The sequence below is a fragment of the Xenopus tropicalis genome, chromosome 3 (genome assembly GCF_000004195.4).
Source record: "Xenopus tropicalis strain Nigerian chromosome 3, UCB_Xtro_10.0, whole genome shotgun sequence".
Classification (NCBI taxonomy): Eukaryota; Metazoa; Chordata; class Amphibia; order Anura; family Pipidae; genus Xenopus; species Xenopus tropicalis.
Window position 1 is genome coordinate 23,042,018 of NC_030679.2, and position 275,266 is coordinate 23,317,283.

The following is a 275,266-nucleotide window of genomic DNA, read 5'->3' on the forward strand; positions in this document are numbered from 1 at the left end:
AGTGCTTGGCTGGTAGAATCATGTCAGAAATGATTTGTATTTCTTGTAGGATGAATGCACAAACATTACCGTTTGTGTGCTGTTGGTTATTACCAGTCTGACTACGCATGGGCCTCCAATTATTGTCAATCTCTACTGTGCATGACTATTAATGTGCCTGGCCTTCTATTTGATGCAGTGAAGAGCAAATATAATATTCTCCCCAAATCTTTTCCTAGCTGGAACTGACAAGAGGATCTTACAGGAGTATGTAGAAAATACGACACAGTCCCCAAATCTAACCCAAAAAAGCCATATCAGACAAGTGGAAATTCAAGAGTATCTAGGAGAGCAAATTGGACATTATAACTCAGTGCTGTCCAACTTCTGTGGTGCCGACGGCCGGAATTTCTCTAGCATACATGGTGGAGGGCCGCTAATGGAAGCCAGTTTTGACCACTCCCCTTTTGTAAACTGCACCCAATTCAAACCACACCCATGTTATCACAAGACCATGCCCACATTAATGATGGTAGCGCAGCAAAAACCCATAATGCTTGGTCCTCACTGCGGGGATTTCAACTATCATTCATATGTGAATTAATTATATTATGTCATATTAAGACACGCCCTTAAATCCATATGCCTCCTCCTCCCCTGTGGATAGCATAACATGTGTAGGTGTGTAACATAATTACACACCTTAGGGTGCTAACAAACCCCTGCCAGGTTCACCTTGCACAGGCAGCATAGGGTAGGCAGAGTACTGCCTGTGTGTGCCATACTCTGCCTGCCCTACACTGAGTGTATGTGCCATACACTGCCTGCGTTTGCCATACTGTGCCTGCCCTATGCTGCCTGTGTGTGCCATACTCTGCCTGCCCTATGCTGCCTGTGTGTGCCATACTCTGCCTGCCCTATGCTGCCTGTGTGTGAATAGGCAGCATAGGGCATTAGTTTCTTGTTTCTAAACTTTTTTTATGGATTTAAAAAAAAAAGTAGGTATTTCAAGAGTTTTTAGTAATATAAGGGCATAATTAGGTCCGGTGTGTGACATCATGCACACTGCACTTGTGACGTCACATGAACTGATCCTTATAATAAATACAGACCTGTATCTATAACTAACAAGTAGGATTTCTGTGTGATCTTGGAATGCAAATAAATAATTCTCCCCAAGTCATCCCCTAATTGTCCTTCTGGCCTGGGCCATATTTATGGGAGCAGTGTGCAGGTTTCCATATATAAAGAAAAAGAATAAAAAACTCCGCCCACTCACTGCTGGACACTAGCAGCCACCAACCTAGGTCCCTCTAGGGGAGCCAACCCCAGAGGTTTGGAACACCACTAACAATAAAAGTCTTGTAATTTGGTTGTTTTGATTGGATGCACTTTACCCCGGGGTGCTGATTCCTCCTTTCCAACAGTTGAAGAAGTATCTCCAATTCACGAGGGACCATGTCAGACCAATAGGCTTGTGGTCTTAAGGAAGGCAGAGCTGATTGATCAGAGGGTGGGTACATAAGTAGCATTAGTTTACTATAGTAAGACAATGATAATGACTTGTGCCAGAAAAAATACCAGAACTGGTTTACTAAACTGCAGTCACTTCTATCACTACAGAATTTTTCACAAACATATATGTTATTGCACTACGCACGCTGTTTGACATGATTTACCAGCCTCGACATAATGCCAAAATTGCCACCCATAAAGTGGTATTATGTGAAAAAAACCCTGGAAATTGTTTAGTGGTAGAGATGTGGTCAGTTTTTTTTTTTAATATGAACAGTGAAAAACCATTGGGTTAGAATAATGCTCAGGGCTGCTCCTGTCACGACAGCCTCAGACGGCAGTGACCTAGAGCCACCTCTGGTAACTTTAAGAGTGAATTTTTGTTTTTTAAATGAAAATTCTTCTCTGCTCCGTTGGGCGCAGAGAGTGCATTAGCGCTGCTGCCTTCCATGGACTTTAAACTATATTCACCCTTTAACACCATATATCAAAATAAAGTCAATAAATGTGCAATTCATGCTTATTTTATTAGAAAGATAAATATTAATGCATCCGCAAAAAGCAATGCTAAAATGCCAGTTGTCCATTTCATATGATTTCTGTTCTTTAGTCCATACTGGGGGGTCCACTGGTTCCTTTTATCTAGGAATTAAGAATAAAATAGTTTAATTTTACAAAAATGCAATGGAATACAGTGATGTTTTAAATGATATATTAGGATACACGGCACAGGCAGATTTAAGCTGCCAGTTTGGGTCCTTCAGACTGATTCAGCAGCTAATCTGCCCATGTATAGGGCCCTCTGACAGGCCTCCCTGACCAATATCTGGCTGAAAATCGGGAATATGTTGATCGGGCAGGCTAGATTTTCCTGTCAGATTGAGAACCACATTAGCTCATTGATGTGGTCCTAACTCTGAAGGCTCCTATCCCTGTTGTAATTCAATTGTTTGACCTTAGCGAATCCTATGCTGTATGGCCACCTTAAGGCTGGGGTGTGAACATATTAGTGTTTGAATGTAACTCCCCAAAAATACAAGGAAGTAGCAGCCATTTCATTAAGTCATCAAACTGCAGAAACACAACTCAGTATAATATAGGATATTTAGTGGCATCACTGAGCCCCCTCTATCAACCTAAGCTGCCGCCGCCCCCCCCCCCCCCCTCCGGCTTCACACAGAGTCACAGCACGTTATTGCCTTACCAGTTCTTGATATTTGTTCCAGACTGCTTGAACTTGCTGCTGAAGATCAGGCTTATCCTTATGTAACTCAATGATCTGTAGACCGGAGTTATGGAAAAAGTCTCCAGCAACCTTAAAAGAATGGATATATTATAGAAGCTGCTTACATTATTTCTCTCTTTTAAAGGATGGAGGGGTTGTTTCAATAATCTGCTTCAGCATCTAGGAGTTTACTTTAGCAATTATCAGTATCTGCCATGCAAAAAGGTGTAACATTATGAGACAGAGTCACTATAAAGGCAGGGCATCGTGGTAAATGCAGTCTTGGTTGGAGGAAAGCTGGTCTCCAATTGGAACAATGCAGTCATTGTTCCAACAGTCAGAACCATCAGTGCAAGAAGGGTCAAATACAGCTTTTACTTGCAATTTCCATTAACAAAAAAGGGTTAGAAAATGGGATACATTTTTTAGTAATAATGGTATAGTTATATTATAGTATAATAGTATTAGATGGGTAATCATAATGATGGTTTCTTTCTGCATTTGATGAATCATTACTAAGTGTTTGCCATAAGTATAACCCCCAAAATAAAACTGCCCCAAACCATGCCCTATCCCCTCATATATCCAGGTAATGTGAAATATAACCTTTCAGTTTAAATGCACAATAAAGTCAAGAATCAAACAAATATGGGCTTACTTAAAGGCTTACCATTCACAGCAAACTGCACCAGGGAACTTCTATAACTAAAGGGAGCTGCAAGCCACACAGAGAGGAAGAGAGAACTCATGGTCTTTGCTGGTTTTTTTTTTTTTTTTTTTTTTTTTTTTTTTTTAAAACAAAGGTGCCCAGCCTCCCATATATAAGGCACTTCTAAACAACTCATGTATGGACAGATAAGTTACTAATTCACTTTGGATGGGACCTTAACAACCAATTCTTAAAGAAACCATGCCACTGTCTCATACACCCAGAGATGAAAGGTGCACAATCATAAACCCAGGGCAGAAAAAAAGATCACTTACATCTGGACAGTATGTTAAAAGCTTATTCAGTAATTCTAGGCTTATCCTTGCCACTTGTATGTCGTCGTCACGCAGAGCTGGGGTTAAACACGGCAGAACTCCTTTTTCCCTCAGTTGCTGACAATAACCCAACCCCAGATCTGCGATGTTATGCAAAATTGTGGCAATCTAGAGAGAAAATACATGCTTCATAATTCAGCAAAGTCACCCACCAGGCAACAACTTCCATTGGGCATTTGGCAAAGCACAGTTAAGGTGGCCATACACAGGCAGATTTCAGCTGCCAATTCGGGTCCTGACCAATTCAGTGGATTATTTGCCCATGTAATAAATGACAGGCCTGCATGACAGATATCAGGCCTAAAATTTGCCAGATCCCGACCAGGCAGGTTTGATTTTCCATCGGACCGGGGACCACATCAGCTGGTTCACTTGGTCCTCTACCCCGGCAGTTGGGGACCCCTGCTCTACCATGGCGCCTATGCCCACCGTTTAATATATAGATCATTCTGCCCATCGGTTATATCGGGAGAAGATTTGCTTGTTTGCCGACCTCACGTTTTCAGCCAATATATAATATGAACTAATATCAATACACATTTATGAACTGCACCAAGAAGCATTAACAGAACAACAACAGGTGCAGGTGTAGGACCTGTTATCCAGAACGCTTGGGAGCTGGAGTTTTTTTAATAGGGGTTTTCCGTATTTATGATCACCTTACTTTAAGTGTACTAAAAAAAACATTCATACATTAATTAAACCCAATAGGATTATTTTGCTCTCAATATAATCAGTTATATCTTGAGCTGAGATCAAGTACAAGGTACTATTTTATTATTAGAGAGAATCGTCAAACTCACATATGGAGCTTTGTAGAAATGGCGCAGGATTTTCTAATATTGCTTCCTGTTGTCCATTTTATATTATGTTCTTGTGTTTTTTACATAGAGCTCAGACAGGCAAGTTCCTGAATCAAAGACTTTTGGAAATTCTAAAGAATCAGATCACAAATCATGACGTACCATCAGGAAGACATCTTTTGAATGGGCCAGCAGTTGTAGCAGGGCAGGCAATAAGTTGACGTTTAGTAAAGCTGAGGTCCAAACAGGATCTTGTACTGTAAAACAGAAGAGAAAGGTCAGCGTCAATGGAAGTAACAAACAGGGCTATTTTTATTCCCAAAACAACAACCCATTGCAAGCAACAAGCAAATAACTCTGATAAACCAGCGGCTGTAAGATTAATATTGGCACAATTTTATTTAGTTTCCATAGGGTACTACACTGACATTTACACTAGTTCTATAAGTGTAATGGCACACACATATGTCTCCTCTATGAATTAGCCCTTCAATCCAGGCCACCAAATGACACAATTTGGTCAGTTTTCAGCCGAACTGTATGATCATCTATAGAGCTAAGAACAATCCTTAGGGCAATGGCTCCAATCTTATCATGTGTGGGGGTCATTTGTCAGTCTGCACTTGCCCACACTTCCACCTAGAGATAAGGCAGACTGCTATAGATGAAACAAACACAACATTTCAGTTACAAATACAACACAGGAAAGGTTACAGTGCAAAACAGTTTTGTGCCTGCCCATTAATGTCACCAGCAAGGGATTGAGAAAGAAAAAAAAGACATTCCACAAGTTAACACTGCTTAAGAAGAGAAATGGATCCTTACTACAAGGAGGCTCTTGTACCCCGGGTTGTTAAAGGTTCAATATCTTTAGCCTAATCCTTTTTATATATATAAAGATGGAAGTTTAACAACTTGATTTGGGTTGTACCATCTACAAAATTTGCCACCCCCATCATTATAATTATTGAAATCCTCTTTATTTGGGCACTATTCCACCCCATGGTAACATGGTGGGGAAAAAATAAATGAGTTGGGCTCTGTAGGCGAAGAGAGACCCTGTGTTAACAGTTTATGATCTCTTTGTGATTCAGGACTAGGAAGGTGGCCCTGTTCCATTTGCAATGCTGAACATGGTGCTAACTATCCAGCCTGAGGCAATTTGCTCGGCCTCCAGTAACTTCAGCTAGGAACAGGAAATGTTTTCTACAGGCCCACCAAGTAGGCTCATGGATGCTAGGGCCAGTGAAACCTGTTACCACATATTATTTAAAATTCAAAGTTAGCGAAATTCAGAATGAGGATCAAATGCAAAGCTGCTTAGTTTACATGCATCTCCAACTCATTGAAGGTAAAGATAAAGAAAGACAAAGGCACAGTCCCTGCAGAAGTCCTCATTTACCTGTAAGATTGTTAACAGCCCAGAGACACTCCCGTACCATAAATGGATGTTCATCCTTGAAATGTTGTATGAAAACGAACAAAGCTATTAGCAGACGCCCATCTTGGACCTCAACCTTCGTGCCAGATGAGTCCACTTCTCCAAGCAGGTTTCCTAAACAACGTATCACTGGGCAGATCAGCTTCAAAGCAGAATAAAACACACAATATATAACTCAACTTTTATCTAATAACAGTGTTTCTAAGGTATAATACACTGATTATAAATAGTTTCCATACAAAGAAGATATTGCAGCTTTGGGGTTAAATGCCTGAATGAATTTCAGCTATGCTGTTATGCTTACATCATGTTTATGGGTATAAATAAACAGAAAGTAAAGGGTTGGATATCAGGTATGGTGATATCAGGCACCTACTTTAATTGTCCTCTTTATGTGAGATCATTATTAATTACTGAAACCCTTAATTATTGAAATCTTTAAATCTTCATCAGCCCTTAGGGTTACACATCTGTAGCTATGGCAGTCACATCACTGCTTATTATCCACCTAGGGTTTAAAAAAATTATATATTAAACTGTTCTTTATCAACAATATACTCACCAGTTCAAGATCCAAAGATTCTTGCTTTGTAATAAGTGCAGCTTTTTCTATTAGAAACGGGACTAATTTAGACACCAAACCTTGGGATATCAGCAATGCATTGTTCACGTGGCTGCAATATAACAAAAATATGTAGGATGATACAGATAAAATAAACAAGAAAATACACAACTGCTGATAGGAAATGTGTTAAGGTCCCCATACACGGTAAGATCCGCTCGCTTGGCGAAATCGCCAAGCGAGCGGATCTTCCCCCGATATCCCCACCTACGGGTGGGCGATATTGGGGAGCTTGAAGTGAAAAAAAAAATAATCCTATCGTTTGGCCCTGGGATTATGTAGGCGGCCATTGGGCAGTCGGTTCGGGGACCGCATCAACAAGCCGATGCGGTCCCTGATCCGACTGGATTTTCTAACCGCTCGTTTCTGCCCCTACACGGGCAGATAAGTTGCTGAATCGGTCCAAGGGACCGATATCGGCAGCTACAATCTGCCCGTGTATGGGGACCTTTAGGGTGGGTGGGTAGGATTTTGCAAGCAGCGTCAAACCACTTAAAGAGAATCAGAGGCCATGTGCCACTAAAAAAAACACTTAAGATTGGAAAATTAAAACATTGGGGGCTTATTATTTATAAATATGTAATCCCATATAAGATGTAGATAAAAAAAGGCACTATTTTAAATTTTTTATTGCGTCCTTCATGGCTCAGATTCTAGATTTCTTCAAGGGGACATATTGTGTAAAAAACAACATTGTGCCAATGAATTGCACTTGTGTAAATATAGAAAAAATGTGCTTTAAATAGTAGTGTTTTGGGCTCATTTATTAACCAACACCATATAATATTCATAATTACCTACAAGATAGAGGTTTTTTTTCCATTTATCCTATATGTCTCCTTTAAACAATTCTAGAGTAATTTTATAAAAACTAGATTCCTTTAAGAACTGAAAAGCAACAATGGCTAAATCTAATAAATGCTTTATAGTGGGGAACAAATAGGCAATATGGCTGGGGTTAGTAATATATACCTGCTAACAATGTAATGAAGGCACCAAGCCATCTCAATAGCAACTCCAAACCACTCTTCAGTGCAGGACAGCAGTATTCTTAGGATATCCTGTGTTAGGCCAGATTCTAGAACCATTCTGCTCCAAGTAAAACATACATATGAATAGAATGTAAAGAGAATTTTTAGAGAAATTGTATTGTAGACTAGAACATACCATCACACTGTCACAGGATTAGATAACTATGATTAAATACATTCTGTTACTATAAGAATCATGCTGCTGAAATATTTTCCTCATTTGGTACAGTACCTGTATAAAGGAATATATCTATGGTTAACGCACTTACATTTTCACTATATAAGCACATTTTTTGCCCATTTAGGCACTGAGAGTGCATTCCTTATATATATGTTACTCTTTATTACTATCCATTAGAGATGCACCAAATCCAGGATTTGGTGAAGATTCAGCCTTTTTCAGCAAAATTCGGATTTGGCAGAACCAAGTGTCTGGCTGAACCGAATCCTTAAAATGAGTAGAGCTTCTATTTAACTCTTCTATAGCTTGATTTGCATATGCAAATTTAAATTCAGATTTGGTTCAGTATTGAAAATACATATTCTTCTTTCATAAGCCCCACAGTGTAATATTTCCTTTTCACCTTACTAACTAACACTAACATAAGCCAAATGGTATTTTTACTACTGAACCAGACCTATCTCTGAAAACAGTCTCTAGATCAGTGATCCCCAACCAGTGGCTCATGAGCAACATGTTGCTCTCCAACCCCTTGGATGTTGCTCCCAGTGGCCTCAAAGCAGGGGCTTGGTTTTGAATTCTTGGCTTGGAGGCAAGTTTTGGTTGGATAAAGACCAAATGTACTGCCAAACAGTGTCTCCTAAAGGCTGCCAGTCCATATAGGGGCTACCAAATAGCCAATAACAGCCCATATTTGGCATCCCTGGGAGCATGTTTCATGCTTGTGTTGCTCCCCAAGTCTTTTTACATTTGAATGTGGCTCACGGGTAAAAAAGGTTGGGGATCCCTGCTCTAGATTATACAGTGAGGAAAATAAATATTGAACACGTCAACTTTTCTCAGTAAATAATGGGGCTTGTAATGGGGCTATTGACATGAAATTTACACCAGATGTCGGTAACAACCCCTACATACAAAGAAATCAAAATCCATAAATGATGTGTAGTAAAGGGGAATGACACAGGGAATAAGTACTGAACATGATTATGGAAATGTATTTAAACCTTAGTAGAATAGCCATTGTTGGTAATGACAGCTTCATGACAATGTTGACATAGTCAATACTTATTTACCCTGGTTTAAGCTGAAGCTTGGTTCATGGATATTTTCCCAATGACTGGACTTCCTGACGCTTTAAAATCATACTGAGGCTCATTTGGTGCCACGTTGCAATTTTGCCAAACTCAAAGCAACCAATCACATATTTGCTGTTATAGACAATGCTGCTAATTTACTGATAATTCTCACTATGGGCCTGATTCACTAAAGTGCGATAAAAATTATCGCACGCTTTTTTGCGGTGAAAAAGACGCAATAATTTGCGTGCGATTCACCATAGTATTATTGCATGCGATAAGTCACAATTTTCGCATGCGGTATTTCTCGCGCTAGTTTTACCGCATGCGTTAATTTCCACGCTGAAAAGAATACGATCGCATGATTCACTAAAACTTTTGCGCGCTAAATATCGCATTCGGCTATGCGAAAATTAACTCCTACTACAGGCAGGGATAATTATACAAAAGTACAGTAAATTCGTTTTTTGCAATAAAATATGGACTTTCCGTTGTTATTTTTTGAAGTCTGTGTTTCCCCTAGAGTTTCCGCAAGTATTGGCGTGTATGGCTAACATGGCGTGCGTTCATTTGCGCTACAAGTGATGAAATGTTTCGCCAGGCATGGATTTGCAGCGAATTTTTGGACGTGCGTTGAATTTTTTTGCGGCAAATTTTTTCATGCGTTTCGCAAAACAACCCGCCAATGGCAAAACGCATGAAAAAATTCGCCACGCAAAAATTCAACGCACATCCAAAAATGTATACAAGCGTCAAAAAATAATAGTCACGGGCAACAATTTTTTTGCCTGCACAACATTTTTGCCGTTTCGTGGATCAGAGGCAATTCTCAGTATTGTCTATGGCAGGGTATTATCTGGAGTTTAGTAGCCATTTAAAAGTAGCTGCTACTAATAGCTCCATGTGTCTTCACCCTTTCTGCAGAAAAAATATAGCATTCTAGCTTGCACTGATGTGGCTAATCTATTGGCAGTAAAATGTCAAATGACTTTCCTTCTCCTTTAAGAAAGGTCTAAGGTGTTCATAAAGTTTATTTACAAATTGCAAGGTTGACAACTGTGAGTCTGCAAATATGGCAATTTCTGAATAAAATACTTACGGAATAATCTTCTCAGGTGCTTCTTTTGACTGCAATAGCTGAGAAAATGCATAGCCTAGGGCTTCCTGTACATCCATGTGTGGAGACTAATGCACAAGGGAGAAGTCCATCAGTTATTTATGCTGTTGTGCATTAGTTATATATTAAATGTTATTTAATTAGCACTACAGAAGCATAAACAATTCCAGCTAATATAACATGAAAAATTTATCCAGAAAAGCACCTTTACTGATCTCATTGCTTTAACCCTTTCACTGCCAGCCGTTTTGAACAAAGCGGAACTTCTACTGCCAGACAGTTTTTGAACATTTTGCACTGTTTCCCTTTAGGGGCCTTTCCTTGGGGGAACTTTTAGTTTACCCAGGAAAACAATATATTGTTTTTTTCAGGACAACCTAAGCTTTTAAAATATGGTAGAATTTTTGTGTAATTCCAATTTTGTAACAAGATATAGGCTTCTAAATGTCTAAAAAATGAAAAAAAATTATATTTTCCATAATATAAACACATATACCAGAAACAAAAAATATTTTATGCATGAAAATACAAATGATTTGGAAAGTCCCATGTCTCCTGAACGTGCCAATACCAAATATATATAGTTTTATGGAGATTTCTCACTTGTATAGGTCAAAAACTCCCAGCAGTACACTACCAAATTTCCAAAGCACTGCTCCAGAAAGCTGCATACTTTAGATTTTAAGGCCAAAAATTCCGCTAACAGAAAGTTTTTCCCAGAAAGAAGAGATTCTGGGGAATCCAGAATAGGCACAACTGTCTGTCTACTCCAAACTATCAAGTTGCAATGCTTTCCTAAAGTTATTGGTTTTTATCAAAATTTGAGAAATCACTTCAAAGCTTCCAGTCTATAGTATCTTAACTCCTAAAGGTCATAAAGTAACCAAATAAAACACCCTAAATATGAACGCCAGGGGTCCACTGAACAGTTTGATGCCCAATATGTATAGGTTTACCTAAGTATGTGGCATGTAGGGGCCCCAATGGGAACATACACCCATATGTACTGTCATTTCAGTTTCTGCAAAATCAATACATCTACATCATTACATGTGGGATAAAGCTAGTAAAAAGTACATTCACCCCAGAAAGCCATATATTTTTGGAAAGTACACATTCCCCCGAATCTAAAATTGGTACCCATGTCTTTCTACTCCACAGTACCAAGCCACAAAGCTTTCCTAAAGTTGGCAATTTTGATAACATTTCCAAAAATCCACTCAAAGCTTCCAGTTTCCAGCATCTTATCTCCCACATAGCATTAGGTACCAAGATAAAACACTACCCCAAATCTAAAATGGGTACCCATGTCTTTCTACTCCACAGTACCAAGCCATAAAGCTTTCCTAAGTTTGATGATTTTTATGGCATTTCCAAAAATCACCTCAAAACTTCCACTATACAGCATCTTATTTTCTACAGGTCATTAGGTACCAAGATAAAACACCCTAAATATGAACCCCAGAGGTCTACTGAACAGTTTGATGCCCACTGTACATAGGTTTATCAAAGCACATGGCACTTAGAGACCCCAAAATATACCTTGTGCACACTAATTTCATGGCTTATCTTTACCTAATTCATAAACACATGGCAGTTTTATGAGGGGTAGAAGCTGCAGAAATGTAGGGTGACCCCTAAAATCCCTATATTTTTGGAAAGTACACATTCTGACAAATCCAACAAGGGTAAAGAGTCCTTTCTACACCAAAGTACCAATCTGCAAAGCTTTCCTAAAGCTAGTGGTTTTTATGACATTTCAGAAAATCACATAAAAATATTGCAGTTTGCCGCATTTATCTCACACAATTTCTTTTGTACAAAGGCAACACACCCCAAATAGGAACACCAGAGGCATACTGAACAGATTGATGCCCAAAATGCATAGATATACCAAAGTCTGCGGTATGTACTGACCCCAAAATGAAAATAGCGCATAAGGATTTCTCGCCTGCCAGCTCAGCTTTTGCACACAGAGCCCCCTGACAGCCTATTATATGCAGTAAGACCCCCAAACTACACAGGGACCCCCAGAAAACCATATATTTTTGGAAAGTACACATTCTGATAAATTCAAATTAGGTAAAGTTATTTTTGTACACCAAAGTTACACCTGGCAAAGCTATGCTAAAACAGATCAGGAATACTAATATAGGGATAAAAATGTGCAAATCAATGAAACAACAAAATAAGTCACACGACAGCATAATTAGTGGTCAGAATATCTGATCCAATAGTCACGCTGTCAAAATAAACAGTTTTTGTGGGAAATAAAAAAAAAAAAAAGAAGTAAAATGAAAAAAAAATAAAAAAAATTTTAAAAAGTTTTTGAGTTTGTGTATACATGTGCACATGTAAAAGTTGTGTGACAGTGTGTATATGAGTGTATATAAGTGTGCAAAGTGGAAAATAAAAACAAAAAAAAACCTGTGCTAAATTGTGTTGTATGTGTGTATAAATGTATATAAATGTATGCAAGTGTGTGTAAAAGTGTTTATAAACAAAAATAAACTCACACTTACCTGTCCTGAAGATCAGATCGGTTCCCTGCTTCTCCATGCTGCACTCGTCGGAAGGAAGTAGGTGGGAGGCGGCTCAGGGGGGAAACAGGAAGCAGTACAAGCAGCAGATGCGATGCGATCGCATCTGCTGCTTGTAGGATGGTCCTGCGATAATCGCATCGCAGGACCATCCCCCCCAACCCCCTCCGCTCGTTGCCGAAGGGGTTTGGGTCACATCTGTCTCTCTGCACCGGCGGCTTTTGCAGAGAGAATAACATAGGGACAGAAAACGTAGGTACTACGGTGTCGGCAGGAAACTGCCTTTTTTAAAACACCGTAGTACCTACGTGCTTGGCAGGGAAAGGGTTAAGCTCCTGGTATGTTTATATGATAGATCATATGGAATGGTGTTCTTACCTGAGTACATTTGGCAAATGTTGGGATGACTCCTTGGAGAAGCAACCGGTTCCTTACTTCTTCACTATCCACAATGAGATTACCCAAGGTGTACAAGCATAATACCTAACAAGATGAATGCTTGGCATCAAAACAGAAGTAGTTTGGGCACAGGTTTTTCTACTTTGGCTTTTATAAGCAAAACATTGTTCCTGCAAGGCAATCTGTCTCAGTCTCTGTCATAAAAGCATTCAGCGTTAGTCCTAGTTTTTTATATGGTCATGGAACTTCCCGGTCACATAGTATCCTTATATTTTAATATTATACAAAGGGGATACTTTATTCACTATATAAATCTATAAAATATAATATATCTATATTATATAGGAAATTCTGAGAATGCAGCCACTTTCTAATTTCATACTGCACAAAAAATTTGCTGAAACAATGCAATGTGACCACTTACTGTAAACTGTTGACTATATCCCGACAGATATGTGAGGAGGTATGGTGTTGCTGGGAGACATGCCATTGATACTTGCAGTTCATTTGAATGAGACAGTTCATGCAAGCACCTGGCTGCCTCCATCTGGATATCAGTAAAGGGGCATGTGAACAGTGCGACCAAAACCCTCATGCTGTCTTCCACCCTGTGGAGAGGAACAACAACAGAGATCACAGCTAACTGGGTGCAACTGGGGCAGATGAGAAGAAATTGTGTAGTACAGTTAAGAAGCAATTTCAGCACAATCCAGCTACTTTTAATGATGGACACATATAGCTACAGTAGTAAGAAAAGGTATATCCGATTTACTCCATAAAAACCACTGCTCTGTACAAAATGTAAATGCACACATCTGTACATGGGACTTTATTCTTTGCAGCTCCCCTTTCAGTTTTGATCTTATCTACTGTTAAAAACCATTGGCTATAGCAAACCTGGGGCCTTCTCATCAGTGCAGTTGCAATGGCATGACTGGAAAAGAAATTAAATGCAAAGTAGAAGTGTTTTCGTACAATGATGTAAAGAAATTGCAAACACTGTTCTAACAGGCAGAGAATGGTGGTTACAGCCAGCTGCCAGTGCATAAGCTGTTAGAAATAAGATTACTTTTTCACCCAGTTGGATGACAGCTATAAGCACAGGCTGAGAAACAGTCAATTGTTGGTCTCTGCTCGCTTCTCTGTCTGCACTCAATGGCATTGCATTTTTATAGCATGTACTACAAACCCTATGGAAATATCTACATTGCAAAGCATTCTTTCCAAAAGAAATCTGTTCTAATACACAGCTGGCCCAAAAAAAAGAGTATACGCAATTAAAATTCTACTTTACTTTTATCTAATATTACATTTAAAGTCACATCTACCTGGTAAACATTAGACGCACATCATTTCTACGGAGACTGTGTCGAAGAGCAGTAAGAGGCGTAATCATCTGTTCTGGCTCACGTTGGAGATCCTCGATTAATTTTGCAATCTTACAAAATATGTACAAGTTACATACATTACTCATCATACAAATGTACACAGAGAACAGAAAGTAACACTTCTCTGTACTGCCAGGTACCTAGTGCACACTCCACATTAATCTCCTTCGATTTTTAACTTCATGAGCTACTGAATAGAATTGGGTAAAGCTAAAGGAATTCTGAAAACTAATCCCAAAGAGCTCCAAAAAAATCCCATTTACATGGGTTTATCATATAGGCTAAAGCTCACCCACTGGGTTTTTAAAGCAGAAGCCAGGATAATAGCTCATCAGATTCCCAACTACAGACTGGTTTGCCCTTCTTGGGGCTCATCAGTGTAGTGCAGGGTTTTCTGAACAAGCTAGCAAATTATCTTTTCTGCCTATAGTTGCAAGCAGAGAAGAAAACAGTTTTTAACAACCTCCAGCATCCCCTAAGAGTTGCAGATACTATGTACAATTATTATGAGACAAACATTTATGTGAAATATGCTACTTTCTGCGTTACCTTCTGCTTTCAAAAGAAATGTTTTCATCCTGGCCTAATTTTTACCACCAACCAGCAGTTTTTGTACTGAAAATCCAAGCATACCTTTGGATTGTTGGGTTGCAGAGTTGTAGTTCCAAAAACTCTGTGGCTTATAATTATGAAGGCATACAAAAATTTTAAGCTCCGCACCTGCAGCAGCACAACCATTTATGCCTGACCGTGCGATTGCCTTACTGTGCCGCTCCAGTTCTAGTGGCGCTATTGGTGCTGCACGGTCGGGTACAGTCACCACGGGCCACATAAAACAACCAGCCAGGCCGGATTCGGCCCGCAGGCCTTGTGTTTGACACATGTGGCTTATATGATCTGTGGCCCTGTTCAAGTATTCAGTGACATCACTTGGCAGAAGGACAGTTAGATAAAATTGTTGCAATTCACACTACAGTCCTGTGCAAGATGCAAATAAATGAATGGCAGGGGCCAGTATCTGGCTGCCATGTGTTCTGATAGAAAATTGTAAAGAGAGTAACTGATCTCCAAAAAAAAGCAGCCCGATCTTGTCACAAAACAAATTAGAACATATTGTTACAATGCTTTTTTTAAGAATCAAAACTACTCCTTTTGGTTCTCTAATATCCTTAAAGAAGTAATGCACCAAAGCAAGACAGGGATAACAGGTGTATAGCTATTATTCACTTACAGAAATATTATAGTTAGATATTAAAAATAATAGTAATCTGCCCTGGATTCATTAGCTGACCTGCTCCACAGACATGAAATGTGACTGGGCATTCTCTTCAAGCATATGATCATCACTCCCATGAGCTCCTTCTTCAGTTAAGTCCCGTAACAGTCTCTTACTGATGAGCTGCTCTTCTCTCCTTGCTTTCCTCAGAGCTGTGAAGAAAAGTAAACGTGTTTTAGAACCTTAACCGTTATACATTTATGATGAATAGTGTATATAATAAATGGCAACTGAACCATGGAAACCAATTACACGAGTCCTTTGTCTTGAACTTAAAAGTGCTATGTTTTATGACTGCTGAAATTAACTAGTCATATATACGGAAGAATAGAAACTGTTAATTTTAAGTTTTCCATTCCAATAAATTTAGCCCATTTTCTGGAAATTTAAGCTTCAGCATCCTCAGCCAGCTAATACTACAATCTGCTTCTGGAGTAGTTAGTGAATACATTCATAGAACTAGAAGGATGAGTAATAAATAAATGGTGGGTAATAAATAGTACAGGAATGGGATCCCTTATCCGGAAACCCGTTATCCAGAAAGTTCCCGAATTACGGAAAGGCCATCTCCCATAGACTCCATTATAAGCAAATAATTCTAATTTTTCTCTGTAATAATAAAACAGTACCTGTACTTGATCCCAACTAAGATGTAGTTAATCCTTATTGGAGGCAAAACAAGCCTATTGGGTTTATTCAATATTTAAATGATGTTTAGCAGACTTAAGTTATGGAAAGATTTCCTTATCCGGAAAACCCCAGGTCCCGAGCATTATGTATAACAGGTCCCATACCTGTACATGACAAAAGGGCTCCTTTATCATTGCTGAACAACCAAAGATTAGGTTTTTCAGTAAGCTGTGGGTGTAACATTGAAAGCAGTGGTGATAAATTATCCCCAATTTCTGCCTGCACCTTAATTTAGATAAGCAGTAAAATGCAAAAATATATTCATATAGAGAACAGTTATTGGCCTCACCTGTCTCCCGTTCCCTCCATTGTGCTCTTAACTCTTCCAGTACTGGGACTGATGTGTCTCTCTGTTTCCTCCTTCTCCACATTTTTAGTAGAACAGACACGAAAGTCTTGACATTTTCTCAGCAGAGGGGTCCTAAGGCAAAAACAAACAAACAAAAATTCTTACATTAAATTACCAATAAATACCCCAATTAAAAACATTTTACCCTTTGTGGCTCCGCTAGTGTTAGACAGTTTATGTATTTAGGTGAGAGTCCTATGACAAGCTTTGAACAAGATTTACAGGTGATGCTCATGGAGGGCAATTTCCAGGCATCTAGCAACTGGGCTAGTAAGAAATTCCCATAACACCACAAGTGCAATTGCCCAAATATTTCTATACCATAACAGAAAATATATATTTATATTAAAATGGCTTTTCTCCACCTTTCATTTAGGGAATGTGATACAATACAAATTCAAATACGTCCTGTGCAATAATTTCCCTATTTAATAGGTCTAAGTCAAAGCAATTTTAAGGGCTTTCTTTTACACTTCTGAAATATTGACTTCTGTCCAGAAAGGTCCTGCAAAAAAACCCAAAAAACCCAATATTAATAATTATGATTTATAGCTAATCATAATTAGTAAGCAGGAAAAGTACAACGGTATGATTAAGCTGAGAACCCATGGCAACCAATCAACAGGGAGAATTTACTGGTCACCTATTTAAAACCCAAAGTCTAATTGGTTGCTATGGGTTACTGATACTGGGTACTTAGTGCATTTTATAACATGGGAGCTAATGTGACTAGTATGTCTGGTAAAACTACAGGTGGCACATAAATATAATTTCTAAGATACTACTTTTTTTTTCCATTTGGTTAAAACTAAATTTCCCCTGACCTATTTCAGCTAAATGGGACTATGGTTTCCAGTTATCTCCTAGTGACAAAATCACTGTAAGTTCTGTGTCAATAAACCCCTCACTCTTCCTGTGGTTTCATGTCTTCACCTGCTCCTGGGTTCCATATACATATATCATGTATATCAGCTGGGGATCTTGAGTATTCTCTGTGAAGTACACACTCCTTCCTATACCACATTAAAGGTGAAGACACACAGAGCTACTAGTAGCAGCTACTTTATATAGCTACTAAATCAGACAATGCTGATCATTTACTGATAATTGTCTCGACATGTGTTTTAGCAGAGGCAATTCAGTAGTTTCTATGGCAGGGTATTTTCTGGCGTTTAGTAGCCATGACAAGTAGTTGCTACTACATAGCTCTGTGTGTCTTCACCCTAAGAAGAAAGCACAGGTAAGTGGTGTTACACTGGACTTCCAGGACCCCACTCCCACCTATACACCAAGGTATAGAAAGTGCTGAGATAGAAGTGTTATATAGGGATATGGTTGGAATACGTAAGGCTGATTAGAAGTGACCTTGGCTGTGACCCACTACAGAAGATTCTCTTGTACTCAATTTAGTCCCAATGGCTCAGGTAAGAATGGGGCTACATTTACAAAGTGTACAATCGTGTACAATGTCCTAGGCCAGTATACTGCCACCCACTCACACAAAGACCAAGTTGAACAGACTAATCAGCGCTTCATATCGGCCATCCTCAAGCACGCACTTTCTTTCTCACAAACTCTGCAGCGCCAAACACACTGCCTAATGGCAAAAAGAGCTACTATTTGGGGTATTTAATTGTGCATTATTGCACTGGGGTATAACCACTTATATACATACAGTAATATTATATTATTACCATGTTGGGGGGCATATACAGCACAGCTTTTAAAAATTCTGCATTGCGTTAAAACATATGTGGGAGATTACCTGCACTGTGCAACTGCTTTGTAAATCAGCCTGGTGTCATATGGGTATAAACACAGGGGCCACCTAATACTGCAGCTGGTCAGGGTTGCCATACTGACAGCCAAGAGGTATAAAGTTCTCCCATGTGGAGCATGTAAGCATACAGAGAAGCGCCAAACTAATTATCTGCAACTAAGCAGCTACCGAACTCTCCCGCCGAGTCAAAATGACAGGAAAGTCGGAGCGAAATAATTAACATCTCACTCATCCCTACCTTGGAAAGTGACAAACAGGAAGTTTAGAAGAGGCTCCCATGCCAAGTTCACTGGTGATTGGCTCTGAATATTCATGTGACATACGCAACGTTTCTCTGCGGCAAGTGCATGCTGGGAAATGTAGTTTTTCTTGTTACCTCAAGTAATTTAGCATTTCTAGTGCTGCCAGTCTGCAGATTTCATTTGAGTGTGTTGGATGTGCTAAACTAAAAGAAAATGAGAGTGTTTGTCTTACAGTGGGGAGTGAAAATGGCTGAAGAGCTGAACAATTTTGGAAAGATTATTTTATTTAAAGAAGTGGCTGTGAAACACAGTGTGAAAAAACCTACATGCATTGTAGTGGTGTCCAGGTTGAAAAATAGCTGACTCTGCAAGACCCTCCCCCATGCCACGCACACTGTGCCATCGTCACTTATATGATGTGGGTGTGTGGGCTCTATTAGCCTGCACCTTCTCCATGGGGGAATCAATATGGGGGGTGATAGGTGCCCTTTAATAGATATTGTTATCAGAAGTTCTTGGAGTCAGGAGTTTCTGAGAATTGTAGTTCAATAGCAGTATTGCAAATATTGCCTTAATACCAAGCACCTCCCAGAGGGTAGGTTCCACCATGTGTTTCTTAGCTGGTGGCCAGCAGTATTTGATATGTCAGGACCTATTAATAAGAAATAATGCCCCCTTGCAATTAAGATGGGGCAGTAGTAAGCCGCAAGCCCTCTGACAGTGGTGCTGTGTGGGACTTACACATCCGCAGAAAGCAGACCAAATAATATTACATAATATTAGATTGCATGCAACCCCCCCCCCCCCATTTTAGTTACAGCACTTATATAGGGGGGTATTTTAAGGTGGAAACTAGCAGGGCAGTAACTGTAAATGGAACATAGTGTATTACATTTCAGCAGAGCAGTACTTGGATAATATTTTCAGCCTGAAACCGGTTAAAAATATGAAATACTGTAAATATGAATCCTGTGTGTAATGATTCAAGCCTAGTGGTCTGCATTGAAGTAAGTCTATAGAAAATCAGAATTATAATAGTCTTATAGACGGTTACAGGTACACGACCTGTTATCCAGAATGCTGGGGACTTGGGGTTTTCCAGATAAAGGGTATTTCCATAGTTTGGATCTCCATACCTTAAGTCTACTAAAAATCATTTAAATATTAAATAAACCAAATAGGAGTGTTTTGCTTTCAATAAGGATGAATTATTATATCAGTTGTGATCAAGTAAAAGTCACTGTTTTATTATTAAAGAGAAAAAGGAAATAGTTTTTAAATATTTGAATTATTTGATTAAAATGGAGACAGGCTTCCCGTAATTTGGAGCTTCCTGGATAACTAGTTTCCGGATAGCGGATCCCATACCTGTAATTATGCCAGGACAGCCGTTTATTGCGGACAGCACAGAATGAAACACCTTGCATGATATTTTCCTGCTCACACAAGATCTTTAGGTCACCCAAGAAAGCACAAATGCTCTAGAACAGGCCCAGTGGCTCGGGGCAATATGTTGCTCACCAACCCATTGGATGTTGCTCTCAGTGCCCCCAAACCAGGTAGTTATTTTGGAATTCCTGACCTGGCGGCAGGTTTTGGCTGAATAGAAACAAGATTTACTACCAAATAAAGCCTCCTGATAAGGGCTAAGATTGACTATTAAGTAGCCTCTATGCACACTGTTACTTCCATGAACTTATGATACTTGTGTTGCTCCCCTAGTCTTTTTACATTTGACCGTTGCTTACGAGTAAGAAAGGGTGGGGACACATGCTCTTGAACAATGATATCCCAACCAGTGGCTCGTAAGCAACATGTTGCTCATTATTGCTCTTATTTTTCAATTCCTAGCTTGGAGGCAAGTTTTGGTTACATAAAAACCAGGTGCACTGCAAAACAGAGCCTCTTGTAGGTTGCCAGTCCATATAGAGGCTACCAAAAAGCCAATTCATTACCTTTACTTGATGATCCCAGGAAATTTTTTCATGCAATTGTTCCTCTCCAACTCTTTTTACTTTTGAATGTGGCTTACAGGCAGGGCCGGAACTAGGGGTAGGCAGAAGAGGCAGCTGCCTAGGGCACAATGATTAGGGGGCGCCAGGCAGAAGCCTCTGCTGCCTACCACTAGTTCCCCCTACTTTGCCATTGCCCCCGCCGCTAATGACCCACGGCATCGCACCTCCCCCAACTGCGCATGCGCGCCAACGGAGGGGGCGGGGGTGGGTGAGGTGGCCGACCGGGTTGCCTAGGGCGCCCGGACGGCTTGGCCCGCCCCTGCTTACAGGTATAAAAAGGTTTAGGGACCCACTGCTCTAGAACAATGGGTCTTGGAAGCAGAAAATACCCTTAGTTACACAACTACAACACCAGGTAGCGTGTGTAGAGGAGTAGATTTGAACTTTAGTCAGGACTGTGACTTTCTTACAGCTACTCCCACTGGGAGCACCACTGCAGCCACGGTTGGCAAAACTTCTTAACTTCAGGGACTGTAACACAAAATGGAAAGCTACAACTCACAAAGGTCCACTCCAAGTCAACAAAGCCACAGTCTCCCTATACCCTAACTACTCCCCTGCACTTATGAAAATTGGGCCTCCTTCGCTACTGTAAAGAGGACAATGAGCTAGTCCAGTATACATTTTGGACCATGTTGGGCCATCTTACTTAATAGTCCTGAAGAGGCAGTAGGATGGCTAGAGGGGAGAGTCCTGCATATAAGCAGGCAGGCCAACCATGCCAAAAGCTATCTTCTAACAGACTCTAAAAATGCTTTTGGCATGGTGGACTGGAAATATGATTCATGACTTATAATCGTGATAATACATATCTTGGCTATAGTGAAGTTATAGAAGCACCACATAGCAAAAGTAACAAAAAGTTATGTTACTCTCCAGTTTAAAATGTCAGGCATGTCCCTCATCTTCATTATATTCTTCCATTTGCTACATGCTACATACATATACTGGCAATGTTATGCGCTTATTTAGTGCAAATTTTTAATTTACTTTTTTTAATATTAAATTTGTAAATTGGGGAACCATTGAATATATGATTCCATGGAGCTTGTATATATGACTAATGAAATGAACCAAAGAAACACAAGCCATAAGAATTGTGTAAAAAGGTTTAATACATACAATTTACAAAACATACATAACATTTACAAAGCATACAATATTTAAAACATACAGTTTTTAAAAACACAAATTAGACAACTGACAGAAAAGCCTTTATTGTGATGGGAGGTAGCCTAGCAGAATCTGCAAGCAAACAAAATGGAAACAACATTAGTAAACTACTGAAAACAAATTTTAGATTTTATCAAACAAATCACACACAGTAATATCACCATGCCACCACCCATAGACTTTAAGATTAAGTTTAAGTTTTAACATTAAAGGAACAGGATAAAGGAAGTAGAGAGAAAAAAGCAGAAAAAAGGGAGTGGCTGGGAAGTTGTATTCATCAGTGAGTGGATGTGGCAGACAATTTCTGCTGTGGGCATCCTCTGGACAAGTCTCCTATACTCTTAATGAAAACTGCCCCAAACTGCTATTGCAGGCAGATTTTACCCCCAATCCACATTACGGGGTCAAAAACTGCCTGTAGGTGATTATCCATTGAAGTCTGCGGGAGGTGGCATTGTTGCTTTTGTGCATTAAAAATAAACTAGTGCCCCCAAAGTTTTAAATATTTGATATTGGATATATGGAAACATTTGAGGGATGGTGCATTTTGTTAAAGAAATTCATTTTATTTCATTTGTAAGGCACCCCTCACTGACTAATTGCTTCCAAAGTCTGTGAATGGCAAAATAGCTGGAGCAGTTTCCAGCAAGATGGGCCCCAGCCACCTACACCAAACTACCTAGGCATCCCATATGTAATTCTAAGCTTTCACACTTGAGGGATGCGTGATACAAAACTTCGACAGTTCTGTATTGTGCATATGCCAAATATAAACCAATTCAAGGGATTCTCAGGTTGAGAGCGAGGAAGATGGCAGCAGCCCAGCCATTTTGCCCTTATAGGTGTCCTTTAAAGAGTGACGCCACACAAGACTTTTGTCAGTCAATGTAATCTTCTTAAGAGGTTTAACAAAATATTTGTGTTGCATAATGATTCACACAAACATCACAGAAGGTGATCACAGAAGGTGGTATACAGGTATGGGACCCGTTATCCAGAATGCTTGGGACCTGGGGATTTATGGATAAGGGGTCTTTGTGTTAATTGTATAAAATCATTTCAACATAATAGACCCAATAGGATTGTTTTGCCTCCAATAAGGGGTAATTAAATCTTAGTTGGGATCAAATAAAAGCTACTGTTTTATTATAACAGAAAAAAGGAAATCATTTTTTAAATAATGTTTTTTTAAAAATGACAGAAGGAGGAATATTCCTGGCCTTTAATGTGCACTCAAGGAAATATATTTAAATTTGAACACCAAATTCATCACCTAATATTTAGGGTTTTTGATAAAAAAAGAAATTGTTTCTATATAATTATGGCCAAAATAACATTAAAGGAACAGTTCAGTGTAAAAATTAAACTGGGTGAAATGGATAGACTGCGCAAAATAAAAAATATTTGTAATATAGTTAGTTAGGCAAAGTTGTAATCTATAAAGGCAGGAGTGGGCAGATGTCTAACATAATAGTTACATAGGGTTGAAAAAAGACCAGTGTCCATCAAGTTCAACCAATCCAAGTAAACCCAGCAGACCTAACCATCTATACACTCACATACATAAACTATAAATACAACCACTAGTACTAACTGTAGATATTAGTATCACAATAGCCTTGGATATTCTGATTGATCAAGAACTCATCCAGGCCCCTCTTAAAGGCATTAACAGAATCTGCCAGTACCACATCACTAGGAAGGGCATTCCCCAACCTCACTGCCCTCACCGTGAAAAACCACCTACGCTGCTTCAAATGGAAGCTCCGTTCCTCTAATCTAAAGGGGCGACCTCTGGTGCGTTGATTGTTTTTATGGGAAAAAAGAACATCCCCCAACTGCCTATAATCCCCTCTAATGTACTTGTACAGAGTAATCATGTCCCCTCGCAAGCGCCTCTTTTCCAGAGAAAACAACCCCAACCTCGACAGTCTCACCGCATAGTTTAAATCTTCCATCCCCTTAACCAGTTTAGTTGCACGTCTCTGCACTCTCTCCAGCTCATTAATATCCCTCTTAAGGACTGGAGCCCAAAACTGCACTGCATACTCAAGGTGAGGCCTTACCAGGGACCTATAAAGGGGCAAAATTATGTTCTCATCCCTTGAGTCAATGCCCTTTTTTATACAAGACAGCACTTTATTTGCTTTAGTAGCCACAGAATGACACTGCCTGGAATTAGACAACTTGTTATCTACAAAAACCCATAGATCCTTCTCCATTATGGATGCCCCCAACACACTACCATTCAGTAGATAGTTTGCGTGCATAACTTTGCACTTATCAACATTGAACCTCATTTTCCAGTTAGCTGCCCAGTTATCTAATTTTGACAAATCGCTCTGCTAAGTGGAAGCATCCTACATGGAACTTATAGTTTTGCACAATTTAGTATTGTCAGCAAAAATAGAAACAGTACTGTCTATGCCCACCTCCAGGTCATTAATAAACAAGTTAAAAAGCAAAGGCCCAAGGACTGACCCCTGCGGTACTCCACTAACCACACTGGTCCAATTAGAAAATGTTCCATTTACAACCACTCTTTGTACTCTATCCTTCAGCCAGTTCTCTATCCAATTACAAATATTATGTTCTAGGCCAATATTCCTTAATTTGATCATTAACCTTCTGTGAGGTACTGTATCAAACGCTTTAGCAAAGTCAAAGTAGATGACATCAACTGCCATTCCAGCATCAAGGTTCCTGCTCACCTCCTCATAAAAGGCGACTAAATTAGTCTGGCAAGATCTGTTATGCATAAAACCATGCTGGCACAAACTAATAGTATTGTGAACTGCAATGTATTCAAGTACCCTATCCCTTATTACCCCTTCCAAAAGTTTTCCTACTACTGATGTCAGACTAACAGGCCTATAGTTTTCAGGCTGAGAACGGGATCCCTTTTTAAATAATGGCACCACATTAGCAATCCGCCAGTCTCTCGGCACCATGCCAGACCTCAATGAATCCTGAAAAATTAAGTGAAGAGGTTTGGCAATCACAGCGCTCAGCTCATTTAATACCCTGGGATGAATCCCATCCAGCCCTGGACCTTTGTTTACCTTTACATGTTCAAGTCTCTTTTGAATTTCCTCCCGAGTGACCCATGCGTCAGTAGCTAAATTACTAGAACTGGGCATATTACAATAGCCAGAACTCTTGCTTCCAGTTTTCTAACCTCTCAGTTAGTCAATGACTTTAGGGGGGGGGGGGGGGCAACATGGGACAGAACTGTTCAGTTAGTTTAAATCTGACCTGCATGCACACAAACTAACTGAACGGTTATTTTCTATATGCCGCCCCCACCCCTCAAGTCACTGATTGGACTGACTAGAAACGGGTTAGAGAACTGTAAGGGAGAAAGTAGTGTTCTAGTCATTATGTTAGACATCTTCCCACTCAATGCTTTATAGATTATAATTGTCTATATTGCAAACATTTATTTTTTTTGCACAGTCTATCTATTTTGCTCATTTTAATTTTTACACTAAACTTCGCCTTTAAGGAAAGAAAATGCATTTTGCTAAACCCTTTACAAAGACCGACCTGTCTTCTCATCTTTTGACATTTTCTTGTTCTTTTTAGGCTTCTTTAGTTCATAGTTCACTGGGTGATGCTTCTGAAAAAAAAACAAATGGGGCATAAATAGAAAATAGAGGTAGGCAAGGGGTGATAATCGCCCCTGCCCTCTGTGCCAAAGTATGGTGTTAAACAGATTTCCTTTTAAAATGGTAATTAAATAAATTATGGTTTATAAAAGGCAGATTTTTCTTATAATATCAAAGTTCATTTTTTAAAGCAACAGTAAAATATATAAAAAAAAACTGTGTAATTAAATAGAACCTTTTATAATAGTTTATATAGCTACTGTATTTATGGCATTGGCAAGGAAAAAATGTATACTTGCTAAAGATAAAGATAAGCAGGGTATGAAAGGATTGAAAGCACAGTGAGAAATGGGGGACAAATAGACTGTGTAGGTTTTAAAAATATCTGCAGGAGTACACATTTACTGGTCATGTATACATGGAAGACAGAATAAAAGGGGACATATGGCCTACATATTCCATTTGAGAAAAAGGCAGGAATATGCAATTTGTTTTAATTATAAAGCCTTGTATAATTGGCTGTATTAAAGGGGCATATGGCCCACATATTCCATTTAAGTTTAGGACAGGAATATGTATTTTATTTCTTATTAAGCCTTGTATAATTGGCTGTATTAAAGGGGCATATGGCCCACATATTCCTTTTGAGTTTAGGACAGGAATATGTATTTTATTTCTTATTAAGCCTTGTATAATTGGCTGTATTAAAGGGGCATATGGCCCACATATTCCATTTGAGTTAAATACAGGAATATGTATTTTATTTGTTATAAAGCCAAGAATAATTGGCTGTATTAAAGGGGCATATAGCCCACATATTCCTTTTGAGTTTAGGACAGGAATATGTATTTTATTTCTTATTAAGCCTTGTATAATTGGCTGTATTAAAGGGCATATGGCCCACATATTCCATTTGAGTTAAATACAGGAATATGTATTTTATTTCTTATTAAGCCTTGTATAATTGGCTGTATTAAAGGGGCATATGGCCCACATATTCCTTTTGAGTTTAGGACAGGAATATGTATTTTATTTGTTATAAAGCCAAGAATAATTGGCTGTATTAAAGGGGCATATAGCCCACATATTCCTTTTGCGTTTAGGACAGGAATATATATTTTATTTCTTATTAAGCTTTGTATAATTGGCTGTATTAAAGGGGCATATGGCCCACATATTCCTTTTGCGTTTAGGACAGGAATATATATTTTATTTCTTATTAAGCCTTGTATAATTGGCTGTATTAAAGGGGCATATGGCCCACATAATCCATTTAAGTTTAGGACAGGAATATGTATTTTATTTCTTATAAAGCCAAGAATAATTGGCTGTATTAAAGGGGCATATGGCCCACATATTCCATTTGAGTTAAATACAGGAATATGTATTTTATTTCTTATTAAGCCCTGTATAATTGGCTGTATTAAAGGGGCATATGGCCCACATATTCCTTTTGAGTTTAGGACAGGAATATTTATTTTATTTCTTATTAAGCCTTGTATAATTGGCTGTATTAAAGGGCATATGGCCCACATATTCCATTTGAGTTAAATACAGGAATATTTATTTTATTTCTTATTAAGCCTTTTATAATTGGCTGTATTAAAGGGGCATATGGCCCACATATTCCTTTTGCGTTTAGGACAGGAATATATATTTTATTTCTTATTAAGCTTTGTATAATTGGCTGTATTAAAGGGGCATATGGCCCACATATTCCTTTTGAGTTTAGGACAGGAATATGTATTTTATTTCTTATTAAGCCTTGTATAATTGGCTGTATTAAAGGGGCATATGGCCCACATATTCCATTTAAGTTTAGGACAGGAATATGTATTTTATTTGTTATAAAGCCAAGAATAATTGGCTGTATTAAAGGGGCATATGGCCCACATATTCCATTTAAGTTTAGGACAGGAATATGTATTTTATTTCTTATTATGCCTTGTACAATTGGCTGTATTAAAGGGGCATATGGCCCACATATTCCTTTTGTGTTTAGGACAGGAATATGTATTTTATTTCTTATTAAGCCAAGAATAATTGGCTGTATTAAAGGGGCATATGGCCCACATATTCCTTTTGTGTTTAGGACAGGAATATGTATTGTATTTCTTATAAAGCCATGTATAATTGGCTGTATTAAAGGGGCATATGGCCCACATATTCCATTTGAGTTAAATACAGGAATATGTATTTTATTTCTTATTAAGCCTTGTATAATTGGCTGTATTAAAGGGGCATATGGCCCACATATTCCTTTTAAGTTAAATACAGGAATATGTATTTTATTTCTTATTAAGCCTTGTATAATTGGCTGTATTAAAGGGGCATATGGCCCACATATTCCATTTGAGTTAAATACAGGAATATGTATTTTATTTGTTATAAAGCCAAGAATAATTGGCTGTATTAAAGGGGCATATGGCCCACATATTCCTTTTCAGTTTAGGACAGGAATATGTATTTTATTTGTTATAAAGCCTTGTATAATTGGCTGTATTAAAGGGGCATATGGCCCACATATTCCTTTTGCGTTTAGGACAGGAATATATATTTTATTTCTTATGAAGCCATGTATAATTGGCTGTATTAAAGGGGCATATGGCCCACATATTCCATTTGAGTTAAATACAGGAATATGTATTTTATTTGTTATAAAGCCAAGAATAATTGGCTGTATTAAAGGGGCATATGGCCCACATATTCCTTTTGAGTTTAGGACAGGAATATGTATTTTATTTCTTATAAAGCCAAGAATAATTGGCTGTATTAAAGGGGCATATGGCCCACATATTCCATTTAAGTTTAGGACAGGAATATGTATTTTATTTCTTATAAAGCCAAGAATAATTGGCTGTATTAAAGGGGCATATGGCCCACATATTCCTTTTGAGTTTAGGACAGGAATATGTATTTTATTTCTTATAAAGCCAAGAATAATTGGCTGTATTAAAGGGGCATATGGCCCACATATTCCATTTAAGTTTAGGACAGGAATATGTATTTTATTTCTTATAAAGCCAAGAATAATTGGCTGTATTAAAGGGGCATATGGCCCACATATTCCTTTTGAGTTAAATACAGGAATATGTATTTTATTTCTTATTAAGCCTTGTATAATTGGCTGTATTAAAGGGGCATATGGCCCACATATTCCTTTTGAGTTTAGGACAGGAATATGTATTTTATTTCTTATTAAGCCAAGAATAATTGGCTGTATTAAAGGGGCATGTGGCCCACATATTCCTTTTGAGTTTAGGACAGGAATATGTATGTTATTTCTTATAAAGCCAAGAATAATTGGCTGTATTAAAGGGGCATATGGCCCACATATTCCATTTGAGTTAAATACAGGAATATGTATTTTATTTCTTATTAAGCCAAGAATAATTGGCTGTATTAAAGGGGCATATGGCCCACATATTCCATTTAAGTTTAGGACAGGAATATGTATTTTATTTGTTATAAAGCCAAGAATAATTGGCTGTATTAAAGGGGCATGTGGCCCACATATTCCTTTTGAGTTTAGGACAGGAATATGTATGTTATTTCTTATAAAGCCAAGAATAATTGGCTGTATTAAAGGGGCATATGGCCCACATATTCCTTTTGAGTTAAATACAGGAATATGTATTTTATTTCTTATTAAGCCAAGAATAATTGGCTGTATTAAAGGGGCATATAGCCCACATATTCCATTTAAGTTTAGGACAGGAATATGTACTTTATTTCTTATTATGCCTTGTACAATTGGCTGTATTAAAGGGGCATATGGCCCACATATTCCATTTGAGTTAAATACAGGAATATGTATTTTATTTCTTATTAAGCCTTGTATAATTGGCTGTATTAAAGGGGCATATAGCCCACATATTCCTTTTGAGTTAAATACAGGAATATGTATTTTATTTGCTATAAAGCCTTGTATAATTGGCTGTATTAAAGGGGCATATGGCCCACATATTCCATTTGAGTTAAATACAGGAATATGTATTTTATTTCTTATAAAGCCAAGAATAATTGGCTGTATTAAAGGGGCATATGGCCCACATATTCCTTTTGAGTTTAGGACAGGAATATGTATTTTATTTCTTATAAAGCCAAGAATAATTGGCTGTATTAAAGGGGCATGTGGCCCACATATTCCTTTTGAGTTAAATACAGGAATATGTATTTTATTTCTTATTAAGACTTGTATAATTGGCTGTATTAAAGGGGCATATGGCCCACATATTCCTTTTGAGTTTAGGACAGGAATATGTATTTTATTTGTTATAAAGCCTTGTATAATTGGCTGTATTAAAGGGGCATATGGCCCACATATTCCATTTGAGTTAAATACAGGAATATGTATTTTATTTGTTATAAAGCCAAGAATAATTGGCTGTATTAAAGGGGCATATGGCCCACATATTCCTTTTCAGTTTAGGACAGGAATATGTATTTTATTTGTTATAAAGCCTTGTATAATTGGCTGTATTAAAGGGGCATATGGCCCACATATTCCATTTGAGTTAAATACAGGAATATGTATTTTATTTGTTATAAAGCCAAGAATAATTGGCTGTATTAAAGGGGCATATGGCCCACATATTCCTTTTGAGTTTAGGACAGGAATATGTATTTTATTTCTTATTAAGCCAAGAATAATTGGCTGTATTAAAGGGGCATATGGCCCACATATTCCTTTTGAGTTTAGGACAGGAATATGTATTTTATTTCTTATTAAGACTTGTATAATTGGCTGTATTAAAGGGGCATATGGCCCACATATTCCATTTGAGTTAAATACAGGAATATGTATTTTATTTGTTATAAAGCCAAGAATAATTGGCTGTATTAAAGGGGCATATGGCCCACATATTCCTTTTGAGTTTAGGACAGGAATATGTATTTTATTTGTTATAAAGCCAAGAATAATTGGCTGTATTAAAGGGGCATATGGCTCACATATTTCATTAATGGAATTTAATGGACTCTAGTCATTTTTCAACCTTATTTTATGATGTAACTATGTAAATATTGCAGCCATCACCACTTAACATTTTGCGGTTGTCACCGCTTACTTTGTTGTGGACATCACCACTTCACCCTCTCAACCATTTGCGGTCGTCACCGCTTACCCCTTTCTTCACCTTTTGCAGCCGTCACCGCTTACCCTTTTGCGGCCGTCACCGCTTACCCCTTTACCTTTCGCGGCCGTCACTGCTTACCCTTTACCTTTCGCGGCCGTCACCGCTTACCCCTTTACCTTTCACGGCCGTCACCGCTTACCACTTTACCTTTTGCGGCCGTCACCGCTTACCCTTTTGCGGCCGTCCCCGCTTACCCCTTTACCTTTTGCGGCCGTCACCGCTTACCCTTTTGCGGCCGTCCCCGCTTACCCCTTTACCTTTCGCAGTCGTCACCGCTTACCCTTTTGCGGCCGTCACCGCTTACCCTTTTGCGCCCGTCACCGCTTACCCTTTTGCGCCCGTCACCGCTTACCCCTTTACCTTTCGCGCCCCTCACTGCTTACCCTTTTCTTTACCTTTCGCGCCCGTCACCGCTTACCCTTTTCTTTACCTTTCGCGCCCGTCACCGCTTACCCTTTTCTTTACCTTTCGCGCCCGTCACCGCTTACCCTTTTCTTTACCTTTCGCGGCCGTCACCGCTTACCCCTTTCTTCACCTTTCGCGGCCGTCACCGCTTACCCCTTTCTTCACCTTTCGCGGCCGTCACCGCTTACCCTTTTCTTCACCTTTCGCGGCCGTCACCGCTTACCCTTTCGCGGCCGTCACCGCTTACCCTTTTCTTCACCTTTCGCGGCCGTCACCGCTTACCCTTTTCTTCACCTTTTGCGGCCGTCACCGCTTACCCTTTTGCGGCCGTCACCGCTTACCCCATTACCTTTTGCGGGCGTCACCGCTTACCCTTTCGCGGCCGTCACCGCTTACCCCTTTCTTCACCTTTTGCGGCCATCACCGCTTACCCTTTTGCGGCCGTCACCGCTTACCCTTTTCTTCACCTTTTGCGGCCGTCACCGCTTACCCTTTTGCGGCCGTCACCGCTTACCCTTTTCTTCACCTTTTGCGGCCGTCACCGCTTACCCTTTTGCGGCCATCACCGCTTACCCCATTACCTTTCGCGGCCGTCACCGCTTACCCTTTCGCGGCCGTCACCGCTTACCCTTTTCTTCACCTTTCGCGGCCGTCACCGCTTACCCTTTTCTTCACCTTTTGCGGCCGTCACCACTTACCCTTTTGCGGCCGTCACCGCTTACCCCATTACCTTTTGCGGCCGTCACCGCTTACCCTTTTCTTCACCTTTTGCGGCCGTCACCGCTTACCCTTTCGCGGCCGTCACCGCTTAACCCTTTCTTCACCTTTTGCGGCCATCACCGCTTACCCTTTTGCGGCCGTCACCGCTTACCCTTTTGCGGCCGTCACCGCTTACCCTTTTGCGGCCGTCACCGCTTACCCTTTTGCGGCCGTCACCGCTTACCCCTTTACCTTTTGCGGCCGTCACCGCTTACCCTTTTCTTCACCTTTTGCGGCCGTCACCGCTTACCCTTTTACGGCCGTCACCGCTTACCCTTTTCTTCACCTTTTGCGGCCGTCACCGCTTACCCTTTTGCGGCCGTCACCGCTTACCCTTTTGCGGCCGTCACCGCTTACCCTTTTGCCTTTTGCGGCCGTCACCGCTTACCCTTTTCTTCACCTTTTGCGGCCGTCACCGCTTACCCTTTTCTTCACCTTTCGCCGCCGTCACCGCTTACCCTTTCGCCGCCGTCACCGCTTACCCTTTTCTTTACCTTTCGCGGCCATCACCGCTTACCCTTTTCTTCACCTTTCTCCGCCGTCACCGCTTACCCTTTTCTTCACCTTTCGCCGCCGTCACCGCTTACCCTTTTGCGGCCGTCACCGCTTACCCTTTTCTTCACCTTTCGCGGCCGTCACCGCTTACCCTTTTCTTTACCTTTCGCGGCCGTCACCGCTTACCCTTTTGCGGCCGTCACCGCTTACCCTTTTCTTCACCTTTCGCGGCCGTCACCGCTTACCCTTTTCTTCACCTTTTGCGGCCGTCACCGCTTACCCTTTCGCGGCCGTCACCGCTTACCCCTTTCTTCACCTTTCGCGGCCGTCACCGCTTACCCCTTTCTTCACCTTTCGCGGCCGTCACCGCTTACCCCTTTCTTCACCTTTCGCGGCCGTCACCGCTTACCCCTTTCTTCACCTTTCGCGGCCGTCACCGCTTACCCCTTTCTTCACCTTTCGCGGCCGTCACCGCTTACCCCTTTCTTCACCTTTCGCGGCCGTCACCGCTTACCCCTTTCTTCACCTTTCGCGGCCGTCACCGCTTACCCTTTTGCGGCCGTCACCGCTTACCCCATTACCTTTTGCGGCCGTCACCGCTTACCCCTTTCTTCACCTTTTGCGGCCGTCACCGCTTACCCTTTTGCGGCCGTCACCGCTTACCCTTTTGCGGCCGTCACCGCTTACCCTTTTGCGGCCGTCACCGCTTACCCCTTTACCTTTTGCGGCCGTCACCGCTTACCCTATTCTTTACCTTTCGCGGCCGTCACCGCTTACCCTTTCGCGGCCGTCACCGCTTACCCTTTTCTTCACCTTTTGCGGCCGTCACCGCTTACCCTTTTGCGGCCGTCACCGCTTACCCTTTTCTTCACCTTTTGCGGCCGTCACCGCTTACCCCTTTACCTTTTGCGGCCGTCACCGCTTACCCCTTTACCTTTCGCGCCCGTCACCGCTTACCCTTTTCTTTACCTTTCGCGCCCGTCACCGCTTACCCTTTTCTTTACCTTTCGCGCCCGTCACCGCTTACCCTTTTCTTTACCTTTCGCGCCGTCACCGCTTACCCCTTTCTTCACCTTTCGCGGCCGTCACCGCTTACCCCTTTCTTCACCTTTCGCGGCCGTCACCGCTTACCCCTTTCTTCACCTTTCGCGGCCGTCACCGCTTACCCTTTTCTTCACCTTTCGCGGCCGTCACCGCTTACCCTTTCGCGGCCGTCACCGCTTACCCTTTTCTTCACCTTTCGCGGCCGTCACCGCTTACCCTTTTCTTCACCTTTCGCGGCCGTCACCGCTTACCCCTTTCTTCACCTTTCGCGGCCGTCACCGCTTACCCCTTTCTTCACCTTTCGCGGCCGTCACCGCTTACCCCTTTCTTCACCTTTCGCGGCCGTCACCGCTTACCCCTTTCTTCACCTTTCGCGGCCGTCACCGCTTACCCTTTTCTTCACCTTTCGCGGCCGTCACCGCTTACCCTTTCGCGGCCGTCACCGCTTACCCTTTTCTTCACCTTTCGCGGCCGTCACCGCTTACCCTTTTCTTCACCTTTCGCGGCCGTCACCGCTTACCCTTTTCTTCACCTTTCGCGGCCGTCACCGCTTACCCTTTTCTTCACCTTTCGCGGCCGTCACCGCTTACCCTTTTCTTCACCTTTTGCGGCCGTCACCGCTTACCCTTTTGCGGCCGTCACCGCTTACCCCATTACCTTTTGCGGCCGTCACCGCTTACCCTTTTGCGGCCGTCACCGCTTACCCTTTCGCGGCCGTCACCGCTTACCCCTTTCTTCACCTTTTGCGGCCGTCACCGCTTACCCTTTTGCGGCCGTCACCGCTTACCCTTTTCTTCACCTTTTGCGGCCGTCACCGCTTACCCTTTTGCGGCCGTCACCGCTTACCCCATTACATTTCGCGGCCGTCACCGCTTACCCTTTTCTTCACCTTTCGCGGCCGTCACCGCTTACCCCATTACCTTTCGCGGCCGTCACCGCTTACCCTTTCGCGGCCGTCACCGCTTACCCTTTTCTTCACCTTTTGCGGCCGTCACCGCTTACCCTTTTGCGGCCGTCACCGCTTACCCTTTTGCGGCCGTCACCGCTTACCCCTTTCTTCACCTTTTGCGGCCGTCACCGCTTACCCTTTTGCGGCCGTCACCGCTTACCCCATTACCTTTCGCGGCCGTCACCGCTTACCCTTTCGCGGCCGTCACCGCTTACCCTTTTCTTCACCTTTCGCGGCCGTCACCGCTTACCCCATTACCTTTCGCGGCCGTCACCGCTTACCCTTTCGCGGCCGTCACCGCTTACCCTTTTCTTCACCTTTTGCGGCCGTCACCGCTTACCCTTTTGCGGCCGTCACCGCTTACCCCTTTCTTCACCTTTTGCGGCCGTCACCGCTTACCCTTTTGCGGCCGTCACCGCTTACCCCTTTACCTTTTGCGGCCGTCACCGCTTACCCTTTTCTTCACCTTTTGCGGCCGTCACCGCTTACCCTTTTACGGCCGTCACCGCTTACCCTTTTCTTCACCTTTTGCGGCCGTCACCGCTTACCCTTTTGCGGCCGTCACCGCTTACCCTTTTGCGGCCGTCACCGCTTACCCCTTTACCTTTTGCGGCCGTCACCGCTTACCCTTTTCTTCACCTTTTGCGGCCGTCACCGCTTACCCTTTTCTTCACCTTTCGCCGCCGTCACCGCTTACCCTTTTCTTCACCTTTCGCGGCCGTCACCGCTTACCCTTTTCTTTACCTTTCGCGGCCGTCACCGCTTACCCTTTTCTTTACCTTTCGCGGCCGTCACCGCTTACCCTTTTCTTTACCTTTCGCGGCCGTCACCGCTTACCCTTTTCTTTACCTTTCGCGGCCGTCACCGCTTACCCTTTTCTTTACCTTTCGCGGCCGTCACCGCTTACCCTTTTCTTTACCTTTCGCGGCCGTCACCGCTTACCCTTTTGCGGCCGTCACCGCTTACCCTTTTGCGGCCGTCACCGCTTACCCTTTTCTTTACCTTTCGCGGCCGTCACCGCTTACCCTTTTCTTCACCTTTTGCGGCCGTCACCGCTTACCCTTTCGCGGCCGTCACCGCTTACCCCTTTCTTCACCTTTCGCGGCCGTCACCGCTTACCCCTTTCTTCACCTTTCGCGGCCGTCACCGCTTACCCCTTTCTTCACCTTTCGCGGCCGTCACCGCTTACCCCTTTCTTCACCTTTCGCGGCCGTCACCGCTTACCCCTTTCTTCACCTTTCGCGGCCGTCACCGCTTACCCCTTTCTTCACCTTTCGCGGCCGTCACCGCTTACCCCTTTCTTCACCTTTCGCGGCCGTCACCGCTTACCCTTTTCTTCACCTTTCGCGGCCGTCACCGCTTACCCCATTACCTTTTGCGGCCGTCACCGCTTACCCTTTTCTTCACCTTTTGCGGCCGTCACCGCTTACCCTTTCGCGGCCGTCACCGCTTACCCCTTTCTTCACCTTTTGCGGCCGTCACCGCTTACCCTTTTGCGGCCGTCACCGCTTACCCCATTACCTTTTGCGGCCGTCACCGCTTACCCTTTTCTTCACCTTTCGCGGCCGTCACCGCTTACCCTTTTCTTCACCTTTTGCGGCCGTCACCGCTTACCCCATTACCTTTTGCGGCCGTCACCGCTTACCCCATTACCTTTTGCGGCCGTCACCGCTTACCCCTTTCTTCACCTTTTGCGGCCGTCACCGCTTACCCCTTTCTTCACCTTTTGCGGCCGTCACCGCTTACCCCTTTACCTTTTGCGGCCGTCACCGCTTACCCTTTTCTTCACCTTTTGCGGCCGTCACCGCTTACCCTTTCTTCACCTTTCGCCGCCGTCACCGCTTACCCTTTTCTTTACCTTTCGCGGCCGTCACCGCTTACCCTTTTCTTTACCTTTCGCGGCCGTCACCGCTTACCCTTTTCTTTACCTTTCGCGGCCGTCACCGCTTACCCTTTTCTTTACCTTTCGCGGCCGTCACCGCTTACCCTTTTCTTTACCTTTCGCGGCCGTCACCGCTTACCCTTTTGCGGCCGTCACCGCTTACCCTTTTCTTTACCTTTCGCGGCCGTCACCGCTTACCCTTTTCTTCACCTTTCGCGGCCGTCACGGCTTACCCTTTCGCGGCCGTCACCGCTTACCCCTTTCTTCACCTTTCGCGGCCGTCACCGCTTACCCCTTTCTTCACCTTTCGCGGCCGTCACCGCTTACCCCTTTCTTCACCTTTCGCGGCCGTCACCGCTTACCCCTTTCTTCACCTTTCGCGGCCGTCACCGCTTACCCTTTTCTTCACCTTTCGCGGCCGTCACCGCTTACCCTTTTGCGGCCGTCACCGCTTACCCCATTACCTTTTGCGGCCGTCACCGCTTACCCTTTTCTTCACCTTTTGCGGCCGTCACCGCTTACCCCTTTCTTCACCTTTTGCGGCCGTCACCGCTTACCCTTTTGCGGCCGTCACCGCTTACCCCATTACCTTTTGCGGCCGTCACCGCTTACCCTTTTCTTCACCTTTCGCGGCCGTCACCGCTTACCCTTTTCTTCACCTTTCGCGGCCGTCACCGCTTACCCTTTTCTTCACCTTTTGCGGCCGTCACGGCTTACCCTTTCGCGGCCGTCACCGCTTACCCCTTTCTTCACCTTTCGCGGCCGTCACCGCTTACCCCTTTCTTCACCTTTCGCGGCCGTCACCGCTTACCCCTTTCTTCACCTTTCGCGGCCGTCACCGCTTACCCTTTTCTTCACCTTTCGCGGCCGTCACCGCTTACCCTTTTGCGGCCGTCACCGCTTACCCCATTACCTTTTGCGGCCGTCACCGCTTACCCTTTTCTTCACCTTTTGCGGCCGTCACCGCTTACCCCTTTCTTCACCTTTTGCGGCCGTCACCGCTTACCCTTTTGCGGCCGTCACCGCTTACCCCATTACCTTTTGCGGCCGTCACCGCTTACCCTTTCGCGGCCGTCACCGCTTACCCTTTTCTTCACCTTTCGCGGCCGTCACCGCTTACCCTTTTCTTCACCTTTCGCGGCCGTCACCGCTTACCCCATTACCTTTTGCGGCCGTCACCGCTTACCCCATTACCTTTTGCGGCCGTCACCGCTTACCCCATTACCTTTTGCGGCCGTCACCGCTTACCCCATTACCTTTTGCGGCCGTCACCGCTTACCCCATTACCTTTTGCGGCCGTCACCGCTTACCCCATTACCTTTTGCGGCCGTCACCGCTTACCCCTTTCTTCACCTTTTGCGGCCGTCACCGCTTACCCCTTTCTTCACCTTTTGCGGCCGTCACCGCTTACCCTTTTGCGGCCGTCACCGCTTACCCCATTACCTTTTGCGGCCGTCACCGCTTACCCTTTTCTTCACCTTTCGCGGCCGTCACCGCTTACCCTTTTCTTTACCTTTCGCGGCCGTCACCGCTTACCCTTTTCTTCACCTTTTGCGGCCGTCACGGCTTACCCTTTCGCGGCCGTCACCGCTTACCCCTTTCTTCACCTTTCGCGGCCGTCACCGCTTACCCCTTTCTTCACCTTTCGCGGCCGTCACCGCTTACCCCTTTCTTCACCTTTCGCGGCCGTCACCGCTTACCCTTTTGCGGCCGTCACCGCTTACCCCATTACCTTTTGCGGCCGTCACCGCTTACCCCATTACCTTTTGCGGCCGTCACCGCTTACCCTTTTCTTCACCTTTTGCGGCCGTCACCGCTTACCCCTTTCTTCACCTTTTGCGGCCGTCACCGCTTACCCTTTTGCGGCCGTCACCGCTTACCCCATTACCTTTTGCGGCCGTCACCGCTTACCCTTTTGCGGCCGTCACCGCTTACCCCATTACCTTTTGCGGCCGTCACCGCTTACCCTTTTCTTCACCTTTTGCGGCCGTCACCGCTTACCCCTTTCTTCACCTTTTGCGGCCGTCACCGCTTACCCTTTTGCGGCCGTCACCGCTTACCCCATTACCTTTTGCGGCCGTCACCGCTTACCCTTTTGCGGCCGTCACCGCTTACCCCATTACCTTTTGCGGCCGTCACCGCTTACCCTTTTGCGGCCGTCACCGCTTACCCCATTACCTTTTGCGGCCGTCACCGCTTACCCCATTACCTTTTGCGGCCGTCACCGCTTACCCCATTACCTTTTGCGGCCGTCACCGCTTACCCCATTACCTTTTGCGGCCGTCACCGCTTACCCCATTACCTTTTGCGGCCGTCACCGCTTACCCCATTACCTTTTGCGGCCGTCACCGCTTACCCCATTACCTTTTGCGGCCGTCACCGCTTACCCCATTACCTTTTGCGGCCGTCACCGCTTACCCCTTTCTTCACCTTTTGCGGCCGTCACCGCTTACCCCTTTCTTCACCTTTTGCGGCCGTCACCGCTTACCCCTTTCTTCACCTTTTGCGGCCGTCACCGCTTACCCCTTTCTTCACCTTTTGCGGCCGTCACCGCTTACCCCTTTCTTCACCTTTCGCGGCCGTCACCGCTTACCCCTTTCTTCACCTTTCGGCGGCCGTCACCGCTTACCCTTTCGCGGCCGTCACCGCTTACCCTTTTCTTCACCTTTCGCGGCCGTCACCGCTTACCCTTTTCTTCACCTTTCGCGGCCGTCACCGCTTACCCCTTTCTTCACCTTTCGCGGCCGTCACCGCTTACCCCTTTCTTCACCTTTCGCGGCCGTCACCGCTTACCCCTTTCTTCACCTTTCGCGGCCGTCACCGCTTACCCCTTTCTTCACCTTTCGCGGCCGTCACCGCTTACCCCTTTCTTCACCTTTCGCGGCCGTCACCGCTTACCCCTTTCTTCACCTTTCGCGGCCGTCACCGCTTACCCTTTTCTTCACCTTTCGCGGCCGTCACCGCTTACCCTTTCGCGGCCGTCACCGCTTACCCTTTTCTTCACCTTTCGCGGCCGTCACCGCTTACCCTTTTCTTCACCTTTCGCGGCCGTCACCGCTTACCCTTTTCTTCACCTTTCGCGGCCGTCACCGCTTACCCTTTTCTTCACCTTTCGCGGCCGTCACCGCTTACCCTTTTCTTCACCTTTCGCGGCCGTCACCGCTTACCCTTTTGCGGCCGTCACCGCTTACCCCATTACCTTTTGCGGCCGTCACCGCTTACCCTTTTGCGGCCGTCACCGCTTACCCTTTCGCGGCCGTCACCGCTTACCCCTTTCTTCACCTTTTGCGGCCGTCACCGCTTACCCTTTTGCGGCCGTCACCGCTTACCCTTTTCTTCACCTTTTGCGGCCGTCACCGCTTACCCTTTTGCGGCCGTCACCGCTTACCCCATTACCTTTCGCGGCCGTCACCGCTTACCCTTTCGCGGCCGTCACCGCTTACCCTTTTCTTCACCTTTCGCGGCCGTCACCGCTTACCCCATTACCTTTCGCGGCCGTCACCGCTTACCCTTTCGCGGCCGTCACCGCTTACCCTTTTCTTCACCTTTTGCGGCCGTCACCGCTTACCCTTTTGCGGCCGTCACCGCTTACCCTTTTGCGGCCGTCACCGCTTACCCCTTTCTTCACCTTTTGCGGCCGTCACCGCTTACCCTTTTGCGGCCGTCACCGCTTACCCCATTACCTTTCGCGGCCGTCACCGCTTACCCTTTCGCGGCCGTCACCGCTTACCCTTTTCTTCACCTTTCGCGGCCGTCACCGCTTACCCCATTACCTTTCGCGGCCGTCACCGCTTACCCTTTCGCGGCCGTCACCGCTTACCCTTTTCTTCACCTTTTGCGGCCGTCACCGCTTACCCTTTTGCGGCCGTCACCGCTTACCCCTTTCTTCACCTTTTGCGGCCGTCACCGCTTACCCTTTTGCGGCCGTCACCGCTTACCCTTTTCTTCACCTTTTGCGGCCGTCACCGCTTACCCTTTTACGGCCGTCACCGCTTACCCTTTTCTTCACCTTTTGCGGCCGTCACCGCTTACCCTTTTGCGGCCGTCACCGCTTACCCTTTTGCGGCCGTCACCGCTTACCCCTTTACCTTTTGCGGCCGTCACCGCTTACCCTTTTCTTCACCTTTTGCGGCCGTCACCGCTTACCCTTTTCGTCACCTTTCGCCGCCGTCACCGCTTACCCTTTTCGTCACCTTTCGCCGCCGTCACCGCTTACCCTTTTCGTCACCTTTCGCGGCCGTCACCGCTTACCCTTTTCTTTACCTTTCGCGGCCGTCACCGCTTACCCTTTTCTTTACCTTTCGCGGCCGTCACCGCTTACCCTTTTCTTTACCTTTCGCGGCCGTCACCGCTTACCCTTTTCTTTACCTTTCGCGGCCGTCACCGCTTACCCTTTTGCGGCCGTCACCGCTTACCCTTTTGCGGCCGTCACCGCTTACCCTTTTCTTTACCTTTCGCGGCCGTCACCGCTTACCCTTTTCTTCACCTTTTGCGGCCGTCACCGCTTACCCTTTCGCGGCCGTCACCGCTTACCCCTTTCTTCACCTTTCGCGGCCGTCACCGCTTACCCCTTTCTTCACCTTTCGCGGCCGTCACCGCTTACCCCTTTCTTCACCTTTCGCGGCCGTCACCGCTTACCCCTTTCTTCACCTTTCGCGGCCGTCACCGCTTACCCCTTTCTTCACCTTTCGCGGCCGTCACCGCTTACCCCTTTCTTCACCTTTCGCGGCCGTCACCGCTTACCCTTTTCTTCACCTTTCGCGGCCGTCACCGCTTACCCCATTACCTTTTGCGGCCGTCACCGCTTACCCTTTTCTTCACCTTTTGCGGCCGTCACCGCTTACCCTTTCGCGGCCGTCACCGCTTACCCCTTTCTTCACCTTTTGCGGCCGTCACCGCTTACCCTTTTGCGGCCGTCACCGCTTACCCCATTACCTTTTGCGGCCGTCACCGCTTACCCTTTTCTTCACCTTTCGCGGCCGTCACCGCTTACCCTTTTCTTCACCTTTTGCGGCCGTCACCGCTTACCCCATTACCTTTTGCGGCCGTCACCGCTTACCCCATTACCTTTTGCGGCCGTCACCGCTTACCCCATTACCTTTTGCGGCCGTCACCGCTTACCCCTTTCTTCACCTTTTGCGGCCGTCACCGCTTACCCCTTTCTTCACCTTTTGCGGCCGTCACCGCTTACCCCTTTCTTCACCTTTTGCGGCCGTCACCGCTTACCCCTTTCTTCACCTTTTGCGGCCGTCACCGCTTACCCTTTTCTTCACCTTTTGCGGCCGTCACCGCTTACCCTTTTCTTCACCTTTCGCGGCCGTCACCGCTTACCCTTTTCTTCACCTTTCGCGGCCGTCACGGCTTACCCTTTCGCGGCCGTCACCGCTTACCCCTTTCTTCACCTTTCGCGGCCGTCACCGCTTACCCCTTTCTTCACCTTTCGCGGCCGTCACCGCTTACCCCTTTCTTCACCTTTCGCGGCCGTCACCGCTTACCCCTTTCTTCACCTTTCGCGGCCGTCACCGCTTACCCTTTTCTTCACCTTTTGCGGCCGTCACCGCTTACCCTTTTACGGCCGTCACCGCTTACCCTTTTCTTCACCTTTTGCGGCCGTCACCGCTTACCCTTTTGCGGCCGTCACCGCTTACCCTTTTGCGGCCGTCACCGCTTACCCCTTTACCTTTTGCGGCCGTCACCGCTTACCCTTTTCTTCACCTTTTGCGGCCGTCACCGCTTACCCTTTTCGTCACCTTTCGCCGCCGTCACCGCTTACCCTTTTCGTCACCTTTCGCCGCCGTCACCGCTTACCCTTTTCGTCACCTTTCGCGGCCGTCACCGCTTACCCTTTTCGTCACCTTTCGCGGCCGTCACCGCTTACCCTTTTCTTTACCTTTCGCGGCCGTCACCGCTTACCCTTTTCTTTACCTTTCGCGGCCGTCACCGCTTACCCTTTTCTTTACCTTTCGCGGCCGTCACCGCTTACCCTTTTGCGGCCGTCACCGCTTACCCTTTTGCGGCCGTCACCGCTTACCCTTTTCTTTACCTTTCGCGGCCGTCACCGCTTACCCTTTTCTTCACCTTTTGCGGCCGTCACCGCTTACCCTTTCGCGGCCGTCACCGCTTACCCCTTTCTTCACCTTTCGCGGCCGTCACCGCTTACCCCTTTCTTCACCTTTCGCGGCCGTCACCGCTTACCCCTTTCTTCACCTTTCGCGGCCGTCACCGCTTACCCCTTTCTTCACCTTTCGCGGCCGTCACCGCTTACCCTTTTCTTCACCTTTCGCGGCCGTCACCGCTTACCCCATTACCTTTTGCGGCCGTCACCGCTTACCCTTTTCTTCACCTTTTGCGGCCGTCACCGCTTACCCTTTCGCGGCCGTCACCGCTTACCCCTTTCTTCACCTTTTGCGGCCGTCACCGCTTACCCTTTTGCGGCCGTCACCGCTTACCCCATTACCTTTTGCGGCCGTCACCGCTTACCCTTTTCTTCACCTTTCGCGGCCGTCACCGCTTACCCTTTTCTTCACCTTTTGCGGCCGTCACCGCTTACCCCATTACCTTTTGCGGCCGTCACCGCTTACCCCATTACCTTTTGCGGCCGTCACCGCTTACCCCATTACCTTTTGCGGCCGTCACCGCTTACCCCTTTCTTCACCTTTTGCGGCCGTCACCGCTTACCCCTTTCTTCACCTTTTGCGGCCGTCACCGCTTACCCCTTTCTTCACCTTTTGCGGCCGTCACCGCTTACCCTTTTCTTCACCTTTTGCGGCCGTCACCGCTTACCCTTTTCTTCACCTTTCGCGGCCGTCACCGCTTACCCTTTTCTTCACCTTTCGCGGCCGTCACGGCTTACCCTTTCGCGGCCGTCACCGCTTACCCCTTTCTTCACCTTTCGCGGCCGTCACCGCTTACCCCTTTCTTCACCTTTCGCGGCCGTCACCGCTTACCCCTTTCTTCACCTTTCGCGGCCGTCACCGCTTACCCCTTTCTTCACCTTTCGCGGCCGTCACCGCTTACCCTTTTCTTCACCTTTCGCGGCCGTCACCGCTTACCCTTTTGCGGCCGTCACCGCTTACCCCATTACCTTTTGCGGCCGTCACCGCTTACCCTTTTCTTCACCTTTTGCGGCCGTCACCGCTTACCCTTTTGCGGCCGTCACCGCTTACCCCATTACCTTTTGCGGCCGTCACCGCTTACCCTTTCGCGGCCGTCACCGCTTACCCTTTTCTTCACCTTTCGCGGCCGTCACCGCTTACCCCATTACCTTTCGCGGCCGTCACCGCTTACCCCATTACCTTTTGCGGCCGTCACCGCTTACCCCATTACCTTTTGCGGCCGTCACCGCTTACCCCATTACCTTTTGCGGCCGTCACCGCTTACCCCATTACCTTTTGCGGCCGTCACCGCTTACCCCATTACCTTTTGCGGCCGTCACCGCTTACCCCTTTCTTCACCTTTTGCGGCCGTCACCGCTTACCCTTTCTTCACCTTTTGCGGCCGTCACCGCTTACCCCTTTTGCGGCCGTCACCGCTTACCCCATTACCTTTTGCGGCCGTCACCGCTTACCCTTTTCTTCACCTTTCGCGGCCGTCACCGCTTACCCTTTTCTTTACCTTTCGCGGCCGTCACCGCTTACCCTTTTCTTCACCTTTTGCGGCCGTCACGGCTTACCCTTTCGCGGCCGTCACCGCTTACCCCTTTCTTCACCTTTCGCGGCCGTCACCGCTTACCCCTTTCTTCACCTTTCGCGGCCGTCACCGCTTACCCCTTTCTTCACCTTTCGCGGCCGTCACCGCTTACCCCATTACCTTTTGCGGCCGTCACCGCTTACCCCATTACCTTTTGCGGCCGTCACCGCTTACCCCATTACCTTTTGCGGCCGTCACCGCTTACCCTTTTCTTCACCTTTTGCGGCCGTCACCGCTTACCCCATTACCTTTTGCGGCCGTCACCGCTTACCCTTTTGCGGCCGTCACCGCTTACCCCATTACCTTTTGCGGCCGTCACCGCTTACCCTTTTGCGGCCGTCACCGCTTACCCCATTACCTTTTGCGGCCGTCACCGCTTACCCTTTTGCGGCCGTCACCGCTTACCCCATTACCTTTTGCGGCCGTCACCGCTTACCCTTTTGCGGCCGTCACCGCTTACCCCATTACCTTTTGCGGGCCGTCACCGCTTACCCTTTTGCGGCCGTCACCGCTTACCCCATTACCTTTTGCGGCCGTCACCGCTTACCCTTTTCTTCACCTTTTGCGGCCGTCACCGCTTACCCTTTTGCGGCCGTCACCGCTTACCCCTTTCTTCACCTTTTGCGGCCGTCACCGCTTACCCCTTTCTTCACCTTTTGCGGCCGTCACCGCTTACCCCTTTCTTCACCTTTTGCGGCCGTCACCGCTTACCCCTTTCTTCACCTTTTGCGGCCGTCACCGCTTACCCCTTTCTTCACCTTTTGCGGCCGTCACCGCTTACCCCTTTCTTCACCTTTTGCGGCCGTCACCGCTTACCCCTTTCTTCACCTTTTGCGGCCGTCACCGCTTACCCCTTTCTTCACCTTTTGCGGCCGTCACCGCTTACCCCTTTCTTCACCTTTTGCGGCCGTCACCGCTTACCCTTTTGCGGCCGTCACCGCTTACCCTTTTGCGGCCGTCACCGCTTACCCTTTTGCGGCCGTCACCGCTTACCCTTTTGCGGCCGTCACCGCTTACCCTTTTGCGGCCGTCACCGCTTACCCTTTTGCGGCCGTCACCGCTTACCCTTTTCTTTACCTTTCGCGGCCGTCACCGCTTACCCTTTTCTTTACCTTTCGCGGCCGTCACCGCTTACCCTTTTCTTTACCTTTCGCGGCCGTCACCGCTTACCCTTTTCTTTACCTTTCGCGGCCGTCACCGCTTACCCTTTTCTTTACCTTTCGCGGCCGTCACCGCTTACCCTTTTCTTTACCTTTCGCGGCCGTCACCGCTTACCCTTTTCTTCACCTTTTGCGGCCGTCACCGCTTACCCTTTTGCGGCCGTCACCGCTTACCCTTTTCTTTACCTTTCGCGGCCGTCACCGCTTACCCTTTTCTTTACCTTCTGTGGCCGTCACCGCTTACCCTTTTCTTCACCTTTCGCGGCCGTCACCGCTTACCCTTTCGCGGCCGTCACCGCTTACCCCTTTCTTCACCTTTCGCGGCCGTCACCGCTTACCCCTTTCGCGGCCGTCACCGCTTACCCTTTTCTTTACCTTTCGCGGCCGTCACCGCTTACCCTTTTGCGGCCGTCACCGCTTACCCCTTTACCTTTTGCGGCCGTCACCGCTTACCCCTTTCTTCACCTTTCGCGCCCGTCACCGCTTACCCCTTTCTTCACCTTTCGCGCCCGTCACCGCTTACCCTTTTCTTACCCTTTTGCGGCCGTCACCGCTTACCCTTTTGCGGCCGTCACCGCTTACCCCTTTCTTCACCTTTCGCGGCCGTCACCGCTTACCCCTTTCTTTACCTTCTGTGGCCGTCGCCGCTTAACCTTTTCTTCACCTTTGCGGTCGTCACCGCTTAACCTTTTGTCCTGGGGACCAGGGATTCTAAATAAAGACACAACCTTTCAGATAATCCATAGGGGTACCTTCACTGGAATTAGTACAGCGGATCATCAAAGTATGAGCCTCAACATTTACAACATATGAAGCAGCTCCCACCTCTAGCAGCTGTACCGCTCGCAACATGGATTCTCTTACTCAGAAGCATCCCCCCCAGGAGCCCTGGTACCCAGGATACACTAGAACTCCCCATACAGACCCGCTTGTAACTCTTTAATCAATGCAAAAACTGCATTAGGCAGACATTAAGTAAACTAACCTAAGTATTTATAGTTATAAAGACCATATGATAAGTATTTATGGGCTGTGCTTGTTTGTGCATTGTAAGGCAGATACAGTTATATATATATATATATATATATATATATATATGCCTCACCTGTTTCAGTGAACAGAGCCAATCACCGTCTTTTACTCATCATTTGTTCCATCTTCTGTCTTTATTTCCAGTTAACTCTGGGCTTTTGCCAAAAGGAAACCTTCAGGAAAAGAAAATGTAATGTTAGACACAGATCCCACTGTAATAGTTTACTTTTAATGACTGTAGGGTTATATAATTTCACTAGGCAGAAACCGGATTCAAAGCAAGCAGTGATTGTGTATCTCTTTTGCGGTCATTAACGCTAAACCTTTTTTTACCTTTTTGCGCCCATCACCCCTAAAAACCCTTTCTTAACCTTTTGTAGTCATCACCAGTTAACCCTTTTGCGGTCAGCACTGCTTACCCTTTTGCAATCATCACCACTTAAACCTTTTCTTACCATTTTTCGGCCACCACAGCTTAACCGTATCTTACCCTTCTGCGGCCATCACCGCTTAACCTTTTGCAGTCATCGCGTTTAACCTCATCTTAGCCTTTTACGATTATCATAGCTAAACCCTTTCTTAACCTTTTGCAATCATCAACGCTTAACCCCTTCTTAACCTTTTGCAATCATCACCGCTTACCCTTTTCCCAAGCTTTTGCGGTCATAACCGTGGACATCACTGATTACCCTTTTCTTAACCTTCTGCAGTCGTCACTGCTAACTCTTTTCTTAACCCTTAGCAATTTTCACCACGTGCCCTTTTCTTCAGCTTTAGCGATCGTCACCACTTACCCTTTTTTTAACCTTTTGCAGCCATCACAGCTTAAACCTTTTCTTACCATTTTAAAGTCATCACCGCTTAACCTTCTCTTAACCTTTCGCGGTCATCACTGCTTAACCTTTTGTAGTCATCGCGCTTAACCTTATCTCAACCTTTTGCGGTCATCACCACTAAACCCTTTCTTAACCTTTTGCAGCCATCACAGCTTAAACCTTTTCTTACCCTTTTGCAGTCATCACCACTTAACCTTATTTTAACCTTTTGTGGTCATCAGAGCTTACCCTTTTGCGGTCAGCACCGCTTAATATTTTCTTAATCTTTTGCGGTCACCACAGCTTAAACCCTTTCTTAACCATTTGCAGTCATCATCAGTTACTGTTTTGCGGTCATCACCACTAAACACTTTCATAACCTTTTGTGGTCATCACCCCTTGCCCTTTTGCAGTCATCGCGTTTAACCTCATCTTAAGCAATTATCATCGCTAAGTCCTTTCTTAACCTTTTGCAATCATCACCGCTTACCCTTTTTCCCAAGCTTTTGTGGTCATCACCGATTACCCTTTTCTTAACCTTTTGTGGTCATCACTGCTTAACCCTTTAACATTTTGCGGCCATCACCGCTAAAAGAAATGGATGATGTAATACCTAGGTATGAGATATTAAAGTGCCACTCCCAGAGCTGCACAAAGAGTTCTTAGCGTGTCCTGGCGACAAGGGATTCCAAAAAAGACACAAGCTTTCAGATAATCCATAGGGGTACCTTCACTGGAATTAGTACAGCGGATCATCAAAGTATGAGCTACAACTTTTACAACATATGAAGCAGCTCCCACCTCTAGCAGCTGTACCGCTCGCAACATGGATTCTCTTACTCAGAAGTGTCCCCCCAGGATACACTAGAACTCCCCATACTCCCCGCTCGTAACACTTTTTTCAATGCAATTGAAAAAATTCAATTAGCCTTTTGCAGTCATCACCGCTTACCCTTTTTGTACCATTTTACGGTCATCACTGCTTAACCTTTTCGTAAACTTTTGTGGCCATCACTGCTTGCCCTTTTGCCCCCCAGGATACACTAGAACTCCCCATACAGACCCGCTTGTAACACTTTAATTAATGCAAAAACTGCATTAGGCAGGCATTAAGCAAACTAACCTAAGAATTTAAAGAAAGTTATAAAGACCATATGATATAATATATTTATGGGCTGTGGTTGTTTGTGCATTGTAAGGCAGATACAGTTTATATATATATATATATATAGGCCTCATCTGTTTCAGTGAACAGAGCCAATCACCATCTTTTACTCATCATTTGTTCCATCTTCTTTATTTCCAGTTATCTCTGGGCTTTTGCCAAAAGGAAGCCTGCTGGAAAAGAAAATGTAATGTTAGACACAGATCCCACTGTAATAGTTTACTTTCAATGACTGTAGAGTTATATAATTTCACTAGGCAGAAACCTGATTCAAAGCAAGCAGTGATTGTGTATCTCTTTTGTGCTCATCACCGCTAAACCTTATCTTAACCTTTTGTGCTCATCACCGTTTACCTTTAACGGTCATCACCACTGAAATAAATGGATAGTTAAATACAGAGCTGCACAAAGAGTTCTTAGTGTGTTCTGGAGACCAGGGCTTCTAAAAAGACACAACCTTTCAGATAATCCATAGGGGTACCTTCACTGGAATTAGTACAGCGAATCATCAAAGTATGAGCCACAACATTTACAACATATGAAGCAGCTCATACCTCTAGCAGCTGTACCGCTCGCAACATGGATTCTCTTACTCAGAAGCATCCCCCCCAGGATACACTAGAACAACCCAAACAGACCCGCTTGTAACACTTAAAGCAATGGAAAAACTGCATTAGCCTTTTGCAGTCATCACCACCTACCCTTTTGCAGCCGCTTACCCTTTTCATAACCTTTTGCGGCCATCACCGCTCAACTTTTTTGTTGCCTTTTGTGGCCATCACCGCTTATTAATTTTACGGTCATCACTGCTTAACCTTTTCATAACCTTTTGCGACCATCACCGCTCAACCCCTTCATAACCTTATGCGGCCATCACCTTTATGGTTATCATCGCTTAACCTCTTTGTAACCTTTTGCAGCCATCACTGCTTACACTTTTGTGGCCATCACCGATTGACCTTTTCCTAACCTTTAGCGGGCATCACCGCTTAACCTTTTCGTAAACTTTGTGGCCATCACCGCTTACCCTTTTCGTAACCTTTAGCGGGCATCACCGCTTACCCTTTTCGTAAACTTTGTGGCCATCACCGCTTACCCTTTTCGTAACCTTTAGCGGGCATCACCACTTGCCCTTTTCGTAACCTTTAGCGGGCATCACCGCTTACCCTTTTGCGGCCATCACTGCTTACCCTTTTCGTAACCTTTAGCGGCCATCACCACTTGCCCTTTTCGTAACCTTTAGCGGCCATCACTGCTTACCCTTTTGCGGCCATCACTGCTTACCCTTTTCGTAACCTTTAGCGGGCATCACCGCTTACCCTTTTGCGGCCATCACTGCTTACCCTTTTTGTAACCTTTAGTGGCCATCACCACTTGCCCTTTTCGTAACCTTTAGCGGGCATCACCACTTGCCCTTTTCATAACCTTTGTGGCCATCACCGCTTACCCTTTTGTGGCCATCACTGCTTACCCTTTTCGTAAACTTTAGTGGCCATCACCGCTTACCCTTTTCGTAACCTTTAGCGGGCATCACCACTTGCCCTTTTCATAACCTTTGTGGCCATCACCGCTTACCCTTTTGTGGCCATCACTGCTTACCCTTTTCGTAAACTTTAGCGGCCATCACCACTTGACCTTTTTGTAACCTTTAGCGGCCATCACCGCTTGACCTTTTTGTAACCTTTAGCGGCCATCACCACTTACCCTTTTTGCAACCTTTAGCGGCCATCACCACTTACCCTTTTTGCAACCTTTAGCGGCCATCACCACTTACCCTTTTTGCAACCTTTGGCGGCCATCACCGCTTGACCTTTTTGTAACCTTTAGCGGCCATCACCACTTGCCCTTTTCATAACCTTTAACGGCCATCACCACTTACCCTTTTCGTAAACTTTGTGGCCATAACCGCTTACCCTTTTTGCAACCTTTAGTGGGCAACACCGCTTACCCTTTTCGTAACCTTTAGCGGCCATCACTGCTTACCCTTTTCGTAACCTTTAGCGGCCATCACCACTTGCCCTTTTCATAACCTTTGTGACCATCACCACTTGCCCTTTTGTGGCCATCACTGCTTACCCTTTTCGTAAACTTTAGCGGCCATCACCGCTTGACCTTTTTGTAACCTTTAGCGGCCATCACCACTTACCCTTTTTGCAACCTTTAGCGGCCATCACCACTTGCCCTTTTCGTAACCTTTAGTGGCCATCACCGCTTACCCTTTTGCGGCCATCACTGCTTACCCTTTTCGTGAACTTTGTGGCCATAACCGCTTACCCTTTTTGCAACCTTTACCGCCCATCACCCTTATGGCCATCACCGCTCAACCCCTTCATAACCTTTTATGGTCATCACCTTTACGGTCATCACCGATTAACCTTTTCCTAACCTTTTGCCACCATCCCCACTTAAAGAAATGGATGGTTAAATACCTAGGTATGAGATATTAAAGCGCCACTCATACACTGCTTAACCTTTTCGTAACCTTTTGTGGCCATCACCGCTCAACGTCTTCATAGCTTTTTGCGGCCATAACCGATTAACCTTTTGCTGCCATCATTGCTTGCCCTTTTTGTAACCTTTTACGGCCATCACCGGTTAAACTTTTCATAACCTTTTGCGGCCATCACAGCTTGCCCTTTTGCGGCCATCACCATTTGCCCCTTTTGCGGCCATCACCGCTAAACCTTTTTGTAGCCTTTTTGTAGCCTTTTGTGGCCATCACTGCTTATCCTTTTGTGGCCATCAGCACTTATTACCCTTTTGCGGCCATCACCTTTACGGTCATCACTACTTAACCTTTTCGTAACCTTTTGCGACCATCACCGCTCAACCGCTTCATAACCTTTTTGTAGCCATGACCGCTTGTCATTTTGTGCCCATCACTGCTTGCCCTTTTTGCCGCCATCACCTTTATGGTCATCACCGCTCAACTTCTTCGTAACCTTTTGTGGCCATCACCGCGTACCCTTTTCGTAACCTTTTGCGATCATCACCACTCAACCCCTTCATAACCTTTTGTGGCCATCACTGCTTGCCCATTTGTGGCCATCACCTTTACAGTCATCACCGCTCAACCTCTTCGTAACCTTTTGCAGCCATCACTGCTCAACCCCTTCATAACCTTTTATGGCCATCACCTTTACGGTCATCACCGATCAACCTTTTCCTAACCTTTTGCCACCATCCCCACTTAAAGAAATGGATGTTTAAATACCTAGGTATGAGATATTAAAGCGCCACTCATACACTGCTTAACCTTTTCGTAACCTTTAGCGGCCATCACTGCTTACCCTTTTTGTAAACTTTGTGGCCATCACCGCTTGACCTTTTGTGGCCATCACTGCTCAACCTCTTCGTAACCTTTTGTGGCCATCACAGCGTAACCTTTTCTGGCCATCACCACTTACCCTTCTGCGGCCATCACCGCTTAACCTTTTCGTAACAATTTGTGGCCATCAATGCTTACCCTTTTCGTAACCTTTTCTGGTCATCACCGCTTACACTGCTGTGGCCATCACCTTTACGGCTATCACCGCTCAAGCTATTCGTAGCCTTTTGCAGCCATCACCGCTCAACCTCTTCATAACCTTTTATGGCCATCACCTTTACGGTCATCACTGCTTAACCTTCTTGTAACCTTTTGCGCACATCACCGCTTGCCCTTTTGTGGCCATTAACTTTACGGTCATACACTGCTTAACCTTTTCGTAACCTTCTGCGGCCATCACTGCTTACCATTTTCGTAACCTTTTGCGGCCATAACCGCTTACCATTTTTGTAACCTTTTGCGGCCATCACGGCTTACACTTCTGTGGCCATCACCCTTATGGTCATCACCGCTCAAGCTATTCGTAGCCTTTTGCAGCCATCACCGCTCAACCCCTTCATAACCTTTTATGGCCATCACCTTTACGGTCATCACCGATCAACCTTTTCCTAACCTTTTGCCACCATCCCCACTTAAAGAAATGGATGGTTAAATACCTAGGTATGAGATATTAAAGCGCCACTCCCAGAGCTGCACAAAGTTCTTAGTGTGTTCTTAGTGTGTCCAGGGATTCTAAAAAAGACACAACCTTTCAGATAATCCATAGGGGTACCTTCACTGGAATTAGTACAGCGGATCATCAAAGTATGAGCCACAACATTTACAACATATGAAGCAGCTCCCACCTCTAGCAGCTGTACCGCTCGCAACATGGATTCTCTTACTCAGAAGCATCCCCCCCAGGAGCCCTGGTACCAAGAACACCCCATACAGACCTGCTTGTAACACTTTAATCAATGCAAAAACTGCATTAGGCAGGCATTAAGCAAACTAACCTAAGTATTTAAAGAAAGTTATAAAGACCATATGATAAATTATATTTATGGCCTGTGGTTGTTTGTGCATTGTAAGGCAGATATATGTATATATAGGCCTCACCTGTTTCAGTGAACAGAGCCAATCACCGTCTTTTGCTCATCATTTGTTCCATCTTCTGTCTTTATTTCCAGTTATCGGTCTCTCTTTCCTTCAGGAAAAGAAAATGTAATGTTAGACACAGATCCCACTGTAATAGTTTACTTTTAATGACTGTAGGGTTATATAATTTCACTAATCAGAAAGCTGATTCAAAGCAAGCAGTGATTGTGTATCTCTTTTGTGCTCATCACCGCTAAAACCTTTTCTTACTCTTTTGCGGTTATCACCAATTACCATTTTAAGGCCATCACCGCTTAACCCTTCCTTAACCTTGTGTGGTCATCACCACTTTTACCCTATTGTGACCATCACTGCTTAACCCTTTCTAAACTTTTGCGGTCATCACCGATGAAAAAAAAATGGATAGTTAAATACAGAGCTGCAAGATGAGTTCTAAGTGTGTCCTGGGGACCAGGGCTTCTAAAAAAGACACAACCTTTCAGATAATCCATAGGGGTACCTTCACTGGAATTAGTACAGCGGATCATCAAAGTATGAGCCACAACATTTACAACATATGAAGCAGCTCACACCTCTAGCAGCTGTACCGCTCGCAACATGGATTCCCTTACTCAGAAGCATCCCCCCCAGGAGCCCTGGTCCCCAGGATACACTAGAACTCCCCATACACATCCGCTTGTAACACTTAAAGCAATGGAAAAACTGCATTAGCCTTTTGCAGTCATCACGACCTACCCTTTTGCAGCCGCTTATCATTTTCGTAACCTTTTACGGCCATCACCGCTTAATCTTTACACAACATTTTGCAGCCATCACTGCTTACACTTCTGTGGCCATCACGATTGACCTTTTTGTAACCTTTTGCGGCCATCACCGCTCACCCTTTTCGTAAACTTTGTGGCCATCACCGCTCACCCTTTTCGCAAACTTTGCGGCCATCACCGCTCACCCTTTTCGTAAACTTTGTGGCCATCACCACTCACCCTTTTCGCAAACTTTGCGGCCATCACCGCTCACCCTTTTTGTAACCTTTTGCGGTCATCACCGCTCACCCTTTTCGTAAACTTTGCAGCCATCACCGCTCACCCTTTTTGTAACCTTTTGCGGCCATCACCGCTCACCCTTTTCGTAAACTTTGTGGCCATCACCGCTTGCCCTTTTGCGGCCATCACCGCTCACCCTTTTCGTAAACTTTGCGGCCATCACCGCTCACCCTTTTCGTAAACTTTGCGGCCATCACCGCTCACCCTTTTTGTAACCTTTTGCGGCCATCACCGCTCACCCTTTTCGTAAACTCTGTGGCCATCACCGCTTACCCTTTTCGTAAACTTTGCGGCCATCACTGCTTGACCTTTTTGTAACCTTTTGCGGCCATCACCGCTCAACCCCTTCATAACCTTTTGCGGCCATCACCTTTATGGTTATCATCTCTTAACCTATTTGTAACTTTTGCAGCCATCACTTCTTACACTTCTGTGGCCATAACCGATTGACCTTTTTGTAACCTTTTGCGGCCATCACCACTTACCCCTTTCGTAAACTTTGTGGCCATCACAGCTTACCCTTTTGCGGCCATCGCCACTTACCCATTTCGTAAACTTTGTGGCCATGACCGCTTACCCTTTTGCGGCCATCGCCACTTACCCATTTCGTAAACTTTGTGGCCATGACCGCTTACCCTTTTGCGGCCATCGCCACTTACCCTTTTCGTAAACTTTGTGGCCATGGCCGCTTACACATTTTCACAACGTTTAGCGGCCATCTCCGCTTGCCCTTTTGCGGCCATCACCGCTCAACCTCTTCGTAACCTTTTATGGCCATCACCTTTACATTCATCACCGCTTAACCATTTTGTAATCTTTTGCGGCCATCACCGCTTACCCTTTTCGTAAGCTTTTGCGGCCATCACCATTTAACCTTTTCATAACCTTTTGTGCCCATCACCGCTCAACCTCTTCATAGCCTTTTGCAGCCATCACCTTTATGTTCATCACCGCTCAACCTCTTAGTAACCTTTTGTGGCCAACACCTTTACAGTCATCACTGCTTAACCTTTTTGTAACCTTTTGGGGCTATCACCACTTGCCCTTTTGTGGTCATTACCTTTAAAGTCATCACCCCTTAACCATTTTGTAACCTTTTGCAGCCATCACTGCTTACACTTCTGTGGCCATCACCGATTGACCTTTTTGTAACCTTTTGCGGCCATCACCACTTACCCCTTTCATAAACTTTGTGGCCATCACCGCTTGCCCTTTTGCGGCCATCGCCACTTACCTTTTTCATAACCTTTATGGTCATCACCGCTCAAACTCTTCGCAACCTTTTATGGCCATCACCTTTACAGTCATCACCGCTTAACCATTTTGTAATATTTTACGGCCATCACCGCTTACCCTTTTCGTAAACTTTTACGGCCATCACCGCTTACCCTTTTCGTAAACTTTTACGGCCATCACCGCTTACCCTTTTCGTAAACTTTTACGGCCATCACCGCTTACCCTTTTCGTAAACTTTTACGGCCATCACCGCTTACCCTTTTCGTAAACTTTTACGGCCATCACCGCTCAACCTCTTCGTAGCCTTTTGCGGCCATCACCTTTATGGTCATCACTGCTTAACCTTTTTGTAACCTTTTGGGGCCATCACCACTTGCCCTTTTGTGGTCATTACCTTTACAGTCATCACCGCTTACCCTTTTTGTAACCTTTTGCAGCCACCACCGCTTAACCTTTTCATAACCTGTTGTGCCTATCACAGCTCAACCTCTTCATAGCCTTTTTGTGGCCATCACCGCTTACACTTTTCGTAACCTTTTGCGGCCATCACCGCTTACCTTTTTCGTAACCTGTTGCGGCCATCACCGCTTACCTTTTTCGTAACCTGTTGCGGCCTATCACCGCTCAACCTCTTCGTAGACTTTGGCGGCCATCACCTTTATGGTCATCACCGCTCAACCTTTTTGTAACCTTTTGGGGCCATCACCACTTGCCCTTTTGTGGCCATTACCTTTACAGTCATCACCGCTTAACCATTTTGTAACCTTTTGTGGCCATCACCTTTACAGTCATCACTACTTAACCTTTTTGTAACCTTTTGGGGCCATCACCACTTGCCCTTTTGTGGCCATTACCTTTACAGTCATCACCGCTTAACCATTTTGTAACCTTTTACGGCCATCACCGCTTACCCTTTTCGTAACCTTTTGCGGCCACCACCGCTTAACCTTTTCATAACCTTTTGTGCCTATCACCGCTCAACCTCTTCATAGCCTTTTTGTGGCCATCACCGCTTACACCTTTCGTAACCTTTTGCGGCCATCACCGCTTACCCTTTTCGTAACCTTTTGCGGCCACCACCGCTTAACCTTTCATAACCTTTTGTGCCTACCACCGCTCAACCTCTTCATAGCCTTTTTGCGGCCATCACCGCTTACACTTTTCGTAACCTTTTGCGGCCATCACCGTTTACCCTTTTCGTAACCTTTTGTGCCTATCACCGTTTACCCTTTTCGTAACCTTTTGCGGCCATCACCACTTAACCTTTTCATAAACTTTTGTGCCTATCACCGCTCAACCTCTTCCTAGCCTTTTGTGGCCATCACCTTTACGGTCATCACTGATTAACCTTTTTGTAACCTTTTGCCGCCATCCCCACTTAAAGAAATGGATGGTTAAATACCTAGGTATGAGATATTGAAGCGCCCCTCTCCCAGAGCTGCACAGAGTTCTTAGTGTGTTCTTAGTGTGTCCAGGGATTCTAAATAAAGACACAACCTTTCAGATAATCCATAGGGGTACCTTCACTGGAATTAGTACAGCGGATCATCAAAGTATGAGCTACAACATATGAAGCAGCTCACACCTCTAGCAGCTGTACCACTCGCAACATGGATTCTCTTACTCAGAAGCATCCCCGCCAGGACCCCTGGTACCAAGGATACACTAGAAATCCCCATATAGACCCACTTGTAACACTTTAATCAATACAAAAACTGCATTAGGCAGGTATTAAGCAAACTAACCTAAGTTTTTAAAGAAAGTTATAAAGACCATATGATAAATTATATTTATGGGCTGTGGTTGGTTGTGCATTGTAAGGCAGATATATGTATATATAGGCCTCACCTGTTTCAGTGAACAGAGCCAATCACCGTCTTTTGCTCATCATTTGTTCCATCTTCTGTCTTTATTTCCAGTTATCGGTCTCTCTTTCCTTCAGGAAAATAAAATGTAATGTTAGACACAGATCCCACTGTAATAGTTTACTTTTAATGACTGTAGGGTTATATAATTTCACTAATCAGAAAGCTGATTCAAAGCAAGCAGTGATTGTGTATCTCTTTTGTGCTCATCACCGCTAAACCTTTTCTTACTCTTTTGCGGTTATCACCAATTACCATTTTGCATCCATCACCGCTTAACCCTTCCTTAACCTTGTGTAGTCATCACCGCTTTTACCCTATTGTGACCATCACTGCTTAACCCTTTCTAAACTTTTGCGGTCATCACCGATGAAAAAAATATGGATAGTTAAATACAGAGCTGCACGATGAGTTCTAAGTGTGTCCTGGGGACCAGGGCTTCTAAAAAAGACACAACCTTTCAGATAATCCATAGGGGTACCTTCACTGGAATTAGTACAGCGGATCATCAAAGTATGAGCCACAACTTTTACAACATATGAAGCAGCTCCCACCTCTAGCAGCTGTACCGCTCGCAACATGGATTCTCTTACTCAGAAGCATCCCCCCCAGGAGCCCTGGTCCCCAGGATACACTAGAACAACCCATACACATCCGCTTGTAACACTTAAAGCAATGGTAAAACTGCATTAGCATTTTGCGGCCATCGCCAACTACACTTTTGCGTCCTCTTAACCTTTTCTTAACCTTTTGCGGCCATCAGCGCATCATAGTAACATAGTAAGTTAGGTTGAAAAATGACATATGTCCATCACGTTCAACCACAATGCCTGTATATAACCTGCCCGTTATTTGATCCAGAGGAAGGCAAAAAATTCCATCTGAAGCCTCACTTGCAACATGTATTCTCTTACTCTAAAGTGTCCCCCCCAGGATACACTAGAACTCCCCATACAGACCAGCTTGTAACTCTTTAATCAATGCAAAAACTGCATTAGCCTTTTGCAGTCATCACCGCTTACCCTTCTCGAAACCTTTTGCGGCCATCACCGGCACTTAACCTTTTCTTACCCATTTGCAGTCATCACCGCTTAATCTTTTCGCAAAAACTTTACAGTCATCACTGCTTACCCTTTTCGTAACCTTTTGTGGCCATTACCGCTTAACCTTACCTTACCCTTTTCGGAACCTTTTGCGGCCATCACCGCTTACCCTTTTTGTAACCTTTTCTTAACCTTTTGCAGCCATCACCACTTAACCTTTTCATAACATTTTGTGGCCATCACCGGTTAACCTTTTTGTAACCTTTTGTGGCCATCATTGCTCAACCTCTTTGTAGCCTTTTGCGGCCATAACCGTTTAACCTTTTGCAGCCATCATCGCTTGCCCTTTATGTAACCTTTTGCAGCCATCACCGGTTAACCTTTTAGTAACCTTTTGCGGCCATCACCGCTTGTCCTTTAGCAGCCATCACTGCTTGCCCTTTATGTAACCTTCTGCGGGCATCACTGCTTAACCTTTTTGTAACCTTTTGTGGCCATCACCGCTCAACGTCTTCATAGCTTTTTGCGGCCATAACCGATTAACCTTTTGCTGACATCATTGCTTGCCCTTTTTGTAACCTTTTGCGGCCATCACCGTTTGCCCTTTTGCGGCCATCACCGTTTGCCCTTTTGCGGCCATCACCGTTTGCCCCTTTTGCGGCCATCGCCGCTTGCCCTTTTGCGGCCATCGCCGCTTGCCCTTTTGCGGCCATCGCCGCCTGCCCTTTTGCGGCCACCGCCGCTTGCCCTTTTGCGGCCACCGCCGCTTGCCCTTTTGCGGCCACCGCCGCTTGCCCTTTTGCGGCCACCGCCGCTTGCCCCTTTTGCGAGCATCGCCGTTTGCCCCTTTTGCGGGCAACGCAGTTTGCCCCTTTTGCGCCCATCGCCGCCTGCCCTTTTGCGGCCATCGCCGCTTGCCCTTTTGCGACCATCGCCGCTTGCCCTTTTGCGACCATCATCATTTGCCCCTTTTGCAGCCACCACCGCTTGCCCTTTTGCAGCCATCACCACTTAACCTTTTTGTAACCTTTTGTGGCCATCACTGCTTGCCCTTTTGCGCCCATCACCGCTAAACCTTTTTGTAGCCTTTTGTGGCCATCACCGCTTATCCTTTTGTGGCCATCAGCACTTATTACCCTTTTGCGGCCATCACCTTTATGGTCATCACTACTTAACCTTTTCGTAACCTTTTGCGGCCATCATCGCTTAACCTTTTTGTAACCTTTTGCGGCCATCACCGCTTGCCCTTTTCCTTACCCTTTTGTGGTCATCACCGCTCAACCTTTTTGTAACCTTTTGCGACCATCACCGCTCAACCCCTTCATAAACTTTTTGTAGCCATGACCGCTTGTCATTTTGTGCCCATCACTGCTTGCCCTTTTTGTCGCCATCGGCTTTATGGTCATCACCGCTCAACTTCTTTGTAACCTTTTGTGGCCATCACCGCGTACCCTTTTCATAACCTTTTGCGATCATCACCACTCAACCCCTTCATGACCTTTTGTGGCCATCACTGCTTGCCCATTTGTGGCCATCACCTTTACAGACATCACCGCTCAACCTCTTCGTAACCTTTTGCGGCCATCACCGCTTAACCCTTTTGTAACCTTTTGCGGCCATCACTGCGTACCCTTTTTTGTAACCTTTTGTGGCCATCACCGCTTACCCTTTTGTGGCCATTCCTGCTGAAAGAAATGGATGGTTAAATACCTAGGTATGAGATATTAAAGCGCCCCCTCTCCCAGATCTGCACAAAGAGTTCTTAGTGTGTCCAGGCATTCTAAAAAAGACACAACCTTTCAGATAATCCATAGGGGTACCTTCACTGGAATTAGTACAGCGGATCATCAAAGTATGAGCCACAACATTTACAACATATGAAGCAGCTCACACCTGCTGTACCGCTCGCAACATGGATTCTCTTACTCAGAAGCATCCCCCCCAGGACCTCTGGTCCCCCAGAATACACTAGAAATCCCCATATAGACCCTGTTGTAACACTTTAATCAATGCAAAAACTGCATTAGGTTAGTTTGCTTAATGCCTGCCTAAGTATTTAAAGAAAGTTATAAAGACCATATGATAAATTATATTTATGGGCTGTGGTTGTTTGTGCATTGTAAGGCAGATACAGTTTATATATATCTATATATATATATATATATATATAATATATATACCTCACCTGTTTTAGTCAATCACCAGTCTTTTACTCATCATTTGTTCCATCTTCTGTCTTTATTTCCAGTTATCTCTGGGCTTTTGCCAAAAGGAAACCTTCAGGAAAACAAAATGTAATGTTAGACACAAAGCCCACTCTAATAGTTTACTTTTAATGACTGTAGAGTTATATAATTTCACTAACAGGAACCTGATTCAAAGCAAGCAAGCATTGTGTCTCTCCTCGTTTGCACATAGTGTAAGGCTAAATGATTCCTTGTCACTGCTTGAACTGTGTCCCAGTTGTTTGTACATGTGCATTAAATGCATTAGAGATCGCCCATATACATATAAGCTGTAGTTATAAAACCTGTACAAAACACATCAGCACTGTAAGGCTGTTACATATCGGGTACTGGAAAATATATATCCCAGGCCTGAATGTGTAAACATGTTTCAAGTGTGCAACTGACTTGCCATTCACACTATACCTCACATACCCCATTGTTCCTTTAGTCTGGAATGTGATTTATAGGAAACATATGGAACATCTTAGGGGTAAGAGGTGGAGGGGTTTTCCCAACAGGGTTATATATCAGTAGCAAAAGTCTCATCTCACACTTATACACACATTTACTCTCACACACACATCCCTGACACACACATGCATACATTTTTAATACTGTAAATGAATACATATACTTTGTATTGTATTAGTAACTGTCAATACTGTTTTTGACTGGCTAAACATCTGGTAATTCATATGTAGCTTCTGTAACTTATTTCAATACACAAAATATACTTTAAATATCGCCTTGGTGAGTGGTGTTTGTTGACCATAGTACTTACACAAATATATTAGAGAAATATATTTATAACAGATGGCGAGTCCACCCAAAATATAGACCTGGACACTACACATATACATACTCTGTCAGCTTCAAAGGGGGACAGAAGGGTGTAGCTGAACTGAAGCTCCCAGATGTCTATATGAGTAAAAGAACCTAGAAGTCATTTATGTAAGTATTAATAGCAGGCGCAGGAGAAATATTTTGCTTTCTGGCGAGTATGGATTCTCTTGATAATTTGGCTAGAAAAAGCAAGTTCAAGTTTAAAATCCCTCAAAGAATTATGTCTGATGCAACGATATGGTCAGATATATATATATATATAGTCAATGTGTGGAGGCAAATTTAAAGTTATTAGAAGGAATGCCATTTTATAAGATGAAGCACAAAATTAAAAATGTTATGTTAATGATGAAAATGTTTTAATATGTTGATGTGCTCAGGTAGGAAGGAAAATGATTTAGGAAAGAAATTCTGATAAGGAAAAAGTAGAATGTGACACAGTTAGCACTATCTGGCTAAGGAGATTGCTAAGTATGAACCTAGATTGTCGGAAGTAGAATCAGTTTTGCCAAGAAATAAGCAGGTTTCGGCTATTACAAAAGGACAGAGATCTAGGTTTGTTCTGGATCTCAGTGACTCAACATTAGATTATGATAGGGCAAAATTGCAGTTAAAAGTTAATAACACGCTTTTTAAAATTGTGAAAAATATTCCACATTTTAATCCAAATAAGAAGGTTTTAATGAATTTTGATCCATTTGAGTCTCATATAGAGAGATATGAAAAATAAAGCATTTAAACTTTGGGTGGCAGCACATATTTCCCAGAGGTTATCAATACCTGTGAGTGCTCCAGAAACTGATACAGATAGGAATCTAATACATGGCACAAGAAGGGACAGGCTATTATAGCTTAATTATATAATTAATGGTGAAAATATGCTTGATATAGAGGTGCTGAATAATCTCGAGACCTCTATAGATGATGACCCCTTTACATTTATGGTTGTATTTGAGCAAGCTTACAGACTGGTTATGGGTATTAGAGAAGATCAAGTTACACAGCAAATGATAAAAGCATTTGTAAGCAAGTTTAAATATCTAGATCCTGTAGCTAATATTTTTGCTTGCAGTCTTGATACTCTTCAGAAAGCAGCCTCTCCTATAGATAAGTATAGGAGACAGCTTATACAGCAGTACTCAGACCCCTCAAACATTCACATGATAAGGGAACTATGCCAATCAAATAAAGGAAATATAAGGGCATATACTTATGGCATTTGCTATTTCTGCGGCCGGGTGGGGCATTTCTTCAGGGAAATGTTATAAATGATGGAAATTATTTATAAAGAAAATTAAGGTTGATAAAGATTCTGAAATGATGCATGAGCAAGCTCAGGTCTGTGCTGTTACAATGGCAAGGGAACCTGATGCACAGAATGGCCACTCCCAGTGTCCCATGAGCAGTCCAGTCTGTTATAAAAAAAACCCCAGGACTGGGTCAAGCGAGCGGATCTTATAGTGCATGGAGACCTTTACTCATTGTTAATGAGAAAAGGAATAATCACATTATAGGATTAATGATAAAAGAAATGTTAGTACTTACTCCTTAAAGGTTTGTAAACATTGTGTAAATTAATATGATTGGGTGTACCTTTTGAGAAAACCCATTTACATGGAAATATGTAGCAATGTCAAATTGTGATTATAATGTTTTTAATTAAACTGCAGAAGCAGGAAAGTTTAATGTGCGTTAAATGTTTTATATTGTAGAATTTCTGCAAATGATAACCCCCTATTTAGACAATTAAGTCAATCAAGTTAAGTTTGTTAAAAAGTTATTTTGGCAGTTGAATCATAAACATCCAAATTGTATCTTTTTTTATTTGCAGCATACAGTGTCTCTGTATGCATTATGGGTTCTGAATATAAGCTATTTACTGTCTGTAAATGTCAGCAAATTATGTAGCCCAGATATTGTAATAGGTATCAGAGAGACAGTGAATATTTAAGGAAATAGAATGACTTCACCCAAAAGTTGTGGAGTAACATTTATTAATCTATTACTCAAAGGCATTTGCTTATGGATGCTCAAATAAAGGAAGTTTGTGTGTTGATTTTTTCAGATTTCTATATGTGCCAATACACCTTCAGATCCGCTCCCTTGGCGATGTCGGCCAAACGATCAAATTATAATGACTGATATTGGGGGACCGGTTCAACGAGCCGATGGGGTTACTGATCCAACTAGATTTTTTAACCTGCCCAATTGATATCTGCCCGATTTCAGGCCAGATATCGGTCGGGCAGGCCCGTCGGCAGTGCCCATACACGGGCCGATTAGCTGTCAAAACGGTCTAAGGGACCGATATCGGCAGCTAGAATCGGCCCGTGTATGGAGACCTTAAGGCTGGTTCAATGAATAGGTTGAGAATTATTTTTCTAGATTATTAAGATTCAGAAAGGTAGTCAGAAAGATATCCGCACTGTTTTCATGTTTAAACAAGGTTGTTGGGGGCATTGTACAAACATCTACCCAACCCAAGGGGGCACATTTACTAATCCACGAACGCTCCAAAGGCGTCCGAATGCGTTTTTTCGTAATGATCGGTATTTTTGCGACTTTTTCGTCGCCGTCACGACTTATTCATATTTTCCCCCGACTTTGTCATGTTACCGAAATTTCGGATTGAACGAAAGAACGTTCGTAGCACAACGAATGTTCTTTCGTGCGCAAATGCACGATCGAGCCCATGCAGGCATGCACTGAAGGATCAGAGTCAGAAAGGTTTTCCCGGCATTTACGATCGTTCAATACGAAAAATTCACGACGAAAAGTCGTGAAAAATACGAAAAAGTTGCGATGGCAACGGAAAAGTTCAGAAATTTTCGTTTCCAATATGAATTTTTGCCATTCGGGATTCGGCTTCGTGGATTAGTAAATGTGCCACAAGGTGTCATGTTTTTCTAGTATGTTTTATTAGAACCAGGAGAATGTTGTGCTTCCGCTGACCAATCTAAAATAGTGATATCTATGTTAGTTTGTGTAGAATGTTCTTGATTTTTCATTATCGAAATCAGGTTAACTAAGATTTCAATTTGATTTGGTTTCCCCTATAAATTAGATCCAAAATAACATAATTTATTGTACTGATCTCTAAAGGGCACACTGGTAATACTCAGGTTACACTGGGGAGTGATTTTCAGAACTGCTTAGCCATAGGTATTGTGTTCATATAATGAGCATACTTCTACAGTATAATGGGACAGATCAGCAAATCTTATTTCCTGAATATTACATTATATTTTATGTAAATTGTTTAATAAATTGAGGAAAATTATTCTAGGAAATTTTGGCATATTTGCCAATAAGGGAATTATTTTACTAATGTTTACCAAATAAATACAGAAACAAGAGAGTAAATGCATTCTAATCTATAACTGCATTAGTAAAACACAATTTTTGGTTTTTATTTAACTATAGAGTAATGGGGAAAGATGGGAAATTTGATGTGTGAGCTAGAAAGCATGAATACACTAACATCTGTTAGGGGGATTCACAGAGAGTAAAGGGTAGGCTTAGGCCCTGAGTGATATATAAGGAGATATGTAACAGTTTAAACAGATTCCTGAAGGTTTAAAAAAATGTTGGGACCTTGTAAAATTAAAGTATACCAAATTATATCTTGCTTACCGATTGCGAAATTTGCTCAGTTTTTGTGATTTTTTTTCAGATGGGTACTTCCTCTACTGAACAGACCAAGGATAATAAAGGAAATGTGTTGCCTTCTTGAAGTCCATGGATAAAGAATGCATGCAGTGTGACAATTGCCGAGGATTTTTTTTTTAAGGATTGTCTGTTATTCCTTTGTCTCATAAGGTTGTTATATGTTTGTTTGTAGTGACTAACAGGAGCATGATTGTATGGTTCCAATACAGGAAAATCCTAAATAACATTGATTAATCTGCTCTCTGACAACTACACTATACTCAATCAATTTTTATGTGTTTAAAGTTGAAATTTAAAGGTGTACATACTGAAGTCCAGCACAGGTTAATATATTGTTTTTTTTTAAATATAAATTATTAATTATAATGTACATTCTAAACCCTTCAAATTATAAATATGTTGGAAAAGTACTCTATGGGGCAGAGCGTAATACATAAAAAATCACCCACATTCTATTCATTCCTATGGGATTTTTAGAAGGTTATTTATCAATTGGAGAAAGTTAGAACTTACCATTTGATAAATACACTTCTAAAAATCCCATAGGAATAATTAGGACGTGGGGGTGTTTGTATGTATTAAGCTCTAAACTCACATTTTGATAAATCTGCCCATATATATTGGAAGTTATAATTATGGATCCAATATTTTTTCTTGCAAGATTACCAACTGTATATACATATGCTTTAGTTTTGTGTACTAAGTTTGTTTGAGGTATAAAGTCATATTCAGCAATAATTTTTTATGTGTAATAAAATCCAATGTCCATCAAAGTTTTAAATTGCACAAGTTAATTAGTTTAACCTGTATGGTAGTAGTCAAACCATGGTGTCAGAAGTGATTAATGGTACTGCTTACCAATTTAGCAGTATAAAACTACTGATACAAGTGCCGACTCACTTATGTGTCTAGAGGTACGATGATAACCTTTAGGCTTGTAGTACAAGTATGGGACCTGTTATCCAGAATTCTCAGGACCTGGGGTTTTCTGGATATGGGGTCTTTCTGTAATTTGGATCTCCATACCACTAAAAAATCATTTAAACATTAAATAAACCCAATAGGAATGTTTTGCCTCCAATAAGCATTAATTATATCTTAGTTGGGATCAAGTACAAGATACTATTTTATTATTACAGAGAAAAAGGAAATCATTTTTAAAAATGTGAATTATTTTCTTAAAATGGAGTCTATGGGAGATGGCCTTTCCATAATTTGGAGCTTTCTGGATAACGGGTCCTATACCTGTATTTATAGAAAAATAAGTATATTTATTCCTTGTTAAATGAACAAGATACAACATAGGTACAGTTACATAAAAATAGAAGCATAGGGAACCAGCATAAGATGTTACATAGCTGTCCCCCAATCCTGACTATCTGCTAATGCTGGCCATACATGGGCAGATCCGCTCGCTTGGCAGCTGCCATTTTGTGGACACTGTTAGTAAGGCAAGCTTTGTATCATGCCAAAATCTTGGGCCAGGTGCCCATACCCATGCACTGGCTACATAATTAGGTGATAGGGAGGGAGGGAGGGGGAAAGTGTGAAGTGCAGTGACATCTAGGAAATGCTGAATAGAAAGCTAAAGGTATTGTCTGCCCCACCTCTATGCCTAAGGCATAGAGGCGGGGCAAGCAATATATGATTGACAGCTGGGATTTTAAATGCCTTTATAATGGGTATGGATGTGTTATTTAAAAAAAAGGAATTTGGGTTTCATGTTTAACTTGAAAAGTACTTTTATTATTCAGCTTTTTATGTCTGGGTGACAGGTCCGCTTTAAAGATTACCTGTATTATCAGATATAATATGACCCCCACACACTCCCTACACATGGAACTGGCTTCCAGTAGAGATGGTGCATTGTGACAAGAGGTTAACTAACTTAATATAAAGAAATGTTATCTAGATACTATTTCTTAATCTATGTAAGAAGATGTCATTATAGAATCGTTATCTTTGAACTGCATATTAAGATATGATGCAGGAATGATGACCAACTTTGACACAAAAGAAATTATTAAAGCATGGGGCAACTGTTGGGATGGATAAGATTATGTTTTCTTAAGGTTTCAAATAACAGAAATGGTGGTCCTTTTGACTATGTAAGGTTATTTGTTATAATAACATGGACTCTGGTTTATTGGTTGAGAACCTTGGTTTTTAAAGGACAAGGAAAGGCTAAGTCACTTGGGGGTGCCAAAATGTTGTACCCCGGGGCTGGTGCCCCTGTTAGGAGAGAACCGCACCAGCCCAGGGTACCTGTAGCGCAGCGCTTCCTTCTTCCTGCTTCGTTTTGCCAGGACCCCACAACAGGCACATGCGCAGTAGAGTGAAAAGCTGGCTTCTCTGTTAAAGTTCGGCTTTTTCACTCTACTGCGCATGCGCGTGTAAGCACAGGAAGGAGGAAGCGCTGCAGCTACCCCGGGCTGGTGTGATTCTCTCCTAACAGGGGCACCAGCCCGGGGTAGAAGGTAGGTGATTTAAGTCACTTGGGGGTGCCTAACATTTCCTTCTCCTTTAAGCATCTCTCAAACAGATGGGCTTTGGTATCCTATGACACAGTTGACCTTAAGTTATTAAAGCCCATGAAAAAGTTGAGACATGTGGTTCCATAATATACACACATACTACTTATCAATATATGATATAGTCAATACAGGGTATAAAGTGTACGTGTTGGGATTTTGATTTTGTTTTTTGACTCAATAGTTATAATAACACTAATGAAAACTAAAAGACCATAAGACGCCAGTGACAAATACATTTCCCAGCAAAGAACAAAGAACTCTTTCTTTTTAACAACATGATATTTAAGGGCAATGTATATGCAGCACCAATGTTTGTATAAACAAGAGTAAAGTTTTTCATGGCTATTGGGCCTGCTCTGCAAAACAGCAAAGTTGGGGATTTAACATTACATTTAGACATTGATCAAGATGAGAAGAACAACATCAGCTGCTGAAATATTCCTTTTAAAATTTTATAGGAAATATTATATGTGCTGGTCATGGGTAAAAGTATCCAACAGATTATACATTTTAAGAATGTTTCCCATAATAGACAATTATACCAGGAAAATAGTTAATTACTTACAACACTTTAAAATGTTAAAGTAATGTAAGCGGACAATAGCAATTTATGCCTTAAACAAACGTTCTAAGTACAGGTATGGGATCTGTTATCTAGAATTCTCTGGACCTGAGATTTTCCAGATAAGGGATCTTTCCGTAATTTGGATCTCTATAACTTAAGTCTACTAAAAATCATTTCAATATTGAATAAACCCAATAGGATTTTTTTCCCCCAATAAGGATTAATTATATCTTAGTTGGGATCAAGTACAAGGTATAGTTTTATTATTACAGAGAAAAGGGAGATAATTTATTAAAATTAGAATTATTTGCTTATAATGGAGTCTATGGGAGATGGCCTTTCCGTAATTCGGAACTTTCTGGATAACGGGTTTCCGGCTAAGGGATCCCATATCTGTACTGGGAAGAAGGCATCATTTTTACAAGTTTTAATTTTTCTTTATAATTTTTTTTTACGGTTTGTTTTTTTCATACATTCACATAAGATGTTTATGATTTCAATATGGAGCTTGATGTGCTGGGTGGCTTAGAGCAAGTTTTGGTATTATTGTATTTAGCTGCAAAGATGCCAAGAATCTCAGAGTGGCATTTGTGATGATTGTACTGGTACAACTGCCTGATTCTATACAGGCAGTTGTACCTGTACAATCATCACCAATGCTACTCTGAGGTTCTTGGCATCTTTGCAGCTAAATACAACAATACCAAAAATTTCTGTAAGCCCAACCTTTTTTTGCACCACAGACCGGTTTCAAGCAAGACCCAAACTGCCAGAGACTGTGACTTGGTAAAACTGACTCCCATAATTGAGTACCATATACTTTTATTTGCTACTTTTTATGTTTGCTGACACACTTTAATGCTAGACCATGAAAGGTGGGGTAAGAAATTCACCACCAATTGCAGTCAAATACAGTGCTATGAGCAAAGATTGTAATGGAAGATTTTTAAAGTCAAACCAGGAGGCCGTGAATGGATAATCCAGAGGATGGAACCACCTATAGATAATAGATTATTTTAATTCTTCTAATTATCACTGTTTACCATCTCATTACATTATGTTCTATCAGTTGCCATTTGTGTGGACAACGGACATTTGGCGCATTGCAAAGAATTCCTGCAAATTTGTAGACTGGGTTTTCAAGGACTGTGTCTCTCATTTTCTAAGGTGCATTCAAATATGTTCTTGTTAAGTCAGTGTGCAAAGGGGGAAATGTTAAATATTGGGTATTGGAAAATAAGTTATATCCCAGGCCTGAATGGGTTAATATATTTCAAGTGTGCAACTGACTTGCCATTCACACTATACCTTACATACCCCATTGTTCCTTAAGTCTGGAATGTGATTTATAGGAAACAAATGGAACGTCTTAAGGGTAATACAGCAGAGGAGGGGTTTTCCAACAGGGTTATGTATCAGTGACAAAAGGCTTGTCTTACACTTATACACACATTCACTCTTACACACACATACATTTTTAATACTTGAAATGAACACATACATACATACATACATACATACATATATACTTTGTATTATATTGGTAAGCTGTCAATATTGTTTTTGACTGGCTAAACAAATGGTAATTTGTATGTAGCTTCTATAACTTATTTCCAGACATTAAATATACTTTAAATATCCCCTTGGTGTGAGAGGTGTTTGTTATAAATCTATTTCTCTAACACATTTGTGTACAATGGTCAACAAAGGCTACACTATTCCACTAGGAAGAACGGAGTAAAAGCAAACAATGACTGTGTATATCTCCAATGAATGAACTTAAATGAACTTTCTTACAGTGGGTAATTAATACAAACTGAGGCCTAGTCACTGCTTGAAGCCTGTGTCTCAGTTGCTTGCACATGTATATTAATTTCAACAGAGACCCCTGTTTACAGATAAGTTGTGTGTAGGATACCTGTACAAACACTTGCTGCATTTGAATCAAACATAAATTGCAAGTGAAAAAAGAAATAATTTCAAGTTCTAATAGGGTTCTTACCTGTAACCTTTAGAGCAGCCATTTCATAAAGGAGAGCACGGCTTGATGAGATGCTGGCCACTTGGTGGTGGCAGAGAGCACTGTGAAAACAAAAAGGTTAAAGGGGAAATTCACCCAAAGAATTAAATAAATAGATCTGAGGGGGCACAAAGGGCCAAACAAATTATCAGCAATTACAATTCACTATAAGCTTAACTAGCAGGAGGGAGAGCTATAGCTGTACTGATAATGCATTTGGAAGTTCAAATAGCAATTAACTACTTTGGTGTTCTCACTGCTATGCTTTGGCCACTGTGTTTAGAGAACCTCTCGCACCCTCCATAGCAAGAGCCACAAATTTCTAACTTTTCACAACCACCACAAGTGCTTAAATTGATACTGACATGAAAATAGTACTTTTTAAAATATGAATCTACATAACAAGTTCCCTATATGTCATGTTAATGATTTTTTGCTGATAGGGCTGCTTTAGTAAGTAATTGTTACTTGAAGTTCCTACCTGAAAACCAGACTGTCCCTTTTCAGCCTGTCAGTTATAGATTCTAATGCTAATAGACTCCTGCTGCACAAATATTGCAGCCCCTCATAGAGGAACATGGGGGATCAGATAGGTAATGTAAAAGCATTGGGCAAATACGTTTATGGCACAATCATAGATAGCATGCAAAGGAAACATTATCATAGACTTAAGACAAAGTTTTCATTTCTGTGCCAGCATCTCTTCAAAGCTCATTGATTTAATTTATGTGCTAGCTACACTATGTAATGGAAGCAGTCTGCAATCATCTGCTCTGGGCTGCACTACAAGAAATACACCGAAACGATGCAGTTACAGAACCATGGACATCTGCCATATATCCCCACATTTGTCATCACCTATTGCTCTTTTGCAGTCATTACTGCTTACCCTTTTGCGGCCATCACCGCTTACCCTTTTGCAGTCATTACCGCTTACCCTTTTGCGGCCATTACCGCTTACCCTTTTGCAGCCATCATGATTACCCTTTTGCAGCCATCACCGCTTACCCTTTTGCAGTCATTACAGCTAAACATTTTGTAGTCATTACAGCTTACCCTTTTGCAGCCATCACTGCTTAACCTTTTGCAGCCATCACAGCTTACCCTTTTGCAGTCATTACAGCTTACCTTTTTGCGGCCATCACTACTTGCTCTTTTGCAGTCATTACAGCTTAACCTTTTGCAGCCATCATGATTACCCTTTTGCGGCCATCACCGCTTAACCTTTTGCAGTCATCACAGCTTACCCTTTTGCGGCCATCACTGCTTGCTCTTTTGCAGTCATTACAGCTTAACCTTTTGCAGCCATCATAATTACCCTTTTGCGGCCATCACAGCTTACCCTTTTGCAGTCATTACCGCTTACCCTTTTGCGGCCATCACCGCTTAACCTTTTGCAGTCATTACCGCTTAACCTTTTGCAGCCATCATGATTACCCTTTTGCAGCCATCACCGCTTACCCTTTTGCAGCCATCACAGCTAAACATTTTGTAGTCATTACAGCTTACCCTTTTGCGGCCATCACCGCTTAACCTTTTGCAGCCATCACAGCTTACCCTTCTGCAGTCATTACCGCTTACCCTTCTGCAGTCATTACCGCTTACCCTTTTGCGGCCATCACTGCTTGCTCTTTGGCAGTCATTAAAGCTTACCCTTTTGTGGCTATCACCACTTAACCTTCGATTAACCTTTTGTGGCCATCACCGCATCATAGTAACATAGTAAGTTAGGTAGAAAAATGAGATACGACTATCACGCTCAACCATAATGCCTGTATATAACCTGCCTGTTAGTTGACCCAGAGGAAGGCAAAAAAACCCATCTGAAGCCTCTCGAATTTGCTGCAGAGGGGGAAAAAATTCCTTCCTGACTCCAAGATGGCAATCGGACCAGTCCCTGGATCAACTTGTACTAAGAGCTATCTCCCATAACCCTGTATTCCCTCACTTGCTGAAAAGCCATCCAACCGCTTACCCCTTTTGCGGTCATCACCACTAAAAGAAATAAATGGTTAAATACCTATATTGATATATTAAAGCGCCACTCCGAGAGCTGGACAAAGTTCTGTGTGTCCTGGCAACCAGGGATTCGAGGCCACCACCACTTACCCTTTTGCAGCCATCACCGCTTACCCTTTTGCAGCCATTACAGCTTACCCTTTTGCAGTCATTACCCTTTTGCAGCCATTACCTCTTACCCTTTTGCAGCCATTACCGCTTACCCTTATGCGGCGCTTAACCTTTTGGGGTCATCATCACTAAAAAAAATGGTTAAATGGTTAAAAACCTAGGCCTGATATATTAAAGCACCACTCCCAGAGCTGCACAAAGAGCTCTTAGTATGTCCTGGCAACCAGGGATTCTAGGCCACCACCGCTTACCCTTTTACGGCCACCACCACTTACCCTTTTGCGGCCATCACCGCTTACCCTTTTGCGGCCATTACAGCTTACCCTTTTGCGGCCATCACCGCTTACCCTTTTGCAGCCATCACTGCTTAACCTTTTGCAGCCATTACAGCTAACCCTTTTGCATCCATTACAGCTAACCCTTTTGCGGCCATTACAGCTTACCCCTTTTGCAGTCATTACCGCTTACCCTTTTGCGGCCATCACTGCTTAACCTTTTGCAGCCATTACACAGCTTGACCTTTTGCAGTCATTACAGCGTACCCTTTTGCGGCCATCACCGCTTACCTTTTTGCGGCCATCACTGCTTAACCTTTTGCGGCCATCACTGCTTAACCTTTTGCGGCCATTACAGCTTACCCTTTTGCAGCCATCACTGCTTAACCTTTTGCAGCCATCACTGCTTAACCTTTTGCAGCTATTACAGCTTACCCTTTTGCGGCCATCACCGCTTACCCTTTTGCAGCCATTACAGCTTACCCCTTTTGCAGTCATTACTGCTTACCCTTTTGCGGCCATCACCGCTTAACTTTTTGCAGTCATTACCGCTTACCCTTTTGTGGCCATCACTGCTTAACCTTTTGCAGCCATTACAGCTTAACCTTTTGCAGCCATTACAGCTAACCCTTTTGCAGCCATTACAGCTAACCCTTTTGCGGCCATTACAGCTTACCCCTTTTGCAGTCATTACCGCTTACCCTTTTGCGGCCATCACTGCTTAACCTTTTGCAGCCATTACACAGCTTGACCTTTTGCAGTCATTACAGCGTACCCTTTTGCGGCCATCACCGCTTACCTTTTTGCGGCCATCACTGCTTAACCTTTTGCGGCCATCACTGCTTAACCTTTTGCGGCCATTACAGCTTACCCTTTTGCAGCCATCACTGCTTAACCTTTTGCAGCCATCACTGCTTAACCTTTTGCAGCTATTACAGCTTACCCTTTTGCGGCCATCACCGATTACCCTTTTGCAGCCATTACAGCTTACCCCTTTTGCAGTCATTACTGCTTACCCTTTTGCGGCCATCACCGCTTAACTTTTTGCAGTCATTACCGCTTACCCTTTTGTGGCCATCACTGCTTAACCTTTTGCAGCCATTACAGCTTAACCTTTTGCAGCCATTACAGCTAACCCTTTTGCAGCCATTACAGCTAACCCTTTTGCGGCCATTACAGCTTACCCCTTTTGCAGTCATTACCGCTTACCCTTTTGCGGCCATCACTGCTTAACCTTTTGCAGCCATTACACAGCTTAACCTTTTGCAGTCATTACAGCGTACCCTTTTGCGGCCATCACCGCTTACCCTTTTGCGGCCATCACTGCTTGCTCTTTTGCAGTCATTACCGCTTACCCTTTTGCGGCTATCACTGCTTACCCTTTTGCGGCCATCACTGCTTCACCTTTTGCAGCCATTACAGCTTACCCTTTTGCAGTCATTACCGCTTACCCTTTTGCGGCCATCACCGCTTAACCTTTTGCAGCCATTACAGCTTACCCTTTTGCAGTCATTACCGCTTACCCTTTTGCGGCCATCACCGCTTAACCTTTTGCAGCCATCACTGCTTAACCTTTTGCAGCTATTACAGCTTACCCTTTTGCGGCCATCACCGCTTACCCTTTTGCAGCCATTACAGCTTACCCCTTTTGCAGTCATTACTGCTTACCCTTTTGCGGCCATCACCGCTTAACTTTTTGCAGTCATTACCGCTTACCCTTTTGTGGCCATCACTGCTTAACCTTTTGCAGCCATTACAGCTTACCCTTTTGCAGTCATTACAGCTTACCCTTTTGCAGCCATCGCCGCTTACCCTTTTGCAGTCATCGCCGCTTACCCTTTTGCAGCCATCGCCGCTTACCCTTTTGCAGCCATCGCCGCTTACCCTTTTGCAGCCATCGCCGCTTACCCTTTTGCAGCCATCGCCGCTTACCCTTTTGCAGCCATCGCCGCTTACCCTTTTGCAGCCATCGCCGCTTAACCTTTTGCAGCCATCGCCGCTTAACCTTTTGCAGCCATCGCCGCTTAACCTTTTGCAGCCATCGCCGCTTAACCTTTTGCAGCCATCGCCGTAACAGAGTAAGTTAGGTTGAAAAATGACATAAGTCCATCACGCTCAACCATAATGCCTGTATATAACCTGCCTGTTAGTTGATCCAGAGGAAGGCAAAAAACCCCATCTGAAGCCTTTTGTCGCAGAGGGGGAAAAAAATCCTTCCTGACTCCAAGATGGCAATCGGACCAGTCCCTGGATCAACTTGTACTAAGAGCTATCTCCCCTACCCCTGTATTCCCTCACTTGTACTGAGAGCTATCTCCCCTACCCCTGTATTCCCTCACTTGTACTGAGAGCTATCTCCCCTACCCCTGTATTCCCTCACTTGTACTGAGAGCTATCTCCCCTACCCCTGTATTCCCTCACTTGCTAAAAAGCCATCCAACCACTTACCCTTTTGCGGTCATCACCACTAAAAGAAATAAATGGTTAAATACCTAGGCCTGATATATTAAAGCGCCACTCCCAGAGCTGGACAAAGTTCTGTGTGTCCTGGCGACCAGGGATTCTAGGCCACCGCCGCTTACCCTTTTGCGGCCACCAATGCTTACCCTTTTGCAGTCATTACCGCTTACCCTTTTGGGGTCATCACCACTAAAAGAAATAAATGGTTAAATACCAAGGACTGAGATAATAAAGCACCACAAAGAGTTCTTAATATGTTCTGGAAACCAAGCATTCTAAAAAAGACACAATCTTTCAGATAATCCATAGGGGTACCTTCACGGAAATTAGTACAGCGGATCATCAAAGTATGAGCCACAACTTTTACAACATATGAAGCAGCTCACATCTCTAGCAGCTGTACTGCTTACAACATGGATTCTCTTACTCAGAAGCATCCCCCCCAGGATACACTAGAACTCCCCATACAGACCCGCTTGTAACACTTAAAGCAATGCAAAAACTGTATTAGCATTTTGCGGCCATCACCGCTTACCCTTTTCTTAACCTTTTGCAGCCATCACCGCATCATAGTAACATAATAACATAGTAAGTTAGGTTGAAAAAAGATGTACGTCTATCACGCTCAACCATAATGCCTATATATAACCTGCCTGTTAGTTGATCCAGAGGAAGGCAAAAAACCCCATCTGAAGCCTCAATAAATTGCTTCAGGAGGGGAAAAAATTCCTTCCTGACTCCAAGATGGCAATCGGACCAGTCCCTGGATCAACTTGTACTAAGAGCTATCTCCCATAACCCTGTGTTCCCTCACTTGTTAAAAAGCCATCCAACCGCTTACACTTTTGCAGCCACCACCACTAAAAGAAATTAATGGTTAAATACCTAGGCATGAGATATTAAAGCGCCACCTTCACTGGAATTAGTACAGCGGATCATCAAAGTATGAGCCACAACATTTACAACATATGAAGCAGCTCCCACCTCTAGCAGCTGTACCACTCGCAACATGGATTCTCTTACTCAGAAGCATCCCCCCCAGGAGCCCTGGTCCCCAGGATACACTAGAACACCCCCCATACAGACCTGCTTGTAACTCTTTAATCAATGCAAAAACTGCATTAGCCTTTTGCGATCATCACCGCTTACCATTTGCCAACACTGCTAAAAGAAATGAATAATTAAATACCAAGGACTGAGATAATAAAGCGCCACTCCCAGAGCTGCGCAAAGTTCTTAGTGTGTCCTGGTGACCAGGCATTCTAAAAAAGACACAACCTTTCAGATAATCCATAGGGGTACCTTCACTGGATTTAGTACAGCGGATCATCAAAGTATGAGCTACAACTTCAGATAATCTGCATGCCAGCATACAGATCTTTTACCACATATGAAGCAGCTCCCACCTCTAGCAGCTGTACTGCTCGCAACATGGATTCTCTTACTCAGAAGTGTCCCCCCAGGACTCCTGGTCCCCAGGGTACACTAGAACTCCCCAGGGTACACTAGAACTCCCCATACTCCCCGCTTGTAACTCTTAAATCAATGCAAAAACTGCATTAGCCTTTTGCGGTCATCACCGCTTACTTTTCGTGGTCATCACCACTTACCATTTGCCGACACCGCTAAAAGAAATGAATGGTTAAATACCAAGTACCAAGATATTAAAGTGCCACTCCCAGAGCTGCACAAAGTGTTCTTAATGTGTCCTGGGGACCAGGGATTCTAAAAAAGACACAACCTTTCAGATAATCCATAGGGGTACCTTCACTGGAATTAGTACAGCGGATCATCAAAGTATGAGCCACAACTTCAGATAAACTGCATGCCAGCATACAGATCTTTTACCACATATGAAGCAGCTCACACCTCTAGCAGCTGTACCGCTCGCAACATGGATTCCCTTACTCAGAAGCATCCCCCCCAGGACCCCTGGTACCCAGGATACACTAGAACTCCCCATACAGACCCGCTTGTAACTCTTTAATAAATGCAAAATCTGCATTAGCCTTTTGCTATCACCACTTACCATTCACCGACACCGCTAAAAGAAATGAACAGTTAAATACCAAGGACTGAGATATTAAAGTGCCACTCCCAGAGCTGCACAAAGTGTTCCTAGTGTGTCCTGGCAACCAGGGATTCTAAAAAAGACACAACCTTTCAGATAATCCATAGGGGTACCTTCACTGGAATTAGTACAGCGGATCATCAAAGTATGAGCTACAACTTCAGATAATCTGCATGCCAGCATACAGATCTTTTACCACATATGAAGCAGCTCATACCTCTAGCAGCTGTACCGCTCGCAACATGGATTCCCTTACTCAGAAGCATCCCCCCCAGGAGCCCTGGTCCCCAGGATACACTAGAACTCCCCATGCAGACCCACTTGTAACACTTTAATCAATGCAAAAACTGCATTAGGCAAACTAACCTAAGTATTTAAAGAAATTTATAAAGACCATATGATATAATATATTTATGGGCTGTGGTTGTTTGTGCATTGTAAGGCAGATACAGTCTATATATATATATATATATATATACACATATATAGGCCTCACCTGTTTCAGTGAACAGAGCCAATCACCATCTTTTACTCATCATTTGTTCCATCTTCTTTATTTCCAGTTATCTCTGGGCTTTTGCCAAAAGGAAACCTTCAGGAAAAAAAAATTTAATGTTAGACACAGATCCCACTGTAATAGTTTACTTTAAATGACTGTAATTTCACTAGGCAGAAACCTGATTCAAAGCATGCAGTGATTGTGTATCTGTTTGCACATAGTATAAGGCTAAATGATTCCTAATCATTGCTTAAACTGTGTCCCAGTTGTTTGTACATGTGCATTAAATGTACATGCAAACCCCCATATATAGATAAGCTGTATGTGTAACACCTGTATAAAACACATCTGCACTGTAAGGCTACACTATTTCACTAGGCAGAAACCTGATTCAATGCAAACAATGACTGTGTATATCTCTAATGAGTGCACTTAAATGAACTTTCTTACAGTGGGTAATTAATACAAACTGAGGCCTAGTCACTGCTTGAAGCATGTGTCTCAGTTGTTTGCACATGTATATTAATTGCATCAGAGACCCCTGTTTACAGATAAGTTGTGTGTAGGATACCTGTACAAACACTTCTGCATTTCAATCAAACATAAATTGCAAGTGAAAAAAGAAATAATTTCAAGTTCTAATAGGGTTCTTACCTGTAACCTTTAGAGTAGCCATTTCATTAAGGAGAGCACGGCTTAATGAGCAGGTTTTTATAGGAGAGATGCTGGCCACTTGGTGGTGGCAGAGAGCACTGTGGGGGGGAAAAAAAAAAAAAAAAAAAAAAAGGTTAAAGGAAAAATCCACCCAAAGAATTAAATAAATAGATCTGAGGGGGCACAAAGGGCCAAACAAATTATCAGCAATTACAATTCACCATAAGCTTAACTAGCAGGAGGGAGAGCTATAACTGTACTGATAATGCATTTGGAAGTTTAAATAGCAATTTACTACTTTCTTATAAGTTTGGTGTTCTCACTGCTATGCTTTGCCCACCATAGCAAGAACCACAAATTTCTAACTTTACACAACCACCACAAGCACTTAAAATGATACTGACATGGAAAAAAGTACTTTTTAAAATATGAATCTATATAACACTATAGGTCATGTTAATCATGTTTTGATGATAGGGCTGCTTTATTAAGTAATTGTTGCTTGAAGTTCCTAAACCTGACTGTTTTGCCAACCTGACTGTCCCTTCTCAGCCTGTCAGTTATAGATTCTAATGCCAACTGGCTACTGATGCACAAATATGGCAGCCCCCTCATAGAGGAACATGGGGGATCAGATAGGGCATGTAAAAGCATTGGGCAAATACTTTTATGGCAAAATTATAAATAGCATGCAAAGGCAATGTTATCATAGATGTAAAAAAAAGCTAGCTGTACACTATGGGGCTGATTCATTAAAACAAGAGTTCGAATCCCAAATGGGAAAAATTCGGATTGGATACGATAATTTCTGAAGATCGCAAATATCACGAAAATGCTTACGAAAAAATCGTATTAGTCATGATAATATTGTATTGGTGATCCGAAAGTCACAAAATTTTCGTACTGAACAATTGTAAACAGCGACAGAACCTTTCCGAATTTTTCGTGCAAGCGTACAAAAAAGTCGCGCTGGCATACAAAAAATGCGCAAGTGCCATTGGGCACCCCTAGAATCACAGGATTTTCTCCTCCTACAGTTACAGCACTTGACAGATGCCTGCATAGGTTGTAGCTATGTCCGGAGTACTGAATGCATTTTATCATGGGTACCAAATCAGGCATTGCCTGGTTTCCCTGGTGGGCAGTGTTCAGATTTCCTTTTCCTGTTGCAGAGAGAAGTGCCAAGAGTTTGTTAGAATGGCCATGAGCATTTGCAAGAAAAGTTTCCAATGTGGGGCAGTCAGCAACCAAAAGTCACCCGTTTTCCAAGTCTGTATACAATAACTAGGGGGCAGATTTACGAACGGTCCGAAAGCGGGCAAACGCGTTTTTTCATAATGAACGGTATTTTTGCGACTTTTTAGTCGCCATCGTGACTTTTTCGTATGTCCCGCAATTTTTTCATCGGCGTTACGACTTTATCGTATATTTTCCGCGACTTTTCCGTCACCGTCGCAAAAAAAATCAAATTGGTTTTTCTGCCGTTTACAATTGCTCAATACGAAAAAATTGCAACGGCAACTAAAAAGTTGCGTGAAATACGATAAAGTTGTGATGGCGACGAAAAAATCACGTAAAATACGAAAAAAACGTGACGGCGCCGAAAAAGTCGCAAAATTTTCATTTCCAATCCGATTTTTTCCCATTCGCGATTCAGATTTGTGGATTAGTTAAGGCAGAACTGGGGAGATGATGTGTCTTTTTCGTAAGTTCAGCGACTTTTTAGTATATTTTCCACGACTTTTTCATCGCCATCGCGAATCGGATTGGTTTTTCCGCCATTTATTATCGCTCAATACGGAAAAATCGCGGCAGCGAAATAGTCGCACAAAATACGATAAAGTCGTGGCGGTGACAAAAAAGTTGTGACAAATATATGAAAAAATCGCGACGGCGACGAAAAAGTCGCAAAATTTTCGTTTCCAATACGATTTTTTCCCTTGTGGGATTCGGATTCGTGGATTAGTAAATCTCTAGTGATAAAATTGCTGAAAATTGCTGAATTGATGAAAAGCCCCATAGCCATGTTATTCATGGGGACCAGGTGCAATACCTGTATCACATCCTTGGGGATCTCATAGTAACATAGTAACATAGTAAGTTGGGTTGAATAAAGACATACGTCCATCACGTTCAACCATAATGCCTATATATAACCTGCCTAACTACTAGTTGATCCAGAGGAAGGCAAAAAACCCCATCTGAAGCCTCTCTAATTTACCGCAGAGGGGAAAAAATTCCTTCCTGACTCCAAGATGGCAAACGGACCAGTCCCTGGATCAACTAGTACTAAGAGCTATCTCCCATAACCCTGTATTCCCTCACTTGCGAAGAATCCATCCAGTCCCTTCTTAAAGCTATATAATGTATCAGCCAGCACGACTGATTCGGGGAGGGAATTCCACAACTTCACAGCTCTCACTGTAAAAAATCCTTTCCGAATATTTAAATGGAACCTCCCTTCTTCTAAACGGAGTGGGTGCCCTCGTGTCTGTTGGAAGGACCTACTGGTAAATAAAACATTAGAAAGGTTATTATATGATCCCCTTATACAGGTCCTTTTCAAAAAATTAGCATATTGTGATAAAGTTCATTATTTTCTGTAATGTACTGATAAACATTAGACTTTCATATATTTTAGATTCATTACACACAACTGAAGTAGTCCAAGCCTTTTCTTGTTTTAATATTGATGATTGTGGCATACAGCTCATGAAAACCCAAAATTCCTATCTCAAAAAATTAGCATATCATGAAAAGGTTCTCTAAACGAGCTATTAACCTAATCATCTGAATCAACAAATTAACTCTAAAAACCTGCAAAAGATTCCTGAGGCTTTTAAAAACTCCCAGCCTGGTTCATTACTCAAAACCGCAATCATGGGTAAGACTGCCGACCTGACTGCTGTCCAGAAGGCCATCATTGACACCCTCAAGCAAGAGGGTAAGACACAGAAAGAAATTTCTGAACAAATAGGCTGTTCCCAGAGTGCTGTATCAAGGCACCTCAGTGGGAAGTCTGTGGGAAGGAAAAAGTGTGGCAGAAAACGCTGCACAACGAGAAGAGGTGACTGGGCCCTGAGGAAGATTGTGGAGAAGGACCGATTCCTGACCTTGGGGGACCTGCGGAAGCAGTGGACTGAGTCTGGAGTAGAAACATCTAGAGCCACCGTGTACAGGTGTGTACAGGAAATGGGCTACAGGTGCTGCATTCCCCAGGTCAAGCCACTTTTGAACCAGAAACAGCGGCAGAAGCGCCTGACCTGGGCTACAGAGAAGTAGCACTGGACTGTTGCTCAGTGGTCCAAAGTATTTCATTCAGAAATCAAGGTGCCAGAGTCTGCAGGAAGACTGGGGAGAGGGAAATGCCAAAATGCCTGAAGTCCAGTGTCAAGTACCCACAGTCAGTGATGGTCTGGGGTGCCATGTCAGCTGCTGGTGTTGGTCCACTGTGTTTTATCAAAGGCAGGGTCAATGCAGCTAGCTATCAGGAGATTTTGGAGCACTTCATGCTTCCATCTGCTGAAAAGCTTTATGGAGATGAAGATTTCATTTTTCAGCACGACCTGGCACCTGCTCACAGTGCCAAAACCACTGGTAAATGGTTTACTGACCATGGTATTACTGTGCTCAATTGGCCTGCCAACTCTCCTGACCTGAACCCCATAGAGAATCTGTGGGATATTGTGAAGAGAAAGTTGAGAGACACAAGACCCAACACTCTGGATGAGCTTAAGGCCGCTATTGAAGCATCCTGGGCCTCCATAACACCTGAGCAGTGCCACAGGCTGATTGCCTCCATGCCACGCCACATTGAAGCAGTCATTTCTGCAAAAGGATTCCCGACCAAGTATTGAGTGCATAACTGAACATAATTATTTGAAGGTTGACTTTTTTGTATTAAAAACACTTTTTTTTTATTGGGCGGATGAAATATGCTAATTTTTTTAGATGGGTTTTCATGAGCTGTATGCCACAATCATCAATATTAAAACAAGAAAAGGCTTGAACTACTTCAGTTGTGTGTAATGAATCTAAAATATATGAAAGTCTAATGTTTATCAGTACATTACAGAAAATAATGAACTTTATCACAATATGCTAATTTTTTGAAAAGGACCTGTATATTTATACATAGTTATCATGTCACCTCTTAAGCGCCTCTTCTCCAGTGTAAACAGACCCAACTTGGCCAGTCTTTCTTCATAACTGAGACTTTCCATACCCTTTACCAGCTTAGTTGCCCTTCTCTGGACCCTCTCTAACTCAATAATATCCCGTTTGAGCACTGGAGACCAAAACTGAACAGCATATTCTAGATGGGGCCTTACCAGCGCTCTGTAAAGGGGAAGAATAACCCCCTCCTCCCGTGAATCTATACCCCTTTTAATACAGCTCAAAACCCTGTTTGCCCTTGCAGCTGCTGCCTGGCATTGCTTGCTACAGCCAAGTTTATTATCTACAAGGACTCCAAGGTCCTTCTCCATTATGGATTTGCCTAGTGCAGTCCCATTAAGGGTATACGGGGCTTGCATATTTTTACATCCCAGGTGCATGACCTTACATTTATCCACATTAAATCTCATCTGCCACTTAGCTGCCCAGATTGCCAGTTGGTCAAGATCGTGCTGCAGGGATGTCACATCCTGGATAGAATTGACTGGCCTGCAGAGTTTTGTGTCATCTGCAAACACTGATACATTACTCATAATACCCTCCCCTAAGTCATTTATGAACAAGTTAAACAAAAGTGGACCCAGTACAGAACCCTGAGGGACCCCACTGAGAACCTTATTCCAAGTAGAGAATGTACCATTAACAACCACCCTCTGTACCCGATCCTGTAGCCAGTTTTCTATCCATGTGCAAACGACTTCACTAAGACCAATATACCTTAGTTTAGAAAGCAGTCGTTTGTGGGGAACGGTATCAAATGCTTTGGCAAAATCCAAATAGATTATATCTACTGCATCCCCACTGTCCAGCTTCTTACTTACCGCATCATAAAAAGCAATTAAATTGGTCTGACATGACCTGTCCTTCATAAAGCCATGCTGATTACTGCTCATAATGGCATTCTCCACTACATAATTTTGTATGTGATCCCTTAACAAGCTTTCAAATAACTTGCCCACCACGGATGTCAAACTTACAGGCCTATAATTGCCAGGCTGAGATCTTACTCCCTTTTTAAATATAGGAATGACATTCGCCTTCTTCCAATCACTAGGTACCATACCTGATGAAAGAGAGTCTGAGAATATCAGAAACAAGGGCCACTGTAATTCTGCCCCTAGCTCTCTCAGTACCCGAGGGTGTATTCCATCTGGCCCAGGTGCCTTGTTTACATTTATCGTGTGTAACCCTTTAAGCACCATATCTCATTTAATTTCCCTATAATTATGGTACCAGTTTAGAGAATGTTAAGGTTCTTTTAAAGGTTCATTTCTGCCTACGTTCCCCTGCCCTTGATCTTGTATGTGTTTCAGCACAGAGGAACACAGAAAGAAATGATGCCCTGTATTTCCTATCTGATTGTACTCATTGTGATGCATGCAATCAACAAACACATAGGGAACTCAGCTTGATGCTTCCCTGCACCACTTTGGGTATAATCACATAGGGATACATTTTATTCTGATCCTGTGCAGGGAAACACAGGCAGAAACATCTGTAAGAGCCCTTGAGCTATGAAACTAACCCACAGCCACAAAATTCCACCTATAGATATGAATAAAATTAGCAGCATTTCATACAAATAATTATGCAGAAGGATTATGGTCGTTTTTATCTAATATAGCTCCCTTGGTGGATGGCTAACATTCTTTTGGAAACAAGGAGCTTTTTTAACACAAAGTTGTCCTTTAATTTGACCAATATACACTAAGGGGCCCATTCATTACAATAAGTACGGTTGTAAAAAGTTTGTATTAATAACGATAATTTCGGATGTTAGAAAATGTTATGAAAATTCTTTTCATGGACATATGAAAAATCATGGTAGCAATCCGGAAGTTACGAAACTTTCGTATCCAAACAAAAGTAAATGGCGCCAAAACTGTTCTGACTTTGAAACTTCAATGTATGATTTTGGAAGCTTTCCATTGGTCTCAATGGCACTCTGCAGCTCCAACCTGGCCCAAGGAAAGTCTCCCATAGGGCTCAATGGCACTCTGCAGCTCCAACCTGGCCCAAGGAAAGTCTCCCATAGGGCTCAATGGCACTCTGCAGCTCCAACCCGGCCCAAGGAAAGTCTCCCATAGGGCTCAATGGCACTCTGCAGCTCCAACCTGGCCCAAGGAAAGTCTCCCATAGGGCTCAATGGCACTCTGCAGCTCCAACCTGGCCCAAGGAAAGTCTCCCATAGGGCTCAATGGCACTCTGCAGCTCCAACCTGGCCAAAAGATACTCACGATACCCAAGCTTGAATGAATTCTGAAAGTTTCATTATCGTTGCGAAAAGCACATCTTTTTTGTACAGTAATGAACGTATCACGATATTATCGTTAAGAGTACGAACGGTTCTAAACTTTTTGTATTCGTGGCCATCGTACTATAATGAATGGGCCCCTAGGTGGTGTTTCCAAAGAAATACTATATATAAAAAATTATTTCTGTTTGTCTTTCTTCAAGCCTGTGTGCGCTGGCTTAATTCTAGATCTGCATGGTGTTTGGCCTGGAGGGGATACAGGTCTTTGGCAATCAATAACTGTTTAATTCATTGTGGCATTGGCCCTTCCTTCCACCCGCTCTTGCATCCCCCGGCCTGATCGCATATAAATCCCCCCACCCACTATTAGAGAGTGAGCAGGCCCGGGGACCACAGAGAGAGGGTAGAGGCAAGGGGGACAGTGGTTGGCAGGGTTGCTAGCTGTGCTGGGCCCCTTTGAAGTATTTGTTGCAGTGGGGCCTGGCCCTGAGTATTTTCTGTGCTAAACTAAATGATATATATTTGTGCCTCCCCTCTACCTCTTCCTATCCACACGTCAGTGACTGCCAAATGCATGGAAAGCAAGCTAAATGTCAATACATTACATGCAGCTCAACTGTACCCGGAAACCCACCAAAGTTCACATTGCAGGCCAAAGACTTGAAAAAGTTTTAAAAATCAGCTTATAATAAATAATATATTGTGCCTCAAAAAGGAGGCTCCACCTGCAACCCCCAGGCTACTGTTGAACTACAAAGCTCAACTCCTTAGCAGAAGGAGCTTTTTAAATAATTGAGGACAAATTTCCAAGTTTAAATTTCAAAGTTTTAGCTGGTATAGCCATGTACAAGTTAACAAAAGTTCACCATATGGGATATATGAAGAAAGCAAGCAGAAGGCTGGCCACCCACTATATTATATAGTGAGATACATCAGAAGGGGAACTTGAAAACAAAAACTGATAATGGACAGAGCTGACGATCATTTGGAAGACTGTCCCAAAATACAAAAGATTTAATAGGCAGGGCTGGCAACACTTATTATGTGCCCTTTACTACTAAGTTAGCAGGGCCTCAATTATAAGCCCATCTATCTGAACCCCCTGGCTGGTGGGCCTTGCCAACAATTAAAAGCCTCAATAAATAAATGTGGCACACAAACATGCCCCAATCTTTACTGGCCATGCTGCTAAAACCCTGCCCACAAATGCCCAGCTCTTTCATGACCCATGAATCTCACCCATTTCATAGTTGCAGTACCCCCTAAGGGCAGACCTGCTGGTGGGTGCTACTTTTCTTAGTTATGAAATCACATACAAATCCCTGCATAAGAGCTCTCACCAAGTTCCATTAGTAAATATTTTCTCAGACAAGATCAGTCAAATATAACATATTTTCATGAAAACTTACCAGTCACAGCAGACTAATGAGATCCTCAAATGAACCAGTAAGTAATCCAGCAATTATTTGCAGCCCATCGCCTGTGATTTCAATTAATCCCACTCCCCAGTTTAACCTTAGCACACAGAAATCAGGCAGTGTCTTCCTATCAGCCAGGTAACACAACTCCACAAGCAATCTGTTCATTCCACTCACTCCGGCCTTACACTCAGCACTCCCAGCATGCACAGTGAACCACCAAACAACTTTTGGTTTTTAACATTTGCTGTGCAGCCTCTAACTAACTGAGGATTCCAACCAAAAGTGGGTTCATGGTTACCTATTGCTGCTGCACCAAGGGAGCACCCCAATCCCAGTGCTTTCTGCTCTGCATTCAGAAGGTTTTATTATTTGTACATCACTTCCTGTGAAATCTCTTATGTCTGGAGCCAGTCCCCCCATTGTCTGGGATTTAAAAAAAATATTTCAAAATATGAAGATAACATATTAGTGATGAATGAATCTGTCCCGTTTCGCAAAACAGCGTTTTTTTTGTCTCCCGCATGTTTTTGTCGCCTGCGTCTTTTTTAAAGTGACCTCGCGCAATTTTGACACAACCACATCCTTTTTGGCACGACCGATACTTTTTTGACAATTTGCCAATGGTGAAATGCAGAAATTCGCTGCCTGGCGAAAAAATTCGCTCATCACTAATAACTATAAAGGAAGCTGACCCAGCGGCCACGGGGGCCCTGGGGATAAGGGGGCCAGACTATGTGGTCTGCTTTCTCTATAGCTGTAGACACATTCTCCCCACCCTAGCCATGCTACTACTGGAGATTATTTTGCAGGGGGTAAAGCACTAAAACTGGCTATACACATCTGCTCATTTGGCCAATGATTGGATCATCCAATGTAGCCTATTGAAGTCAACGTGGAGTCGGGTTTAGTTATCCTTTAAAGGGCATCTACCCCTTAATTTAAACATTTGCCAGTATGTACAGTTTGTGAACTGGGGGATACATGACATAGTTTTAAGTAAGAACTGAATGCCTTTTCATAGGTTCACCTTTAAGATAACTGTTAATATATTATAGAATGTAGTTTTCCTAGTAACTTGGCAACTGGTCTTCATTATTTGTTTATTACAGTTATTTAATTATTTGCCTTCTTTTTCTATATCTTTTCAAGCTTTCACATGGGGGGGTCACTGACCCTGTCAGTCAAAAAATTATTGCTCTGTCAGGTTTCAGTTTTACTGTTATTGTTACTTATTACTTTTCCTTCTATTTATTCCCACGTCTATTCATATTCCAGTCTCTTATACAAACCACTGCCTGGTTGCTAAGGTGAACAAAACCCTAGCAACCACATAGCTTCTGATTTTATTATTATTATGTATTTAGTATGCAAACATATTTCATAGCATACAGTAAATGTACAGTAATGTACAGTAAATAGGTGTATATTTTTAATATACAAGAAAACATACATAATAATTAATAACCAATACAAGATATAAAGAGGGCTCTGTCTAAATGAGTTTACAATCTATAACAGCTTGGGACTAGGGGTATTTCTGGCCCCTAAGCTTCCCTGAGGCATTACCTGTGATGCTGCCCCCTCGCCCCCAACACTTACCGTAAAACTCTTATATGCAAGTTAGTTTCCATATATATGGAATATTAAAGATCTGTTGAAACATATTGAAGGGACCCATAAGGTTAATGTGCCCCTGTGGCTTTAAACCTTACACTTCCTTTTGATCCTTGTTACTGAGGAAAGACCCATGTATCTATTTTGATATTAGCATGTTGAACATTATTGGCTCCTAGGTAGACCACTCCCTTCACACTCTAATATAGTGTTAAGCAAAGGGGTGGGTCTTCCTCTTTGGCTGCATCTGTTAACTCAGGAGGAAGTTCCACTGAGCCTGGGATCAACAGGGCCCCAGTAAAGCCAGTCTGCCCCAGAGGCATCTTATAGCTCAGGTAAAGTCGGGGAACAGGGACCCCATGAACGAGGATTAGTAAGAGCAGGATAACATCTGTCATAGCACTTTATAGAAAAGTGAGATAAGCAGTTTTAGATAGAAAGAGCAGTTTCTGGCTCCAACCAGGAGAGATTAGCTAGGAGTATTCTCCTTAACAGGCTCTGGTGCCTTAGTGTAGGGACTGCAGGGACATAGGTGTCAGGTTAGTTCTTATCCCTGAACCGCCGTCGGGCTGTTTGGGATCTGTGGCCAATAAGGTACACATCCAAGGATAAAGAATTACTATCCAGACTACTCTCCACCATGGTGCCGTGCTGTTTGGCTGTCTTTACCCTGCCCACACTTGGATACGGTGGGGTATAACGGTGGACACATACCTTTCTACCTGCTGTGCCTTAACCTACCTAATCCATATTGTGAGTATTGTCTGGGAAATCTGTTCTTTTACTGCAAAAGAACCTGGTGTCCATTCTTTCATTTACTTTGCACACAGCCCATGTGAGTTGTAGTTGCACTACATCCCCTTGATCCTTTCACTTAGCGAAAGCCCATCCTGTGTGTTAGAGTCCAGTGTACCCCATGCTCTAAAGCCTGTCTACCTGGTATTGTCTGTTTTTAACAGCCAAAAGGGGGTTACAATATTTTTTTGCATGTTTGTAGTGAGTTTTTACAGAATATTTGTAGTTTTTCCCAGCCTCTATTTAGATTTTTGTATTGCTGTCCTCTTGTGGCAATAAAGTGTTTGTAGCAATAAAATGGCAAACTATAGATAATGTTAATTATGTCCTTCCATAGAAAGAGCTTTGTGTAACAGACTTCAGACTTATTTCATTATGCTGTAACTAAAGGCTTGTGTATGTGAGCGTTAGATCATTCCACCTTCTCTCTGTCAAGCTGTGGAGCCCGATCATTGCAATGTTATTTTTCTCTCCGGAATACACAGTTTTGTTACTTACCTGTATGGTCCATCATTGGAATTCTAGGATAATTAGCCCTTACGGCTGCAGCTCTTACAGAGTAACTGTATATTCCATCTTCAAACGCTTCATAACCCGCCATGTGTTCCACTGTGGAACGCATAACCATCTTTAATTTGTAACAGCAAAGTAAGTAGCACAGTGGAGTGGGAGCTGCCGTGGCTGGGGGCAGAGCTGGAGCAGGGAGCGGTGGTGGCAGGGTGGTCAGCCCTTGGGTCGGGTACCCAGTGCCCCAGTCCGACTCTGTTCCTAACACCCTTAGTTTCTGCAGAAAAAACTTCTAAACTACACTGAAAGGGTTTCAGCTTCAATCAGATGCAAACACTCATCCCTATCAGGAGCAACTTTTACTTTAAAACACTTATAGGATCTGTCTTAAATCATGCATTTTTTCAGGATATGTCACTGGTGTTTCATTGCTATTATTTTTTTGTTTAGTGTGAGGGCAGTGGCACATGGAGAGATTTGTCACCCGTGGTTAAATCTCTGCTACCACAGGCGACAAATCTCCCCGCTTTGCTACCAGTGGTGTAACAGTAGAGGAAGCAGACCCCATAGCTGCAGGGGGGCCTGGACTGCGGGGCCTGCTTCCTTCAAAGTTGCATGTGAATAACTGCTGGTAGGAGAGAGGAGGGAGGTGGAAGGGGGCTGGTGGGTTTGCTACTCTCCACCAGGCCCTTCTGAAGATTTTTTTTGCAGGGGAGCCCAGGGCAGAGTAGTTACGCCACTATTTGCTACTGGTGATAAAGTAAATGGTGACAAAACAGGCAGCAAATTGCTGCATATTGACTTTACCCTCAAGACAAAAGGATTTTAGCTCACATTTAGCTCACATTAAAGACTGCCTTTCTGCAGAAGACCAGCAGAGGTCACCATATACAAGACCATTAAATCTGGCTTGATGCAACTCCAGATTTTAAATTCTGAATAAAACACTAAACCCAAAGCACACAGACCAGCACACCCCCAAATACCTTTTTAGAGATGGCTGCCTGTTCTAGAAAATGTGAAGTAAGTGTGACTGAGTAAATATTTGATTAGGTGAGCCAAAAGTGTGGCGTTTTTACTAAACAATAGGAGGGCTATTGGGCAGTATGCTTTTTAAATTTTGACTTGCATTCTCCTTTAAGCTACCCACCATAAGCTTTATTGTATAGGAAGAGTAGTACAACAGCCTTCCATGCAATTTATATTTAAGCCAGTGGTGTTAAGGCTGCAATAATTAATAATTTTCGCTAATGAACTGTTACAGACTGGAATACATATGTATGTATGTATAACTTTATTTATAAAGCGCCACAAGGGTACGCAGCGCTGTACAATCTTACAATATACAAAATTACTCATAGGGAGGACAAGTGTTGTAATAAATACAACAAATAAGTATAAATGCACAGGGAGTAAGTGCCATGTGGTATGAGAGACAGTAGGAAGGAGGTCACTGCCCCGTAGAGCTTACAATCTAAGTGGTTGGGTAACATACAGGCACAAACTGGAAGGTAAGAGTGCACCAGGTATGGGCATTTGCCCTTAAGCGCAGGACTAGGCAAAATAATGTTTTAGTGCTCCAGAAGGTAACAGCTGAGCTTTATCTTAAAGAGAGTGGGTGAGTTTTCCCTAAGGAGGGATTCAGGGATAGAGTTCCAGAGGTAAGGAGCAGCGAGATAGAAAGGTTTAAGACGAGAGAGCGCAGTGGGTGTGGATGGTGTAAAAAGATGGAGGCTCTGAGAGGAGCGGAGGAGACGACCAGGAACATGTAGGGAGACCAGTGAAGAAATGTAGTGAGGAGCAGAGGAGGGAAGGGCTTTGAACGTTAGCAGAAGGATTTTGTAAGCTATCCTTTGCTTAACAGGCAGCCATGCAAGAGAGCTTAAGTGAGGCTGAACAGGTTCCCTCTTAGGAGAGAGCAGGAGGATCCTGGCAGCAGAGTTTAAGATTGATTGCAGGGGAGAGAGGTGGGAGTCTGGGAGGCTGGTTAGTAGGAGATGGCAGTAATCTAAGCGGGAAAGGATAAGGGCATGGATTAGTGTTTTAGCTGTTACTTGTAAAAGAAAGGGGCGTATCTTGGCAATATTGCGGAGGAAAAAGCAGCAGGTTTTGGCAGTGTTATTAATATAGTTAGAGAAGGAGAGGGACTGGTCAAAGATGACCCCAAGGCAGCGCGCTGAATTAACAGTGTTAATGGACATGCCGTCATCAATAGTATTGGTGATAGGAGGGCCAGGTTTGGGCGGGAAGACCATGAGCTCTGTTTTAGCTAGGTTAAGTTTGAGCTTGCGTTGGTTCATCCAGGAGGAGATAGCCAGATGGCAGTTAGCATTCTGGGTTTGAACATCAGCAGTTAGTGCAGGGGTGTCTAAATATATCTGTCATCTGCATATAAGTGATATTTAAGACCAAAAGAAGAAATAAGGTCTCCTAAAGAGAGAGTGTACAGGGAGAACAGCAAAGGACCAAGCACAGAGCCCTGAGGCACCCCCACACTTGCATATTGACTTTATCACTAGTGGGAAGGCATTCTGGGGAGATAAGTCCCTGCAGTAGTTGAGCAGGCAACAAATCTCCCCATGTGCCACTGACCTAACAGCATAGAAGGAGATTTGTGGCACGTGGGAAATATGTGGAAGAAGGCATTTTCCCTGTCATTAAGGAGAAACACATTACAGAGCTTCCCTGCTGAGCTGCTGGGAGTGCTGATATAAATGTGGTACTATTGGTATAAACCCCTCAAGACAAAAGGATTTAAACTCACATTTAGCTCACATTAAAGACTGCCTTTCTGCAGAAGACCAGCAGAGGTCGCCATATACAAGCATTTGACCATTAAATCTGGCTTGATGCAACTCCAGATTTTAGATTCTGAATAAAACAGTAAACTCAAAGACAACACACACAGCAGCATACCCCCAAATAACTTATATAGGTGCAAGTTCTGCCCAGAAAATTGTGTATGTATTAAAGGCAGACTAATATATAATTATAAACTAATAGACTAATATATCTATAACTGAGGGGCTTCAAAACTTCACAACAGTAAAGGATTTGGCCCAATACTAACAGCACCCTAAGGAATGGAGGGGGGGGGGGGGAGGAAGGGGGAGGGGAGAAGGGAAAAACATTTTATTCCAATAGAATCTTACAATCTATCCCTCATATATCAACAGGCCCTAGGTTTTCTTAGGTGCAGTAACCAAAGGTAACAATAAGATATGTGATTTTAAACCGTAAATGCAGCACCTTTTATAACATTTTACCATAGAATACAGGTGAAACACCAATCATAAAGCCCTACCCACTCCATGGAAAGACTCCCTGATGATGATTAGGATGTTTTTTTCAGACATTTCATAAAAACCACTAAGTTTAGTGCAGCTTTGCAGTTTGGGAGTAAAACAACCTATTTTCCCTTTTTGGATTCAGCTGAAATAGAATATATGGTTGTCTGGGGTCTTTGAACTGTTAGAGAGTCTTATGGCACATAATATGCATACAGGGGGCTTATTTTGCCGCAGCCATAAAAAAATCCTATTCACTTTTTTCATTTGAGGGTCTGTACATGGCACATACTTGATTAGGCATCAAATTGGTCAGAAGAACCCTGGCATTAATATTTAGGATATTTTATGTTGGTATGTAAAAATATGTGAGGCATATGAATTATGGTGTAAAGGACCCTGGCATTCAAATATAGAATGGTTTATCTTGGTATAAAAACTGTCCCATAAAGGCAGCGCTGCCTCAGGGGTCCTAGCCGCCTTAGGTGGCCAAGCTGATGCTGCTCCCCCGCATGTACCTTTTTGCATTAGAGGGAGGCTGCATCACTAGTGCAGAGAACGCAATAAAACTCTCTGCAATGGAAAAGACTGAAATTTCTGATTTAAAAGTCGAAATTTTGGCTCTTTAAGTTACCAGGAGTGTCTTTTTGCCACCCTTAGGCTCAACTTTCAACTCATCTCATGGCAGCAGCGCCCCTGCATGAAGGGGCCTGTTCACAATCCACCATGCAATGTTTAAAGAAAAGGAGGGACTGGTGGTCACTGGAGTCACATACTCTGCCACTGGTCTTTAAGGCCAGATGGTGGTACTTCAGGTGCTTTAAACACTCATTTTTTTAGCAGCCCAAAAAGGTGGCACCAAAGCACCTTAAGCTACCCACCATAAGCTTTAATGTATAGGAAGAGTAGTACAAGAGCCTTCCATGTGATTTATATTTAAGCCAGTGGTGTTAGGGCTGCAGTAATTATTTTTTCTAATGAGCTGTAACAGCCTGGTGTATGAGGGGTTCCCCAAAATGCTACTTGTTACTACTGAACTTCAGACCCAGTCAAAAGACCAGCAATTCCCGGTGGGCACATTGTCCAAAGAACTCTTTCCTCTCAGAAGGGCCCTCGCTGATAATGGAGGAAGGGTTAACCACCATGATTCTGCAGACAGAAGTCAATCTCACAAATAACTTTGGGTGCCAGTGGTTGAAATATTTATTTATGAATCTTTTACACTCCCCTTTGCAGGTGTGCTTTCTTTAGAATACAGAACGGAATAGCAAGTGCTGAAATGTCATTTTACACATATGATACCAACACAGTATCTCTTGTATCCAGGGCCGCCATCAGAAACTTTGGGGCCCCACACAGTTATTTACATATGGCCCCCCCATGAACACAAGCGCGCAGTACCAAAATTTGGCCACACCCCTTGTGTGTGCAATATAAACAGCTGATGTTAGGCTGATGCCACACCAGGCGTAGGGCTGATTTTTTCGGCAAGCGGAAAAACGCTTGCCGAAAATTCAGCCCTACGCCTGCTACTTGTGCCTGCACCCGAATGAATGGGATACGCTCGGGTGAAGGCACAAGTAGCCGATATACGCAAGAAAACGCGAGACTTTGCATTCTCTCGCGTTTTCGTGCGTATATCGGCTACATGTGCCTGCACCCGAGCGTATTCCATTCATTCGGGTGCAGGCACAAGTAGCAGGCGTAGGGCTGAATTTTCGGCAAGCGTTTTTCCGCTTGCCGAAAAAATCAGCCCTACGCCTGGTGTGGCATCAGCCTTACTCTGTAATGAGCCGTTCATATAAAAAGTTCCATTGATTAATGTGCTAATAATTCAGTCAGTTCATTGGTTTCAGTAGAGTTTGCCCCTACCTACCTGCCCCTGCTCTGAGCGGTCATGGCTTGATATGGAAGTTACATACACAATTTACATGACTTATGCAAAAACGTAAGTGTAGGGGCCAAATGATGTTGCTGTGGGGCCCAATAACCAGTCATTCCCCTGCTGGAAAGTTCATGTAGGAGACACTGATATAATTTAGTAAATGTATAGAAACAGCAGATGTTACTGTAACCCCTTTTTGGCTGTAAATACAGACAAGACCAGCTAGATAGGCTATAGAGCATGAGGTATACAGGACTCTTAACACACTGGATGGGCTTTTACTATGTTGAAAGATCAACGGGAATGTAGTGCAACTAAAACTCACTGCCATGGCTGGGGGCAGAGCTGGAGCAGTGGTGGCAGAGTGGTCAGCCCTTGGGTGGGGTACCCAGTACCCCAGTCCGACTGTTCCTAACACCCTTAGTTTCTGCAGAAAAAACTTCTAAACTACACTGAAAGGGTTTCAGCTTCAATCGGATGCAAACAGTCGTCCCTGCAAGCTTATCCCTCACTACTAAAGTAAATTATAACAAAATCTTAGCTGGCACTTACTTCTCCTATACTGGGCCTGCCTCTGCCCAGGCCCTCTGGAGCACACCTTACCTTCTCAAGCAAGTGGGGGAACAAAAGGAGGCTTCCCCTTTGTATTACCTTGGGGAATTCTGACACCTTCCTGGCTAAGGAAGCTACTACCCCTCCAAGGTGGTAATTGCTAATTTGTAATCCAATAAGTGTTATGCGTATACCATGCCACTGGCAAAGAAACGTGTCACTTAAGGGCTCTGGTACACGGGGAGATTAGTTGCCCGCGGCAAAACTCCCTGATCGCGGGCGACTAATCTCCCCGAGTTGCCTTCCCCCTGCCATCCCACCAGCGAACATGTAAGTCGCCGGCGGGATGGCAGACGCGGCGGCGCGATTTCACGCAAATCACTGAAAAAGACTCGCGAGTCTTTTTCGGCGATTTCCCAAAATCGCCCCGCCGCGTCTGCCATCCAGTGGGATGGCAGGGAGAGGGCAACTCGGGGAGATTAGTCGCCCGCGAGCAGGGAGTTTTGCCGCGGGCGACTAATCTCCCCGTGTACCAGAGCCCTAAGGCATTAAACCATGCAGCTAAAGAGGTGTGTATCAGTGAATGGCACCAAAGCAAACCAGATTTGCTGTACAGGTATGGGACCTGCTATCCAGAAATTAGACAATGTAGTCATTCTACTTGTTTGATCCACATGGAATTTACATTTACCCTTGGGATGCCTTAGTTATGAAGTAAGACTGGCTAAGTTGTTGTTTACACTGAAGAAGAGGTGCTTAAGGGGGGGCATGATAATTATGTATAAATATATAAGGGGATCATATAATAATCTCTCTAATGCTTTATTTACCAGTAGGTCCTTCCAACAGACAGGAAGGAATCCATTCCAGTTAGAAGACAGGAGGTTCCGTCTAAACATTCAGAAAAGGTTTTTACAGAGAGAGCTGTAAAGTTTTGGAATTCTCTCCCTGAATCAGTCGTACTGGCTAGATAGCTTTAAGAAGTGCTAGTGGTAAGCAGGAGGAGGCTCTTGCCCAAGTGATTCGCTTTTGGACAGCTAACTTTAGAAGAGATTTTTGCCTCCTATGTAGGTTTTTTTAATGTACTAAAAAAAAGCCAAATCATACACAAAAGGAGCATAAAAATATTTTAATAGATACAGAAAATAAAGCATATAATATTTAATGGAAGTAGCATTTGCTAAATACGCTTACTTTATACATGAGTATTTCAGACATTCTTCCCAATAACAAACATGCATCATATACATTTCTGCTATTTAACCCCCAAAATATAGAAATGTTTTTTTTCTTTGGTTTGGGTTCACTGAAGCATATTTATGACTTCTGACACCTTCCCAAAATATAGCAACCCTGTGCAACTTAGCATATGGGCAGTGGTGGGTCTAACTATACAATAGAGGACTAGAGCAATGGCTGGGGGAACCTTTGTGGAAAATGGCTCCTATATAGACCAGGAAATCCAACCTAAAGGTCTGTTCAGGTAAGATTTGGGCTGTACACTTCTTTGCTGCACTGTATCTTCTCAGAAGGGGGAAGGGGAAGACTGAATTGCAATGTCAATACAAATGGTATTGTCTATCATATTAAGGTGAAGTTACTGATTTATCTGAATAAATATCTATGCATGAAATTAATACTTCTACCTTAAGGTTGATGCAACATGGAGCTGAGGCAAGGTAGGGGCTGATTCTCGGCCTCGGGTTTCTGCACCACCTGATAATGTGCTATGGTGCAAGTATACATTTGGCACACAGTGCCTGGCATATATTTAAATGATTTATTAGGCCCTTCATTCCCAGTAGCAGTGTTCAATTCTAAAAGAACTTTACATGACCCATGGTTACAATACTAGAAACAAAATCAAAAGGCAGTCTGTGTATTGTATTGTGTTACTTCATGCCATAATACATGTAGACAGCAAGGCCAATGAGCACCACTGCCAAGAAAAATAGTGCTGTGAGCTGTAGCTGGAACAAAATGAAAGACAAAAACCCATTTGCCAGCATGGAGAAAGAAATAATAAAAAGCCTGGTGATGTTATTACTGAGTTTCATCACAAGAGACATAATCAAGCCATTAAGGGCCTGGCTGAGGATGATAACCCAAACCCAAACAGAAAACCCATCAAAAAAGTCACTGTTTTTGCTGCTGGTCAGGTGTGCTGTGAGGTTTATAATTATGCCAAACGAATATAAATAAAGATTCTGCATGTTCAGTGGTATCTTCTGAGTCTTTAAAGTCATTTCTGTGTAAACGGCAGACAGTCCGGAGATAAGGCAATAAGCGAGCATTAACAGCAAGCCTGGCAGAGTAACATACAGATTTGTGTCTGAAGACACCTTTTCCAGATCCTGGATTCCACCATAGCTATAGAATACTCCAGCAGCCAAAAGCAAGAAGACAGACAGCCACCTGCGGACAGACAATCTCTGGCGCAAGAATAAGCTGTACAACACGGCTGTGCTGACAATCTTCAGGTTACTTAAGACTTGGAAACTAGAAGGATCCATAAAATGCTGAATGTAAACGACTAAATTGTTATTTGCCCCGTATAGAACAGCAGGTACTGCATATGGCGCAGCTAAATGCCACGAAACAGAGGCTTTCAGGGATTTCCAGTCCTGAATTAGGAAGAATACAAGGGAGATTACAAACTTACTCAGTTCAATTAGGAGGACAACAGCCGACGAGCTGAAGGGAATCTCACCATTGACTTTGCACAGGTAAATAAGAGGTGCATGAGAACCATAAATGGTAACAGACAGGACTAACATCAGCCCCCATAATATCTGCTTTAGTCTCTTCCTACCAGGAGAATTATTTGACCCGTCGGGCTCAATGTTAACAGAATACATTGCTAGTACCCTTAGAAATTATGAGCAAAGCCCATTTACATTTGTTAGCGGTTTGGTACCAAATTTTATTTCATATACAGACCTGGATAAAATGCACCAGAAATAAACACCCGGAGATAAATGACAAAGTATGAGAAAAAAAAAAAACAGGTTAAAGGCTTGGTTATGAGAACTAGCATGTTACTCATTCATGAATGCAGAAAATATTGTTGAGAGCATTGGAGCTCCGAATGTATTTGCCAAATGTTCTGCACAAACAGCCCGTTGTCGTCTTTGCTATAAGAATTGTTCCACACACCGTAAGTTCATCCAACCCGCTTTCTGCTTTGCATCAAGGCAAGGAAAACAGTAGCTGTCAGGCCTGCTGAGAATACAGATAGGACATACCCTGTACATCCAGTTTATGTAACCGGCACACAGTAACATACTGTGCAACGTGAGAGGTCCCTAATTCTAACTGATAACGTTCAAGTAAAGCACTTAATACATGAGAGGAGCAGGGAATGGAGTGTAAGCACTGTTCAAGTCTAATCAGGCCCCTTTCTCAGAGAACTAAGGTAATCTTTGATAGTTTTCTCCACATTTGGCACTGCATACGACTGAGCTGCGTAAATACCGCTGCAAGTTCCGATCACAAATCCCAGAACTGCGGAGGCTCGGAGTTTGGCAACGACATATCCAGCCAGGAATCCTTTAAGGAATGGAGAGCTCAAAAGGGAACCATCCTGCAAACAAGAGAAAAAGTAGATGCGATAAATATATCTTCATTCTTTTACCAGCTTAAATGATGCAAGAACGAAAGTAAATGGGACCAAAATAATCTAGCAAGCCATTTTTTTTTTACTAGATAGGTCAAAGAGCTGCCAATTCAGTCAGTGGAGCAGGGGTCAGGAACCTTTTTGGCTGAGAGAGCCATAAACACCACATATTTTAAAATGTAATTCCGTGAGAGTCTACGGATTCCGTTTGGCTACGGATGCTGCGGGGCAAGGTAGGGTGGGTCCCAAGGATGCCTGATGTGATGCAGAGGAGGGCGTGGCCTGCGCTCGGCGGATAGAAGACGTGTTCTAAGGCTTAGAACACATCTTCTATCCGCCGAGTGCAGGCCACACCCCCCCGTTATTTTTTTTATTAAAGATTTGGCAGCGAGCCAGATGGAGCCATCAAAAGAGCCACATCTGGCTCCCGAGCCATAGGTTCCCTACCCCTGCTGTAGAGGGTGATACGACAGCTTTTGTCAGTCTGTCTATGGCCAGCTTCACACTAGGGGGCAGATTTATCAAAATGTGAGATTAGAGCAAACCACAGAAAAATTCACTGACTTTCTATTCATTCCTATGGGATTTTTAATAGTGTATTTATCAAATGGTAAACTCCGAAACCTTGCCCATTGATAAATACACTTCTAGGTGTCTTATTGGCCTAAAAAGGCATTTTATTAACAGGGAATGTCGCTACTGCCTATAGATACTGGGCGCATTGGGATTTTCTCCAGCAATGGACAAAAAGCCTGATATCAGCCTTACTTGCGACTGCAAGTTAATTGCTACCGAACACTGTGCAGGAAGTATTCACATGTAATAAACATGCAGAAAATAAATACCCACATATGCTAAAGGGAGAGTGTATTCTTATTAAAGTATATTTACTTTACTTTTCGCCAGTCAAATAATAATTTTACTAAGAAGCATATATCCATATGATATACAATATGAGGCTAAATGATGCTGCAGATACAAATTTGTGATGACTTCAGATTATGGAAAGCTGCAGAGCCTTTACTTATTGATAAAGGGATCAAGTAACATCACTGCATAGGAGAAACGTGACATAAACATTACACAGGTTGTATCGTCCTTTTAGCTTATTTTCTGTTTTTATTTCATGCACCAAATATCCATCATTTCCATGATTTTAAGTTGTTACAGACATATATTTTATTCTGCAAGAAGTAGGGGAAATACAGAATGACAAAGGGATTGTGGGAGCACTAAACGACAAAAAAAACATGTTTAATCAGCAAAATATGCTCTGTAAGCACATATGCTTTTAAATACCAGGGTTTCTATTCACAAGTTTCCTATGACAAACTTGCTAAGCCACATGCCCACGTCGATACAGGAGGAAGCAGAACAAACCAGTATTAGGGTGTTAAAGTTAAACAGATCTTACTTTTCCCACTCCGGCTTGTACCTCATCTTCTAGCCTGCGCTGTAGAACTTCTATCTGCCCCTTCAGAAAGGCAAGATCCTTCAGCTTTGAGGAGCCCTGCAAAGTACAAAAAGATATTAAACAACACAAAATGCTACACAAACATATTTTCAGCCATTCCATTTGCTATTTTTTGGTGGCATTAGACAAAGGGACGAACCTTATAATTTAAATGGCCTGTCCTTATGTACCTAATTATTACCAGGCTCTGCTTCTTTATAATTGTGGATATTTGTGTCACATGATACAGTGTAGCATAACCTGACCACAAGACCTCTTTGTATGCAGAACAACATATATGTCACACCTTAATATCTGTTCCTACTTGGTCACAATAGAGGTGACAAAAATCCAAATTATTTCTTATGTAGACAAGTACAGTCATCTCAATATGGCATGCCTGGCATCAGTGTTTTCAGACAAAAGATGCTTGATGCATGAAGCAGTTCAAACTGTCCGCAATAGGAAGCAAAAGGGGACAATAATATGTTTTGTCAAAAAAAAGGCGCAATGTTGGTTGTTAAATATACCAAAGATCAAAAAAGTTACCAGGGTATTTCTGTAATGGTGTGAAAAGCACCAGTACTGGCCCAAGTTAAAAGGATAGCAATTTATTGTGCTTTTCAGCAGCTAAATACTCCACATTTGATGTCAACCCAAAGCGTAGGCTGAAGGCACATGTGGCCTATGTCCACCAGTCACCTACCATTTGTTTAGCTTACGTGTGGCAAAGAGAGAGATCACCGGCAGCTGAAATATGTTACCCTAGCCACTATGAGCTATTGTGCTTTCAGGCAGCCCTCATTCCAGGCAGTTTTGTCTGCTTCCCTGTTGTAAGGGTGAACGCGGGGATACTAGTAGCAGCTACTTGTTGTGGCTACTAAAAAAGACAATGCTGATTATTTACTGATAATCTTCTCTACTTGTGTTTTAGCAGTGGCAATTCTCAGTATTGTCTATGTCTATGGTATTTTCTAGAGTTTAGTAGCCTTGAAAAAGTAGCTTCTACTAGTAGCCCAGTGTGTCTTTACCTTTAAAAATATTCTCGATTGAAAACACTATTTACCTTTAGGCTGATGCCACACTGAGGGTAGGGTGTATATTTTCGACAAGCGGAAAACCAATTGCCGAAAATACCGCCATACGTTCCTACCTGTGCCTGCACCGGAATGAATGAAATACGCTCGGGCGCAGGCATGTGTAGCCGATATCCGCCAAAGATACGAAGTCTCGGTTTTTTTTGGCGGATATTGGCTACATGTGCCTGCACCTGAGCGTATTTCATTCATTCCGGTGCAGGCACAAAGTAGTGGAAATCTAGCGTAGCAGGGCGTATTCTCGGCAAGCCAAAAAACGCTTGCCGAGAATACGCCCTGCTAAGCTAGGGCATCAGCCTTAGCTCACATTTTCTGGCTGAGGAGACAGTTCAAGTGCTGTTAGGTTGTTTTCTAGATTCAATTTCAGGCACCTTTTCAGCCTGTGTGCCATACGCAACAGCAAACTGTCATCCGCAATCTAGCTCAGTGCTGTGCCTAACAGACTGGATGCAACCTTTTAGGGGATATTTATGGTCAAGAGGATGCCCTAGACCTACACAGGCCTTAATACATCCCCTCCCATATATATTGTAAGCTCCACAGGGCAGGGACCTCCATCCTCTTGTGTCTTTGACTCTTAACGTATTGCAACTGTACCTTGTATTTATTTGTATTTATTGTTATACTTTATATTTATCTATTATCTTAATAACCCTGTTTGTATTAATGTATTCTACTGTACAGCGCTGCATACATAAGTAAGCGCTTTATAAAAAAGATATACATACATACATACATCATTGTTATATAATAATGCAGCTCCCGTAAATGTGCATTTAAAATGGTTAAGCTAGGGAAGGAGGTGGGTAGCAGCTGAGTGCCAGTTTGGTTATGCTGACAAAATGATCACGGGCAGACTTCAGGCTGTAACGTACACATGTTGGTGACAATCAGCCAAGGCTAGTCACAGCAAGTGTCACACATGTCCAGCACCCCCCGGGTACAAACTGTCAGATCCTGTACCACTCCCCCTTGTCACATAGTGACATAACTTAGAAGCCTAGAACAGCGGTTCTCAACCTGTGGGTCAGGACCCCTTTGGGGAATGAATAATTTTATGGTTGGGGGTCACCACAATATGGGGAACTGTATTAGGAAGGTTGAGAACCACTGGCCTAGAGGTTATGCTATATATATCTGCGAAGGACATACATCTGATGGTGTCTAGTACAGAAGTACATGCAGGAACATAGAATTCTGAATATGGGATGAATCTCTTATCACCTGATTGGGTTCATTCACCTGCTGTGTTACCATCACTGCTTGAGGCACATTACTATATAAATATATATTAAATAGTTATGTGTACATAGAAAGGATATAGAAAGCAGTATGTATTCCCTTCTAATCTGTGTATCTAAATCAGTTGTTCTTAACTTATATTAAAACGTTTCAGGAGTCTGAACCAGTAGCGCAGGCAATATAAATAGCAAGTAAGTTTACAAAGAATTAGAAACCATTTAAAAAGTAGGGTTTTGTACAAGGAGGGGGTTAGACCATATTCCTTTCCGGCTTAGGCCTAATTACTAATTAGAAAGGTGCCAATGCTCGCACTATAAATGATTATCAGTAGGGCGAATAGGAGTGAATGGGCTGGCCCCAGGATCTACAGCCACTGCACCACTAAATCCTTACGCCCAATCCCGTCACAATGTGTTGGAAAGTAGCGCAAATGGAATGCGGGTAACGTGTAAGGGCGCCCCTAGCAGCAGAAGGAACAGGCAACTTAGAAATAGGAATAACCTAGGCCGACTCTCCCACACACCAACTCTCCCACTAACCTTGTCATCCGCCATGTTGTTTGACCGGCCCCCGCTCACTCACACATGCAAGAGTGTCGCATCGATGCGCTCTGGCTTCTAACACCACGTGACGCGAGCGATCGATGTCTCTGAGATCAACACAGCGTGTTAGCGCCACAGCCGGGGGAAGCGTGTGTGGGACGGGGGGGCGCTGCCTGTTCTGCGGCCCATGGGGCTGGAGCTGGCATGCAGGCTGCTGTTGTGGGAAGCCTGTTTGTCAGAGCAACTGGCATTCACCGTCATACCCAACCTTTACACACTAGGCTGTGGGCATAAGCAAGTCCCTAATTGGCATGGAATACTTTCACTAGTAATTACAGGTTAGAAAGTGTCAGTTCCTTAGCCAGCTATGTTGACTAATAAGGAACCGAAGGTTCTACAAGTGTGCTAAGGGGGACACACATCTGATGGTGTCTAGTACAGAAGTACATGCAGGAACATAGAATTCTGAATATGGGATGAATCTCTTATCACCTGATGGGGGTTCATTCACCTGCTGTGTTACCATCACTGCTTGAGGCACATTACTATATAAATACATATTAATTAGTTATGTGTACATAGAAAGGATATAGAAAGCAGTATTTCTTTAGTATGTAGGTACATGAAGGGAGTATAACTCATATGCACCTTACCGCAATATTGGCAGTGCCAATAGAATTTATGCTTTTTTTTGCCCAAGCCATAAACATGTTTGCAATTGCATTGTTTGCTGCCTTTCTTTAACTAAAACAAACTGCGATGGTATAAGATCAAAAAGCCAAAACAGCAAATACTGACCATTATAAAGTGCATTGGTGGTTTGTGGCTGCTTGTGACCAGACTAACAGCCTTTAATAAAATGTAGTAAAACTTTAGACCTCTAAAGAGGGGGGAAAAATGTTGCTCAGAGGAACAACCAAAATCAAAAACAATTATCCGCAAAAAGCATTGTGATCATGGGTTCTAATAAAAAAATAAATACAAAATACATAATCATTGGCTGAGGCCCTAAGGGTTAAAAAAAAAAAAAATGATAGGTGGTTAGGGTTGCAAAGGTGAAAAAAACAAACAAATATTGGTGGCTTGGAGCACAAAATCATTAAAATCAAATAAAAACAGGATTGGAGGCATTGTAGGGGGTCTGTGCATCACTCATACTGGTTATAAATAGGTGGGCCTGCTCAAGATGCAAGGGGTATGGTGGATGTGGCTGATATGAATTACAGGTATGGGACCTGTTATCCAGAATGCTCAGGACCTGGGGTTTTCCAGATAAGGGATCTTTCCGTAATTTGGATCTCCATAGCTTAAGTCTGCTAAAAATCATTTAAATATTGAATAAACCCAATAGGCTTGTTTTGCCTCCAATAAGGATTAATTATATCTTAGTTGGGATTGAATATAAGGTTCTCTTTTATTATTACAGGGAAAAAGGAAATCATTTTTAAAAATAAGAATTAGTTGCTTATAATGGTGTCTATGGGAGAGGGTCTTCCGTAATTTGGAACTTTCTGGATAATGGGTTTCTGGATAAGGGATTCCATACCTGTAATAGAAGTAACCAAGTTATTTATTCACTTGTATCCCCCTGTGTAAGAGCTGTCCCTGAAAAAGTCCCTGGGTTTTAATGGCTATGTGATCTGTGAAACAAAATGAAACCTCAATCCCCATCTCACAGAGCAGGTTACTTGTACAATGTGCCCCCACCAGGTAAGGGAAAGGAAAGAGAAAGGGAAAATCGATTTATTACTTCTACTTTACCAGAACTGTCTTGTAACATAGTAACATAGTAAGTTGGGTTGAAAAAAGACATACGTCCATCAAGTTCAACCATAATGCCTATATATAACCTGCCTAACTACTAGTTGATCCAGAGGAAGGCAAAAAAACCCCATCTGAAGCCTCTCTAATTTGCCACAGAGGGGAAAAAATTCCTTCCTGACTCCAAGATGGCAATCGGACCAGTCCCTGGATCAACTAGTACTAAGAGCTATCTCCCATAACCCTGTATTCCCTCACTTGCTAAGAATCCATCCAGCCCCTTCTTAAAGTTATATAATGTATCAGCCAGCACGACTGACTCGGGGAGGGAATTCCAGAACCTCACAGCTCTCACTGTAAAAAATCCTTTCCGAATGTTTAAATGGAACCTCCCTTCTTCTAAACGGAGTGGGTGCCCTCGTGTCCGTTGGAAGGACCTACTGGTAAATAAAACATTAGAAAGGTTATTATATGATCCCTTTATATATTTATACATAGTTATCATGTCACCTCTTAAGCGCCTCTTCTCCAGTGTAAACAGACCCAACTTGGCCAGTCTTTCTTCATAACTGAAACTTTCCATACCCTTTACCAGCTTAGTTGCCCTTCTCTGGACCCTCTCTAACTCAGTAATGTCCCGTTTGAGCACTGGAGACCAAAACTGAACAGCATATTCTAGATGGGGCCTTACCAGCGCTCTGTAAAGGGGAAGAATAACCCCCTCCTCCCGTGAATCTATACCCCTTTTAATACAGCTCAAAACCTTGTTTGCCCTTGCAGCTGCTGCCTGGCATTGCTTGCTACAGCCAAGTTTATTATCTACAAGGACTCCAAGGTCCTTCTCCATTATGGATTTGCCTAGTGCAGTCCCATTAAGGGTATACGGGGCTTGCATATTTTTACATCCCAGGTGCATGACCTTACATTTATCCACATTAAATCTCATCTGCCACTTAGCTGCCCAGATTGCCAGTTGGTCAAGGTCCTGCTGCAGGGATGTCACATCCTGGATAGAATTGACTGGTCTGCAGAGTTTTGTGTCATCTGCAAACACTGATACATTACTCATAATACACTCCCCCAAGTCATTTATGAACAAATTAAACAAAAGTGGACCCAGTACAGAACCCTGAGGGACCCCACTGAGGACCTTATTCCAAGTAGAGAATGTACCATTAACAACCACCCTCTGTACCCGATCCTGTAGCCAGTTTTCTATCCATGTGCAAACGGCTTCACTAAGACCAATAGACCTTAGCTTAGAAAGCAGTCGTTTGTGGGGAACGGTATCAAATGCTTTGGCAAAATCCAAATAGATGATATCTACTGCATCCCCACTGTCCAGCTTCTTACTTACCTCATCATAAAAAGCAATTAAATTGGTCTGACATGACCTGTCCTTCATAAAGCCATGCTGATTACTGCTCATAATGGCATTCTCCACTACATAATTTTGAATGTGATCCCTTAACAAGCCTTCAAATAACTTGCCCACCACGGATGTCAAACTTACAGGCCTATAATTGCCAGGCTGAGATCTTACTCCCTTTTTAAATATGGGAATGACATTCGCCTTCTTCCAATCCCTAGGTACCATACCTGATGAAAGAGAGTCTGAGAATATCAGAAACAAGGGCCACTGCAATTCTGCCCCTAGCTCTCTCAGTACCCGAGGGTGTATTCCATCTGGCCCAGGTGCCTTGTTTACATTTATCGTGTGTAACCCTTTAAGCACAATATCCTGTGCCAACCACTGTGTAGTTGGAGCTGAGGCAACAGTGCAGCTATTGGGTGGGACTTGTCCCACTGGCTCCTCTACTGTATACACAGAAGAAAAGAACTGGTTAAGCACATCTGCCTTTTCTGTATCCGCTGTAACCATATTGTTATTATAACTCAATGGGGCCACACCCTCAACCTGCATCTTTTTACTATTAATATACTTAAAAAACTTTTTGGGGTTAGTCTTGGCCTCGGCCGCGATGCGCTCCTCATTTTCTATCTTTGCCTTCCGGATTGCTGTTTTACAACACTTGTTATAGTGTTTATAATCATTAAACGCAGCTACTGTCCCCTCTGACTTATATTTCTTAAAAGCTTTCCTTTTTCTCCCTATTAACTTCTTTACCTCAGAGTTAAGCCACATAGGGTGATTCTTAACACTTCTACTTTTTCTTATTAATGGAATAAATTGAGAACAGTAATGATTTAATATCATTTTAAATGACAACCATTTCTGCTCTGTATTTTTATCAGAAAACATAATGCCCCAATCTATGCCCTGAAGCGCTGCCCTTAAGGAGCTAAAATTTGCCTTCCTAAAATTCATTGTCTTTGTTGCCCCCGTGTAAATTTGTTTCCTGCACCAAACATTAAATGAAATAACATTATGGTCACTATTACCCAGGGGTTCAACCACTTGCACATTTGCTATACGTTCTGGGTCATTAGAGATCACTAGATCCAGTATAGCATGGTTCCTGGTTGGCTCCTCAACAACTTGTGACATAAAGTTGTCATGCAGCAAGTTTATAAACTTGTTCCCATTTACTGTCCTGGCAGTACTATTGCCCCAGTCAATATCAGGGTAATTAAAATCCCCCATTATTATCACTTGCCCCAAACTAGCAGCCTTTTCTATTTGCAACAGGAGCTGGGCCTCCTCCTCTTCGCTTACATTAGGGGGTCTATAGCATACCCCTACAATTAGTTTGGTAGATTCCTTACTATCTGTGAGAAGCTCAACCCATAAGGATTCAGCTCCCTCTGTTAACCCCATCACTTCCTCTCTAATATTTGCTTTTAATTCCTGCTTAATGAACAGACATACTCCTCCTCCTTTTCTATTGCCCCTGTCCCTCCGAAACAATGTATACCCCCCAATATTAACTGCCCAGTCATGAGACTCATTCAACCAAGTTTCAGCAACTCCAATCACATCATAATTGCATATCAAAAAGGAAAAATGTTTTTTTTTTTACCAATGTTTATTTTAATCTTTTTTGGAGGGGTAGAGGGTTGTGCTTGATTCACAGGTGAGGCAGTTAGGAACTAATAGCAATTAAAACAAATGCCAACTGTCCCATTCATTAGCATGTAGGGGTAGGCCTTTACATTGCTTCAGGGGAGCAATACAGCATGCCATTTCTTGTATTTTTCTCATTTCATTTTTATGAGCCAATTTGTTCTTCTAGTGTTAATGGAGAATTGAAACCTAAAAATGGGTGTGGCTGGAAATGCTGTAGAAATCCCATGGACTTTAACAGAATTTTCTGCTTTACTGCATGTTTCACCTAGTGGCCAAATGCAAAATCTAGGGATATATATTACAGTGTTTTCTTAGAAACTACATAGAGAATAATGAAGTTCCATGTCTATATAAGGGCACAAGGCCATAAGCCGAGTGTCATGGAACATGTCATAGAACATCAATAGCCTCATATATTAAACAGGAGGTATATTATTATTTATAATACACATATTACGCAAATTACATCGCTAAGCGCTGACATCATAATTTCCGATTCTCTATAATAATAAAACTGTACCTTGATCCTTACTAAACTGCGTGGATTTACGTTGGTGGCATGTTAGACAATAAATATTCTTAGATAAATTAACCATTTTACCTATTTTTAAAGGAATTCTGTGCGTGGCAGATCATTGTCATGGCCTTCAAGAACTAGCACTTAATTACCATCTTCTGAGCGATGAGCTATTACTGGTCCTTTCCACCGAGAAGCACGTTCGCCTCGAACACCTTCGCATTGATATTGTAAATGAAAATCCAGGTCAAACACAATTTCATACAATTAAGTAACAAAGCTGGGATGCGCTTATCAAGCATTCACCAAAGGTGAACATTGTCATGTACTTCTTTCTGTATGAAGAGGAATTTGATGCATTCTCCATAGAAGAAACTCCTGTCACCGATCTTTACTTTTGGTCGTCCAGTAAGCAAAGCAATGCTTGAACGGATCAGTATGAACTGCCCACACCTAATTAAACTGGTTGTGTGCGCCAATGGGCTTTAACCATTGGATGATAAGCTTATCGAATTGCAGCTGCAAGAACTTGACTGCTATTGGTCTTGGGGAGTGCCGGGAGGTCTCTTGCAGTGCATTTGTAGAGTTTGAAAAATGTGTGGAAGGAGACTCACCCAGCTATCCATTATGGAAGAAGTACTCATTCCTGATAACAAATACAACTTGGAGCAAATTCATTATGACATTTCAAAGCATCTTGGCAGAATGTGGTTTCCAGATATGATGCCTACCTGGTACAAGGTGGTATAAAGCCTTTGGTTCTGCTTACTATGCAACAGTCAGATTCTGAAATATATGGTGAAAATACTGCTTGATTGGCATGGTTTGTACTGGATAAAAACTTTGTGCGGATGATGTGATTGTCTGTGAAGGTCTCATTCATTCAGGCCATGGTATATAGTAAATAGCAGTGATATGCCTAAAGCAGCTGCACTCAGTAATCATGGGAATGTTTAAGAAGCTGTTTGGATGAGTGGGGAAACGTTTCCAAGATTACTGAGCAAGTTCGGTTGCTTAGAATTATGCTACATACTATTTATCATGACCTTCATTAAATAAACCTTCACCTTCATAGTTGCTTTATCATTTATGTGATTGTCTGTGAAGGTCTCATTCATTCAGGCCATGGTAGTGGTAAATAGCAGTGATATGCCTAAAGCAGCTGCACTCAGTAATCATGGGAATGTTTAAGAAGCTGTTTGGATGAGTGGGGAAACGTTTCCAAGATTACTGAGCAAGTTCGGTTGCTTAGAATTATGCTACATACTATTTATCATGACCTTCATTAAATAAACCTTCACCTTCATAGTTGCTTTATCATTTATGTGATTGTCTGTGAAGGTCTCATTCATTCAGGCCATGGTAGTGGTAAATAGCAGTGATATGCCTAAAGCAGCTGCACTCAGTAATCATGGGAATGTTTAAGAAGCTGTTTGGATGAGTGGGGAAACGTTTCCAAGATTACTGAGCAAGTTCGGTTGCTTAGAATTATGCTACATACTATTTATCATGACCTTCATTAAATAAACCTTCACCTTCATAGTTGCTTTATCATTTATGTGATTGTCTGTGAAGGTCTCATTCATTCAGGCCATGGTAGTGGTAAATAGCAGTGATATGCCTAAAGCAGCTGCACTCAGTAATCATGGGAATGTTTAAGAAGCTGTTTGGATGAGTGGGGAAACGTTTCCAAGATTACTGAGCAAGTTCGGTTGCTTAGAATTATGCTACATACTATTTATCATGACCTTCATTAAATAAACCTTCACCTTCATAGTTGCTTTATCATTTATTGTTAGTGATACTGTATTTTCAGATGTATTAGTATGTGTTTTGCCCAGAACTAGTGGTTCAACATTACAGTGTGGATATGATGGAGAGTAAGACATCAGTTTAACACCATGTTACCAAATTGGCTTCGCAAAGGATAGTCCATGCTGTGGCTAGGCAGCAAGGATCCTACGACCCAATATCTCAGCACCATTCCCTCTATTTGTGCTGCAAACTAGAATCATATAGTGCTATCATCGCTGCCATTGCTGAAAGCATGACCAGCAATATCCGCCACAACCAAAATAACTTTGAAAACACCACTTGTGACTTGTGGTCTTCCTTACCAGCCATGAAATTATCAACAGCTTTTTAAGGGCTGTAGTAGGGAGAATTGGCTGGTGGCACAATTTGCCTTCGTAAATGTGCTAATTAAAAATTTATATATATAGCTGCTAATACTATGAGGATCATGTGCCCTTCATGTAAAGTTTCAATCTGCTGAATGTGTTTTTTTTAGTAACCTTGATGCCATATGTGAATGCCTTGACCTGTGGTTAATTGCAGCTGCTGACCAATGCAAACTAGTTGAATGACAGGTTATTCATAACATTGCACAAGGGGATGTAAACACTAATCCTGGCTACAAAAAAGTCAGTGCCACTAAATCACTCATGTCTTAATCCTAAATTCTCTAAGGGCTCTACACAAGCATTATATCATGCACCGTTCACCACCTTGGTTTTTCAGTGTGCCTGGCCCAGGGTTACATATAAGGGAAAAGTAATTCTGTATTTCCTTAGCAGAATAAAATGTTCCTGACCCGGGAAACAAAAATGAAATATACGCTTCCATATAGATTAAGTCATAACTGGAATGCCATCATTTTACACTTGTAATTGTCTTCTTATAGAAGGATCAATATTATCTAATACTTTTTAAGTCTTGAACAGTAAAGTAGTAAAATGCTTTGCCATTGTGCTTCACTCAAAATGATAATTAGGGTAATTGAAAAATGTATGTTTCATCGAAAAATATGTTTACCCAATCTTTTCAATACAAAGACAACTTAGAGTGCTCTGCATTTTGTGGTGGCTGTTGCTTTGGTGGGGTTGCATTTACCAGGCACATAGCAAAAATACCTTGGCACTACACTTAAGGTAAGGTACCTAGGGTTTGGAGTTAAGTGACTAGAATCACTGTAGTTGATATCTGATAATACATTATTTATATGCTTTAGTAATGATAGAAAGATTTGTAACCTAAGCATTCTTCATGACTGGCACAACGGGCAAAAATTTCTTTAGATTAATTTAATCAGGCATCCAATCAGATGTTTATTTTCAGTAATCTTATTGCAGGCAGCCAGTAAATGTGCTTGCTGTTTGACTGATTTGCGAGTATGGGTAACAAGAATCTGAACTAACTAAGCAGCTGTAACTATCCTGCACTAAAATAATTCATGAAATTATTTAAAATCATCATATATAATGTATTTCTGTGAGAAAAAACAATATACAGTGAGGAACATAAGTATTTGAACACCCTGCGATTTTGCAAGTTCTCCCACTTAGAAATTAATTTTGAGAGCCAAAATTCTTGCTGATTGCCAGGTGTTCAAATACTTATGTGCAGCAGTGCAATACAAATACATTCTTTAAAAATCATACAAAGTGATTTCCTGATTTTTTTTTTTTAAATGCTGTCTCTCACAGTGAGAATGCACCTACAATGTGAATTTCAGACCCCTCCATGATTTCTGATCGCAGGGTGTTCAAATACTTATGTTCCTCACTGTATAGTTGCAGTGAAGCATGTGTTAAAACAATGTCTAACCCTCAAGCTATTGTTGAATTTTGGTCCTAGTAGCTGACTCTTAAACATACTTGTTATAGCACGTGTCCCCAAGCTTTTTTACCCATTAGCAACATTTAAATATAATATAATAATATGCTGGGGGAAAAAATCCTAGAGGGTGATTAAGGCTGTGATTGGCTATTTGGTAGCCCAACATAGACTGGAAGCCTAAGGGAGATTCAGTTTGGTAGTACACATGGTCTTTATGCTGCCAAAACTTGCCTCCAAGTTAGAAATTTAAAAATTAACACTGTTTTTGAGGCCACTGGGAACAACAACAAAAGGGCTGGTAAGCAATTTGTTGGTCCTGAGCCATTGGTTGTTATCGCTGCATTGATTTAGTTAAATAGGGTTGAAAAAAAGACCATCAAGTTCAACCCTTTCATGTAAACCCAGCACACACAAACCTATAATGACCTCACATATATAACCAACATCAATACTAACTGTAGATATAGTATCACAATAGCCTTGGATATTCTGCTTGTTCAAGAACTCATCCACGTCTCTCTTATAGGCATTAACAGAGTCTGCCATTACCACATCACTAGGAAGGGCATTCCATAACCTCACTGCCCTCACCGTGAAAAACCACCTACACTGCTCCAAATGAAAGTTCTGTCTTCTCAATTAACGATCGCCCCAACACACTACCATTTAGTATGTAACTCGCATTTAAATTATTTCTAAAATACTTTGCACTTATCAACATTAAACCTCATTTTCCATTTTGCTGCCCAGTTTTCCAATTTTGACAAATCGCTCTGCAAAGTGGAAGCATCCTGCATGGAACTTATAGTTTTGCACAATTTAGTATTGTCAGCAAAAATAGAAACAGTACTCTCTATGCCCACCTCCAGGTCAGTAGTAGTTGTTGATTTGCAACCACTGTGCCAGTTCTGTCCACTTTTACCTCAGGACACAGCACATGGCTCAGATCCAATGGGTTAAAGTTGCATAGAGTAGCTGGTTCCTTGCCATTTACAATGCTCATATTGCCACTTGTTTATAATATTCCTTCCATTGCCGTGCCATTAGAAATGGAATATGATCAATAATAAAACAAGTAAGCTACCTTACAGCATCAAACTGATAGAGGTACCACCAGGCTGTGAAGAGATTGATATATATGTATACATGCATATTTACATAATCAATCACAGACTATAGACCTGGATCTGATTCACTGGATGTACACTTGTACCAATCACACAATCTACACCAGTATCTCAGCCTGTTTGTACCAGTCACTGGCATGAAGGCAAAAGAGCTAGAGCAGTGGTTGTCAACTTGGGGGTCGAACAACCCTTTCACAGGGGTCGCCTAAGACCATTAGAAAACACATTTCCGATGGTCTTAGGAATAATTTTATGGTTGGGGGTCACCACAACATGAGGAACTGTATTAAAGGGTCACAGCATTAGGAAGGAAGGAACCACTTAGCTAGATGAAGGTATAAAGGTGTGACTATAAGACAGCACTGTTTTATAGACTTGTTGTGAACTAAAAAAAAAATCTAACCTCATTTTGCTGTCATTTGCAGTTATAGGCCCTTACCTCTACTGATTGGCATTGCATGGCACAGCCAAGTTTATTATTCATCACCAAGTCCTTCTCCAATAAGGGTTTTGCCCAACTAATTTCTTGGGTAAAAGTCCACCACATCTACTGCAGCCTCACTGTCCAAATTCCTACCTACCTACCTACCTTATCACAGAAACCTATACAGGTATTGGACCCCTTATCGGGAAACCCATTATCCAGAAAGTTCCGAATTACGGAAAGCCCATCTCCCATAGACTCCATTTTAAGCAAATAATTCAGATTTTAAAAATGATTTCCTTTTTCTCTCTAATAATAAAACATGTTCACCTTCAAATTAACATTTAGTATATTGTAGAGAGTGCTATTCTGCGACAGTTTGCAGTTGGTCTTTATTTTTTTATTATTTGCAGTTATTGAATTCTTTAGAAAAAAAAAATCTAACCACACTTTGCTGACATTTGCAGTTATAGGCCCTTCCCTCTACTGAGTGGCATTGCATGGCACAGCCAAGTTTATTATTCATCACCAGGTCCTTCTCCAATAAGGGTTTTGCCCAACTAATTTCTAAAAAAAGTCCACCACATCTATTGCAGCCCCACTGTTCAAATTCCTACCTACCTCATCACAGAAACCTACGGAAAGCCCATCTCCCATAGACTCCATTTTAAGCAAATAATTCAGATTTTAAAAATGATTTCCTTTTTCTCTCTAATAATAAAACAGTACCTTGTACTTGATCCCAACTAAGATATAATTCATCCTTATTGGAGGCAAAACAATCCTATTGGGTTTAATTACTGTTTAAATAATGTTATTAGCAGACTTAAGGTAGGAGACCCGAATTACGGAAAGACCCCTTATCCGGAAAACCCCAGGTACCGAGCATTCTGGATAATAGCTCCCATACCTTTATATACATATAAAAACTTCTGCCACCAAATATTATTTATACATCTAATACATTTTAACTTTTTATTACATGAAATCACCTAGTGTTTAATCACCCATTGCAATGCAAACTATGCCAATATATACTGCTTAAATAAATGTACATATTGGGACTTATTTACAAAATAGTGGGTGAAGGTGCAAAGTGCAATAAATGGGCTGAGATCTCCAGCCTGGAGCTCAGAGAGTTGAGTCTGCCTGAAAAATGTGCACTCCTAGGGGAAACTTGAATGAGCCATTCATGTGAGTATAGCAGCGACATCCAAATGCATTCCTTCTGCTTATGCGTTTTACTTGATGCAGAAGTAGAATTTCCTGCCGCTTAAGATGGATTTGGTGCCCTGTATTTACTGTTTCCTTATGGCTGGTGTTAAGTACTGGGATCCATGATCATTATGCAATTTTGCACAGACAAGCAAACATAAGGGTGAAGACACACAGAACTACTACCGTAGTAGTGGCTACTTGTCACGGCTACTAAACACCAGAAAATACCTTGCCATAGACAATCCTAAGAATTGCCTCTGCTAAAACACACGTAGAAACAAGTATCAGTACATGATAAGCATTGTCTGTTTCTGTAGCCGTGACAAGTAGCTGCTACGAGTAGCTCTGTGTATCTTCACCCTAAGACTTGAGCCCAGTGTTCACACATGTGCCTTATTATCTGATTTATACTAAATGAAAATATAATCCCTCATATCTTGTGCCCAAGGGAGTATGAAATCATGGTTAAAGATAGAGAGAGAGAATTGACTTTCAGATCTGATCTGACTCTCAATAATATATTAAATTGGGCAGGTCTCCAACTCCTGTTGAAGTCAAGGGTCAATGACTCTTCATATATTTCCCTTGTGATTATCTGATGGTAGGGCCAACAACCAAATATTTGGTTCAAACCAATTTAGTCAGCTTCTTATGTGGCTTTCTTTCACCTTCAAATTAACATTTAGTATATTGTAGAGAGTGCTATTCTGTGACAGTTTGCAGTTGGTCTTTTTTTATTTTCTGGTTTTTATTATTTGCAGTTTTTGAATTATTTAGTTTTTTGTTCAGCAGCTCTCCAGTTTGGAATTTCAGCAGCTATCTGGTTGCTTGGGTCCAATTTAACTTAGCAACAAGACAGTGGTTTAAAACAGAGACAGTAATATGAATAAGAAAGGGTCTAAGGCTTATGCCACACGAGGCGTAGGGCGGATATTTTCGGCAAGCGTGAAATCGCTTTCTGAAAATTCCGCCCTACGTCTCGTGTGACATTAGCCTAAATAGAAAGATAAGTAATAAATAGTAGCAATACAAATAAAATTGTAGCTTCACAGAGAAATAGTGTCTGGGCTGCTGGGGTCAGTGACCCTCATTTGAAACCTGGAAAGAGTCAGAAAAGCAAAGCAAATACTGTAATTGAAAAAACTATACAAAATAAATATAAAGACCAATTTAAAAGTTTCTAGGAATCGGACATCTTTTAAAAGTTAACCTGAAGGTGAACCATCCCTTTAACCTTCAATTCAGGCCCTCTCCTATTCATATTTTATTCTCTTATTCAAATCAGTGGCTGGTTGCTAGGGGAATTTGGAACCTAGCAACCAGTTTACTGCTGAAATTCCAAAATAGAGAGCTGCTACATACACAGCTAAATAATTAAAAAAACATATAATAAAAAATGAAGACTAATTGCAGATTGTCTCAGAGTATCATACTAAAAGTTAATTCATAGGTGATCAAACCCTTTAAGCAACTGTCTGCTCATATGGGGACCTGGCTTTATAAGGCATCTTTCTGCAGTTTGTGCTTGCAAAGGGTTAAATACAAATTTGCCCTTTGCTTATAAATGAGCCCCAGTATGTTATCTTATTTCGTCAATTAGAATGTACTGCTATATACATTATTAATTAATCAAAATGAAAAATTGTTTAGCTTCCTAGGACTCTATGGGAAAGGCCATTCACCTATATAGGCCTCCTCATGGTAATGGGTAATAGATGCTATTCCTGTATTACCTCTGTAGTAGCTACTTAGTGAACAGTGGTGTAGTTGTGCATCCATTCCAGCTGTGCCATTTTACATAAGATCTGATCATGTATATGATCAGGCCAGTAGAAATATCCTCTATTACCAACACACTACTGGCCTGATCATATATCATCTTGACATTAAAACCTCAGAGGGTTTCTGTTTTAAATAGAAATCCCATACACCCATTATACACACTGTAACGGCTAATATTCTATTATGCTGGACTGTTAATCACAAAACTGACACTAGCACTGATTCCTGTGCAACTGATTTATCAATGGGAACAGAAACAGCTTTTTTGTTTTTGCAGCCAGCAAGTGTCTGTGTAACCTGGACTGCTAAAAATAGTATGGTTGCCAGGAATCTGCCCAGCCATACAAGTTGTATAAAAATGACAGCGCACACAGGGTTATTGCTTTAAATAATTCATTGGGAAGCACTGCAGTGTAGAGGCAAAGCGCAGCTGTAAATGCTCCATGTAGAGGCATTCAGGATAATGTAGCGTTTCTAGCAGCCCTGCCTGCCTCATGAACTCAGTAGAATGAGTCTTCTCAGTGTGAGCTCCAATACAGTACATAGAGGAGCATCATTCATCAGCACTGGACAGCTCCTCCTACACTGCTACTCCCACCCCGGCTCTCTCCAGCATCATCTCCCAAGCTCTGCTTTTCCTCTTGGATTACTGCTTTCCTTCTGTCCAGTCCCCTGTCTGGATCACATCCACGTACATGGGGGCTGACTTCTCAGCTTTTCCCACAGTGTGAGCGGTGTAGGAAAGGCAGAAAGCTACTTTACATCTTTCCCTTTGTTGCTTTGGATCTGTATTGTCAATTTGGTGGAGGTCAGACATAGTGGGGCTAGCAAGCCATCCCTTTTGCTTGTTGTGATTGAATACCTGCCTTTCGGAACATGCTGGGGAAGGATTATATGCTGGCAATTATTATCGTAAATTACGACGGTAAGTTGATTTTTAATTCGCAGTGGGATGTTTACTTACATTTCCTGCGGGTCCCCTAGAGGCACAGCATGCAGAAGTGTTGAATGCCAGTGCAAGGGAACCGTTATTAGTTCAAGCCTCTCTGTAGTTCTGTGTATGCAGACCTGCATGATGGCTACCCCAATCTTCATTTAATTCGTAAGGACAGAAACAAGCAGGTTTATTACCAGTAGCTTCTTTTATATGTGTTTGTAAGCAATGCAGTTCCTATCCAGTGTTCTAATTAATGGTGTTGTGTCATATATTGGCAATTGCTCCTATAGAGCTAGCATAGATATGCCCTGATATGCCCTAATCTCTTAGTTTGTAATAACATGTCTGGATAGATAGATAGATAGGGGTTAAACTTGATGAACTTTTGCCTTTTAAAACCCAAAGTAACTTTGTATCTATGTAATAGCAATAAGATAAAGAAGGAATTGTTATATTTATTGTGCAACTGTTTTAAGAGTAGTAGAAAACATCCTTTTTGGGGGAGGTGGTTCGTTGTAAGGTGATTTTAGGCACCTATGAATTTTGGATCGCATTTAACTTAAGTAGTGAAACAATATACTGATAAGTTCTGGCTTCTTTCTTTCATTAATGTAAGACCCTATAGGAATAGAGGATTTCTCATATCTGTTCAGCAAGAGCCACAGTGAGCTGCAGGCAAAAAAAGCTTACATGGGTGTCTCAGATTACTTGCATTGTGCAGGCTAGATATCGGATAACACTTGTTTTGTTGCCTATTGGTTTGAGATGTAGCCATCTGTATATCCAGTGATTATGCTATAAATCTGAATTATGCATTTGCCAGTGCAGAGGAAATGGCTTATTTATTGCTTGTAAAACACACACAAGCTGATGTAGTGCTGTATAACATCCACAAGTCTAGCTTAGTTAGTTTAGTGCATAGGGTAGCATTAACAAATACAAAGTTAGTTTAATGGTAGAAAGACTTAATGATAAGCGAGTTCATATGTGGTGCAGAGCCAGGCATGTATCATTAAAGGAGAAGGAAAGGCTAATAAAGAGTTGATCTCAAGCTGCAGTCTCCCCATATTTCTCCCGTTCAGATAATAAGAAGCCTCATTGGAAAAAAAAGGCTGAGCTATGTAATGAAAGTTCCCATAATGCCTCACTCCTGCACCAAGACCAAGACCGGTGTACATGCTCAGTTAGTAAGACTATGAGGAAGCTTCCTGCTGATTGGCTCAGATCACACATTCCTAAGGGGGGGAGGGAGTTCTTAGCATTCTTAAGGGAGGGGGGAGCAGGAGAGAGGTGAGAGCTGCGTGTCTCTGGCACAGGAAAACAAAGAGACAACAAATCCTGTTTCTTTTGACAGAGAAGCATTTCTGTGAGTGCTTATGGCTGTATTTACATAGACCTTTCTGATAAAGCTTACTTAGTTTTTACCTTTCCTTCTCCTTTAATGCACCTCACAAACAGGACACAAAGGATGTGGGGGAGCGTGGAAAACTTTGGGTACCCACAAAATCTGCAAATGTTGGCATCCTGGTTTTCAGGCAAACGTTACACAGCGCAGTATGCTTTGTTGGAACCATTTTGCAGGTGTCCTTGCACCTTGCCGGTGCTCCCCAGCCGACCATTCCTCCCCTAATGCGTTTAACTCTGGAGGTTCTGCGGGGAGGGGGGTTAGGGGGGTACGAGGGATGCGGAACCTGCACCCGGTGAGCCCTGCACCCCCCAGTCTGACCCTGGCCACATTTAAAAATAAAAAAACATTGTAGAGCAACACAAGCATGAAACAAATTCCTAGGAGGTGCCAAATTAGGGCAGTTGTTAGCTATTTGGTAGCCCCGTGTTGACTGGCAGCCTAAAGGAAGCTCTGTTTGGCAGTACATATGGTTAAATGCTTTTAAAACTTGCATCCAAGTCAAAAATAAACAACTGCTTTGAGGACACTGGGAGCAACATCAATGGGGTTGATGAGCAACAGGTTGCTTATGAGCCAATGATTGGGCATCACTGGCTTAGAGTTTGTAAAAAATGTACTTTCTGCAACATGCACTACTTACACTTCCAGATAGTTGCACTTTGGGCCTCCTATTCTGAGTGCTGCTGCACCTATTGATGTAGGCCCTGTAGTGGAACCCTAAGCTACCGCCACTGCAGAACCAGGTGGTACCTCAGGTTTCTACAGTGACCTGCAGGCCAAAAGAACTGGGTACACACTTTACTCTCACACCAGTTGATGGAAATGATATCACTCAGCATTTTCAAAGAGGGGATGGAGTTCCGTAAGCCAATTCTCACAGTGTTAAAAATTGGCATTAGTCAATTCACTTGCATCATATCTATCTGCTAGGAGAACCCCGAACTACCATCATCTCCCGGGTAGGTTGATGGTAATTCTAGCCTTCCCTTGCGTAAATGTGTGCACTTTTGTGTGCCTTTTATGCTGTGCCTCAACAATGCCCCACTTTGCCCACTTATGCCCCTAATTTGCTTTACACCCTCCTCCTTTTACATCTCGCTTGCTAGGAGTCTGCTACAAAAACACATATACACACATTCACACACACACACACCACACAAACAGATACACAGAGGATACATATGCATTCCTGGGAAAGCATTAAAAGAATAATTTGGAGAAATTTTCCAATAACTTGGACGCATGTTCTTGAGCATGACAGAGGGTCATATTGCATCAAATGCAGGTAGCTATTTTTTTCATGGTAGAAGCACAAGACTTTGAGCTTCATTCTAAAGCTCAAAAATCTTTGCCTAAGGGTGGGCTGTGCTGGGCACTGTGGAAAGTGTTTTGCTCCATTTTTTTTCCATTCAGTAAATTCAGTAAACAGGAACCTATTTCTGAGCTTACTAGTGGGACCTATAGTTTAGCTGGGGGTGGGTTACAAAATGTTATATTGTTCTCTATCTGCAAGCCTCCAACTAGTTGGCATACACACACACACACCCTTTAATTTCATTTTAAAACAAAGTTGTAAAGCATTTTAGACCATGCCACAGCAATCCCGTTATTATCAATGATGCCCTTAATCTGCCCAAAACCCCACAATTTTTTGCTTTCCACTTGCCAGGTTGGCAAGCAGGCCACACACATTCATATACCTACTGCACTGTTAGTTACACCGAGGGTGCAATGGGCAATCCTTGAAAAGAATTAAAAATATATGTTTAAAATGTTTTTTTGGATTGCAGATTTTCACTAACTGCAAATGTCATATAAAATATTCCGTTGTGCAAATGAAATTTGCATTCAGAAAAGTGAGACTCCTACTTTCTCTTGAATCACCATTAAATTTCCATATTCAGTTATCATCCATACAAACTAATGAAAACAGTGTTATTAAATAAAATAGGCTTTGTGTTTGAATTAAATGGAATCAGAGTAAGCTTTTGTGAAGTCTCACCATCTCGCTGCGGTAGCACTGCAAAGACAATAAGTATAAGGATAAAGATTAAAAAGGTAAAAAAATAACTGCATGATGTATAGAGCAGAGTAAAACTATATGGGTCGTTTATGAACCATGCAGTGTGGTTGTGCTAAAATGGATGCAAATGTTGCAAGTGTTGATGCAAAGGTACTTGAGTCCAAACGCACTTCCGTATAGTTGTGCTTAGTAACTCAGAGCGTGGTCACAGTTACAATGGAATTCTGTGCATTGTGGGTGAAAAAAATAGGAAAAAAGGAATGTATAGCATGAGGCTAGGGAATACATTCTGTTCTGAAACATGACCTATTTCTAGAAGTTAGACAGGGAAGGCAATGTGCTGAAACATCATATATGTTTTATTTATTTCAGTATTTTCTTGTCATAACATGGGCAGGTAAAGTGGCATTAGTGTTTCTTTGCAGAGATCCTCTGGACGTGTTTTCCCCCATTATAATGAAATAACTGGCAGCCTTCTATTCCCAGATCATTAAATGTGTTGTTTTTAAGTTCTGCTTATATGGAACATTTGCAGTGTATTTGTCCATAAGGGCTATTAATCTTTGCGGCTACAAGTACATTGGCTGCTTGTTTGCTGGCACCGACATTCTGCCATTAATATTGTCAGAGTGCAGAAAGCAGCAATATTAATTGTACTCTGAATATTAATAACAACTTTAATTAAAAAGTTCTTTCAGGTCAGGCACTTGTGTAACGTTGGTTCAGGTTCCATGAAGACAAGTAAATATGATATCTAACAATGCACTCTGTTTCTTGAAAATCTTGACTCTTGGTTCCTGGGATGGAAGAGTTTGTGTTCCACAATGGTCAATAACAAAGGGCATATACAATGTGATGAATGACAAGTGCTGAGCTTGGGTGACAAACAGAGTGCTGGTTGTTATTATATTAAAAATTTTTATTATTTAGAAATGTATATTGCTTATTAGTATTAATGAGCCAGTATAATATAGATAGTATTTCAGCTGTGCTTAGGACAGGGGAATACCTTTAAGGAGGGAATTGGTGCTATGTAGGATTTTACTTACAGTCTATTGTGACTGATCATCCATAAAGAACATCAGAGGGCAGGCTGCAGAGTGCAAAAAAACACACAAACCACATATTTTTACACACTTGCACCCTGCCCTAGACTTTCTTGAACAGAGATCTGCATTTGCCCCCATGTATACAACACGGCTTGTGTTCTGCAAAGAACACAAGGCTAACCCAGCACTGCTTTAGCACTATATTACAAAAGGTTCACTGCCACTTGATGGAACAGCTGCTTAAGACTTACAAAATGGAGACTAAAACGCTAGGATATGGATATATGAGCACACATGGAGCTAGGCGGATTTGTAGACCCAAGATGAAAGAAATAGTACAGGTTAGGGGTTTATTGTCAGGAATGCTTGAGACCTGGGGTTTTTCTTTTTGTAATTTGGATCACTATACCGTTTGTCTGCTAAACTATCATGAAAATGAAAATTTAATATAAGCTTAATCATTCTGAAATAAAAAAACTTTCTAAATGTAATGAATTACAAATTCCCACCCGTTTCCAAAGTAATCAAGTTTATCTTCGCTATTCTCCTCTCAGCATCTGTTTTTCTTCATTCTCTCTTTATGCAAGAGTTGGGTGTCAGATTTTGACTGACATTTAGATCCAATATATATTATAGGGGGCTTCCCTTTCCTAGCAGATGTATTAGAGGTCACACAAATAACTGATTCCAGCATAAGCAAAACAAAATAAGCATAATAAGCAAGAGCTCTAATACATCTTCTAGGAGCAACCCCGCAAAGGAAGCATTAGACCTAACTGTCATTCAAGATCAGACTCCCAACTCCTGCATGAAGTGAAACAGATGATAAGAGGGGGCTAATGAAGAGTAACTTGATTATTTCGGAAACAGGTCAGAATTTTTATTTGATTATACTTAGAGAAAGTGCTCAATAACCATAAAAACCAAAGTGGGGGCAAAGAGAAATCCCAGTATGAGAGAAAAAAAAATAATAAGCTCATATTAAACCTTTATATGGATAATTCACTTATTTATCTTTAAAAATCATTATTTTCTAATATCCCTTTATTATTTATGTATGCTCCTTGATTCGGAGCTTATGGGTATTTGCAGATGGATGTAAAAGCTATTACCTTACATGAGTTTCATTCATTTGCATTAGCCAAAGCAATAATTAGATAATGAATGATAAACTCATAAGGAAGCTAAATTATTATCTTTCAAAAGGAGATTTGGAAGAGCTTAATGCCGTAGGCGTTCGGTGTGCTTGAAAGTTTATACGTTGTGCTGCTCTGCCCAAAGTTTCTTATTTTCTGCTGGAAATCAGATTGTCTTGTGAAGGTAGTTGTAGAGAGGAGTAATGTAATAGAAGGTGCAAGCTTTGCAGAGGTCTAATAAGCCAGTGACCAGGGAGTGCTACCTGATTGGTTCATTTGGCTTTCTAGAATTCTGCACCTTTTATTATATCTTGTTTTACCCCGTTTATCACTTGTACATATAATATTCAAGTTAATATACCCCCAGTCAAAACTATTCTTAGTAATACATTAGAGGTACTGGATAATATACTGCATAAATGAGTGACCTGCTAGGTATGGGTCGGCATAATTTTTGAGGCTACAAGCAGCAGCGAATTTCCCATCCGGACGCCCCAAGGCCGCCCCCCATTTGGCCACCACACGCGTGCATGCGCGAATAAACACCAACCCCCCCTCCCCCACCTCAAGCGCACATGTGCGGACATTTACACTTCCATATGGGGCAGTGGGGAGAGGTCCCCATTGCACTGTATGGGAGCAAAATTTTGTTGCAGCGGGGTGGCATGCAGCCCCTAAATTTGTGCCGCCCTAGGCCCGGGCCTTTGTGGCCTCGCCCCAAATCCGGGCCTGCTCACAAGTACAAATAGGGTTGCCACCTGGCCTATCCAGTAAAATACCAGCCTAACCCGGGGCGGTGTTACAAATTTACTTCCAATTAATGTATGCCGGTAAATCTGTAATTATCTTTGGTTATGCTTCCCAAAAAAGCTGCTTTTAGTACTGGATTGGCCCCAGTCCATGCTGTCCCATCCCTTTTACATAATTTCTCCACCCTTTTACATCATTATCACCTGCCCATGATGGTCCCACCTCCCTCCCTTATGTGACTGGTATCTTTCACTAAAAAGGCAGCAACCATAAGTACAAACCAGAGAGATGAGGACCGAACAGTCTGTTACAATCCAGCTGTTGTTTAACTCCCTCACTCTGTGTGTTAAGGAGTGCTAAAGATAGTTCTATTTGGAGACTTATTTTTCAGTTTGAAATTTAGGGTGAGCATTAATGTGTTTAGCTGTTGAATGACAATTTACTGAGCATAATAACATTATTATTATTATTATTATCCCTCATTCACATAGCACTGACATATTTCACAGCACTTTACAGAGATTATACATCAGGCACCATGAGTCCCTGTCCCAGTGGAGCTTATTGTTGTGTTGAGCCAGGATTAAACTACACTTGGGTGCCCAATTTATTTTATGTATGAAAATACTTTAATCCTTTCTCAGTTCGCTGGGTGCTAACTGCTAACGGCTGTTCCTGCCTGCCTCTGCCTTCTGTTAATCCTACTCTGCCCGGTGGTCCCCCATTTAGATTTCTCGCATATTGTTTGTCCTGAGAGGACAGACCAAAGGGATAGAGAATATAGTAGACTCTGGGGTATGTTTATCATGCTGTATAAAAAGTGGAGCGAATCATTACCAGGGCAACCAATCGGCAATTAGATTTCAACAGAAAACCAAAGCAAAGCACTTGATTGGCTGCTATGAACAACATCACCGGTAATGTTTCACTCCACTTTTTACACAGCATGATATATATACCCCAAAAGTGGGTTATGTAATAAAAGACACTAAGTTTGCCCTGGAGCAGTAACCCATAGCAACCAATTAGCATGTAGCATTTACTGGTCACCTGTTTGAAAGCAAATATCTAATTAGTTGCTATGGGTTACTGCTCCTGGGCAAACTTAGTGCCTTTTATTACATATGAGGGTTAAAATGTATGATTTCTAAATTTACAGGTTTGAATACAGAATACAGAATCTTGCCAGCAAATTATCCTCCCCTTCAAGGAGAAAACAGATGGGAGTAATTTACACAACATATAAATAGCTTCTGGTACAGGTACATACAGTATATAACTGTGGTACAAACATTGGCAAACAAGCCTTTTTCCATTTGAAGCTGGAATTCATCATGTAAAATAGCCTTTATAGATTTGCATCTACTTTATTTTCTTTCAATGATCTATGGGATGGGCACACTTGTGTTCAAGAGGATAATGTATTAAATTTGGGATCCTTGTTATTTGTCTTTACTAATATTTAATCCTGAGAGGCAATTCAGAGTTTTTTCAAAATACTTAAAGGAGAAGGAAAGGCTACCAAAGAGTTAATCTCAAGCTGCAAGCATACATTCAGTTGTCTCAATAGTGCCCTTAAGTCTCCCCAAATTGCAATCGTTCAGATGATCAGAAGCCAAACAGGAAAAAAAAATGCTCAGCTGGGTAAAGAGGATTCCCATGATGCATCGCTCCAGCAAGGACACGATGACCAGGACTATAGGCGGCGCATGCGCAAACGACCCTATGCAGCACAAGCAGGCACCCCCCTTCAGCCCCCGCTCCTCGCTCCTGCACAGACATCAACTCCCCCCCGCTCCCGTTCCCGCACCTACTTGCTGCGTCCCTGCTACTGCACAGACTGAAGAAACTCTGTCTCCCCGCGCACTCCCCTTCAGTACAAGCCGGCAGCGCGTCGCCATGGCAACCGGAGCGCGCCTGCTTGTGCTGAAGGGGAGCGCGATAGTAGCGATAGTAGTACTATTGAATAGTGTGCTTAATAAATTTTGACTTTCCTTGTCCTTTAGGGCTCTGGCACACGAGGAGATTTGTCGCCTGCGTTTTTTCCCCCAGGCGCTTTGGCGACAAGTCGCCACGACAATACACATGAAGAGATTTCATGCGAGTTGAGCTCCAGGCGATCTGCTACCCATGGTACACTCAACAGTTACCCCTCCCACATGTTTACTCAAGTTGCTCAGAAAAGGGTCTGAAAACAGCAGGCGACTTGAAGTAGCCTCGTATGTTTTGATGCTGGCGATTTCCATTGGTTTAGCATTGGCGTCTTGTCGTTCGTCTTGTTGCCAAATCGCTCTTTTAAAAATCGCCGGCGACAAATCTCCTCATGTGCTAGAGCCCTTAAGGGTGATATTTAAGGGTGAAAACACAAAGAGCTACTTAGTAGCAGCTACTTGTCACATCTACTAAATGCCAGAAAATACCCTGCCATAGACAATTCTGAGAATTACCTCTGCTAAAACATATGTAGAGACAATTAGCAGTAAATGATCAGCATTGTCTATTTCTGTAGCCGTGACAAGTAGCTGCTACTAGTAGCTCTGTGTGTCACCATAATTAAACATAAGGAGCTCCTTTCTTGTAGAGTTTGTGAAGTTTATGATCATCTGCTCCCAATAAAGTTAATAAAATTGAAGATATAGATGATGAAATCCAACCGTATAACATTGAGCAAAGCTTCCACAATATCCGAGGAAAGTGATATTAGTATTGTGCCACTGGATGTTATTGTTATGCAATACAAGATAAATCACATGATCACACTCACAAAGTGAGAGCATAGTTGTTCTCTAATGTAACGTACAGAATGATAGCAGAGACTTGCTCACTAGCTTAGTCTGCAGTTTGACCTGTATAATGCACTTGTGTGTCCATCATGGCCTAGTAAACAGGATTGTATATAAATAGAATGGCAATATATATGGATGCATTATACAGAGCACTTTAAAAAGGCAATTTACTTATGGCCCTGCCACAAGTGTAGGAGTGCTAAAGGGAGTAAAATAATGTCCTTAGTGATCATTCTCAAAGGACTTGTGGCAGGGGCACATCTGAGCTTTAAACCTCATGCCAGGGGACAGGAGGAGGGATGCCAACTTGCATTCGACCCCTCGTGAATACAGCAATGCTGGGCACAGGCAGAAGTGTATTCATGGGCAGATCTTTGCATTCTGTTGTTTTTTTTTTTTTTTTTTTAACTTTGTTTTTTATTATTTGTTTTATAACATAGTCAGTTGCATTTGAAACATGTAAAGGGGAGGGTAAAGAAAGAGTGAAATTGAGGCTGGAAAGGGGCTTTTGATTACAAAGACTTGTGCCAGTCCTGAGAAGTGCAGAACAGGGTACAAAAAACATGGCAGTATGGGCTCATTTTATGTACTTTGCACCCTGCCCTTAATGTGGTAAATGGCACCTCAGGGCACATTCACCTTGATGCAATGTACCAAGTAAAATTTTGAGCACAATTGGCATTTTTTTTCTCACAATGTGGTTTTCCCACCAGAATTCCAGAATCATAGCAGAAGCAAATGGGGTAATATTCTTGACACAGCACCTACCACGGTTGGGTAGGTTTTGCCAAAATGGCAAAAATTCTGCCCAGCACTATTTCCGGTATTCAGCATGCAAGTGACGTGTGCATGTTACGCTGTGGCCGACGGGGCACTGAGGGAACACTGAAGGAACACTGGCTTGGTCAGGAAGTGACAATGGCTCCAGGGTTGAGTGAGTGAGTTGTGCTGAGAACAACTTTACAGCGCAAATTGTCATCTGAGCCCCCTTATCTCTTTATACTAACTGTGGTTTTCAGAGGTAGAAATATAATAATAATATATTTAATTAAAATGTTACTGTAAAAATCGCCAGTACAGTTTGGTAAAATACATAAACATTAATTTCACCTTTTACATTTGCATGAAACATGTTACTGTTGCATAATTAGCCCCCTCCTCTATTCAGTGCCCATCGCTCTTGCACATATTATTAGCAATTCTGTAATAACACATTGAAAGACGCATTTACAGGTGCAGACTAGTCATTTGCCACTTCAAAAGGTGAGGTAGAATTGCACCACATTATAGTACAGTGAACATGAACAGAGGTGGAAATATCATCAGAAAGAAAACTGTGGGATTTGAAATACTTCTATAAACTCACTGAAGAAGTATAGCTCTGGTGTGTGGTATTATTTAGAATACTGGCATTAAAAGTTCATTATACAATGAAGCTGGAATATTGTGCTCCTAGAGATAAAAAGAAGGTTATTCGTAGCCAACCAATGTCATGGTAGTCAACAATGTACAATGTTATTCTTATGTTTAACATTTGATATACAAAGCTGCTACTTTATTCTGCAGCTCACTGACAGCAAAGGGTATAGCAGGGCCAGCACGGCCAGACACCCCTTAACACCCAAAGAGCACTGGACAGTGTTACCTCTGACAAGCACGTACCAGTTGTAAACGTTTGTCTTGTCACAGGAAATATCAGTCTAGAATTAATAGAATGCTTAATTGCCATTTTAGTGATGTTTTTACAGTGATTATAGTGTCATGTCTGTGCTCAATATGCTGGTTATCCATATCCTGTAGTATTTATACGGGCATATTTTGGGTTAATATGCAGTTTATCCATTTTCCATTGTAATTATACTGGCCTACCTGTTATCTATTTTATTTAGTGATCTGGCTCTTCTGGGGTTAATATACAGATTATCCAATTCCCATAAAAATGCATTTCTGTAGTAATTATACTGGCATGTCTGGGGTATGTTTTGATGAAATGGGTGTGGTATTTAGGGGTGTGCATCTCTGCGCACGGCACCTCCCCCCTAGTTATACAATTATGTAAGTTGTGAGCGACTCTGTATGCTTTGCCAGTAAATGATACAAACTTGGCACCTAGTTATTGTATAAAGGCTTAGTCTAGAAAAACAGGGTGTTTTTGCTTGGTCCTTTGCCCCCCGGAAAATTTTCTGTGGACGTCTATGTGTGCAACGACTGTGACCACTGCACAACTGCGCTTTTGCTTTAAAAATGAGCCCTTATGTGTAGAGAATATAAATGTTAGTGTATTCATCAGCAGCTCTCTGTGTTGGGGGCCACATAATCATCATATTCTCACTTTCCAAATTATATAGGGATTTATTTGAACTGTATATTTAAACCTAATGATTGATCCTTTTGAATTTCATGTATCCACGGCATACGGCAACATTACACACGTTCTGATGTTAGAAGCCTTTAGATGTGATTGCTTAATGTAAATAAACCACCGTTACGGTTGTTGACAGGCATCTTGTTAGCGTTTTAGCTTCCCGGAGAATCATTTTAATCAACTTAATGACTGCTGAAGAATGATACTCCTATGCTTCTCGCTTTTGGTATATGGCACGGCACAAAACATTTCCTACTATTCCAGAAAAATGTGACCTTTTCATCCATTTCTGGCTAAATACTTCTTTATATTTCCATGCACAGCAGTTGTCCAGTCTTTAATCTTGGCCTTTTCGTAATATTTTCCAGCAATTAATGATCCCTTAGGAACAAGATGGAGATAAGAAAAAGTACATAGATTATATAGTAATAGTAAATATACCGTTTCAATCAGGAAGCCACAGGCGGTACTATTTTACTTACAAGAATAGGGGATGCATCAGAGGAAGTGAGCATTCAGCACCATCATCATTTATTTATATAGCACTGTCAGGGTCAGACTGGGCCGATGAGGCACTGGGGAAAAAAGCATGTGGGCCCCTGTCTGCCAACCCAGGCTCACTCCCTCTGCAGGTAACTACGGATGCTGATGCATCTGCCCCCCATTGCAGCTGCAGGATATTTTGCAATCAGACTGATGCTTAAAAGGGTTATTCACCCTTAAAGGAGAAGGAAAGGCTAATAAAGAGTTAATCTCAAGCTGCAGGCATACCTTCAGTTCTCTCAATAGTGCCCTTAAGTCTCCCCATATTTCTCTTGTTCAGATGATCAGGAGCCTCATAGGAAAAAAACCCACTGAGCTGTGTAAAGAAAGTTCCCATAATGCCTCGCTCCTGCACCAAGACCATGACCTGTGTACATGCTCAGTTTGTAAGACTATGAGGAAGCTTCTTGCTGATTGGCTCAAATCCACATTCCTAAGGGGGAAGGGAGTTCTTAGCATTCTTGAGGGGGTGGAGCAGGAAAGAGCAGAGAACAGAAAGCTGTGTGTCTCTTGCACAGGAAAACAAAGAGACAACAAATCTTTTGACAGATAACTCAGTGCAGCGTTTCTGTGAGAGCTTATGGCTGTATTTACATAGACCTTTCTGATAAAGCTTACTTAGTTTTTACCTTACCTTCTCCTTTAAATTAACTTTTAGAATGATGCACATGATACTATTCTGAATCAGTTTGCAATTGGTCTTCATTTTTTATTATTTGTGTTATTTTTTAATTATTAGGCTTTATATTTAGCAACTCTCCAGTTTGCAATTTTAGCAGAAATATGGTTACTAGGGTCCAAATTACACTTCACATATTCATTTCATTCATATTAATTTCATTGTGAATTGCAAAGCATCCATAACTGGGAGGCGAGAGGTTAAATTGTGTGTATTAAGGCAAATGGAGTTTTCCCCGTACAGCTGAGAAGCTTTGTGAGTCAGGCAGCTAACCCTGGGAGAGCGTGTGGGCACGCACGCAGCCACTTTCCTAACCCCCAGAATGTGATGTTTTTAACACAGTAATCCTTTCACTAAGAGCCTTCATTTTCTTGATTAAATCCACCATGCTGTCGGCAACATGCAGTAGATTTATAGGCTTTGCTAGGCATTCTCCTGAAAAATCCTATAAATTGGGTGTGCTGCTTTATTAGCGAATCCGTAATCCTGACATTCATTCATTCAGCTGTCCTTTATTTATTTAGCAACGAGAAAAGGAAACACAGAAATGTAATTGCAGATAAAGAGAAACTGCCAATTTCATCTGCTGCCCAAAGGTAGCATTTTCATCACTATGGGGGAACTGTGAGCCAACTATACCCTGTTTTTGTGCTCGGTATATGGGAGAACTGGCATCATTATAAAGGACAAGTATGAATGAACGAGTGAACCAACAGACAGTTTATATTAAGTTAAGTGGCCTATTAAAGAATCTCGCCAAACTGGAATATATATATCAGTTAGGGGCGGGCCAATGCGACCGGGCGCCCTAGGCAACCCGGTCGACTACCTCGCCCCTGCACCACTACATCGCACCCCCCCCCGTGTGTTTTAGCGCGCATGCGCAGTTCGAGCGCGCGGGGGGGGGGGGCGCGGCGTGGTGTGCGATACAAAGCGGCGCGACGCAAACTGTACTGGGGGTAGGCAGGAGAGGCTGCTGCCTGGCGCCCCCCAATCATTGCGCCCTAGGCAGCTGCCTCTTCTGCCTACCCCTAGTTCCGGCCCTGATATCAGTAAATATTGCCCTTTTACATCCTTTCCCTTGAGCCGCCATTTAGTGATGGGCTGTGTGCTCCCTCAGAGATCACCTGACAGGAAAAAATGCAGCTCTGACTGTAACAGGAAGTAGTGTGGGAGCAAAAGACACAACTCTGTCCATTCATTGGCTGATGTGACCTAGCATGTATGTGTGCCTTGGCTTGTTTGTGTGCACTGTGAATCCTATGATCCCAGAAGGCGGCCCTTAATTCTTAAAATGCCAATTTTCTGTTTAGGATTACCTAATGGCACATACTACTAAAAAGTATATTTTTATGAAAATGGTTTACATATGAGCTGGTTTATGCTTTATATTTTTATAGAGACCTACATTGTTTGGCATTGTTTGGGGGTATAGTTTTCCTTTAAGGTATTTTTCAGTAAAGGAGTCAGGTACCTGAGCTTAGGAACAAACTCATTATATACTATGTAGTATATATACAATGTAAATCTAATATCTAAAATTCCTTATGAAAGGCTAATTAGTAATCCATTTAGATTCATGGTAGCACAGAAATCAGCAAATTTTGCATCAGAATTAATCGGTAATCAGCTCTGTTGCATTAGATGTAAACTTCTCTTTCTCATAATGCTTTGATACTGTCTGCCGACACCTAAACATAGCTTCTCCATCAGCCTGCCTAGAGCGCACTGAGCATGTGCTGTGTCACTGGCACACAAAGGGTGGCCTAACAAGACCTGGAAATGAGAGGCTGCTTTGGGCACCTTTGAGGGCCATGTCATTACTGTTAAAGGGCAGCAGAACTTCTAGTATGGTTCAGAAAGGTTTATACAGGTATGGGAATCCATTATCCAGAAAGCTCAGTACAGGTATGGGACCCGTTATCCAGAATGCTTGGGACCTGGGGTGAATTATTTGAAAAAATGTAAATTATTTGATTAAAATGGAGTCTATGGGAGATGACCTTTTCATAATTTGAAACTTAATGGCTAATGGGGTCCGATACCTGTATTACAAAAACCCAGTCCCCTATAGAGAACATTTTAATCAAATTATTATGATTTTTAAAAAAACATTTCCTTTTTCTCTGTAATAATAAAACAGTAGCTTGTTCTTGATCCCAACTAAGATATAATTACCCCTTATTGGGGGCAGAACAGCCCTATTGGGTTTATTTAATGGTTAAATGATTCCCTTTTCTCTGTAATAATAAAACAGTACCTGTACTTGAACCCAACTAAGATATAATTACCCCTTATTGGGGGCAGAACAGCCCTATTGGGTTTATTTAATGGTTAAATGATTCCCTTTTCTCTGTAATAATAAAACAGTAGCTTGTTCTTGATCCCAACTAAGATATAATTACCCCTTATTGGGGGCAGAACAGCCCTATTGGGTTTATTTAATGGTTAAATGATTCCCTTTTCTCTGTAATAATAAAACAGTACCTGTACTTGATCCCAACTAAGATATAATTACCCCTTATTGGGGGCAGAACAGCCCTATTGGGTTTATTTAATGGTTAAATGATTCCCTTTTCTCTGTAATAATAAAACAGTAGCTTGTTCTTGATCCCAAATAAGCTGCATGAATCTGTATTGGTGACAAAACAATTCCATTGGGCTTATTTAATCTTAAACCTTTTTTTCCTTTTTTTTGGCAGACTTACTGTAAGATATGGAGATCCAAATTAAGGAAAGATCTCTTATCTAAAAACCCCATGATCCAAAGCATTCTGGATAACAGATCCTATACCTGTATATAAAATACAACACTTTATAAATACAACCCAACTTCTGTCTGACCACTTTTGTCCTCTCCTTGCTATGTTTATAGTGAACCTTGATATCATCTTAGATTTAAACATCACTGCTCAGACCTTGCAAATCTTATGATTTCCCATGCGAGGATGAAGGACATTTATTTATATTAACACCTGTCAATAATTAAATTAAAATCGGTTATAATGCTTCTGACATAATGGTATTAAGGAACATCTTGCTTCTTGTAGGAGAGTTTCTTTATTCTTCCATGTCTGTTTTGACATTGCTCCATCTTCACCAGAACATGACATAAAATGACCATTTTAGGAAACCAGAAGTAGGAGTTCAAGTCCAACTCGTCCTTTCTTGTCTCTTCTGCAACTTTCCTTTGCTCCCTTTCCCTTTCCCAAGGTAAAGCTGTCACACCCCAAGAACGCAGGTACAAATATTCAATGAATGTTCTTGGCACACAGCAGCTTGTGTCCTCAAGCAAGGAGAAATACACAGAACATACGCCTACTTAACACTTGCTTCTAGTTTCCCTTTGATACACAAAAGCTCTGAAATTTCACATTGTTTGGTGCACCTTTAGTTCAGTCTATAAAAATGAGAACAATTCAGTGCATTCCATGTGCAAAAGCGAAGGCTCGGCAGGGTGATATTGGCATGAAGTGCCTTGTATCTAGGAGACGGAGTTTCCATTTTCTAACAGGGTTTAACCTCAGCATGTCAACATGATTGAGTTTGTGTTGGGGGAGGGACAACCTTAGTGTATTTTTAGATTTCCTCAGCCGAAGTCCTTATACAATTACATTTCTATCTCAATCACTCAAGGTTGTGTGCTTGCTTCATCAAACCCTTTACTTACTACACGTATTTCACATTGACGTACACAAATGTGCGTGTTTTCTCTTGTCTGAAAAGAAGAAAAAGGATTGGTGTAAATATAAAACAGGCATTAAAGGACATGTATTTTACATGGAATATACATAGAAATTTCCTACCATGTATATCTGTTGGGCACATATCCCCCATCCTCATAGCATCATTTGTACTACAAATATCCCCTCTGTTCACCAGCACAATCACATTTTCCTAAAACAAATAACAGCTGTGACCCAGCAGCCATTTTTTCTCTGACATCATCAGTGACATTTACATCTGCAAACAGCATGTCTATTGTAAAGTTCATGCAATGAAGAATCCAGGCTTACACAGGCAGAACAGGACTGCAATGGTTAAACTGAGCTCAGGAGTGGAGGTTATGAGAAAGAACATGTTTCTCTAGCAGAGTGCACAACTAGAGCAGAGATTCTATGGAAACCAGCAATGCCATATCTTCATTGGCTGATAGACTGGAGGTTGTGCTTGGTAACCTGAGTTGAGAAGAACTGAGCATGCTCAGTTACCCAAGAGCCAAAGCAAATTATTAAGGAAGGGAGCTGAGTACCTTAGAGAGGAAGAAGGGATCCTGAGTGATTAAGGGGATGCTGCAGCTATACTATTAACCCTTAACAACTGCAGTAGCAAGTATTTAAAGATTTTGAAGACGCTGTTCACCAATTGCATTTTTTGTGGGGGAATTACATCCTTTAATGTAAAGATCAATATGAAATATGTATTTCCCTGCTTTTTTTAATGAGGAAAAGAAGTGTCTCACAAGACACAAGGTAGGATAAATGACCCTTAACCACCATTAGTTGCATTGTTAAAATACAGGGTGAACAGCTAATGGGTATAGTACAACTAAAGTCTGCCTTGACTACTACTTATGTTATACCTTGTATTAATTATGTCTTACACTACACTGAACAGTGGAACAACCACTGGTCTGCCCTTATTTTTATGAACGTATACTGTAGCCATGACTTGCATTACAGCACCCAATGAGTGTCCCAACCAATGTTTCCTCTATGCTGGGGTTGCACCCCTTGGTGCTCATCCAGCAAGCACTTCTTCCCCTGGTCTGGCTGCGGTTTGCACCTTGTTGCGGACCAAAAAAATCCAGCGCAAGGTGCAGGCCAACTTCGTCCTTCATGCCACTCACGACCACAGCACTGCTGTATTGTTTTCATTGGGTTAGTTACAGGTTTCTGGATTCTTAAACCTGTGGCAATTCGGCAACACCAAAAGGCAGTGTGCAAAAAAAAAAAAAGAAAGTTGATTAAAATGGCCCTTATAGTTTAGTATTTATTCAGAGACAAACACCTCTGTGCACACAGATATTTTGAAGGTCATTTCTGTGCACATGGTTTTAAATTTGTAAACAAAAGTCACAAGCAAAAAGAAAATAGGGGGAACATTGTCCCTAAAAATGTTGATGTCATAATACTTGTCATAGCCAGACATAGCAATACAATGGTCTCCCCTGACTATTACAATGCCATAATGTGTCCCCTAGCTTTGCCTTGCACCCTAGACCATTCTTTTTTAAGTTGTAACCCATCACATCACCTATTCTAGCCTAGCTTTTGGATACATAAGTCTTGCTTGTTACATATTTTTTGAATACTAGAAAGCACATTTAGAAAACTGCTTTTGATGCCATAATACACTGTATAGCCAGCCATAGAAAATAAAAATATATTAAAAAAAATTTCATTTCTTTTTAAGGCTGTATTTTTATAGCGATTACTCCTTTTTATTGCTTTCATTTCTGTGGAGTCCCTCTCCAATTCATCTTTTATTTTGCCTTCCAAACCACTGCCTGGTTTCTAGGGGAACTGGGACTATAGTTACCAGACAGTCTTATATAAATTCTATACTGGAAAGCCGCACAAACAGAATTGAAATAATTTAAAAACCACAAAAATGAAGATCAGTTACAAATTGTCTTAGAAACTCATAGGGGCACATTTACTAACCCACGAACGGGCCGAATACGTCCGATTGCCTTTTTTTTAGTAATGATCGGTAATTTTGCGATTTTTTCGGCGTCTTTACGATTTTTGCGTAAAAACGCGAGTTTTTATCGGCGTCTTTACGATTTTTGCGTAAAAACGCGAGTTTTTCGGCGTCTTTACGATTTTTGCGTAGAAACGCGAGTTTTTCGTAGCCATTACGAAAGTTGCGCAAAGTCGCAATTTTTTCATAGCGTTAAAACTTGCGTGAAACATCGCGCCTTTTAAGTTTTAACGCTACGAAAAAGGTGCGACTTTGCGCGCAAGTGTTAACGCTACGAAAAAATCGCGGCTTTGCGCAACTTTCGTAATGGCTACAAAAACTCGGAAAGACGCCGAAAAAATCGCAAAAAATACGAAAAAATCGCAAAATGTTCGTTTCCAATCGGAATTTTTCCAATTCGGATTCGAAATCGTGTCTTAGTAAATCAGCCCCTTAGTATACATCATATTAAAAGTTAATGTTAAGGTAAATTACTCCAATAAACTGTGAAGTGCTGTTTTTTTCAACTTTCCTCCTTCGCATTTTGCTCCTTTTTTCACAGGTAGCACTGCATACAGGAGGGGTGGGAGAAGTTTGTCTCCTGGAATCTCCCTTACTTGTGGGTCATTCAGAACACCCAAGCCAGTAGCACTGGGGGATGTAAGGAGCTAAGGCACCTTGCAGGAATGGATTTAAAGATTTTACACCCATAGGCTGCTGCTGGGGACTGAGACTTTTATATCTTTCACCCATCCAGTCCCCAGCTGTGGCAACACCTTCCACAGTGGAAATGCGGCCAGTAGGTGGCGTGCTGCCATAGGCTCTGGCCTTTGTGTCCTGCTCATAAATCCAGCCTTGGCACTTTGTGCATAAAGCCAGTTTTAAAGGCAAAAAGTTCATGCTTATGTACTTTGCACCTTACCCTAGTGTAATTTGCTTCATGTGCCCATATGTTGTTCTGTACTTATCACTGAGGCACACAAAGTGAAAGGGAACAATGTACTAACCCCCTATCTATCTATTTATCCAAAACCATATGAAAATTGTTTTCATCATTGTCATTAAATAGATAACCTTTGGAACGACCAGGCTTTGGAAGCTGATCCTGACCTCCCACCAGGATGGAGGACAATTCGAGATACATCCGGCACCTATTATTGGCATGTTCCGACAGGAACCACTCAGTGGCAACACCCGAAGTACAATGGAAGCCTACCTCATAGCTTGAGTACCACTGAAGAAAAGGTAGAAATGTGAAAGTGTTGGCCTTAATAAATTATTTTTGGAATATTTTCCAATAGGAAGGTGGTTAGAGTTAAGCTAGGTAGGTAGGAATTTAGAATACTTAAACCAGTGCAAAAAATGGAACTATGGAACTTTTTCTCAGCTTAATAATGGAAACATATAAAAACTAAATCAAATTTAATATACATAATACACTATGCACCAGTTACATTACATCATATTTTTTTGGCTTTAGCCCACAGCCCAACTGACCTCTTGTAAAGATATTTTTAAAACAACAGGGGGGCTATGGGATATTATAAGTAAAGCTGTGACCAAGTAGGAAACAAATGCCAAATTAAATGAATTATAGATTAAGTTCTTAGTGTTTCCTTTAGACAAAAACAAAATAAAATATAAAGTGAAAAGCAGCTGAAATAAAACATTCTGTGGGCCCTTGCCCTAATCAAAATGATTTCTTTAGAAATACTGTAAGCACTTCATTTACCAGTAAAAAAATAATTTATGTAGATTTTTTGGTTTACTTGCACATATATTTATTTTGCTTACAGCAAATACTTTCTGCACGGAAAATCCATCAAGCTTCAGTCAGTGATGCGCCCCCACAAAGGTCCCTTTCTCATACATCGACTGTGGCAGAGAGAAGGTATGAACATGAAGAAAAGTGTAACTAAACGATTTCAAATTCATTAGTATTTACTAAAGCATTTGTATGACTTTACAGGACTAAAAGGGTATAGTAGCCTAAGCACCAAAACTAATTAGGGCAGGAAATGGATGGACTGGGCGGGAGAAGGTGAATAGGGCTGGGGAAATGTGCAGACTGGGCAGGGAAATAGGCAAGGCAAAAGTGGGCCTGTGATTATAAAGGCTGATCAAATGGAGGGGTTTTAGGGCATTTATACCCATATTTGTTTTTAGGGTTTAGTTCTCCTTTAAAGAGAAAATCTTAATCTGGCTGCAACCTCCAGAATAGAGTAGCTCCTTTGGTACCTTGGGGTAGACAGAGAAACTAATCAAAGGCTGATAATCCAGCGAATCACTGGCTCATGTGTGCTAAATTAGTCTTTTAACTTCAATTCTTGGAGTTCTCTGCTCTGCTGTGCTCTTTTAACTTTACCATAAACAGTACATGTACATTGCCTTAAAGCCCTTGTCTCTGTCCCCAAATCCCTGACAATATAATACAATATGAATCTTTTGTGGGAGAAACCAAACCCTTTTGTACAGGTATGGGACCTGTTATCCAGAATTATGGGAACCTGGGGTTTTCTGTAATTTGGATCTCCATACTTTATATGTGGCAAAAAAATCATATCAACATTAAATAAACCCAATAGGATTGTTTTTCCTCCAATAAGGATTCATTATACCCTAGTTGGGATCAAGTACAAAGTACTGTCTTATTACAAAATTATATATTGTTTTAACTTTAATTATTTTATTAAAATAAAGGCAATCAGAGATGGTTTTCCCGTAATCTGAATTATGGCTTTATGCTTAAGGGATCCTATACCTTTATATTCAAGTTTAAATAAAAAATTGCGACCTGTGACCTGAGAAATTGTTACACTCATTTGATTTTATAAATCTCTTTTGAAAAAATTTTAAAAACTCATTTGGACAAAAACAGTCACCAGAAAGAGCATCTGTAAAACAAAGAGACTGAGGTACAGTTGGATTTCAGCACACTCTGGCCACACTCTCCCTGCACTGACTGCAAGCAATGATGTTTGTATACCTCATTTATTCCAATAAGCCCCTCTAAAAATATTGTTTATTGGTGCAATTTAGCTGTGAAGTCCATAACTGTAGTAAAAAAGCCCAAGTAGCCCAGGAATACTAAAAGATTTTGCCCTATGTGTTGATAATTTAATTTACGTGCCTTGCCCTGAAGAAGAGATAAAACCATTTTTCCATGATAAATACTAGAAAGAAACAATATTTCTTAAAACAGCATCAGTATGATCCTTCACTAACTTCATCTCTGGTCTTGTAATTGAATAAGCCTCATTTACAAAGAGCAAGTGCAGTCCATAAGACCACTATATAGTATATAAATTATCAAGTTTTGACACTAAGGGGCTCATTTACTAAGTAGTTTTGAGAAATGACTTTTTTACTTCTAGATATTTTCCAGATTTACAAATGGGTTTTTGCCAGTACTCGATTTTCCGGGAAAAATTCAAGTTTTTTGAAAATAACTCCCATAATTCGTGGTTTATTAATGTTTGGTTAACTTTTTTTTGTCAAAAAGGAATTTGGCAGGTTTGATCTGTTGAGTACCATTGAGTCCTGAGGAGGCTTAGTATAGTAGAGAAATAGAATAGTCAGAGACAGGCTGTCGCTGACAATTTTTCAAGGGGAAGTTAATCACCTCATTGTTTTCTGTTTCACCCACTTTCAGGGAGAAGTTAATTAAATCATTGTTTTATATTTTACCCAGTTTCAAGGAGAAGTTAATCCCATCATTGTTTTCTGTTTCACCCACTTTCAAGTGAAACTTAAACCCATTAACAATGAGTACCAATGCTCCTAAAATGGCTGCTGGAGCAATTCCTGTTTGGGAAAAATAAAGAGGATTCATGGAAACTATACTTTTGTCCCGAAAAATTTTTGATTTTGGAATGTAAACTTTACATTTTCATACAAACGATTCAAGCATTATCGTGACATTTTATGAATACAACAATGATCCAGTTTAATTTGAATTTATACCATGTCGAGTTTTTCCAACTTTCAAGGCCAGAAAAAAAGTAATTTTAGTAAATCAGCCCCTAATGTTTAGGCGTATCGAACTATACTAACAAATAAGTTGGGCTGCATAAACTAAAACAACCGGACTACACTAATCATATGGATAAACAAAGCTTCCAATGAATCTAGAAGGAAGAAAGGTCTAAAGGTTGCACAGGAGAAACCCCAACATAAAGCCACATATAAGGATAAGCCTAACTTATTTTGGGGTATACTTTCCCTGTAAAAGTGCACTGGGCGTGAACATGTTCATTATGTCGTAATGCACTATACTGGTATATTTCATTTGCTGCTTGCCCATTTTATGCTTTATTTACTTATTTTAATGCTCATTTTTTTGTGTTGTGTGACCATAAAGCATAATTCCAGGAACATCCCATCCCATTATTGGGAATAAAATGTATTTTCATTTATTCTCTACCATGAACAACATGTAAAGCTCCAGGACATTTTCTTGTTTTTTTTTAGGCATTCACTTCCTTGGCATGACGAGGACTTATTTCACAATATTAACGAACCAGGCTCTAAGGTATATAAACTCTTGCTGCGGTTTCATCAGTATCGTATGATACGTGTCCAGTCTGTGGCCCCAATGCCTGTTACTCTACAAAAACATTGATGTAGAAAGGCTCTGCTCCTCAGAGTTGTAGTACGAGGGGCCACAATTTGGACAGCCTTCTTTGTGACTCAACAAAAAATGTTGGTATTCCCCAAAAAAGAGCTGCTTTATTTATTTTGCACTTTGTGGATTGGTACTAAAATCCTCTGTTTAAAAAGAAAGTATACCCTGAAAAAGGTAGACTTAAGGGAACAATATACACCTATGATCAACATGAGCCAAATAGATATTGCTTGCATTAAAGGACAGGGAAAGGGTAATACACTGAGGGGTGACAGTATGTTAGGCCTAAATTGTTATGCACCACCATGCGTAAATTGCTATTCTTTTCCTCAGATCAATGCTCATGTTAGGAAAAGATTGCACCGGTTTGGGGATACCAATATGTTAGTCACCCCCACATATATTATATCATTAAAGTGTCATACCCTTTCCTTGACCCTAAAAAATGAATTCTGCGTGTCTGTTTAATTTGTATAACTCATTGTTTCTTAATTACAGTGTTTACCTACCCTAGCTGCCTCTCCCTAAAATGAACAAATTTAAGGGCACAGGTACTTCTGCAAGGGCAGTAAGCAAAGTGCAGTTTTGCACACAATCTCCAGGTTTTTTCCTACAATGCAGTGGTTTTTCCCCAAATTCCAGCATCATAGCAGTTTCAGGGGGGTATTGCTCTTGGCTTGGGTACAGTGCAACAAAACTACCACACATGCAGTGCAAATATCTTTAATAAAAATGGGTTGTCACACAAAGGACTACAGAGAAATTGCACTTGAGGAAAGTCTGCTTCCTCTAAAGCCACTCTACTGCAGGAAAATTGTGTGCCCATTGCAATCTATTCGCAGGTGCATGAACATGCAATTGGGTGCTGGGGGGAGCCAGGTTTCTGTATGAACTGGTCCCCCACCTTTTTGCAGTGGGGGCCCGAGGCCCTGTCAGCACGCTGCTGTGGAACATGTTGAACACAGGTGTATATTAGGGGAGCCGTCATTTGACTTAACACTTCATAAATATGTGTCATAAAGTCTTACTTTTTCAGAGATATGTTGTGTTTTTAATGAGCTCCTTCAACTTAACTTTATTTATTTAGAAGTAAGTATCTCTCTTGGGGATTTTGGACTATGAAAGATGGATTTGAACTAATAGGGAGTTTTTTCACATTTGTTACATTGAATATGCTTTATGTTAAGGTCTGATATGCACTGTTAATTTAAATCGTAAAATGTTGCCTTATTCATGTACTATGACTTTAAATGGCCCAGAATGCTCTGCCCTTAGTGAATTAAAGGTCATTTGGCTTTAAATAGGAAAACATAATTATGGCCTTTGCACACTTGATTACAGAAGAGCAGTAGGGCCACCAAAAAAAAAAAAATTCCGGTGAATTATGACTTTTAAACTTTTTAAGTTTAGTAGACCTGTTACAAGCTTTGCACATTTCATTCACAGAGTGAGCTCTGCCATTATAGGTTTCTGTCTATATAAAGGGAAAGTGGGTATCTCAGAGACCATAAGGCTCATTTACAAATGTGGTTGTGCATTCTCACTAAAATGGACACAAATCATACGCACTTGAAGGAACTTGCATTCAAATATGCTTCCTGCACTTTATAGTTTTTCCAAGTGCCATTTTGGACGTCTTGCGGCGCTCCCCCTGCCCGACCGCTCCTCCGCCGACGCGTTAAACTTACATGCGCTAAGGGGAGGACTTCCGGTGGGGGACCCTGCAGGGGTTAGGGCGGCCCCTGTGGGGGGGGGGGGTTAGGGGGCAGGCAGGAGCCTCGGTGGGCCCTGCACCCCCCAGTCCGACCCTGTGCTTCCTAAAACTGCACTTTGCACATTACACTGCATTCATTATACTTGAACTCTATCTTCATCTGAAGTTAAGTGCTCAATACTCTGTATTACATAGTCAAACCATGTATCAGTGTATTTCAGTTGAAAATAAAACTGATTTTAGCCTCAAAGGGCATAAAGTCAATAAACAATTCTATTTACAAGAAATGTCAAATATTTTTATTCTTTTTATTCAGAGCTTTGCAGTTCATTGTCTTGGTTGGGTAGAAATCCCCGAGGAGGACCTTGCACCAGGAAAGAGCAGCATTACAGTTAACAATTGTATCCAGCAGCTTTCTCATATCAAATGTGATGGAACAGATATAACTGGATCATCTAGTGAGGTGAGGTTTGTGTCAGCAGATATCATTTAGTTTACTTTGGTTAACTTCAAATGCCCATACAAGAGCAGATATTGGGTTATACTGTTTTTGCACCAAGGGCCCTAAGGGCAGCAGCTCTCAGGGGGCAGCCCATGGGTGTCTATATAAAAATGTTTCCCCAAGCCCACCATCTGACACTTGAGGCTCAATCTGTTAGTGGAGCTAAGCAAAAGGAAGGGGGGAACACCTTTGTCAATCGGCACATCCAAAAATCGTCAAAAGAAGGGCGCGGACTGAGGACCAGTGCATAGGGCAACCAGGGACAATGTCTGACTGAATTGTTAGGCCATTGGCTCAAAATGATCTACAGTAACTATACTATATATAACCGGGTTCCCCAAACTTTCTTACTCGTGAACTACAGTCAAATATAAAAAGTCTTGGAGAGCAACACAAGTACCATAAAAGTTCATGGAGGTGCCAAATAAGGGCTGTGATTGGCTATTAGGCAGCCTCTATGCACACCATCAGCTTACAGGGGGCTTTATTTGGTAGTAAATCTTGTTTTTATTCAACCAAAACTTGCCCCCAAGTCAGGAATTCAAAAATAACTACCTGGTTTGGGGGCACTGAGATCAACATCCAAGGGGTTGGTGAGCAACATGTTGCCCCCGAGCCACTGGTTGGGGATCACTGATATATAACTATATTGCCTCATTTATGTATCAGACTGAGTGAAAAATCTCATTACCAGCTCACATGAACCCAACATCCATTGGTTTGGCTTTTTTATGGCTAGTTTTTCATTTAGAAAGGACAACAAATATCCAGACTGGCCTTAGAAACTGTTATCCGGTGTTCTCGATATTCTCCTTCTTGTCCTAGTCATCCATTCATTCACAGCTGAGCAAATTTTTTCTACAGGCATGGATTAACAACGAATTCCCGCATTTCGGTATTGGCGAATTGTTTTGCGAAACTTTTGTGAAAATTCGTGGAGGAAAAATTCGTCACGCGGAATTTTTTTGTTGCGTGCTAAAATGGAAGCGTTGCGTCAGAAAAAGGCACTGTTTTGTCAAAATTGGGCGCGGTCATGTAAGAAAGACTGCGGGGCTGCAAATTTTTTCGGCGTTTCGCAAATTTTCTTGCCGTTTCGCAAATTTTATGGCGAAGCAAAGCGGGACAGATTTGCTCATCACTATAGCTGAGCTGTTCCTGAAGGGTTGTATAGCACTTTGCTCTGTGCAGCTTTATATGATAGAACAATTTGTCTTTTCCAACAGCAGTTATATGAAAACTGCAGCAAATTCTTTTTTCTGACCTTCCCAGCCAACTGGATAATTATCTGTAAAGAATCAGCTCGCCATTCCTATAGGACCTTGGGCTGTCCTTGTTGCTTATTAATGGAAACCTTGGCTAATAATATAAAACAGTTCTAGAACTCATTTCTAAATGATGTAACCACCTTTTGTGGAACCTGGTGATATTAAATGGAGGCTACATACACACACAGAGTGTATACATGCACTTATTTCAATTACTGCTCCATCTAATAATTCATATTTTGCTATTTTGTCCTACAGTTCAATCCTCATAAGATAAATGTATAGACTGTTTTAAAAAATGTGTTTTCTTTGGTTTTTTTTAGGGCCAAAATATGGTGATGGTTTTAAAAGATGATACCATGACATTGATGGATCCACTAGATCACAGTTTGATACACTCTCAGCCAATAATAAACATTCGTGTGTGGGGTGTTGGCTGCAATAATGGCAGGTAAGGTGGCCTGACAGATAAACAGGAATATTCAATTATTTCAATATGTTTAATTTTATTTATTTCTCCACTTAAAAGCCAATTCAATGACGCCCTGTGAGGTCATTTCTGTTGGGTGACCCCTGCCGTTTGCTTCTTGTAGAGGGATTTTAACACAACAGGAGGTCTAAAGGAGACTAGTGGGAAGACTAGGGCTAGCCACAGCATGACAGATTGCCAAAACTCACATTTAAATAAACCCTAAAAAAAACAAAACAAGTAATCTTTTGACTTAGAACAGAGCTGTCCATCTGGAGGCCCGCTGGCCACATGTGGCTTTCCAAAGGATTTTATGGCCCCCTGTCTGGCCCACTACTTGTAATAAGTTGAACAGCACTTTACTAACTTTTTACATGACTTTTTGTGCACATTTGCAATGGGGTTTGCTATATGGGGCTTGCTATACTGGGGCCCCTCCAAAGTTTTCTTTGTGGGTGGGGGGAAGTCCCAGTGCTATGTAGATGTACCACTGTACTTGTACCTACTGCTTATAAGCACAGCATGTTTGCAACATACTTCATACCCTGGAAAGCTGGGATATAATCTCTGAATGATAGATAAAATAAATGAATGACAAATTCCCCTGACAAACAATGACATATATTCATGAGAAAATCTTTATCTATTATCTTTAAGCTATTTCCTTAATTTAATATATAGTACATATATGTGTATGTATATGTGTATATAGATATGTAGAGTTATATAAGTATGTATATATGGTATCAGTGCAGGTTATCTTCATCAAGAAATGTAAGGCTCTCCACTTTAGTGCTGGCGGCTATAAATAAATACTTACACAGTGCCCATTCACATTTGTATAATATATGATATTCATAGCTGCTGAGGTTGAGACATCTATATTTAGATCCTTATCCGTGGTATCAACAGAACCCACAGGGAGGCTGTCAGTATGTGACTAGCTAATTGTTTAATCATATTTCTCTCTCTCTTTCCCTTTTTATAACTAAAAATATTTCCAACCATCCATTCCCCTTGGATCACTGAAGGGACAGGTAAATCTTAATTCTTTATGCTATCTTGGGTAAGACTATCTGATATTTATACTGTCCTATACAGGAGATATTCTTTCATATATCTAGTAAAGAAGTCAGTATTAGGAACAATGTTCACAAAAATCAGATTTTGATTCCTCTACACCAAATTCCAACATATGGGTGGAATACACAATAGTTTAAATGAAAACAAAAATGAAGAAGCAAAAGCCCAACATTTGAGCTATAAAACTTTTCAATCTACTAAAGTGAGCTATGCCATATAATGCATATGAGTACTCGCTGGCAATTTTAGCCATTCTTTGGATCAATAGGATCAGCTCAATTTGGCACAACTAGTGGGTCGGCAGTCTAGCCCAGATCTGCAACTTTGGCAACATTGGCAAACAAGCAAATCTGGCTGTGTATGGTCAGTTGAAGAGCACATTGTCTGAGCCTACAGGATACCTTAAGGCAGGGGTGGGCGGAACTTTTTCATCGTTGATTGACCGAGGACCGGGGAATGCGGAAGTGCGGCGTGAATGCGTACGTACACTCCATCGCATACGTAAGCATTTACGCACCACTTCCGCATCCCCGGCTTCATCGAAGTCCACCAGAAATCCACGGGGGATCGACTGGTTGACCATGATTGACGTATTGGCCTCCCCTGCCTTAAGGATTCACATCCTAAAAACAAATGTTCTTAGAAAGCTGAAAAGAAACAAATACACTTTCACAACAGATCTCTAGCAGTATTTTGGAGCTGGACTACTACACCTGTATAGTTAGGATTTATCTTACAGTGTTCCTTAGCTGAAGTGTAATGTGAGTGGTTTTCTTACAGGGATTTTGCTTTCATAGCCAACGACAAAGATACCTGCATGCTGAAGTGCCATGTTTTCAGATGTGATGTCCCCGCAAAGGCCATTGCCAGCGCTCTGCATGATTTGTGTTCCAAGGTATGTGCACAATTAATTCATTGTTAACTTTCGATTAACTCTCAATGGACTGTGTGAACCCCAGAAATCAATATGCAATGTTAAGTACAGAAGTGTTGGAAAAAGCAATTGGTAGCATCAGTTATAATATGATTATATATGTTCTCTTTTTTTAGAAAAGCAACAGCTCTGTCCTGTTTTGTGACTAATCCTTAATAACTCTATAGCATGACTTCTTCACCAGGCTAGGATCATACTATTAATATTTCTGCCACTGAAATGTGCAACGACCAATACACAGTGAAGCAGACGCATAGGAGAGATAATAAAAGATTGTTGCAGAAAGGCAAAGGAAACAATGATATCCTTATTTCAAAGATATAAGGGGTCATTTACGATGTCCCTGGACACAAGTGCTAGCAGACTGAGAGGAGCTAAGTCATGGTGCTCATTGAAGATGTACTTGCTTCCAAGGCCTTGCTGCCCTTTGCTCGTAGCTCCATGATGGGTGGCACAAGGCAGCCCTGTCCTCTTCTTTTATACACTGCACCCCAATTGCTCCCTAACCTGCCTGTGTGAATGATGCACAAGTTAGGGTTTGATTTAAGGTCTGGAGTTCTTCTTGTCTCCCCTCACGCCTCACAAGTACCTGAAGGCAGGGTGCAATGTGTGAAAACATGACTGCTGGCCCCTTAGCAATCATTCAAGAAGAACCTGTTTCCAGGGTCTTGCTGTGCTCTGCATATCACAATAGAAAGAAAGTCTGACACTAGGTGCAGAGCACAATAATGGTGGGTGCAAGGCAGCCCTGGACTTACTGCCTGGAGACCTGTAAAAAGGGAAAATCACAGACATGTGCAAGGCATAGTGGGAAATGGCAAGAGTAAAATGGAAAGAGTCGGTAGTTTTCCTACCTATGTTTGGGCCATGTCAGGTGGCCTATCGGACAGATATCTAGCTGAAATCTGGTTTAAAAATCTTGTTGATACAGTCCTTCCCCGATGGCCTACATTGCCATCTATTATGATCTGATTGTAGGGCTGATATTGCTCACCTTAAGGCATATATGTCAAACACAAGGTCCGTGGGCCAAATCTACCCCCTGGCTGTTTTATGTGGCCCTTGGTGAGTGTGTCTGACCATCCAGCCTGATCAATTTCCATTTTCCTCACGTAGTAACTAAGACTAAGGGGTATATTTATCATGCTGTGTAAAAAGTGGAGTGAAGCATTACCAGTAATGTTGCCCAAGGCATCCAATCAGTAATCAGATTTCCACAGTAGCAAAGCATCTGATTGGCTGCTATGAGCAACATCACCGGTTAATGTCTTACTCCACTTTTTTACACATTGTGATAAATATACCCCTTAGTATCTTACTAAGTATATAAATAAAAAATTTGGCCCGCGACTTAGCCTGTGTTTTAGATTTCGGCCCCCTTATGTGATTGAGTTTGACACCCCTGCCTTAAGGCATCCTTGCCAAAAGAGGGTATATTGACATGTATGGCCAGCTTAGGTCGGCATACAGCTCGGTACTGCTACACTGATTCACTTGCTACATGTAGCCATGCTTGCTAGATATAATATGATGGTAGTTCACCTTTAATTTAACATTTAGTAAGTTATAGAATGAGAAATTCTAAGCAACATTTCAATTGATCTTCATTGTTTATGTAGTTTTTGAATGATTTGCCTTTTTTTCTAACTCTTTGTAGCTTTCAAGTGGGGGTCACTGACCCCAGCAGCCAAAAAACCATTGCTCTGTGAGGCTACAGTTTTATTGTTACTTTTTGTAACTTTTTTTATTCAGTCCCTCTCCTATTCATATTATCAATCTCTCATTCAAACCACTCCCTGGTTGCTAAGGTAATTTGGACCCCTACCCTAATTAGATAGCTGTAACTCCAAACTGGAGAGCTGCTGATTAACTATTATTATAATTAAAAAATTACAAATAATAAAAAATAAAGGCCAATTGCAAATTCCTTCAGAATATTACTCACTACAACATACTTAAAGGTAACGCAAAATTGAACAACTCCTTTAATGATGTAGGGTTACAGTTTAATCAGCAAAAATATACACATACACTTTCAACTGTATTCACAAATCAGTGTTCTGGTTTATAGCACTTGGAGGTTGTATGCTTTCTTCTGTGTTATAAAAATAGGAGACAAATCTACATTACCCTGTTGTATTATTTGCAGTCTCTATGATTATCCAGTACATTATTGGCCCCACCACTGAATAACATTGCTCCAATCTGTAGCCTTCTGCTAGGGCTCCTCACCCCTTTTTCTAATGACTCAAATGGCAGATTTCTTTTTTTTTTTGTCAGATTATGGCAGAAAAGGCAGTGGTTAACAATACCATCACTCGCTCTGTTACCCTGGAGACAATCTCACAAGAAGATTTACCACTGCAAGGTATGTAAATGATCCGCAGTTTCGCGGAGAAATAAGGGTGAAAATTCAAATTGCTCTTCTGAAAACCCTTAAGGTGGCCATACAAGGGCTGATTCTAGCTGCTGATTTTGGTCCTTTAGACCGATTGGGCAGCTTATCTGCCTGTGTATGGCATGAATGATGGGCATGGCATGGCATCGGCTTGTTGAGGCAGTCCCCGAATTGATGGCATCTATACCAATTGTTCTAATTCGATATATCGCCCACCCGTAAGTGGGGATATCGGGAAAAGATACGCTAGCTTGGCGACCTCACCAAGCAAATGGATCTTACCGTGTATGGCCACCTTTAGTCCATAAATGCTCTACCATGAGTTTCATGTACCCATTTATGTCGCAATGAATTCAAATACAGCTTGCCAATATTCCGCTTTATATCTGGGTTTCTCACTCAAACTGTTGCCATATCGTTGGTGATACTGGCTGGCACCACTCGCCCCATCTGCAGCCATCGCTCAATGCCGGACTTCATTTGCTATTCTGTAATACTTTTTTTTAAACATCTTTTGTTATTGCTTATTCCTTCATTTCCACCTGCATTATCAATGTCCAATATGTATTGCAGTTATAACCAAGTAATGGATGATATTATCTAATAATCATGACTCTCATGCAAGCTACCCCATGGGCTAGAGTTTTTTTCATTTAAAGGCGTAGCAGTAGGAGATGTGAAGCTTGCCAATTAAGAACCATCCATTCTCTGCTTATGGCTTCAAACCACTTCTTTTGCCGACTGTGTCTTTTTAAATACCTCATCCCAGGAGGTTTGCCAACTGTAGATGTGTGAGCATATGAATAAAGCTGAATTATTAAAGTTTAACTAGAACAGTTACAGTGACTTCTCACTGCTTCCCATAATTATCTCCTCTATGTCCTAAAGACAGAAATCTATCGTTGTGTTGGAATCTTTTAAAGTGAGAATGAGCTCAAGAAGAGACTGTATTGGTAGAAACACAAGTTTAAAGCAGTGGTTATCAACCATTTTTCGTGTCTTAATGCACAATTCACTAAAAGGATATTTGCGTTAATTAAGACACGATGCTGTTTGCGTTATTTAAGTGGCAAAGACAATTTTTGTGCGATATTTGGCGGAACGCACGCTAATCAATGCATCGCGCACAAATAGTCGCCGCGTGCGTAAAAATGCACGCCAAGTTAGCCATACACGCCATTACTTTTGTAAAACTACTTTTAAGAAAATGCCCATTTCCCTGCAAACTGGCGGCTGCATCACTCTAGGGCCAACACAGACTTGAATAAATCCCACTGCAAAGTCCATATTGTGTTGCCAAAAGCTCATGAACTGTACTTTTCTATAATTACCGCCCAAGTAGGTGTTAATTTAGCGCGTCTAAGTGTTTGTGAATCATGCGTTAGTATTATTTCTGCGCGCAAATTAACGCAAAGCGGTAAAATTAATGCATGCGGTAGCACGAAATTTAATGCATGCGATATGCGACTTAATGCACAAGATAATACTTTAGTGAATCACACGTTTTTTTCGCGTCAATTTTAACGCAAAAAAAATGCGATATGCGTTATCGCACTTTAGTGAATCAACCCTATTGTATCTTTTTTGGCGTTCAGTATAGGAGATCAAAGGCATATGAGGGACTTTTCAGTAAGAATCTGGGTCTGCTGGTTGAGCTGTCAACATCGGGGTTGTCCCACGAAAATCGGACAGTTGGGAGATATGCTATTGTTTTTGTTGTCAGCTTTTATTTGAAAGCATATACCCACCAACACCCTGGCCCCTCAGGTAGAGATAGTATGGTGCACGGTATGAGGGATCAGCGCCCTCCACAGCAAGGAATTGGAAGGAACCAGTATAAAGGACTGATTGCAAGCTGGGTTACCCCCTGCGTGTATATTCAAATGTATTTTTTTTATGCTAAAAAAACTTAAATGTCTGGTGTATATTAAGTGCAAAAGTAAAAATTCACCATCTAAAAGCTTGTGAGTTTCTATAGAAGCGAATGGGAGTTGTCCTAGGCAAAGTCAAGCCATATTTTCAAAGATTGAGAGTTCGTAAGCTCGAAAAATTCCAGACATTTGAGGTTTTTATTTATTAATAAATAAGTGAGAATTCGAAATGTGAGTTTATTCCATTCAGAAAAACAAACTTGAATTCACTAACTCGAAAACTGATAAATAAGCCCAAAAATGGAATCTTTTCTCTGAAACCTGCTTTACCCTTCGTGAATGGGGCATTTTTATTGGCTGTGTCCTTGCAGTAAAGGTTTGAGTTTAGGTGCAAACAACCCACTCGTTTAGTCCCATTTTCCAGTCTAAAAAGAAGAAAAAGAATTTATTACAAAGCTTTTCCTACTGCTGCAGATACAATTTGCTAAATACCCCTGTCTAGACATTGTATGTATATATGAGTGCTGGCCCTTTTTGCCTTATAGTACCTTTATAGCCCGCATTGTTACTTTTTGGATTGCTAGCAAGCACACGTATGCTTTCTTTGCAGTTGAAATTCTGGATGCTGTGCAGCAGTCCATTCAGAAGTATGAAGTCCTTTATCTTGGCAGCCTGCCCGTCTCAAAACCAATGGGTAAGTAGTAGCACAGACAGTAATTATTTAACATCTCTAATTCATAATTCTCTAATTCATAGCTAACCCATAGCAACCAATCAGTTGGAAGCATTCACTGGTCACCTGTTTAAAACAAATATCTTAGTGGTTGCTATGGGTTACTGCTCCTGGGCAAATGTGATGCCTTTTATTAGATATGGAAGGCACACAAAGGCTGCCAGTTTAGAATTGCAGGGGGCACACATTATTGGCTGTAAAACAGAAGTTGGATTGCTTCCTGGATCAATGACTACTGACTGTTTAATAAACCATAAATATATATTACATTTCTTACAGGATAGGCTTCCAACCTATTTCTACATCCCACCAATGAATAACTAATTCCATTTTGCAGGTACACTTTCCAATGCTGATCGCTCCTTTCCCTCGCAGTCTCAGTAGATGTCTTCTTGTGGTGCAATTCAGTGGAAATGAGCTCATAATTATTATATTTTGTGTTTTTATCACCCTCCTCTAAGGTATTCACAGATAATTTGTAAGTTAGTTTCCTTTTCTGATCTGCTGTTTGCAAGGAAAGGTTTGAATTTTTGTATTCTGTTGTGGTTCATGTTGTTATTTGGCAATACTCCGTTTTTATGGGAAATAACAATCCATTATTTATTGGATTCTTTTTTTCCTATAAAAGCCTAATGCATTTTCTATGAAGATAAACACAAAGTGGATTGTTTACCCATGCTGATATTTAAGGGAAGTGGTACATGGGGAGATTCCTCGCCACGGTTTCAGCTTTGCGGGTGCGGAGATTTAACCGTGAGTGACTAATTTCCCTGTGTGCCACTGCCCTAAGGGAGAATAAAAGCCTGAGTAATATCTCCAGAGCTCTACTCCCCTCCCAAACTGCACCACTGGCAACCTCATATACATGACTGTTTGCTGTACCCAGTTATGAAAAGCAGAGTAGCACAGCGGGGTTGACGGATGCCATCTCACACCACTTCAGGAGGCGGGTTTACTAAGATTGGAGATAAATATCACTGGGGGTGTTACCTATAGCAACCAATCAGCAATTAGATTTGAACAGTCACATACAAGTTATATAATAAAAAACAAAGCTCTGATTGGTTGCTACAGGCAAAATCACACATTCTACATTTTTAGTAAAAATTCCCCCAGTGCCTTTTCTGTGTAGTACAGTACCGTTGAAGCCTACTCCAGATCATCTTTAACTGTACATGCTCCTATTGGACCCAGGGTCAGATTTAAAGCTGCAGTGCCCCTGCAGTGGCCGTTAAAAAGAGGACCCCTCGTGAATGACTCTGGTACAGCAAACAGTCACGTTTATGGGGTCCTCAGTGGTGCAGTTCAGGAGGGACCTGGAGGGTGATCTAGTCAGTAGACAAGCTTTGTTTCCACCAGTGTCTCCGGCAGAGACAACGTCAATTTGTCACAATTTGCCCCATATTTTGTGATCTTTAACTAGGGCTGCACCAAATCCACTATTTTGATATTTGGCAGAATTCCGTAATCTTAGTGAAAAATTAGGCGGAACACCTAACCAATGGAAGGGGTAATGAGAACAGCAAGCAGCAAATTTTTTTTAATTTGTGTTTATTTGACAAAAAGTCACATGATTTTAAGGCAAACTATGGCCCGCAGGCCATGTCCGGCCCGTTGGTCTTTTTAATCCAGTCCTTGAGACTTGGCGCCTGGTGACTGACGAACGGAACGCTAGCCTGGCCCGTCTGTGGCCCCTGAGCCAAAAAGTTTGCCCACCCCTGTTTTAAGGATTCAGATTTAGTTCAGACAGGCACATGAATTCGTCCTAATCCTCCTGAAAAAGGCAGAATCCTGGATTCAGTTCAAACCTATCTTTAACAAGAACTAGATCCTCCTGAAAAACTGCATTTTTTGCCTGTAATCCAGCAGAAAAAACACTGTGTGACAGACTTATACACCAAATACCTTCTGTTTTTATCAAAGGATGTATCAATGGTCAGCAAAAGTAATTTGTTTCCACATTTTATCACCAGTGAAAAAAAATTGTCAGGACATTTTCCACTGTTTATCATTGTTCCATGTTTTTCATGTGAAACAATCTCTTAGTGAGTTGCAGGAATTTTCCTGCTTCATATTGTTATAAACTTCCCCCAACGTTTTCTCATTTTTCATTCACCGTGGTCATCCTTTAAAGCAGGTTTAAAAGTTTTTGGTATTGAGAAAAAAAACCCAATGCTTTAGTAAATGTAAAACATTTCCGGTTCTGCAGTAAGTCACAAAAAAAGTTAATACTTACTGTTAAAACCCTTACTGTTATGAACAACTCAAACGCAAATCTACCTCAGTGGTTCAGCTGAGCTTGAAGGAATGGAGTCAAAGGAAAATCCTGACCTAGCTTAAAGGCCACAGCATCTCCAACTTGATACAACTGCATCATAGCCTACAGCTACATCTGTATTTTGGGATGTGGCCCAGCTGTAGTGCATGTTCATAGTACAGAAAAAGTCTCACCAGGGAGCTTGAGGATTAGCATGTGGACCTGCGACTGACTTATCTTGTAATACTTTTGTGCATATGATGTAGGTAACATGCTGATCTTTAAAGGATCTTGTCTCCTATTTTGGAAACATGTTCTTCGGTATCAGACTTCCTCTGTTTTAGGGCTCCTTCAGGTTTGGGGCTTGAGTCTGCTCAGTTCTCTCCTCTCTCCCTCTCCCCCTCCCTTCTCCTGCTCCCCCTGCCCTAAGAATGCATGAGAACTCACTTTCCCCACCCAACAGCTATAACTGCAGCAGGAAGCTTTCAAGACCAAGCTAAAATGGCAGCTGCTATCAGAGGGAGCTTCTAGGGCTCTTTACTCAGGTATATGTAAAGCTTTCTGCAGAATAAATATAGTGTTCTAGGTGGCACTAATGTGGCGAATCTATTGGCAGTAAAATTCCAAAATGACTTTCCTTCTCCTTTAACAACATCCCTTGTGTCATTTGTATTATACCAGAGTCAATAACATTCTTCCTTATCTTCCCATTCTATGCAGGAATGGATGTTCTGAATGATACCATTGAAAGCCTAAGAAGCACCACACTCAGGGAACAGTGGAAGTCTGCATTGCTTTCTGTGACTGATACACTCATTACTGTGAGCCAGACAGAGGTAACCATACAAACACAGTGCCTGAGCACAGCATAGCTTCATTTACAGGCAAAGATAGTTCTGTGTGGGCCTCCTTGTTGTTCAATATAGAGATCATGTGGCTCAGCAAACCTTATATTTACTTTGCTTCTATTTTAAAAAATTTTTTGGTGACAACCGTTCCATATAAAATGCTTCTCAGATTTTTCCCCTTAGCTTATTGCCTCACTTCTGGTAAGACACTAACGCCATTAGCAATTAATACTCAACAATCAGAGATGCATTGCGTATGGAATAGTAGCATTATGCACTGTCAGACTTTTACCAAGCAACTGGGCAGAGGCCCCTACAGTGAAAGGACAGCGCAGTGCAGTATTGGAACCATCTGCCTGGCTCAGCAGCCTACCCATTACTTTATATTGAAGTGCACACTGTCAAACGCCTTCCAGAATCTGTTCCATTAGTAAAATTAATTGGATTGCTTTCAAAACATGATGATTCAGTCGTTTGTCGCGCTTACTTTTTAAAGAACCAAAATCTTCATTTTTGCATTATGTGTATATTTTTTGTTCATTTTCAGAAGCAGAGTTTTTTAAAGCAAATATATGGCATGAATTGATTTTGATTGCTAGGATCATATTTTTCTCTATGGTATAACTTGTAGCTTCTGAGTCTTGGCAAAGTCTGATTATTTGAATTGTGAAAAAAAAAAATTCTAATATGTTCCATTCTGACATGATTCCTTGGCTGTATAGAGTGTACCATTACCAACATTATGGAAAAATGTTTATTCTCCCCCCCAAGGGTGAAGAAGAGCATCTGCTCTGGCAAAGCCAGGTTCGCTATGTGACATTCATTGGCGTTGGGAAGGATCCTCACACATTTGCAATCATTGTAGATGTAGGCAAACAAAGCTTTAAGAGCATTGTATTTTGGTGTGAACCGGACGCTGGGAGTGTCTCTGAGGCTGTGCAGGCAGCATGCATGGTAAGTACCTTAATGATCTGATGTGTACCAATATTTCAATGGTGAAGAGATAGAGGTATTAAGTAAATGCTGATAAGGTCTTCTTGAGACTCCAATAACCATAGCACAGCGAGTTTTACAGCAATGGGCACTCACTAGGATGGTACCCTGGGCAGTGTGTTTTTCAACAAAAAGGACAGCTGGCCCGGATCTATGGTTGTAAAAGCCTTAAATAGTAATTAATAATCCATAAATGATTCCCAAGTAATTCAATGTTTTGTGTTTCATTTACTACTCTCTTCTGGTGTCCAACAAAAATATTTATGCAACAAAATCTGACCCACAATATTGTAATCATAAATGTGTAATATTGGTAAGTGCTTTTTCTCCCAAATGCATAATTTAATATAACAAGTTTATTGACCCTATTGTATTAGAATAATAATGCCATATGAGTTTTTAGAGACCTAGAGTAGTAAAGGGGCCATAAAATAAATACCATAGAGCCTATATTAGTTGTATAGCAACAGCTGCCCTGTACACTCCAGCCAGATGTGCCAAGAATATGTAAGGGGGCCCTGGAGGAGAGACGGTTAGGAAATAGGTGGAATGACAGGGGCCATAACTGGGTGACAAAGTAAGCCCCATAAAGATGTTAATGAGGTTTGGGAATTATGGTGATTGTAGTTTTGGGTTGGTAGTCGCTGGGGCAGAGTATGGCAGTTTTTGTGAATAGGCAGAATTACCTTTGCACTGTGGAGAGAACAGCTTATCTCCCTCCTGACCTTAGTCACAGACTGGGAAGAGTGGTATGGAGTTATACTACTTGCAGAGGTCAAGAGGATGGGGGTGCCTTTAGTCTTTGTGTGAGTAATTGTGGTGCTGGGGGAAATGGTTTAGGATCTAAAGTTCTTAACTTCCAAGTTATGAATATTACATGCTCTGCCTTGTTTTGCTTTACATTGGTTCAAAATTAGGGCTCTTGGAAATTTTTTGAACTTGATGAACTTAATTGGGCCTTTATTATTTTATTTTAGGGTTAAAAACCAAGGGAGCTAGGAAATGCTATAGAAAATGAAAAGGCTAAATTAATTTTGTTTCCCTAGAAAACCATTTGCTTTATAAAAGCTTCTCTTTCCCTTATAGGTCCAGTATCAAAAATGTGTGGTGGCTTCAACATCCCGCACAGCAAAACCAAAATCAGGCTCCCACTCCAAGTCTTTCCTGAGGATAAAAAGGACGGCGTCTGTGGACTCACCCATTTCCCCCTTTACAGCTACAGGCCACACTCTCCAGAAAAATGCAGGAATGAGTAAAAGAAGAGGCGTTATGGCTTTCTTTGAAGCATTTAAACAAAAAACTGCCATGCACACTCCATAAACAACAATTCCTTCCCGCCACTGACTTGTTTAGCCCCTTTTGCTGATAATATTGCATTTTTTAACCTTTGTTTAAGGTTAAGGTTAATGTTTAATGCATCTAACCACTTTTAGAATGTTATTTACTAAAACTTAAGATTGATTTCCTATTTCTGTTTGATAAAAATAAACAGACGTGTCAGTCTAAATGCTAGGATGGCCATGAAATTAAACTAGGTGCAGCTGTTCCGGGTCGAAACGTACTTGCCCCCCCGAGTCAACTACCTCTTATCCCAAGGTGAGAAACAGCCCATAGCCTAAAAGTAAAAACACAGGCTGTTGTTTATATTTCCCGGGAGGGGAGGAGTTTATATTATCTATATGAAAGCATTCAGAAAGCAATTAGTTCTATATTATATTCAGAGAATGTATAATTAACAACATATCTAAATATTTATTTCATGTCAGTTACCTTTTACAATACTGTCTGGAGCAATAAATAATAATAAACAATAATAATAACAAAAATATGCTGCTGTCTGGCTGCCGGAGGGACACTCACCCTGGCAACCACATGGCATTTAAGTTTTATTTTGCAGAGAAGCAGAACAGAAATCCAAATATTCAAAGGGGAAATTTTTATTTCATTTTGACATACAAATTAGCAGTTTAGAGATGGGAGGCCCCAAATAAAATCCATAATCCGAAGGAAATGTAATGCCTGTTACTAAAGCCCATCAGCATCCTGCTCTGAAAGAACTAGACATGGATTTGGCCAAATCTTAGAAATTTTAGATGAATTCTGGATTTGGTGCCTGTAATAAACAACTAACGTGTATTTTCTGCCATGCACTGATCTCTTTATATGTTTTAATATAGGGTATTGTGTTGTTGGAGGGCATCACTGCACAGAACGACGACGGCACTTGTTCAGCACGTTCTTACTGATTTGATTTGAGTGATGTGCTTTAGTGCCGACCTGCATTGTAAAATATGCTTTAACTGTAAATACTCAGCAGCACTTGTTTGAAATAGGCTTTGTTCTTATTAAAGGATACTGCAAATACTAGAGTCTGCATCCATCTGTTCAACATAAAACATAAAAATGTATAAACTTCTGTGATTTTATGAACTAAAAGGAAGATCTTCTCCATTTGGCAAATAAAGGCATCGAATGCAGAAGAGGCCCACCTTAAACATGTAGAAGAAATGATGTAGTTTGACAAAAGAAAGAAGGCGTATAACAGTGTATAAGGATGGGATCCATTATCCAGAAACCCCTTCTCTGGAAAGCTTTGAATTAAGGAAAGCCATTTCCCATATACTCCATTTTAATCAAATAATATGAACTTTTAAAACATATTTCCTTTATCACTGTAATAATAAAGCAGTTATTTGTACTTAATCCAAACTAAGCAACTATTAATACTTTTAATAGGTGGCAAAACAATCTTATTGGGTTTATTTAACATTTTAATAGTTCTATCTATCATCTATCTATAATCTATCTATCTATCATCTATCTATCTATCTATCTATTATCTATCTATCTATCTATCATCTGTCCGTCCGTCCGTCCGTCCGTCCGTCCGTCCGTCTGTCTGTCTATCTATCTATCTATCTATCTATCTATCTATCTATCTATCTATCTATCTATCTATCTAATCTATCTATCTATCCATCTATCTATCTATATATCTAGACATATCATTCCTTAGCTCAGGCTTTCTCCTTAGGCAGCTATCAGGATATAATCACTAAACATACTGTTGTATTGTGGCCAATTGGGGGTGTGTTAGTTGAGGAAATCAATATTGCAGTTCCTTCCAATCAGTAGTACTCAGTATATAAAATAATATAACACACATCCTTATATTTTTCTGTCTGTGATTTCCCTTCTCTATCAGCTCCTACCCAGTTATATTAAACAATTTAATCCCACTCTCTCTAGCCACCACCTGCAAAAGAATTATCCCACCCAGTACCACAAGTAAGTCTAACATAATAACCAGAACTCTACTTGCTTTCAGCTCTCTAACCTCTTAGTTAGTCTGTGACTTGAGGGGGGGGGGGGGAGGCATATGGGACATAACTGTTGAGTTAGTTTTTTGGGCATGCAGGTCAGATTCAAATGCAAACTAACTGAACAGTTATGTCCCATATTGCCCCCCTCAGGTCACTGGTTGGTTACTGACTGCCCAGATCACCAGGAGTACATCTGCCCACTCCAGCCGTTATAGATTACATTTTGGCCTAACTAACTATATTGAAAACATTTTTTATTTCGCACAGTCTATTTTACCCAGTCTCATTTTACACTCAACTGTACCTTTAAGAGGGGCTCCCAAACTTTTTCATATTACTGTATATTCAGCAGGATCTTGACCAACTGGCAATCTGGGCAGCTAAGTGGCAGATGAGATTTAATGTGGATAAATGTAAGGTCATGCACCTGGGATGTAAAAATATGCAAGCCCCGTATACCCTTAATGGGACTGCACTAGGCAAATCCATAATGGAGAAGGACCTTGGAGTCCTTGTAGATAATAAACTTGGCTGTAGCAAGCAATGCCAGGCAGCGGCTGCAAGGGCAAACAAGGTTTTGAGCTGTATTAAAAGGGGTATAGATTCACGGGAGGAGGGGGTTATTCTTCCCCTTTACAGAGCGCTGGTAAGGCCCCATCTAGAATATGCTGTTCAGTTCTGGTCTCCAGTGCTCAAACGGGACATGATTGAGTTAGAGAGGGTCCAGAGAAGGGAAACTAAGCTGGTAAAGGGTATGGAAAGTCTCAGTTATGAAGAAAGACTGGCCAAGTTGGGTCTGTTTACACTGGAGAAGAGGCGCTTAAGAGGTGACATGATAACTATGTATAAATATATAAGGGGATCATATAATAACCTTTCTAATGTTTTATTTACCAGTAGGTCCTTCCAACGGACACGAGGGCACCCACTCCGTTTAGAAGAAGGGAGGTTCCATTTAAATATTCAGAAAGGATTTTTTACTGTGAGAGCTGTGAAGTTGTGGAATTCCCTCCCCGAATCAGTCGTGCTGGCTGATACATTATATAGCTTTAAGAAGGGGCTGGATGGATTCTTAGCAAGTGAGGGAATACAGGGGTAGGGGAGATAGCTCTCAGTACAAGTGAGGGAATACAGGGTTATGGGAGATAGCTCTCAGTACAAGTGAGGGAATACAGGGTTATGGGAGATAGCTCTCAGTACAAGTGAGGGAATACAGGGGTAGGGGAGATAGCTCTCAGTACAAGTGAGGGAATACAGGGGTATGGGAGATAGCTCTTAGTACAAGTGAGGGAATACAGGGGTATGGGAGATAGCTCTTAGTACAAGTGAGGGAATACAGGGTTATGGGAGATAGCTCTCAGTACAAGTGAGGGAATACAGGGGTAGGGGAGATAGCTCTCAGTACAAGTGAGGGAATACAGGGTTATGGGAGATAGCTCTCAGTACAAGTGAGGGAATACAGGGGTAGGGGAGATAACTCTCAGTACAAGTGAGGGAATACAGGGGTAGGGGAGATAACTCTCAGTACAAGTGAGGGAATACAGGGGTATGGGAGATAGCTCTCAGTACAAGTGAGGGAATACAGGGCTAGGGGAGATAGCTCTCAGTACAAGTGAGGGAATACAGGGTTATGGGAGATAGCTCTTAGTACAAGTTGATCCAGGGACTGGTCCGATTGCCATCTTGGAGTCAGGAAGGAATTTTTTCCCCTCTGCGGCAAATTAGAGAGGCTTCAGATGGGGTTTTTTGCCTTCCTCTGGATCAACTAGTAGTTAGGCAGGTTATATATAGGCATTATGGTTGAACATGATGGACGTATGTCTTTTTTCAACCCAACTTACTATGTTACTATGTTACTATATGAAACATCTGAATAGAAAGAAAAGTAATAAAAAAAACAACAAAACTGTACAAAGCAACTGTTTTTTTTTGTCTGAAACCACCAGCAACAGAAGAATGCAAATCTGTAAAAAAGAAAAATAAACGACCAACTGAAAAGGTACTAAGAATATGACATTATATAAAATGCTAAAGGCTAACTTGCAGTTACTGCACTGTTAATGAATGGTTTTATATTTATGTAACCTCGCAATCGGACCATAATGGGACTTTAAGACAAAAAGTCTGAAGACCTCTGCCATGGAGTATTAATGCTGCAACACTATGCTACAATCAGGGCCATATATATATATATAGGCATCTGAGAGCTTGTGCTTAGAGTGGTAGCCTTAGGGTCCTGGCCCTAGGGTGCCTATATACTCAATACAGATTAAAAAATGAAAACAACTTAAACACATGGCAGATAACTTGGGGCTTCCTAACCTATGCACCCCAGAGGTATGCTTGCTGGCCCAGATCGAAGATCTTGTGCCACTTAACAAAACTAGATCCCTATACCGAACTATTCTGTACTATGCTAGGAAAGCCATAATACTAAACCGGATGGGCAATAACGTACCTTCACCGGAACTATGGCAAACCCTCATTAATGCAGCGCTGCCCTCTATCAGACTCACTTATGAAGCTCGCGGGTGCCCCTTGAAATTTGAAAGAATCTGGTCCCCTTGGTTGGAACTAAATCCTGGTATACCCGATGGGACATGAAGACCCCAGCTAATTAACCCTTACACTTTTGCATGGACCGCTATGCTAACTTCGCCCAATCCATCCAGTGTAATAACTACTGCAATAAGGTCGCAAAACACAAATATTGTACTGCTTGCCCACAGTATGGTAAACCTCTGTACAATGTTATCCTCACTATGCATGTAAACTGTACTGTGACAAAGCTATGTATTTCCGTTGATCCCTCTTCCCCTTCCTTCCCATTTTTTGTGTTAAAAACAATAAAAATGAAACTTTCAAAAAAAAAAAAATGAAAACAACTAAAAACCCTTCCCAGCCACTGCCAGACCTACCTGTGGAAATTGTGGGGGGTAGTCTTCTCCGAGCAAGAGCATGCACCACCCACCAGCCCCTTCAGCAATTGCTTATGGGGTCACATGGCGCATCACATCCCGCTACGACCCATTCATATGATCTGCCAATTTTCTGCAGAGGGACATTATGAGTTATCAAAAAATGTGGCTGTGATGGAGAAGAAACTTCTGCGATTAATAGGCTAACAATTCATTCCAAAAACGATTTTGGGGGGAAATAATTGCAATTCAGGGGACCATAATAAGTCCAATTTATGGGCAATTTATTGTTTGTCTTTCTTTTCTTCTTTAAACTTACTAGCCAAGCAAAGGTAAATCTCTCCTGTGCCCTAACCACATGGAGTTGTGCAACTCTCTCCCTCAGCCTGTATACCGCAATGAACTTTCCTGCGTAACTGAGAGGCACTCTAAATACCTGGATGAAGGAGACCAGTATGACCCACACTGGGTGCTAGACGCCAAATAATGGATGTTGGGTTTTCAGACCAAGCAGAATCAAAGTCATGAATTACTTAAAAACATCAATGTATTTATGGGCATCTTTAGCATCTGTCATAAAGGAGAGAGCGGGGGCAGGGGTGGAAAAATGTCTGGAATACATTACGGCAGCCGCCATTTCTATCCTTGCTCTCAGATACTCCTGGTGATCTGGGCAGTATATAATGTTGTCTTAGCAGTGGAGAATCACTTTGTACCCTTTGTGTATAAATGTTTTGCCCATTATTATCTAACAGGTGTGAAATGGCACAAATGCAGTTACACAAACATTCACTCACAGCTTCTAATAATATATGTGTGACATAGTGAACATTGGAATTCTTGTCAATGTGTACATAAACAGTAATAGTTATAGTTATACTGTTTCATTGTGCAGAGGACAATGGTATTAATAGTAATAAAGACACTGGGCTATGGGGATATGGAATAAAGTTTTTAATTTATTTATAATCATTTATATTTATTCAGTTGGAACCATTATATATCATGTCATATATTATATCAGATGATATCATATATCATCTGGTTGCTAGAATTTAATTTCCTTAGCAACCAGCCAGTAGCCAGTGCTCCCCTTCTGTAAGAAATGCACCAGCCCAGGGTACATTCCATCTCGGCATTGCCACCCCACTTCATTTTCCTAGGGTTTTCCTGTACCATACAAGGGGTTCAGCAATAATATTGGCAATAATGATTTTGCTGGCATGCTGTGGGCTACATAACCTACAGGCAAATACTGTATGTGGCACAGCGGAAAGGAGGGGGCAAGGGCATCCCAATAGCAGATAGGAATAAATGTCCTGCATGGCTGTGAACGTAGGGCTATTATTTGTGTTTGTAGTTTTACGACTTAAATGCAACTTTGCTTAACTAAGAGCACCCAATCACCATTTAGAGGCTGATTTCTCTATGTTTTATTTTTTTTTTTGGTTTTCCAATTAATTACTAATACCGTAAGAAATACAAGTCTCTTTATTGAATTTGTATTTGGTCTTTATTATTTTTTTCTTAATAGTTTTTTTAGCTATTTGCCATTGTTTTGCACATTTTTTGAGCTTTCAGTTATTGCTCTGTGACTATTTTATTATTATTGTTACTTTTTATTTCTAAACTTTCTATTCAGGCCCTCTCCTATTTATATTCCAGTCTCTCATTCAAACCACTGCTTCATTGCTAAGGAAAACAAGGCTCTAGCAACCATATAGCTGCTGAAACTCCAAACTGAAGTTATAGAACCAAAGCTGAAAATAGAGGCACATAAAACCCAAAGGGAAGGGGGGTAGGTGAGGGGAGGGGACACTTTTTTCTCCTGAACCCACTCATAATTCATAACCATCTACTACCCTACTGGCCATAAGTTAAACAGCCTATTCCATAAGGTAAAACTTTTCCAACCCTGTCAAGAGCCCCCTACACTTATGCCTGCGGTTTTATTTAGCTCTGGGGGGGCTGCATATAATGAATGTGCATTACTACCATATAATCAGAGACAAAATCATGGCGGCGTCACACAGCACTATTCCCTCATTGCCTTATATGCTGATCTGACTGCTGCCGCAATCAGTAAAAGAAGAGAATTCACTCCAGTAACAACAACATTGAGAGAAAACCATACCGTATACAAATGGGGGTTCTAAGTGAAGATGATCATGTTGAACAGATCCACCATAGCCTGGAAAATACCAATTGAAGCTTGGCCCATTTTGTAATACTTAAAAATGCCCACTGCAGCTCAGAAAAACTCCCCCAAAAATGGTTTGTTGTGCAGAAAACTCCACATACCCACTATTCACATCCTCCAAGGAACAAGAAGCTGGGAAATAAAGATGCATTTGTATTTGCTTCCTCACAGGCACAAACAGCATAATGAATGGTATAACCTTACGCAGGTTGGCTAGCATCTTCTCTGTTTAAACAAACTAACTAGATCTCCATTTGGACTTTCCAAGGACTTTTACTTAAGGCTGACAGCACAGTATTTTACTGCCTAAAAGTTATTGAAGACTTTCTGCCAACCCCCCCAAAAAGCTTTCAGTCTGACATCATTAATCCCAGGTTACCTGTGTGATTTATTTGAAACTAGAAAGAAAAGTTTGAGAATAAACTTCATGTTGGGTTGAAAAACATGAAGTCACTGAATTAAATCTGATCTGTTGTTGGCCCCATCTACTTTTTCTAACCGTGGACCACAGTTAAATAGTAAAAACAACTGTGCAAAATTTGGGGACCTTGGTTTTAATAGTGTCTGAATGGCAGCAATTTATATTTCCCCACTAAAAGTCATTGAGTGACATCTGATTGGCGGTTGGTGGTTCCACCCCCTTTTTCTAACATGGAATTGCAGTTACCCAGTGACTAACTCTGCACAGTTTAGGGACCCTAGGATTAATAGTTAAAGAATGGCAGCAGTTTAAATTTAAACCAATAAAAGTCAATAGGTGAATTGTGATTAGTGGGTGTGTCCCCTTTTTCTAAGCTTGAGTCGAACAGTGGGCACCCTGGCATAAATAGTGTGAGAATGGCAGCATTTTAAATTCAAACCAATAAAATTCAATGGATGAAATCTGATTGGCTGTTAGTGGCCCAACCCACTTTTCCTATTTCTGAACTGCAGCCCCCCAGTGACCAACTTTGCAAATTCTGGGGAATCAGGAATAAAATTTGTGGGACTGACAGCATTTTACATTGAAAGTAAATAGGTGAAATGTGACTGACTGTTGGTGGCTTCGCCCACTTTTCAAAACTAAAACTGCAGTCCCCTAGTGACCAACTGTGAAAAGTTTGGGGACCCTGGTGTTAATACTGTGAGAATGGCAGTAGGTTGGATTTCCCCATTGAAAGTCAATAGGTAAAATCCTATTATTTAGTATTTAGAAAATGGGGGCACTAAGAATAAGAAGAAAAAGCGGAAGAATAAGCTGAAGTCGAAGAACAGTATTTTGGGTTGTTCAACCCAACATAATTACTTATCTGAAATATAGATTGAATTAATATATATATTTAATTGAAATAAATAAATATACAGGTATGGGATCTGTTATCCAGAATACTCAGGACCTGAGGTCTTCCGGATAAGGGATCTTTCTGTAGTTTTGATCTCCATGTTTTAAGTTTACTAAAAAAACATTGAAATGTTAAAGAAACCCAATAGGCTTGTTCTGCCCCCAATAAGGGGTAATTATATCTTAGTTGGGATCAAGTACAGGTACTGTTTTATTATTACAGAGAAAAGGGAATCATTTAACCATTAAATAAACCCAATAGGGCTGTTCTGCCCCAATAAGGGGTAATTATATCTTAGTTGGGATCAAGTACAGGTACTGTTTTATTATTACAGAGAAAAGGGAATAATTTAACCATTAAATAAACCCAATAGGGCTGTTCTGCCCCCAATAAGGGGTAATTATATCTTAGTTGGGATCAAGTACAGGTACTGTTTTATTATTACAGAGAAAAGGGAATCATTTAACCATTAAATAAACCCAATAGAGTTGTTCTGCCCCCAATAAGGGGTAATTATATCTTAGTTGGGATCAAGTACAAGGTACTGTTTTATTATTACAGAGAAAAGGGAATCATTTCTAAAAATTAGAATCATTTGTTTAAAATGGAGTCTATGGGAGATGGCCTTTCGGTAATTTGTAACTTTCTGGATAACGGGTTTCCAGATAACGGATCCTATACCTGTGTATATATTTATGTACATTTATATAATGTATAGTGATCCAAATTAACTAAAGGCCCCTCAGGCATCAAACATGGCAGATAACACACAGGCGTATATACAGTACATATACAGGTACATTCACACCTAGCCAAGTTTTATTATCCAACTGAAGATAGGCCAGTGATTTTTGATATGGTCTTGGAAATCATTGGTGACTTAATATATATAGGTACTGGTTTTATTATGCAGACCTGGGGTTTTCTGGATAAGGGATCCGTAATTTGGATACAGACCTTAATTCTGCTAAAAATCATTTAAACATTGAATAAACCCAGTAGCTCCCAGTATGGATTTGTGCAGCTTAGTTACCATCAAGTACAAGGTACTGTTTTATTATTACAGAGAAAAAGAAAATCATTTTTAAAAATTTGAATTATTTGTTCAATGTGAGATGGCCTTCCCATAATTTGGAAATTTCTAGATAATGGGTTATGTATATATAAGTTTCATTGGATTAATTTTAAGTCTAAGTTCTAATTTAAAGAACATGATTTCCTTTTTTCTCTGTAATAATAAAACAGTAGCTTGTACTTAATGGTAACAAAGCTGCATGAATCCATATGGGGGGGGGCAGAACAGCCCTATTGGGTTTATTGAATGTTTAAATGATTTTTATCAGACTTAAGGTGTGGGGATCCAAATTACAAAAAGATCTTTTATCTGAAAAATCCCAGCTCCAAAGCATTTCAGATAAAAGATCCTATACATATGGATAACCGTCAATGTATACATGTAATATATTTATATTACATGTATACATTGACGGTTATCCAGGTTTTATTATTAAACTGAAAACAAGGCAGCTGTTTGTTCAAAGCCATTTCTGTTGACTCCTCACTCTGATGTCACAATGCTTTGTGATGTCACAATGCAAGACCATTGTGACATCACTTGTCTCTGAAGGATGTACTGTTGCTCAGCCAGCAATCAGTCAGTTGTTTTGAAGTCAGGACAGGTGAGTAGACCGTTTAACAGTAGTACTGGGACTGTATTAGCCTGTATTAATAGGAATAATTAATTCATAATTAATAGGATGAATTAATATTCATTGTTCAACATTAAAAAAAAAATTTGGATTTCTGTTTCTTTTTTGATCATTAGTAAGACAGTTATGCAGGTTAAATTGCAGTAGTTTGGCCTACTAATATTATAACTGGGATACTGGGCATAGTTAGTTACCATTGCTTATTATCTGCTTATTGCGGCCTTGGTTTGCTAATCCTAATCTTTTATTTTATTTGACATTTTCACCCCTTTTTTGTTGTAAAGTTGTTTTAATTTCCTAATTCTCTATTCAATGAGAGCTCAGCGTTTCTTCTCTATACAGTTTGCATTTAGAGCTGTTAAAAATAAAATTCTTTACAAAGAAGAAATGTTTATGCTTTTTTTTCTCTCTCTTTTGTTCTCTCTTTATTGCACAAAAGTTTAGAGAAATCGAAACTAGAATGGCTTCAAAACTTCTACGGCGATTTTTAAATTTTTTCAGATGTGGAAAAAAAGTAAGCGTCATTTTTTCACTGTGAAATTTCATTAAACAAATCATCTGTGTCCAACATGTAAATTCTGTTTTCCTTAATGCATTTACTGTGACGTGGAAATTGAACCCACTCCATTTATATTATCAACCATCACATGACCCACACCCTTATTGTAGTCTTTGTGCCATTTCTATTTCTTCTACAAACTCTTCCTATTTCATAAGATATTTGTTAGTGCCGTGACTCTAACTAAAATCTTCTTTTCTTTAGGTGAAATCATCATTTGAAGAAATCAATTATGTGAGTAAAAAGTATTACAGGAACAAACATATTAGCCCTTTAGTTTGCAATCATTACAAAATAAAAACCCATTATCCAGAAAGTTCCAAATTACGCAAAGGCCGTCTCCCATAGACTCCATTATAAGCAAATAATTCGAATTTTTCTCTGTAATAATAAAACAGTACCTGTACTTGATCCCAACTAAGATATAATTACCCCTTATTGGGGGCAGAACAGCCCTATTGGGTTTATTTAATGGTTAAATGATTCCCTTTTCTCCGTAATAATAAAACAGTACCTGTACTTGATCCCAACTAAGATATAATTACCCCTTATTGGGGCAGAACAGCCCTATTGGGTTTATTTAATGGTTAAATGATTCCCTTTTCTCTGTAATAATAAAACAGTACCTGTACTTGATCCCAACTAAGATATAATTACCCCTTATTGGGGGCAGAACAGCCCTATTTGGTTTATTTAATGGTTAAATGATTCCCTTTTCTCTGTAATAATAAAACAGTACCTTGTACTTGATCCCAACTAAGATATAATTACCCCTTATTGGGGCAGAACAGCCCTATTGGGTTTATTTAATGGTTAAATGATTCCCTTTTCTCTGTAATAATAAAACAGTACCTGTACTTGATCCCAACTAAGATATAATTACCCCTTATTGGGGGCAGAACAGCCCTATTTGGTTTATTTAATGGTTAAATGATTCCCTTTTCTCTGTAATAATAAAACAGTACCTTGTACTTGATCCCAACTAAGATATAATTACCCCTTATTGGGGCAGAACAGCCCTATTGGGTTTATTTAATGTTTAAATGATTCCCTTTTCTCTGTAATAATAAAACAGTACCTGTACTTGATCCCAACTAAGATATAATTACCCCTTATTGGGGCAGAACAGCCCTATTGGGTTTATTTAATGGTTAAATGATTCCCTTTTCTCTGTAATAATAAAACAGTACCTGTACTTGATCCCAACTAAGATATAATTACCCCTTATTGGGGGCAGAACAGCCCTATTGGGTTTATTTAATGGTTAAATGATTCCCTTTTCTCTGTAATAATAAAACAGTACCTGTACTTGATCCCAACTAAGATATAATTACCCCTTATTGGGGCAGAACAGCCCTATTGGGTTTATTTAATGTTTAAATGATTCCCTTTTCTCTGTAATAATAAAACAGTACCTGTACTTGATCCCAACTAAGATATAATTACCCCTTATTGGGGCAGAACAGCCCTATTGGGTTTATTTAATGGTTAAATGATTCCCTTTTCTCTGTAATAATAAAACAGTACCTGTACTTGATCCCAACTAAGATATAATTACCCCTTATTGGGGCAGAACAGCCCTATTGGGTTTATTTAATGTTTAAATGATTCCCTTTTCTCTGTAATAATAAAACAGTTCCTGTACTTGATCCCAACTAAGATATAATTACCCCTTATTGGGGCAGAACAGCCCTATTGGGTTTATTTAATGGTTAAATGATTCCCTTTTCTCTGTAATAATAAAATAGTACCTGTACTTGATCCCAACTAAGATATAATTACTCCTTATTGGGGGCAGAACAGCCCTATTGGGTTTATTTAATGTTTAAATGATTCCCTTTTCTCTGTAATAATAAAACAGTACCTGTACTTGATCCCAACTAAGATATAATTACCCCTTATTGGGGCAGAACAGCCCTATTGGGTTTATTTAATGTTTAAATGATTCCCTTTTCTCTGTAATAATAAAACAGTACCTGTACTTGATCCCAACTAAGATATAATTACCCCTTATTGGGGGCGGAACAGCCCTATTGGGTTTATTTAATGGTTAAATGATTCCCTTTTCTCTGTAATAATAAAACAGTACCTGTACTTGATCCCAACTAAGATATAATTACCCCTTATTGGGGCAGAACAGCCCTATTGGGTTTATTTAATGGTTAAATGATTCCCTTTTCTCTGTAATAATAAAACAGTACCTGTACTTGATCCCAACTAAGATATAATTACCCCTTATTGGAGGCAAAACAATCCTATTGGATTTATTCAATATTTTAGCAGACTTAAGTTATAGAGATCCAAATTACAGAAAGATCCCTTATCTGGAAAACACCAGGTCCCGAGCATTCTGGATAACAGGTTAAATACCTGTACCAATAAAATTAATTTCCAAGCTGCTACCAAATCTTCTGTTTAAATATTAAAAACAGCTTCACTTATTTGCAGCTTATTCCCCAAAATAATAGGTGCACCCTAAGCCCATTTGCTGCGAAAAATTCCATTTTGATTTACAATAAATTTGTCACTAATATATAATCTTTATTTTTAGAATCCTACTAAAAACCTTGAGAAACCTCCAAAACAGGTAAGGTGGTGATTTAGCAACGTTCAAATTCAAATTTGTTTGCACTAAAACTCCCGATATTATGGATAAAAAAAAATAAAAAATATCAAAAATGTTTGATATTTATTAAGTGCAAAAGACTCAAATGTAAAACTTCGGCATCTAAAAGTTTGCGAGTTTATGTAAAAGGCAAAGGGAGTTGTCCCAGGCAAAATCAAGACAAATTTTCAATTTGAGATTTTCAAGTTTTTTGAGATTTTATTCATATTCTGATTTTTTAATACATAACCAAACAGAGTTTTTTTAAATGGAAATTTATTGTTTTCTAATGTCGTTGCTGTTGCAAGGACATTAGATCTTTGGCACAACTGCGCTGTACCTATCGCAATGGCACCCATCTTATTCAGCTTGACTGTTTATAGTTCATTTATATTCATTACTTTTTATATTTATATTCTTAACGTTTTGTATGTTTTTTCTTTAGAAGAGCTCAGCAATTGAAGTGATTGATCACGTAAGTAGGAAGTGACATAAGAACAAATATAGAAGCCCTTTAGCTTCCAATAGATATTGTGTTTAGAAGCTATAAAGGCAGATATTTCCTTATAAATTCCAATTATTTGACTCTAATGAATCCTCAGCTTAATAAAGGCAAATACATGAAGACACACTACATTTTTAGCCTCACATCTGCTTTTAATATTCCATTTTTAGTTGGAAGGAATTTGTCTTTAAATTGTAATCTTTAATTTTAGGATCCAGCTGGAAGATTTCAATGTATGGAACCAATTGGAAAAGGAGGATTCGGACAAGTATATAAGGTAATCTCAAGGAACTTACTTAATATCTTATTAAATGCTGCAGGATGTTAAATACAACACTTGAACAGTGGTCAGAATTCTAAATAAATCTTTATTTCTATTGCCTTGGGTACTTATCTAGTGATTTCTATGCTTCTAAATGAATGTTCCACCCTTTTTGTACTTTCATAATAAATAATAAAGTTGAAATGAATGACACTTTTTCTCTGTCTGTTACACAGGGGCGATATCTAGGAAAGGACAAAGATCTCGCCATAAAAGTAGTCAATGTCAGAAAGGTAACAACTCTATTCTTTTAAAGCTTTATGAAGGCTCAGTTACAAACACGAGTGCAAATATCCACACCTGACTAGCAGCAAGTGAATGGGACACTAATGCTATTGGAACTCTAATACAGGGGGGAAATATATGGTACAACTTGTGTACTATTTGCCAAATACAATTTGTGTTCTTATTTGTGCATCCTGGGCATGGTAAGGTGGGAGCGGCCTAGCAGCACATACAGTTACACTTTGCAAAAGACACTGCATTGTGGGTAAAGACTTTGCATCCAAATGTTGCACATTGCATTATGTTCATGGCAGTGGTGTTACTAAGATACAGCAGTCTGCATGGCTGCATGGGGCCCAGGCTGTGGGGTCTGTTATGTGGTAGCCCCCGTTAAAAAAATTTCACATTTAAGCCTGGCAAAAGCCAGATGGGGAGGGAGTGGGGCAGGGGGGCAGCCAGTCGTAATTACGCCACTGGATTTAGGTTTTAACATTGTTCAGTAATATTCACAGCAGTTTTTTTAAAGTATACATGAAAATAACACTGTTTATTTTTGCCTTGTAATATACACTGACTTTTTTGTTATTTTGAACTAGAACAAAGAAAACATTGAACTTGAAGAAATAAATCTATTGTGGAAATGTAGCGGAGAAACAAACATTGTCCAGTTGTACGGCGCCATGCTCCATGTCACAGAGCCATCACTGGATAACAGATTATGGGTAGGAATCCATTCAATCTTAGGTTTATGTGTGAAGTACAAAATCACTCACTTGTACCTATAAGAGTATATCATTTATTACTCACATTTAGAGCAAAAGAAAAATGTTTTATCAAACAATAATGGCCTCAATTCCTCAACAGCATTATAAATTGTAATTACAGTTCCTGGTCATATAAAATATAAGGAAATCATTATGCATTACAGTATGACAATTGGACTCATAGGGGCACATTTACTAACCCACGAACGGGCCGAATGCGTCCGATTGCGTTTTTTTTCGTAATGATCGGTAATTTTGCGATTTTTTTTCGTATTTTTTGGCGATTTTTTCGGCGTCTTTACGATTTTTGAGTAAAAACGCGAGTTTTTCGTAGCCATTACGAAAGTTGCGCAAAGTCGCGATTTTTTCGTAGCGTTAACACTTGCGCGCAAAGTCGCGCCTTTTTCGTAGCGTTAAAACTTAAAAGGTGCGACGTTTCGCGCAAGTGTTAACGCTACGAAAAAAATCGCGACTTTGCGCAACTTTCGTAATGGCTACGAAAAACTCGCGTTTTTACGCAAAAATCGTAAAGACGCCGAAAAAATTGCAAAAAATACGAAAAAAATCGCAAAATTACCGAAAAATTTGCAAAATGTTCATTTCCAATCGGAATTTTTCCAATTCGGATTCGAAATCGTGTCTTAGTAAATCAGCCCCATAGAATAAATTATTAGTATTATGGGATATTGCAGTTGTTAGTTCCTACAAATAAGTAGGCTTTGTAAAATTCTAATGTAAGAGAGAACAGGAACATGAAGTCTATTGACATTAGTATTGTTCTTTCGGTTACAAATTGTATTTTCCCCACAGTGAAACTCTTTTCTTTGAACTCTTTCCAATAAAAGTATAAGTTTAGTGAATATGAGCCTAACATCTATTCTTTGTACTCTAGTGTGTCATGGAGCTTTGCGAAGGGGGTTCCATTAGGGACCTTATGGACCAGCAAGTTGCCAGGACCCTTCCAGAACACTGGATACAGTACCTCTGTGGGCAGGTGTTAAAGGTATGACTGGCTTTAAAAATGTATATCTCTTATTGTGTTTTTGTAACCACTGGAAGTAGTAGTAGCAGTGTAATAGTAATGCCATAAGCACAAACTATGAGAGAATGCTACCACTTGTACTAATTACTGCCAATGAGAAACAAGTCTTATAAATATATTATGAGTTGAGAGACATTTAACAAGTTGTGTTTTTTTCCCCTCAGGGCTTGAAATACTTGCATAGCAAATGTATAATGCACCGTGACCTAAAGGCTATGAATATTATGCTGACAGCCAGGGCGCAGGTTAAGATAAGTAAGTAAAGTATATTAGAGTATGATTTAAATGGATGCTAAAAATTCTAACTGGAGATGTGTGAATGAATGCAGGATTTTAAACTCATTTCCCATAATATTTCTCTGCACATATTTGCACTACTTCACCCCCTGAGATACTAGTTTTTTCCTCTTTTTTTGCGTTTTTTAGTTTCTATAGTTCCATGCTGGCCAGTCAGTGCCCAAAGCACTGTGTGTCCTGGGTAGTGTACATGTGCATTAAAGTGTTAAAGAGACAGCGGGTACCAATGTGCTGCCCCTTTAGAATTGGAATTTGATGCCCGCTGCCCAGGATGCCCAGTTCTTTCAGCACACATTTGCTTTGTGAGGCTGAGCCAATATAACCCAGCTTTTTTTTTCTAGTTTATTCATTTTCAGATGTAAAATTCTAATTTACATGTTCAATATTTAACTTTTAGTTGATCTCGGCCTGGGCATACAGTTAAGCAGCAAAGATGCTAGATTTAGAGGTACTGCAGGGACTCCAAGATGGATGGCCCCTGAAGTAATTCTCTCTCGCAAAAAAATAAAAGAAGCATATAACACCAAGGTAAGTTAATATTTTGCTGAATACGTTACTCGCTGAACTATAGACAAATAGTTATTTTATAGCTCCCATATAAACAGGATGATTGATTTCTATTTTAAACTAAGCAATAATAATATTTGTGCCACATAGAACCTATTATATTATCTTAACAATAACGCAATATAAGTCTGTTATATATTGGGGGAGCTGCTTATAAGCCAGAGTTAGCCCTTAGAAGACATTTACAATAAAAATAGTTCAGTATTATACTTTGGTCTCAAACGGACATTTAATTGCTTCTGTTAAATCCATCAGTTGTAATATTTGTCTTTTATTCTAATTTATAGTGCGACATATGGTCTCTGGGAATTACTGCCATCGAAATGGCAGAAGGAAACGCACGTAAGTATCATTTAACCATATATTGCTCTGAGTAACCTGTAACCATTGCACATGTGCTTGAGAGGTGTTGGACAGGCTGGGATAAATAACAATAAAAGCTGGGAATATGTGTGCTAAGAATGTGCTAAAATAAGCTTAGAAAGTTAAGAATTAGATCCCCAAATGCTTCCTGTTCCAACTCACTTTCATACAGTTTCATCTATACTATATACGGCTTGCAATATCAATATATGAAATCGACAGTGTGCTGCAGCCTTAACGAATGTTTATGTTCAATAAATGTCTTTTCTAATAATTACTTCTCACAATCTTTAGCATACAGCAAGGTGCCCAAGGATCAAGTAAAGGCAATGATTGTAAACAATGACCCTCCGACTCTGAATGCGGATGTCTGGTGAGTGACACTTTACTCTGATTCAGGGGCGATTCTAGACATATCGTCGCCTGAGGCGGCTCCTGGATGCCGCTCCCCCCCCCCCGCTCCCCAGCGCTTACCTTCTAAGTGCAGGAGCGGGTCCGGGGGCGGTGAGATCGCTAGTGCAGAGAGCGCAATTGCGCTCTCTGCACTAGAAGAGCCGAATTTCGGTTTAAAAAACGGAAATTCGGCTCTTAAAGTTAACAGGAGCGGCTTTTTGCCGCCCCTGGTAACTGGGGCACTTCTGCCGCCTGAGGCGAGTTTCTCAACTTGCCTCATGGCAGAAGCGCCCCTGCTCTGATTTACATTTTTCTCTATCAGTAAGCTAAATATTGTACAGTATGTTTCTACGTGGATAGGGGTGGTGGGTTCTAAAATACATGGGGACAGAGTGTTTCCTAGCCTATGTTTTTTAGCAGTAGTAAAGCACCCAAATGCACCCCTGCTTCCTCCCGTTCACTTGAAAGAGCATCTGTGGTCTGAAAAGTGCCAGTCAGCCATTTTCACTTGAAGCGAATGGGAGGTAGAAGGGGATATGTCATGGGAGCTGGCAAAATTATATTGGTGGAGTAAAAGCCATCTGGGCAGTTCAGTTAAGATACACTTTCTTTTTCCAATATTGTTAGTTAATGGTGCAATCATCACCAGTATTAGGGAACAAGGGAAGGGACATTCACTGTGGCCAATCGAGGGTTAGAATGGTATTCACTAGGGGTTCCCCAAACACACCACACAAGATATTTTCATCCCCTTTTGAAAGTCACTTTCCTTGTCCTTTAAATATAAGTTTAGTGCCTAGGATTTTTGCAGATGGTTTTTCAAATGCTTTTGTATAAAATCTATATTTGGATTTTTTATTACATAAAGAGAATAAAAATTGAAAAGTTAATTAACGACCAACTTATCTGACATGTTAATCTGAATATCACATTTATTTTTTTAGGTCTAAGGAATTCCAGAGTTTCATTGCATGCTGCCTGACTAAAAATCAATTTGAAAGACCAACGGCCAAAGAATTATTGAACAGCAAATTTATAAAAAAACAGCCCAAGGCATCTCAGGCACAAAAGGAGATAGCTGCTCATATAAAGAGAATGAAGATACTGAAAGGTAAGGAAATTCATCAGGGGATTCATTATAAAAAAAACCGGAAAGGCATCCAACTCAGATTTAATTCTTATATAAATAGTTGACAGTGATAGAATTGGCAAATATTGGAAATGTATTAATATCACATGATAGCGATGTGCTACATTTCATTTTGCCATATAGGCATACCAATTCCATTAGACTGTAGCAGTAGCAGCACCACCCTGATCATAAACAGGCGTCACTGTTAATTTTCCTTATAGATATTTAGCTCAAATAGGCAATAGAACTGCATGCTGGGAGGTAAGCTTATTATTTATAGCAATTCAGGATTAATACAAGTACTATTTTGCTATTTATTTGGAAGTTGCCTTTTTGTACACTTTGCAAAAAATGAATAAAGCAACACATGAATTCTTTTAGTAAACAATAAAGTCCTAGCATTACACTACTGTAACTATACTTTGCACTTTGATGTAAGAAGTATCTAAAAGTAACCAACCTAACTGCATTCTTTTTATTATAGAACTACAAAAAAACATGACATCTGGTGAATCTGAAAATGAGCAGCCACCCAGTAAGCTTTCAAACGTGCAAGAAGAACCAAAAAATCAAGAACCTGCAGATCTGCACAAACACTCAGCGGTGCAAGAAAATGTAAATGCAATGGAGCATCTCATTGTGCAAGAAAATCAAGAGCTGCAGTTAAATCCAGAGCAGAAAGAACACCTGATTGTGCAGGAACTCCAAAAACTGGAGGCAAATTCGGACTTGAAGATAAAAGAAGAAATACATGATAATACAGCCAAACCTGATGTGAAACCCAGAGCAACAAGAGCAACCAGTTATACTGGCCCACACTCAGGAGTATTCAGAGCCTCAGATATACCCAGAGCTGCAAAATCAATTTGAACTCCAGGGACACCCAAAGGTGGTGGAAAATGAAGACGTGTGAGAGTTGAAGACTTGTGCAAAGACCCTGGAGAAAACCCGTTCAATAACTCCAATGTAAATTGGAACTGAAAAGATGGCGCATGGATGCCATCTTGGATTTAATATCAGAAGCAACATAATCTCTAGAGTGCACGAGGAGAGGGAGAGGAGGGCGGACAACGATACAGTGACATCCTATGTAACCTGCGAATCATCAGAGGCTGGAAACGTTGGGCATTGCTAGCGTCACTCTGCAAGCTGGAGGGGTGGATGGGGAGGCCCAGCTAGCAGTGACGTAACCCAAATAAAATGAAACACAGCAATGCTACCAGGAAAAAACAATATAAGTAGTTGCTTTGTGAGGCATCTACAGGGTGTTGACTTTCATTGCTATCTAATAAATATTGACCATTGATTTAATATCTGTTTTTATCATTAAAGGAGAACTTCATTTTCATCTTAGAATGGATGAACTGTGTGAAGTCCAACAGCCCGAAGAGCACAGACAGAAGCAAGTGATTGCAGATGAACTCAAAGACGACAAAGGACAACAGTAACACCAAGTGGAAACACCAACGTGGATCCTGACTGCTACAAATACAAACGTTATTATTTATAAATATTTTATATAGTCTAATAAAAGTTTGCAGTAAAATAAGTCAGATCAGTGGCATTTCTGTTGTACTTTACATATATATGTCTAACTTTTGAAGTGCTCCCATAACCTCTTTGGGTTATTTGTACTTTGGCAGAGAATTCTGCTGGCACTTAAAGGGTTAAATGGGAATTTTGTCTCGTGCTATTTCCCTCTCTGCACTACAGATGCAGCCACACCTCGCCCCCCTCTGATGTGAAAAAGCTAAGCACGGGGGGAGTAGAGGGGGCAGCATTAACTTGCCCCTTTCAGGTGGCTTGGACCCCTGAGGTGGTGCTGCTTACAGGGAAATAACAATAAAGTACATTCCCTCTACAGCCAGAGTCTGTGGTAGCAATGCTCCAGAGTTTTGGGAGTAATTGTATCACAAGACCAATAAATCCTAAATGTAACATAACAATGGGAAATTTGTATCTTAATTTACAGAAAGGTTTACAGATTTTCTCATTAGGGCATTGTGCCAAGTAAAATGGAAATAAATTGTAATAATTAGGAAGTGGCAGCAGAGGCTGCAGGATGGACCCCCCCTGTGATATATGAAACAAGTGAGCAGTAAAGTGTCTGCACTGGGAGCCCTGTACTTATCTAGAGGCTCAAATAAATGTAAATAGCATAAAGCTTTTCCAGCCAGTTATATAAAAGCCATATCACATGTACATGCTTGGTACAGGCGGGCCTTGCTAACTTGACTTCCCAAATACCTGTTTTTAATTTCGAGAATAAAATACATAAAACCAAATTCTAACCTATAAAATATTATTTCAATTGGGATCTTAATAGAAGGTTTTCTGTGTAATTCCCAGTTATACACATCCACTTCCTGTGATTCTGAGACTATTACTTACTGGTCCTACTGAATAAATGGTTTATTTCCCTCAGCAGCACCAGAGTAGATGTGTGTGTGGTTGGGGGGAATCATTTCCAACCCCTGGGAATGTTGTAGCGACTGGCTGTGCATTGGTGCAAAGTTCCTATCATAATAACCATATGGCCTACCTGATGAATATATCTGTGCTTTGACAGGACTAAATACACCAATGCCGCACATGGAGCATATTTGGACCAGAAAATGGTCAAGTGTGCACTTTTGGGTTAAAGCCACCCAGATTTCAGTCCTGCCTCCACTGACAGAGAAAATGCAGTGTGTGCCATTAGTATAAGGAGGCAGATATAGGACCAACCAAGGTGGAATCCCATGAAAGATAGCAGGGGGCTTTTATAATTGTGTTATTGAAAGCAATTCCAGGTGAACTATACCTATAACCTAACGGAAACTTCTATGCGGCAATGCAATCATATGGGCTGTGCTGTCTAATGCCTACATTAGCTGACTTTGCAAATGTAAGTCTTAGGTCAAGCATTAGTTGCCTTATACTTGATTGTCTTGGACCTTGTTTGAGATGTGCTTGTCCTGTGTTACAAACAGTATAGACCATCTTTAGTATCTGCCAGTCTATTTTAAAGGAAGGCTTTTTTTAAAAAAAAGACTAGGATACTTTCTAGTAGTCTGCCACCATCTTTGTCCTTACTCTCAGGTGTTCCTGGCACCGAGTAACTGAAGCAGTACCTGTAGTGATACCTCTTGGACTTAGAACAACATACAGTATCGCCAAATGAATTAATAAAAAGCTCTACTCAGTGTATGAGCTGTTAGTATAATCATTAAATTGTTGGCGCAGACACCAATATACCCACCTGAAAAAAGGCCTGACTTTATTTTGCAACTCTTCGTAAATGGTGTCCCATTTGTTTATTTCTGTTGCATCCTGTTCATTCTCTTCTACTAATACATAATTATATTAGGTTTAATATGAAACAATGCTATGTAGAATTATCAATAAGAAAGTTGCATAAAGCTAAACATATAAATCTAAAAGGCATTTTGAGGAATTTGAAAATGCAAATGTAACACTGAGATGCACCCAAACATAGAGATCTTTCAATACAGGTCTAAACTAACCTTATTGGTTTGGAAGCAACCTTTGTAGCAGACTCATAAATAATCCCCAGTTAATTATGTGGGTACAAATAGACTTAGCGCAGGGGGAAAAACTAAAACTAACAAAAAAGCTTGACAGGACTTCAGATTGCAAGAGTGTTTCCTCCCTGACTATAAGACTTTAACGGCATTATTTGCACAAGAATATACAATTATACCTGATGTGTTTTTCTTTAGACTTTGCAGTAGATTCCTGTATCGCAGGAAATTGCAACCTTTGCTCTTTCAGTTCATGCTGTTGCTATTCAAAGGCTATTTTTAGTATTTAAAGAGCTCTGTTGTTATTTGTGAAACTTTGAGTTTTAAAAGATGTATCCGGCAATTCCTGAAGTTGCCATTCCTTTCTCCTGTCATAAAGCTGCTGTTTTGGATCATGCTTCTTGAGGATCATGTAGCTGCTGTTCCTAATCGTCCTTCCCTTTTGATCATCCTTGTTTGGCCTTGGTTTATTTTTCCTAAAGTTCTGGAAGCAGCTGCTCCGGGTGTTTTATAGTTTTTGCAGATACCTCTTGTTGCTTGTGAGGTTCCTTCTACAGTTCTCATGCAGCTTCTCTTTCAACCCATTATTGATATTTGCTAGTGTCTCCTTTAACTTATGAAGCTTCTGCTCTAACTTAAGTTTAAGCAGATGCATTTTGAAGCTGCTTTTCCAATTCATCCCTTGTTCTTTTGGATAATTCCTGAAGATCTTAAAGATGCTGCTCCAGCGCTTCTACCATTTTGCCTGCTGCCTCCTGTAGTTCATAAGCTTTTGCTTCAAATCCTCCAGAACTTTAATAGCATATAATAGCAACATAATGCAACTTTGGTTCATTTCACCTAGTGCCAGAAGAAGAAAAACATGACTTCACTTTATGGACAATTAGTTTGAACCTCACAAGGATGTAATTAATGATAACAGATATTTTCTAACATGATGTAGGTGATTTGGCTGTCTCAGTGATACTGGCCTTAAAAAAAACACAGGAATAGTGGGCTATAACGTACTGTTATGTTTAAAAAGAAAGCTATGAGATATGGTACTGCTCAAGTGTAAAGCTGCCTGCAGGGCTGATGTACTAACATAGGTGTTAAATTGCACCACAATGTCAGACTGATTACAGCAAACTGCTATTGGTAACTGCATTAGTGTCATTTAGTACCTGTTTTTGACCTATGTTTCATTGGTTTCAGTTAGACATTGATTAAATTACTATTTTATGGTGTCATTTGTGAAATTTGGGGATATAAGGATTAACATTCCCCTACCTTACAGGTAGTGACATGTGCCCTGTTGGTAGGAGGTGTTCCCATTGGTGTAGGAGTAATATGGGATGTTCCTGTTTCCTAGTCTATAAACAGTCAGGGAACGCATGCTTCTGTCTCTTTGGTCTCCACCTAGGGCAAAGAGTGGATGTGCTGGAGTGTCTGATGTTCATTTGGGCCTCAATAATGGGGAAAAGTTTGTCCGCTTAGGTAACCAATGCCTTAGTAAAACTCAGGACCAGACTGGGATTCAAAATGGGCCTTGGCATTTTAATTACAGAGGCCCAAACACCCCCCACCAGCCCACTTAATAGTAACTGTCTATGGCATCTTATAGTGGTCTGGCATTTGCCGGAGGCAACAGATTGCCAGTCCAGGCTTTGTAATGTTCATAGTGTTCATAATACAAATATTATCAAGCAGTTAATGTGGTTTATTTACAAATTAGGCAGCATGGGCTGAACCCATTTTTTCTGGTGCCACAACTCACATTACATATGTGCCATTCCCACAGCAAATACACAAATGTTAAACTGCTCGCTATACTTTTGCTGTAGTGTGCCCTATGCATAAAAACCACCTTCTGACTAAAACCTGCCCCTGGAGTTTCCCCCACTAAAAAGACAGATTGCTACAGTTATTGCTGCAATGATGAATAATATCAAATACATTCCTTCCACATTTTCATGTGTAGAGTGCAATACATGTGGTAATTTTAACCGATCCAGATGGGAAGGTATTTTCGGGCAGACACTCCCAAAATCAAAGCTCCCTGTGCCTGTCATTGCCCTTAGACAGTTTCTGTGCAACAGTAGCCCGAGGGAAGTAGGTTGGACCTTTTTTAAGGCACAATGTATTTGCTGATTTGGGGGCCCACTGATGAGTTCCCAATGAGCTGATATGGGTATTGAACCTGGGCCCCATAAATAACAGGACTGGGTCTAGGAAGCATGTTGCTTTTGGTTGTTAACTTGCCCCCCCCCCCCCACCCTCAAAAAAAAAAATTCTCTGCAGGCACCCCTGCACATCATATTGTAAATATAATATGAGTGCAGAATTTTAGGCTTAAAATAGTATTTTTTTTTAAATATTCTTGATTAAAAAAGTTAAATCTGCATGTTTTCTTGTTTTCCCCTCACATTTCCACTGGTACCTGGCCTCAGTTTCTTTGATACATTTCCTGCGATATGTTTAATTGTAGAATTTTATGCATAAATTGGGTTGTGGAGGTAGAGTTGATGTTGTAGCAGGGTGGGTGATGTTGTGGAATTGAGGTGGTGACATGTAGTGGGTGGGGCTTTTTTGTCAGTGGGCTGGACTTTGACACGACAATCAGTCATTGGCTGATCACTGTGTCATTCTCTTCTGATGCCTAATTTGGAAATCTGGAAATGCAGTTTTCACCTGTATAGAGTGTTAGAAGTTAGAACTCACCACAATCCGTTACTGAAATTCTGCCATGTTCTGTTCACCTTTTGATAAATATTCCTTTATAAATACCATACAAATGAATAGAGTGGAGGAAATTCACTCTAGAGGACTGTGGCGAGCTCTAACCTCACTGTTTGATAAATATGTCCCCAGGAATATTGCCAACAGAGCTTCCTGTAGGCTCCCAGTCTATGTAAGGGCTACCAATATCCAAGCGTAGCCCACATTTGGAACCCCTAGGAACTTAGTGCATTCTGGTGTTTCTATCCAATTTTTTTTTTCAATAGAAATGTGGCTCATGGGTAAAAAAAGATTGGGGACCCCTGGCGCAGAGGGAGGGCAAAGGGAGGACAAGTATAATAATAAATAGTGAATAAGTAACAAGCATAGTAATATATAAATTTACAGAGATTAAGTGCCATGACACAGTAGGACACAGTAGGAAGTGGTTGGGCTGCACTGCCGGGCTGTAAGCAGAATGGGAAGGGGGTGCTGTACAAGGTTCAGAGCTCAGTACAAATTTTGCACTGGGGCCTGCAAGAACAAGTTGCTATTATGTCCACCCTAAAGACAAGTACAAACTTTTCTTCTTCGGCCTTAGATGGTGATTTGGAAAATTTGGTGCAAATTCTGTTTAATATCTCACGTTTAAATGCTTTGTTTGAACAACCTAAGGCCTGATTTCCAGCCTGCGAATAAAAGCAGGCCGAGAATCAGCACCTACTTGGCATCAGCCTTTCCCTGTGCCTGGAGCCATTGCATCGGCCCGGGAGCAGTGACACAGAGCCAATTTTGGCACAGAATTACACAAGTATGCACTAAAATCTGCTGTGAGTGCCTGAATAAGTCCCGTGTGGCATTAGCCTTCGGCATGCATAATCTATTGTGCATGAAAATTGTAAAGAACACCTGCTAACTTTGCAAAAATGATACCTACACCACTAAAGTGCCAAGGCCCTACTTTTCCTTGTGATAGCCGGCATTATTTGTGCAAGTGTTAGAGTTATGGCTGCTGTTGATTTTGTCATGTTGAGGGCTTGTTTGGCAACTATTCAAGTCTGCTATTAATTTGCAGCATGCTAAATAAATGTCATAATAAACTAGAATGCCACTGTACAATCTGCACAATTACCAGGTTCAGCACAATTTCTCTAAGCCCATATAAACTACAGTAAATTTTATATCAATAAAGAGCAATACTAGTAGCAACCATATGTTTTCATGAATACTTTTTTATAAGCACTGTACATGCTGCCCCTAGGCATTTTTGTACCCTTTACAGATAGATCCCATAGTGCTGCTCCAGCTCAGAGCACAATCCAGGAGGAATATTTAGGGTTTAGTGTCCCTTTAAAAATGCATGAGTTAACTGAGCTTCTCTGGCAAAAATGGAAATCGGTTTATTAACAGATTTCACATGGGGTTAGCCATATTCTTCATTTCCCTGGATGCTGCAGCCATGTTTACTCTGATAAACTTCAGTCACACTTTACTGCTGAGCTGCAAGTTGGAGTGATACTACCCCCCTCCCAGCAGCCGATCAGCAGAACAATGGGAAGGGAGCAAGATAGCAGCTCCCAGTAGGTATCAGAATAGCACTCAATAGTAAGAAATCCTAGTCCGGTTTAGGACTCCTCCAGTTACATGGGAGTAGGAGAAACAATAGGGTACCTGAAAGCAGTTCTAATGTGTAGCACTGGCTCCTTCTGAAAGCTCAGACTCAGGCACAATGCACTGAGATGGAGCCTACACAACAATATTACAGCTAAAAAAGATACATTTGTTGGTTTAAGAATAACATTTTAAATGATTGAGTGAATTATTTGCTATGTAAACAGTGTAATTTAGAAATAAATAGTACACCATGAAAAATGGTGACAGAATCCCTTTAATCCTGTTGCTGGGTTAGTTTGCACCTGTATTCTCAAACAATGGCATCCGATTAAAGGTGAGATATAGATTTCCCTTTTTAATTTGCTAACTTAAGTCGTGGAGTATATACTCCAGCGGAGTTTCAGCCGAAACCAAGCCATAAATGGGTGAGCGCCAGAATAGGCAGCTGATTGTGCTCTTGGGATTTTCCCAGCTGATACAGAGCTCTACAGACAGGAAACTGAAAGAGCAAGCACATGACCAGAGTTTCCTCTCAGTGCAGTACTATGGGGATGTATGACAGAAATAAGATAAAGGGCCGTAAATTAATGGCTACATGCTTAACACTACATTCAGTCATAAAAGCTACGAAACTAAAGTGCCAGTCATATTGTGACTGAGTTATATATAAACCATAAGTATAAAAAAATAAATAAGTGCTTGGTATGAGCCCTTTTAATTGGCTGTTGCAATAATACAGTTACTGGCAATACATTCTATACTGAGTCACTGTTTTCTGGCCTGCACTGCTCTGGCTGGGTGGCTGTAAGGTTGAGAGGTGGATAAGAAAGGTTGAATAATAATAAGTAGTCATCTCCTCCTTGGCATTTGCTTATTATATACAGGTATAGGATCCCTTATCTGTAAACCCGTAATACAAAAAGTTCCAAATTACGAAAAGCCCATCTCCCATAGACTCCATTATAAGCAAATAATTCTAATTTTTAAAAATGATTTCCTTTTTCTCTGTACTAATAAAACAGAATCTTCTAATTCATCCCAACTAAGATATAATTATTCCTTATTGGAGGCAAAACAATCCTATTGGGCCATCTTGAAAGATGAACTGTGTAACATCTGTTCCACTTCAATTCCAGCAAATACACAAATGTTGTTGCTTTAAGAGCCACTGGCACCCAAGTTTTTTTAGAAATGTACAGAAATATTCTGAAAAGCCATGTGGCAGTATCATGGACCAATGCCCACCTGTGAGTACCTTGTGATGTCTTAAAATGGCTTTGGATGCATTTTGGTAATGAGACCCAGGGTAATTCTGAGCATTTTGCTACGCAAGCATTTTCTGGCTGGGAGAGCAGGTAACAAAATGCTAGGAAGAGCCATCAGTTCATTTCTGTAGGAATTGCCTGCAGTTGTTGGCGCACTCGCAACAACGCCAGGCGTGCAACTTTATTTGTTTATGCAGGTAATCATTCATTCCCATAGGAATAAATAAAGGAAGATTCTGAGTGCTTTGTTGCCCTCCACCTAAGCTGAGAAACTCAAGCAACAAAACATTAAGATTTGCCCCATGTACTATTGCACTTACTCTGGGCCTGCACAAGGCTAGTGCCATCCATCTGACTTTTCATTATGCCAGACACTGTCAACCTTAATTCTGTGAGAGTCCTGAGTCCCAGCCTATATTAGTGCATATATCATATATATAATGTATTTACACATCAGTATATCATATATAGGTATATGTGGCCATCATTATTTCTAACTGCAAGTGTAAATCTAGTTCTTGCATGAGAAAAGAGGATTTCAGACAGGGAGATTTATTTTGAACAATGATTGCAAATAGATGCTTATTTTAAATAATCCAAATGAATCACATGGAAGAAGCAAGACTCTGCTGTCTGCTGGTAATAGTCTCACTGGAAATCATGATTTGGCAGGGCTGGAGCTTCCCTAAATATAGGGAAACTGGTACAACATTCACTTCCCGTAATGTGTTATTTTTTCTGTTTATTTCTGTAATTCTTATCTGTTCCTGCTGTTTATCTCTTGTGACATTTAGCTCGTATGACATTTACATGGTACCAAACTACAGAAGAACATTAATAAAAAGGATAAGAGAATAGTTTATGACCAGAACGTCGCAACCCCAAATCTGTGCAAAAAAATGTGCAATGCACCATGTTTTTATCACGTTGCACCATACACTACATGCAGGTTTCACAGAGCAGAGACTTTCCTGTCCCTAGAATACATTGCAGCCTGTGTTCAGCAGCACTGTGTATTACTGACTGTATATAACTGACTGTATATAACCTGACTGTATATAACTGACTGTATATAACCTGACTGTATATAACCTGACTGTGTATAACTGACTGTATATAACCTGACTGTATATAACCTGACTGTGTATAACTGACTGTATATAACCTGACTGTGTATAACTGACTGTATATAACCTGACTGTATATAACTGACTGTATATAACCTGACTGTATATAACCTGACTGTGTATAACTGACTGTATATAACCTGACTGTGTATAACTGACTGTATATAACCTGACTGTATATAACCTGACTGTATATAACTGACTGTATATAACCTGACTGTATATAACCTGACTGTGTATAACTGACTGTATATAACCTGACTGTATATAACCTGACTGTGTATAACTGACTGTATATAACCTGACTGTATATAACCTGACTGTGTATAACTGACTGTATATAACCTGACTGTATATAACTGACTGTATATAACCTGACTGTGTATTACTGACTGTATATAACCTGACTGTGTATAACTGACTGTATATAACCTGACTGTATATAACCTGACTGTGTATAACTGACTGTATATAACCTGACTGTATATAACCTGACTGTATATAACCTGACTGTGTATTACTGACTGTATATAACCTGACTGTGTATAACTGACTGTATATAACCTGACTGTATATAACCTGACTGTGTATAACTGACTGTATATAACCTGACTGTATATAACTGACTGTATATAATCTGACTGTGTATTACTGACTGTATATAACCTGACTGTGTATAACTGACTGTATATAACCTGACTGTATATAACCTGACTGTGTATAACTGACTGTATATAACCTGACTGTATATAACTGACTGTATATAACCTGACTGTATATAACTGACTGTATATAACCTGACTGTATATAACTGACTGTATATAACTGACTGTATATAACCTGACTGTATATAACTGACTGTATATAACTGACTGTATATAACTGACTGTATATAACCTGACTGTATATAACCTGACTGTATATAACTGACTGTATATAACTGACTGTATATAACCTGACTGTATATAACCTGACTGTATATAACTGACTGTATATAACCTGACTGTATATAACCTGACTGTGTATAACTGACTGTGTATAACTGACTGTATATAACCTGACTGTGTATAACTGACTGTATATAACCTGACTGTATATAACTGACTGTATATAACCTGACTGTATATAACTGACTGTATATAACCTGACTGTGTATAACTGACTGTATATAACCTGACTGTATATTACTGACTGTATATAACCTGACTGTATATAACTGACTGTATATAACTGAAGGGAGAGCAGAGGGGGGCACGTAGACATCCCCAGGCACAAGATGCTCTATGGCATGAGGGAAGGACAGGGCTGCTTGCACCTATCGGCACTGCAGAGCACAGCCAGACTCTGGTCGCCAGTTCTAATATATAGTATAATATATAATTCCTGTGAAGAACTTTGGTGCTATATAAGGGAAAATTATACTGCAGCAATAATATGAAATGATCTATATGGCACTCATAACCATAACTGTTACCCTAGCAAAAACCATTGCCATTAAAACCATGTGCATAACAACAATTGCTATGGCAAACGGTAACCTTGACAATGATGTCTGTAATCACTACCATTTGCACCAGTCGCCATGGCACTGGTAAATGCCACCATTACTATTCTGCCCTCATATAAGGCTCAATGACAAGAATTACCATGGAAGCATGCCATTACTGATAACCCTCATAAAGATCTCTAGAGCAACAATCTCCATAACACCCATCACCATTTTGTCAGCCATTACAAAAAGTTTTCCACAATATCCATCACCACGGTAGTCATGATACAAAGTAATCAGTCCTATACATCTAAGTTAGCAAGGCCCCAATTTTTAGCCAGCCAGTCACCCCCCCCCCCCCCCCCGAGTGGTGGGCCATGCCACAAGTACAACAGGGTCCAAATGTTAAAAAAAAAAACCATTCACTTGAATGACTGTACCCCTAATCCTGCCACAGCCATTCCCCAGTGATGCACAAACCTCACCTATGAACATCCAAACCATCTCCACTCCCTTACAAGCCCTACACCTTTCATGACCTGAGAATGGTAGCTTTCCATCTAGAAACCACCCTCTGCCAGTACCCGTATTACTCCTCTGGTGACATCCCTTCCACAAATGTCTTTGTGGCAACCATTAATATAGCAGCTATCAATAGCAACCTTCCACTTTGTCAACCTTCAGCTAGCTATTGAACCTTACAAATAGCTCCATGACCATTATTATGGGGAACAACAACTCTCAGAATTAGGGTCACATTCACCAAATTAAGTTTTTCCATTTTTACAGTATGAGAGATTTTGCCATCCCAGTGACTGTCAGGCTGATTGTGGCATCTCTGAATGACACCCATGATTTTCAGACCAGATTACCAGGCAATTAAATCCCAGCATCAGGGGTAAGAAACACAGAGGAGATTTTTTTTGCTGTAATGAACCACCCATGTGTGTTAATTCCAGAATTCTTCTGGTCTATAAAACATAAATAAATAAAAACTGAAACCAAGGTAAAAATTGGGTTGGATATGATTACATGAAAAAAACCCATGATTTTGTCCAAATTACCATACACCTTTTATATAGCAAGCAGTGATATATATACTGTATATATATTTTTTTTCTCATGCAAATGATTCTACCAAGATGAAAATTCCAGCAGAAAATCCCAGTGAGTTTTAGCCACTGTGGTTCTCCCACTTGCTGCAGGTTTCAGTCACAGAATGCTATAGGTTAATACAGGTTAATGTATTTGAAGCTTACAGACTGATCTGATGGATAACTATGGGTGTCTTCACAAATTTCTGCAGGTGGAAGGACAAAATCATCAAACAAAAGCTACAGGTACAGGACCCATTATCCAGAATGCTTGGGACCTAGGGTTTTCTGGATAAGGGGTCTTTACGTAATTCAGAACAGTAATTAAACCCAAAAGGATTGTTTTGCATCCAGTAATTATATCTTTGTTGGGATCAAGTACAGGTACTGTTTAATTATTACAGAGAAAAAGGAAACCATTTTTAAAAATTATTTGATTAAAATGCAGTCTATAGGAGATGGCCTTTCCATAATTTGGATCTTTCTGGATAATGGGTTTTTGGATAAGGGGTCCGATACCTGTACTTGGTTTCCTGGACAAAACCTGTATCCAATAATAGGTGCTATGTATTGGCAAAACCACAGCAAGCCATTCACATGTTACTGTACATAACTGTGTAACTACGGGACTGGTTATTTAGTGGAAAAATTATTTAGAGCAGGGGTCCTCAAACTACGGCCCACGGGGTGGATCTGGCCCCTCAGGGTAATTTACCCCCCCCCCCCGCTGCGTCCTCACCCCTCGCAGCAAAGAGAGAGGACTCAGCAGGGAGCGGGACAGGGGAGCTGAGAGGGAGGACAGACGGCGCTGGCAGAGAGAGGACTTTCTCTGGGAAGACGGACGGAAGACTGTAGGGACCTGGAAGAGGGAGGACTCAACAGGCAGCAGGAGGGTGGACCAACGGAGCGTGTGGGGGGGGGGGGTTGTGGCTGGGAGAGAATGCAGGAGTGGGCCAGAGTTTGACTGGGGGGGGATGGTGGTGGCGGTCCAGCCCCCCAACAGTCTGAGGGGCCATGTGCTTAAGAAGTTTGAGGACCCCTGATTTAGAGGGCTGGACAAACACATATATGTAATTAACAAATGTATTTATATTATATAACACTTAATGGCATAGTTTAGAAGCAGCACTGGAAAGAATGGGGTGACTGAGCCAGAACATAAGCAACTTTAGAAGCAGTGGCGGCACTACCAGGGGTACAACGGGGTGTGGCTGTACCTGGGCCTGCACCCCATTGGGGCCCACTGGAGCCTCACACGTGCAAATCCAGTGAGAAAATTGCGTTTTATGGGGGTGGGTGGGCAGACCTCTACTGACATTCAAAACAAGCCCTGGCATTTCGTGTACACAAAGGCTCAAATAGCCCCCCACATACCCAACACGTGACTGTCTATGGCATCTTACAGCAGCCCCTCTGGTATTTGCCAGAATCCACAGATTGCCTATACTTATAGAGGAGTCAGACTGGAATTTAGTGGGTTCCCTTGGTACAGCAGCCACAGGATCCATACTCCCGCTTAGCACAGAAACCTCTCCACAATGAAATAGAGCCATTTTCTAACACACCGTCTCTCACACACACAGGACCATGTGACCAAACTGGTGCCTAGGCTCTGGATGAGAAGAAATAATGTAACAAATCTAAGGCTGCAGCAGCTGCCAGAGGGACCTGCAGTGTTATCAGGAGAGATACACAGAACCAGCATAAGCAGAGAAACTCCATTGCAGGGACTTGGGGCACTTGTTTAACCACAAGTCCTGCTCTTGAAGTTTGGTCCCTATTGCTCCGTATGCGAGCAAAGTTTCAGTGCGGCTTGGGTGGCATGCCGCTCCTAAGTTCCTAGGCCCGGACCTTTGTGACCTTGCCACAAATCTGGGTCTGTCCATAATGAGCAAGCTGGAGCACTTATTCATTATGTGCATGTGTGTGCTACAACATGGCTGCCTGCACCAGGTGCAGGGGGCACAGGCCTGACTAGGGGGCTTTCCTGCAAAAAAGACAATGGTTTTCCCCTTCCCCAGTGCAGGATCTCTTTTCAGTGCAAGATGTGCCCTTTAATTCATGCATTCCCCTTTCAACAGAACAAATAAAAAACCCACTGTAACGGCTATGTGTAAGAGTCCTTATATTTTGAGTTCGTAATTCTTCTTTAAAGCCTATGCAACGTCCCATCTAGAGTATGTAATGCTCAAATGTTGTACAGTAGAAAACAAAAAGGTATTAATATATGAAGCCAGGTCCCAAAAAAAATGTGGCTAATGATACATCTCAGTTGTGAAGACAGCAGTACTATGTATAAGTGTATATGGGCACAATCAAAAATGCTGTTTGGCTCCTTGTATACCAAGTGCCCTTTCAGAAAGACATGAAAGTGCCCCGTGAGTTCAAAACAAATGAACTCATTTTCCATATTTTAGATCCTTTGGCCCCCTATAAATGCCTGCCCCATTGTACCAGGGGGGAGGGAGCTGAGTGAGCTGGTAGTCATGGACCCCTGAGGGGTGTGGGGGTCCCTGGGGTAGCAGCCCTGGTGGGCATCGCACACCCCAGTCCCACTTTGTCCACTCTTAATTTTCTATGGGCAGCACGGGGGCATACAGGGGCAAGTACCATTGCTGGCTCAGTTCTCTGGCATGTCTGCATGACATTCTCACATTGTAATACAGGTATCGGACCCCTTATCTGGAAACCCGTTATCCAGAAAGCTCCAAATTACGGAAAGCCCGTCTCCCATAGACTCCATTTTAATCAAATAATTCAGAATTTTAAAACTAATTTCCTTTTTCTCTGTAATAATAAAACAGTACCTTGTAATTTATCCCAACTAAGATATAATCAATCCTTATTAGAAGCAAAACAATCCTATTGGGTTTAATTAATGTTTTATTGATTTTTTAGCAGACTTAAGGTATGGAGATCCAAATTACGGAAAGACCCCTTATCTGGAATACCCTTGGTCCCGAGCATTCTGGATAACAGGTCCTATACCTGTAATAGGTAACTGGCATAATTTTTTTGTAATTCAACATAATGGGCCAGATTTAATTCAGTTATGTTATCATTTATCACATGAAACTCATGGACAAGATTTGAGGAGAAAAATTTTTCTACCAATTCAGTTCCATTTTTTCCCCATAGACTTTAAAAGAATTTTCGCGTGATCTCAAACTGAATCTCACCCATAAGTTTTCACGTGATAAACCATAATGTTTTCTCACTTTACCACATAAACCTCTATACTGAATCAATGATCCAGTAGCAAAAGGGTGAGAATGTCCGGATCCTTAGTCAGAGAAATGTTCCCGATACTAAGAGAATATCATGTGCTGCTAAATGTCAAAGGAAGGTTCCTCTTTCTTAATAACAACAGAACTATAAAATAGATCACTTTGGTAGCTTTGTAAATCATAGGGAGAGTTAAGTGAGTGTGTGCAATGTTTGTTCTCATTGACATCACTGACAATGCGAAGAACGCAATATATGCATTGCGGCACACAATACACACCATAAGCACATGATAAATAAGTTTAATGGTTATGATAAAACTATAAAAGGCGACTGTAACATTTGGAATCACATAATCTATTTGGCCCAACTCAACTGACAAGGCCTTTGCTCCAATTAAATAATTACAATTGCTATTTTTTTCTTCCTCTTATTCAAAGTACATTTGAATCTGCTTCTTGTAAGCTATACCATATGCATCAATATCCTCTGTAAAAAGTCAATGTGCCTTTAAATGTACAAAAATAATGGGTGAGATCTCATGGTTTAGTACATGAAAATACCATAAAAGTCTATGAAGGAATCTGAAACTGATTTAGGAGATGTTATTCTCACTGCAATTGATGAGGCCCAGTGTGTAATGTGTCTGGTAATAAGTGCCCCCTTTTGGCTGCATTTAAGGGTGCATTATATTGTACACTAGTGGTTTCCCTGTTACTTCATAGACATTTTACAGAACCTTTCTATGAAACTGCTCTTATATCAAGCACAGCAAAAAAGGGCCTCATTTACAATATGTACAGCAGGGTATAAACTGGCAGGTTTGAGTTGTTGGCACTTCTGTACCCTGCCCTGTATTTTGCACTATGGCACAGTATTGAGTGCAAAGAGCTGCACTTCCCCCCATGAATACAGGGACCTGATGTTTTGGTGACATACATGGTTACATAGGGTTGAAAAAAGACCAGTGTCCATAAAGTTCAACCCTTCTTAGTAAACCCAACACACACAACCCACACCTACCAATCTATACACTCATATAAACTATATATACCATCACTAATACTAACTGTAGATATTAGTATCACAATATCCTTGAATACTATGCTTGTTCAAGAACTCGTCAAGGCCCCTCTTATAGGCATTAACAGAATCTGCCATTACCACATCACTAGGAAGGGCATTCCCCAACCTCACTGCCCTCACCGTGAAAAACCACCTACACTGCTTCAAATGGAAGCTCCGTTCCTCTAATCTAAAGGGGGGGGCCTCTGGTGCGTTAATTGTTTTTATGGAAAAAAGGAACATCCCCCAACTGCCTATAATCCCCTCTAATGTACTTGTGCAGAGTAATCATGTCCCCTCGCAAGCGCCTCTTTTCCATAGAAAACACCTCCAACTTCAACAGTCTAACCTCATAGTTTAAATCTTCCAACCCCTTTACCAGTTTAGTTGCAGTCTCTGCACTCTCTCCAGCTCATTAATATCCTTCTTAAAGACTGGAGCCCAAAACTGCAACTAAACTGGTAAAGGGGATGGGAGAGTTAAGCTATGAGGTTTGACTGTCGAGGTTGCATACTCAAGGTGAGGCCTTACCAGGGACCTATAAAGAGGCAAAATTATCTTTTCATCTCTTGAGTCAATGCCCTTTTTATACAAGACAGCACTTTATTTGCTTTAGTAGCCACCGAATGACATTGCCAGGAATTAGACAACTTATTATCTACAACGTGACGTTGCCATTCAAGTCAATGTTTGCCCAGTTTGGCCATCCAGATGCGTTCTCTGTCTGATGAAATAATTAAACCTGCTGAAATAATTAAACCTGCTGAATACAGTATATATAGTAAGATAGAAACATAATATAGTAGTAAGTAATTTAGGTAGAAATAGTTCATCAATTCAACCTTCTACTCAGTAATAGGCTGCTAGCTCTGTCTGGAGTGGAGGAATTAGCAGCTAATGTGAGCCAGTGTATGACCAGCTTTACTGGCATTCTGGCTTTATTGAATATCTAGCAACCAATAATTAGTTAACCAAAATCTCCACATGACTGGCCCCCAGGATCAGTCCCACAGAAAACAGTTTTCAGAAGAAACTATCGCAAAATAGAAACTGTAGAAACAGTTGTGGTCAGAGAAAAACAGTCTGGAGCATTACAAAGTTAAAGGCAGTATAACCAGCTGCATCCTAGCACTTTCATTTTCAGTTCAGAGTCCTGACTTGGGGCTTGGCCTCTCAGTCAGGAAGGAGGGACAGGAGCCAGAGCTGCACAAAAACAAAAGTGCACAATTCTAGTCACATGTGATTACTTCTAGGTTTCCAGGCGGATGTGAACCTGCCCAATGGGATGCTAAATTGTTTCTTCAAATTTAAAAAAATCCTTCTGCCCGGCAAATCATTATTATAAAATATTTAACAAACCATTCTCATGTCCTGTAGGGACAAAGCTATGGGCCAAAGGGACATTCAATCTCTCTCATATTTTAGAAAGGTGAAATATGCCAATTTATTCAACTTGAGTGAAATGAATAAGGCTTGTGCTGAAAATACTTTATGCCTTATTAATAATATAAGGTTTGTTTGTTATTTCATAATCTAAACAACAAGGAAACGAATTGTCCTTGTAATTTTGCTAAACAGAGAAACAATGATAATCCCCCCCATAAAGGGGAAATTGATATAAAGTTATGGGTGGGACTTGAGCTCTAAGTCTGGCCAATGAGCTTGACTGCAAGAATCATGGGCAAAATGCAATTCATATAATAAACATATTTTAATGTGGGTGATAAGTGTCCATGTAGTTTCCTATAAAGTCAAGTACTAGCTAAAGAGAATGGGCTACATTTTATATATTACACTAAAAGGCCCTAAGAATAAGAACAGGGAATAGAGAAATGGAGAAAATTGTCCTAAGCAGAAGAGCAGTCAGATGGGGGCAGACAGACATGGTTTATTTCTTGGGGCAGACAGAATTGGATTACAGGTAGAGGCCTGAGCTAACAGATGTCTCAAGGTTAAGAACAGGCAAAGAAACAAAATGAAAGCTATGTTGTAGTACAAGATATAAGTTCAGAGCTTAATACATAAAAACTCACCCACGTTCTATTCATTCCTATGGGATTTTAAGAAGAATATTTATCAATGGGTGAAAGTTAGAACTCACTTTTTGATAAATACACTTCTAAAAACCCTATAGGAATGAATAGAACATGGCTGAGTTTTTATGTATTAAGCTCTGAACTCACATCTTGATAAATTTGCCCCTAGATTTCACCAGGGTATGGTGATTTTTAAAAAAATCTATACCAGCAGGATGGGGGTGTGCCTCAAAAGTGAACAGGCAGCAATGTAAATGAGGGGGGTGGTGAAATCATGGGGTGAAGTTGTGACATCAAAGGGGTGGAGCCAGGTAATCAAAGAACTACAAATACAAAAATGTGTAAGTGTCAGGCAAAAAAGGGATTGGAGATGGGCTGAGACTGATTATTACAAGTTATTACAAATTTACCAGCAAGTACATTGTCTGTACATTTTTACTGGCTAGGCTGGTAAAACCATGTGGCAACCATACACCAAGGTTTGCTGAAGATGATCACCTGGCATCCTTACAACCACAGAAAGCATGTGCAAATACACAGTTGCATAAGGATATGAGTGACAGTGATGTGCCACCAACTGTCTTCAGCAGGTTTAAGCACCCATGGAACATTCACACTTGCAATGACCCGTGCAAAAATGTGGGAAGTCAGACAAATTTGTGCTCAAAAGGGTGCACCGTGCATGCCTGCGTGGCACAGCAGAGAGAGGTACACTTTCTCATAATAGCAAAACCAAGGTCCTTTTCATTCTTTTATTTAAATGGGCCCTCACACTTATAGGGTGGATAACACAGATATATGAGATCCTTGCTTTATAGAATTATTTATCCCCATATACCAGGGATCCCCAACCTTTCTTATTCGTGAGCCACAGTCAAATGTAAAAAGGCTTGGAGAGCAACACAAGCACCATAAAAGTTCATGGAGGTGCCAAATAAGGGCTGTGATTGGCTATTAGGCAGCCTTTATGCACACTATGAGCTTACAGGGGGCTTTATTTGGTAGTAAATCTTGTTTTTATTCAACCAAAACTTGCCCCCAAGTCAGGAATTCAAAACTAACTCCCTGGTTTGGGGGCACTGAGAGCAACATCCAAGGGGTTGGTGAGCAACATATTGCCCCCGAGCCACTGGTTGGGGATCACTGCCATATACCATAGCCAGTGTTTCAGTAATGTAATGTGACATTCCTCAGGGAGAAAAACACTTTTTCTTCTTGGGGTTAGTTGTTTTGGACTTATTTTGGAGAGTTCCTTTCTGTCCCAGAATATATATATCAGAGCTTGAATGGAGCACTCCAAAATAAGTCCAAAATAACTAGCGTAGGTATGGGTAAAAGCAGCAATGCTAAGCGCAACAGTTGTAGGGGGGCTATTAGTGGTGGAGAGGATCGTTTGGAGAGAGTGGATTCTACCTGAGTGGTGTGTGAGCAGCAGGGGTGGCTTCTGGAGTAAAGGGAGCAGTAGTTTGCGAAGCTGCTCTGTGATCAGAGGTATTTTACTGGCCTAGCTGGGTCGGGGCCAGAATTACAGATATACCATCAATGTAGCTGCCACTAAATTTGTAATAGCATTAAGATAAACCCCTGGCCCACCCTTGATCCACCCCAAATAATTTTTTTGTTCCTGATCGCTCTACATCCTTCCCTAAGACCGTAGCCCCGCACGTAGCCCCCTTTGTTTCTGCTTCCCACCACCTAGTGAAGTTTTGGTGGGAAGTTTTGGGTGGCAACCCAGTGTGTTGAACAACTGGGAAGGGTGGGTTGATAATGTATTTTGGGCACCAGTACTACTCTGTCTGGCTGTATATATATACACACACATAAAAATAACATACAACAAAGCACAGATAAGTCTAAAATGTGAAATAAAATAAATGTCTACTTAGGGAGTGCTGTGTTGTATGTTACTTTTACAGTACCAGGCCAAAACAGGACATGCAGCTTTATATAAATGTTATATATACAGTATGTATATATGTATGTATGGGATCTCTTATCCAGAATCACATATCCAGAAAGTTCTGCTTTATAGGAAGGCCATCTCCCACTGAGTACATTTTTCTATAAATAAATAGTACACTGTTCTTGATGTTAATTAACCCAACATAAATACAGTATATATTGGTGGCAAGACACTCTAGTTGGCTTTGGTATACTTGGGTATATAGTATACTTAACCTATGGTGATCCAAATGATAGAAAACTCCAGGACCCATTCTAAATAATAGAACCCATACCTGTACTTGAAAATACTTGCTCTTCCCACACTGCATTTGTGACTTCCCAAGGGCACCCCAGTGGTATTTGCACAACAAACAGAAAAGGTCACAGGTACAGGTGCAACCAACACACACAACCACAAAGCGAGCCATGCATGAACAAATATGCACTGCACTCTTCTTAAAGAACTGTCTTGAGCAAAAGTTCATTTGAAGTGAAGTTCCTTCCTTATCAGAGCACTGTGCAGAGAAGGGAATATAAAAGGGACTTTCCACAGCCATAAACGTGCTGGCTGCATAATGGAATAAACACGTATGCAAATCAGAAGCGATCTCTCACCATAAATAGTTGAAATGTCTTTGACACCAGAATAGCCACTGTAGTGTCTCCACTGCATGCAGAAGATTAGGGCCAGCATGAAATGATTCTAAAAAAATAAACAATGAGGACCTTGCTGTTCTCTAATGGAATACATGCATTCGGCTAATTACATACAGAGAGAAGAAACTTGCAGAGAAAAAAGAAAATAAATACATATTGTAAGTATGGATCGAAATTGTTTGCATGGCTTTTAAATATCTGCAAGATATTATTTTTGATCCCCGTCTCTAATAAAGAATAGCTAGAATATAATCAGGTAAAACGTTCATATTCATAATAATAATAACATTAATAATAACAAGAGTTATATGATATTCTTATTTTAGTACTTTTATATTAACATCTTTAACCGACTATGGGTGCATTTATTTTTGTAATAGAGACATGGGACTTGTAAGGGGTCTTTCCATAATTTGGATCACCATACTTACCATTAAAAAAGAATAGAAACATTAAATAAACCCAAAAGGATTGTTTGCCATTAATAAAGATTACATTTATCGTAGTTGGGATCAAGTACAAGGTACTGTTTTATTATTACTGGTATGGTACCCCTTATCCGGAAACCCGTTATCCAGAAAGCTCCGAATTACAGAAAGCCTGGCTCCCATAGATTCCATATTAATCAAATAATTCAGAATTTTAAAACCGATTTCCTTTTTCTCTGTAGAAATAAAACAGAACCTTGTAATTGATCCCAACTAAGATATAATTACCCCTTATTGGGGGCAGAACAGCCCTATTGGGTTTATTTAATGGTTAAATGATTCCCTTTTCTCTGTAATAATAAAACAGTACCAGTACTTGATCCCAACTAAGATATAAATAATCTTTATTGGATGCAAAACAATACTATTGGGTTTAATCAATGTTTTATTGATTTTTTAGTAGACTTAAGGTATGGAGATCCAAATTACGGAAAACCCCTTATCTGGAATACCCTTGGTACCGAGCATTCTGGATAACGGGTCCTATACCTGTACAGGGAAAAAGGAAACAATTTTAAAAATGTAGAATTATTTGATTACAATGGAGTCTATGGGAGATGGCCTTTCCATAATTTGAAGCTATCTGTATAACAGGCTTCTGGAAAATGGATCCCATAACTGTACTGGCACATAATTATTTCTTACTATGAAGCATTTTTTTATTGTTTCCTTTTAGACGGGATGTTTGTAAAATTATTTGTGTGATAATTATTTTGTTATGTTCATCGGAATAATTCACTTTAATTCTGCAAGAATTTGGCATTTACACTGCTGTCAGGTTTCTGGATTCAGGTCCCTAACAACTAAGCAGTGGTTTGAATGAAGGAGAAGCAAAAGTGAATAGAAAACAAAGGGGATTAAAAAACTCCAATCAAACCCCGATTTTATATTTTCCAGGGGACCAAAAAAAACCAAAAAATTTAAAATGCAGGAAAATGTAGAATGGCAAACAAAATATTTCACACAAAACAACAGACAAAGGGGTGTTTTTTAAGGAAAATGGACCAAAACTATGGTGTAAAATGAAGCAAAACCCAGTTTAAAGTCTGCAATGTCAACCTTTGAAACACATAAAAAGGAAGGGGACTAAAAAAAACATAAAACGCTGCAAAAATAAAACTGGGTGTTGTTTGACCTTAATAAAAAATCTAGTTTTAGTATAAACCTGTTGTCTGGTTGCCAGGGTAACTGACCTTAGCAACCAGCAATCACTTAATAAATTATCCCTTAGGATTTAGAAAACCGCAGCAAAAAAGTAGGGTACAATATAGTTAATTTAGTAGGGATTACCCTGTAGGGTGAAGGCACATTGAGCTACTTAGTAGCAGCTACTTGTCACAGCTACCAAATGTTAGACAATAACCTGCCATAGCCAATACTGAGAATTGCCTCTGCTAAAACACACATGGAGACAATTATCAGTAAATTATCAGTATTGTCTATTTTCGTAGCCATGACAACTAGCTGCTACTAGTGGCTCCATGTGTCTTCACCCTGAAATAAAATGAGGTAAAACAGAACTATATCTGTATCTATGTTTTACATCTCAGGTCTCTCATAAATGCCGTAATAATATGCAATTATATATCATTTATTTCTCAAATGAGTTATGGCCTGCAAATATGCACTGCCTTTCCTTTGCTAAACACTGTTTGTGGTTCAGCAAGTTCATTTTGCCAGTGTTTTACATTACAATGACAGTTAATTGTGACTCTATTAATAACCTATGAGCTACAGCATTATTGCACCATCCATGGCTTTGACAGATAGATTAAGGTTGGCAGATAGACAGACAGACAGAAAGACAGTCAGCTCATAAGAAGCTTACAAATTGGGGGAAATAGTTTTGAAGTCATTCTGCAATAGTTCCAAGAATATTTTTTTACCCACAATGCAGTATTTTGTTCCCAGAGTTCCGTGCTAAGTTGCTAGAGGGACACCAATTAGGGTTTTTTTCTACTACAGCACATATACAAGTCACACAGACTTACAGGGGTTGTTCACCAAATCAACTTTTAGTATGGCATACACATTGATATTTTAAGACAATTTGCAATTGTGTTTTTATATTTTATTTGTTGTGGTTTTTCTGTTATTTAGCTTTCTCTTCAGAAAGTTCTGAATTACGGAAATACCATCTCCCATAGACTCCATTTTAATCAAATAATTCACATTTTTAAAAATGATTCCCTTTTCTCTGTAATAATAAAACAGTACCTGTACTTGATCCCAACTAAGATATAATTACCCCTTATTGGGGGCAGAACAGCCCTATTGGGTTTATTTAATGGTTAAATGATTTCCTTTTCTCTGTAATAATAAAACAGTACCTTGTACTTGATCCCAACTAAGGTATAATTAATCCTTATTGGAGCCAAAGCCAAAGCTTTAATTACTGTTGAAATAATTTTATTAGCAGGCTTAAGGTAGGAGATCTGAATTACGGTAAGACCCCTTATCCAGAAAACCCCAGGTCCCGAGCATTCTGGATTATGGGTCCCATACCTGTACCTTATTTAGGTAAACTTTCAATAATATTTAGGGCAGCAACAGTCAATAAAAGCTCAATCTAAACCTCTCTCTAACTGACCTTCAGTCGAGGCTTCTAGGAAGCTAGGGAAAAAGGCATTCTGACTAAATTTCACCCTTACGAACTTGATATTATCCCCCTGGACTATGGATACCCATAGAGAGGTTAGCTCCACAGTTTGGAAACCTCTGCCTTAAGCTGGACATAGACTAAACTTCAAGATTCTTGTAAAAATCCTCATGTTGTGTCATGGTATTGTCTGGGGAGCAACAATCGGATCTTACTGAGGGCCTACTGGGATCCAATGGCAAAGGACTGCATCAATGCGCAATGTGGTCCTTTTCCGACATGATTTTCAAACCTGCCTGATACAATGTAGATATGTGGACAATTTTGGTCTGCAGGGCTAAGATGGCAGCATTTATCAGTCTGGGCATTGTCAGGTTTGGAGAAAGTAATTGGGCTTATTCACAAAGGCAATCCACCTGTATTTCACCCGCTTTTACAAAAAGTTACTTAGTTTAATTATAATTGTTTGTTGTCTCTAAACTATGCTAATTTTGTGGCTTTAGTCCAAGCATCATTCTGTACTAAGACTAATGCCACAGCACGCATATGCGTATATTTTCGGCAAACTAAAAAACGCATGCTGAAAATACCCGCCATGCACTCCTATCTGTTTCAGCTGTGCCCATAGGCTGCAGTCAGGCAATGCCAGTACAGGTATGGTCCTGAATTATTGGAAGGCCATCTCCCATAGTCTCCATTATAACCAAATAATTACAATTTTTGAAAATGGTTTCCTTTTTCCCTATAATAATAAAACAGTGCCTTGTACTTGATCCCAGCTAAAATAGAACTAATCCTTACTAGAGGCAAAACAATTCTATTGGGTTTTTTAATGTTGTTGTAGACATAAGGTATGGAGATCTAAATAAAAGATCCCTTATCCAAAAAAACAGAAATCCTGAGCTTTCTGGATAATAGGTCCCATACCTCTAGTTGCACTGCTTGTGTGCTACACAGGTTAGGTAGCCTACAGCATGCCAGCAAAATCATTATTGCCATCACAGATAATTTGCTGAACCTTTTGTATGGTACAAGGGGCCCCTGGAAAAATAGAAGCATGGAGGGGCATTGCCGAGATGGAATGTACCCTGGGCTGGTGCATTTCTTGCAGAAGGGAAGTACTTGCTCAGGGTCCCAGGCTAGCAATTAGATTCCTGGGGGGATTCCTAACAAATTGGCACCCACTAGTGAACTTGACATTCCTGTCTAGAACTATTTTTATTTGGAAATTCTACAGTTTGTTTCTGGCCATAAACATATTTTCTGCTCTTTTCACAGCTGTTCCCTGCGCTGAAAAAAGGCAAATAACCATGAACACTGAACAATGATAACAATGAGTTCTTAGCTTTGAGAACTGAATTCCATAGGTTGTTAGAGGTTAGACCTATGGTGCTTAGTTCCATAGCTTGGATCCCACTGGCCTCGAAATACCAAGGACATTTAGAGTCATATTTGGTAAAGAAATGTTCTGCTGATAACAATGGTCGGTCCCCTGCTGTGGTGCAGTAAAGGGCATCTCCAGTACAAGGCAGTGCTCCATGGTTACATCATTAGTTACATAGTTCATTTTGGTTAACAATACGTGGAAGTCCATCAAGTTCAACCCCTCCATATTATATGTATAAACATACAGAGCTATCAACACATTCATACATATATTAAACCTACTGTTTATACTGCATTATTAGGCTAATTACTCTAACTGCACTGCATCCCCCATATACTTGTGTCCTGACAATGTCATAACAGATCTCACCAATCCCATAATGAAATACAGGAGGCCTTGCAAATTTATTCAGACGCTTTACCAGTCTTCTCATTTTAGCAAAAAGCAAATTTATGCAAACAGCTTGTGTCAGTTTTGTTTGTGCCCATTTATATTATCTTATACAAGCACAGTAACATTTTACATTGCGGCTTTATAGTATACTTACAGAAATAAAATCATTATCTTGAGCCCACACATTCATTTTTGCTGTTCATACTCACCTATACCAAGCCTATTCATCCTCCACTTGTCTTTATTGCAATAATAAAGTAGCAAATGTACAACTTATTGCCTATTGTTCATTAGTCATGTGCATTTAATTTGGCTACTGGTTGAAGGACCATATAAAGATGATCAAATGATTATTTAGCTTGAAAAAAAGCTACATTGGGGCTGAACAAACAAAACACTGAATTTCTACAATGCATACATATATGATATCATAACCATTGTCCATGCCGATCATTTACAAACATTTACTATACGTGCTATAGGAACCCATCAGGGATATGTTTTCAATAGACTATTACTATCTAAAAAGTCAAAGCATCCTGATTGGCTACTATGTGTAAGTGCATTCATGCCATTCAGAACCTCTGCTCGATAATTATCCCCAATGCATTAATCTATAAAAGGTATGAACAGATTTAAACTTTATTTATTGGCCATAGTACTTTCTCTACCACATAAAATGAAATACTGTTTATATACTTTAATGAAGCAGTGTCTGTGGCTGGAATTTGTTCATTTACAAAATATGATTCTTTCCATTTAGTTCAAGGAAAATGAAATTCAGAATCACTGGAGGAGCCAATTGTGAATTTAAATACTGTCTACCTTGGGCCAAATTTTTGCACAGACAGTTTTTCACATTCGATACAACTAAATACTGCTTCACTAAAAATCTATGTTCAGAAAACACCCCAGTGGGAAATGAAAGACATACCACTGTTATCTTTTTTGTTGAAAGTGGAGTAAATTATTATGCAGGCTGAGAGGGGTTCCCAAGAGTATAAAATATATAATAAGAATGCAGTTCCTGAAACTGGGGGGAAAAGGCGCAGAGGCAGGGTTTCTGTTTCATATGGGCAATTAATGACAGGCAATTCATTGCTTTGGTTTAAAATACATTGGGTGTTTTGCTAGCAAGACCATGCCTATATAGTTATCATTAATTACAAGACAGAAGAGTCTAAGTGCATTATATGTAATTGTCACATAATGTAACGCTTCATTAGTTAAGTACTCGCTCCATGTCTTGCTGCAAGAGTGGAAAGTGGAACAGCTACAGAATCTGTATAAACACTGCACTTCTATATAAACAAACAGGCTAATGTAACACAAAGTCTGTAACCCCCAGCAATCAGAGACTTGCTTCCAAACAGCAACTCGTATGTTACTTGCTGATTTATTACTAGAATTAACTAGACCAGCAGCAAACCTATATTTATATCCGTTTCCTCATATCATGGATTGAGGCAGTATAAAGAGTCTTCACCAAATAATTAGGGAAAGCAGATTATACTTAACTATAAAAACATTTTATTTTACAGATAACTCTAAATGGCAGCCATAGACAGGAAATATACACATGATATGGACATTTAGAGATGAAAGAAATATAGAGCAGTACAGCTCAGTTACACAGATATGAGTGGGCAGAACCCAATTACATTCCAAGGAAAGAGGCCATTGGGTCATCCGGCCTCTGTCGTTTCATTCTGTAAGCCTCCATTTCTTCTTCAGTTGGCTCCCGACTCTCATATACACTGTTATACCCCCTCTTCCTCTCGTCCAACTGCATCATTTCTTCTACCTGTTTAAGGCGGGCCTCTTCTGCGTTCAGTGCCTTCATTTGCCGAATGGAGAAGAGATAAGATTGTTTTTGTTTTCAATGCCATTTAAAATGAATAAACAAATTTAACTTACAAATCAAATTTAATTAAGATTTACAAAAGACCCTATCGCTGCCATAGAGAAGTCGTCACAAACAGGAAGAAAAGCGAGCGCTCATGAAATGCCCATAATCAGCCTCTGTGTCATTTAATCTAGCTGGCTAGAATGTCTTTGTACTCTTGGTACACAGTGCTGCCCTATGGGTGTGTGGGTTGGTGCTGCTACTTTCTTTGCCCAGAGGAAAAAAAAAAAGAACCTTTTTCTTATTGGCCTGGAAAACCAACCATAAATAAATAATCTCTAGGGATGGTGCTTTACATTAGAAGAATCAAAAGGCACAGGCCTTTACACTGGAATGTATGCTACCTAAAGCCAAAATGTTGGGGATATTATACTAAGCCAGGCCACATGAAGTATGAGAGCCACCCTTACCTTTTTTAGCTTGTCCTTTTTTTTCTTTTCGTCATTGTCGCTGTCAGAATCTCCACTTTTCCTGTGTTTTTTCTTCTTCTTTTTCTCTTTCAGTTTTTCTTGATGAATCTATAAGAAAGAGAATCAGTTATAATAAAACTATATATGCAGGACAACACAATAACTTTATTGAAAGCTGATGTACAAGGCAGCATGTGTTAAACCTTAGGGCAGTACCCAGTATTATATACCCTATGCACATAGGTTCAGGTTGTTATTCCGGAGGACCTTGGCCCAAATTTGGTGCATCTTTGAGGACCAGCACCCATATATGATTGTCTCTCATAATCTGGACTAGCAGGATACAGAATGCTATGATAAGGGAGACACCATATCCACTGTCCTAACTTGCAGTATAAGTCCCTTTTCTTACCCCCACCTGTCTTTTTAATATACTTGTATGGGGGAGGGGAAACATTAGAAATGATTGGACTTTTGCTACACATGTTGCATGGATGCATGTTTCTCCTTACAGTGAGAATGTGTTGCACTTACACAGACAGGATACAACAAAAACAAAAGGATGCAGTAAGTATAGGAGTAGGGCTCTTAGTGGGGGTGCCAATAGGGCTCTGCATTAAAGGGGTTGTTCACCTTTAATGTCCAAATCTTATTAAACCACCAACAATGCTCTCATCCATTGGTTATTTTTTCCCTTGCAATGGTATAGGCAAACAGACTCAGCATATCAGATTTGCAGCACTCACAGACACAGGAAGCAATGTCAGACTGACAGGAGACACAACCAATAGGAGTTAAGTCTGCTGCCAGTACTATGTGTGACATCATATAAGGAAGTAAAAAGGCAACTATAGTGTTTATAGGGCCCACTGACCCCCCCCCCCCCCACTATGTGCTATAAATAAGCAACATTTCACTTACCTCTACCAAAGTTTTTGGCTTGGTCATTTCCTCTTCTGTGGGCATCAAGTCCTCTTCACAGATGTCAGGATTCTACCAAAACAGAAGAGGCCATATGTCAACTAAGCAGTAGCACAGCTGAATAGTATAACAGATTCCCTCACATTATAGGGCAGAAATGCTCCAAGTTGATAGAGGCTTGTTAACCAACACAAAGTCTACGCATCCTGCGGTTTAGGAGTTTTATACTGTGCTTCTACCTGCAGTGTTCAGTACAAATGCATTATGTTCTTTTGAACTAGCAAAAAATTACAAGAAAACACTTGAACTTACATTAATGTCTTTGCCAGCTTCGCCTGTGCAGTATGACATCTTGACAAAGGAATGACAACATTTGTAGCCCCATCTGCCTTCCTTCCAGTAGGATCCCCAGATACACTGCAATTAAAACATTGCAATTAAAATGTATTAAAAATTAGATAAACAGTGTTTTACCATATTGTGTACACGTTAAGACTTCAAATGTCCAGAACTGCCCAGGTTCACATTGCTAAACTAAATAAAACATTTTCATGTTAAAAATAACAAAAAAGTTACAAGCTAAGTCTATTGCATCTGGTTATGTCTTCTGCTTCACAATAATTCCTTATTCTTTTTGGATTGTAAAACAGTTTTATATTCAACCAGCTTAAATTATTACTTACTATGTGATTGTTGATAAGAATGTCTTCTTCATATTTGGATTTGGCAACTGCCTTCTCCTGACCCTTAATGACTGTGCCGTGCCTGGAGTATTCCACATACTCCTCTGTCTGGGCCAAAAGAAGCTCAGTGGGAGGAATATTTAAGTGTTCCTGTCCTCCATACTGCAAAGGTGATAGAAACAGTTAAGCAAACAAACTACAATACAGACTTTTTTTTCCACCCAATAGACTAATAACGTACCTTCTCCAAAATGCTTTTCTTCTGTTCGTGTTCAAAATCTTCCTTTTTAACCTTAAATGATTTTGCCAAAACTTCAAGTTTTGTAGGATCTGCCTGCAGATGAACATCTGAGCCCTTTTCATAGGCTTCCCAAGCGAACACTGTGTGACAGTAAAAGAGGTTTTAAGTGGAATATATATATATATATATATATATATATATATATATATATATATATAAATAACTTACAGCAATCTACCCTTTTCTCTATTTTATACTCCTTGCTGGTACATTAATATAGAAGCCTTGCCCAGTTCGCACCAATGGACCTGAAGATTCACATGGTCTTATCCAGAGCTTAAGTCATTCAACTACCATTCCTGCTGCCACTTCTTTTACAGTCCACTTTTGTAACACTTTTGTTAGTGATACTGTTTGCTCCCAAAACAAGACTTAATTGAGTAGCACAATCTGAAAACCATGACAGGAATACAACATCAAAACAACTTACACTGTGTCTGGGCCATTGAAATAGTATCTCCAGTGTAACGAACAAAGTTATCACCAGCATAACTGACTCTGCAGAAAGAAACAGATGTCATTAGCTTAAACAATAAGTTGTTGCATGCAAAAAATACCTTAGCTTATCTAGATGGCTTGAAACTTGTGACTTTTTTGTTAAGGGTTAAACCAAGACTACATTTATTAGTACACCATTGAAAAAAAACAAGAATTGGTTCCCCTCGTGGATGGATTTCAGGTAGAAAAGTTAGCTTCAAAGTACAGGGAACTGTGTTATTGTAACTAAGAAATAGCAAATCAATAAAAAAAAAAAAAAGAATCGTTTTCTTTAAAAGGACACAAAAACAAATGGCATTTCTGTATAATGGGTTCCTGGATAATGAAAGTGCTTTAAAAAAAATTAGGGATTGGCATGCCTAATTATATGCATTGGTCAGTGGGGGAGAAGTTTAAGAAATCAAGGCTTTGCTTAATGAGCAATTTTCAACTCCCTTATATCAGAATTCGGTACTTACTCTTCTGGAGTTTTTCCTGCATCAGAATATGGATTTTCCCTCATGGCTCTCGTTTTTGGATCATAGTATGCAGAATTAAGGTTCAGATTCCTTAGGTACTGCAGGAAGAAACAATGAGTTTTAGAGACGGGGAAAGAACACAAACTCCTAAATTACTGATCACACTGACTCATATTAATGGGGCTCCTACCTTGGCAGTATCTTCACGAATACGCAAGTTTCTGACAGTAATTCGCCTCTTGGAGTCAAAGTTCTGCCCTGGCATATCAATGTCATCTGCATACTTATCTTCATCCTCATCCTCACTGTTGCGATCCCTTTCCTGAAAGGCATGTTGAAAAAATTTAATTCACTGTGGTAGAAATGTACATATATGCATAAAGGTAATTGGCAAAAGATCTCACAAGGCGAATAATGGCTTGCAAACTAATGTACTGTATTTACTTCACTTGCTGACCAGGGCAGCTCTAATAGAGCAACAATTTGACAATGGAAAAAGTGTCCTCTGATGCAAGTGCCAATAAGCACTTCCTGCTGTAAGTATAAGTATAAAGTATAAGTGAAGTAAAAGTATACAACTTAATTTGTATGCAGAACATACATGCAGAAATACAATGGAACATACCCTTAATGGTTGCTTTGGCCTAGACATTTTATACACTGATCAGAAAATACCATAGTGGTAATAGATGGCATTCAGTCATTAGCCATGTGACAGCTAATAATCATGTGTAACAGTGTAAACAGGCATAGAAAAATTCACGTTTCCCAAAGAATACCACATTCTGTGAACTTTGTTCAGCAGCAGCTTACAAAAGAGAACATTTTCTATTAAATAACAAGCTTCTTACGGTCTGTGAGCTCTGCTCCTCTTCTCCCCACTGGTGCCTTGGGGAGCTCTAGAGTAAAGAAAGCAAGATTCACACATTTTACAGAAAGTAAACCTGCCACGCAATGTAAGAGAATTTTACATGGAAAAGTATACCCTAAAAAAAATGTTAGCTTTGCACAGACAATGACAATTTAAAACTAGTCTATTTTTTAATTCTGTGTTTTAACTTATTAGTTCTTTGTATGCAGCTCTTCACTTGGGATATTAAACTTCGTAATGGTTTTATAGTACAGGTAAGGGATCCCTTATCCGGAAACCCGTTATCCAGAAAGCTCCGAATTACGGAATGCCTGTCTCCCATAGACTCCATTTTAATTAAATGCTTCAGAATTTTAAAACGGATTTCCTTTTTCTCTGTAGTAATAAAACTTGTAATTGATCCCAACTAAGATATAAATAATCCTTATTGGATGCAAAACAATCCTATTGGGTTTAATTAATGTTTTATTGATTCTTTAGTAGACTTAAGGTATGGAGATCCAAATTACGGAAAGACCCCTTATCCGGAATACCCTTGGTCCCGAGCATTCTGGATAACGGGTCCTATACCTGTACAGAACAAAGTACAAATAAACCACAGGGTGAGGGGAAGTGCACCAACGAATCAATTTTCAATCAATTTTAGCCAGGTCAGTTGCACTTCTATACTTTATGTAGCCTTCACCTATACTTTACATAGCCTTTGTGTGTTTCCCACAGTAATTTTGTATTTAGCAAAGACAGGCCAACTTTCATGTGGTTGCGGCTTCTCCTAAAAATCTCAGTTGGACTTGATGTGATCTTTAATAAAAAGCTAGTGCACAGAAGGATCAGCTTGTGAAACCAATGATTTAATCAGGAGATATTTACAGTTTCTCTAGCAACTCTTCCCTTTTTCTTCTTGAATAATTATTTGTTAAAAAGGAGGGGGGGGAATATTTTTCCTATAAGAAAGCACTTGTGTTTTCTCTCATCTACTTCATATCAAAAAGAAGCATGCCAAAATCACCATTTAATTTAGTACTATTGGACACACTAAAAATACTGTAGCTAGTAGAGAATCATTTTGTATTCACTGCTTACCACTTGCTCTGACAGCTTTCCCGAGGCCAGCTCTTCCTGCAGTTTTTGAGCTTTCAACGTGCGTTTTGCCTACAATAAACCCCATACAAACAGTAAATTAATAGCCTCTCATGTTCACTTCTCGCAAAATATTTAACAGATGCTCACCAGTGACTAAGATTAATTTATAAAACAAAGCACATACCAAGTCAACCTTAGCGTGCTCTTCCACAATCCTCATATGTTCCTCTGGATTATAGCCATTCCACCGATCCCTCTTGCCATCATAGTCTAACATCAGCTGTGGCTGGTCATGTTCATCTGGAGCGATATTAGCCCCAGTAAATTTTGCACCAACTCTTCTCGGCCTCTGTATAATAAATATGAAACAGAATGTAGAACTAGAGAAGCCTATAACAGTCTTTGGCATTGAGGTCTTATATGATTAAATGACCATTTTGTGACTTAAAATATTCTTTTTTTTATCTAATGCACAATTTAAAAGAACACTTACTTCAAAACAATCTTTCTTTTTATGCGTCATTGCTCCACAGTTGTCACATGCACCCTGACGATATTTTGTTGCAATAGAACCCTACAAAAAGATAAAATAAAATAATGTATGTTCTTCTTGTACAAAAGCCCAGCAACAAAAAAAGTGAATTGTTCATTTGCATTCATAACATTTATATTCATAAACACTTGTTCTTCCTTATATGGTTGAAAACCTGATGATATAACAAAGTGCATGCAACACACAAACTCAAAGGTTAGTTAAGTCCAAAATTAAAACATTCATTCAAATTTACATTCTATTTCTATTACTTTAAAGTAAAAATGTTTTCTTTCAAGTAAAATTTCTGTTTTCTACTTTTAAGGCAGAGTGTGACACACACAGGCAGCATAGGGAAGGCAGAGAGAGTATGGCACACACTGGCAGCATATGACAGGCAGAGTATGGCACACACTGGCAGCATATGACAGGCAGAGTATGGCACACACAGGCAGCATAGGGCAGGCAGTGTAGGGCATGCAGAGTATGGCACACACAGACAGCATAGGGCAGGTAGAGTATGGCACACACAGGCAGCATAGGCCAGGCAGAGTATGGCACACACAGGCAGCATAGGGCAGGCAGAGTATGGCACACACAGGCAGCATAGGGCAGGCAGAGTATGGCACACACAGGCAGCATATGACAGGCACAGTATGGCAAACACAGGCAGCATATGACAGGCAGAGTATGGCACACACAGGCAGCATATGACAGGCAGCGTATGGCACACACAGGCAGCATATGACAGGCAGAGTATGGCACACACAGGCAGCATAGGGCAGGCAGAGTATGGCACACACAGGCAGCATAGGGCAGGCAGAGTATGGCACACACAGGCAGCGTAGGGCAGGCAGAGTATGGCGCACACACAGGCAGCATAGGGCAGGCAGAGTATGGCACACACAGGCAGGGTAGGGCAGGCAGAGTATGGCACACACAGGCAGAATAGGGCAGGCAGAGTATGGCACACACAGGCAGAATAGGGCAGGCAGAGTATGGCACACACAGGCAGCATAGGGCAGGCAGAGTATGGCACACACAGGCAGCATAGGGCAGGCAGAGTATGGCACACACAGGCAGTGTAGGGCAGGCAGAGTATGGCACACACAGGCAGTGTAGGGCAGGCAGAGTATGGTCCAATTAGAAAATATTCAATTTACCACCACTCTTTGTAATCTATCCTTCAGCCAGTTCTCTATGCACATTACAAATATTATGTTCCAGGCCAATATCACCTAATTATATCATATAACTTTCTATCCGGTACTTTATAGAATTCAGTTAAAAACAAAATGTACCTCCATGACACCTTTTTTGTACCAGTCCCCCATAAGGGTGAAGTGTTTCTGCTTCTCATCCTGAGGCCTCTGGTGTTTTAGCGTTGGTCTCTTAGAAGGATCCACATACCATGGGACAGAGGAGATGTACTGTGGGATGTGAGGGTTGATGTCTCTGGTAGAAGACAATAATAATATCAGCAAAACAATTTACATAAAATGTAATCAAATGTGCAGTAGTTATTTTCTTTTTTGCAAAGCCTTGCAATAGTCAAAGAATTTAAAATATAGTGTATTTATTATGAAAAACATATCAGGTGGGAAAAGTATAGCATATATTGCACATTATGTTTACAGGGAGCACATTAAAGGAGAAGGAAAGGCTAATTTAACTTGGGGGGGGCAAAATGTTAGGCACCCCCAAGTGACTTTAATCGCTTACCTTGTACCCTGGGCTGGTGCCCGGGGTACCTGTAGCCAGCGCTTTCTCCTTCCTGCTGCACTTGCACAGTAGGGTGAAAAGCCGAACTTTAAGTTGGCTTTTCACTTTAGTGCGCATGCGCCGGCCCAGGGATTTTTCCAGCAGAACAAACACGGAAGAAGGAAGCGCTCGCTGCAGGTACCCCGAGCTGGTGCGGTTTTCTCCTAACAGGGGCACCAGCCCGGGGTACAAGGTAAGCGATTAAAGTCACTTGGGGGTACCTAACATTTTGGCACCCCCAAGTGACTTAGTCTTTCCTTCTCCTTTAACTAAAAAGATCAAAATAGGATTACTGACATCTACTGTATTACAAGAAAATGTGCCCCATAGACTTGTTTTACCAACATACCACAGTAATACGCCATCTCTACTGCATCTTAAATAAAGGGAGAAAATGTTACAAATGTAGGAAACATATATACATTATATAAAACATTATAACATATAATACATGCAGCTGACAGATCCAAACACTACTGCCCAATGTTGAGGTATTCTCTCCCAACTTACTTTCCTTCTTCATCCACTTCTGCCGGGGCATTACCCAACTTTCTCTGCTCTTCTAGTTCCTTCTTTTTCCTCCAATCTTCTCTGGTCATTTTTTTGGGCTCCTCCAGGCCAGCAGGGTCGCCTCCCTGGGGCGCTGCCACGATATCTGTTCCCCCAAGCATTTCTGGAAGATACACTGTAATATAAAAAGGCCTCCATACTAAGTTGTGACTTTTTATAGAATTTTAGAAGTTTGAAAACGTTGGCAGCCAACATGTGTAAACTAAAAGATGGAAATCTGCCAAACGACATGTAGATTGGGGCACAGAGCAATATATTCAGGTCTGTGTGGGAATGGCAGAGCATACAGGGGCAGCCATGGGAAGGGGCTACAGCCACCACCAAGGGGGGCAGTCAAAGACAGGCGGGGGGCAGCTGTGTCGCATTTGCTAGCATTGCTGCCCCCCTTGCTGTCAGTGAGCTATAAACTTCATGGGCGATTTTGGATGCAGGTTCTCTCCCCTATACAGCTTCCATACTGACACACAGTCCCGAATTCCCAAACTCAGTCCGAGACTGCTACTTACACTCCCCGCACAGCTGTTTACTGATACTTCCCAGCCTCCACTCTTACTCCAGTGTTACGGTCTAAAACCCCAACTCTCATCACGCGAGACTGGCGTCAGGACTACACGTAAGCGCAGTGACGCACCCGTAAGCGCCGTGACGCACACGTAGCCGCTGTGAGGAAGTGACGAGTTGGCGCAAACCGGCGGAAGCTGCTAATAGCTGTAGCTGCCCATACAATCTGGTTTAACACTGACATCTCCTATTCCTGTTCGAGCATTAAATAAATAAATAAATAGAAACAAAAAAAAAAAGTTGATTTTAGTGTTGTTTTCTCACCATGCCCTCAGACATCTCAGGTTAAAATATCCTTAGAAGTCTTTTATATTTTCCCACTCTACTTGCCATTATCAGAGACATTACTACCATACTGACCAAAAAGAAAATAGGTTTTGTGCATACTGGGGCAATTTGAAACTAATTTTTTTTTAGTTTTTTTTTTTAATTTTTAAGTTTATTTGATGTTTGTTAAACATTATATAAGTTACAGTGAGTCTCTCACAGATCTGTGTTATGAAGATAAATATATTAGGCTAAGGGCCCATTATGGAGCAATTCAGTTGCCCGTGACCACTCCAAAATGGAGGAAAGCCCTTTCACATCGCTATAGTTCTCCATAGTTGTGCAAAGTTGCCTGCAGGCAGAAACTTTTGAGCTTTGTGATTTGATGGCCTTTCCACCAGGAACTCCTACTGATGCTATTGATGATGGTTTTTCCAAAACCTAGCCCATAAAATATCAGCCAGGGCTGGCGAATTACAAATTTACCAGCAATGTAGTTGCTGGTAGATTTATTATAACTTATCTTCTGCCCCTGATCTGCCCTGTCCCACCTCCTATCCCCTATTCCAGCTCCTTTCTAACCTGCCTTCCTCACTATTTCCCCTTGAATGTGGCCCACTAATGTCATGCCCAGCCCCCACGTCACGGACCTGCCCCCTCGTGGGTCCCACCCCCCAACCTGGCCAGTGACACTCATATTAATACTTGGAGGCAAATGTACTAGAACTCTTAACATTTCTCGTTTTTTGATTTTTAAAGATTTAAATAAAATCACTTCCGCAAATGTCTGACATTTACTTAAAAGTCTGAACCGAAAAAGTCAGCACAGGAAAAGTTACAGAAAAGTCACAAAAACGCAGATTTCTTGTAATTGTTGCATGAAAACAGCAACAAAAATCCGAGACCTCAGAAGTTTCAAAGCAAATGAAAGATCTTCCAGGCAAGGGAAGTGGCATATGCCATTGTCTTCTACGTGATCTTGGCTGGTTTTAGCTAGCAAATTGTCCTATTTGGATTTTTAGCCGTTTTGATGCATAGTAAATCTCGAAAAATTTGAGACTTTTCTCCTTTAGTGCTAAAAAATCCAAATTGGAGAGGAAAAAAAATCTGACCTTAAATAGCCATTTTAGGGCAGGGGTACACGGGGAGATTACTTGCGCCGCCACAAAGCTCCATTGTCACGGGCAATTAATCTCCCCGCAATGCCAGTCCACCAGCTAGAATGTAAATCGCCAGTGGGAAGGCATATGCGGCGCCCGTGATTTGCCAAAGTCGACAAAGTTTCCTCTCAGGGCAACTTCGGAGACTTTGGCAAATCGCAGCGCAGCAAATGCCATCCCACCGGCAATTTACATTCTAGCCGGTGGGATGGCATTGCAGGGAGATTAGTCAACTGTGACAACGGAGATTTGTTGCGGCGCGACTAATCTCCCCGTGTGTCACGGCCCTTAGAGTAACAAAAAACAATTGAAAGCAGATATTAAGTCTTGTTAAACAAAACAAAATAATAACTACTACAATCTACTACACCTTCTAATCTATGCTAGTATTTTCATTAGCTGAACAAGCCATTATTATTTGCACAACTCTTACTGATTAGAGATCAATTATTTATCTGAGGCCTCTTGGGCTTTCACAGTCCATCAAGGTGTGCCAATGCTTTAGGGGCCCCTGGAAGGGAGGGGCCCATGGGAGGAATGGGGGCCCAGAAAATGTTGTTGTGGGGGCCCCCGTGATTTCTAATGGCAGTCCTGTTTGTGATACTAATTACTAACAAAACACATATTTGTTTTAAAAACATTTCTTCACTCTTCTGAAAGTTAAATATTTAATTCTGATTCCCTTTTACACATATAGGAAGGTGGGTTTTGATATTTTCAATCCAAAAAATCTTGTATATAATCTTGCATAAAGACATGGACATGTCTACCTGGCTGAAAATCCACATCCTTTGTACCAGTCCTAAACTATAAATCTCAATAGTCATACCAACATTCTGAAAGAAAGTGGAATAATGCATATTATTGATTGTGACAAGCAATGTGAAAATGTATGTGCTATGTTATGTTTTATGATTGAACATAAATAAAATAACTTGAATACAAAAAAAAAGACATGGACATGTCTAATGTGAATTTCTAATATTGGGGATGGGATCCTGTTTTGTTTTACCCATACCAAAGAGACTAATACGTAATCAGTACATTTGTTTTCTAATGTCCTCTGTTAGATCGCATTTGCACCCTTGAGGTATTACAACACTTGCTTGATAATATAATTGAAAGAAAGACATACCCAACCCAACCCAGAATCTAGTTTTGTGTAAGGTATCCTTCTTTATTCTCCATGGTTTACCTTGCCATATGTTTAGATAAAGGAGGGCATTTACTATTGCTTGACTTTTTCGGTTCAGGATTTCTGACACCAAAACCCAATTTTGTTTTTTTTAATTTATTATGTGACAAAACCACAACAAATCTGAATGAAAAAATACAGCATCTAAAACCTTTGTGTAGAAGGCTTTTATACAACAATGCGAAAAAGTTGCTGTTTTAGTGCAACAAATTAAAAAGTTGCATTTTTTTGTGCTTTTTCAATTCTTATCTTGTTAAATAACTGACATTCATGGAAATTGATTTAGTTGTGGTTTCAAAAAAATATAAAACCACAAAAATCCAAATGTTAATAAATCGCCCCCCCCCCCCCCCTCAAGAGTGGCTTCTAGTTTAAAAGAACTGTTTGGGGATCTTGATAGGGCGGATAACTAAATACATTTCAGGAGTATATCTTTATATTATGATTTAACAGTCTTAATTGTATCTTCTAGGGGTTAGTAGTTCAAGTCAAATAAGTCCTTGAGATTAGTCATATTTAAACTCCCAAATATGTTATGTGTTTGGATTGCTATTGAAATTTGCTTTAAAACAATCTTAATCAGGTTTAGTGGTAAAGTCTCTGATTTGTCTGTGTCAATTTTATAGTTAGAATCTAAATAATATTTATAATCAGAAAGGACACTTTGTTCCACAACCTGCTGCCCCCAGAGTTTCCAAATAGACGAAGCAGCCCACAAAAGTAATGAATTGGTTAAACGAAGGAGCTACATCACGAGAATTAAGTTTATATTTTTCATATTTGTCATGTTTAGGTGCAAAATGTAAAAACCATAGACTTCCACAAATACCGTAAGAATAATATGACGACTAGCAACTGTATCAACACAAACCAAAAATAATATGTTGATGTTTAATGCATCCACAATGACATATAAAAAGGAATGTACACAGAATGTTGGTTCACAGTGCTCTGAAACTATGATGGACATGTCAACTCAGATGAATGTGACCATACCAGCTGAAATTCAAAATATCCAAAGAGATCAAATTCATCCTGTTTATTTATCAACACCACAAAAACAAATACTCAAAACTACGGCCACTTATGTGCTATCTCCTATTCTCCAGTCACCATCCACTGTCAATCCCTTGGTGTCACCAATAAGATCAATAGCAAGCAGATTTGGTGAAGGATCTGAAATTCTAACTTCTCCGACTGTTATAGATCCACAGGATACTACATTTAAACTTCTGGAAAATTCATCCTGTGATGAAATAAGTGAGCTTAACGTGACAACGGATACCACAGAACAGAAAAATCGAAAATGTATTGTTAACAAAGAACAACTAGAAATATTATTATGTTTAGTTTGCTGCCAACTTGTGAATCTCTGTGCCAGGCTCCCATAATCAATATTAAAAAATATGTAGATGGAAGTCTACTTAAAATCACGCGTTGTTGTCTTGATGGCCATCAGTTGCTGTCTTGGAAATCACAACCAATGACTGGTGATTTATCAATTGGAAATGTTGGTTTAGAGAATTCAATTGTGCTATTCCGGATCAACATATCAGAGCATAAAAGATTTTTTCCACATTTTGGAAATCCCTTTTTTTCACATACAATCTATTACAAATACCAAAATAAAATGTATTTTTTCCAGTAATTGATAAACAATGAAAACAGGAAAGATAAGAGATTAAAAGTTTAATTCATGGCCAATAAGTTGTACTTGCTGAGGACAGACAATTCGATAGTCCTGGGCACAGTGCCAAGTTTTGTACTTATTTCATGATGGACCAAAAAAATTGTTCATTTTAGAATCCATTAAATAACTTCTGAGCAAAACTCTGGTGCCCTAAAAAGCTTAACCTGCATGCTTGGAAAGTTTGCTTGATGAAAAAATTGATGTTTAAATAGGGGCAACAGATAGGCACAATGGCATACGAGGGCTGATGTGTAAGAACATTCCCAAAAAATTGAAAGCTGTTTCCAAAAAAAAATTTTTCAAAGACATTCCATCATGGATAACCCCAATCACCAACCATCTGTGGTGGTCAGCCCAGACATGCAAACAAAATCCTGATGTTCTATTAGATAAATGGAAATCTGTCCTTTTTCACATCGCTGACAAATACAGATTCCCCTCTCTGATGCATTACAAGCGGTGCCAACATAAACGGATTTCAGCAGCTCAGAGAAAAGATTGCAAATGGATTGGTCCCACTCAACCAGCACATTCAACTCTGAAAAAGATAATTACAAATCCTTATTTATTGAAAGACCTTGCCAAAATAGAAACATTTTGCCATACTGGAGAACTAGAAAACATTCACAGTAAAGTGTTGAAGCACAAACTGAAACATTCATCATTTAGCATGGTAGCACGTACTTGCCTTGGTGGCCTTTAAAAGAACAGTAACACCAAAAAATGAAAGTGTATAAAAGTAACTAAAATATAATGTGCTGCTGCCCTGCACTGGTAAAAGTTGTGTGTTTGCTTCAGAAGGCTACTATAATTTATATAAATAAGCTGCTATGTAGCCATGGAGGCAGCCATTCAAAGGAGAAAAGGCACAGGCACATAGCAGATAACAGATAAAACACTATTGTATTCTACAGAGCTTATCTGTTATCTGTTATGTAACCTGTGCCTTTTCTCCTTTTTTCCAGCTTAAATGGCTGCCCCCGTGGCTACACAGGAGCTTATTATATAAATTATAGTAGTGTTACTGTAGCAAACACACCAGTTTTACCAGTGCAGGGCAACAGTGCATTATATTTGTATTACTTTAAAGCTCTTTCATTTTTTAGTGTTACTGTTCCTTTAACATGACAGAAACATAAACAGGCAACAAGCAACTGTGAAAAAAAACAAAAAAACATTATCATCCTCTTTTGGAGAAAAAAAGATACAAAATTGAGCAACCTAAGCAAAAAAATGATGGGGTTGCAAAACCAACTTTTAAGTCTGTTGCTGATGACCATTAGTTTGATGTACATTCAGATTCCATCAAGATTGCCAGGGGCACCTTAAAACAAGAATGGAAATCACAGTCACAATTGCAAAAATTTAGCAGGTACCTCATGTCCTGATGAGAGAGAAGTACTTGCTAAACATGTTTCTCGAGGTCCTAATAAAGATTATCTGGTTAAGGCTAACTTAGAAATAAAAATCTTGTAAATAATTATTATTTGATTTTTGTATAAGCTGTATTCACATTGACTGATTTACAATAGCATGATTATAGATTGTGGTCAATAAAAACTTAATTGTACACCTTATATATATGTCTTTTTTTTAATAACCTAATGTTAATGACTACTTACATACTCTTTAAAGTCAATTTTTTTGTATAATGTAATTTGTATTTCTTAAACCCACCCCCACCAAAAAATGTCATTATCAATGATATGATATATATAATCCAACAAAACAGTAAAAGCTTTTTATTTGCTAATTACCTTATGATTATTGATTACATTTGGATATTTTCAAAATAAAGTGCTTTTAATTGTGTTGAAATAAAGCACAATAACTTAAATATTCAAATTTAACAATGTTAAAATAAAAAAAACAAAAGCACAAAAAGAAAATGTGTAGAGTAACATCAGCGAATAATCCTCAATTATGAGGAAAAAAAGGAATAGTATAAAATGTAAACATTACATTAATAAAGATGTTTATACAGGTTAATATTTAACCATTATAAGCCTATTTATTAATGTAAAAAGGTAAAGTATAAAATAAAAATTTATATTATAAAATTAACAATGGTGGGCTATTCATAAATAAAAATGTAGTAAAGTACATAAATAAAAACTTTTTTTTAGTCAGAATCAAACTAATTTGTTCAAATATTGCTTACACTCTATATTTAGATGTTATATAAGAGTATTTACTTGTTAATTAACCATTAAAAATGAATGTGCAGAAGTTTTTTTGTAGAAACAAGTGATATACATACATTGTCATTTACTGCAGAAGTGGAAGCGGTGGCATCTGATTCTTCTGCCATCACGACATTATAAAATTGTCTAATAGAAAAGAAAAAATAAATAAATAATACATTAAATATAATAATTGCTGTAAAGGAAAATATAACATAGAGAGGTTCAGCTGAAAATCTCAAATAAGTTTTCCCATTTTTTTTGCTGGGGGGGACATTATAGTCCAGCATAGAAATAATTATTTTGTAAAAAAAAAAGTAATATATTAGGTAAATAAATAAAAAAATAGAATTGCTTAACTTAGAAAATAAAGGTGTATTAGAATGTATTAAAAAAAAACACACACATTTTTTATTTACAGCAAAATCCATGCTTATTTATAATAAAAATAACAAATTTAATTGATTAAAATTGATCATTGATGGCGAGTGTAACACTTATATAGCTTTAAAAGAGCATAGAAAGGAAAGGCTAAAAAAGAGTTAATCTCAAGCTGCAGGCATACCTTCAGTTCCCTCAATATTGCCCTTAAGTCTCCCCATATTCTCCTGTTCAGATGATCAGAAGCCTCATAGGAAAAAAAAACGCTGAGCTGTGTAAAGAAAGTTCCCATAATGCCTCGCTTCCGCACAGTTAGTAAGACTATGAGGAAGCTTTCTGCTGATTGGCTCAGATCCACATTCCTAAGGGGGGGAGTTTTTAGCATTCTTGAGGGAGGAGGGAGCAGGAGAGGGGAGAGAGCAGAGAGCTGTGTGTCTCTGGCACAGGAAAACAAAGAGACAACAAATCCTGTTTCTTTTGACAGAGAACTCAGTGCAGCGTTTCTGTGAGTGCTTATGGCTGTATTTACATAGAACCTTTTTTGATAAAGCTTACTTAGTTTTTACCTTTCTTTCTCCTTTAAAAAGGGGTTGCATGGCTTTTTAGCAAGTGAGGGAATACAGGGTTATGGGAGATAACTCTTTTTCAGAATAAGCGCCGTGCTGTGTGCACTACTCGCAATGCCTTTAAATTCGCTCTGCATTTATAAACATAACACGTCACAGCGAGGAGTAGGGGTCAGGAGGCAGTACAGGTATAGGACCCATTATCCAGAATGCTCGGGACCAAGGGTATTCTGGATAAGGGGTCTGTCCGTAATTTGGATCTCTATACCTTAAGTCTAATTAAACCCAACAGGATTATAATAATTATTTATATCTTAGTTGGGATCAATTACAAGGTACTGTTTTATTATTACAGAGAAAAGGGAATCATTTAACCATTAAATAAACCCAATAGGGCTGTTCTGCCCCCAATAAGGGGTAATTATATCTTAGTTGGGATCAAGTACAGGTACTGTTTTATTATTACAGAGAAAAGGGAATCATTTAACCATTAAATAAACCCAATAGGGCTGTTCTGCCCCAATAAGGGGTAATTATATCTTAGTTGGGATCAAGTACAGGTACTGTTTTATTATTACAGAGAAAAGGGAATCATTTAACCATTAAATAAACCCAATAGGGCTGTTCTGCCCCAATAAGGGGTAATTATATCTTAGTTGGGATCAAGTACAGGTACTGTTTTATCATTACAGAGAAAAAGGAAATCAGTTTTAAAATTCTGAATTATTTGATTAAAATGGAGTCTATGGGAGACTGGCTTTCCGTAATTCGGAGCTTTCTGGATAATGGGTTTCCGGAGAAGGGATCCAATACCTGTACCACTTAGGCGCAATTGATAAAAAGATGGTCGCCGCAAGTAACATTGCGGCTGAAAATAACCTAGGCATGGTGCAGAAATAGTCAAAACTAATGCCTGCATAATATAGGATTGCCACGGTCATCCAGTTGCTTTGCTGCAGGTTAGAGGTATACAGGTAGTTAAGTAGTAGGTTACCTCCACTAAGTTACTTGTAGTGCTATCCTGCCTTAATAATTGGTGGCAGATAAGGGTTACAAATCACAGCATAACCCCTGCCACTTTTGCACAGCTAAGGAAATGTTGTTCTAGTACTTTGTATTGTACATTTGAACATCTGTTTAGAAACGTGATTTGCTTTGTGACGTATCTTTAAAAAGAAAAAAAAAATGAAGGAGAGTAGGTCTGAACCAATGACAGCATTGGAAAAATATGCTCTGGCAAGTCGAGTGAAAAAGTTCAGGCTGAGGGGAAGCCGAGAGCAGGAGTGTATGGGAATGATTTCCATATATCTAACAAGGCGCTTCCTCGGAAAATGCTGAACTCTCTAATGAGCTGAAGCATTCTATCAAGTACCAGAAGGACTATCCGGCCGTTCCACCTTTATGTTTTCTGGGCAGGGTAAGTTAACAGATACATCTGAGTATTGCTGCTTACAAACAAACCTTCCATTAGGTATATATATATATATATATATTGCATGACTTAGCTATCTCTGATGTAGTGACTGTAGTGTAAAGATAAACCAAAACATCTGGGGAAATGATATTCCATTCACTGCACAGATTTTGTTTGTGATAAAAATAAAGGGAATTTGCCCATAGAGTTAGTATGATGTAGATAATAATTTCACATTACAGTTTTTACTGTGTTTGAATTATTTCACTTCTGTTCCAGAGCCTCCCCAGTTTGGGGCTCAAAATAGTTGCTAGGCTCCAGTACCTTATAGAATAAACACATTAGAAAACGCACCCAGCACTTGACTCTTGTATTGGCTGCTGGCAGGAATTTAGGACCCCACCTTTAAAATATTCACAAGGATATACAGTATCTTTGACAACCAGCAGCATTTGAAGCAGCTGTGAGGAAAAATGTTCTAGCAGGGTGCAACCAGTGGTTTCTAGGCTCAATAAACTTGGTGATAGCACATTGGTCCAAAGTTGAACAGGGAGATCAATGAAGCAGAAAGAGAAGCAAATAGCAACAACCATGATAATGTAAGCCTCATTTTTGGTTTTACTGGTTGCCGGAGTTTCTGGCCCTAGAAACCAGATCAGATTGAAAGTTCTGGTTCCAAGAGAAGAAAGAGACAGAGGCAAGTATTTAAAAAACTTGCACAGTACTTGAAATTCTTCTATTTTCTACCTAACCATGAACTTATCCTTTATTTCTTTACCCACTTATGATGTAGAAATGACATTGCCGACACTAAAGTTACACAGTGCCAGACAACCTAGAGTTTATATTTCCAGGTTACATGCAGTTTTCAAGAAACTGTGGCTGGCTGGTAGAGGGTTAATTAACATTGAGGATTATTAGTGAAAGGATTGACTGAAAGAAGCCGGGTTGCATTTGTATGTTTAGTAATAAGGGTAGTAACTAGTTTATATTTAGCAAGTAGTAAAAGGCATTGTTATATAAATAGATAAATATCTGTTTCTCCTAGTTATTCAATTATGTGATTAAATCAATAAGTTTTAAAATGTAAGGGACAGCTAGAGACCACAGTTTTATTCATTTCAAAAGACTTTTCAGAAGCACGCATTTATCTTCGGACCACGACAAAACACAAGAGCTGCACCCAAAGGGGCTATAACACACCACTGCTATACGTGGCATGCTTAATGGTTACAAGTAAAGACTTTCTTAGGGTTTCATTGGAGTTTAATTGAAATCTAGGTTATAGAGTGGGCAGTAGGCACAGACAACTGATTTCTGGTCATAAGAAATTCTTCTGTGCAAGTGGTCACATTAAACACCAAGCACGGGGACATAAAATCAAAACTTTGGGACTGACCATGAAAAATAGGGGCAGCTGGCAACTATTCTGATAGGCTAGGCTAGTGTAAAGTGAACTTGCTGATTTGGTATACACATTATACTCTAATGCTTTACCAGAAAAGGTGCAGGGAATTTCTTTGTTTGCCTTATGTTGTAGAGCAGTGCATCCAATGTCTGTGGTACTGAGTGGTGGAGGACCAATAACGGAAGTCAGTTTTGAATGCTCCCTTTTTTTTTTAAAACAAACCCATTTTAGACTATACCCATTTTGACACAAACATTTTAAAGACCATGCCCACATTAATAGTGGTAGCACACAAAAAGACAAATGGTTGGTGAAAAAGTTCATTAAGTCATATTAAGACCCTTAAATCCATATGGCTTCCCCTCCCCTGTGAATAACACAGCAAGCCCCTGCTCATAAATAAAAACCCTAGGGCCCCCCTAACGACTATTTCCAAATGCTAAGAAACTCCCAGGCCAAACCCTTGCCAGGGTCACGTGCCACAAGGCAGGCAGAGTATGGCACACACAGGCAGAATAGGGTAGGCAGAGTATGGCACACACAGGCAGGTTACAGCAGACAGAGTATGGCACACACAGGCAGCATAGGGCAGGCAGAGTATGACACACACAGGCAGCATAGGGCAGGCAGAGTATGGCACACACAGGCAGCATAGGGCAGGCAGAGTATGGCACACACAGGCAGCATAGGGCAGGCAGAGTACGGCACACACAGGCAGCATAGGGCAGGCAGAGTACGGCACACACAGGCAGTGTAGGGCAGGTAGAGAAAGTATAGCACACACAGGCAGCATAGGGCAGGCAACGTATGGTACACACAGGCAGCATAGGGCAGGCAGAATATGGCACACATGGGTAGGCAGAGTATGGCACACACAGGCAGCATAGGGCAGGCAGAGTATGGCACACAGACAGCATAGGGCAGGCAGAGTATGGCAAACACAGGCAGTGTAAAGCAGGGCAGGCAGAATAGAGAAGGAGACAGGGAAACCCATCATGACTATGCCAGTACCAGATCTGAATAATGCATAGAGGCTTACATGTGTAAACAATACAGGGTCTTACAGCCTGAAACTGAGGTATGAACAATGCAGGGGGGCAGATAATCTCAATACTGATACCATTTAAATCTTAGAAAATGGTAAGCAGTCACAGCAACCAGACAGATAGGGGGCCACACGGGGGGGTGGGGGTGTGCAGGCCAGATGCTGGGTTAGTACTGCTGTAGAGAAAAGTTTGATATAAGATTAGAGTAAGTAAATTATGGAAGTTGTAGAGACAGATAGTTACATTACAGTGAGTGAAGAGTGGCCATTATAGTGGGAGATGTATGAAGATTGGGTAAAGAGTAGGAGTTTAGAGGATGATATGTTCACTTTGGAGTGAGTAAAGAATGGGTGTTCTAGTGGGTGTTCTAGAGTGAAATGTATTAGGTTTAGGTAAAGGACAGGACTTTTAAAGGAAAGGGTTGGAGTCAAAATGGGAGATATATTTAGTTTAGTGAAAACAAAGGACAGGAGTTATATCAGGAGATGGATTAGCTTGAATGAGAGCCACTGAAGCTTGTGAAAGGTTAAGCCACGAACAACTGTGATCCAGACTTATACATCTGGGTGCCAAAATCCTTTCCCGCGGCTGGCTAGGCCAAGCGGAAACAGAAGCATTAAGATTCTCCTAAGCTGACCCCGCTAGCAGCCCTAATGAAATCAAACAATCACTTCATTTAACTGTATCAGTCTTACCAGGGAAATTAATCAGCACTAAATCCAAAGGAAAATAATTCTAAAGTAGTTTTAATAAATGCACCTTAGCTATCCAGAGCTGTGCAAATAGCTGTAACATCTTCAGAAGCTAGACAGTTTGGGACACTACACTCTTTATGTAAAAGAATGGTGGATATTAAGGCAGCAGGGTAAGATGGTGATAGGAGCACAAGATAACAACAACAGCAATTTTTATAGGCTTTGTCCAGTCTGTAGCTATTTAGTTGTTGAATTTCCTGTCCCATAGTACAAGAACAACAACACCACCACCACCAACAAGCTACAGACTGGGTAAAGCTTATATGTTGGATATTTATAGTTTATAAAAATAACATGGCTTCTGCGGGTCCACCACAACTACAGACAACCCTGTTGCTATCTGCATTGAAAACTGTGGCCAAATATTATTTGCTATATAGATACACTGCTCTTGGAGCAATTATGTAAATTGTAGTTGTATTTTTTGCTCTACAAATGCTTCTTTTGCCTTAATCCAGGAAAACATGGGTTACTCCCCAGTACCAGTGTTGTGTTGGTTCACTCAAAATGGAGGCTATTGCTTCTTAAACAAACAGTAACAGCTCCTTAAACAAGAATGGCAATATGGATGACAGTACAGGTATGGGACCCATTATCCGGAAACCCGTTATCCAGAAAGCTCCAAAATAAGCCCGTCTCCCTTAGACTCCATTTTATTTCAATAATTTAGAATTTTGAAACTGATTTCCTTTTTCTCTGTAGTAATAAAACAGTACCTTGTAATTGATCCCAACTAAGATATAAATAATCCTTATTGGATGCAAAACAATCCTATTGGGTTTAATTGATGTTTTATTGATTTTTTAGTAGACTTTAGGTATGGAGATCCAAATTACGGAAAGACCCCTTATCCGGAATACCCTTGGTCCCGAGCATTCTGGATAATGGGTCCTATACCTGTACTTGGCAATGTTCCTAGGGCACACTGTCAAGTGGACTATCAGCTCTAACTTTGCTTGTTGCAAACCTCAGTTCTTTGTATGAAAGCAGGTTACTTCTTTAAACTGAGCGAGTGCTCTCCAGTATTGTTCCAAACTTTTTTTTTTGAGAGCTTCCATTCTGTTGAATTTTTGCCAGGTTTTGGTTGTATGATAACAAGGTGTACTGCCAAACTGTAGGCTGCCAGCCCAATGAAAAGCAAATATAGGAATAGACAGTAATAGAAACCTACAGCTCAACTGTATTCAGGGTAAATAAACAAAATATGTTTATATTTATATTTTTATAAATCCCCACACAAACACACAATGGCTAGGAATAGAATTTATTTTAGTAATTCATAATCATTCATGATTCCACAGCTTTCAGTTTTTACTTTGTAGCCTTTTCTCAAATGCCTACACACAGTAAGAAGAGGACACGTCTGTGCCTCTGCTTACAATCTGCTTGCTGGAACACAAAGGAAATATGGTTTCAGTTATGACTGATTCTAAAATTTTATGAAATAACTCTTTGGGGACAGAATGAAAGGGGTCAGAAGTTCCACATGTTATTGTAAAGGACTCTAATTTTTATTGTAAAGGACTCTAATTTTGGAATAAGAAAGTTCAAATATATTATTTGTCTGTAATTGTCTGTATAGTGACTTTCTCTAAAGTCCAGCAGTGAAATGTAAAATTATTTAAAAAGAGCAACAATGTTCATTTTTTGAGATACTTTACAGTACCTATAGTGGCATAATAGCTTCTGGGAAGGGACTGTGGCTGTGGGATAGCAGGTATAGTAGGGAGAGATGGTGCCTATAGTAGCAGTGGGATAATAGCCTCTGGGAAGGGACTGGGGCTGTGGGATAGCAGGTATAGTAGGGAGAGATGGTGTCTATAGTAGCAGTGGGATAATAGCCTTTGGGAAGGGACTGGAGCTGTGGGATAGCAGGTATAGTAGGGAGAGATGGTGCCTATAGTAGCAGTGGGATAATAGCCTCCGGGAAAGGACTGGGGCTGTGGGATAGCAGGTATAGTAGGGAGAGATGGTGCCTATAGTAGCAGTGGGGGGATAATAGCCTCTGGGAAGGGACTGTGCCTGTGGGATAGCAGGTATAGTAGGGAGAGATGGTGCCTATAGTAGCAGTGGGGGGATAATAGCCTCTGGGAAGGGACTGGGGCTGTGGGATAGCAGGTATAGTAGGGAGAGATGGTGCCTATAGTAGCAGTGGGGGGATAATAGCCTCTGGGAAGGGACTGGGGCTGTGGGATAGCAGGTATAGTAGGGAGAGATGGTGCCTATAGTAGCAGTGGGATAATAGCCTCTGGGAAGGGACTGTGGCTGTGGGATAGCAGGTATAGTAGGGAGAGATGGTGCCTATAGTAGCAGTGGGGTGAAGCAATATGACAGTAATTCATATATTTGCTAACCAGCCTTCTGTCATTACTGCTGATAGTGCTGTAGCTGTAATGACCCACAAAATTGTCGTAATATAGAACCTGCGCTGCTAACTAAACTTGGTTCTGAAAAGGTAGAGGATTTCTAAAAACAAATGGTATACCCTTTTATGGCAGTGTTTCTATTGTATCCCTTGTTATTTTTCCAGAAAATTACTCTTCAGCATGCCAAAAACCTACATGACCTGTGCATTAAGTAGAGAACAGTAGGGAGTCACAGAAATATGCACTTTGAAGGGACTTTGGGAGACATTCTTATTGGGTTTGTGTTTTTAATTTTCTTAATAAAAGCTTTTAATGTTAAAAAAAACTTGTGACATTGTCTGGTTTGACTTGGCAAGGTCCGATATTCCAAATAAATTGTTTTTATTGGCAAGGTGCCTCATGGTTCAATTGTGTCTAATAGTGTCAACACTTTCGTCCAACTGAGAACATTCTTTATTTACAGCAAATTTATATGAGGACAAAAAAAGGTTTCAAACATCTGTAAAAAGAGAACTTATCTATATATGTAACAGGAAAACTAGACTCTTTTCCATACTTGTGCATTATCAAATATCATTTCTTTTTAGTCTTCAGTTTATTTAAAAATATTAAAAACTTTTTACATACAGATTTACATACAGTTTTTCAATATAAAAGTTTGCTGAAAATACAGTATTTAGTAGCCAGTGTGTGCATATCCTAGATAACATTTGCATAATTAATGTATGTTATTTAAAATAGAGATGGAGAAGGTAAGAGGAGTTAAGAGAATCCACAATCATGTAAATAGTTAAAAAAAAATGAAGCAAGACACTTACTAACAGAGGGAGGTCAGTTGGTTGATAAAAAGAAAAAGCAGAGATGCTGTACTTTTGGGGTGAAGACACACAGAGCTACTAGTAGCAGCTACTCGTAACAGCTACTAAAACAGACAATTCTAAACATTTACTGATAATAGTCTCTATGTGTGTTTTAGCAGAGGCAATTCTCAGTATTGCCCATGGCAGGGTATTTTCTGGAGTAGCCATGAAAAAGTAGCTGCTACTAGTAGCTCTGTGTGTCTTCACCCTTACTTTCATTTGAAGCAGCGTAGATTCATGGTGGGGGTTCATGGTTCTTCATGGTGAGGACAGTAAGGTTTGAAATGCTCTTTTGGGTGATATTGTGTTGGCTGATTTTATTTATGGCCTAAGGGCTCTGGCACACGGGGAGATTAGTCGCCTGTGACAAAACTCTGTTCGCAGGCGACTAATCTCCCCGTATTGCCATCCCACTGGCGAAAATGTAAATCGCCGGTGGGATGGCATACGTGGCAGCGTGATTTCACTGAAATCACGCAAGTTTCCTCTCGAGGCAACTTGCGCTATTTTACCTAAATCGCAGCGCCGCGTATGCCATCCCACCGGCGATTTACATTTTCGCCGGTGGGATGTAATCTGTGGAGATTAGTCGCCCGAGACACGGGAGATTTGTCGTGGGCGACTAATCTCCCCGTCTGCCAGAGCCCTTAAGAATGAAGACATGTGGAGCAACTAGTAGCAGCTACTTGTTGTGGCTACTAAAATAGACAATGCTGATCATTTACTGATAATTGTCTCTACGTGTGTTTTAGCAGAGGTGTTTTCTGGAGCCGTGAGAAAGTAGCTGCTACTAAGAGTGGCACCAGAGTGGCTTGGATGATTTCTTGATCGAGTGATCTTAAGACCCAAAGTTAGTATAGTTACTGGTATATACAGTATATTTTAAATATGTGTGTATATATTTAAGTCTGTATAAGTGTATATATCTGCACTGGGGTTTTCAACGCAACGTAACTATGAAACACATATGTATCACAGACTGACCGCAGTAAGTTTTGCCTCCATAGCCCTTATGGTTTTGTATTGGTCTCTTGTGGTTTCTCCATGTCCAAGAGGTGACTGATGCAGTTATAAAATGAATACTAAAGTACTAATATCCAACTAGATATCCACAAGCCAGATGGTGCTCTCCATGGGATATTTATGGAGCTAAAAAATATTATATTGGATTTGCCCTTCACATAAACAAATTACAATGCACTGTTAAACATCAGGAATACATAAAAAGGGAGCCTCACATACTGTTTTAATTCATTCTTTCTTTCTGGAACCCAGAGACAGACAGGATTAGTGAGAAGACACAATGCATATTACAAAAATGTTACATAAAAGAACTATACTGTAGCTATATTTAAATTTTGATTGGTATTTTATGTGTGCTTTAGCATAGTTTATGTATTATTTTTCTAAAATATATAAATTGAAGACGTGTATTTTTTTTCTAATGTTTGTAGGCACTGCCTGAACTGAAAGTATGTATTTTTGTTTGCTGTTTATTTAGAACATCCCATTATGATTAACGTACTATTGCTTCTTTGGACTGTGCATTGTTCTGCTGATAATCTCCTGAGTAGTCCTGTTAAAGGAGACCCTCACTTCCTGACTGACACTTCCCAGCTGTACTGCAGTTTACCAGGCCCACAAGGTCCACCTGGAGTTCCAGGGCATCCGGGATCTCCTGGAACTATAGGTAGAATGGGGTTTCCAGGAAAAGATGGGAAAGATGGAAAAGATGGAGACAAAGGAGAGAAAGGAGATGAAGGTAAAGCAAGTAAATATGGTTGTTATTAAGCTTGCCCATTGATTGTATTTCATGGGTAAGTTATTGGATGAACAATAAAGAACTACTTTTGTATATATTTGTAAGTTTAATTTTTTAGGCAGCAATTCAAAGTAGAATGTCATGGTCTGGTTCCAGCACACCCAGGCTCTCCAGAAGATTGAATGCCCGGTGCTCACTGCTGGAGGGATCGGCACCCTCCAAAATCCAATATAACAGCAAAAAAGCAATAAATATTTAAAGGGCTTGTTCCCTTGTTTGTAGCTCTGAGTGCCACTTGCTTTTTTGCTGTTATAATGGTCTGGAAATAAGAATTACTTACAGAACACCCACTTTCCATTAGAAAGCATATGGGTAATTCAAAACTGGTGTAATTTATATAACAGTTTTAATGAGAATAGAATGTTTCTGGAGGGAATTTTTTATTCTTAATGGGACATGATTCCTAGAGCAGATCAAAAAGCTGTACATGTAACAAAGAACATGTAAGGAAGCACACACAAATAAAGCAAATGGTCTGGAGTTGCTTGACCTATGACTATGCTGAGTCTTAGCACAAAATCACTATCGTGCATAATTAAGAGAAGGGGAAATTGAACTATAACTCTACTATATATGAAACAACACTCCAAAGACCTTATAACCACTAAGGGTATCATTAATTAATAAAGTAAGAAGAACAAGATAACCCTTTTCTTGTGGTGAAAAGGGATATCTTGTTCTCACTTTTTTTTTTTTAATTTTTGAAATTTTTATTGGGTTTTATGTACAATCCAAACAGGCAATAGACATAGTCGAGCATTGGTTCAAGGATAATGAGAAAAAGCATAGTGAACATCACATAAAGTGGTTTGACGATGCTATCTATTATACATAATACTTAAAGCATTAAATTGTATTAGGGAAGAGACTGTCCGTTGTTGTGTATTGCTTATGGCTGTTGGATTGAGTTAAGGTAACCGGGGAAGGGAGGGGGGAAAGGGGGTATCAGACAGAAGGAGCGTCAGGTGTAGAATAGTCGTGGGTCCATCTCTTATACTAGCTTCAATTACACAGGCCTATGGAATCTATATGCTGCCATTTATTACTCCTGTTGCCTTTGAATCGGTCAGCAGAGCAAACACTCCATTAGTTGTTAATTTGGATGATTTGTTGGGTTTGATATTTTCGTTTCCAAGAAGGCTCGCCAGGGTCTCCAAGTAGCCCAATGAGTTTGTTTGGCTTTATATGAGTCCGTATGTGTTTCCTCAAATTTGCGGATGTCCTCCATTTCTTGGGTCCATTCCTCATCTTGTTCTCACTTTAAAGGAGAAGGAAAGGTAAAAACTAAGTAAGCTTAATCAGCAAGGTTTTGTAAATACAGCCATAAGCACTTACAGAAATGCTGCACTAATTCCTCTATCAAAAGAAACACAGGATTTCTTGTCTCCTTTTTTGTAAGCATGTTCTTAGGTATCTGACTTCCTCTCTCAGAAAAATCCTTCATTCCTGGGGCCAGAGTCTGTGCAGTTCTCTCCACTCTCCTGATCCCCCCTCCCACAAGAATGCTAAGAACTCCCTCCCCCCTCCCTTAGGTATGTGTTATCTGAGCTACCAACCACTAGAGCAAGCAGGAAGCGACTTAAAATGGCAGCTGCTGTCTTAAACAAACAGAGGGAGCTTCTAGGACTCTTTACTCAGGTATGGTAATGCTTTCTGCAGAATAAATATAGCGTTCTAGGTGGAATTAATGTGGCAAATCTATTGGCAGCAAAATGCCAAAATGACAAAATGACTATCCTTCTCCTTTAAAACCACTATGATGTGCATGCACGTTTCTTAAACATTTTCCATATAGCCAGTATATTTAGGTATATTTAAGTGCCTGTCTGATTTTCTTTATGATTTTCTTCTATAAGTTGATCTTCAGTAAATCATCTGCCAGCTTTAAAGCTCTCCTCCTTTTCCCTAGGCCACTGCAGGAGTTTACAGGTAGACTATCCAGTCAGAGCTCTGTATGTTCTTGAACATTGGCTACTGCTGGGAGCCCACTTAACTATCTTGGATCCTGTATGTGTGAAATAAAGGAGCCCTCCTGGCTTACTAGACCCCTGGAGGCTAATACCTTGTACATTTATAGCTCCTCTAACCTTTATGCAGACATAGATGAAGAGGATGGAGATGGAAAGGAAAGGGGGTTAAGAAGTTGTGAGACAAATGGAAAGTAGATCAGAAAGTGTAGATGAGTTGAATAATAAAGGATACCAAAATGGGGAGGGAAAACAAAAAGTCAAGAATTAAAAGATCAAGGGAGATGTAAAAACAGAGCAGGAAAGAAAGAACAGACAAGAGAGCAATAGTAAGAGCGAATTGGATTCAACTGGTCTTACAATTAATGCATATTTTTTCAAAGTTTGATTGTCATTTGTAAACAATTGTTCTGCCAGTGCAAGCACTTATATTACTTTTTTCCCACAGCTCCACAAGGTAGAACTGGAAATGCAGGAAAACCAGGATATAAAGGAAAACAAGGAGCCATTGGAAAAGCTGGCCCTAGGGGAGCAAAGGGAATTCGTGGAGATCAAGGAAAGGCTGGGGAGTCTGGAACACTAGGATTTAAGGGAAAGAAAGGAGATACTGGCATGCCAGGACCATGTAGGTGTGGCTCGAAAAAAGCCAAATCAGCCTTTTCTGTTGCAGTAACAAAAAGTTACCCGAAGGAAAGATTGCCTATTAAATTTGACAAGGTCCTTATGAACGAAGGTGGCCATTATAATGTTTCCAGTGGGAAATATGTCTGTGACATACCTGGAATTTATTTTTTCACTTATGATATTACATTGGCCAACAAACACTTAGCTATTGGACTGGTGCACAATGGACAATACAGGATTAAGACGTTTGATGCCAATACTGGAAACCATGATATTGCATCAGGATCCACAATTATTCCACTTAAACGTGGAGATGAAGTATGGCTTCAGATATTCTACTCTGAACAGAATGGACTCTTTTATGACCCGTATTGGACAGATAGTCTATTTACTGGTTTCCTTATTTACCCAGATCAAGAATATGTTGATGATCGAAGGAGTAAAGGTGAAAGCAGCGTAAAGGAAGCATCAGATGTCAGCTGAAAAAAGATGCCTTGTCTGGCAGAACTGCTTCTATGTGTTTAAGGCCCCAGATAGTATCCTGCAACCTGAATATAATGAAATAATGATTAAGGTACTCTATAGTATAATGAGGCCCATTCAGTTTTCTCATAGGTTTGTGCTCAACACAATGAGTTAAACATGCTGGATTAGTTTTATAGTATCTCTCTGTTAAAGATATCAAAAAAGCCTAGGCAGGCATCTCTGCAATATGAAGAGTTTCATTATGCCTCTGCTTAGCAAGTCATGTTCCGCTTGGCCGGCAAGGCCATAATTCTGGCTTTTGGTTTGAAGATCGAAACTTTACCAAAATAACATTGTTAACTTTCCAAGTGTGAAGAACTACATAGCCCATGTGATTAATGGTTGGAGAACATATTGACTCACCCTGACTAAGCTTTACATTTTCATAATAATAATAGCTATTGCCAGTAATCTAAGGCTGCATTTATCTATAAATGTTTTAGAATATAGCATTTTTATACCATTGGTTGTAACTGGACACCTTTGCAATTCATTCTCAGTTTTAAATAGTAACAAATACAATAATTATTACAAGCTCAGTTTTTATAATAGTCATCTCTTAAGGGGGCATTTACCAAACCGCAACCTTTTTTGAGCCGGGCTTTTTGTGGCATAAATCTGAAAAAGTCACAGAAAAAAGCACAACTTATTAAGTGACAAAAAAAACCCCCAACAACTCCAAAAATACTACAGCTAAAACCTATCGATTGAACATAGGTACCCGAGCTGGAGCAGTTTTCTGCTAACATGGGCACTGGCCGGGGTATCAGGTAAGTGATTGCAATTGGGGGGGGGGGGGGTGGCTAACCAGTGATTGTACCTTTTCTTCTCCTTTAAAAATAAAAATAAACTCATGTTTTAGTTAATCCCATTAGGGTAATGTCACATGACGTGTTTTCTTCAACAGAAGAGAGAAAACACCGGTACAACTCACTATTGTTCTGTGTGCGAAGTGACAGACACAAGCCATTCAAGTCAGATACTAGGGTGGTAGTGGGGCAAACACAACTTAATATACTTTACACATTCTTCAGTTTGACATGCAGACAAATTCCCAATGGACCAGTGATCCTAACGAACAGAAGGGGGAGCTTATGTAATGATGTTTTCAGTCTTCTACCACACATTGATTTGTACTAGTAGGTTAAAGGAACACATCTGGATTGGACTGCAGTTTGGCCTAATAAGTGGCAGATGAATTTACATAACATAGCAAGCTTGTGCAACTACAGACCTGGCCTTACCCACCCAGTAACATTGCTATTTGATTAGTTTATAAGGCCCCTTAGTGAAAGAGTGGGATATGTGGGCACAATCCAGCACATTTTAGTTTGGTCAGTGGCACCAAAGTTGCAGCACATTAAAACATTAGTCTTGCTGAATATATTGGGCCAGGCATTTAGGTATAAATGTATTTAAAAAATTGGGATTGAAATTGAACATACCCTTAAGGCAAATAAGTCTAGTAAGTATAGCCATCTTCCAATGCAACACGAATAATGCAACCTGTGTGTGCATAGGATTATGTTATTGTCACTCACAAAATTATACAGCTACTATATGATCCACTAGTTCTGTAGTTGCTGTTTGTGGCCTTTATACACTAGCTCAGAAAACACAGGGGCCATGCTTTCAGCTTTGTTGAATACAGATGTGTCTTTGGTTGTTAAAAAGTTAGATTGTGCTCCGCTAAACTACTTTTCTGGGCTAACACAGCCCACAGTGAAATGTGGGAATCCTGATATTTTTCATTCGTTGACACCAATCACCTCCCTCACCTGAAAGTGGAACGAGAGCAGCCCACAAGTAAAGAAAATCAACAGCGCTCTATATATCTGCAAGTGCTGCAGTCAGCCTGGATTAGTTTCAGATATCAGATGTAAAAGTTACTTGTAAAATCATTTAAACAGTTTCAGATGATGCCGATGTTGCGGAAAGGTACATGTTATAAATAAAGGTTAGTAATAAATGTTATTAATAAATATGATTCTCTTTTCCCTTAAGCTAGACAGAAATCTTGGAAGTTCAGATGTTGAAGTTGGAGATGTTTCACTAGTTCTGTTGTCAGAGGAATGTTGGAAGTTGTATTTCTGCAACATATGGTTGCCATTCCCTCTAGTACTGAGGCCCCAATTACCCTAAAAACATGATCACCACAGCCTGCTAACAGTATTGCATATTTAAAGAACACTGTATTGCTTAAAATTGAACATTTTAATAAAACCCAAGTAAAACAAAAATGTGAATATATTAAAGAATAAAAGACTTGAAAATATACTGCAAAATGAAGACACCATTGTTCATGCTGGAAAGTTTTTCTTGATATCGTAAACATATTTTAAAATACTGTTTTGAAAAGCAAATGTCTAATTCTCGTGCTTCAGAGTGGAGTTCGTGCTATCCCCGGATCCTTGATTTGTTCTAAGCAGCGCTGCCTCTGGCAAGTTTCTTGCTTCAGCTATCAAGCGTTTCACTCCGACCATCCACTGGCTGACTTCATTAACATGATCAACCATCAGGGACCTATGGATTTCATCTGCAGAATCCCAGTTCTGTCCCTGAAGTTCTAGAATAAAAAGACAGAATATACATATTTTTCAACATCTGTGTATGGCAGTATATATTACTCTAAGGTAGGGGTGTCAAACTCAATCACATAAGGGGGCCGAAATCTAAAACACAGGCTAAGTCGCGGGCCAAATTTTTTATTAAATATACTTAGTAAGGTACTAAGGGGTATATTTATCACAATGTGTAAAAAGTGGAGTAAGACATTACCGGTGATGTTGCTCATAGCAGCCAATAGATGCTTTGCTGATATTGAAATCTGATTACTGATTGGATGCCTTGGGCAACATTACTGGTAATGCTTCACTCCACTTTTTACACAGCATGATTAATATACCCCTTAGTCTAAGGCATATATGTCAAACATATGTAAAACAACAGTAGCAAATATTGGCTGCTATGAGCAACATCACCGGTAATGTCTTACTCCACTTTTTACACATTGTGATAAATATAACCCTTATATCTCACTAAGTATATTAATAAAAAATTTGGCCTGTGTTTTAGATTTCGGCCCCCTTATGTGATTGAGTTTGACACCCCTGCTCTAAGGGGTATATTTATCATACTGTGTGTGAAGTAAAACATTACTGGTGATGTTGCTTTGGTTTTCTAACTGTTGAAATCTAATTGCTAATTGGCTGCACTGGGCAACATCACCGGTAATGCTTCACTCAACTTTTTACACAGCATGATAAATATACCCCTAAAAGTTTACTGCTTCAGAACACAGACCTATGTTCACCCCATGAATACAGTGTAGTCATGTAGGTGCTCCGCCCTCTTGCCCCCCGACTTGCACATCAGGAAGCACCAGCATATGCAGGCCGCATCGTAGTCCTGCACTTCCCTATAAGGTAATGAGGTGCAGATCTCAGCCAGACCCTGGACAGAAGAGCTCTCTAAATGAGCAGCTTAAAGGGGTTGTTCCCCTTTAAATTAACATTTAGTATGTTGTAGATGCTGATATTCTAATTTGCAATTGCTTTTAATTTTTTATGGCTTTTTGGTTATTTAGCTATTTGTTCATCGGCTGACCAGTTTGGAATTTCAGCAGCTATCTGGTTGCTAGGGTATTGTCTACCTTAGCAACCAGGCAGTGGTCTAAATGAGAGACTGGAAGATGAATAGAAGAGGGACTGATAAGCAATAAATAGTTTTTGGCTGCTGGGGTCAGTGACCCACATCTGACAGCTTGAAAGAGACAAAAGAAGAGGGTAAATAATTCAAAAAATGATAAAAGATAAATGAAGACCAACTGCAAAGCTACTAGTAATAGGACATTCTATAACACACTAAGGGGCTGATTTACTTACCCACGAACGGGTCGAATGGAGTCCGATTGCGTTTTTTTCGTAATGATCGGTACTTTGCGATTTTTTCGTATTTTTTCGGATTCTTTACGAATTTTTCGGATCCAATATGATTTTTGCGTAAAAACGCGAGTTTTCCTATCCATTACGAAAGTTGCGTAAAAAGTTGCGCATTTTGCGTAGCGTTAAAACTTACGCGAAAAATGCGCAACTTTTCGCGTAAGTTTTAACGCTACGAAAAATGCGCAACTTTTTACGCAACTTTCGTAATGGATACGAAAAACTCGCGTTTTTACGCAAAAATCGTATTGGTAACGAAAAATTCGTACAGAATCCGAAAAAATCGCAAAACATACGAAAAAGTCGCAAAATGTTCGTTTTCAAGTCGGAACTTTTCCAATTCGGGTCGGATTCGTGGGTTAGTAAATCAGCCCCTAAAAGTTAACATAATGGTGAACCACCCCTTAACCATGCTGTTTCAGTAGAGCATTGCAAACTGCATGAATCAGTCAGTAAGAGTTCGTAAATAATAACAAATAAATTGCAAGAAATAACTAATACATACTATTTGTCAGACTACTACAGTTCCATTTTTTTTTACAAGAGTGGTCAGTTACTATGTATGTTTTTTTTTTTTTACAAGAGTGGTCAGTTACTATGTAAGGTTTTCTTGTATTTACCTCTTGCAAGTACACTCATTCTCTTGCGCACAGATGCCGATAGTTTGCCACTGTTCCACATGTCTTCAAGCATAGTCAGTCGCCTACTGATTTCATTGAAAACTTGTTTCTGGGTGAAAAAGATACAAGAAATATGTTTGCCTGTAATTAGTATTAATTCTAAGATTTAATCTTCCTATGGACTTCTCCTTTAAAGTGACATAATAATTTCAGTTGTTTCTACTGAAGTTTGCTCTGTAGAGGGGAATACACATGTTGGTGCATTGTCATGATACCTCACTGTATAGAGTATCAAAAAATTTAGAAACTCTATTATGGAAAGTTCCATTCATGCCCTTCATAACTTCAGACCATAGTCCTTTGTGAGCTAGACCACACCCCTTCTGGATTCTTGTTAACAAATTGCAAAACAATATAAGGCCAATATAAGTAATTGGAACAGCAGCAAATGAAGCCTCAGATATGGAACTTCACTTCCTTGTGGCTGGTTCATGAGCACTATTAATTCTCAATCCATGCCCATGGTTGGGCAGTAAGGTCAAAACCAATGGCAGCTTAGGAAACTCCTATACAAATGTTAAAAGCAGGAGTGAGTTGGAATTCAAACATGTATGCTAATTTAGATATGTATTAAATGTGCAGATTAGATGATCGATTTCAGTTTTTTTAAAGTAATCCAGTGTTCCCTCATGACTGCTCAGAGATTTTTGTGTGAAGTCACCTTTGTGACCATTTATAAATAAACTGTACAACTCTCTCATACAAAAGCACCTCTTGCCTCACTGGACAACATAAAGCATCCAACTTCCAGTGGCAGATTAATGCTTTTTTGCATTCTGCTTTAGTAGGGCTGTTAAAAACTTTTTCCACAAAACATGACATCTGACTGCAGTTCTTGAGCGAGTATCAGCTTCATAGACAGCAGTTACCGTGACTGAATCCCTGCAGATTTCCAAGGTTTGTTGGAGTGGGGATAAAACGTCCTTTATGCAAACGTCGCACTCCGGTTCTGTTTCTTTGCAAGTCTTCCTTATTGCGTCTGATCTAGGAGGTAGAACGCCTATTCCTAAGGGTGGAGCTCCAACTGTGCTTGGAGGACACACTGGCAGCATATTTGGTGGAGTGGAAGATGGAAGGGACTGTGAAACTGGAGCTAAAACAAAAACAGAAAGAGGCCTCCAACATTTCAGTCATTATGGAAACAGACAATAAGATAACTAGGGTCTGCTCATGCTACTGTGCCTGTCATTTTCTGGGAGGTACTTAATTCACAAATGGTTGCATTAGAAACATTAGTTTTGTCTGGAGAACTTAAGTGCCAAGGTCACCAACTTGATTAGCTTGATTCTGGTAAAGTCAAAAGGAAAGATTTGGGCCCTGGTAATTGGTAAAAAGCATCAACTTTTAAATGAAGCATTCGTCTGAATAAGTAGACTACTCACTTTAACATATAAAGCTAAAGGAAACTCATGTACTTAAGTTGAGATTCCTACAGTGGCCAGCCCTCCAAACCTCAACATTGCACAGCTCCCTAACAGCCCTGTTGCCAAAAACACAGCAGGGTTAGTGGGTGCTACCTTGTGCCTTTTAGGGTGAAGACACACAGAGCTACTATTAGCACCTACTTGTTGTGGCTACTAAAATAGACAATGCTGATCATTTACTGATAATTGTCTCTATGTGGTTTTAGCAGAGGCAATTCTCAGTACTGTCTATGGCAGGGTATTTTCTGGAGTTAGGTAGCCAAGATAAAGTAACTGTTACTAGTAGCTCCCAGCTAATAATCTTCTCGGGTGAAGGGTGGGGGAATACTAACCACACAGTTGAGGGAACTGCTGCAGTAGAGCCTCAAACAGCATTTAAGTGTGTTTCACAACCAACTATATTTAAGTATAAATCAATATGTGGTTATTGACCCTCTATGAGATTATCCATATGCTGTTATACTATTTTCTTGACTTTCTCAAATATATCAAATTTCAACTTGTGTATGGTGCTTTCATAATTTGCTCTTGTTGTTTATTGTATTTACCTTATAAAATTAGGGTTAATTACACTGAAGTGAATGAGCACATTTTCTTTCCACATTTACAGATATGAGCAGGAAGTGACACATTGCTTGCTGTGGTACATTTACATAGATAACAGCAAAGCAGAGCAGTCCATTTAGAGGTACGCAAGCTGGCTTAGTTCTATACTTCAGGGAGCAGGGTACAAGCCACCTGTGTGTTTGTGCTCACACACCTCTAGTGGGACAGACTGCGCATGAAAGTCTATTAAGCTGCTGCTAGAAGCTTTCTAGTGCAATGGGCAGAGTGACACTGTGCCTGCAATGCTCACACTGGCACTTACCTGGTACAGGGCCTTGTAATTGGGCAGGTACCCTCTTATTAAGCAGTGTGCGTTTGCCAGCTCCAGACTGGGTTTGCAGCCCATATGAAAACTGAGGTGGGTCATTCCATCCTCTCTCTTGGTTGCCTATAAATATAAATGGATATAATTCTGATCATTAAGTTCTGTTAGCAATTATATGTGCACTCACTATGTATTGTATAACGTGTTACCTTGATACACACCCCAGGTTCACAGGCCCAATCTTACTAAGAGAATTTGCAACTTGTAGTTGGGGTGCTAAGAAAAGAGTGGGTTCAGGCACACTATTGTGCAGAATGACTTGAGCCCAGGCTCATTGGGGTGGAAAAAATGTTGTTGGAAGAGAAATAATTGTCTGGCTTAGGTTAAGATCTCTAGTTTCACTAAAGCAGTTCTAAATGCAGCAGTGTACAATGACATTTCCGACAATTCAGTATTCCTGCATTTGCACTAAATTGTCTGTCAGGGCCTATGTGGCTGCTCAGTACTCTCCAAGTATACACATACACCTTGCACCTTGCAGATGGTCTTTAAGGGTGAAGATACACTGAGCTACTAGTAGCAGCTACTTGTCATGACTGCTAAAGCAGACAATGCTGATCATTTACTGATAATTATCTCTGCGTGTGTTTTAGCAAAGGGCAATTCTCAGTATTGTCTATGGCAGGGTATTTTTGGAGTTTAGTAGCTGTGAAAAAGTAGCTGCTACTAGTAGCTCCGTGTGACTTTACCCTACCCGTTTACAAAAACAGAGTAGCACAGCAATGTTAGTGGGTGCTACCTTATGCCTCTTAGGGTGAAGACACACAGAGCTACTATTAGCAGTTACTTGTCGTGGCTGCTAAAACAGACAATGCTGATCATTTACTGATATGTATCTCTACATGTGTTTTAGCAAAGGGCAATTCTCAGTATTGTCCATGGCAGGGTATTTTCTTTCTTTCTTTTCTTGTTTAGTAGCTGTGAAAAGTAGCTGCTACTAGTAGCTCCTTGTGTCTTTACCCTAAAGGTAGAAAAGGGTGGTGCACACTGGCCAGGAAAACATACTTGTATTCTGTGTTCTCAGTTACCACCTGTCCCCATATATATTGTTCCAACTATCACTTTATATCCCCCCCCCTTTTCTCCTGACATTATCCTAGTTGCCCTGCAGTTTTGCACATCCATATAACCCTATGTATCTCTGCCATTGTCATCATTTTCTACTCCATTTCCCCCTCCTCATCAACCTTCATTTCTTGCCTTAAAGTGCACCTTCATATTGTTCCCCCAACCAGAGGTGCGGGCTAATAAAGTCCACACTCCGGTTGGGGGAAACAGACAAAAAAAGGTAGGGAGATCCCAGTGCGGGTGGCCACGTTGTTTGGCACGTATACACATAATGAGCGGATCTGCCCATTCGCTCATTATGCACACACACCTGACACCTGGCACTGGAGGGGGCTATTTTTTTCAAGAATAACAATTGTTTCCCCCAACTGGAATGAAGGCAATATAAGGATGATAGGCGCCCTTTATGGCCTCCATGCATTCATGTATTTCCTCTGCTGGGTTTTTACTTGGTTACTTGTGGCTTCAGAGGTTGAAAGAATGGCGCATTAACTTGGTTTGGCTAAGCATGATTAATCCATATTCAGAGTAGAGCATCCTGGGCATTTGTGAGAGATGGCACAACAGCAGAGCAGAAAGCTGAGTGCGCCAACTATATAACTGCCACATTCAGGGACCAATTCTTTTTGGTCCAAAAGTGTCACATTCAGTGCACATTGCCCGATCATATTTGCTTGTTGTGCCATCTCACAACTGAGCACAAAGAGTTGCCCTTCTGTATTTAGCAACTGTCATGGGGCATGTGAGCCTAAGTGGCCACCCTGTACTGCCCTTGGCACTCCGGCTAAGCCTAGCCCTAGGTGTTGTCACACCACTTGTTACACAACAAGGCTTCTGTGCTATTACAACTGTGACAAACCTGATGTGCCCCTAAATGTACAACCCGGACATATTAAGATAACCATGGTAATACAAAGAAAGCACAAAGCACACATTGTTTGTGAAATAACAGCTGGACTGTTACAGGCTAGACACCCATGTGATAGTGGGAACTACAGATTTATACCACTTACTAGAACCCCAACAATAATCTACAACACCGAGTAATGCTGGGAATTGTAGTTCATAAGTCATTCCAGGCCCTTACACCTTACTACACGGGAATACCCCAACATTCTCCCCCCCGCCCCCATATTATAAAACCTCATATCACCCGGCTTCCCCCAGTTTGAGGTTAGCTTACCCGGCTTCACATACAGCTCAGCCATTTCAGCTCCCAGCGCGTCTCACTGCTCCCTCTAGAGGCCAGCCGGCGGTGAGATCTCCAAATCAGGTGACAGTGCCGTGTTGGAAGGGGCGGGGCTAGAGATGAGCCAGGGATTGGGCGCAGTGTTATTTCGTGGCAGATTCCTACGTTCGGGCTCTTATCAAGTTTATTTGTAGAACAAAAAAAAGCCCCACGACAGGGATAGCGACAAAAAGCGCACCTACCCACCAACTGATGCAGGGACAGAAAGTGAAAACATAACTTTTACTTCTGTTATTAAAATAAATTATTTAAAAGCGATTACCCTGTGTATAATGTATGTAAGGGGAGAGGAGTGTCGACTGACTGCGTATAGTACATAAAGTAAAAGATTTATCGGTATCCCTTAATTCTGCCAACAAAATAGAGGCAGATAGCAAACAGCTCCTCACGCCGTGCAGCCTTCTCAAAAGCACCGCCCTCCCTCCTCCTTTACCCACTCACAGCACTGACTCCTACTTCCTGTCTGCCAATCGCTACATGGTGATCGAATATTCACTACACTTCATTATTACTATTACTCAGTATTATTACTATTACTCAGTATTATTACTATTACTCAGAATCCCTATTTTGTGTCTGTCAACACAATTTCCACATTAACTATTCCTTCACCGAGAGCCCTGACGTCACTGAATATCAACCAATCACTATGAGGAGGGCGTTACTACCAATTGAGTATTCGCAGCACTTTATTATTGCGTGAGCCCGTCATTTCCTGGGTTTGTAAGGCTTCTGAGGCGCTCTCTTTGTTACTATGGTAACCAGAAAGCGGCTGTGTTCTTTGGTCATATTACAAGAAAACGCAGAGGCAATAATGCAGAAAGGTTTAAACAACCAAGTAATAAGTGACAAAATATATTAACATTTTTCCTATTGTGAAGGCCAAGGTGAAACTACAATACCCAGCATGCATATGAGCTGAAGCTTCCGTTTCCGCTCAGATTTGTGGCGCCTCTAGCCTCGCCACTTGTCTGTGCTACAACCTCCTTCTAACTCTATTATGTGATTGTAATACTACTTTGTAATGTGATGTAGGGGCTGCCATTTGTTTCTGTAGTTGATCCTAAAACTATGACCCACACACATGTGTATATGATAAATGGGGTTAAGGCTATATTCTGAATTCATTTCTGTGGCAACATATCTCCCAGCTGTCCTGCTTCATGTGGGAGAGCCCTGATTTTTGTCACCCAGATTCCACCTTGTACCTTGGATGTCCTGTTTTCCTGACATCTTGGTAAAAGTCTCAGAAGATATGATTGCCGCACATTATATAAAGCCCTTGTGTGGAGACTGAAAGGTCAGGGACTTTGTTTCAGTTTGAGGAGTATGTTATGAGGCACTTGGAGGCCACAGTGTGTAGTAGTAATACACCCTTATATAAGTGCTGGCAGGTACGCAGTGATGTTGCTGTAAAGTCTGGGGTTGGTTCAATAGTATTCGCTATTAAGGATATTGCCCATTTCACGATACCAAGTAATTGATAAGTATAGCGGGTGGGTAATAAGCATGCTGGGTGTAATTGGGACATAGGGACCAATTCACTAAAGGCCGGAAAAACGAGTGTTATTTATAGCATGCATTAAAAGTGTAACACCTATTTGGCCTATTTAAGGACAAATCCAGGCTAGTAGTGTAATGGAGAGCATGGGTTACATGCGACACTTAATACAAAGGAGTGAGCCTCCGCTATATGGGAGAATTAAGATGGAGCGAGGGTGTAGTGGAACTACAACTATCTGAGGTGTGTAGTGCAAATAGTAAAAGATGGACGCCAGAGGATTCTTATGATGCAACAATAACTGGTTTATTGGACAAGGCACAACTTAAATAGTGCAGCAGGGTTTATACTCACAGACACAGCAGTATAGGATTTTAGTCACAATGGAGAATGCAGGTGTGACACTTAAGGAACAGAATATCCCACTTGGAGGATGCACAGGGGATTATCTGATACCTGAGATGAAGACCTTTCAGTAGGGAGTGTTCCGGCCGACTGTGGTCCAGGGGCGAGCTCCTAACCTGGTACCTGGCGTCTAAAAACCGGTCCCTAAAGAACGACAACAGAGCCGGGGTAGGCTAAACCCTTTTACACCTCCTGGATGGGGCTATTAACTGCCCTTGCTAAATAAGCTGACTATACTCACCACTCCTAGAGGGTGCTATTAAGTAAGACTGACTGTGCTGGCTTGATCTCATTCACGGGGCCCTGTCCCCGACTTTAGAAATGGCTGGTTCTCTTTACTGGGGCCTAATGCCTCAGGCTCAATGACGTGAAGCCTAGAGACAACAGCAGCCAAAGAGGAAGACACTCCTCCTTGCAAGACACTATATAGTCTGCATAGGGAGTGGTCAACCTGGGCTAAACCTATAGGGAATAGCTTAATAACTGTAACCTGAGTGTAGAGGGCTCTGCCCTATAACAGTACAGATAAGAATAGATAAGGGATAACACCATAGGGAGCTTAACCCTATGGGTCCCTACAAAAGTATCACTTATTATTTTTGGAGAATTAACGATCGATTCACAAAAAAGACAGATGTCCGAATTAAGTGATTTTATTGTTATTTATCTTGCAATTACATTTTCAAGTAATATTTTAAAGCATGCAATATATTTATGCGTTATTTAGTAGCACGCAATATTAGGGCACACTATTACGCACATAACTGTTACATTCTGAAAATTTCCCTGAAACTGGAGGAGGCATCACTCTAGGGCCAACACATACTTGATTTTCTTCTTCAGATTCCAGAAAAAATGCAAACTTCATCTTGTCACCACAGACAATCACCAGCTGCAATTTTGGTTAGTAACGCCTACTCCTGGGAGGCGTTAAGTTTCATAGTAGTTATCACCACATTTTATGCTTTTAACACTTCAAATATGTTTGTGAATTATGCATTAGTATTATTTCTATTAGATAATGACCGCAATGTGATAGAAATAATGCTTTGCGATAATTGGGGTTATTGCGCATGCAGTATGAGTAGTAATGCATGCAAAATTACTTTGATGAATCGGTACTTAATTAACAAACACTTTTTAATGCATACAATTATGCGTTAAGCGTTGACGACCTTTAGTGAATCAGCCACATAGTCGCTTCTAGTAAGCCTAGGTTATGCATAGTTTTGCGGTTTGGGCACATTTTTGTTTGCGACTGCCCCTTTTTATTTGATGATACAGAGATATCTTGTAAGCGGTGCAGTACAAACAATGTCAGTCTCCACTCACCTGCTGTTACATATATTATATCCACGGTAATCCACTAGTTTTTTTGAATAGTTTGTTGTGTTAATGATAGAAGTAAAAGTTCTTTTTTTTTTAACTTTCTGTCCTTGTGACAATTTACAACAAATGGTGGAAAGGGGCACTTTTTCTGTCGCTCTGAGGCAGGGCTTCTTTTTGCCCTTCTTTTTTAGGCAGTAGTGCAAGAGCTCACTCTCCTTTTGTATAAATACATATATATATATATATATTAGACTCTAAGAAAAGTTGTCATACGGCACTGTATTATGCTTACCCTTATGCACAGGAAAAGTGCAATGTAAGGGGATATGGGGGGGGGGCATGGTTTCAATTCAGAGCATCATATGGCAGCGTTGTGAAAGCTGATTATGATAAGCAGTAAATGAAAGGGTGGCCTATATTTATACATGTTTTGGATGGGGCTGTTTTACATTGGTTGCACAACTTTCCTGCATTTTGGAGGGGCTGGGACCTAGGTAATTATTTTGGGGGTTGGCAATATTTCTTCCAAGTCCCCAAGACTATGGGGTGTGATATTTAGGGGGGAGGCTACAGTAGCTGCAATCAAGGGTATAGTCAGTATAGGATTTAGGGAAAATTCCCAACACTGTCAGACTGGATCCCTTGGCCCCACTACCTAATAGAAGTGTTGCAGTTGGGAATGAGATGAAATGATGAGAGGTGAAGGCCGAAAGCAGAGCATAGGTTACGTGAAGGAGTGTATTCTGAGATTAGGTGACATATAGGAAGGGGCTTCGTTGGTAAGAACCTGTTGTCACCAACCACCCCTTTCCCCCCTACATGCACTGCAAAACTGTACTTACTATATTACTATAGCCTTGTATATTAGGCTTATATGAGAAATCAGCCAAGCCCTTCTTAAGGGCCACTCATTTTTTTCCTGCTGTCTGATAATATGGGTCTCACCCATTCTTGCTAAATTTTTTTATTGTTTACTACTGTTTCCCCTTTCCCTGGAGGAAGAGGAAAAAAAAAAGAGAAGGAAAGGGGAACGGATTGGAAAACCTTTACCGAAAGTCCCTAGGGACACAGGGATGAAGCAGAACCAAAACAAAAATGCAAACTCACAAGTAGAACCGGAATCCCAGAGATAAGTTAACAGAGGCACTCCACTCAGTTTTGTTTGGTTTTAGTTTGACTAGTTATAATACCATTTCCCCCCCTTGTGTACATCTTTTGACTTTTACTTTCTACCTCCCAGCAAGTCGGGACTCTGAGAAAGCAAGACCCTGACTTGCACACCCTCCCTCCTACCCCCCTATCCTTCCCTCTTCTAAAAGAATGACATACAAGAATCATATTTGGTTGATAATTTAATAATTTATTGATGTAACCATATATAACTTTATGAACCATTGATTACAATGCTATGTAACATGTCATGTTCAATAAAAAAGTTTAAACTCAAAAAACAATTGTGGATCAATTTCTTTCTTTCTGCAATGCCATTTCAATTCCTTAGCATGTCTGATAGTTATTTGCCTCTTTATACTTAATAAACATTTCAGCTGTCCAGGCTAATCTGAATGCCTCAAATGCATGTTTTTTTCTTACCAACCTCAGCACTATTGCTTCTATCAAACCATAATAATTTTTGGCGACATCATGTTTGTAAAGTGTGGGGGTTGGAAAGTAGCAATTTAGAGTTTAAAAGGTTTTTTTTGGCATAGAACATATCAGCCATTCTAGCTTTCATATACATTTAACCTGTTAATAACATTGCCATCAAAAGTCAGTTTGATTGGTTAACTAATTAAGAGACTAGAGAATAGAGCAAAAAGCTTGTCACTAGACAAGTGTGCAGGTGTGGCAATAATGGTTATAGTGCACATATAAATGCCCAGGATACAATGAACAGTGACATCTCAGAATAAATGACCCCCAAAAATGTCATGACACAGTGACCCCCATCACATAATAGAACAATGACTGATAGCATTTAATAGGAGTGTTACATAGTATAATAGTATAATGTAAAAGCAGACAGCGCTTTATCTCTTCCAAGTTTTAAATGCTTTTATTTGAATCAGTTGTGTAGACCATGACATTTAGCAATACTTCAGGTCCTTACATATATAGTATCAAGCTTTTAAATAAGCTTTAGCTTTCTATATCTGTAGCTTGTTTTATGCTGCCATCATGTATCATATATCATCTGGTTCCTAGAATTTAATTACCTTAGCAACCGGCCAGTAGTCAGTATTTAAATTCAACTTTTCTTAACTAAGAGCAACCAATCACCAACGCATTACAGAACCATTTAGAGGCTGATTTATCAAGCCTCTACTATGTTTTTTTGTTTTTCAAATGAAATACTGATATCTTAATTACAAGTCTCTTTTCTAAATGTACATTTGGTCTTTATTATTTGTTTTAATAGTTATTTATATAATAGAGTTATTTGCCATCCTTTTGTACATCTTTCCAGCTTTCATTTATTGCTCGGTGAGGTTACTATTTTATTATTGTTGTTACTTTTTATTTCTTATCTTTCTTTTCAGGCCCTCCTATTCATATTTCAGCCTCTCATTCAAACCACTGCCTGGTTGCTAAGGAAAACAATGCCCTAGCAACCAGATAGCTGCTGAAACTCCAAACTGGAGAGCTGAGAAACAAAAAATAAATACAGGTATAGAACTGAAGCTAATAGTAGTGGCATCTAAAACTCAAAGGGAAGGGGAGTAGGTGAGGGGAGGGGCCACTTGTTTTTCCTGAACCCACTAAAAATTCTTAACCATCTACTACCATACTGGCCATAAGTTAAACAGCCCATTCCATAAGATAAAACTTTTCCAACCCTGTTAAGAGCCCCCTACACTTATGCCTGCGTTTTTATTTAGCTCTGGGGGGCTGCATTTATTCAAGGTGCATTACTACCATATAATCAGAGACAAAATCATGGCGGCGTCACACAGCACTATTCCCTCATTGCCTTATATGCTGATCTGACTGCTGCCGCAATCAGTAAAAGAAGAGAATTCACTCCAGTAACAACAACATTGAGAGAAAACCATACCGTATACAAATGGGGGTTCTAAGTGAAGATGATTGTCATGTTGAACAGATCCACCATAGCCTGGAAAATACCAATTGAAGCTTGGCCCACTTTGTAATACTTAAAAATGCCCACTGCAGCTCAGAAAAACTCCCCAAAAATGGTTTGTTGTGCAGAAAAACCCCACATACCCACTATTCACATCCTCCAAGGAACAAGAAGCTGGGAAATAAAGATGCATTTGTATTTGCTTCCTCACAGGCATAAACAGCATAATGAATGGTATAACCTTACGCAGGTTGGCTAGCATCTTCTCTGTTTAAACAAACTAACTAGATCTCCATTTGGACTTTCCAAGGACTTTTACTTAAAGTTGACAGCACAGTATTTTACTGCCTAAAAGTTATTGAAGACTTTCTACCAACCCCCCCAAAAAGCTTTCAGTCTGACATCATTAATCCCAGGTTACCTGTGTGATTTATTTCTCAATATTCTCTGAAACACAGTGTGCTTGTCTGAGGCCAGAAAGCCAACCATTATCCAGAAATCCCTAAATTACGGGAAGGCCATCTCCCATATAAAACAGTATCTTGTACTTCATCCCAACTAAGATATAATTAATCCTTATTGGAGGATGGCTTTATTTCATGTTTAAAAGTTTTTTTAGTAATTACACAAGGACCCCTTATCTGGAAAACCCACAGGTCCTGAGCATTCTGGATAACAGGTCCCATACCAGCATAAAGGGAATTACTAGATAGAAATAGAAATATAATTCAATTCATATATATATTATTGGAGGAAACATATATATATGTACATGCAATTATAATACACTAATATTTATTTGAACCACAAGACCCTTGGTGCTGGTTGTGTTTGATCCGGTATCTATATGGTATTCCGTGGAGTGTGGTGCTGTCGTGTGGACTCTCATATATATATATATAGATACAAAAAGCCAGGAAGCTGCACACCATGAAATACAGATGATACCTGGGTGCCAGTGCAGGAACAATAATACAGGCATGGAGTGACGGCACACACAGGGTTTTCATACAGGAGTCATAGATTCAAAAAAATAAGAGGTTTTTTATTTAGACCAACATTTAGGACACCACACCACAGTGAAGTACAAACACTTATAAGGTTGACTGTATGAAAACCCTGTGTGTGCGGTCACTCCATTTATTTAATGTATAGTGATCCAAATTAACTAAAGGCCCCTCAGGCCTCAAGCATTGCAGATAACACACAGGCGTATATACAGTACATATACAGGTACATTCACACCTAGCCATGTTTTATTATTCAACTGAAGATAGGCCAGTTTTGTTTTATATGGTCATGAAAATCCTTGGTTACTTATAATATCTTTATATTTTACAATAGGGAATACATTATTCACTATATATATATATATATATATATATATATTGGTTTTATTATCCAGATAACTTTGGGCCTGGGGTTTTCTGGATAAGGGATCCGTAATTTGGATCCAGACCTTAATTCTGCAGCTTAGTTACCATCAAGTACAAGGTACTGTTTTATTATTACAGAGAAAAAGGAAATCATTTAACCATTAAATAAACCCAATAGGGCTGTTCTGCCCCCAATAAGGAGTAATTATATCTTAGTTGGGATCAAGTACAGGTACTGTTTTATTATTACAGAGAAAAGGGAATCATTTAACCATTAAATAAACCCAATAGGGCTGTTCTGCCCCCAATAAGGGGTAATTATATCTTAGTTGGGATCAAGTACAAGGTACTGTTTTATTATTACAGAGAAAAAGGAATCATTTAACCATTAAATAAACCCAATAGGGCTGTTCTGCCCCCAATAATTGGTAATTATATCTTAGTTGGGATCAAGTACAGGTACTGTTTTATTATTACAGAGAAAAAGGAAATCTTTTTAAAAATTTTAATTATTTGTTCAATGTGAGATGGCCTTCCCATAATTTGGAGATTTATAGATAATGGGTTATGTATATATAAGTTTTATTATTGAGTTTCACACACACATTTAAATACAGTGACCCGTTTCCAGAAAGATCCAAATTAACAAAGGCCATTTTTCATAGGATTCATTTTAAGTAAATAATTCCAATTTAAATCCCAGTTCCAAAGCATTTCAGATAAAAGATCCTATACATATAAATATATTTCATGTATACATTGACAGCTATCCAGGTTTTATTATTAAACTGAAAACAAGCCACAAGGCAGCTGTTTGTTCAAAGCCATTTCTGTTGACTCCTCACTGTGATGTCACAAGGCTCTGTAACCCCAAGACCATTGTGACATCACTTGTCTCTGAAGGATGTACTGTTGCTCAGCCAGCAATCAGTCAGTTGTTTTGAAGTCAGGACAGGTGAGTAGATCGTTTAGCAGTAGTACTGGGACTGTATTAGCCTTTATTAATAGGAATAATAGGAATAATTAATGAATAATTAATAGGAATAATTAATATTCATTGTTCAGCATTAAAAAAACATTTTTGTATTTCTGTTTTTTTTTTGATGATTAGTAAGACAGTTATGCAGGTTAAATTGCAGTAGTTTGGCCTACTAATACTATAACTGGGATACTGGGCATAGTTAGTTACCATTGCTTATTATCTGCTTATTGCGGCCTTGGTTTGCTAATCCTAATCTTTTATTTTATTTGACATTTTCACCCCTTTTTTGTTGTAAAGTTGTTTTCATTTCCTAATTCTCTATTCAATGAGAGCTCAGCATTTCTTCTCTATACAGTTTGCATTTTGAGCTGTTAAAAATAGAATTTTGTAGAAAGACGATTAATTTTTTTCTCTCTTGTTTTATTGCACAAAAGTTTAGAGAAATCTAAACTAGAATGGCTTCAAAACTTCTACGGCGATTTTTAAATCTTTTTTGCCGATGTGGTAAAAAAGTAAGTGTCATTTTTTCACTTTGAAATGTTATTAAACAAATCATCTGTGTCCAACATGTAAATTCTGTTTTCCTTAATGTATTTACTGTGACGTGGAACTTGAACCCACTCCATTTACATTATCAGTTGTAATCAATTGTAGTCTCTGTGCCATTTCTATTTCTTCTACAAACTCTTCCTATTTCATAAGATATTTGTTAGTGCCGTGACTCTAACTAAAATCTTCTTTTCTTTAGGAGAAACCAGTTGAAGAAATCAATTATGTGAGTAAGAAGTGACGTAGAAACAAACATATTAGCCCTTTAGTTTCCAATCTTTACATAATATAACAGCACACATTTCAATAATGTAATGATCCCTTATCCAGAAACCCGCTATCCAGAAATATCCGAATTACAGAAAGGACGTCTCCCATAGACTCCATTATAAGCAAATAATTCTAATTTTTGAAAATCATTTCCTTTTCTACTGTAATTATAAAACAGAACCTTGTACTTGATCCCATCTAAGATATAATTACCCCTTGTTGGGGGCAGAACAGCCCTATTGGGTTTATTTAATGGTTAAATGATTCCCTTTTCTCTGTAATAATAAAACAGTACCTGTACTTGATCCCAACTAAGATATAATTACCCCTTATTGGGGGCAGAACAGCCCTATTGGGTTTATTTAATGGTTAAATGGTTCCCTTTTCTCTGTAATAATAAAACAGTACCTGTACTTGATCCCAACTAAGATATAATTACCCCTTATTGGGGGCAGAACAGCTCTATTGGGTTTATTTAATGGTTAAATGATTCCCTTTTCTCTGTAATAATAAAACAGTACCTGTACTTGATCCCAACTAAGATATAATTACCCCTTATTGGGGGCAGAACAGCCCTATTGGGTTTATTTAATGGTTAAATGATTCCCTTTTCTCTGTAATAATAAAACAGTACCTGCACTTGCTCCCAACTAAGATATAATTAATCCTTATTGGTGGCCAAACAATCCTATGGAGTTTATTTAATATTTAAATTATTTTGTAGTGGACTTCAGTTATAGAGATCCAAATCACTGAAAGATCCCTTATCCGGAAAACCCCAGGTCCTGAGCATTCTGGATAACAGATTCCATACCTTTACCAATGAAATGAATTTCCAAGCTGCTACCAAATCTGTTATAGTTTAAATATGAACAACAGCACCACTTATTTGCAGCTTTTCCCCAAAATTCCCCATCTGACAGGTGCACCTTAAGCCCATTTGCTGGGAAAAAATCCATTCTGGTTTATAATAACTTTATCATCTTTATTTTTAGATTTTTAATGAAAATCTTGAAAAACCTCCGGAACAGGTAAGGCAGTGATTTATCAAAGTTTAAATTCAAATTTGTTTGCACTAAAACTCCTAATATTCCAATTATTAATCAACAACTCAAATATCTTCAGAATATTATAGCTGCACCTTAAGCCCATTTGCTGGGAAAAATTCCATTCTGGTTTATAATAAATGTATAATCTTTATTTTTAGATTCCCATAGAAAATCTTGAAAAACCTCCGGAACAGGTAAGGCAGTGATTTATCAAAGTTCAAATTCAAATTTGTTTGCACTAAAACGCCTAATATTCCAATTATTAATCAACAACTCAAATATCTTCAGAATATTATAGCTGCACCTTAAGCCCATTTGCTGGGAAAAATTCCATTCTGGTTTATAATAAATGTATAATCTTTATTTTTAGATTCCCATAGAAAATCTTGAAAAACCTCCGGAACAGGTAAGGCAGTGATTTATCAAAGTTCAAATTCAAATTTGTTTGCACTAAAACTCCTAATATTCCAATTATTAATCAACAACTCAAATATCTTCAGAATATTATAGCTGCACCTTAAGCCCATTTGCTGGGAAAAATTCCATTCTGGTTTATAATAAATGTATAATCTTTATTTTTAGATTCCCATAGAAAATCTAGAAAAAACTCCGGAACAGGTAAGGCAGTGATTTATCAAAGTTCAAAGTCATATTTGTTTGCACTTAAACTCCCAATATTTCAATTATACATCAAAAACTCAAATTTCTTCAGAATATGATAGGCGCACCATAAGCCCATTTGCTGGGAAAAATTCCATTCTGGTTTATAATAAATTTATAATCTTTATTTTTAGATTCCCATAGAAAATCTAGAAAAAACTCCGGAACAGGTAAGGCAGTGATTTATCAAAGTTCAAATTCATATTTGTTTGCACTTAAACTCCCAATATTTCAATTATACATCAAAAACTCAAATTTCTTCAGAATATGATAGGGGCACCATAAGCCCATTTGCTGGGAAAAATTCCATTCTGGTTTATAATAAATTTATAATCTTTATTTTTAGATTCCCATAGAAAATCTAGAAAAAACTCCGGAACAGGTAAGGCAGTGATTTATCAAAGTTCAAATTCAAATTTGTTTGCACTAAAACTCCCAATATTCCAATTATTAATCAAAAACTCAAATATCTTCAGAATATTATAGCTGCACCTTAAGCCCATTTGCTGGGAAAAATTCCATTCTGGTTTATAATAAATTTATAATCTTTATTTTTAGATTCCCATAGAAAATCTAGAAAAAACTCCGGAACAGGTAAGGCAGTGATTTATCAAAGTTCAAATTCAAATTTGTTTGCACTAAAACTCCCAATATTCCAATTATTAATCAAAAACTCAAATATCTTCAGAATATTATAGCTGCAACTGAAGCCCATTTGCTGGGAAAAATTCCATTCTGGTTTATAATAAATTTATAATCTTTATTTTTAGATTCCCATAGAAAATCTAGAAAAACCTCCGGAACAGGTAAGGCAGTGATTTATCAAAGTTCAAATTCAAATTTGTTTGCACTAAAACTCCAAATATTCCAATTATTAATCAAAAACTCAAATATCTTCAGAATATTATAGCTGCACCTTAAACCCATTTGCTGGGAAAAATTCGATTCTGATTTATAATAAATTTGTCACTAATTTATAATTTTTTTTTTTTCAGAATCCCTGTGAAAATCTTGCAAAACCTCCGGAACAGGTAAGGAATATTTAAATTATGTATCAAAAACTCAAATTTCTTCTGAATATGATAGGTGCATCTTAAGCCCATTTGCTGGGAAAAATTCCATTCTGATTTATAATAATTTTGTCACTAATTTCTAACCTTTATTTTTAGAATCCCACTGAAAATATTGAAGAACCTGTGGAACAGGTAAGGCGGTGATTTATCAACCTTTAAATTTGTTTGCACCAAAACTCCCAATATTCCAATTATGGATCAAAAACTCAAATATTCGATATTCATCAAGTGCAAAAAAACTCAAATGTAAAACTTCAGCATCTAAAAGCTTGCGAGCTTATGTAAAAGGCAAAGGGAGCTGTCCCTGGCAAATTCAAGAAATATTTTCAGTTTTTCGAGTTTCTATTGAAACAAGTTTTTCATATTCTGATTTTTTAATGAATAACCAAACATTTGAGTTTTTTTAAAATGGAAAATGGAAGTCGAAATAAACTCTCTTATTCACAAACTCGAAAACCGATAAATAAGCCCATAAGCGTAATATTTTCATTTTTACACAAATCTATAAACACCATGAGAATTGAGGGCACAGATACATCTGCAGACTCAGTGAGTTAAAGTGCAATTTCCAGCACAATCGCCAGGTTTTCCCCCCACAATGCAGCATTTTTTTTTACAGAGAGTCATTGTTGTTGCAAGGAGGCGGCATCTTTGGCACAATTGCACTGTACCTATCACAATTGCACCCAATTTGCCAAAGTTAGCACAACTCAGAGTGAATTTCATAACAAATCCAACGCAATTGCAAGTCCATCTGCCCTCATTTCTGGTATTTGTCGCATGAGTAATGCAGCACCAGATCCGTCAGGCACAAGTGTGCTTTTCCTATTGACACTGGGCATGAAGGGAACCCTAAAGCTACTGCCTGGTCTGGTGGTGGTAACTACAGGGTTCCCCTGCATCAAGAATGAATGTTGCACTGATCACAACTATACAGAAGTGCAAGAAGCACGTTTTTATACAAGTACCTTTAATGAAAGTGGTTGCGCTTCTAGAAGTAAATGACCCGTTTTCCCCATAAATTCTTCCTTAATGTATTTACTATAAGATGGACCTGGAATCCACTTTGTATTGTCAATTGTAAACCCAGAGAGGACTTGCACCCACGTTTTTTCTCTTTTTCCCTTTCTGTAACAATTGCAGTAACTGCCTTGGGTAGATTTCCTAATGTTTTTGTTAAAACCCTACCATATGGGATCCTTCTAAGCAGTAAGCGCACTGACATATCTGAAATATAGCCAGTTAATTAACACTTATTTATGTGATAATTTTAACTACTATTGTTTTTGGGGCATATTTAAAGATTTACCCCTAGGCCCCCCACGCCACTTGCACCCCCTCCTCCCCTACTCACTCACCCACTACTTGCAGTTTGCTGCCCCCAATTTTTGCACCCTAGGCTTGGGCTTTTGTAGCCTACCCACAAATCCAGGCCTGACTAGTGATCAGTTTAATTATATTCATTACTTTTTATATTTCTATTCTTAACATCTTGTATGTTTTTTTTTTAGGACAGACCAGCAATTGAAATGATTGATCACGTAAGTAGAAAGTGACATAAGAACAAATATAGAAACCCTTTAGCTTCCAATAGATATTGTGTTTAGAAGCTATAAAGGCAGATATTTCCTTATAAATTCCAATTATTTGACTCTAATTAATCCTCAGCTTAATAAAGGCAAATACAGTACATGAAGACACACTACATTTTGTTGAACTGTTAACCAAAAACTGCCCAAACTATGCCTCACATCTGCTGTGAATATGATATGTGAATATTCCATTTTTAGTTGGAAGGAATTTGTCATGAAATTGTAATCTTTATTTTTAGGATCCATCTGGAATATTTGAATGTATGGAACCAATTGGAAAAGGAGGATTCGGACAAGTATATAAGGTAATCTCAAGGAACTATCTCATTAAATGCTGCGGGGTGTTAAATACAAAACATGAACAGTGGGTACTTGGGTACTTATTTAGTGATTTCTATGCTTATACATGAATCTCCCACCCTTTTTGTACTTTCATAATAAAGTTGAAATGAATGACACTTTTTCTCTGTCTGTTACACAGGGGCGATATCTAGGAAGTGACAAAGATCTCGCCATAAAAGTGGTCAATGTCAAAAAGGTAACAACTCTATTTTGCAAAGCTCAGTTACAAACACAAGTGCCACACCTGACTAGCAGCAAGTGAATGGGACACTAATGCTATTGGAACTCTAATACAGGGGAGAAATATGTGGTACAACTTGTGTACTATTTACCAAATACAATTTGTGTTCTTATTTGTGCATCCTGGGCATGGTAAGGTGGGAGCGGCCTAGCAGCACATACAGTTACACTGTGGGTAAAGACTTTGCATCCAAATGTTGCACATTGCATTATGTTCATGAATAGACTGACACTGGCAGTGGTGTAACTATGATACAGCAGTCTGCATGGTTGCAAGGTTTCCCTGTGAATGCAGTAATGGTGCGTGCCGGACCCCTCTGAAGATTTTTTTTTTTGCAGGGGGGCAGCCAGTCGTAATTACGCCACTGGATTTAGGTTTTAACATTGTTCAGTAATATTCACAGCAGGTATTTTTTAAGTATACATGCAAATAACACTGTTTATTTTTGCCTTGTAATATACACTGACTTTTTTGTTATTTTGAACCAGGAAAAGGAAAACATTGAACTTAATGAGATAAATCTATTGTGGAAATGTGGCGGACAAAAGAACATTGTCCAGCTGTACGGCGCCATGCTCCATGTCACAGAGCCATCACTGGATAACAGATTATGGGTAGGAATCCATTCAATCTTAGGTTTATGTGTGAAGTACAAAATTTGCACTCATTTGCACCTATAAGAGTATATCATTCATTACTCATATTTAGAGTAAAAAAAAAAGGAAATGTGTGAATTGTTTTTCTAAACAAATTTCTAAAAGTAAATTATAACAGGGATAATAAAGAATAAGTCACACAAATTGTAATACAATTGTCATTTAAGAAACCAACATTTTGATGGCAAACAAGTAAATCATTATGCATTACAGTTTGACAATTGGACTCATAGAGTAAATTATTAGTATTATGGGATATTGCAGTTGTTAGTTCCTACATATAAGTAGGCTTTATATATTTCAGTAAAATTCTAAAGTAGGAGAGCTGTGATTTTGACATGAAGTCTATTGACATTAGTATTGTTCTTTCGGTTACAACTTGTATTATCCCCACAGTTCCTTTGAACTCTTTCCAATAAAACTATAAGGTTAATGAATATGAGTCTTACATCTTACAATTCTTTGTACTCTAGTGTGTCATGGAGCTTTGCGAAGGGGGTTCCATTAGGGACCTTATTAACCAGCAAGTTGCCAGGACCCTTCCAGAACACTGGATACAGTACCTCTGTCGGCAGGTGTTAAAGGTATGACTGGCTTTAAAAATGTATGTCTCTTATTGTGTTTTTGTAACCACTGGAAGTAGTAGTAGCAGTGTAATAGTAATGCCATAAGCACAAACTATGAGAGAATGCTACCACTTGTACTAATTACGTCCAATGAGAAACAAGTCTTACACGTAAATATATTATGTGATGTGTTGAGAGACATTTAACAAGTTGTGTTTGCTTCCCCTCAGGGCTTGAGGTACTTGCATAACACCTGCATAATCCACCGTGACCTAAAGGCTATGAATATTATGCTGACAGCCAGGGCGCAGGTTAAGATAAGTAAGTAAAGTATATTAGAGTATGAATTAAATGGATGCTAAAAATTCTAGCTCGAAATGTGTGAATGAATGCTGGATTTTAAACTCATTTCCCATAATATTTCTCTGCATACATTTGCACTGCTTCACCCCCTGAGATACTAGCTTTTTTCTGAGCCAATATAATCCAGCTTTCTTTTTCTGGTTTATTTGTTTTCAGATGTAAAATTCTAATTTACGTGTTCAATATTTAACTTTTAGTTGATCTTGGCCTGGCTGTACAATTAAGCAGCAAAGATGCTGCATTTAGAGGTATAGCAGGGACCCGAAAATGGATGGCCCCTGAAGTAATTCTCTCTCAGCAATATCAGACAGAACCATATGACTTCAGGGTAAGTTAATATTTTGCGGAATACGTTACTCGCTGAACTATAGACAAATAGTTATTTTATAGCTCCCATATAAACAGGATGATTGATTTCTATTTTTAAACTAAGCAATAATAATATTTGTGCCACATAGAACCTATTGTATTATCTTAACAATAACGCAATATAAGTCTGTTATATATTAGTGGAGCTGCTTATAAGCCACAGTCAGCCCTTAGAAAACATTTACAATAAAATAGTTCAGTATTATACTTTGGTCTCAAACTGACATTTAATTGCTTCTGTTAAATTCATCAGTTGTAATATTTGTCTTTTATTCTAATTTCTAGTGCGACATATGGTCTCTGGGAATTACTGCCATCGAAATGGCAGAAGGAAGAGCACGTAAGTATCATTTAACCATATATTGCTCTGAGTAACCTGTAACCATCGCACATGTGCTTGAGAGGTGTTGGACAGGCTGGGATAAATAACAATGAAAGCTGGGAATATGTGTGCTAAGAATGTGCTAAAATAAGATGAGAAAGTTAAGAATTAGATCCCCAAATGCTTCTTTGGGCTTCCTGTTCCAACTCACTTTCATACAGTTTCATCTATACTATATACGGCTTGCAATATCAATATATGAAATCGACAGTGTGCTGCAGCCTTAACGAATGTTTATGTTCAATAAATGTCTTTTCTAATAATTACTTCTCACAATCTTTAGCATACAGCAACGTGCCCAAGGATCAAGTAAAGGCAATGATTGTAAACAATGACCCTCCGACTCTGAATGCGGATGTCTGGTGAGTGACACTACTCTGATTTACCGTTTTTCTATATCAATAAGCTAAATATTGTACAGTATGTTTCCACGTGGACAGGGGTGATGGGTTCTAAAACACATGGGGACAGAGTGTTTCCTAGCCCATGTTTTTTTAGCCAGTAGAAATGCACCCCTGCCCCCTCCCATTCACTTGAAAGAGCATCTGTGGTCTGAAAAGAGCCAGTCAGTCATTTTCACTTGAAGCAAATGGGAGGGAGAAGGGGATATGTCATGGGAGCTGGCAAAATTATATTGGTGGAGTAAAAGCCATCTGGGCAGTTCAGTTAAGATACACTTTCTTTTTCCAGTATTGTTAGTTATTGTAAGTTTGTGATAAGGAAAGGAAGGAAAGGGACATTCACTGTGGCCAATCGAGGGTTAGAATGGTATTCACTAGGGGTTCCCCAAACACACCACACAAGATATTTTCATCCCCTTTTGAAAGTCACTTTCCTTGTCCTTTAAATATAAGTTTAGTGCCTAGGATTTGTGTGGATGGTTTTTCAAATGCTTTTGTATAAAATCTATATTTGGATTTTTTTATTACATAAGGAGAATAAAAATTTAATTCAAGTTAATTAACAACCAACTTATCTGAAATGTTAAATATCCAATTTATTTATTTAGGTCTAAAGAATTCCAGAGTTTCATTGCATGCTGCCTGACTAAAAATCAGTTTGAAAGACCAACGGCCAAAGAGTTACTGAGGAGCGAATTTATAAGAAATTGGGACAAAACATTTCAGGCAAAAAAGGAGATAACTGCTCATATACATAGAATGAAGATTCAGAAAGGTAAGGAAATTCATCATGATAGAATTGCCGAATATTGGAAATGTATTATTATCACATGATTGCGATGTGCTACATTTCATTTTGCCATATAGGCATACCAATTCCATTACACTGCAGTAGCAGCACCACCCTGATCATAAATAGGCATCACTGTTAATTTTCCTTATAGATATTTAGCTCAAATAGGCAATGGAACTGCATGCTGGCAGGCAAAATGTAAGCTTATTATTTATAGCAATTCAGGATTAATACAACTACTATTTTGCTATTTGTTTGGAAGGTGCCTTTTTGTACACTTTGCAAAAAATGAATAAAGCAACACATGAATTCTTTAAGTAAACAATAAAGTCCAAGCATTACACTACTGTAACTATACTTTGTCCTTTGAGAAGAAGTATCTAAAAGTAACCAACTTAACCCTGCATTTTTTATTATAGAACTACAAACTAGTAAATCTTAAAATGAGCAGCCACCCAATAAGAATGTGCAAGAAGAACCAAAAAACCCAGAGCAGTAAGAGCAACCAGTTATACTGGCCCACACTCAGGAGTATTCAGAGCCTCAGATATACCCAGAGCTGCAAAATCAATTTGAACTCCACGGACACCCAAAGGTGGTGGAAAATAAAGACGTGTGAGTTGCAGTAACACTCTGAGCTATAAGAACATGGTGATATAATGTAAAACGGACAATGATAAAATGGCATCCTATGTAACCTGCGCATCATCAGAGGCTTGAAACGTTGGGCATTGCTAGCGTCACTCTGCAAGCTGGAGGGGTGGATGGGGAGGCCCAGCTAGCAGTGACGTAACCCAAATAAAATGAAACACAGCAATGCTACCAGGAAAAAACAATGTAAGTAGTTGATTTGTGAGGCATCTACAGGGTGTTGACTTTCATTGCTATCTAATAAATATTGACCATTGATTTAATATCTGTTTTTATCATTAAAGGAGAACTTCATTTTCATCTTAGAATGGATGAACTGTATGAAGTCCAACAGCCCGAAGAGCACAGACAGAAGCAAGTGATTGCAGATGAACTCAAAGATATATAATATTTTAAAAATATATTATATATTCTAATAAAAGTTTGCAGTAAAATAAGTCAGATCAGTTGCATTTCTGTTGTACTTTATATATATATGTCTAACCTTTGAAGTGCTCCCATAACCCTTTTGGGTTATGGCTGGCACTTAAAGGGTTAAATGGGAATTTTGGCTCGTGCTATTGCCCTCTTTGCACTAGAGATGCAGCCACCCCTCGCCCCCCTCTGATGTGAAAAAGCTAAGCACGGGGGCAGCATTAACTTGCCCCTTTCAGGTGTCTTGGACCCCTGAGGTGGTGCTGCTTACAGGGAAATAACAATAAAGTACATTCCCTCTACAGCCAGAGTCTGTGGTAGCAATGCTCCAGAGTTCTGGGAGTATTTGTATCACAAGACCAATAAATCCTAAATGTAACATAACAAGGGGAAATTTGTATCTTAATTTACAGAAAGGTTTACAGATTTTCTCATTAGGGCATTGTGCCAAGTAAAATGGAAATAAATTGTAATAATTAGTAAGTGGCAGGAGAGGCTGCAGGATGGACCCCCCCTGTGATATATGAAACAAGTGAGCAGTAAAGTGTCTGCACTGGGAGCCCTGTACTTATCTAGAGGCTTTCATGCCTTAAATAAATGTAAATAGTACAGGTATGGGACCTGTTGTCCAGAATGCTCGAGACCTGGGTTTTTCTGTTTTTTCTTTCTTTCCGTAATTTGGATCTCCATAACTTAAGTCTGCTAAAAATCATTTAAATATTAAATAAATCCAGTAGGATTGTTTTGCCTCCAAAAAGGATTAATTATATCTTAGATGGGATCAAGTTCAAGGTACTGTTTTAATATTATTTATTTTTAAAAATTAGAATTATTTTCTTATAAAGGAGTCTATGGGAGATGGCCTTTCTGTAATTCGGAATTTTCTTGGATAATGGGTTTCCGGATAAGGGATCCCATACCTGTATAAAGCTTTTCCAGCCAGTTATATAAAAGCCATATCACATGTACATGCTTGGTACAGGCGGGCCTTGCTAACTTGACTTCCCAAATACCTGTTTTTAATTTCGAGAATAAAATAGAAACCAAATTCTGCTCTACAAAATATTATTTCAGCAGCACCAGAGTAGATGTGTGTGTGGTTGGGGGGAATTTTTTCCAACCCATGGGAAGGTTTAGCGCCTGGTTGTGCATTGGTGCAATGTTCCTATCATAATAACCATATGGTATATATTAGCCAAAATCTTTGGGAACTCCAGTTTTCTGGATAATGGATAATTCTTAATTTGCATCAATATGACATTTTGATCTCATTGGAGAATCCCACAGCTACATCCCGGGTGGCAATGCAACCTGTGCACCTATACTGCCACACAGTACCCCAAAGTACAGAACCAACAACCAGGAATCAGGTCAAGCCCAGTTCCCCCTAAGCATTTCATTTGTTTTTATAGAAAGCAACTATGAAAGCCATTGTAAGGAAATGTCATTAATTCAAAATCAATACACTTCTGCATCATGGGAAAACTTTTACTGATCATAGATACCCCATTCTGCATCAGTTCTGAAATAAAAGGGTTTACAACTTCTTTAGGGCTCTGGCACACGGGGAGATTAGTCGCCCGCGGCAAAACTCCCTGTTCGCGGGCGACAAATCTCCCCGAGTTGCCTTCCCCTGCCTTCCCACCGGCGAACATGTAAGTCGCCGGCGGGATGGCACACGCGGCGGCGCGATTTTGCGCAAATCGCCGAAAAAGACTCGCGAGTCTCTTTCGGCGATTTCCCGAGATCGCCCCGCCGCGTCTACCATCCCACCGGCGACTTACATTGTTGCCGGTGGGATGGCAGGGGAAGGCAACTCGGGGAGATTAGTCGCCCGTGAACAGGGAGTTTTGCTGCGGGGCGACTAATCTCCCCGTGTGCCAGAGCCCTTAAAAATGAACACAAGCAAACCAAGTATTATTCTTTATTGAGTTACATCAGTAAAACAAAAAACATGGGTCTACTCTTAACAGAAATGTTTTAATTGGAACCAAAGTTTATTTTTTAGGTTGTATTTTTTAAACAGGCATCTTTTATGCAATGCACACATAATTTTTATCCACTTAAGCTGGCCATACAGGGGCAGAGTTATATGAGGCCACCAAATTGCCTACCTGATGAATATCTGCCTGAAAATTGACCAGGTATCGATCAGACAGGTTTGATTCTTGTGTCTGAAAACCACATCATCTCACTGGCCCGTATGCCAGTTGTTATAATTAGCCTTAGGTGGGCATAACGGAAGAAGATCCGCTCATTTGGGGACCTCACCAAACGAGGGGTTCTTAACATGTATGGTCACCTTCAGTCTCAGAGCCTTTACATGAAAATGACATATAGATACATATTATTGCTTGTATGTATCAGGTCCATTAAGGAAGCTCTGTATACAATGGATTATACTTTTCATTTTGCAGGCACAGGCTAACCTAGTTGTGTTATACACTAGAGAGCCTTGAATGCATTCTGGGAAAGTTGGGGGGATACCTGTTGGTGGCTGCTGAACTTGGAAGTGATGGTATGCACAGCATGTGAGTGTAACCAGGAAGTGCGTGGGAGGGCGTGTTCAGCAATGGTATAGCAGTGAAAGAACACAGTGTATCAGCAGTGCTGAACACGCCTCCCACGCACTTCCACACAATTGGAGTTCCTGAGTAAGCTTTACTAATCCAAGTAGTCACTTGGAATGTGGTATATGCTATCCAGTGTAGGGAAGAGCACACAGAGCTGTACTGGGAAGAGTAAAAACGCTCTTAATAAGCTTAATTGCTTCACCTATAATATCAATTGCTAATTCTTCTACTTTCGCTTCATTTGTTTAACCATTCTGCTCTTTTGATGGTGAGGACATCCTGCAAGCCTTCAGCTATCTGATTTATCTATCTGATTTAAAAGATGAAATTACAGTAAAGCAAGGGCAGATTGACTCTGCCTTTCATTGCAGATAGGATACATGGCTAGGATAGGATAGGATACATGACTGACCCCAGAGAAAGTTCTCAACCTACTGTCCCAAAATACTTTAATACTAGATTAATATTTTCCCAGATCTTAATTGTATGGATTATTATTGTATAATTGTATGTATAATTTACGTATAACAGAGGTACTTGTTTCAGTTTTTTATTTACCAATTGGTTTGTCTCCTTAACAGTTTGGTGCCTAATTAACTGGGTATTTGCTAATGCCATCTCATAAACCTCAGAGCATTGGTAAAATTGTTTATAGTAAAATGCAGACTTGTAATAAAATCCTGTATTTTTCACTCCACAGATTATTCATTACAATAAAAACATCTCTAACATAGCCCCGCCCCCCATGATGTTATAGCCCCACCTCTTCCCTGCCCACTGCATCATGCCCCCACCTCTCTTCCTGCACGGCTAGAAAGCCGGCAGAGGTGGCAACCCTAAGGACACCCTGTACAGGCTGCCACTTTCCTAGTGATGGACCTTCTCCACTCAAAGTATTAGTAAGTGATTGAAAACCAACTGCTTGTCCTAATATCCAATGCGTGGTCCACACACCCAACAGTTTCTTGACAAAATTTCCTCTTGTGAAATCTAGGATAGTTTTGAAATAATCTAAAGAAATTATGGATCCTGCTCAGTGTTTTATCATATTTGGAGAAGAAAAGCCATAAAGAGTGGACAACATAAATGTTGCACTCTGGTAGTGTTAGATACTTAAAACATCTTGTTGGGCCTTAATAATGTACAATATCACTGTAAAAAATGTATTTCCTAAACCAAAGGCAGTCATTCTACAGCTTCTTCAACTGGTTGGAATATGGTTGGAACATGCTTTAAAACCTTTTACATTTTTTGAACTGAAAGACAATTTATTGAAAACCTTCAAAGCTTAGGGTTTTTACTGCTGTCTGTAGTATTGTGAAAAACATGGCAGTTGTAGTTTGCCTTAATAAGATTGGGTCTCTTTCAGTTTATTCAGAATTTATGATGGTTTTTTATACATAGTAGACTATTCAATGCATAAATTAGAAATTGACTTACTAATTTGGTAGGCTTGTCAGAGTCTTCATAAAAATATAATGTAATCTTTAATTCTACAAGCTGGACCGAAATGGAAAGAGAACGTACTTTGAGTCGCCCATATTATTAGCATCTGTGGCAATGGCAAATGAACAAGAATTGGTTTTGCATTTCTTTTACACAACACTGAACAGAGTAAGGTGTCGGCACATTTTCTTCTGCCAAGAATGATTTTTCTGGTTCTTTGAATCATGAAATAATGTTGTCACCAATGTCACCAATTACAATTCTTATCACTAATGATGGTTCATCACAAGTGATGAGAATTGGAATAGGTGACGTTGGTGACAACATTATTTCATGATTTCACAGAGGAAATGTCATCAATAGCTGATGGGTGCCTGGACAATATTTCAACAAGCGATTTGGGTTTAAGACACCTTACAGCTACTTTGCATGTTTACTTCTGGTGATGTCTGAAACTCAAATCGCTTGCCCAACAGCTATTGATGACATTTCCTCTGTGAAATCATGAAATAATGTTGTCACCAACGTCACCTATTCCAATTCTCATCACTTGTGATGGACCATCATTAGTGATAAGAATTGTAATTGGTGACAACATTATTTCATGATTCAAAGGACCAGAAAAATCATTCTTGGCAGAAGAAAATGTGCCGACACCTTACTCTGTTCAGTGTGCTGTAAAAGAAATGCACTATTCTTGTTCATTTGCCATTGCCACAGATGCCACAGATCTCATTTATGCTTCTGACGATGTGAAAAACACTTGCATTATTTACATGCTTGGTGGCAATGCCCTACAGTGGAAAACTTCTGGTCTCAAGTATTTCAGCTAACCACAAAATCTTTAATGTTAACCTGAAACCTAATTTGGAATCAGCTCTCCTTTGCCTACCATATAAGGAGACCCCAAAAGACCAAACATCTCTACTAATTATTCTTTCTTTTACAGCACAGTGAACAGAGTAAGGTGTTGGTACATTTTCTTCTGCCAATATATATTCACTGACTCATGAAATAATGTTATATTTTGCTTACTACCACAGTTTGAGGTAGCTGTGATGGGTTCTGTAGTGCATAAAATAGTTGTTAGTTCTCTTTGTATTATCTTGCTCCTATTGTCTGAGGTTACAAGTTCTGACTCGTTTGTTCAGGGGTTTAATATATATATGAAAAGTTTATTTCTCTGTTCATACAAACAGGGTACAGCAAAGAATAGAATATTGTGACTGTGCTGGACACCATTGGTTTCATGAAGAACAGACTCTTCCTTTTCTCTCCCTGTGCCTAGACCTACCCTTTCCTTTTTTCTTAAATAAACATTATACATTATACACAAATAAGAACAAAGGACATGCAAACAAATAAAAAAAATCTTATACACCACAACGTAAACATGCTATTACTCAACCTCCTCTCCTTTATGCTTCAGAGGATGTGGAAACACGGGCACTTATTTACATGCTTGGTGGCAATGTCCTACAGTGAAAAACTTCTCTACTATCACAGATCTTAGCAGCTGCTAGGTGGGTAATTGCCCTCAATTGGCTATCCCCCACTCTACTACAACTGCACCAAAGACTCAACTATATACAAAATATGTCTTATCTGTCAGCTTGGCTGGACAATAAACTAGATACCCACAATAATAACTGGACAAAATGGGACGAATACAAAAAATACAATATTATGCCTACAAGCTGAATCGAAATACAATTAAAAAGTGCCCTCATAATTTTTACTTACATACCTACATACACACAGTGTATGCAACCTTTTCTTTTATATTGTTCTAGCAAAATTTTAATTTTTCCCTCTGCTCAATTCCCTTTTTTCATTTTTGTTTGTCATTACGCTACTGTTGAAAAATGTATATAAACAGCGTTAAAAAAATCTTAATGAATGGAAATAACTTAAAGGAGAAGTAAAGGTAAAAACTAAGTAAACTTTATCAGAAAGGTCTATGTAAATACAGCCATAAGCACTCACAGAAACACTGCACTATTCTCTTTTAGAAGAAACACAGGATTTCTTGTCTTCTTTTGGGTAAAACATGCCTTTTCCGTATCAGAAGTCGCCGGCGGGATGGCACACGCGGCGGCGCGATTTTGCGCAAATCGCCGAAAAAGACTCGCGAGTCTCTTTCGGCGATTTCCCGAGATCGCCCCGCCGCGTCTACCATCCCACCGGCGACTTACATTGTTGCCGGTGGGATGGCAGGGGAAGGCAACTCGGGGAGATTAGTCGCCCGTGAACAGGGAGTTTTGCTGCGGGGCGACTAATCTCCCCGTGTGCCAGAGCCCTTAAAAATGAACACAAGCAAACCAAGTATTATTCTTTATTGAGTTACATCAGTAAAACAAAAAACATGGGTCTACTCTTAACAGAAATGTTTTAATTGGAACCAAAGTTTATTTTTTAGGTTGTATTTTTTAAACAGGCATCTTTTATGCAATGCACACATAATTTTTATCCACTTAAGCTGGCCATACAGGGGCAGAGTTATATGAGGCCACCAAATTGCCTACCTGATGAATATCTGCCTGAAAATTGACCAGGTATCGATCAGACAGGTTTGATTCTTGTGTCTGAAAACCACATCATCTCACTGGCCCGTATGCCAGTTGTTATAATTAGCCTTAGGTGGGCATAACGGAAGAAGATCGCTCATTTGGGGACCTCACCAAACGAGGGGTTCTTAACATGTATGGTCACCTTCAGTCTCAGAGCCTTTACATGAAAATGACATATAGATACATATTATTGCTTGTATGTATCAGGTCCATTAAGGAAGCTCTGTATACAATGGATTATACTTTTCATTTTGCAGGCACAGGCTAACCTAGTTGTGTTATACACTAGAGAGCCTTGAATGCATTCTGGGAAAGTTGGGGGGATACCTGTTGGTGGCTGCTGAACTTGGAAGTGATGGTATGCACAGCATGTGAGTGTAACCAGGAAGTGCGTGGGAGGGCGTGTTCAGCAATGGTATAGCAGTGAAAGAACACAGTGTATCAGCAGTGCTGAACACGCCTCCCACGCACTTCCACACAATTGGAGTTCCTGAGTAAGCTTTACTAATCCAAGTAGTCACTTGGAATGTGGTATATGCTATCCAGTGTAGGGAAGAGCACACAGAGCTGTACTGGGAAGAGTAAAAACGCTCTTAATAAGCTTATTGCTTCACCTATAATATCAATTGCTAATTCTTCTACTTTCGCTTCATTTGTTTAACCATTCTGCTCTTTTGATGGTGAGGACATCCTGCAAGCCTTCAGCTATCTGATTTATCTATCTGATTTAAAGATGAAATTACAGTAAAGCAAGGGCAGATTGACTCTGCCTTTCATTGCAGATAGGATACATGGCTAGGATAGGATAGGATACATGACTGACCCCAGAGAAAGTTCTCAACCTACTGTCCCCAAAATACTTTAATACTAGATTAATATTTCCCAGATCTTAATTGTATGGATTATTATTGTATAATTGTATGTATAATTTACGTATAACAGAGGTACTTGTTTCAGTTTTTTATTTACCAATTGGTTTGTCTCCTTAACAGTTGGTGCCTAATTAACTGGGTATTTGCTAATGCCATCTCATAAACCTCAGAGCATTGGTAAAATTGTTTATAGTAAATGCAGACTTGTAATAAATCCTGTATTTTCACTCCACAGATTATTCATTACAATAAAAACATCTCTAACATAGCCCCGCCCCCCATGATGTTATAGCCCCACCTCTTCCCTGCCCACTGCATCATGCCCCCACCTCTCTTCCTGCACGGCTAAGAAAGCCGGCAGAGGTGGCAACCCTAAGGACACCCTGTACAGGCTGCCACTTTCCTAGTGATGGACCTTCTCCACTCAAAGTATTAGTAAAGTGATTGAAAAACCAAACTGCTTGTCCTAATATCCAATGCGTGGTCCACACACCCAACAGTTTCTTGACAAAATTTCCTCTTGTGAAATCTAGGATAGTTTGAAATAATCTAAAGAAATTATGGGATCCTGCTCAAGTGTTTTATCATATTTGGAGAAGAAAGCCATAAAAGAGTGGACAACATAAATGTTGCACTCTGGTAGTGTTAGATACTTAAAACATCTTGTTGGGCCTTAATAATGTACAATATCACTGTAAAAAATGTATTTCCTAAACCAAAGGCAGTCATTCTACAGCTTCTTCAACTGGTTGGAATATGGCGGATAACCTTATGTTAGACCCTGTGAACAAATTCAAAACATGCTTTAAAACCTTTTACATTTTTTGAACTGAAAGACAATTTATTGAAAACCTTCAAAGCTTAGGGTTTTTACTGCTGTCTGTAGTATTGTGAAAAACATGGCAATTGTAGTTTGCCTTAATAAGATTGGGTCTCTTTCAGTTTATTCAGAATTTATGATGGTTTTTATACATAGTAGACTATTCAATGCATAAATTAGAAATTGACTTACTAATTTGGTAGGCTTGTCAGAGTCTTCATAAAAATATAATGTAATCTTTAATTCTACAAGCTGGACCGAAATGGAAAGAGAACGTACTTTGAGTCGCCCATATTATTAGCATCTGTGGCAATGGCAAATGAACAAGAATTGTTTTGCATTTCTTTTACAACACACTGAACAGAGTAAGGTGTCGGCACATTTTCTTCTGCCAAGAATGATTTTTCTGGTTCTTTGAATCATGAAATAATGTTGTCACCAATGTCACCAATTACAATTCTTATCACTAATGATGGTTCATCACAAGTGATGAGAATTGGAATAGGTGACGTTGGTGACAACATTATTTCATGATTTCACAGAGGAAATGTCATCAATAGCTGATGGGTGCCTGGACAATATTTCAACAAGCGATTTGGGTTTAAGACACCTTACAGCTACTTTGCATGTTTACTTCTGGTGATGTCTGAAACTCAAATCGCTTGCCCAACAGCTATTGATGACATTTCCTCTGTGAAATCATGAAATAATGTTGTCACCAACGTCACCTATTCCAATTCTCATCACTTGTGATGGACCATCATTAGTGATAAGAATTGTAATTGGTGACAACATTATTTCATGATTCAAAGGACCAGAAAAATCATTCTTGGCAGAAGAAAATGTGCCGACACCTTACTCTGTTCAGTGTGCTGTAAAAGAAATGCACTATTCTTGTTCATTTGCCATTGCCACAGATGCCACAGATCTCATTTATGCTTCTGACGATGTGAAAACACTTGCAATTATTTACATGCTTGGTGGCAATGCCCTACAGTGGAAAACTTCTGGTCTCAAGTATTTCAGCTAACCACAAAAATCTTTAATGTTAACCTGAAACCTAATTTGGAATCAGCTCTCCTTTGCCTACCATATAAGGAGACCCCAAAAGACCAAACATCTCTACTAATATTCTTTCTTTTACAGCACAGTGAACAGAGTAAGGTGTTGGTACATTTTCTTCTGCCAATATATATTTCACTGACTCATGAAATAATGTTATATTTTGCTTACTACCACAGTTTGAGGTAGCTGTGATGGTTCTGTAGTGCATAAAATAGTTGTTAGTTCTCTTGTATTATCTTGCTCCTATTGTCTGAGGTTACAAGTTCTGACTCGTTTGTTCAGGGGTTTATATATATATGAAAAAGTTTATTTCTCTGTTCAACAAACAGGGTACAGCAAAGAATAGAATATTGTGACTGTGCTGGACACCATTGGTTTCATGAAGAACAGACTCTTCCTTTTCTCTCCCTGTGCCTAGACCTACCCTTTCCTTTTTTCTTAAATAAACATTATACATTATACACAAATAAGAACAAAGGACATGCAAACAAATAAAAAAAAATCTTATACACCACAACGTAAACATGCTATTACTCAACCTCCTCTCCTTTATGCTTCAGAGGATGTGGAAACACGGGCACTTATTTACATGCTTGGTGGCAATGTCCTACAGTGAAAAACTTCTCTACTATCACAGATCTTAGCAGCTGCTAGGTGGGTAATTGCCCTCAATTGGCTATCCCCCACTCTACTACAACTGCACCAAAGACTCAACTATATACAAAATATGTCTTATCTGTCAGCTTGGCTGGACAATAAACTAGATACCCACAATAATAACTGGACAAAATGGGACGAATACAAAAAATACAATATTATGCCTACAAGCTGAATCGAAATACAATTAAAAAAGTGCCCTCATAATTTTTACTTACATACCTACATACACACAGTGTATGTGTTTTTTTTCTTTTATATTGTTCTAGCAAAATTTTAATTTTTCCCTCTGCTCAATTCCCTTTTTTCATTTTTGTTTGTCATTACGCTACTGTTGAAAAATGTATAAACAGCGTTAAAAAAATCTTAATGAATGGAAATAACTTAAAGGAGAAGTAAAGGTAAAAACTAAGTAAACTTTATCAGAAAGGTCTATGTAAATACAGCCATAAGCACTCACAGAAACACTGCACTATTCTCTTTTAGAAGAAACACAGGATTTCTTGTCTTCTTTTGGGTAAACATGTTTTTCCGTATCAGACTTCCCCTCTTTCAAGGCTCCTTTAGGGCAGGGCATGAGTCTGTGCAGCTCTCTCCATCTCCCCCTCCCAAAAGAATATATGATCTGAGCTACCAGCAGCTAGAGCTGCAGCATAGAGCAACTGAGATCAAGCTGAAATGGCAGCTGCTATCTTAAACAAATGGAGGAAGCGTCTAGGGCTGTTTACTCAGTATGGTAAACCTTTCTGCAGAATAAATATAGCGTTCTAGGTGGCACTAATGTGGCGAATCTATTGGCAGTAACATGCCAGAATGTCTTTCCTTCTCCTTTAAATGATTGTACAGGCACATATATCACTTAGCAGCCTGACCTGCTGTGAAATCTCCCAGCATATTCCAGTCCAGTCTCTTAGAGTTTAAAAGGTTTTTTTTGGCATAGAACATATCAGCCATTCTAGCTTTCATATACATTTAACCTGTTAATAACATTGCCATCAAAAGTCAGTTTGATTGGTTAACTAATTAAGAGACTAGAGAATAGAGCAAAAAGCTTGTCACTAGACAGGTGTGCAGGTGTGGCAATAATGGTTATAGTGCACATATAAATGCCCAGGATACAATGAACAGTGACATCTCAGAATAAATGACCCCCAAAAATGTCATGACACAGTGACCCCCATCACATAATAGAACAATGACTGATAGCATTTAATAGGAGTGTTACATAGTATAATAGTATAATGTAAAAGCAGACAGCGCTTTATCTCTTCCAAGTTTTAAATGCTTTTATTTGAATCAGTTGTGTAGACCATGACATTTAGCAATACTTCAGGTCCTTACATATATAGTATCAAGCTTTTAAATAAGCTTTAGCTTTCTATATCTGTAGCTTGTTTTATGCTGCCATCATGTATCATATATCATCTGGTTCCTAGAATTTAATTACCTTAGCAACCGGCCAGTAGTCAGTATTTAAATTCAACTTTTCTTAACTAAGAGCAACCAATCACCAACGCATTACAGAACCATTTAGAGGCTGATTTATCAAGCCTCTACTATGTTTTTTTGTTTTTCAAATGAAATACTGATATCTTAATTACAAGTCTCTTTTCTAAATGTACATTTGGTCTTTATTATTTGTTTTAATAGTTATTTATATAATAGAGTTATTTGCCATCCTTTTGTACATCTTTCCAGCTTTCATTTATTGCTCGGTGAGGTTACTATTTTATTATTGTTGTTACTTTTTATTTCTTATCTTTCTTTTCAGGCCCTCCTATTCATATTTCAGCCTCTCATTCAAACCACTGCCTGGTTGCTAAGGAAAACAATGCCCTAGCAACCAGATAGCTGCTGAAACTCCAAACTGGAGAGCTGAGAAACAAAAAATAAATACAGGTATAGAACTGAAGCTAATAGTAGTGGCATCTAAAACTCAAAGGGAAGGGGAGTAGGTGAGGGGAGGGGCCACTTGTTTTTCCTGAACCCACTAAAAATTCTTAACCATCTACTACCATACTGGCCATAAGTTAAACAGCCCATTCCATAAGATAAAACTTTTCCAACCCTGTTAAGAGCCCCCTACACTTATGCCTGCGTTTTTATTTAGCTCTGGGGGGCTGCATATATTCAAGGTGCATTACTACCATATAATCAGAGACAAAATCATTGCGGCGTCGCACAGCACTATTCCCTCATTGCCTTATATGCTGATCTGACTGCTGCCGCAATCAGTAAAAGAAGAGAATTCACTCCAGTAACAACAACATTGAGAGAAAACCATACCGTATACAAATGGGGGTTCTAAGTGAAGATGATTGTCATGTTGAACAGATCCACCATAGCCTGGAAAATACCAATTGAAGCTTGGCCCACTTTGTAATACTTAAAAATGCCCACTGCAGCTCAGAAAAACTCCCCAAAAATGGTTTGTTGTGCAGAAAAACCCCACATACCCACTATTCACATCCTCCAAGGAACAAGAAGCTGGGAAATAAAGATGCATTTGTATTTGCTTCCTCACAGGCATAAACAGCATAATGAATGGTATAACCTTACGCAGGTTGGCTAGCATCTTCTCTGTTTAAACAAACTAACTAGATCTCCATTTGGACTTTCCAAGGACTTTTACTTAAAGTTGACAGCACAGTATTTTACTGCCTAAAAGTTATTGAAGACTTTCTACCAACCCCCCCAAAAAGCTTTCAGTCTGACATCATTAATCCCAGGTTACCTGTGTGATTTATTTCTCAATATTCTCTGAAACACAGTGTGCTTGTCTGAGGCCAGAAAGCCAACCATTATCCAGAAATCCCTAAATTACGGGAAGGCCATCTCCCATATAAAACAGTATCTTGTACTTCATCCCAACTAAGATATAATTAATCCTTATTGGAGGATGGCTTTATTTCATGTTTAAAAGTTTTTTTTAGTAATTACACAAGGACCCCTTATCTGGAAAACCCACAGGTCCTGAGCATTCTGGATAACAGGTCCCATACCAGCATAAAGGGAATTACTAGATAGAAATAGAAATATAATTCAATTCATATATATATTATTGGAGGAAACATATATATATGTACATGCAATTATAATACACTAATATTTATTTGAACCACAAGACCCTTGGTGCTGATTGTGTTTGATCCGGTATCTATATGGTATTCCGTGGAGTGTGGTGCTGTCGTGTGGACTCTCATATATATATATATATATATATAGATACAAAAAGCCAGGAAGCTGCACACCATGAAATACAGATGATACCTGGGTGCCAGTGCAGGAACAATAATACAGGCATGGAGTGACGGCACACACAGGGTTTTCATACAGGAGTCATAGATTCAAAAAAATAAGAGGTTTTTTATTTAGACCAACGTTTAGGACACCACACCACAGTGAAGTACAAACACTTATAAGGTTGACTGTATGAAAACCCTGCGTGTGCGGTCACTCCATTTATTTAATGTATAGTGATCCAAATTAACTAAAGGCCCCTCAGGCCTCAAGCATTGCAGATAACACACAGGCGTATATACAGTACATATACAGGTACATTCACACCTAGCCATGTTTTATTATTCAACTGAAGATAGGCCAGTTTTGTTTTATATGGTCATGAAAATCCTTGGTTACTTATAATATCTTTATATTTTACAATAGGGAATACATTATTCACTATATATATATATATATATATATATTGGTTTTATTATCCAGATAACTTTGGGCCTGGGGTTTTCTGGATAAGGGATCCTTAATTTGGATCCAGACCTTAATTCTGCAGCTTAGTTACCATCAAGTACAAGGTACTGTTTTATTATTACAGAGAAAAAGGAAATCATTTAACCATTAAATAAACCCAATAGGGCTGTTCTGCCCCCAATAAGGAGTAATTATATCTTAGTTGGGATCAAGTACAGGTACTGTTTTATTATTACAGAGAAAAGGGAATCATTTAACCATTAAATAAACCCAATAGGGCTGTTCTGCCCCCAATAAGGGGTAATTATATATTAGTTGGGATCAAGTACAGGTACTGTTTTATTATTACAGAGAAAAGGGAATCATTTAACCATTAAATAAACCCAATAGGACTGTTCTGCCCCCAATAAGGGGTAACTATATCTTAGTTGGGATCAAGTACAAGGTACTGTTTTATTATTACAGAGAAAAAGGAATCATTTAACCATTAAATAAACCCAATAGGGCTGTTCTGCCCCCAATAATTGGTAATTATATCTTAGTTGGGATCAAGTACAGGTACTGTTTTATTATTACAGAGAAAAAGGAAATCTTTTTAAAAATTTTAATTATTTGTTCAATGTGAGATGGCCTTCCCATAATTTGGAGATTTATAGATAATGGGTTATGTATATATAAGTTTTATTATTGAGTTTCACACACACATTTAAATACAGTGACCCGTTTCCAGAAAGATCCAAATTAACAAAGGCCATTTTTCATAGGATTCATTTTAAGTAAATAATTCCAATTTAAATCCCAGTTCCAAAGCATTTCAGATAAAAGATCCTATACATATAAATATATTTCATGTATACATTGACAGCTATCCAGGTTTTATTATTAAACTGAAAACAAGCCACAAGGCAGCTGTTTGTTCAAAGCCATTTCTGTTGACTCCTCACTGTGATGTCACAAGGCTCTGTAACCCCAAGACCATTGTGACATCACTTGTCTCTGAAGGATGTACTGTTGCTCAGCCAGCAA

General features: G+C 40.4%; 8 protein-coding genes, 2 long non-coding RNA genes and 1 other non-coding gene across 19 annotated transcripts; 6 read left to right on the plus strand and 5 right to left on the minus strand.

The window, feature by feature from the left end:
• Positions 1-2,002: 2,002 nt before the first annotated feature.
• Positions 2,003-18,720, minus strand: tmco6 (transmembrane and coiled-coil domains 6). Of its 2 annotated transcripts, none has more exon segments than NM_001126978.1 (14): positions 2,003-2,136; positions 2,699-2,809; positions 3,704-3,871; positions 4,729-4,823; positions 5,969-6,149; positions 6,570-6,681; positions 7,602-7,718; positions 10,017-10,102; positions 12,953-13,057; positions 13,398-13,581; positions 14,302-14,411; positions 15,653-15,789; positions 16,617-16,748; positions 18,695-18,720. In NM_001126978.1, coding segments are annotated over 13 exon segments (1,524 nt in total). In that variant the 5' UTR covers positions 16,699-16,748; positions 18,695-18,720; the 3' UTR covers positions 2,003-2,100.
• A 3,084-nt stretch (positions 18,721-21,804) lies between these two features.
• On the minus strand, positions 21,805-85,815 carry LOC105946784. Of its 5 annotated transcripts, none has more exons than XR_004221938.1 (11): positions 85,428-85,705; positions 77,589-77,686; positions 76,932-77,027; positions 69,482-69,561; positions 59,826-59,917; positions 56,581-56,668; positions 52,454-52,541; positions 48,128-48,197; positions 46,121-46,220; positions 25,433-25,505; positions 21,805-21,958 (listed from the first exon to the last, which is right to left on the minus strand). It is a non-coding gene; the product is annotated as an uncharacterized LOC105946784 (long non-coding RNA). The 5 variants fall into 5 exon arrangements; XR_004221937.1 differs by having other exon boundaries at positions 48,128-48,200; XR_004221939.1 differs by lacking the exons at positions 48,128-48,197; positions 85,428-85,705 and adding an exon at positions 85,738-85,815.
• A 9,378-nt stretch (positions 85,816-95,193) lies between these two features.
• Positions 95,194-107,522, minus strand: slc35a4 (solute carrier family 35 member A4). Of its 3 annotated transcripts, none has more exons than XM_012958423.2 (3): positions 107,420-107,522; positions 99,110-99,205; positions 95,194-97,662 (listed from the first exon to the last, which is right to left on the minus strand). In XM_012958423.2, the coding sequence occupies exon 3, from the start codon at positions 96,935-96,937 to the stop codon at positions 95,972-95,974; it is 966 nt and encodes a 321-aa protein (XP_012813877.1). In that variant the 5' UTR covers positions 96,938-97,662; positions 99,110-99,205; positions 107,420-107,522; the 3' UTR covers positions 95,194-95,971.
• Positions 107,523-116,166: 8,644 nt separating this feature from the next.
• Positions 116,167-156,918, plus strand: apbb3 (amyloid beta (A4) precursor protein-binding, family B, member 3). The gene is given in 13 exon segments (NM_001102932.1): positions 116,167-116,429; positions 135,935-136,110; positions 136,662-136,756; positions 139,336-139,396; positions 141,520-141,666; positions 143,294-143,421; positions 144,471-144,476; positions 145,303-145,417; positions 147,737-147,824; positions 150,336-150,419; positions 153,436-153,551; positions 154,335-154,517; positions 155,643-156,918. Coding segments are annotated over 13 exon segments (1,482 nt in total). The 5' UTR covers positions 116,167-116,380; the 3' UTR covers positions 155,877-156,918.
• A 9,506-nt stretch (positions 156,919-166,424) lies between these two features.
• Positions 166,425-169,666, plus strand: LOC116409660. The gene is made up of 4 exons (XR_004221891.1): positions 166,425-166,542; positions 166,792-166,821; positions 169,139-169,174; positions 169,638-169,666. It is a non-coding gene; the product is annotated as an uncharacterized LOC116409660 (long non-coding RNA).
• Positions 169,667-169,909: 243 nt separating this feature from the next.
• Positions 169,910-176,355, plus strand: LOC116409467 (traf2 and NCK-interacting protein kinase-like). Its single transcript, XM_031898121.1, has 10 exons — positions 169,910-169,974; positions 170,196-170,252; positions 170,841-170,966; positions 171,901-172,011; positions 172,215-172,305; positions 172,745-172,875; positions 173,202-173,256; positions 173,572-173,650; positions 174,615-174,781; positions 175,287-176,355. Exons 1-10 carry the CDS (start codon positions 169,933-169,935, stop codon positions 175,670-175,672), a joined length of 1,245 nt encoding a protein of 414 aa, XP_031753981.1. The 5' UTR covers positions 169,910-169,932; the 3' UTR covers positions 175,673-176,355.
• A 24,602-nt stretch (positions 176,356-200,957) lies between these two features.
• Positions 200,958-201,047, plus strand: mir146a (microRNA mir-146a). Its single transcript, NR_049588.1, has one exon. It is a non-coding gene; the product is annotated as a microRNA mir-146a (primary transcript).
• A 1,866-nt stretch (positions 201,048-202,913) lies between these two features.
• slu7 (SLU7 homolog, splicing factor) lies at positions 202,914-212,059 on the minus strand. Its single transcript, XM_002944448.5, has 16 exons — positions 211,907-212,059; positions 211,341-211,515; positions 210,371-210,524; positions 209,031-209,111; positions 208,722-208,886; positions 208,538-208,606; positions 207,435-207,482; positions 206,774-206,905; positions 206,584-206,681; positions 206,058-206,125; positions 205,568-205,707; positions 205,327-205,488; positions 204,956-205,060; positions 204,644-204,715; positions 203,723-203,830; positions 202,914-203,243 (listed from the first exon to the last, which is right to left on the minus strand). The coding sequence occupies exons 2-16, from the start codon at positions 211,499-211,501 to the stop codon at positions 203,064-203,066; spliced, it is 1,743 nt and encodes a 580-aa protein (XP_002944494.2). The 5' UTR covers positions 211,502-211,515; positions 211,907-212,059; the 3' UTR covers positions 202,914-203,063.
• Positions 212,060-220,649: 8,590 nt separating this feature from the next.
• Positions 220,650-232,729, plus strand: c1qtnf2 (C1q and TNF related 2). Of its 2 annotated transcripts, XM_031898729.1 has the most exons (4): positions 220,650-220,820; positions 228,008-228,102; positions 228,754-229,014; positions 231,490-232,729. In XM_031898729.1, the coding sequence occupies exons 3-4, from the start codon at positions 228,765-228,767 to the stop codon at positions 232,146-232,148; spliced, it is 909 nt and encodes a 302-aa protein (XP_031754589.1). In that variant the 5' UTR covers positions 220,650-220,820; positions 228,008-228,102; positions 228,754-228,764; the 3' UTR covers positions 232,149-232,729. The 2 variants fall into 2 exon arrangements, with proteins under 2 accessions (XP_031754589.1, XP_017948320.2); XM_018092831.2 differs by lacking the exon at positions 228,008-228,102.
• Positions 232,730-234,390: 1,661 nt separating this feature from the next.
• On the minus strand, positions 234,391-241,815 carry sra1 (steroid receptor RNA activator 1). Its single transcript, NM_001113899.1, has 5 exons — positions 241,418-241,815; positions 239,104-239,229; positions 237,681-237,904; positions 236,752-236,860; positions 234,391-234,756 (listed from the first exon to the last, which is right to left on the minus strand). Exons 1-5 carry the CDS (start codon positions 241,440-241,442, stop codon positions 234,557-234,559), a joined length of 684 nt encoding a protein of 227 aa, NP_001107371.1. The 5' UTR covers positions 241,443-241,815; the 3' UTR covers positions 234,391-234,556.
• Positions 241,816-252,346: 10,531 nt separating this feature from the next.
• Positions 252,347-260,488, plus strand: LOC116409703 (traf2 and NCK-interacting protein kinase-like). The gene is made up of 16 exons (XM_031898730.1): positions 252,347-252,644; positions 253,457-253,492; positions 253,682-253,717; positions 253,856-253,891; positions 255,271-255,300; positions 255,591-255,656; positions 255,833-255,889; positions 256,423-256,548; positions 257,064-257,174; positions 257,387-257,477; positions 257,717-257,847; positions 258,174-258,228; positions 258,554-258,632; positions 259,280-259,446; positions 259,884-260,301; positions 260,400-260,488. The coding sequence occupies exons 5-15, from the start codon at positions 255,289-255,291 to the stop codon at positions 259,904-259,906; spliced, it is 918 nt and encodes a 305-aa protein (XP_031754590.1). The 5' UTR covers positions 252,347-252,644; positions 253,457-253,492; positions 253,682-253,717; positions 253,856-253,891; positions 255,271-255,288; the 3' UTR covers positions 259,907-260,301; positions 260,400-260,488.
• Positions 260,489-275,266: the final 14,778 nt, after the last annotated feature.

What these genes read in the sequence shown, in the direction of transcription:
- slu7 (XM_002944448.5), bottom strand. Translation starts at nt 211,501, where the DNA reads ATGCTTGGGGGAACAGATATCGTGGCAGCGCCCCAGGGAGGCGACCCT. An exon ending in GAAAGCTGTCAGAGCAAGTG is followed by an intron (nt 207,483 to 208,537) that starts GTAAGCAGTGAA and finishes TCTTTACTCTAG; the next exon opens with AGCTCCCCAAGGCACCAGTG. An exon ending in AAGCTGGCAAAGACATTAAT is followed by an intron (nt 204,716 to 204,955) that starts GTAAGTTCAAGT and finishes CTGTTTTGGTAG; the next exon opens with AATCCTGACATCTGTGAAGA.
- c1qtnf2 (XM_018092831.2), top strand. An exon ending in AGGAGAGAAAGGAGATGAAG is followed by an intron (nt 229,015 to 231,489) that starts GTAAAGCAAGTA and finishes TTTTTCCCACAG; the next exon opens with CTCCACAAGGTAGAACTGGA.
- tmco6 (XM_012958593.3), bottom strand. Translation starts at nt 16,698, where the DNA reads ATGTGGAGAAGGAGGAAACAGAGAGACACATCAGTCCCAGTACTGGAA. An exon ending in GATATAGTCAACAGTTTACA is followed by an intron (nt 13,058 to 13,397) that starts GTAAGTGGTCAC and finishes TCATCTTGTTAG; the next exon opens with GTATTATGCTTGTACACCTT. An exon ending in AATCTTTGGATCTTGAACTG is followed by an intron (nt 6,150 to 6,569) that starts GTGAGTATATTG and finishes TCTGCTTTGAAG; the next exon opens with CTGATCTGCCCAGTGATACG.
- slc35a4 (XM_012958423.2), bottom strand. Translation starts at nt 96,937, where the DNA reads ATGTATTCTGTTAACATTGAGCCCGACGGGTCAAATAATTCTCCTGGT.
- sra1 (NM_001113899.1), bottom strand. Translation starts at nt 241,442, where the DNA reads ATGGCTGAGCTGTATGTGAAGCCGG. An exon ending in TCTGCAGGGATTCAGTCACG is followed by an intron (nt 236,861 to 237,680) that starts GTAACTGCTGTC and finishes TTTTTCACCCAG; the next exon opens with AAACAAGTTTTCAATGAAAT. An exon ending in AATGAGTGTACTTGCAAGAG is followed by an intron (nt 234,757 to 236,751) that starts GTAAATACAAGA and finishes TTTTTATTCTAG; the next exon opens with AACTTCAGGGACAGAACTGG.
- LOC116409467 (XM_031898121.1), top strand. Translation starts at nt 169,933, where the DNA reads ATGGAACCAATTGGAAAAGGAGGATTCGGACAAGTATATAAG. An exon ending in ACTCTGAATGCGGATGTCTG is followed by an intron (nt 173,651 to 174,614) that starts GTGAGTGACACT and finishes TTATTTTTTTAG; the next exon opens with GTCTAAGGAATTCCAGAGTT. An exon ending in GAGAATGAAGATACTGAAAG is followed by an intron (nt 174,782 to 175,286) that starts GTAAGGAAATTC and finishes TTTTTATTATAG; the next exon opens with AACTACAAAAAAACATGACA.
- LOC116409703 (XM_031898730.1), top strand. An exon ending in TCTGTCGGCAGGTGTTAAAG is followed by an intron (nt 257,175 to 257,386) that starts GTATGACTGGCT and finishes GCTTCCCCTCAG; the next exon opens with GGCTTGAGGTACTTGCATAA. An exon ending in CAGGGCGCAGGTTAAGATAA is followed by an intron (nt 257,478 to 257,716) that starts GTAAGTAAAGTA and finishes TTTAACTTTTAG; the next exon opens with TTGATCTTGGCCTGGCTGTA.